At 37.2% G+C, this 288358-nt stretch overlaps 1 protein-coding gene and 1 long non-coding RNA gene across 4 annotated transcripts; both read right to left on the bottom strand.

Moving 5' to 3' along the window:
• Positions 1 to 108832: 108832 nt before the first annotated feature.
• On the bottom strand, positions 108833 to 231374 carry ntrk2 (neurotrophic receptor tyrosine kinase 2). 3 transcript variants are annotated; one of them, NM_001079185.1, is made up of 18 exons: positions 230932 to 230997; positions 229746 to 230276; positions 221671 to 221745; positions 220124 to 220195; positions 217907 to 217975; positions 214133 to 214287; positions 197233 to 197369; positions 197004 to 197136; positions 194766 to 195071; positions 189679 to 189711; positions 184985 to 185088; positions 183181 to 183280; positions 144157 to 144345; positions 136167 to 136297; positions 134657 to 134829; positions 130329 to 130563; positions 114037 to 114195; positions 112618 to 113219 (listed from the first exon to the last, which is right to left on the bottom strand). In NM_001079185.1, the coding sequence occupies exons 2-18, from the start codon at positions 229952 to 229954 to the stop codon at positions 113034 to 113036; spliced, it is 2466 nt and encodes an 821-aa protein (NP_001072653.1). In that variant the 5' UTR covers positions 229955 to 230276; positions 230932 to 230997; the 3' UTR covers positions 112618 to 113033. The 3 variants fall into 3 exon arrangements, with proteins under 3 accessions (XP_012821202.1, XP_012821196.1, NP_001072653.1); XM_012965748.3 differs by lacking the exon at positions 189679 to 189711 and having other exon boundaries at positions 108833 to 113219; positions 230932 to 231374; XM_012965742.3 differs by lacking the exon at positions 230932 to 230997 and having other exon boundaries at positions 108833 to 113219; positions 229746 to 230279.
• A 44695-nt stretch (positions 231375 to 276069) lies between these two features.
• Positions 276070 to 283555, bottom strand: LOC116406593. Its single transcript, XR_004219597.1, has 3 exons — positions 283359 to 283555; positions 280799 to 280839; positions 276070 to 277694 (listed from the first exon to the last, which is right to left on the bottom strand). It is a non-coding gene; the product is annotated as an uncharacterized LOC116406593 (long non-coding RNA).
• Positions 283556 to 288358: the final 4803 nt, after the last annotated feature.

Here is a 288358-nt window from a genome sequence, read left to right as displayed (position 1 = left end):
TATGTTACTGAAAAGAGAAGGAAAGTCACAATCACTGAGGGTGCCAAATGTAAGTACCCAATAGTGCTTATATTCACTTAAACGATACCTTGGGCCAGTGCTTCTGTTAGCAGAAAACTGCACCAACCTGGGGTTCTTCCAGTGCACACCACAGAGTGATCCTCTCTCTGCTTCTTCTTTTTTCGCTACCCCGGGGCCAACACATGCACAGTAGAGTGAAAAAACACGTGCTACTGCGTATGCACAGGAAGGAAAGAACAAGCTGGAAGAAGATTGCTCTGTGGTGCTCACTGGAAGAAGCACTGGTTCTTCCAGTGAGCACCACAGAGCAGTCATATTCCTGCTTCTTCTTATCAGGTATCAGCCAGGAACAAGATGATTTCAACATAGTGGAAACAAGTTTATAGCTGCTGGACACAACTGGGCACTACTACTTGTCGGTGACCAATGTCCTGAAAATACTTTCCTTTAAGCAACAAAGGGTTTACTGAATGCAAAAAAACTTATAATAATGACACATGTCATATAGGGGAAGGGTATTGTCAGGAGATTTGCAGCCTGAGGGTAGTTCAGATAAGACATTGGTTGATCAAACTACTCACGTTCCAGTTTATTGTTTCTGCGCACAAAACAATACAAACTTTGGTTTGTGTCAAAGGAAATCATAATTAGTTGGAAAAATCTTGATTAATTATTAATCCAACCAAAGTGATGAGAAATGAAAGCAGGTAAGCAAGTGTATTTAACAGGAAAGTTTTACACAGAGTTATGATTATACATATTTAGTCTTCATAAGGGTTTGGACATCGGAGAGCTGATCCTGTTTTACAGTTGGGAGGGGGAGGTATTTCCTTTTTCCAGATCAAAGTATTTTCCTTGTAGTTCAATAGCCAGCAGTTTCAGGGTTCTCTTGTCTATAAAAATGAAAGTCACTTTGTATATGCTTGACCCTAGAGCTCATGTATAAACACTGGGCAAATTTGCATCTGGGCAGTAACACATAGCAACCAGTTAGTGATTAGCATAGTTTATAAATAACCCCCTGTGTGAGGACAATTTATAGGAGTAAAAGATAGGTGCAGGGTAGTTAGTAGATTAGCCAGAGTCTCCAGCAAGGAGACCAGAACAGTTAGTACCCTGAAACAAATAGGAACGCAAGCAGTTTAGAAACAGGAGATTCCTGGATTCGCTAGTGATGCAGACTAGTTCACTGATCTGTAAGTACTACCTCTGTAGTCGGCCATACCTGTGTAAATTCATTAAGCAAATTATGTTGTCTGAAGTGTTTGCAAAGTGATTAATTCTTGTACCATCTGAACAGTACTGCCTAAGACATCATGTAACATCCAGCAACTAAAGAGTTTATTTTATGCTTCAAGAACTGCTGGTGCACATATATATTTCATTGTGGTTAACATCTCCTCCACCAATTGAACACAGGCCCATCTCAGAGAAGGAGTCGCCTATAACGCACTCTAGCTGGAGTTGCAGCTGGCGGAGTCCAACATTGGTAAGAAAAAGAAGGTATTGTACTAGGTAGAGAGTAGACCATTGTGCAAAGGAGTGTTACACATGGAATAAAGCATTGTAACATTGCGAAAAGTCTAAAAAAAGACCTTGTGTTTCCCAACAAAATAAAGTAAATTGGATTTGCCAAGCCCCTAGTCTGAGGGACAGGAATGCTATTATGTGCACAGTCAATCATCTCTAGAACACACAAATTGATGTTAATTTTCCCACAAATGTGATTTTTTGATGGTTGCTTAAGAGTATGTAACTGTATATGTGGAAATACAATTAGCCATTAAGATGATTCAAATATAAATCAGCCTTAACAATGTTTTGATTTATGTAAACACTCACTGTTAACTGTTTCTATTGATCCAAGTGTTGATTATATAGATTCATTTTCATTTTGAAGTACGGCTCTGTAGGAATCATGTTACTCTGTCCAATGCAAGCGTAAAGATTTAATTGCAAGTTGGGAATAATACACTAATGGAAAAAAAAACAAACATATATATATTTCTCAAAAAACGACCAGCAACACTAGGATTTTGCAAAAATCAGACAAGTGCTTTGAGAAACGTCTTATATATAATCTTGTATATATAATCTATTATGGTTTACACCAGAAGACTGTTGAAACTTAAAGATGAGCACTTGTACACTGTGTAATTGAGCTCCAGGGCTTCTTAAATAAACAGTGACAACATGGCAAATACAGTGCCACAACAGCCTCATCATTTGCCAGGGCATACTCAAATGTATTACTGGTGATCACTTTTACCTATCTGGGTCCTCAAGTTGGGCATATTACCCCTACTTCAACTCAATGGTGGAGCTTAAGCTTCACAGCAATTTTAGAATTACTAACTTGTGCTCCTAAAACACATCCAATTTGAATCAAGCATTGAATAATCCTTAATCATTGAGCTTTATCAATCAAACAGATCTTAGAAAAAAATCTTCTAAAAAAAAAAAAAAAAATTCACACTACAGTGAAACCTACATTTTATATACCCTCATTTCAAGTTTTCCCTTATTTTACACTGTTTTTGTGCCCCACCAATATATAATACATAATGTATTTCCCTGTTTTACATTTTCCTGGATTTTACACCATTTTTTTCTGATCCCCAGAAAAACACAAAAATGGGGCTTCTACTTTTTTTGTTTAAATTCAAGCTTTTAAATTTTTATTTTTTTTTCAGACTCATTGAAAAGGAATGGTTGTGCTTAGTGCTGCTAAGTCCTTCCTGTCTTCCGTTCCAAATCAGGCGCTGCTCTGTCTATTGCCACAAAGGAACACTCAAATACCTAAGACCAGAATGACAGACAGACTTTGAAAACATTTAGTGCAATTGCTTCTGATTTGAGGCAAAAAGCATGCACAGTTGTGTCCATATTAGTGAATTGGAGACACAACCATGTTAGGCGTCAAGGGAATCAATAGTTTGAGTGGGAAGATACATGGTAGCTGCACTCAAAATTGTACTTTTTTCCACTGTGTCTTGGTAAGTGAATGCGTCCTATGGTTTTGGATAAAATGATTCTAATTTTAATCTATTAACTATTGTTGAACTCCATGATGCACTCTGGTACCGCCATTAGAATTTAGAAGTCCTGTGATATTAAACAGATACAATATAAATTACACATATACACATACATACACAGATACAGATAAAATTATTCACAGTATATGTGCAATGGAATTCTCAGTTTACCTAGGAAAGCACATTGAAATTCATTTTATTACTATGCACATCTGCATAAGTGCTTATGGGACATTATGGTTTTGTTACAGATTTAGCTATTTAGGAAGATCATGTTATGCTGATTTACACTTGCGTTTTTTAATGTAGTTAATCTACAGGTGCTAGAGATGAGCAGAGTCTCAGCCAGGATGTAGCAAGCAAGTATTGCACTAAAATAACAGCCTGGATTTTTATTACATGCTTGCAGCATAGTTCAGTGTTTGGTGTTAGCCAGAAAATTCTGATTTCCTGTTGCAAGATGTCTGCCAAGATCAGATATTCTGTAGGATCAAACATGATGTAAAAATATGACAGCTTCCTAAATCATATTATCCCCATTACTGGGGGCAAAACTATCCTTCATTTAATGCTTACATGATTTTTAGCAGGCTTAAGGTGTGGTGCTCCAAGTTATGGAAAGACCCCTTATCTGGAAAACCCCATGTCTGAGCATTCTGGGTAACAAGTCCCATACCTGTTTCCCCTTGTTTTAAATAATTAGGTTTAAATATTAAATAAACCCAATAGGATTGTTTAGCCTCCAGTATAGATTCATGCAGCTAAGTTGCCTTCAACTACAATCTACAGTTTTATTATTGCAGAGAAAAAGGAAATCTGTTTTCAAATTCTGAATTATTTGATTATAATGGATTCTCTGGGAAATGGCCTTCCCATAATTTTGAGCTTTCTGGATAACAGAAACCATACCTGTACTGGTACTTTAAAGGGAGTTTGGAAGCAGCACCTGCCTTTATATTGCCTCACTCAGTGGGTGCACAAGAGCAAACTATCAGCTCCCATGGCGTAATGCAGTTCTTAGCAGATAGGGTTATCACTCAAGCCCAATGAATATCTACATGAGCAATGGATAAGGTATTATTTGCAAAGGCATTATTTCAGGTCCATATGTGGGCAGTGAAGTAGACTACAGCCAGCAACCACTGTGTATGGGAACCTTCTCTTGCACTAAATTATTATCAATTGCTGCTTATTTGCTATTGGTTACTGCACATGAACACTTGTGCACTTGTGTGCTTTCATCAGTCCAAGGTTTGTTTAAAAAAAAAAACATACTGAGTTTTGATCTCAGAATAATATTTTGTGTTATCAGCTTCTGCAGCCCCCTTCCTATTAGGGTCCTTTTTATCAGTGTTTTTTGTCTTTACATATGTCTATTTAGTATATTGTTTTTATATTTTCATAGCATCCCAGTTAAATCTCCTGGAGCACTGAATATCATGCTCTATTCTGTCTGTTATGAAAGAGGCATTTGTATGTGTGTTATTTTGCACCCCGGCAAATACTGAGTTAATAGGATCCAAATGCACGATGGAAAGGTGCTCAGACCAAGACTCGACAAAACAAGGGAACAGAACTATTTCATGATGGGAAGGATTCTATTTCCAGCCCTGGATGACGTTCACACCTTGTATGGCTGAAAACATCTTGCTCTTTCAGTGGCTCATTTCACTTGGTAAACAACCATTAAAATTCAGAGCAGATACACAAGGCTGGCAGTGAAATCCTCCCCAAATCAGAGGGACTCCACTCCTATCTGCCGGCATTTAATGATACTACTCCTAACAGTGTGTTTTAAGTACATCCAGATATGATAAAATACATATTTAGCAAATATCTTGTGATTTCATGTGAAAAGGTTCCGTTCTGACCTTCTCCAGCTGTTGCCATGGTTACAATAAGCGCCTCACTTTAAATATGCCTTTTCTTTTGGGCAATTAAAGCTAAACCTTTCTGGTACAGACAGTAATAATAAAAAATAAAAAAAAGATAGAAATCTTTTTTCATATGTTTTTGTTAAATTTTTTTTACAACAACGTGACTAATTACTCGTAATTAAATCACATTGTTTATAGCAGATTTGGTAGTATAGGAGAAATTGCAACAATAACCTCTGGGTGCCAGCAAAGAGCATAAGATGATTTCATAGTGCACAGATTACATTTGCAGATGCTGCAGGATTTATATTTACTATGTCTTTGGATAGACTGAGAAGACATTTATCATTATATATTTATGTTGGAAAATCATTTAAATGATACTTTTTAAGAATGTGCTTGGAACTATATATGGTAATATTATATATATATATATATATATATATATATATATATATATATATATATTTAAAAAGACTGTGTTAGAAGATTTTTTAAGGGGGATCCAAATGTAGATCCATGTGCCTTTGGCGTCTGTTTAATTTGCTTTTAATGTACATATGCTAGATAGTGTAAACATTTAAAAATGTTTACTTTTTCTTTATCATGTTGTGTTTGCGTGCAAGATGATCCAAGTGCGCTGTATAGCAGAGTGATTCTTAACCTATAGATCAGGCCCCAAAACTGGATCTCTGTGCTAAGTTGGTCCTCATAATCCCTTTTAATACGGTGCCAGATAAAGGGTCTTTCTGTAATTTGTTAATAATAATTTAGACGTTATATAAACCCAATAGGATTGTTTTGCCACCGACAAGGTACCGTTTTATTATTACAGAGAAAAAGTAAATATGTTTTTAAAATTGTGTTAGCTTAAAATGGAGTCTACAGGAAATAGCCTTCACAAAATTCATTGATTCTGGATAACAGGTTTCCAGGTTATGGATCCCATACCTGTATTCATTTGATGCCAAATCTCAGAGAACTGTAGATTTTATGTCCCTGCTGTAAAATATTTAGTTGACATAAGGAACTGAATAATACAGGTATAGGAATTTCTATCCAGAATGCTTGGGGCCTGGGGTTTTCCAGATAAGGAATAAAATCTACTAAAAAAAAGTTTAAATATAAATTAAACCTCAACCTTCAATAAGGATTCATTATATCTTAGTTATTATGAAATTATATTTAAAAAATTGAGTTATTTGATTAAAATGAAGTCTATGGGAAATGGCTTCCATAATTTGGAGCTTTTTGGATAACGGATTTCATAACAGATCCCATTCCTGTAGTAAATAGAATACACCAGCAATGGTGGGTAATAAAAAGGAGGGGCAACTGTATGATTTAGCTTTTGCGGGAGATCCGTTAGGATCTAAATGTTAAATGTTTATTACTATATTGTCATGGAGCAGTGCACTGCAAAGAGGTCCTACTTATGAGGTTTAGGTGCTTTTCTCTTCCTGGAAAAAAAAAACATTTAAAATGATCATTGAAGAATATGACCAAGGGCAAAATGAAAGAAGATGATACAATAAGTAAGCCATAATCTGCAATGATATATACAGATATGGGACCTTTTATCCAGAATGCTCAGGACCTGGGGTTTTCTGTAATTTGGATCAGCAAATTACTAAAAAATCATATAAGCATTAAATAAACCCAACAGGATTGTTTGCCTCCAATAATGATGAATTATATCTTAGTTGGGATCAAGATACTGTTTTATTGAAAACCTGAATTATATGATTATAATAGAGTCTGTGTGAAAAGGTCTTCCCTTAATTTGCAGGTTTTGGGATAACTAGTCCTATACCTGTACTAGGCATGATAATTCTCATTATTGTATAACTACAATGGATCCTAACAAAAAGAATTATTTTTTTGTGAAAAAAAAGAATAAAAAATAGCAATTTCTCTATATGTATTTATATATTTTTACATTCTCTATATGCACTCATTTTCTCTATATCTATATTAATTTCTAAATATTTAAATTCCTAAATATTAAATAGCTGTTAAAATGACAACCGATTCCGGGCTGTGCTGAGAAAAGTTCTGCACACAGGAAGCAAGTAACATAAGGTCTGGGAAACTTTGCCATAGTCAACAACAATGTGTGTTCCCGCACAAATAGTGCACTCCACTAGCGAACACTTTGGATCAGATTTATTTTTAAAGTCTCCCTGCATTTATAAAAAGAAACACGCACGCAGAAGTGAGTCAGATTTAGCTGCATTTCTTTCATCGGTTGTCATGCTCACAGCTAGCGACGTGAGAAGCCACCCCAGCAACGGCTGAGCTGATTGTTGGAAGACTATCATTTCTGAGCAGATTTGCGTAAGAGGAGGAATAGAGTAAGTGGAGATCTAGGGAGAGTGAGGGAGGGCAAGGGAACAAGGCAGGGACAGATGTTGCTGGCCAAGAGCAGACATTAATGTGCTACACACCAAGATTCATGTGCGCTCCGATATTTGTTATGTTTAGCTCTTTGGCCCCGAGGAAGACTTCACCGCAGTCACTAAACATCCCCTGTGATAACACTTCACTGTTCTAGCACACTGAGAAATGTGTTATAGATGAAGCCATGCTTTAGGAGAAATGCAGAATGGATGTTAAGAATTTGAATGCCAGAAATATGTTTTTCATTAAAACTTTTGGTTTTGGTTTTGGTGTTTTCCATGTTTAAAGGAGCTTCCTTTGGGCCTCGATTTTGCAATATACACAGTTGAAAGCAAAGGTTTAGGCACCTCTGGGAAAATTACATATTTAGTTAATTTTGTAAGTGAAAAGTGCAAAGCAACTACTGCAGGGATCTCAATGCTGATTCTGGGGCCCTGATGCCGCCCCACTCCAAGCTTACATCTTTAGTGTTGGAGTGGGTCCGGGCGGGCTGTTATTGGGCTCTCTGCACTAGAAGAGCAGAATTTCTGCTTAAAAGAAGGGAAATTTGGCCCTTAACGTTACCAGAGGTGACTTTTTGCTGCCCCTCGCCACATTAGGCAACATCCTCACAGCAGGAGCGCCCCGGATCTGTGTTAATGCACAGATACATTCTAATTCACAAACTTTAAAACATAAGAACAAAGAAAATAGTAACCATTGCAAGTGCAAAGGTTGGATAACCTAGTAAGTCAGTATTTAGTGACACCCCTCTGGCACAGATCTCAGCTTGCAAACACCTTTTGTATGTAGCTAATAGTCTTTCAGTTTATGGTTGTTGAGTCTGGGGTGTCAGATTCTTTATTAAGTTCTGCATTTGTCAACAGGTGACAACTCCTAATGACTATTAAGGCCTAATGTGGTAATTAAGGTCATAGGGGCAAGGACCTTGCAAAAACAGGCAAGTTGAGAGGTGTACAAACACCCTTAAGTGCAAGGTTTACTAATATCAACCTTGAAAGTGCACACTTGACATTTATATTAATGCCAGTTATAATGTTAATTAACTTAATATCTTTATTAAGCATTACTTAGTCTTGCTCCTTCTGCCTTTTAACCCAGGGGTCCTAGGTTTCATTCCAACCAGGGCAGTATATTTAATGAATATGTTTGTGTGGGTTTCTTCTTGGTGCACTGCTTTCCCCCCACACGCCAAGCACATTTAGGAAAGTTAAATGACTCCTGAGGAAAAAAGAAAACCTTTGTGGAATGACCTTAGAGGTAGCATGTAGCATGTAAGGTTTATATGAGGGGGATTTCTGCAAAGAGGCCTTAAAGACACTCAAATGCAAGGTTTACCAAGGTCGAAAGTACTCACAACCTTTAAATTAGTGCCAGTTATAAATTCAGTTAAGCATCACATGGAGGCATATTTACTAAACTCAAAATATAGGGACCCATAGGGTTAACATGTCCCTATGGCTTTAAACCCTACAACTTCTTAAGTTTATGCTGTTACTGGGCAAAGACCCATGTATATAGTTTATCCTTTGCACTTGTGCCTTATTGGTTTACGGTTGACTCCACCCTTTGCACCCCAATATAGTGTTTAACAAAGGGGTGGGGCTGCCTCCCCTTTCAGGTGGAAGATTCACTGAGCCTGGGATCAACAGGGCCCCAGTAAAGCCATTTCTACCCTAGAGTATCTATCTGCACTCTAGAGAAGTCGGGGTTATATAGTTATATTCTGTCAAGCACTTTTTAGGAAAGTGAGATAGTTAGGCGAAGGAAGCAAGAGCAGCTTTTGGCTCCACCAAGGAAAGTAGCTGGAAGTACCATTCCATACAGGCACTGCTGCCTCAGCATAGGGCCACGATTAAGATACAGGATACAGGCTAGTACCTTAACCCTGATCCATAGTCAGCTGTAGGACTCCTAAAGCTAGTGGTATTCAACTGGAGCACTGAGGTATTAATCCAGACTGCTTCCATAGTTGTGCCGAGCTGACCAGGTGCTTTACCCTGCTCAGTCTCACAGAGAGGTGGGATAAACTGGTGGCATTCTTTCTCTTGTTGTCCTCAGATTCAATGTGAATCAGCAGGACTGAGGAGCAAGCAAAAGGCATGGACATGGCCCCTCAGTTTTCCCTATGATCTGCCAATTGGCTCTTAAAGAACAAGAGCCACAGTTGCGCTAGGTCCCCTATCAGATTTGGAAAAAAAAACTGATTTAGGGTTCCTGAGATTTGGGCTAATATATAGATGCTATATGGCTTCATAATAGTGGGTGTGCTTCCTTATATGGTACCATGCATATGGGTAATGGCAATGAATAGATTTTGTGGACCCTTTTAGTGAGGGTTCTCATGCAATTCTTACCGTAAGGAATTAGAAAAAGGATAAGTATACACATGTATATGGAAAACTCACATCTTGAAATATACTGTTGAGAGTCAATAGCTTTTATTGGTTTATGTCTTTTTGGGTATTTATTGCTTAGGGCAGTTTGCAAAAAAAGATATTTAGATAGGCCTAATAGTGAATGATTAAATAAATTATTGCTGATATTTATCAAACATATATCCACTGTAAATGCTAGCATTACTGTACACAAAACATTCTACTCTCGGATTTAAGCATGCATTTGGTACATATATATGTTACTGTAAAAAAGCTAACAATCCTCAGCAGATATGTTTGTGTGCTCAAGATAAGAAAGACATCAGACTAATCCAAAATGATGGGGGTTGGAAGCTTTGCAATAAATGTAGGATGTTTTGATCCTGAATATTGAGTTTGCATCCATTTACTGTTGTTATATAGCCATTTTGTGATCCTGCAGCCTCATTTTGAAAGGAGAGTGCAGCTATATTACTTTATTGATATGTCACTTATTATAATAATAGTTCTACCTTAAGTGGCCAGAAGTGGCTGTGTTGTATAGCTGCTCTGAAGGAAATGAAATGAAAGAGCTCTAGACTACAACTAAACCAGCCCTGAAACGAAAATGTACATTGAGGCTATGGCATACCTTTCTACCAGGCCTGCCACATTTGAGTAGGTTATGATAAACCAAAAAAAAAGAAAAAAAAGAACCGGGTACAGAAAGCAGTGCCTGGGGGATAAACCAGAGCTTTTAGCTTTACAGAGTGAGCAGAACTGTCATAAATGAACTGGTATTGCATTGCAGACTGAGTCTCTGAGGTAACGGCATGCTGCGCTTAGTCTGCATCTCTTCCATTTTCTGTGAATGTAAGGACAGCATGTCTGATTTTTTTATGCAGAGTTACCAGTTTTATTGTTTTGTGTGTTAATAATAATATTTTCTTTGCAAAAAAAGCATATGTCCTTACCAGACCTATAGGGAGTGGAGCCATTTCCCCGAGAGCTTACCAAGATTCCAGTCTCTCCAAACATCTCATTATAATGATTCTAATTGTTATCTTTTATTTATACAGCTTATTGGAGAGAAATCATGCTTGCCCATGGCCCTGCAGCAAAGTACTGCACATATAGCACTATTCAGCAGCAGCAGCAGCAGCAGCAGCCAATAGTGGTATACTCAAAGAGCAGTGTACTCTGCTTTAATTGAGAGCTGAGGAGATGTAAGAGTTAATGATTTTTTTTGCAGGAGTGGCCCGGCACACTCTGGGTTTGCCCTCCCCTCTTGCACTAACATGTACTCTGGTGAACATTTGCAGTGGGCATAACTTTGCTGATTAGACCAGCTATGGAGAAGTTATATAGAGAAAGCTTCCTCTATAGTTATGCTACTGATTACCAGTCTGGACCTGGGCAGCAGTGCCAGCGGATTTGTTCAGCCGCCACAGTCTAAGAACTGTCACAATTGCATCTGAAATTAGTGCAATTTTTGTAGCTGGCAACTGATTCCATGCAAGCAACTTTATTGGTACATGATAAAACTGTGAGTGTGTTATGAAGCTGTGATAGGGACCTTAGATTGCAAGCTCCACTGGAGCAGGGACTAATATGAACAATCCCTGTCAAAGGCGTTGTAACGCAAATAAAGAATACAATAAGACTGAGTTAAGATATTTAACCTACACATTCAGTGGCTATAACAAATCAACATTAACAAACTCTACCCATGGAACAACACTTTTAACATATGCTCCCTTATCGGGTCCTTTGCACAACAGATTTGTAAACAGATTGCTGTATACAGAAAATAACACACTGCATAAAGAAGTACAGATCTCTGGGAAATTTACAATGCAAGTTGTGGAAAAGGCATGCATTATGACTTATTTTAGTAATGTTCATCATTTATTATTGACCCCCATACATTATATTTAAAAATGTATTAAAGCTTGGGACTGTCTGACGTTTCCCCACAGACTCGCGGGTAGCTAACTTACTTACATAGCTGTATTTCAGTGGTTTGCTGGTATTGAATATAAATTTAAAGTTGAAAAAAGTTGCATATAATGGTCAAGATGCTTTTAAATTTTCTGTAGTAGTGTGGTGGAAACTAACAGCTGTCAGAGTTGGAAGAGGTAGATGTAAAGGTTTGTCCATCCAAGAGTGTCTCTTCTCTAGTGTAACCATTCCTAACTTGGCCAGTCTTTCTTTGTAATTGAGACTTTCCATACCCTTTACCAGCTTAGTTGCCCTATTTTTGGACTCTCTCTTATTCAATAATATTCCATTTGAGCAATTAAGACCAAAAGTGCACAGCATATTCTACATGGGTCCTTACCAGCACTTTGTAAAGTGGAAGAATGACCTAGGGTTGGAATGGGCCAGCGGGACACCGGGAAAAAACCCAGTGGGCCCTGCCATCCCAGACCCACCTGTTGCTGATGTTCTGCAGCAGCCCTTCCTCCCCCAATCACACAGAACAAAGTTTAAGGTACGGGCACAGGAGGAAGGACAAGGCTGGTCTTGGATGAGCAGGTGGAGGCCACTAGAGTAGCAGCCTACAGTGGTCCTCGCGCACCCTAGTGCGCCACTGCCTAACCCTAAGGGCGAACTTGTGATTTTGTTTAAAGGAGAAGGAAAGGCAAAGTCCTTAAGAAGGATATTAATGAGCTGGAGAGAGTGCAACTAAACTGGTAAAGGGGATGGAAGATTTAAGCTATGAGGTTAGACTGTCAGGGTTGGGGTTGTTTTCTCTGGAAAAAAGGCACTTGGAGGGGACATGATTACTCTGTACAAGTACATTAGAGGGGATTATAGGCAGATGGGGGATGTTCTTTTTTCCCATAAAAACAATCAACGCACCAGAGGTCACCCCTTTAGATTAGAGGAACTGAGCTTCCATTTGAAGCAGCATAGGTGGTTTTTCACGGTGAGGGCAGTGAGGTTATGGAATGCCCTTCCTTGTGATGTGGTAATGGCAGATTCTGTTAATGCCTTTAAGAGGGGCCTGGATGAGTTCTTGAAGAATCAGAATATCCAAGGCTATTGTGATACTAATATCTACAGTTAGTATTACTGGTTGTATATATAGTTTATGTATGTGAGTGTATAGATTGGTAAGTATAGTTTGTGTGTGCTGGGTTTACTTGGATGGGTTGAACTTGATGGACTCTGGTCTTTTTTCAACCCAATGTAACTATGTAACTTGGGGGTGCCAAAATGTTAGGCACCCCCAAGTGACTTGAATCGCCTACCTTGCACCCCGGGCTGGTGCCCCTGTTGGGAGAGAACAGCACCAGTCCGGGGTAGCTGCAGCGCTTCCTCCTTCCTGATTCACTCATGCACGCATGCGCAGTAGAGTTAAAAGCCAACTGTAACAGAGAAGTCGGCTTTTCACTCTGCTGCGCATGGGCCGACTGCTGGCATTTGCCGGAAAAGGAAGCAGGAAGGAGGAAGCGGCGATTTAAGTCACTTGGCGGTACCTAACATTTTGGCACCCCCAAGTGACTTTGCCTTTCATTCTCCTTTAAAACTGTATAACTCAATGTACTGCCTCCAGCCCAGGAAGATACTACAAAAGACAGTAGTGGCGAATAAGGGACCAGAATGCCTGTCTGTGTCAATTCATATAAAAGTATAAGGTACTGACTATTACAGAGTGAAGTGCTGTTTCTTTAGACAACATTATGGGGGAAATGGCATTGCTTGTTGTGGAACCTTTATAGCTGCTTTTCAAATAACACATTGTATACCAGAATACAATATTCATTGAAATCATTATACCATGGAATTAATTAAAATTAGTAGTCATAGGAAGAACCATAATATTAAGACAAGGATTGTAAGACCTCTAATAAGCTGTTTTGTATGTAGCAGTGGGTTTGTTTTTTATCCTGTCATTTAACTGAATATACTTTTTGCCTATTGTTTTAAAACTAATCAATGGTTTCTATTAACAAGAAAGTTACTAAACAAGTTACTAAACAAGAATATGAAGCCTGTTTCACTTTAGTATTTCCTTTGGACTGGGATACTGGGAAAAATTAAGTTGGGCCTTAGCCCTTCTGGTCCCCCAACCCTGATTCGCTCTGTGCCCGAAATTATTGTCACTCCCTTCCGACCTCCTCCTAATCACATGAAGTTGTATAAAGTTCGTGCTGGGGGGAGGGGGGCAGGTTGTGGTAAATGCTCATGACTGGGATGGGGGTCCCTGAAGTGATAGCCCTGGTGGGCTTCAGAAACCCCAGTCCAACACTGGGATGACCCCCTCTTCTTGCAGACCAATGCCCCTTTTAATACAGCTCAAAACCTTGTTTGCCCTTTCAGCTTCTGACTAGTATTGTTTGCCACACACAAGTTTATTATCTAAAAGGGCTCCAAGGTCCTTTTCTATTATGAATTTGCCTAGTGCAGTTCTATTAAGGGTATAAATGACTCATTCCGGGTGCATGACCTTACATGTATCACCATTATCAGCCACTTAGCAGCCCAGAGTGCCAATTTATAAAGAACCTGTTGCAATGGAGCCACATCCTGGATTGAATCAATTGGGCTGCATAGTTTGGTGCCCTCCACAAAGTTGTTAATCAACAGATTAAATAAAAGTAAACACAATACTTATCCCAGTGGCACCATGCCAATAACTCTAATTAGTGAATGTATGATTAACAACCACCCTTTATACACAATCCCTTAGCCAGTTTCCTATCCATGTGCAAAAATAACAAACTAGTTTGAAAAGCAGTTGTTTTTGCTGCACTGTTACAAATGCTTTGGTGAAATCCAAACAGAACATACAGCACCCCAACTGTCCAGCTTCTTACAAAGCTCATCATAAAAAGCAATTAATTTTGTTCTGTCCTTCATAAAGCCATTCTTCAGAACATAATTTTGAATGTGTTTGTTGGATGTGTCAAACTTACTGGTCTATAATTGCCAGGCTGAGATCATAATCCTTTTTCAGATTGTGGAATGACATCAGCTTTCCTGCAATCCGTAGGTACCATGCCAGGTAAAAGGAATACTTTGCTTATATTCTTTAAAAGAAGGTAGTTTTTAAATGCTTTCCCTTTTTTTTCCTATTAAAGGGGTTGTTGAGTTAACTTTTAGTATAACGTACAGTTTAATATTTTGACACAATTTGCAATTGTATTTTTTTTTATTTCCCTTTTTGTTCAGCAGGTTTTCAGTTTGAAGTTTCAGCAGCTATCTGGTTGCTAGAGTCCAAATTGGACATTTTAAATTACCCAACCAGGGAGTGGTTTGAATGAGAGACTGGTATATAAATAGGAGAGGATCTGAACAGAAAAATAAGTTATAAAAAATTACAATAACAATAAAACTGTAGCTTCACTGAGCAATAGTTTTTTGCTGCTGGGGTCAGTGACCCCTATTTGAAAGTTGGAAAGAGTCAGAAGAAAGCAAATAATTTAAAATCTATTAGAAATAGATAATGACCAATTAAAAAATTGATTAGAATTGGCCATTTTATAACATACTAAAAGTTAACTCAAAGGTGAACCACCCCTTTAATGTCCATACTTCTGAATTAAGTCACATTAGGTGTTCCTTAATAATCTTACATTTAATTCCTAAGGGAAAATGTTGAGAACATAAATAATTTAATATAATTTGAGGACAACCATTTCAGTGGAAAACCTAACATCCCAATTTATGTGCTCAAGTGCTGATCTAACATTCTAAAATTTGCTTTCCTGAAATTTAGAGTATGGTCTCTTTTTCCCATGGGTTCCTCCACTTGCACATTTGCTATAGGTTTTGGTTTGATAGAGATCACTTGATCCAGCATAGCATGACGGTTAACTCCTCAACAACTCCTCCTCATAAAATCCTTGTGCAATATAACTGTCCTGGCAATGCAGTAGCTACAATCAATATCTGGGTAATTAAAAACCTTTTAATTAAGACTTGCCCCAAACTAGCAGACTTTTCTATTTGCGACAGGAGCTGAGCCTCTTGTTCTTTACTTATGTAAGGGGGTTTATAGCATACCCCTACCATTAATTTGCCTGAAGCTTACGAATTGAATTGAAAAGTTTTACACATAAGGCTTCAGCCCCCTAATTTTCTCACTTTCCTCTGTAGCTTCTAACTTAATATTGAGCTTAAAGCACTGGTTAACATAAAATCTATCTATCATCTATCTATCTATCTATCTATCATCTATCTATCTATCTATCTATCATCTATCTATCATCTAGCTATCTATCTGTCTATCATCTATCTATCTATCTATCTATCTAATCATCTATCTATCTATCTATCTATCATCTATCTGTCTATCTATCTATCTAATCATCTATCTATCTATCTATCTATCATCTATCTATCTATCTATCTATCTATCTATCTATCTATCATCTATCTATCTATCTATCATCTATCTGTCTATCTATCTAATCATCTATCATCTATCTATCTATCTATCTATCTATCATCTATCATCTATCATCTATCATCTATCTATCTATCATCTATCTATCTATCTATCTATCTATCTATCTATCTATCATCTATCATCTATCTATCTATCTATCATCTATCTATCTATCTATCTATCTAATCATCTATCTATCATCTATCTATCTATCTATCTATCTATCTTATCATCTATCTATCTATCATCTATCTGTCTATCTATCTAATCATCTATCTATCTATCTATCATCTATCTATCTATCTCTATAGCCTTCATGTTATACCTTTCCTCACCCATTGTATGTTTCCTGTAAGAAGTGTCAGCACAATTACTTGATTAATGAGTCCCTTGCTCTGGGGAGTAGATCTGTTCTGCATGTTCAGTGTCTGCTCACGGCCAGCTAAAGTGCTCCAAGAGATCTGCGCTCAGCTGTGAAAAGAAAAATGTGTTTTCACTCAGTTATTAAATCTGTTAGTACTAAAGGAATTTGATGCTAAAAATTATTGTATAACTATGTTTTTTCTTAATTGGTTTTTAAAGCACTAAATGATTAAGAGCAATGTGATTTTATTAGATATGGACCTTAGCCAAGATTGTTGGATTCATCTAAATACCAAATCCTCCACAAAACATTTGACTGCAAACCAATCCAAATCTTAATTCATATTGCATTATTTGAATACAGTTTTGTTTCCTAGTACTTTAAGGTATATAATTCAGGTAAACATTAAGGGGCTGATTTGTTATAACAAAATAGGTAAGTCCCTTTGGTTAAAATGAACACATTGCTAATTTAGTCTCTGTGGTGTAACAAATTGATTCGGTGTTAAGGTTCAGTGCTGATGTTGAACTCTACACCCAAAAGAAAGGAATTGTCAAGTCATTTTTGACAGACTGGGCTCTTATAAATATACCATTACCTTCAAATGCTTTTCTGACTGCCCAGAACATTTTCCTGACAGACAGGCATGTGTTAATATTTATGACATTTTAATTTCTGGCAGTCCAACAGGATTCCCCAATTTAGATTTGAGTAAGTCTAAGAATTTTGATGTATCATACCAAAATGTTCTTGGATTGAGGCAAACCCTGGACTAAATGCTGAATTCAGTATATCCTTGGGACTTTTCATTTCTGGGTAAATCCAAGTCTACTCCGTGTCAAGGGAGAGGGCTGGAACCTAGAATTTATTGCCTCAAGCTGAGGTGGATCTTACAAAGTTATATGGAATGTTCCTGCTATGGAAATGAAACTAACCATGCTCAGTAATAGCAAATGCTAAAGCTTTATGTAGCCATATAGGAAAAACAAACTGTTACACAATATTCACAAGGTTTCCATTGACTATGAATGCCCTTAAACGCACTCTTGTAACCCCTAGAGGAGCTGCCAAATGTTCAGGGTCTTTTAAATCAAAAACAGCCCTAGAGCTGATTAGCGTCACCAATCTTTAACTATATACTATTGGGGGCATATTTATACACATGTGAAATTGATTATGTGCCAAAAATGTCCTCATTTTAGCTTAATAATTATGATTTGTTTTACATTTGAAATTACATTTTAATTCTTTGTTAAATTAGTAAAGGTTACATTGCTTTGCTCACTGGGGCATTGTGCATCAGATTAATTTGCCATACAATTATGAAGAACCAAGAGCATTTGCTCAAGTTCAAATGGTGGGTAGCCACAAACAGAAAGCACCCTATTAGATTGCAACCAGTTTAGATACAGTCCCAGAAACATCCATACTCTTAAGGGAAAATGTATTCAACTTTGTGGTTTTGGTTTTTTTTCCACAATATGAGAAATCAAGATTTTTTTGTTTTGTTTTTTTTTACACATTTTTAAAAATGCATGGGATTTTTGGAACAATAAAAAAACAAGCCAATCTAACAATCTATTTAACCAGTTTCACTAGTGGAGAGCTACTCAGCAGTATATGCCTAGTGGTTCTCATAGGTACTGAGCTTGAGCTTGCAAAGTTACAATTGAGCACATTTTAGCGTAAATACAGCAATATAGTATTTACTAAAGCAGGCGTCCCCAACCTTTCTTACTCGTGAGCCACAGTCAAATGTAAAAAGACTCGGAGAACAACACAAGCACCATAAAAGTTCATGGAGGTGCCAAATACGATTGCCTATTAGGTAGCCTCTATGCACACTATCAGCTTAACTTCAAATGGTGGGTAGCCACAAACAGAAAGCGTCCTAGTAGTTTGCAACCAGTTTAGGTACAGTCCCAGAAACATCCATACTCTTAAGGGAAAATGTATTCAACTTTGTGGTTTTGGTTTTTTTTCCACAATATGAGAAATCAAGATTTTTTTGTTTTGTTTTTTTACACATTTTTAAAAATGCATGGGATTTTTGTTGCAATTAGATTCTTTTATGTGATTTAACCTGATAAAGTTTTTCCTGACTCAAGTTTTTCGTAGCGAGAAACCAAAAAAAACACAATTGTGAAAACAACTAACTATTTAAATAGTGTTATGGCACTATCAGCAGGGTTTACTATCAAATAAATATATTGCAAGATAGATGTAATGATGCTAAGGACTGAATAGTTATATTATATGAATAGTTATTTTTAGATTTTGATACAATGCCTTTTAATTAAATTTACAAGATAACCATATATAAAGGAAATTCTATAAGCTAAAAGAGAGAGGTTATTTTACCCCCAAATAACCCAGGATCAAAAACGTAATCCATTTATTGCTTTATTTAAAATCTAAATCCATATAAATATAACCCAGTGAGTGAGGGGCTCCTCTAAAATATCAAGCATAATCAAACACAGTATAATAAATATATAACTTATATCAACACGGAATTTGGCATAAACAAGCACAAACAAGATTTAGTGGCTTAGCACAATATGACTAGTTCTAGATTCAAAACAAAAACGTTATCCGATGTCCATTATATCTTAATATAAGTGCATATTTGCAACAGATTCAAAGCAATAAAAATGTGTTAGTCTCAGCCATCCAAATCAGTCTGTCATCTAAAACTTATTGTGCCAAGTACTGAATAAGGCAATTAGGGAATTCATGTTCTAATCCGGGTTAGTGTCCAGTAATTTCTGTTACATTGTTTAGTTTAGAATAATGTGAACCAAATATTGAATCTTTTATGCAACAGAATAGTGAGTAACACTTTTTTTCATTAGGATGCAAGACCATATACTGAGAAGCACTCCTTATCTTGAGATATAAAGGGCCTATTACACTCATGCAAGGCAGGTTTCAAATGTGGACTATGATTTTGCATCTTAATAAATATGGGTCTATACTAGGAATTACAAAGGCACAATCCTATCATTCAGAAGGAGGTCAACAACTAGTTAAAAACAACAGGGCCCCCTGTTTGCAACATTATTTCCTGGAACCACAGATCATTCATTTGAATAGAGAACACAACAAAACTTTTGAGGAAATAATGGTTAATATCTGATCAATCAGAACTCCCTAATGTGTGACCAAATGCAGCACAACCTTCAGGAACCATAAAAAATAAAACAACAAGCCTATCTAACAATCTATTTGACCAGTTTCACTAATGGAGAGCTACTCAGCAACACATGCATAGGTACTGAGCTTAAGGGTGCAAAGTAACAATTGAGCACATTTTAGCATAAATACAGTGATATAGTATTTACTAAAGCAGGGGTCCCCAACCTTTCTTACTTGTGAGCCACAGTCAAATGTAAAAATACTTGGGGAGCAACACAAGCACCATAAAAGTTCATGGAGGTGCCAAATAAGGGCTAAGATTGCCTATTAGGCAGCCTCTATGCACACTATCAGCTTACAGGGGGCTTTATTTGGTAGTAAATCTTGTTTTTATTCAACCAAAACTTGTCACCAAGTCAGGAATTCAAAAATCGAACCCCTGATAGGAATAAGTGTCATGAAAAGGACATAGATTCCACAAGTATTCGTTTCTCTATGACTTATGGGAGGGGCTCTAGTCACATAAAACAAAGTGTAAATACATATTGGGGGATTCTTTTACAAGATCCCGTTTTAGCAAAAGTTTTGGGTAATAGACCTTCCTTTGTATTTAAGAAGGGTAGAGACTTAGCTTCTCAGTTGTCCCCAAGTCTGTTTGTTTCGCAACAACCATCGACTAATACATCTTGGCTGAGATATAAGGGCAATTACCGTTGTGGTAGAAAGAGATCTAAGGCCTGCCAATTTTTAAAGATATCTAAAGAATACAGGAGTACCTATACAGGGAAAGTATATAATATTAAACAATATTTTAATTGCGTCTCAAAGAGAGTAATTTATCTTATTACTTGTGTATGTGGTGCTCAATACGTTGGGAAAACAATACGTAGAATTAGCGAACGTATCTTAGAGCATGTTTCTGCTGTAGAGAGAAATGATACTCGGTCAGCCCTAGCTAAACACTGTATAGAGAAACATGAGGGTAATTCTGATTTTACCTTTCAGATTATAGATACACCATCTGTAACTGTAAGAAAGGGTGACTTTGAGAAAAGACTTCTAAAAAATGAAGCATTTTGGATTTACCATTTGGGAACGTTGGAAACACAAGGGGGCATGAATAGAGATTGGGAGTTGACATGCTATTTCTAATAAATAGATCAGTGCTGTCCAACTTCTGTTGTACCGAGGGCCGGAATTTTTCCGACCTACGTGGTGGAGGGCCAATAATGGAAGCCAGTTTTGACCACTCCCCTTTTTGAAACCGCACCCACTTGAAACCACACCCATGTTATCACATGAACATACCCATATTAATGGTTGTAGTACAGCAAAAACCTGCCATACCCTGCAATACCCTGCCTGTGTGTGTGCCATACTCTGCCTGCCCTACCCTGCCTTTGTGTGTGCCATCCTCTGCCTTCCCTACCCTGCCTGTGTGTGCCATACTCTGCCTGCCCTACCCTGCCTGCCATACTTTCACTGTGTGTGCCATTCTTGGCTGGTTTGTGCCATACTTGGCTGTGTGTGCCATCCTCTGCCTTCCCTACCCTGCCTGTGTGTGCCATACTCTGCCTGCCCTACCCTGCCTGCCATACTTTCACTGTGTGTGCCATTCTTGGCTGGTTTGTGCCATACTTGGCTGTGTGTGCCATACTCTGCCTTTCCTACCCTGCCTGCGTGTGCCATACTTTCACTGTGTGTGCCATTCTTGGCTGGTTTGTGCCAAACTCTTCCTGCCCTACTCTGCCTGTGTGTGCCATACTTTGCCTTCCCTACCCTGCCTGTGTGTGCCATACTTTGCTTGCCTTATGCTGCCTGTGTGTATGCCTACAGTGACACAATGCTGGCACTGCTCCTACAGTCTGCACAATAACTATATATTAAAAAACTTTTTAATTGCAGTACCACCTCAGTATATGTTCTTTTTGTAGTGTGCAGGGATTATTTGTGGGTTTCTACTGCTCCTGAGGTGTGAAAAGGGGAACAATGGGGGTGATTACAGCCTGAGCCTGAGGTGTGAACACTGCAGGGGGTTAACAATACAGAGATTAAAGGTGTGAACAACAGAGGGAATTACATATTTAAACAATACAGCCTGATTACAGCCTGAATCTGAGGTGAGAACCATGCAGGGGGGGCAATTAATCTCAGTACTGATACCATTTAAAGCTTACACAAGAGTAAGCCATCAAAGCAGCCAGACAGGTGGGGGGCCACACAGAGGGGGGTCACCAGTTGGACAGCACTGAAATAGATGATAATAAATATATGTTTATACCCTATAGATAATGTATTATCTTTCTCCAGAATGGCATTTGACATTTTGTATGTATTTCTTTATATTGTCAATTTTTTGTCTGTTTTTATTGTGCCTGTGAAGGGTTAAATTTTTGTAAGGGGGTGGAGTTCCGTTTTGGGATAAAAGTGACCTCCCTGTGATGGGTTTTATGCAGCTTTTGAGAAAGTGGCGTGACGCCACGAAACGCGTCAAGCGTATAATCCCCATTTTTGGGACACTCATATGTATTTTAAGTGACTACAATAAATAGTGATTTTATGCAGCGATGTTTGGAATTGCTCCGTGTAATTTGTTATTCAAAACCTGCTTTGGGGGCACTGAGAGCAACATGGGGGGGCTGGTGAGCAACAGTCAATGATTGGGGATCACTGTACTAAAGCAACCTATGGGACAACTTGTGCAACTGCAGTCTCACAATCTAACAGGTTTATGCCTTTGAGTCATAAGAGGGGGTCAGGTTGTTAATCAGAAGAGAACAGGGCTATACTTGTGTATATAGAATAATAGGGCACATGTTTCTTTTCAAATGCTTACAATTTTGTGAGTCTCACTTTTGCAATGTCAATGTACAAGCACAGTCTGATAAGGTTGCTGGCATTAACCTAGAGACTGTTTGGTTTGCAAATGGAAATAAAATCTTTGCCCCAATTCCAAAAACGAAATCTATTGCTAATCAGCCTGCTTAAAGTAAATTAAAATGTGATTTTAAAATCTAAAACATATTTTCTTTCAATCCGGGGTGGCAGATATTCTCAAGCAATAGCATATTTAAGAAAAATTTTGGACAGAATAGTTAAGGTCACATTTTGTCGTGGGAAAGTTGCACACAAACGGAGATCATATTGTTCTATTTATTTGCAATATATATGAAAATCTTGAATGCTTTAATAAACTGGTAAAAGAGTAAATAAAATAAAGTGACAATTCCTATTGCCTTTTATAGAAACTCATCAGCTTTTCCTCGTTTTGACTATTGAATTTGTACAAAAACATTCTTGAGTATATTAATGTATTCTTTTTTTCCAGTGCCATTTTTTACTCAAATTGTGAAACAAACATAATCTCAATAATTAAATTGTGATAAACACCAGTGTCTTGATGTGCATTTCCTTGGAGGACTAATAGTATATAAACCCTACCTACCCTAAAAGGAATAGGGTAGACTTTTTCATCTTTATTATGTCTTTCATCTTTCCTTTTACAAGTATGCTATGCATTAGGTAATTTAAAAAGAAACTCTATAAGTAATTAAGTGATTTAAAGAAGGGCACCTTAGGGGAGACAGAGGTTCAACATTTCTAGAGCCATAATCTGACTTTTAGAGTATTTGTTATGGAAGTATTTTTAGTGTTGTAGACCATGAAGGACACCTTATCAATGTTTGTAAAATATATCCTGGCCATAGCAGATAGTTCAACATAAATACTGTGACATGACTCATCTGGTAAACTGAAAAATAAATTGCTGTGGAAGGAATGAGATAAAGCATTATGTTACTAATCAGGGAACATAGACAGTACTGATTGGTTAATATCAGGGCCAGTTTTTTTGGTAGTTAAAGGGACTGATTTTGTTTCTGCCCCTTGATAAAATGGCATTATGAAATAAAATACTAGTAATGTATGACAAACATGGAATAAATACAACCCCCTAAGTCTTGGACTTTAACCTGCCATTTGCCTGCCCTGTTATCTCGTGCCAGTGCCTAACTTCTGCATTGCATTGTTACCTCTTTTTCCAAAAATAAAACATAATTGGTTCATCGGTTACTTTCAACAAAATCAGCTTCTATGACAGATGATTGTTTTTTTACTTGATGATTTCTTATGAATGCTAAGATTAGCATTTCAACACATTGAGCATGTGCAGTATCACTGACACTCAAAAGATGGAGTAACAAGATCCAAGGCAGTGAGCATGGATAAAAGGGGTTAGCAGCCCATCTACCAGTGCTCCATAATGACCTATAATAAGGTCTATAATTTTGTTGGGATGTTGTTCCAAAAATAGGACACTTATGAAAATCGGGTACTGAGAATGGGATATCCCTGTATCTGTGATTATGGATGCATACAGAAGCACATATATGAATGTTATTAACATTTATTTAATGTTCTGCAGCGCTGTACAATAAGTGGGTTTCATACATTGGACATACAGAGTAACATATAAAGCAATCAATAACCAATACAAGAGGCGAAGAGAGTCCTGCCCAAAAGAGCTTACAATCTACTATAACTTACGTCCCTTCAGTTATTGCATTAAATCACAAGTTGATATTTTCTATTGTATCAGACATTGCTGCATACAAACTTTAAGATGCAGTGCTTTTCCATCACTATTATCTATCCAGTATTTATATTGTTTTCTTATTTGCTCAATTATTTTTTATTTAAAGACCTGTTTTATATTTTATATATTTTATATATTTTTTTGCAGCAATATAGCTCTTAATTGAAGTTTATTTACCATAAATAAATACATACATAAATAAATACAGTATATTAAACTTTACATGCTTCTTAAAATCGCTTTGTATATTCCGGACGATGGCACATTACCAGTCATTTACAATGCAAGGCAGTGAAACACTTCCTAGAAAAACAATACACGTAACATAAAAAAAAAAAACCTGAAAATGGTAGGCTTTTAACTTGCACATGAAAATGATAGACTTCCTTTAAAGAGCACTGGGGCTTTCAAAAATCACAGGAGTGCATGTAGGTCTCCCATAGATTTTTGCATTATTAACATGCTTAACCATCAAAAGAGCAAAACATTGATAGGATATCAGTATTATATAAATTATTTACTCACAGAAAGCAATGTGTACACAGGGAAATTAACTGAACCGTCATAGCAAACCTTGAATGAATACACAAGAAAGCATTGTTTCTTGCTTTGCAAAGCCTCTTAATAGCTCCCTGTTAAAATGACCTTACTGTAATCATTGGGGCTATGCACATTAATGGTTTCTATCTTGGCTAGAACAAAAGCCCATATCACTTCATTATAAATGGGGCATTTAAAAGACTCAAACAGGAGCTTTGAGGTTAAATGTTACAGATTTACATTTAGTTTGTGGTGGTGATGGTGAGAATCAGTGTGGTATTTTACTACTCTGAAATAATTACTTTTCAGATCATTAGATTTAAAGGAAAACTGCAAAGGCAATGGCGAGATGATGACAATAAATAAACCAGAATGCTCAGGAGCAGGTGTTTTCCATATAAGGGGGCCAATTCACTAAAGGTCAATAACGCTTATCGTATGTTTTTTTGCGTTAAAAAGCATGAGATAAATAAGTACCAATTCATCAAAGTCATTTCGCATGTGTTAAGACGCATATTGCATGTGTAAAAAACCACACTATCGCAAAGCGTTATTTCTATCGCTTTAATTAGCGAATAGAAATAGTACTAACGCATGATTCACAAACACATATGAAGCGTTAAACACGCAAAATATCGCTTTAATCTGTGCGAATATTAACACCTACTTGGGGTAGGTGGTACTTAAAGAACATTGCGGTTTGTGAGTGTTTGGTAACACAACATGGAGTTTGCAGTCGAAAGTATGTGATCGTCCAGTTTTCAGGGAAATGGTAATTTTCAGAACAGTAGTTTTCAGAAAGTAATGGTTTCGTGCGTAATATCGTGCGCTAATATAGCACGCGGCGAAATATATCGCGCACGGTGGGTAATAACACACGCAGCAGAAAAGAACACAAGAAAATCGCTCATTGCAAGATAAATACTGCAAAGAACATTGCTTCTTAATTATGACAAGTGAATCGAGCGTTAAGTCGCAAAAAATAAAAAGTGATAACATTTTTAATGCATGCTATAAATAGCGCTCGTTTTATCAACCTTTAGTGAATCGGCCCCAAGGTGTCTTTCTGTAATTTGGATCCCCATACTTTGTTTACTAAAAAAAGTCTTTTTAACATGAAATAAACCCAATAGAATTGTTTTGCCTCCAATAAGGATGAATTATATCTTAGTAGGAGTCAAGCGCAAGCTACTGTTTTAAAATTTGATTAAAATGAAGTCTAAGGGAGATGACTTTCCCATGATTTGGAAATTTCTGGATAACAGGTTTCTCTGATAATGGGACCCATATCTTTATTGAATTCCCCCTCACAGGTTGATCAAGTGGGCTAGCTTTCAGCCAATTTGCTTTTTTCTTCTGTATTCTAGGGTGTGTAGTTTGAATTTTAGGTTTGAGCAGAATGAATTGAGCATGATAAAATCAGAAACATGCAGTACATCCCGGTAAACTGTACGAGTTTTTCTCTCTATAAAAAAACCATAGCTGTTTTCAAAGCAAGAGAGAAAGTCAGCCAGAAGTTACTGCTCAAAAGAGGTCTCAGGGCTAAAGCACAGTTCTGGGTTCAAGCCAGATGTTTTTGCTGGGAACTATTCTTCCTTTTTGAATACACAGACCAACTAAGAGATATATAATCTCATCTCCTTGACCATGGCATGTTTGGAAAGTTCCTTTGCACGCAGCTTGCCAGGAACAGCCCCGCCATAAAACGTTATCTTTTTGAAAAACATAAAAAAGAATAAAATATGTATAATGTGCTGTAATTGTCTTTATCTGAGCAATTGTTGTAAGACCAGGAATGTTCATGTACTGACATTAATCTTTTAAATTATTCTTTTAAAAAAAAAAAATTTCCAGTTTATAGCACATCTGTCAAATTATTTGGTGCAGCAGCTACTGGACTGGAAAGTGATTTAACTTTTATTGAACACACATTTAAATCCAGAGAGATTATAGCATGCACTCCTTTGGTATGCAGGGCTGAAAACCAGGGTGAAATGTTTTATATTAGTTTACTTAGTATTTGGTTTAATTAAATGAACACTTCCACATATTTTATTTATTTCACACTGATAGTTTTCCTAACATGAGTAGTTGACTTGCAGGTGCAATACAGTAAATTAACACAATTCAAATAAATAGTCATTGTAGCAGTAATTCTGGCTCTGTATATACAGTTCTGTAAGTAAAGAATCTCTTTTGGGGCAGACTGGATATGGACCCTGCTTGAGCATGCACAGGTGGGGCAATCGGTAAATCAGCTTAAACTGCACATACTCAAGCAGGGTCTGTGTTGGCGGAGAGACCCGAAGCTTCTACAATTGAATAGAAGATGGTGCCCAGGTACACTACTGCGCTGCTCTGCTCTTTTAGTTTGGGGTTTGTGATAGGGGCAGTTTTTTAAGTTACAGAGTTTGCGATAAGGGAGTGGTGAGGGGGGTTGAGGCAGGCCAGTTAAGGGGGCTTTCATAGCTAGGAGGGCGTAATTCTCCTTTAATTGAAGTATCTTGCACAGGCAGCCACACCCATGTGCTTAAAATAATTTATATGCTACACACTGACTTAAATATCCAACCAGATTTACAAATCCAGAATAATGGCAGAAAGTTTTTAATTAAACTTTTTCTTACTGATGGTTTAGCTTATACTTTTTTTTAAATTGTCAGGAAAATTTGAACCCCAACGTCATCCTACAGAATTATGGAATAGGGTCTTAGCTCCCAAATTTCAAGTTGAAATCCCAGAATGCTTCAGACTTTGCCAGTTCTAGTCAAGACAGATAAGGCACAGCATACGAGGGGGAATAATGCAATATTAATTCTCATCCTGGAAAAGAACCATAAACCAATACTTGCACTACCCTTAGGGATCCACTTTGTGGTCTCATCTACTTATTTAACGCTTATTTAACATTATCTTTGTCTTGCACCCTGGGTTTACTTAGCTGTCCCATTAATATGATAAAGCTGACCACAGAATTACGCTGTGGAAATGCTCAGCACACTCTAGGCTTCAAACCACACGAAGAAGCCTAGTGCTCAAATGCTTCTGATTTCAGCATTCATTCTAATTACTATAAGAATGTATTTCTTCCTACCCTTGATTTCTGAATGCTTTCCGACCTATCATTACCATACTCAAAGCAAGCTCTTTCTGCAAATAGTTTTTTACATTATGGGGAGTAATGTTATGCAAATTTGTAACTACATCCAGCTGTTGATTAATGACAATGTAGACATGTGGGTTACCAATAACTTTAGCACTCCTCATAATGGCTCATCAAACATTATTTGAAAAAAATGCTGCATATGTATATTTATACACACATATATATTCATACTTTCTGCTTATAATTTTACATCAGCTGTTGATATGAAAAGGCTGCATGAACTGTGTACACCTGCTAGCTGGCAGTGCTTGGCTTAGAGTATATTTTAGATAATTTAAGAAGATTTTTTTTTTAAGTTTGCTATATGCCATTCTCATCATTTACACAGTATGCGTTATTTGTATTAGTAATGTATATTAAGCATTTGTTGAATATGGGAGAACGTATACTGGCGCTCCATGCCTGACATAGTTTTTCAGTAAAGGGGTCTTGATGTAATCTGAATCTCCATACCTTACAAAATCATTTAAACATTAATTAAAGCCAAGAAGATTGGTTTGTCTCCAATAAGTGTCAATTAAATCTTAGTTGGGGCTAAAATTCATGAGCCTTTTCATGGATGGTGTTGCATCGACAAAATATAATGGGACTGATACAAAAATCAGATCCGTAAACTACATGTATATAATGTTGTGACAGTGTGCAGAAAATGTTACGTTATAGGCTGCAGGGAGATACCTAGCCAGATACGGGTTAAAGGAACAGTAACACCAAAAAATGAAAGTGTATAAAAGTAACTAAAATACAATGTGCTGCTGCCCTGCACTGGTAAAAGTTGTGTGTTTACTTCAGAAAGTCTACTATAATTTATATAAATAAGCTGCTGTGTAGCCATGGGGGCAGCCATTCAAAGGAGAAAAGGCACAGGCACATAGCAGATAACAGATAAAACACTATTGTATTCTACAGAACTTATCTGTTATCTGCTATGTAACCTGTGCCTTTTCTCCTTTTTTCCAGCTTGAATGGCTGCCCCCATGGCTACACAGCAGCTTATTATATAAACTATAGTAGTGTTACTGTAGCAAACACACCAGTTTTACCAGTGCAGGGCAACAGTACATTATATTTTTATTACTTTAAAGGTCTTTCATTTTTTGATGTTACTGTTCCTTTAATATTCCCTCTAAGTCAGGTACTTAGGTGGCAGCTGACAGAAGGAAAAAGGGGTAGAGGTAAAAAGGATGTGCTCCAAAACTTGGGGTCTCTCTTGTGTGTCTGGAGGAGAGACACAGTTGTGGCTGTTTCCATTGTGTGAGAAGAAGCCTGATAGAAAACCAAGGAGCCTGTGGAGCCTGAGACAGAGAATGTGCCTGAGACAAGGGCAGAGGTGCCTGAGCTTGAGAGAGAAAGCAAGTGCCAAGGGGCCTGTGACTGTGCCTGGAGAAAGGCAGTGTTTGCAAAATGGCAACAGTGAAATTGACTTGGAAGTAGGCTGTGTGGCCTGGCTGATAGAGATAAGTAATCTCTAAGGGCTCCAGTGGGATGGCAATAAGGGGAGATTAGTCGCCCGCGAACATGGAGTTTTGTCGCGGGCGACTAATCTCCCCGTGTGCCAGAGCCCTAAACTGTAAGTAATGGGGTACTAGCCTTGTGGTGGTCCAGAGTCTGGGAGAGGCCCTAGGGTAGTCAGGAAACTACAATGAGACTACTCATCTGTGTGAGAGACTGTTTGTTATCATGTGAAGATAAGCACCTTGTTAAAGTGTTTTGAGTAAATAATTAAAGGCAAAGTCTTATTGTTCTGCATTTTTTGTGTCCCTGTCTCATCTCTGCAAGAAACCTGCTTGCCTACCATTTCTAAAGCTAATCTTTGTAATATATACAGTATATTTACAGTATTCCTTAAAATGAATCCATACTGACTTACTTGCCTGTTGCTTAGATATATAGAGCTCACAATTGGACAGATTGGAGAAAATAATATTTCTAGGGTGTGTTATAAATGCAGAAACGCCTATGACAGAAAGACATAAAAATTATATCGCTGTGGCAACAGAATACTCCTCTCGCAGGGATAATGCTCATCAAGCATTTTTATGAGAATAATTATGATTATGGAGCATTTTATGATGAAATTGCTATTGCTGTATATATATTAGAGAGAAACCAGCTGGATAAAATCAAGAATGCATGGGGGAATGACACATGCTAGAACAGCTTTGCCTTGTATTGTGGTGGAATGGGCAATAGATTGAACCAACCAAGAAAACTTTTACCTGAAAGAAATGGGTTTACTATAATGCAGGGTTGATTCATGCCTTCTTTATGCCATCTTATTCCGCTACAAGCATTCATCTATAAGTTGCTTGTGTGACTTAAGGTGGCCATACACAGGACGATTGTAGCTGCCGATATTGGCCCATGTAGGGGTAGGAACAAGGGGCAACACCCGACCGATATCTGGCCAGATATCGATCGGGCAGGTTAAAAGATTTAGTCGGATTGGGGACCACAGCGGCTCGTTGATGCGGTCCCCGAACCAATTGCCCTATTGCCCCATTGCCGCCTACATTTTCCCCGATATCGCCCACCCGTAGGTGGGGATATCGGAAGAAAAAATGCAGATCTTCACGTGTATGGGCACCTAGTCTTTACGCAGCAAGCTGCAATAACATAATCAGAATACAGCTGCAGTGTATCTTGTATATAGAAATAGAAATCCTCATGGAAAGAACACACAAATAAAGGAATACATACTTGAGTGACAGATATATTTAAACTACAGGTATGGAGAATGTTTGACAGGCTTTGCTATTATGAGAGCAGCCAGAGCTGTAAGTGGTGATGTTCATTCAACAAGTTTCCTTTTTCTATATTGATACTGAAAAAATAAATTACCTTTGTCAGGGAAAAACATAACTTCTTTGTTTTGCTTTTAAGGCAAATTGATTCTTTAATGCAGCGATTTCCTTATGAGCATAGATGTGTTAAATCCATTACATCCCTTGTTTTCACTTTGGTTTCCATACACTTTTGATCTTGACCCTTTTATTGTATAAGCTTTAACTGCACCAACAAAAAGAGTCAAATCTTCAAATATTTTCAATATGATGTCAGCCTACATGTGTTGTACTAATGTGAAAAGTAGTTTTTTGCTTTACTCCTATATTGTTACTTTTCTAACCCGTGGGTCCTCTTCTATTTATCTGGTGTGGCCACAAATGTGGCCACAATGACTTGTACCCATTTATGTCCATGGTTACTGTGTCTGCTATACACATGTTCAGATCCTGTTAAAATGATAAGGAGCCTTTAGGCAGACATAGCGCCCATACAATTCTACTGTGTAGCAATATCTTTCTCATGGGCTCCCATTTGTTGCTAGAGGGCATGTGGGTAACAAGCATTTAAAGAATGCACAAAAAAATTTTTCAACCAACTTAATTATGTAACTATAAAAAACTATATGAAACCTAATCTGTTTTTTGAATATGCTAAAAATATACAGAAACACTACCAAACAGAGCGTAAATAAGGTAAAGGGACATGACTGTTGTTGTGTAGCTTTGTTACCTTTCAAGCTCCAGGTATCCAGTGATGTTAGGTTATGGGGGTTGGTTGTAGAACATTGGATCCGTATACTGTTGTAATTTATGTTGTTGAGGGAAAAATTTGTATAAAATGAGTTATTAATACAGGTATGGTACCTCTCATCCGGAAACCCATTATCCGGAAAGTTCCGAATTACGGAAAGGCCATCTCCCATAGACTCCATTTTAATCAAATAATTTACATTTTTAAAAATAATTTCCTTTTTCTTTGTAATAATAAAAGAGTACCTTGTACTTCATCCCAATTAAGATATAATGATTCCTTATTGGAGCCAAAACAAGCCTATTGTATTTAATTACTGTTTAAATATTTTTTTTGCCAGACTTAAGGTAGGAGATCCAAATTACGGAAAGATCCCTTATCCGGAAAACCCCAGGTCCCGGCATTCTGGATAATGGGTCCTATACCTGTATGAGTGTTAAAAGTAAAACAACTTGGGGCTGGTCCATTTAATACTATGAATTCCATCATGCTCATGTGGGTAATCTATCACAGCAAATGTCTGTTTTTTTAAACCTTTTTCAAATTTACACTTACTTGTCGGTTTACATTACTAGTAGTAATCACACAAGCTAATCTTCTTTCCATTGAGATGAAGTCACACTAGACATCCAGTATGTTATAGTCATCAAGTGAATTAGAAATGACATGTTAATGTTTTACATTCTCTCACTTATCATTTGGAAGGGTTGAGTTGTTTTCAGTAATCTGGCTCAGATTAAACCATGTGTGTTTCTGGCTGGCATAGGTCCCTGTGTTGGTTTGATTTAGTAATGGAAGCGATTTAGTTGTATCATTTGGAAGCTGTGGAGCTGGGTGGATTGCAGAAGGGATGCTCTGATGGTGTGTCGTTTCCCGACAGTCTTAGGCTGATGCCACACCAGGCGTAGGGCTGATATTTTCGGCAAGCGGAAAAACGTTTAGCAAAAATACAGCCCTATGCCTGCTACTTGTGCCTGCACCCGAATGAATGAGATACACTGGGGTGCAGGCACATGTAGCCGATATACGCATGAAAACGCGAGACTTTGCATTATCTTGCGTTTTCAAGCATATATCAGCTACATGTGCCTGCACCCGAGCGTATCTCATTCATTCGGGTGCAGGCACAAGTAGGAGGCGTAGGGCTGTATTTCGCCAAGCGTTTTTCCGCTTGCCGAAAATATCAGCCCTACGCCACGTCTGGCATCAGCCTTAAGTAAATGTTTTTATTGCTGTATTCTAGTATCCAGATATGCAGCACAAAGGAAAATGTGACTATTTGATATCAAAGGCATTAATCATTTTCTATTTATGCTAAAATGATATAGCTGACATATATTGGGGATAGAAAACTAAGGGGCAGATTTATCAAAATGTAAGATTAGAAATCGCAACAGAAAAATTCACCCAAAATTCTTCCTTGTGGGATTTAAAGATGCGTATTTATCAATGGGTAAAAATTAAAACTGCTATTTGATAAATATGTTTCTAAAAATCCCATAGGAATGAATAGAAAGTGGGTTACTTTTTATGTATTAATCTCTAAACTCACATTTTAATAAATCTCCCCCTAAGACTTCTGATTTGTATTCACTGATCATGAACCCAAGTCAAATTAAACTCTATTGTTTCTGGACAATGTATTTATATACACCATTTATAGTTTTCTAGAATGTTCTTAAAAAAAGAGGGAATGCAGCACTGGTCTAGTACTATTTATTTAGCTAGATTTACCCCACTGCATATTATAGATGTTTCACTGCATAAAAAGTTTTGCTTAGGGGGCAGGCATAAATGTTAGTAAGGTGCTAATAAATGCAATGAAAAATGTAATCAATCATTTCTCCTGTATCTATTGTATCTGGCCTTTTGGTAGATTTCTTTATCTTGAAAAAAAATTCAACACATAAAAATGCTTGCTGTAATAACATAAATTTAAGATCAAGAAGAAGAAAATGTATTCCACCCATATAAGTTTAAAAACAATTTCATTAGGTTCAAGTTATTTTCTGGAAAGAAACTGCAAGGTAATTTATTATGTGCAGGGCATGGTGCAAAATTCCACAGCTCTCTCTCCAAAATTGACTGTAGAGACCTGCATTCCCCCTTGAATACAGCACTACCTGTGTTCAGCAGCAATGTATTCATGAGGGGCGTACAGGGAAAGGCATGAGGGGAGCATGGTGAGCCCCACAATTGTGCCCTGTACTAACTGTATGTAGTATTTTAAAGTTTAGGTCATTAGATTTGTGGCATTACAGTTAAGCAGAACAGAGTAAAAGTTGCATCTACTTGCCTTGTAGCTTGCTCTGGATAAACAGTCCATTATCTGTGTATGCAGTGTCATGTTTCCACAACAATTCAGTATCCTACATACAGTAGCTAAAATGCTCCCTGGTTATAAAACTGGAGCTTCCATGCCTTTACAATCGGTAAAATACAATGCACTAGATGAATAATACAGCAGGATGCTCTTCTAATAGTTCATAAGTACAAAACAACCTAGTGAGTTCACCAAGTAGCAACCATTCTCCAGTTAGTATAGCTATTAATTGTCTGCATATAGTAAGATATTGAAACTACAGGTAAGTGCAATTTGTACACATTGCATGGCAAGCAATGTTCTAGACTAGTGTTTATTGAAAATGGAGGCCAAACTTACTTGTGTGGCTCACTTGGAAATCTTGGGAGATGTGAGTAGGTTCTTTGATCTAATGGCACAGGGATTTTTTTTTCTGTATATAGCACTATACTCCCATCGGTCTCAAAGCATTTTAATGTCTACAAAAATTAATGCAGCCACAGTGCATTAAGTGGGATTCTACCTTGTGTGGCAGTCCATTAAAGCCTGGCTTCTGTGAATGCTTACCATGCTTAAAGGTGTTCATATGCAATAAAGCTGCCATTGGTGTGAGTTGGTGGTTTATTGGTCTTTGTATGGGGCCCTCAGATGGGCCTACCTGACTGATATGTGGACAAAAATCAGCCAGATCTCGAGCGGGTAGGTTTAAAAAATCCCATCAGTGCGAGGAGCACCACAATGCATTGATGTGGTCTTTGTCCTGATGCCCAGTATCCATTCAATGTAATCAATCATTTGGCCCTCGGGCCACCTCAAGGTGGTCATATCGGGGACGGATCTGCTATTCGGCAATGTCGCCAAACCAGTGGATCTTTCAGTGTACGGGCACATAAAACTTCAAAAGGTATCCGTACTAAAACACAACAGTCTGGAGGGTGTCAGAATCTGTTTTTGTTGATTATATATAGGGGGTTTGAGGCAAAGGTCCCTACTCTGATTTGAACCTGGCATATAATCATAAAGGAGTGCAGGCCAATTCATCTATTGTTTTTAAGGTATCAGTACTGAGATTAACTGGTCCCTGCTTTGTTCACACCTCAGATTTAGGTTATAAGACCCTGCTTTGTTCACATCTAAAAGCCTAAAAGTCCCTTTTTTTCATACGACAGACTGAAAATGTAAGGGCCCACATTGTTCACCTGTTCACACCTCAGAAAGACTGTAGGAGGGGCATCGGCATTGTGTCACTGTATGTAGTACAGTACATATGGTTCATCTTAGAGTGGTCATGTTTGGTTACTTGTGTGTTCCTGAGAGGTACCCTGTCTGCTGCCTTGCTCTGCCTGGTTTGTGCCATAAGCTGCCTGCCCTGCTCTATGCTGCCTGTTTGTGCCATACTCTGCCTGACTTACCCTGCTTTGGGGAGGTAAACCTGGAAATAGTTGTTAGGGGGTCCTTAATGTGTGCAATTATGTGCTGGGGGTCGCTGTGCTTTCCACAGGGGAGGAGAAGGCAAATGGATTTAAGGGTGTGTCTTAATGTCTTTGGTCATGATAATGCAGGAATATCATATATTTTGCCAGTATATCTGTTTCTAGTTATAATGACAGAACAGGAAGCTAACCCTCCAGTATAGTGAGACAAACAAGTTGCATTTGTCCATAGGGATAATTTCCAGATTTGTCCCCATGTTTCATTATTGGTGTCCAAGATGCACCACACCCTAATCCCTTATATTTAGTGTGAGCATTAGTATAGGAAAAGTGGTCAAGGTGCTCCAGCCCCAGACTCTCATCTTAGGGAGCAGATATCCATAAACAGCAATAACACAGGCTTATAGACAATCAAATAATCCACAAGGGCCTCAAAAAGTAAAATAAAAAGTCAGAAAATGGACATCTCCAGGTGTTTTGTATACTACATGCACTTAATCCTGAGCCAATGGCTTGATGTAGCTTCAAATAAAGACTCTTTTATTTTACTTTCAGTAGCCTAGTGGATCCTTTGAGTGCCCATGTTGCAGCTGTTTACAGGTAAAGGCATTGGATTGGAGCAGAACTGCAATCAGTTGGTGAATTAGGTACATCTCTAGAACCTGACTACTTTAGTGGGGGCATTTACTAATGCTCCATTTTTTCTGATTTTGTCACAGCAAAAATGTTTTTTTTATTTATTATCCAAATGCAAACATAAAATAGCTAAATCCTGTCAATCACATAGAAGGGTTTTTGGGTTTTTTGATGCTGGCTTTTGTACGACAATAAACGGTTTTGCGTTTTTAATGTGACTTTATATTTGTATTCGGATCTTTTGATAAATGACTGACATTAGTGGAAGTTAGTTTAGTTGTGGTTTAAAAAAACTTTGAAAATCTGAATTTTAATAATCCCCCCTTGGAGCGAGCAAGGCACTACAATATGTTTTCTAAGTGTTTCTATCTTTCCTCTAATTTTATTGGAACATTTATTGCAACAGGAACATCTAACTTATTTATCAGACGGCAGTAAAAACAAGTAAGAAATAGATACACTCTTGCCGTTAAAAACGGGATTATGATACGTAAAGATAAGAGGAAAGGACTTTGTTAGCGCTGTTTATTTTTATTGTCCATTTCCGCCGTTGTACAGTGAGTTCTTCTGTTTAAGATGCAGTTACTGCATTATTGATTTCACAGATATGTTTTAAAAAGCATTTAGGTTTGGGCAATTAGTTTCTGCTTAATGCAGAATGTCAAAACACAGCTATTGATCCTTTAATTGATCAATTGGTTCATTATTTCCTCCACATATTTGATGTGGCTAAGGTCCTTGTAAAAATAGTTAAGCTAAAAAAAAATGATTCAGGCATAATAAAAAGCATGTTGGCTATAACTTTACACATTCGTCACGCCAGCTCCCTAGGTATTATGCAGATGTAGAAAGGTTGGTGAACACCTTTATAGCACCTATGTATATTATTTACTAATTAATATAATAACAAGCACATAGTCTGCCACTAAAGTTGTGCTGATAATGCTAAGAAACTGGTATGACACAGTCCTTTAGCCAAAGACAGTTCTAGTATAATATAGAAAAAGTAATATAGAAGTATAGGAAATATAGTGAAATAAAACAGTCGGACTGAGGGGTGCACTGGGGCTTCTGCCTCAGGGGTCCCTGCACCCCCCAATGGCCCCTGCTACCTTCACACCCACACCCCCCGCAGGAGCCCCCAACACCCTCTGACCCCCTCCCCCAAGTGCGCCTAAATGAAACTCACCTGCGGCGTGTCTCGCGGGAGCGCCCTGGGGGGTTCAGGTCTGGGCTGCCACTGAAAGTAAAGCAACTAATCAGCGGGTGACATTATACTGGTCACCAGATTACAAGGCCTTTGGCAAACTTTGTATCTTTTAAAAATTACCCCATAGAATTCAAACAAAAGGAATTCTGGGAATGAATTCCAAACTCTTAAAAAAAATCCCATTTACATGGTATAATACCAACCGGCCTGAAGCCCAGAATGTTGTACTATGAAAGGTACATGCATGGTGTGCTGATATTCTCCAAACCTGTAGACAATTTGAGAATTGGAACATTCACAGAGCTAGAGAAAATACCCAGTAAGAAAATTGTAACTGCAAACTCCAACAGTAAAATGTATGGAAGCTTCTCTGTATAAAACAAATTTCACAATCTACTTTGCTTTGAGTAGCAGTGGTGACTTACTAAGTATATGGTATTTAGGGAGAGATTGACGATTGCAAGGAAAAGTGCCTGTCAGTCATAGAATGCTTCTCAAGGATGATGATTGTGGTCTCATCTTCGTGAATGTAAATGCACCACTTTATCAGGGAGTTCCTGCAGCTGAAAGGATCCGGTAAGATCCTCTTAGCTGCTGCAGCTCATTCATGAATACCGTTTCCCCAAGTACAAAATGATATTTTGTTCCATTTTTACAACAAAAGTCATCCTTTCTTGCTAGAAAATGTGCTAGTTGGTGTATGGATGCACTTAGACACTGTTTAGAGTTTTATAGCAAAACAAATCAAATCGAGGAAAAAATTCGAATTCAATGTTGATAAATCAGCCTAATGGGACATCATAACATTCCTTTATTACAGGGCAGACATTATCTAGCACTTTTGGACTGTTTTACTTGGTAGAGAATTGCTAGGGCTCAATTACCAAAATGGAATATGACTAGGAGAGGCCCTGAAAGACACTAAGTAGTATAAAAAAAGAATGACAGTAACACGTTACCTTTACATTCTATGTATTTTATGATTGCCAGGGTTAGGGACTCCAAAAAATGGATGGCTTTTTAGTTGCTAAAAATACACAGAACGGTACAACATACAGTAAGTAAGCCCATTTGAAAAGGTTGCTGAGAATAGGTCACTCAATAACAACTAATTGTCAATATAAAATTGAATTTCCCCTTTAAGTAAAAATTATTTCAGTATGGTATTTTGAAATATGTTGCTTTGAGCTCACATACAGGGGTATTAAAGTTGATTTTCTTCTGGCTCCAATGGCTTGTGTAATTAGACATTGTGATCAAGGTTAGAGGTGAGCAAAGCACCAGTTACCTATCTAGGGTTGTCAGACTGTGTTTGTGTAGGCAAAACTGCAACAGAAGTTTTTCATTCAGATGTATACTTGTTTCTCCAGTGAAAAATGACTAGTCTGTATTTCAAAGCTTGTTTGGTACAATTTAGTTATCCCGCACAAGGTTACCGCGCATCAGGATTAGAAGAGGTGAGTAGGTTTTGCATTAGCCATACTGCACATTTGGTGCCAGGAAATTTGTGTTGGAATCGTCTGACTTTGTAAGCTGCAGTGATGATTTAGAAGCCAGAAAATGCATTTTATAATGTATAAGACTCAATATTGCATTACATTAGTTATTTTATTCTGCTCATAAGATCAATATGATTGCTGGATATTTTAAGCTGGCTAATGCATAAATGACGAACTTTGAAAATCCATCATGATAAGTAAATATTAGGTTCTCAGATCTCACTTCTCATGTAACTTACATGTCCCAAGGGGATTTCTTCCTGTGCTTTCTTAAAATGTACTTCCCAATGAGGCAAGGTTGCAGATGTACTTGGTAACATTACTAGAGTTTAGATTTACAGTTATGGATGATAACTGAACATATGAAATGCAAAGGGCACGACATTCTATTCTTCATTAAATTAAAATGTCCACATAGACTGTTGTCTTTGTGTCTCACAAATAAACTGCTTTGTAGCTGCAGAGGTAGATGCACCCAGGGATACCTTAAATTACAATATTTGGACAAATATAGACAGTTTGGAGCAGTTATTTTTGGAATGCCCTTGAATATAAGTGCATTATTCTAGTGGTTATAATTCATTGAGTATTAATTCAGGTATGTAGTTCCATAGCAAATACTCCATCATTTAGAAAAGAAGGTCATTTAGAAAAGAAGATTTTATACTGATATGGTGAGGATCATATAAACAAATAATGGCAAAATGAAATTCATAACTGTCCAAGGACCAGTAAGGAGTAAATCGTAATAGTATAAATACTCTGATCCAAAGACTTCTCTGTTAAACTGGGTTAATGCAAATGGAATTTGAATGTCTAATAAACCATTGTCACACAGAAACAAGTTTCCTGTTACCAAGGGGGTCATTTGGAAAGGTACTACAGATTTTGATGACAGTGGGTAAATGTGAAATAAATAAAAAGCCGTACTAACCAATAAAATGAAATAGCATCCCCACAAAACATGTTGATTTTAGCAGTTTCTAGAATTACAGTACAGTGGTATAATGGATATCTTTCTCACTTTACAAGACAGACTGAGATACTCAGTGTATCTGCATGAAACAGAGACGCTAAAATCCATGTGAGATTGATCTCAGGCCCTCTCTTACTCCATAGGCTTACAGAATAATCAGACTCCTGTCAATCCAACTTGACTTTCCATTGCCTTATATGTGAATTGTCTTCCAGTAAACCTTGAATATAATTGCAAACAGTATTTACAGTGCACTGCATTGTTGCAAAAGACACACAGGTGCTAGGCAAAGTAATGGAACCAATGCTAATTACCAATGTGTTTAGTTTTAGGCAAATGAAAATCAAGTCTTCAGTACTACATGGAATTGTTCAAGCAACATGAGATATGAAAAAGGATGAATAGTTTGTATAGGAACAGAGAAGGTTCAGGAACCAATCAAGTATGAGTCAAAATAGAATAATGTGAAAGATAATTACAACATACAGCAAGTGGTCAACCTATCGACCGAGATAGACTCAAAGAAGGATTGTTGCTATAACCCTCAACATCCTGTAAATAAACATGATCTATAATTACGTTCTTCTTGCATATTGATACCTTAGTGTCTTCTCTGGAGATATTAACATAGCCACGAAAGGATCCTATACATGCCCCAGTACCTTTACTGAATTTGCACCCACCACTATACCACTACTATACTACAAGGTTATTCATATATTTATCACTCTTTCTGTAAATCAACGTTTCCTTATCTCAACATTTCTATATTCACCATTTCACCATTTCTATCATCTCTCCCATCCGGGGAATGACACTATCTTTTCAAAATACCCTATTTTCAGCTGCAAAAAAATTCTAGCTTGTCCAACTAAGGAGCATTTAGTGATAAGAAAGGGCAACAATCCAAATTTTAGCACTCCTTAGTGTACTAGGCTTTGAATTTTGAGTGCGTGTATGGCTGAAGATATGCTTGTTAAACACTTCCTTCTGCCTCATGTAATCACTACTAAATGGATTTAAGGCTGGTTTCATGAACACTGGAGATGAAAAAACAAAGGTTAGATGCCCACCCCCTGTATCTTCTATAAAATCAGAGCTTTTCCTTAGAAATATTTCAGCCTATGTATATATCTGAATATATCTGAATGTAAAGGTCAGTGTTGTTCTCTTTTTCCTTTATATATAGCTCTGAATAATTTTACATACGTAGTTCCATAGTAGATAAGGTTGAAACAGGTTCAACATGTTTAACCCTACCTAACTTTTAGTGGATACTGAGATACTGAAGCTATCTCCAATGTCCCCCCTATTAATATACAGTGACAAATATTCTTTCATGACTCCAAAAGGAAAATTAGTCCAGTCCTATGTTACTGGTTGTACCCTGAAATAACAGTTTTTTAGTTTTCATATATCTATAAACTAAGGCAATAAAAAAACAGGGTACTGAGAATGTTTAAATGTAACAAGGAAATGATTAATAGTGTTTTTTTTAAAGAATAAAGATAAGTACAGTTATGCAATAAACAGCAGCACATGTATCTGTTGATAAATGTGGATGATCAGGGCATATATTGTAATTTGTGTTCCTGCAGAATAGGAAAACTAGAAAAATACTGCAAGTGCCATATATGACCACAAATGTGGTTGAGCTACAATGGTTGTAAATGCTGTACATATTGACTTTATTCATTAAAGGTACTTGCCTCAAAATGCACTCCTGGCAGTGTGTATTTGTGCTGAGTATCAGCGTGTCTATTTTGCCCCTTCTAATGAATTGGGCACACCTGTCCCTGGAGCAACCCCCACCCCCACTTTTGCAGTAGTTCCAGGGTTCCCACATCAATAGCCACACCAGACTTGTGCCAGAATATGTTGAATAACAGGCTTGCCTAAAGGCATCCAGTGCCATACTAATGACTACAAATTTATATCTAAGGGGTATGATGCAATTAGAAAATTATTTTTTTGAATACAGTTCCACTGAAAACTAATAACAGTAAAGTAATAGATGGTTGAGTTGCTTATTTACCAACAAAATGATATTCCTGCAGGCAGGGAGGCAGTTTGATACTACAGGAGACATGGGAACTGTATATCTGGCAGAGAGAGAAAATAGGGGAATCTAACATGCTTAGATGGCAAAAACTACAGATGGGAGAAAAGGAGCATGCACTTAAAGTCATGGATGAGTGGGGGTTTCAGTGACAAAAATAGTAAATCAATCATTAATGAAAATTTAGAGTGGGGAGAGTCCTAATGGCACAAAGTATTGTATTTCTAATGGAGCAGTACATGGCTTTATTATTGCAGATGATTCTATATAGGTGATTGTGTTTTTCACAGAAAGGAAACTCTATTGTACTGAATTAACTTTATTATTTATAGAATGGTCTTCCACAAATCTATTTTGAGATAATCTTTTCATGTGTGAAGGTAAGGTCTATCATTTCTCAGCCCTCCAGTTGTTTTAGAACTACAGATCCCATGATCCTGCTACAAACATCTGAGAGCAACCCCGTTTCTGCTGAACGGATGCAAATGGACATCCTTAACATTGCCTACACTCACAGTTAGACATGGATATTTTATAGTTTTGCATTGTTCTACAAGAATTCTAAAAAAACAAATAAAAATGAGACAGATAGATAATAGGTAGATACATATTGAAGCTACTGTACAAGCAGGTGCAATTAGGAGCTGAAACCAGTGATAATCCTAAATAATTAACCACACTAATATGCAGTGAAATTGCTTTTGTGCATTTATTTGTGCATTTTTATGCCCATTGTGCTCCGCCATACAATTTTACGTGTTTCATAGACTGTGTATTAATAAGAACCAACGGGTACAAAACGCATAGGGTTGAGTACCATGGGGTCTGTATGTAAGTATATTTTTAATATGATGTTTTCAATACATTTTTCTATTTTTTTTTAAGAAATTTTATGTTACAAGATATCTTAATTAGTTTCAGTAAAAGAACATGGTCACTATATTTATACCCTGTCTTTATACCCTTTCTATGGGGTTTATAAAAACTTGTTTTCGATATTTCCTAATATACAGTATGAAGTCTCCTGGTCCACACTCTGCCAGGAGCAGTGCATAGGGATTCATCATGGTCACTAATTAAAATAGAGTTAATATCATAAGAGTTACTTCCAGTTCTAAGATGGTGGCAGAAAGTACCATGCCAAATAAACAATGAAATGAAAGCAGTCCTGTGCACCACCAGTAATACTGTAAATATAAAGGGATGGCAGTATGAATGTATATGTGTTGTTTCATTTAAATAAGATATATTATATTCAAAGGCTTTTCAGACATATCTCATAAGCAAATTAACAAATTAATAAAATTAACAAATTAACAAAATAAACAAATTAGTCCCAGATAGTAACATTCTTTAGCATACACCAGTTCAGCCGTGGCTGGCATTATACATGCAGTCACTGTAAGTATGGAAGAAGTACAGCTCAAGGCAGCCAGACAGTAAGGAGAGCCAGCCGTCTCACTGAACTTGATGCAGAGGAGACAGTTCGTTCAATGCCTTTTAAGATTTTCCTGACCTTAATTAACTTTCAAGTAGAGGGTACACCAAGATATTATTTGAAATAATGTCTGAGATCTTCTTGTGTTTCAGACACCACGTAATTATTACATGCAGTTATCTAGAACTGAGATGATATTTCTAATGCTCACCAAGAAATATCTCCATTACACAGTTATGCTGAATTCTAAACAAGGGTGCAGCACGCTTGTTTCTCTTATGGGTAATGAACATAAAGAAACCCATAGAAGACCACTGTGCCCTGTATTTTCTTTTGCCCCATTTTAGCAATTTAACTCTGCACAATGATTGCCTCATGATGCTGGTTTAAGTTTAATACAGCAGAGTGTGGGGCAAAGGAAGAGCCAGGGGCAATAATTGTATTTTCGCTCATTCCCAGATAATAAAATCATGCTTTTGTGGCTATGGAGTATAGGTTATGTGTCAAAACATCCCAAATTTACATTCATTTCTCTGGGACACATAACTGGGATGGGGTTTAAATCAACAGCCATGACTGAAGTTCAGTATTCCCTACCCCACCAAACACTGGTTAGGTGATGAAACCCTCCTAACTCAAGTTAATATCATGCTGGGGGCTGTCAAACATTTCACCTACTTCTCTGCACATAGGGTAGTTGAGCCTTGGTGCCTTTTACAGCTTTAAAGAGCTGAAATCAGAAGGTACCTTTCCACCTTTCAAGTGAATCAAGTTTGACATTCTACATTCAAAATTCACTTAGACTGAACATGTAGAACAAGTGCATTTTCCCAGGCCAAATTTGAAGGCAAGTGATGATGAACCATGGGTAAATTTCTGAAGTCTATCATAAAACAAGCTTTTTTTACTTCCATGAAAAGTGAGTTTCCTGCTTTTGATGTATTTTTATCTCCTATAAACAAATTCTGTCCAAGTATGACTGACCATTAGGATGCTATCTACTTTCAGCTTGAAATGGGCCTTTAAAAATAACTATGGCAAGCTAACAACTCCGCAGTAATTGAGAAATATTTATAATTAGAATGTCTGAGGCAAGAAAAAAAATATCTGTGCAGCCCACTCATCTATGCAGAAAATCAGGATTATAAGAATAATGAAACTACAAGATGTAGTGAAGTTTAATAGCTAGTGTTCCTGTTCCTGTATTCTTCTTCTTAATTTTTTTGGTTTAATAGGTTATCTTATATATTCCTACTACAAATTTAGGCAGAGAAGTACACATGAAAACCACCCTATCAGAGAACACTAACACATGCTAGAGTTGCCAGCTGTCCATTAGTGAATTTGAAAATGAAGTTTTAGCAGCAAGTCCATATTTACCGTATAGGACTAGGAAAGTAAATAGGCAGACCCAGGCTGGCAGTAATTCAATGGTTTCCTTGCACCAGTGTCTACATTTGCTCATTATTCATCAGTGCAGAATAAAGGGGTCCATTGTCAATCACCACAAGGTGCAAAGGAATACATATGGGCACAAGTACCTGAATATCATCAACACATGATCAATTTTGCAACCATTTTAGAATGGACTTCCATATAGTTGCACTTGATGCCACTCATTTCTTTCAATACATTTATCATGCACATAAAACAGAATCTGGTCCAACACATAAACACTAATAATGGACACCCTATAGGGTATTAGTGCAATGCACAATGAGAACTAGAGTCTTGTTAGGAGAAGTTGACTGCTAAAATGTTTCAGTGGTAGATAGTTAGAGCAAGCAGTGGAGGCAATAGTATCCTATTGTGCTCCCTTTGTGCATGTAGGCATAGAATACTATGTTATCCATATGGACACATCTATACCTATTTACATCAGAGAAAAAAGTGCCAAACAGGGCAGTTCATTAAGAAAAAAACTGCATAATTACATTATCTTTTGGAACTTTATTCAAGCTGTCACTAATGCTAAACCATATAGCATATGGAAAATCCTTGAACTCCACACTGAACATTTGCATCTCATATCTCAGAATGTTCATATTCTCAGTCTCTGCAACCAATATATGCCAGAGTATCATGTTGTCCCTGGATAGTTAGCAGATGACTGCAGACAAAACCTGACACCTAGCACTATTGGTATGGTTTTGTATCTGTTTAGCATCTCAGCAACCGCTTCAGTCAGAGGCCATTATAATTGCATCTTATTATAATTAGAGCATAAATATTGTGACAACAATAATTGCATCTAAAAAAATCAATGGCAGTGGTTGTGGCTGGGTTTGTGTTTCTTATCAATGTATGCAAGAGACATACATTAGTATACGCTTCTATATTATTTGTGGTTTTCCTTAACATATTTTCAGGCACTGTTTATAGCAAAGGGTTGTAATAATGGGACTTACGCTGTTATTTCTGAAACTCTTCTGATAAAATGGCTCATTTATGTCCACAAGCGCAGTGGGCAACTTGTGCTTTTCCCAGCTGTGAGTTGTGCCTAAAACCACATTCAAGTGTACAAAATGTGCTCTTTGCATTTCTGTATAGTTGTGCTGTGCACAATTCATTTCCTCCTTTCTTCAGTTCTAGGCACTGCTGCACCTATTGACACAGGAGAAGCCGGGAACGACAGCTACCTTCTGACCAGGCGGCAGCTCCAGGGTTCCCTTAGTTCCTTGCGTCAATAGGGGCAGCAAACTTGTCCAAAAGAATAGGGCACACACATCACTCGCACTCTGAATACTGGAAATGATGCCAGGCAGATGCTGATTTGTGATTAATCAAACACACAGTAGTGTCCATTTTGGCGTAAAAAGAAATGCCCCTTTGCATCGTCAATGACCCAGGAATTCTAGGGAAAATGGTGCGCTTTGGGGAAAAAGACATGGCAATTGTACTCAAAATTGCACTTTGCACACTGTGTGTGGGTAAGGGAATGTGCCCTAAAGTACTATAAAATGTAAATCCGGTGATCTAAATAAAGTATACACTAAGGGGCACATTTACTTACTCACGAACGGGCCGAATGCGTCCGATTGCGTTTTTTTCGTAATGATCGGTATTTGGCGATTTTTCGGAAAATTGTCGCGACTTTTTCGTTGCCATTCCGAATGTTGCGCAAAAGCTGGCGATTTTTCGTAGCGTTACTACTTGCGCGAAAAGTCGCAACTTTTTCGTAGCCTTCGCGCCGAGTACGAAAGATTCGGATTCATTCAAGCTTCAGTATGTTAACTTTTCTTGGGCAAGGTTGGAGCTGCAGGGTGCCATTGAGTCTGAAAGTTTCGCCCGCCGCTTACAAGCGCTCAATACGAAAAAGTCGCGCCAAGATACGAGCGCATCGTAATGCCTACGAAAAACTTGCGTTTTTTCGCGCAAATCGTATTGGTAACGAAAAAGTCACGACAATTTCTGAAAAGTCGTAAAGGCGCCGAAAAAAATCGCAAAATATACGAAAAAGTCGCAAAATGTTCGTTTTCCAATCTGAATTTTTCCAATTTGGATTCGTGGGTTAGTAAATGTGCCCCTAAGGTTACTTCTAATATCTTTATCATTAACAAATGAAATACTTTTATCCCTTAACATATCTCCAGGTATCTCACTCTCATGTTTTTATAACTGCTCTTCCCAAAATCTTTCACCTTCCTTAACCCCAGCTCTGTCTGTATCTACACTTTCTCCTTTTCTTATCTTCCTTCCAAAGACCTCATAAAAGCCACGAGTGCCCTCAACCCCATATTCCTCTAGCTAACCACCACATTCAGTTGGCTCTAGTCTGTCTCCCCAACGGTCTCTTTTTCTCTACAGCGATTTTTCTTTGTTGCAGTTTTGTTTTCCCTGCTGCTGTTTCCCCTGAGGTTTGTCTCAGCATTTCCCCCATGTTGTCTCCTCAGCAGTCTGTCTCTTAGGCACTTTGTCTGTCCAGACTTTCTCTGTCCAGCAATGCTGGTCTCCACCAGCAGGAATATTTGTGCATTTTAAGATATAATGTACCCCCCCTCAGTGAAATAAAAGCATTAGACATTTTGTAGCACCGTGATTATGTTTAAGCACATAGCCGGTGGCCCCTTCTTATGGTCATGGGAGTTGTAATATCCTTACATTTCACAATAATGGGCATATGATCAAACATTTGGGTAGGTTAAACATATGCAAATAGTTGCTATTAAATAAAACTGATCACTGATAAAAACTTATCATTATCATTTCATATATCTGATTAAAGATGCAGTAAAAACTGAAAATAAAGAACGTATAGTAGAGCCTCCATTTTACATGTGTTAGGGGACCATGAAAAAAAGCTGTAAAATCAGGGAAAATGTAAAATAAGGAAATGTGTTAAAGTAACTTGATCTTTATGAATTAAAATGATATAACCACAGTTTTCCTTATGTTTCCCTATATAAGAAATATAATACATTACTGTGTTAATGACAAGGTTTAAGCAGCACAGTATTAATCTTTTAAAATAGGACAATATTTTCAAGACCGCTGCAAGTAAAATGCACAACCTACACAATAAGTGACTTCTGAATGGTCATCAGAGATGCCAACTAACTGGACTTCACTATTTACAGAAAGCCCAAGGCAAGATATGCATTTTAAACTACTTCATGTCACTAAAAATATTACACACAGGGGAGAGACAGGCATTTTTTAGGAAAACTGGAACTTACTTTTGGTGCAAAATGCTGAAAAAGCGATGGAATGTAATAAAATTGGTGGAAACAGAAGAAATGGCATATAATGCAGGAAAATTTTAAATAAGGGAATTTTAAATTGAGGTTTCACTATAATATAATACAGATATGGGACCTGTTATCTAGAATACTCAGGACCAGGGGTTCAGTAATATGGATCTTTGTACCTTAAGTCTACTTAAAAAAAAATAAAAAACCCAATAGGATTGTTTTGCCTCCAATAAGGATTATTTATATCTTAGTTGGGATCAAGTTCAAGGTACTGTTTTATTATTACAGAGAAAAAAGTAATTATTTTTCAAAATATGAATTATTTAATTAAAAAGGAGTCTATAATACATGGCCTTTTCATAATATAGAACCTTCTGGATAATAGATGCCATACCTGTATCATTTTTGTTTAATAAATTATTAATAGTTATATACTGTGTATGAATATATAGGTTACATAGTATTCAACATTATACAGACATTGATAGATAAGTAAACAGAGGTTTGAGCTTTTTATAAACATTACAATTTTTGTATCTGTTAAAATAAAATGATTATTTTACTAACTAATTACCTGTAGATATGTTGAAACAGCAAGTGCTTCTATTAGTACAGGTATGGGATCCATTATCCGGGAAACCCATTATCCAAATTACAGAAAGCCTGTCTCCCATAGACTCCATTTTAATCATATAATTCAGATTTTTTAAATGGATTTCCTTTTTCTCCTTATTAGAGACAAAACAATCCTATTGGGTTTAATGAATGTTTTATTGATTTTTTTTAGTAGATTTAAGGTATGGAGATCCAAATTACAGAAAGACTCCTTATCCAGAATACCCTTGGTCCCGAACATTCTGGATAACGGGTCCTATACCTGTACTCCAAAGCAAGAATTGAAAAAATAAGAGAATATAAAAGCAAGCTTTCTTGGTGTTTATTCCCTCTTCCCTCTTATTTTTTCAATTCTTGCTTTGGAGTACAGGTATAGGACCCGTTATCCAGAATGCTCGGGACCAAGGGTATTCTGGATAAGGGGTCTTTCTGTAATTTGAAGACAGCAATGTACACTTCAATAAAAATTGATATTGGCACCTCTAAACTGATGCAACAATTACTGACATTTGTGCAATAAGCCTCCCCTCTTCACTTGTCACCTGGTCGAGGCTTGCCTGATTTAGGGCTGTAGTCACCCTGGAACCTTTGTACTAAAAAGGTGGGAATGGCCCACTGTGTCTGTTTCAAATAAGATGATCCTGTATTTAGGCATTCAATTATGTTGCATGCATGTACCCCTTGATTTTAGTGTACATGGGTATGGGGGTGCAATTTTTGTATGAGTTTTGTGCCATTACATATTGCTGATAATACAATTATTAATGCAGCACTGCATTGTTCTATATAATACAATTAATTTTACTGATAGTACCCTGATATAGGCACATATTACTATGTGTTGTAATATAACAATGCTGTGAGAGTTCCCAAGGAAGGATGTGGTTATCTAATTTGATCCTAAGAATCCCACTTAGTGGAGAATCAAGTACTGTATTTCCGTATGTGTTCATGCAGTCCTTTGGGGAATAAACACCAAGAAAGCTTGCTTTTATATTCTCATATATTTCTTTCACAAGTTGGTTATAATTTACCAAAAAACCTTACACAGGTAAATGATCAGGAAAATAAAGCTTTAGAACAAGTGCACTATAAGGTAAAATGCACGCCAGTGAAAGGTTATAGCAGAAAGGTCTCATTGAAGGTGAGACTAGGAAGATATTAACACTGAAATCGGAAAAAGTCTGCAGTGAATAAAAAAACTTGGAGGTCCATCCCTAAAGGCTTGTCAGCCAAGCTCAAGGTTATGTTGTCCTTGGTCAGAGCAAATGCAGATCGGATAACATAGCTCATGGTGGCTACTATCAGTTTCCTTCCTGCACTACAGCTTCTGGGATTGTTGGCAAAATGCTAATGTTGGGATTTCACATTCAGAGAAGAAAATAAAAAGAGGACGGGGACAATATGTGCTGCATCCTCTGAAATGTGGTCTCAGTTACAATGAATTGGTAATTAGCATTTTATCAGTACAAAGAGCCAATGCAAATATGCCAACATTAATAGATACATGCAGGGCATAAATGATTTTTGACATGTTAAACTACAACAGACAGTGAAGAATACGTGCTCTGGCAGGCCTTTAGATAAAAATATAATAGCTATTTAAGATAATATTTCTGATGCCTATACTAGTGATCAAGAACATAAGGAACACAACTATTTAAAATATGTATTCTTGTATATAAAAGAATTGTGGCATTTAATAGTTTCTTCTAAAACTAAAATGAGCCAAAATATTAATGTGCAATACTACCTAATAAATAATCCGGTCTACAGCTATTATTGTATAGTTTGAGCCAATGCCAATGGCCCTATTGCACCAATCTGGTCATTTAGGTAAATAGGTGCAATTGAAAAAATTCAAGGTCCAAGATGTCCAATGACCTCGAATACACTCAGCAGTTATCATCTGGCACATTGCTCTAAAATCTTAGTCAATGGCCTTTGATACCCCAGGGTCTGACTTAATCACTCTTTGGGGCCCTCACAAACAGACTAGTGGGAGTTTGATGGAACACAGCTTTCATTTTTAATTACTAGTACCACATATTTTGTGACCCCCTCCCCCCCCCCCTCCCAAAGTATACAGGTTTATTTTTCTTTTTTGACATAGAAGACTCTTTAAGTTCTAATTCTCCGTCTTTCATGAGCATTTGAATATGCCTTATCCAATGGGAGCTTGTATGGCATAACAACTGTTAGAAGGTCCTTTACTACCCCTACATGAACTTGGAAATGTATTTAGCAACAGCAAGAAAATTGTATTTGCAGGTGAATGGCAGTTTGTAGATTTTGTCCTACAGAAGGTAGTCTAGTAGATACCATTAGAAGAAGAGGCCTTTTCATATCTTGGAGGAGCAACTATGTATTTATTTGTAGGGGTGAACATTCATTCAGGTGCATTCATTTGATGGGTCTCAGTTATTTAAAGACATCTCATTTTTTTCTTTCTCTCTCTCTTTTGCTCAAGTCATCAGTAGTTATATCTTGGAACATAAGTCAGCTTATAAGTAAACCATTTTCACCTTATGAGTAGGTTCTTCATTACTTATACTCCCTTTCTGGTGCTGAGATCACTACACATTTTAAGGGCAGGTTAAATACAAGATCCTTCAGCTTCAGGTTATCCCTAAGGGCTATTCTCAATGATTCACTGGGGTTTTATTGCAGGCTCTTATATGCTATCCCCACTATCCTTGTGGAGGAAATGATGACACCTGAATTTGTGCTCCAGTTGTTTTCTATATGAATTAGAACACACATCTGGCCTGCATGTAATAAGTAAGGGATGTTCCAGGTCTGCAAGGCAAGTTTTCTAAATGTATAAATCTTGCTACCCACATAGGTACCCTGGACATACCATCTGCCAATGGCAGCATTACTTCCAGGGTCTTGTAATAACCTGATTGTAGTAGTATTTAATGTGCCAGTATAAATAAAGCATTCTAGTGGCCTGCCAAAGGCAAAAACATTATTTGCAAGATGCACACATGCTTGTATTCTATAAGATAATTCTGGGCTCAATAAATAGCTATAGTCAGAAACAGAAAATAAACTTTTCTTAAATAGTCTGTACCTAATCCATCTCCGACCATGATTCTTTTGTGCAAGAAGCAGCTGGAATCAATCACTGTAAAAGCTATTTGAAAAGTGACAGAGTAAATAATGAGCTGAATAGTCTAGACACATGGAAAAATCCATAAAATCATTTTTGTAATTAATTTGTGTCCCCATGTACATTGCCAATTAAACCAAAACAGTGCATGGGATGGATTTTATTTTGGGCTCTATGTAAGGCTGGGGCCAGATTAGCTACTTTCCTACTGTGTTTAACTGCCACAGGAATCACAGCTAAACTGCATCTAGTTGGCCTCCTTGCATCGCTGAACCCACCCCAACTTGACCATAGTCACTTGTTGCTGGGAGAGCCCCAATGTTTTTTATGTCTAGATCTAACTATGGGCAGCATTGCCCCTAGTTCCAGCTCGGCAATGGACTTTACCTGTGTACTACTGGCCTAATGTTAGATTATCTATTTTCTTTTTTATAGCTATTCCATGTAAGACTAGGCCCAAGCAGGTAACTGGCAAGTTATCTCTGATTAGTGACTATTGTGACATTGAATAGTCTGCTTGCAGGCAAGATTCTGCATAATGAATTTCTATCCAAAAGTAGTTTATATAGCCAAACAAAGCCATCTGACCTAGGAAAAAGACTATTGGGAGTATGGAGATACTCAAAGTAGCAGTAGCATGTACAAAATACATTGTTCTGTTTTAGAGTCCATGTGAGATAGCCTTCCCGTAATTCTGGATAACAGATTTCCAGATAAAGGATCACATACCTGTATCTAATTTCATCATTATTTACTACTTTAGATGCAGTATGTCTTGCTAACACATTAATTTATTTATCACAGTATCAAGTATGGTCTGTATCTGAGATTTCATTGTGGGGTACTGTGCATTCAAAGCTCAGTAAAATACTCACCTTTATCACCACCTTGTTACAATGTTAGTAAGAACAACTTCTTTTATTAAGCCAGGATGAGACTAGCAACTATATCCAGTGAGGTATCACATTGTATGGCCCAGCTTTAAATACAATATTAGATAAATGCATCTAAGTTGAGTTTTCCATTTAGTTCAATATAAATTTAATACAATACCCAAAAATACAAATATTTTTAAATGATCTAATTTCCCAATTGTACAACTGCAATAAACTGTGCAATTCCTTCTTTGTGAGTTTGAGCATATATATAAATTTTAATAAACTACAGTCACAAAAGCATCAAAACAGAAAACCAAGAGGTTGCAAATTTAAAGTCTGACAAACTGCAGAGGCAAAACCAGGACACTTGATACAAATCTGGAACAGAAAACTGTCTGGACTGTCTGTCATAACAATGTTAGGAGAACAGGGCTGTTTGATATTCCTACAATTTTGCTGCAATAACGGCTTTAAATATTTTGGGGGTAAGCACTAGTTTTGCACACTGTTTAAGAGGGACATGTGTTGTGAAAAATAATTGCCATAGCAAGGGAACCATTGCCCTACAATAGGTACACAATACACATACTGTATATACAGTATATCCCAAAAATGCAGCTTATGCATACTTTCTACAAACCATGTAACAAAATGTCTCTTTTTACTAATTCAGTGTTTGAATATTGGTCTATCTCGGTGACATTCCTGGGTGCATTTAAGGCTAATGCCACACGAAGCGTAAGGCGCATATTTTCGGCATACGCTTGAAACTCCCCCTACATGTGCCTGCATCCGAATGAACAGAATACGCTTGGGTGCAGGCACATGTAGCCGATATCCACATAACAACATTAGAAAATGCAAAGACTCACATTTTTATGCGGATATCGGCTACATGTGCTTGCGCCCTAGCGTATTCAATTCTTTCGGATGCAGGCACATGTAGGAGCGTATGGAGCATATTTTTGGCAAACGTTTTTCGGCTTGCCGAAAATATGCACCATACGCTATGTGTGGCATGAGCCTAAATTACTATTTCTGCTTGATCTACCGTTTGCAGACAGCTTTGTTCCTGTCCTGATTACCACCTGTCAGGATCTTTTGCCTGAATTTGACTGAAGAGACTTACTTAACCACATACTGTATTTTCTGAATTCAGCTTTCCCCTTGGTCCAGGCTAACCCCAGTAAATGCCATTGGGCCCTGACAGAGACATGACTTAAAACAAGGGCTTAAGAAAGGAGTTAATGGTCAAACCAAAGGAGAGGGGGGATCTGAAAAACTAGAATCCAACCTTACATTGTGCTAGTTCTGTCAGATCCTAGAGAGCCATAGTCACAGCTACTATAATACATTTCTAATTATTGAATACCAAATGAATATGTTAGACATTTGCCTTCATTGATAATAATTGTTGATGAATATTTTGCAGATCATATTTTTCATATCTCTGGCAATTACTGTATATCAACTGCTATTTCTGTCAATTCAGTCAGGGCTTTGGGTCTGTGGTACATCCGCTGTGGCCTTCAGCTGTCAAACATGGTCACTTTGGCTCTATCCCCTGCATTAATGTTTTAAAAGTGATTGCATTCCAGTAAAGTGAGCATGTGGGGGAGATACAAATTCAAATATGCTGCTAAATTAGCCCCAAATTAGTTAACTCATTAGGTATTTGTTTTCTTTAAAAATCTGGTAAGCTAGGTTCATGTTCCATTTTTAATTATCACAAACAGCAGACACTTTCAAAGTGATACCCTGAAAAAGGTTAAATAAAATGTTTCTTGTTAGGTTTATTAAAATGAATCACAATTCAATTTTTTCAGTTATATGACTGAACTATGTGCACTGAACCTAAATTATCAATGGATTGCCCTTCCTTAATTACAGCAGCTCACCAAACCACTGAAATGGATGCCGGTAGCAAAAAAGAAATTGTGGATGACTTTAGGCAATCTCAAAGGGTAACTTAGCCTTAGAAAAGACCTGTAATTAGCTATGCCTGGCCTTGTGCTGACCACCTATTGATTTTTGGTGTCTTCCTGCTAAGTTTAATTGCAGCTAAATTACCTCAGTTTAATGAATGTGCAAAGGGATTTCTCTGTTTCCTTTTATTCTCACATCAAGGCAACATTACTGGCCATGCAATTCAGAATCCCCACTATAACGTAACACTAAGCAAATTATGTAAGATGCTGCAGCCTTCAGCCTCTGCATGAATAAAGTGTATACGAATGGTTTAAAGGAGAAATAGTCTAAACTATGATTTAGACTAGAGGTGCTACTCTTTAGTTTGAAATTCAGTAGCGGCCCAAGATTACCAACTCTTGTTGTTTTGCAGAAATAGTTTGGAGAAAGGTCTTTCCTGTTTCAGCATGATGATACCCTTGTGTATAAAGTAAGAAAACAATTGGTTTGCTTTGCCTTTTTTTGTCTTCAGTAACCAGTAACTTGTTTGGGATTTCCTGTAGCAAACATTAAGGTGGCCACACATCGGTCGCAGGAAAGATCGTCAAATCCGCCACTAACCTTCAGGGCTGAAACGGCAGATAAGGAGGTAGAAACAATAGGATTTCTACCACCTTCTGCCAATTCAGCCCTGAAAGCAGATTTTGCTCAGGCGCCTTCTATGGCGCCCGATCAAAATCTTTTAACCTGGCCGATCAGCGAGTCGACTGATATCAGCAGCCTCCTGCGATATCGGTCGATTCACCGACTGGCCATACACGCACCGAATATCGTACGAAATGGGGTTTCGTGCGATATTATCGGTGAGTGTATGGCCTGCTTAATGGCTACTGCTTGCAAGTAAGTTGCAATTAATTCTACCTGTTAGTACAGGTATGGGATCTATTATCCATAAACCCTTTATCCAGGAAGTTCTGAATTAGGGAAGGATATTTCCCATAGAGCATTATAACATCATCATAATTCTAATTTTAAAAAAATAATTTATTTTTTCTTTATTATAATAAAACAGTACTTGATCCTAACTAAGATCCTTATAAATCCTTATTGGAGGCAAAACAATCTTATTGAGTTTAGTTAACTTTTATTTTATTTTTTTTTAGTAGACTTAAGGGCAGATTTATTATTATTATTATTTATATAGTGCCATCAATTTACGCAGCACTTTACAGAATAGAGGGGTACAAAAGACATAACAGTTAACATGTACATATAAATAATACACAAAAATGGTTTGCAGTTACATTGGATTTATCAAAATGTGAGTTTAGATCTTAATAATTAAAAACTCACCAACCTTCTATTCATTCTTATGTGATTTTTAGAAGCACATTTATTGAATAGTGAGTTCTAACTTTAACCCACTGATAAATCCACTTCTACAAATCCCATAAGAATGAATAGAAGGTGGGTGAGTTTTTATGTATTGAGCCCTAAACTAACATTTTGATAAATCTGCCCCTTAGGGTATGAAACCCACAGGTCCTGAGCATTCTGGATAACAGGTCCGATACCTGTACCGGCATTTTTGTTTTTTGGAATTTCACTGTGGTTTCTATAGCAACTGGATTGCCACCTAAGGACCTTGCCACCTAAGGACCATTACTAATATAGCATTAGACTACATTTAATAATATTAAGACGTTATATACCAATAAAGGTTACCAACCTCTATACAGTCCAATATAGCTAATTAAATAATATATATTATATTTTTCTACCCAAATAAAATATTCATTTAAAATTAAACATACCTACAACCAGGAGGAAGCTAATTTCTCTAAAAGCTTAGCATAGTTTACAGAGAGTAAAACAGACTCCTGTCTCCTGACCCCCTGGGGATTAGAGAGAATACTGTCTGCAGAAAAGTATAATATTTGTGACTCTTACCCTTCTGAAATCAACGTAAATTTTGCACTTTGCTAATCCATTTTCTATTTTCTGATATTTTTATGAAATTAGCAGTTTTACTTTGCTAATATCATGCCTTTTAAAATGTAGGGGTTTAGTTTCACTTTAACATAATAAAATACAGATTTAATTTAATGAGGCAAAATATCTTTACTGAATAATTCTCAGTGCCCTTAGTCACCCAACAACTCAAAACAAATCCATTCTAAAGATACAAGCTGCATCAAAGTGAGAATTCTGGAAACTGTAGTTCAGTTAAAGGTTGGGAAGAAATCTTGGATATATAAGGTCTAGACAAGATAATGCTAAAATATATCACATGACAATATCGAGCATGAAATTTTACAATGCAATTTATGAAGTCTCGTCAGACGTCGGCTATTAAGTGCTCATGATGGACCACTGCAAGTTACAAGGCAATGAGTGCATACTTCTGTTCCAGAAGAGACCATAACAATCAATTACTGGAATCAGCTTCATATAAAGAAAACCCAGGAGAAAAGACAAAATTGATTCATTGACCAGGAATTCAACCTACCACTGGAATAAAGATTTCCTCGAGATGGAATGTGAAATGAAATTCAGGGTTGATATGCTCTGCCTCAGTACAATATCATAAAAATAGTAATTCATTTAGTTCTAACAGAACCTTAGCTAATACAGTGGTGTGAAAAACTATTTGCCCCCTTCCTGATTTCTTATTCTTTTGCATGTTTGTCACACTTAAATGTTTCTGCTCATCAAAAACCGTTAACTATTAGTCAAAGATAACATAATTGAACACAAAATGCAGTTTTTAAATAAAGGTTTATGTTATTAAGGGAGAAAAAAAACTCCAAATCTACATGGCCCTGTGTGAAAAAGTTATTGCCCCCCTTGTTAAAAAATAACTTAACTGTGGTTTATCAATTTCAATTTTCAATTTCAATATCAATTTCTGTAGTCACCCCCAGGCCTGATTACTGCCACACCTGTTTCAATCAAGAAATCACTTAAATAGGAGCTTCCTGACACAGAGAAGTATACCAAAAGCACCTCAAAAGCTAGACATCATGCCAAGATCCAAAGAAATTGAGGAACAAATGAGAACAAAAGTAATTGAGATCTATCAGTCTGGTAAAGGTTATAAAGCCATTTCTAAAGCTTTGGGACTCCAGCGAACCACGGTGAGAGCCATTATCCACAAATGGCAAAAACATGGAACAGTGGTGAACCTTCCCAGGAGTGGCCGGCCGACCAAAATTACCCCAAGAGCGCAGAGACAACTCATCCGAGAGGCCACAAAAGACCCCAGGACAACATCTAAAGAACTGTAGGCCTCACTTGCCTCAATTAAGATCAGTGTTCACGACTCCACTATAAGAAAGAGACTGGGCAAAAACGGCCTGCATGGCAGATTTCCAAGGCGCAAACCACTTTTAAGCAAAAAGAACATTATGGCTCGTCTCAATTTTGCTAAAAAACATCTCAATGATTGCCAAGACTTTTGGGAAAATACCTTGTGGACCGACGAGGCAAAAGTTGAACTTTTTGGAAGGTGCGTGTCCCGTTACATCTGGCATAAAAGTAACACAGCATTTCAGAAAAAGAATATCATACCAACAGTAAAATATGGTGGCGGTAGTGTGATGGTCTGGGGTTGTTTTGCTGCTTCAGGACCTGGAAGGCTTGCTGTGATAGATGGAACCATGAATTCTACTGTCTACCAAAAAATCCTGAAGGAGAATATCCGGCCATCTGTTCGTCAACTCAAGCTGAAGTGATTTTGGGTGCTGCAGCAGGACAATGACCCAAAACAAACCAGCAAATCCACCTCTGAATGGCTGAAGAAAAACAAAATGAAGACTTTGGAGTGGCCTAGTCAAAGTCCTGACCTGAATCCTATTGAGATGTAGTGGCATGACCTTAAAAAGGCGGTTCATGCTAGAAAACCCTCAAATAAAGCTGAATTACAACAATTCTGCAAAGATGAGTGGGCCAAAATTCCTCCAGAGCGCTGTAAAAGACTCGTTGCAAGTTATCGCAAACGCTTGATTGCAGTTATTGCTGCTAAGGGTGGCCCAACCAGTTATTAGGTTCAGGGGGCAATTACTTTTTCACACAGGGCCATGTAGGTTTGGATTTTTTTCTCCCTAAATAATAAAAACCCTCATTTAAAAACTGCATTTTGTGTTTACTTGTGTTATCTTTGACTAATAGTTAAATGTGTTTGATGATCAGAAACATTTTGTGTGACAAACATGCAAAAGAATAAGAAATCAGGAAGGGGGCAAATAGTTTTTCACACCACTGTATATTATTAGGTATTAAAGAAAAAAAATTGTCTTTTAGAAAAAAAGTTGCAAAGGAATGGACCCAAAGAGCCATAGACTACATCTGGAGTAGGGCTTCCTTCTTTTTTCCCACCAATATACCAACCAGTTTCATAATTCCATCTCTGCTAAAAACATACAGTATATGAAACATAACAAAGGGGGCTTAAACAATGTACAAATCCTGGCACCATGTTTTACTAGTATAAATTATTTATATGTATAAAAAGAAGAGTTTTTAGTTGTTGATCATAATATTGCACAGCTACCACACAACATCAAAAGAAACCACATATGGGAGCCCTACCTACTTACCGTGGGTCATTCTTTTATAGACTGACACCTCCAGCTATAGTTGAATTTCCTGGGAAAAGTGTCTAGTCATCATTCATCATGTTCCGTCTTTTTTTTTTGTCAACATTTTTGTCAAATTATTTAGCTTAATCCTTGTTGGGATCTCGATTGTTTTCCAATGTTTCTTGTAATTATCTAAAAAATAATAAAAATAAAATAAAATAAAAAAAAATTATTTACCTTGACGTGGTATGGCGGCTTACCAATTATGATAATAATTTTGTAATAAGCCCTATTTTTTTTTTTTTTTTAAATACATGCACTACCATAGATACAGAATTACTTATGGAACAGGGGGAAAGGGAATGTACATTGAAATCCCCCTCTATCTTTTGTATGCTTTTAGCTTATTTGGTCAGATCAGTCGCACTACCAGTGTGTTTGTTTATATTATTTAGCCTTGGAGTGCTCCCACAACCCCCCTTTTTTGTGTTTTTATGTATTTTAGCAGGGTTATTCTGCAGGAAGAGTGGCAAACCTCCATGTGGTTGTAGCACCCTCACACCCGTCCCTTTAATGGTGGTCTTATGTGTTGGTCAATGGATAGTCTTCTCCTTTACAAGCCACAAACGGGGGAGGATTAGGCCTGTAGAAATGCTGTGGTCTTGGCAATCTCTCTCTATAAAAGCTAAAGGCATGGGGGGTGGACTAAGCCCTCTGACTGAGGTCAGGAGACACTTATCCCAAGAAATAATGCAGCCTTTGAAAAATATGACCAGAGGTAAATAGTTAGGACCACCATATGGGGTCTACCTTAGCATTATTAGTACCCATCAAGTACTTTTAGGGTTTAGGATTTGGCTACCACCGTACTCACTATAGCCTCACCCCTTAGAAGTTCTAGCTATACTTGGGGGTCTATATTTATAGAAAACAAACTCTGAGAGACAGGATTTTCAGGGTTTTAAAGCTGAGTTTGGAAGCTCTTTGTTTTTGTTCTAATCACTTTCCACCATTATCATTTAGTGCCCCAAAATGATTAACATTTCTAACCATGCAAGACAAATCTATCATCTCAATAGACCCTATTATTCTCTGAAACTAGAACATGGAGCTGCTAACTGAATCTCTGTCATCAGAATGGATTTTTCACTACTCAATTATCATCAAGGGAGCAATTTGCTGACCTTTTTTTTTAATCGAAATGAAAATGAGGAACTGTCAAAATATAATGGCTTGTTAAAAGCAATAGAGACGTCTGATTATGAAATTTTAAATAATGGTGCTTTGATTTATAAATTAAATGCAAAAAACTGTATTTCAAAACTTTCTCATAATAATTTCTGTGTAATACTTGAAATGTCTTATCAATGGATATTTAGTTCAACATTGACACTGAATTGGGTGGGGAAAAAAATCTCTACTACTAGGACTTGATGTCCTAAATTTGTAAAACACACATTCTGACAGGTGTAAGTTTATAATTTTATGGAATATATACCATTATACAGCATAAGCCTGAGTGCAGTGCGTGTTAGGCGGAGCCAGGATACAGAATTACCGGACCTGCCACTCATATCCCTTTGCCATTCCTGGAAGTGGGTGTGAGCTTGATGACATTGTATTGTGTAATATGATCATAATGTGCATATTTGTAATACCTTCTCAGCCATGAAATATACAATGATGTAAGCACAGTATTAACCCTCACTTGCCTTTCCCTCTGTTAAATTATATTCTGCTCCCTACACCCCTAGTAATGAGATGGTGTTAGTCCTTCTTTGTGCATCTGCTCTCCCTGGAAGCTCTGTAAAAGTCAGCTGTATTCAGACATATGCCCCATTTATCCTTTACAAGTGCTACAGCACAAGAACATAAAGTCTATAATATGCACATTACAGAATCAATATCTGTGTTACAGGGCCAAAGAAGCCACCATTGTTCGTGCAAATATTACTCTATTAAAAGGACATGTAACAGAGCTAGCTTACAAACATGGAAGCTGCCATGAAGCCATGTTCAGAGCTCTATAGCTTACTTTTTATTGCTAGTCACTGGAATGCAATATTTAGTATTTTTTTTGAATTTTTCGCCGTTTTGGGTAAGTTCCGCAAATTTTTCAGTGAAGCAAAACAGGACAGATTCACTACTAAAGAATCAAATAACAATTTTGTAAGCCAAATTGAGAGATTAAATTCATATAATTATATTCCTACACACAAACTCTTTGGTCTAGACATTTTTCTCAGCTAATTTTTTGTTAAAAATTTTCCCTGCAGTTTTGCAACAGAATTTGCCAAAGGTATAATGCAGAATCCATGCCTGGTGAAAAAATTCTCTCATCACTATTAGTGACAACTCTAATATATTGATTGGAAGAGTTTGGTTTTTTCTCTTTGGCCTTCATCTTCTGACCGAGGTGGATGTGTCTGGGGAGCCTGGTGTGAATAAAAACCAGTAAAGTGCTCCAAGAGGGACAACCCTTCTAGAGAAAGTCAAGAACAGGGACCTTGTCAACAACGTCAGATATAAGACTAACTTTGTCAAAATATGTTCTAGGAAAATAGTGAGGCATAGTTAGAAAGATCAGCTATGTGCTCCACCTAAGGATTTGGTAGCTGACGGTAGCTCTCCCTTAGGTTTCACTGGCATAGTGAAGAGACCACAATGCTGAAGAGATTAAGGCTTAATGTATCACTCCCTGAATGATTCTACTAGAGGGGACCTGGACCACTAGCTGGTAACCTACTGTTACTGTTTCTTTAAAAGCAATTGAAACAGCATAATATCCAATAATGGCTGTAGGAATTAATATTGATGTCTTGCAGTGATGTTATGCTTTTTTTATTAACTGCTTATAAATGAAGAGGCTTTATAGCATAAAGTTATGTTGAAATATTTATAGCTTACTCCCTTGTGTGAATCAGCATAAAAATGTCCTCTGTAAAGACACATGCCTATCCTGCAATCCGAGAGGCAATCATTTCTCTGCTCTTGTCCCAGATGCTTCTGGAATCAGATAGTTTACCCTTTGTATAGCAAGGCTATATCTCCTTGGCTGATTTAATCTGCCATTTAACTGTATGTATAGCGAACATACCGTGGTAAAGAGAAGATGTTCAACCTTTTCTTTTTCCATTAAAATATGAAACTAAAATGTCGAACTCCTTTGCCTTAAGGGCAAATATATTAACGTTCATATTTTTTTCTTTTTCTCTTTTCCACATTTAATGAATTACTCTTAAACCACCATTTTTTGGTTCAGTGTAAAAACCACAAAAAAACTCCAATACAAAACTACACCACCTAAAAGCTGGCTAGGTCATGTAGAAGTCAGTTGGAGCTGTTCTTAGCAAATTGTCAAATATTTGCTTAATTCAACATTTTAGAGTTTTTCTCATTTTTTTTCTATTGTAATTGCACAAAAATTCTCAAATAAAAATTCTGAGGAATAATTTTGTTTTTGTTCCTAGACTTTTTTTTTCATTCGTGCTTATTATCATATTATTTTTAAAAATTAAGACACAAATACAAATTTCAAGAATTTCCATAAATCTGCCCCTTAGGGGCCCATTTACTTACTCACGAGCCGGCCGAATGTGTCCGATTGCGGTTTTTTTGTAATGATCGGTATTTGGCAATTTTTTTGGAAAATTGTTGCGACTTTTTCGTTACCAATACGATTTGCGCAAAAAAACGCGAGTTTTTCGTAGCCGTTATGATGCGCTCGTATTTTGTTGCGACTTTTTCATAGCCTTCGTGCCGAGTACGAAAGATTCGGATTCATTCAAGCTTCAGTATGGTGACTTTACTTGGGCCAGGTTGGAGCTGCAGAGTGCCATTGAGCCCTATGGGAGGCTTTCCTTGGGCCAGGTTGGAGCTGCAGGGTGCCATTGAGTCCTATGGGAGGCTTCCAAAATCATGCTAAGTCTGAAAGTTTCGCCCGCCGCTTACGAGCGCTCAATATGAAAAAGTCGCGACAAGATACGAGCGCATCGTAATGGCTACGAAAAACTCGCGTTTTTTTGTGCAAATCGTATTGGTAACGAAAAAGTCGCGACAATTTCCGAAAAAGTCGTAAAGGCGCAATTCGGATTCAAATTCGTGTCTTAGTAAATGTGCCCCTTAGTGTTGGTAGCAGGATGTGTGACTGGTTTCCCTATGCCTTCAAGAAAATATTTTAGATCAGGCTTGAATTGAACTATTTGTTGTGCAATGTAGGCAGTTTTTTCCACTCATAAATAGGTAGACAACATATAAATATGGCTGAACCTATATAAAGAGATCTGAAAGCCATGGGACGTATACAGACACTTTAAAAAGTATGGTTCTGGAACTTGACTCTTGTAACATAAGATGTACATAAAGATGTACAAAATGACTCTTGTACATATTTAAATGATGGATATGTCCTGAAATCCTAGTGTGACTAGTTTAAATCTATTGCATTTTTATTTTAACACAATGGGGCTCATTTATCAACACTGGGCAAATTTGCTCATGGGCATTAACCCATAGCAAGCAATCAAATTGTGGCATTCATTGTTCTACATGCAGCTGGCTTAAAAAAGCCAATCACTGGTTGGTTGCCATGGGTAAGTGCCCATGGGCAAATTTGCCCAGTGTTGATAAATGAGCCCCGTTGTATTTTATACACATAGGGGGAGATTTACTAATCCACGAATCTGAATCCCGAAAGGGAAAAAAACGTATTGGAAACGAAAATTTGGCGACTTTTTAGTCAGCGTTGCGATTTTTTCGTATTTTGCGCGACTATTTTGTCGCCGTAGCAACTTTTTTGTATTGAATGATCGTGAATGGCGGAAAAACCATCCCGACTTTGCATGATTTTGGAAGCCTTCCATAGGAATAAATGGCACTGTGCAGCTCCAACCTGGCCCAAAAAAAAAAAAAAAGTCACGGAAAATATACGACAAATTCGCGACGGCAACAAAAAAGTTGCAAAAATACAGTTCATTACGAAAAAGCGCATTCGGGCGCTTTCGGTCCGTTCGTGGATTAGTAAATCTCTCCCATAGACTGATTCATAAGTACCATTGTCAGCTACCATTTTGCTTTCAATGACAATCTGAACATTTTGTAAAATTGGTGTAATGAAGAGGCACTTACCAGCGCGGCGGGGACGCCCGCCGCGCTGCCATCGGCGGGGACGCCCGCCGCGCTGTTCTGCCTCTGTGCCTGCTCCTTCATAGTGTGCGCGCGCGCGCACTTCCGCATGTTTAAAGGCGCAATGGCGCCAAATTTGAAATATTTAAAGGGCCTTTCTTTTGTTACTGATTGCCCGTGATAGGATTTCATTCCTGGTGCCTTTCTGAACCTTGTGTATTTCGTTCCTGTATCCTGCTTGTTGCCTTCCTGTGTTTTTGACCCGGCTTGCTCCTGACTATTCTGATTATCCATATCTGACCTCGGCTTGTACTTCGATTACGATTTCGTCTCATCCTGCTGTATTGATTATCCGGTTTGACCCTTGCCTGTCTGACTATCCTTGATTGCTGCCCGCCCTGACCTAGCCTGCCTGACGACGACCTTGTTTAACCCTATTTGTACCGTGATCTTCGGCCTAACTGACTTTATCTACAGTCGTGCCCCTTTGCTTGCCAGAACTCCTGCCTTGTTCCCCTCGTTAAGTCCAGGTGGCATCTGAGTAGCTGAGGGCTCCTCCCGAAGCCAAAGGCGGTCACAATACTGGTGAAGCCGAGCCGAGACAAGGGAACTTGGCATCTGTTCTGGTTTAGGGTGCCGACCGTGACATTATCACGGGCCATGGAGGACCAAGATCACGTTGAGTCCGCTGCTGCTCCTCCCACTCCATCTGCTACTACTGAAGCGCTTCTTACTGCCCTGCTACAGCGCTTGGAGGATCAGGAGCAAAAGCAGAATTATCTCCTGCAGGGTTTTCACAACCTAACCCGCCAGCTGGAGACTACGCAATCTCCGCAGCAGCAGCCTGTTCCTAGTTTTTCCCCTTCTGTGGGGGCATCTGCTATGGGAGGTAACACCTATAGACCCCAGGAGCCCAAAATTGCATTTCCTGAGAAATTCTCTGGGGACAGGTCCAAATTTTTCGTCTTCAAAGAGGCATGTAAACTATATCTTAGCTTTTTCCCTCATTCTTTCCCTTCTGGGGTGGAAAAAGTAAAATTTGTTATGACCCTTCTAGTGGGGGATCCCCAAGTTTGGGCCCTTAGACTGCCTCCTTCCGATCCTGCTCGTTCTTCCCTTGAGGTATTCTTTGATACTATGGCACTTCTTTACGATGACCCGGATCGTGCATCATCAGCCGATTCGGCGATTCGTAAACTGCGCCAAGGGAGACGGGATGCAGAGGTGTATTGCACAGAGTTCCGCCGGTGGGCAGGAGAGACCGAGTGGAACGATGCGGCCCTGCGCAGTCAGTTCCGTATCGGGCTATCCGACTCTATTAAAGATAGCCTGGTTAATTACCCCTTGTCGTCCAGTCTGGATGATCTCATGTCCCTAGCCATCCAGATCGATAGGAGACAAAGGGAGAGAAGGAGTGAAAGGGGTCATACTGCTTTCTCTGGGGTTACTTATGGGAAACCTGACTTAGTGACCAATGTTAAGTCTTCGATTTCCCCGGTGTCTCCACCTCAGGAGGAGCCTATGCAACTAGGCCTATTCCATCTCTCTCCTGAGGAAAAGACACGCAGGCGGACCCTTGGGTTATGTATATATTGTGGGGACAAGGGTCATTTTCTCAAACAATGCACCAAGAGGCCGGGAAACGCCCAAGCCTAAATGAAGAAGGGGAGCTTCATTTGGGTGCAGGCGTTTCCTCTCCCCAATTTGCCTCCAAGGTTCAGCTACCGGTCAAACTGTCCTGGCCTACGGGCTCCGTTAACTTGTCCGCTTTCGTGGACTCTGGGGCAGAGGGTAACTTTATTGAGGCCACGTTTGCTGCTAAACATGGCATTCCTGTGGTTCCTCTCAGTGTTCCCATGAGGTTATTAACGGTGGACAAAAGACCTTTAGGGTCTGGTGTAGTAAATAAGAAAACTGTATCTTTATCCTTATGTGTGAACGATTTCCATGTTGAAGAGATAGTCCTTTTTCTTATTGAAGGTGCCTCTTCTCCACTCATTTTGGGTTTACCCTGGCTCCAGGTTCATAACCCCCAGATTAATTGGGTTACTGGGAAGGTTTCTCAATGGGGTTCTTGTTGTAGGGGTATCTGTATTCCCTCAACTATAGCAGCCACCTCACTTGAGGGGTTACCTGCAGCCTATTCGGCTTATGCCGATGTCTTTTCCAAAAAGGCGGCCGAGACCTTACCCCCACACAGACAGTATGACTGTCCCATTGATCTGGTTCCAGGTTCCTCTCCCCCTCGTGGTCGTACATACCCTCTTTCCCTACCTGAGTCCCAGTCCATGAAGGAATATATCCAGGAAAACCTCGAAAGAGGTTTTATCCGGCCTTCTAATTCTCCTGCAGGAGCTGGGTTTTTCTTTGTGGGTAAGAAGGATGGGGGTCTCCGTCCTTGTATAGATTACAGGGGCTTAAACAAAGTCACTATTAAAAATCGCTACCCTCTCCCTCTAATTTCTGAGTTATTTGACCAGGTTAAAACCGCCAAGATCTATACCAAGCTTGATCTTAGAGGTGCATACAATCTCATCCGTATTAGAGAGGGGGATGAGTGGAAAACTGCTTTTAACACCAGGGACGGCCACTACGAGTATTTAGTAATGCCCTTTGGGCTCTGTAACGCCCCCGCAGTTTTTCAAGAATTTGTCAACGACATCTTTCGTGACCTACTGGGGGTATTCGTAGTGGTCTACCTTGACGATATTCTTATTTTCTCTTCTAATCTAAATGAACATCGTAAACATGTGTGTGAGGTCTTAAAAAGGCTAAGGGAGAATAACCTGTATGCAAAACTAGAGAAATGTACCTTTGAAGTCTCTACTGTTCAGTTTTTGGGTTTTATTATTTCCGGCAAGGGTCTAGAGATGGATCCAGGCAAAGTGAGAGCTGTCCTAGATTGGGCCCAACCCTTTTCGTTACGTGCAATACAAAGGTTTCTTGGTTTTGCCAATTATTATCATCAATTTATTAAGAATTTTTCTCTAATTGTAGCTCCCATCACGAATCTAACTAAAAAGGGCGCTGATCCCAGTATATGGCCTCCTGAGGCTGTACAAGCGTTTGAAACCCTCAAAAAAGAGTTTAGTTCTGCCCCTATCCTTAGACCTCCCGATTCCGCTCTCCCTTTCATTGTAGAGGTAGATGCCTCTGAGGTAGGAGCTGGGGCAGTCCTGTCTCAAAGACACCCGATAACCAACAAGATGCATCCCTGTGCCTTTTTCTCTAGAAAGTTTTCACCTGCAGAGATCAATTACGACATAGGGAACAGGGAATTGCTGGCCGTGAAATTGGCTTTCGAGGAATGGCGCCATCTTTTAGAGGGGGCTAAACATCTAGTTACGGTCTATACCGACCATAAGAATTTACTTTATATTGAATCCGCTAAGCGCCTGAATCCAAGGCAAGCCAGGTGGGCTTTATTCTTTTCAAGGTTCAATTTTTCTTTAACTTTTAAGCCCGGTTCAAAGAATACCAAGGCGGATGCACTCTCTAGGAGTTTTGACTCAGTTTCCTCCGACTCTAGTGAGTGCACTCCTATCATTCCCAGGGAAATAATTGTTGCAACCTTGAAGTCTGACCTCTCTTCCTTATTGTCCCCTTTACAGTCTTCTGCTCCTGCTGAAACCCCATCTGGCAAATGGTTTGTTCCTGAGGTACTTAGGAAGCAAGTATTAAGAGAGGCTCATGATTCTAGGGTGGCGGGTCATCCAGGTATTGCAAAAACCATTTGTTTATTGTCCCGACATGTTTGGTGGCCCTCCTTCAAACAGGATGTTAAAACTTTTGTCAGTTCCTGTTCAGTCTGCCAAAGGTCTAAGTCATCTCATCATCGGTCCCAGGGTCTGTTAAATCCCTTACCCATCCCAGAGAAACCATGGTCTCACATTTCCATGGATTTTGTTGTAGAGTTGCCCTCTTCTCAGGGTAAGACAGTGATTTGGGTGGTGGTTGATAGGTTCAGTAAAATGGCTCATTTTATTCCTCTTCCACATCTCCCTTCTGCTAAGACCCTGGCTGATTTATTTATTATGCATATTTTCAAGTTTCATGGATTTCCTGAAAATATTGTTTCTGACAGGGGGGTTCAATTTGTTTCTAAATTTTGGCGTGCTTTCTGTACTTTGGTTGGGACGGAATTATCTTTTTCCTCTGCCTATCACCCTCAAACTAACGGTCAAACCGAAAGGGTGAACCAATCCCTTGAACAGTATCTCAGGTGCTATGTATCCGATAACCAGTCCACATGGTCTGAATTGCTTCCCTGGGCAGAATTTGCATACAATAATGCTACCCATTCCTCCTCAGGGAGGTCTCCTTTCTTTGTCGTTTATGGGTTACACCCCAAAGCATTTTCTTTTTCTGGCTCTAATTCCCCTGTACCCTCTGCCAATTCCTCTGTCTTAAGATTTTCTGAAATCTGGTCGCTAGTTCATGATTCACTATCTGCAGCTTCCCTAGCCCAGAAAAAAGCTGCTGACAAATCCCGTAGGGAGGCTCCCCAGTACAAGGTGGGGGATTTAGTGTGGTTATCAACCAGGAATATTAAGTTAAAGATTCCCTCTCCCAAACTGGGTCCCAGGTTTATTGGTCCATATCCCATCATTGCAATAGTTAACCCATCTTCTGTCCGTCTTCAGTTACCTCCTAATTTCAGAATTTCTAATACTTTTCATGTTTCTCTCCTTAAACCTGCTGCTAACACTCGCCATCAGTCTGTTCCTCCCCCGGTGTTGATTGAAGGTCAGCCTGAGTATGAGATCCAAGAGTTCCTCGACTCCCGCCGTGTGAGAGGTAAACTTCAATATCTTACTAGGTGGAGAGGCTTCGGTCCTGAGGAGAACTCTTGGGTCTCAGTTGATGACATCAAGGCTGATCGCCTCAGGAAGCAGTTCCATTCAAGGTTTCCTGGGAAGCCTGGGGGTCCAGTGGCCCCCCCTAGAGAGGGGGGTAATGTAATGAAGAGGCACTTACCAGCGCGGCGGGGACGCCCGCCGCGCTGCCATCGGCGGGGACGCCCGCCGCGCTGTTCTGCCTCTGTGCCTGCTCCTTCATAGTGTGCGCGCACTTCCGCATGTTTAAAGGCGCAGGCGCGCTGACGAATGACGTCATGACGCACGGCGCATGACGTCAGCGCGCAATGGCGCCAAATTTGAAATATTTAAAGGGCCTTTCTTTTGTTACTGATTGCCCGTGATAGGATTTCATTCCTGGTGCCTTTCTGAACCTTGTGTATTTCGTTCCTGTATCCTGCTTGTTGCCTTTCTGTGTTTTTGACCCGGCTTGCTCCTGACTATTCTGATTATCCATATCTGACCTCGGCTTGTACTTCGATTACGATTTCGTCTCATCCTGCTGTATTGATTATCCGGTTTGACCCTTGCCTGTCTGACTATCCTTGATTGCTGCCCGCCCTGACCTAGCCTGCCTGACGACGACCTTGTTTAACCCTATTTGTACCGTGATCTTCGGCCTAACTGACTTTATCTACAGTCGTGCCCCTTTGCTTGCCAGAACTCCTGCCTTGTTCCCCTCGTTAAGTCCAGGTGGCATCTGAGTAGCTGAGGGCTCCTCCCGAAGCCAAAGGCGGTCACAATACTGGTGAAGCCGAGCCGAGACAAGGGAACTTGGCATCTGTTCTGGTTTAGGGTGCCGACCGTGACAATTGGTAGATAAAGAGATATTAAAAAGTTCAGATCTGGCAACAAATTCGGTGTATGACTAATTCTTGCAAAATACACATCCATGTAATATTCTCTCTAGTTCCATATTATGCACCTTAAGTAACTGTGCCTACTTATATCTTTGTAGACAAATAACTAAATTTTTGTAGACAAATTACCAAAAACTATACCTAACTCGGTTCACATCCTAACTTACCCACAATATGCCTCAGGATGGCCTGTAGTCATGGGCATCCACAAATAGAGACAATGGAGGCACTTGCCCCCTTCAGGGAAGCCCGATACAGCAATTGCTGGAAAAGGGCTCATGACTGGGCGGGACAAACTGCCAGACAGGGGTTAATAGTTGGGGCTTAGTATTTAGCATTTGGGGGGTGGAGCATATGGGATTTGAAGCAGGCGCAGTTAAGGAGGGCATCCATTTTGGAAAGAGAAAACGGAGTCCCACCCGCCCTCCCATTGTTACCCTTTGTGTTAGTTGTCACAAATGTGGCCTGGGTAATGGGATACAGGTTAAGTTGACCCAAGAAGGTGAGTATGGTGGGGATATGGCGAAGCAAGTAGTTAAGGGAGCATGGCCCGTTGTCACAGCCCGGGCAGCGGGTCCCTGGCAATGGAGATAGATGTTGTTGGCAGTGCCGAGTTTAGCAAGTCCCACTTGTTCAATGGGACATGGCTTTGGATGTTTCATCTCTAAGAGCGATGGGTCTCTGGGAGGTGTTACGTTATAGTGATACCTTGGTTGAAGCGTGCAACCCTGCGTACCCACCATGCTGGAAGGCACGAGAGACTGGTGGCCGGTACGGTTGTCATGCATTTAGTTTGGTCCATTGCTAGGGACTTCAGTGCTCAAAGGATTACTGTTTAGTATTTGTTAATATACTTGTTAATACTGTTATTATTTACTTGTTATTTATGGTTATGTATTTTATTGCTTATGTTATGTAATAAAGCTGTGGCCAATACATTTTCCAATCGAAGGACAAGCTGTAAGTGGTGATTATTTCTAGGCCAGTAGTTTGGGGCAAAAGGAGGGCAGGTATTTGGCCCTGCCCAAGTCATGTAGTTTCTGACTGTTGTTACAGATTTACTGCCTCTGTGTCATCACATAATGTCAATCCTGCTGCCTGCAGATACTGTGTGTTCTCTCTTAGGCTAGTGCCACATGTAACTGTTTCTCAGCCAATCTGCTGGCATCCACTTGCTCATGTCTCTGCACTGACAGGCACTGTCGGCCTGGGTGCATACACAAAGTGGATTTCATCACAAAAATGCATGTTGTATGGAGATCAGCTGTTTTGTCTGTTTCTCACTAGCCTTAACGCAGATAAAAGCTGCCAATTTGAGTCCTTTAGACTGATTCAGCAGTTTATCTGCCTGTGGGCCTCCCTGACTGATATCTGGCTGAAAATCAGTCAGGTTTCGATCGCAGTTTAGATTTTCCCATCAGATCGGGGACCGCATTGGCTCATTGATGCATGTATGGCCAGCTTTAGAGTGTACATTCAAGAGAGTAAATCTGTGCATGTGTGTGAGAAAGACAAACTGTCAGTGTTAATTGCATCTAATGGATTGGTGCACTTGCTAATATGTGACGCCCGCCGCGCTGTTCTGCCTCTGTGCCTGCTCCTTCATAGTGTGCGCGCACTTCCGCATGTTTAAAGGCGCAGGCGCGCTGACGAATGACGTCATGACGCACGGCGCATGACGTCAGCGCGCAATGGCGCCAAATTTGAAATATTTAAAGGGCCTTTCTTTTGTTACTGATTGCCCGTGATAGGATTTCATTCCTGGTGCCTTTCTGAACCTTGTGTATTTCGTTCCTGTATCCTGCTTGTTGCCTTTCTGTGTTTTTGACCCGGCTTGCTCCTGACTATTCTGATTATCCATATCTGACCTCGGCTTGTACTTCGATTACGATTTCGTCTCATCCTGCTGTATTGATTATCCGGTTTGACCCTTGCCTGTCTGACTATCCTTGATTGCTGCCCGCCCTGACCTAGCCTGCCTGACGACGACCTTGTTTAACCCTATTTGTACCGTGATCTTCGGCCTAACTGACTTTATCTACAGTCGTGCCCCTTTGCTTGCCAGAACTCCTGCCTTGTTCCCCTCGTTAAGTCCAGGTGGCATCTGAGTAGCTGAGGGCTCCTCCCGAAGCCAAAGGCGGTCACAATACTGGTGAAGCCGAGCCGAGACAAGGGAACTTGGCATCTGTTCTGGTTTAGGGTGCCGACCGTGACAATTGGTAGATAAAGAGATATTAAAAAGTTCAGATCTGGCAACAAATTCGGTGTATGACTAATTCTTGCAAAATACACATCCATGTAATATTCTCTCTAGTTCCATATTATGCACCTTAAGTAACTGTGCCTACTTATATCTTTGTAGACAAATAACTAAATTTTTGTAGACAAATGCCTTAACGCAGATAAAAGCTGCCAATTTGAGTCCTTTAGACTGATTCAGCAGTTTATCTGCCTGTGGGCCTCCCTGACTGATATCTGGCTGAAAATCAGTCAGGTTTCGATCGCAGTTTAGATTTTCCCATCAGATCGGGGACCGCATTGGCTCATTGATGCATGTATGGCCAGCTTTAGAGTGTACATTCAAGAGAGTAAATCTGTGCATGTGTGTGAGAAAGACAAACTGTCAGTGTTAATTGCATCTAATGGATTGGTGCACTTGCTAATATGTGTGTGCCCAAGGCAAAAATTTGCCACCTTCCCCCCATACACACACTATTTATATTATTTCCTCTGCACAGCAATTCTTTTCCCCATCAGGCTAGTTAAACCGATAACCATTTAAGCTGTCCCATACAACTCTATCTCTCACATGTATTAACCCTCCCAGTTGCTAGCTTTGTGTCTTTGCCACCAAAATATATGTAGAGGTATTAAATGTAATCATTTTTCCCTACTAGCCCCCCTGCGAAAAGTTTTTTGCAGAAATCCATGCCCTTAATTAGAAGCTGCTTTAAAAAGAGTGTAAATGTTTTGGCTGCTATCTGCAACTCCTGGATACATAAGCCTTGTGTTCCGAAGATAATTGATTCCAAATACTCATGATGTATCTGTATATCTTTAATACAAAGATATATTACGTAAAGGACTGCTGTAAAATGATTACTAACACTAGGGGGGATTAGGAAGAAAACAGTAATTACTTGGAATAAACCACATGTTGGGGGTATACTGCTTGTGCAGAAGTATAACGTGCCAAAGGACAGAAAAAAATAACAATTGGCTAACTAGTTGAGCCAATTGCTCTTTATCTGCCATCTGATATGATGTTTCAAGTTCTTTTACATATCTTGCAGGCATAAAAATTGGCAATGTACAAAGGGGGCATTTTAATCTGTACATGAAATCCTTTCGCTACATTTAGACAAAAGTCCAGCAAGCATTCATCAGTTAAGAGGTAAACATTCAAGTGATGCCAGATCTTAAATCACAGCTCATAATTAGCAAACCACTATAATAAACCACTCTCAGAAATTATTTGCAAAAAATAAAATTCAAATGCAAAGAGCGAAGATTTATATTTGAGAGAAACATAATTGAAATTCATTTCGCTATTTAGCTAAAAGTACTCCATTTCTATAAATCTTCTATGTGTCATAGAGGAGAGATGCACTGAAGACTGATGACCACCCTTATAAGTATAAAATGTTTCTGGTGGGTTTGGGGGAGGTTGATCTCACCAGATCTGAGTAATGGGGAAAATCTGCCCAAATAGTGTCTCAAAAGCTCTTCTTTGGCAAGTATTATCCACCATCTATGATTTTTTCCTAGGTGTACCCACATATTGGGAAATTAATTTCTTAATGTACCTGGCACCTTCTGGCTGGTGAGCAGAGCGAAAATTGGTTATAATGTACTTGAGCAACAAAGAAAATCTATTTTTTTTTGTATAAAAATGTTTTTCTGGACTCACTCAAAACTGTGAATGTAAAGCTGCCATTTATGTATCTGTCACTTTTTAAACCATCTTTTGTTGAGATAGATAAAATTGAAAGGTTCCTGTTTCCACAGGAATTGTGTCCCACTGCAATGAGAGACAGGGGTTCATTTTGAAATGAGGAGACTTGCTACCAATATAATTGAAAAAACAGTAATAGATGATATCAACTCTGGAATTATTTTTTTCTACTATACCTTAAGGGGCAGATTTATTTTTGCTTAAGCCTTTTGAGAAACCATAAAGGAAACTCATGCAGGGGAAAAAAAAACCTCACACAGTTGATGTATGTTTCTTTTATGATTGCATAAATCTGCCCCATTTTCTTTTTGAAACCTCAAAAAAACTGATTTAAAAGGTGCTGTACTGCACCACTAGGCATTATAAATAACATTGAATAGTGTCCCTACAGAACCAAAAACTTTTGATTAGTATTAATAATAATCCAAAAAGGGCACATGTGCGTCAAAAGAGTTGTGTGGTACCTGCATTTTGCAAATTTTTTCGCAGTTTCACAAATTTTCCAGTGAAGTAAAATGGGACAAATTCGCTTGTCACTAATAATAATTCATATTTTGTTTTCCTACATCAGACCTATCCTTTGTCCCTTGTATTTCCTTTTTTTTTGTAACTTATATAAGTACAATTAGCAATCAATTCAAAGACTCTCAAGGTAACATAGTAAGTTAGTAACATAGTAAGTTAGGTTGAAAAAAGACTTACGTCCATCACGTTCAACCATAATGCCTATATATAACCTGCCTAACTTCTAGTTGATCCAGAGGAAGGCAAAAAACCCCATCTGAAGCCTCTATAATTTGCCGCAGAGGGGAAAAAATTCCTTCCTGACTCCAAGATGGCAATCGGACCAGTCCCTGGATCAACTTGTACTAAGAGCTATCTCCCATAACCCTGTATTCCCTCACATGCTAAGAATCCATCCAGCCCCTTCCTAAAGTTATATAAGGTATCAGCCAGCACGACTGATTCGGGGAGGGAATTCCACAACTTCACAGCTCTCACAGTAAAAAAACCTTTCCAAATATTTAAAAAGAACCCTCCTTCTTCTAAACGGAGTGGGTGCCCTCTAGCCCTATAGCTTACAGAGATTCAGCATCATATAATATCTTGGCAAAGTAATTACTATGAGGATGACTCGAGTGTCTCTGCATCAATATAGGGCCCTACTGCTGATCCTGATCCTTCTTTATCAGCAAAATTGAAGCCTAAACTTGAGACAAAATGTATTCAACATAAATTTTTCTATAAAAAAAGGTGGTAGAAAATGAGGGATGGGAAGAGAGGTAGGAGAAACGAAGAGAGAAAGATTAAAGGCAGATAAAGTTAAAAAGATAATGTGGTATAGGGAGAAAACTGAGAAAGAGGAAGGGGGAAGAAAAAGAACAAAACTTGCTCCGAAAGTTGGGTAAACAGTGAGGAAGCAAAGTAATGTACACTGGTATTAAGAAGTCACTGGGGTATGGGATCTGTAACCTTAAATGCAGTACCTAAAGGGGGGCTAAGATTTTGGGAATGGATAAAGTCCAAGATTAAATCTCATTGCCCCATGTATTTTATCCTGCAATAGTTATGCCGTAGTGTCCTTGATTGGCTCCCTTTTTGTCCTGCAAGTTGTCCTGTGTTAAGGGGGACAACAGTTTATTTAAATACCAGTCCAATAGGATTTATTTTCTGCTTACACAATTCATTGTGTATCCATGTCATATGTTTAGAGACAATTCTTTTATCTTGTTTGTGTTTGCTTTACAGCACTGCTGCTCAGATCACTATATGACTCCCTGATGAACTGTTTGCAGAAGGGGCTAGAAGCTTTTTATGAACATCTCCTTCTTAGTAACTGTATCTGTCAATTGTTTAAAAATGCATATAGTTTCATAAATCAAAATAAATAGAGAAAGGTTTGGTTAATTTTTACCTGTTTGATGATTATGTAGGGGTTAAACAGTAGTATTAAAAACAACCTTGTATATTTGCTATTTTTACACTTGATATTTAAGAAGGCCTTTTAAGATATCTGCACTTGAAAGGTAATACTTGTACAAGTCAAATTTAGCAGGCTTATTTTCTGCTTTTATAAGACCAAGTCAGACAATAGTGAGCTAAGGAGTGTCAGACTGCATTCATTTGATTGCCTTTCAATTTGCCTTTGTCCATAACTGGAGAATAGTGAAGATTTAGAGAGTTGAGGAGGGTGATTTACTAATTTATCAAGTTTGAGGTCTTTTTCTGAAACTTGATAGCGGAAGAAAATCTTGATCAAGTTTTATAAATTGACATTTATTTTTGAAAAACGAACTTGTTAAAAAAAAAACCTGCTATTGAATGCTATAGAAGGTTTTAGCTAGCAAAGATTTTTTGTTCATGTTTTCAGAAAATTTTTCTTTGATAAATCTTGAGAGTTTAAGATTGAGAAACTGAAATTTGAAAATATTTGCAATCACATTTTTTACCATGAAAAAATGTGATCTCCTATCTGAATAAATCAGCCATTTGGACTCCACCAAAAAAGACCAGCTTCCATATACAGGTAAGGGATCCATTATTCGCGAACCTGTTTTCCAGAAAACTCTAAGTTACAGGAAGGTCATCTCCCATAGACTTCATTTTCATCAAATAATCCAAAATCATTTTCTTTTTCTCTGTAATAATAAAACAGTACCTTGTTCCTGATCCCAACTAAGATATAATTAATCCTTATAAGAAGCACCACAATCCTGTAGGGTTTATTTAATGTTTAAATTACTTTTTTTAATATAAGATATACCATGACCACCTAACAGCAACCTAATCCATCATATTAGCTAAAATAATTTTTTTGTGCTTCACTTACAGATCAAGGTAAAAAGGAGGGGAAATATCTGGGTAAAACCCAGCACTTGTCCTACAAAAAAGCAGTATTCATTGGGGGATTCCAAAATGTTAGGAACCCTCCAGTGAATAGAATTACTAAGTTTGTTCCCTAGGCTCTGTTAGGGTAAAACTGCATTGGCATAGGAAGTTTGAATGGAAACTCCATGGTGCCATCTTCTCTTTCTCTTTTCTCTCTCTTCTTACCTGGTTGCCTAATGGAAAATAAAGGCAAGAGGGCACGACAATGATGTGATTCAAACATTCTCCTAGTCAGAGTAGTTTTTTCCTAATAGGAGCACCACCCCAGGGAACAAACTTAGTGATCCTATTCACTGAGGCGCTACCTAACATTTTGGCACCCCCAGTAAACAGGGCTGTCCTTCTCCTTAACGATGTTCTATGGAAAGGTTTAATTGGAATTTGCTGGAAGGGGTGGGGGCAGAAATAAAATCATGGTCTACTTGACTGAATTCAGTAGATAAATGTGCCAAGCTTTATTTCTTGATGAATTTATGGCAATTTATGAATTTTCATGTCATCCCTTTTACTAAGTCCGTCATATTGCAGGGGTGTCTGCCTTTGGTTCATTTCAAGAAATGCATCATTAATGGCATAAGAAAGAGAGTTTTACTTGTACATGTGTTTGTTTTGCTATGTTTATAGAGCTTTACAAAGCTGGCCATCATCTGTACCTGCCCCACTAGAGCTTTTATTTTAATATCCCATTCACAAAATACACAAAATGATTGCAGTTGTATTAGTTATTCAAATATATTTTGATATAAAAAATAGAGTATTGATATATCCAATACTTGCACAGTTCGGACTATTCATGTTTTTTCAAGTTTTCCATTTGTATAAACTAGAGCGATTCCAAATTCGGCGCCTTTCAAGACCAAGCAAGCATGACCACACTTGTTTACAATGGACATTTTACAGCTAAAAGCGTCATAGCAAGAATGTAAAAAATGATTGACCCAAACACCACAGTTAAAGCCAACGTATCAAATACTGGTGGTTTATACAGTTATTTTATCCTTATACTTTAAGCTGTCATAATGGCAAGACAATATTAAGAAAGACAAACAGATTTAAGAGTAAGACTTTCATTATGACCTGTGAATGGCATTCTTTTTAATGATAATTCCACTTGCCTACACAGTGTTCTTTAGATCTGAGAAACCATGGGATTAGTCCAAAGATTGTCATGGTAACAGAAAGAAAAGGAATCACTTAAAACAGGTTTCCAATAGCAAGAGCTGCTAGTACTCAGTAAGTAGCCTTCAATAGACGCTGACATCTGCTATTCATTTGTTGTTTTTTAGGATTGTAGAGAACAGGATCATTAAAAATACTACAGTGTTCTGGGAACATATTGAGTAAAACAGCTCTTTTTTAAATATTGGCCTTTTTATTCCTAAAGAATTTAGTTTGTACCCACTTTGTTCATTTAGAAACTGGACAAGTTGGTGGATGGAAAGCTGACTAAATGCAATCACTTGCATGCAATTAATGCTCCAAGGAATGTTCTCTGTATTCTTCTAGGATAAACAAAGAATTGCTTTGAGTCCACACTTGTAAGAGTATAGTAAAGAGACAGTGTTGTAGCTTATATAAACATACCAACCAAAACCACTTTATGAAATGAAAGAAAGTTAGGCTTTGTTATTTTAAAAAAATCCTGACTTTTTGCACCATTATTTAAACTATCCACAACATTTGTGTTGTGATTTTTGTCACATAAAATGGCTATATACAGTGAAATTTCCTTCTTTTAGCCTGGCCATCACACAGTCTATTCTGTGGCCCATTTTGCCAACACATGGTGGACCAAGCATGACAAGAAAGTACTCAGCAGTGAGATTGTTATTGTAAAATCTACATAAGATATACACAGGACAAATTTAATAAGTATCCTTCAGAATTTTAGATCCAGTCCAACTCACATAAATGTAACTCTGAAAAGATACTGATTTGAAATCTCATCATTCTGGACTCCACAATATAACTGCCTGCCAGTTTGGAGAAAAACTCCCCAATTGGCTAATAATTATGCAAAGTTTGGCAGCTTTATACATGCAACATTCTGATTGGTCAACCTCCTGACACATACACATTGTGCAAACTGAATTTTAGAGGCTAATAACCATGTTTTATTGCACACACTGTTGTCTTTCCCCAGAATTCCAGCATAACTCAGGGTAAACATAAGGGGCCCATTTACTAATGTTCATATTTTTTTTTCTACAATTCATGATTTTTTTGCGCTAAAATCAAGTCTTTTCGTGTCAAAATTTATTATGCATCAAAACCATGAAAACCACAAATGCAAAAATACACTGTACTGTCCTAGGCAAATTGTAACAATCTTTATTTAATTTGTGGTTTTACTGCAAATTAATATATGGTTTGCTATAGAATAAGCAATTGTATTTTAATGTAATAATGGTCTTTATTTTGCTGCAGTTTTCCACAGCCATTTGATTGAATGGGTTCCACTATAAACCAGGCACTTGTATGTCAAAGTTGAAAATGATCACTATTAGAAGAGAGAGCCCCTATATAAATAAAAAGTAATTGTAGCATCAATTTTTTGATGCCTGGGGTTAGTTACTAGAAAGAACTGCCGGCTGAAAACAAGTTTTTGCTAAACATAGTTTTTGCATATTGTTTTAATGATAAAAAATGATATATGTTATAATAATAATTATGTTTTTTGTTATTAATTGAGCTAAATGGGAGATTAAAGCTACCCAGTGTGTGGTTCTTGTGAGGTTAATAGATTATCAGCGCAATTATACCCCTGCATTATAGACTTTTGCTATCTGTATGCCAAAAAAATTTATAGCAAAGGTTTAACTGGATGTTGAGTTGTTTATGCAGAACGCAGCATCTCTAGATAAACACTCTAGTTAAACTAATTCAGCTAATTAACAGTAAAATAGTAAATGTGAAAACAAATATTGCTCCATTACTGCTTTACAATAAAAATAACAAAAAATGATGTGTTTATTTTTTTTAAAAGAATAAGCAGAATATATTTTAGTAGCCTGGAGGTCAGTTGAATGCGCAGGTCAAAAGTAAATGTGTAATGTCCCAGACATTAGGTTCCAGGAGGTTCCAGGAGTTAGGTCTAGGTTGGTCTAGAGGAGTGAATCACCTGTTGGAAGTTCTTTTGTCACTACAAATATTCAAAAGAGAGAGTGTCTCCTGACCTGGGCATTGGATTCAGTCACAGGGCTTAGTCCACTCCCCATGCCTTTAGCTTTTATAGAGAGAGATTGCTAAGACCACAACATTGGTTCTACAGGCTTAATCCTCTCCTTCTTGCGGCTTGTAAAGGAGAAGACTGCCCATTGACCAAAACCCATTTTTTAAGGCATAAAGCCACCATTAAAGGGGGATGGGTGTGAGGGTGCTACAGCCACATGGATGTTTGGCCATTCCTCCTGCAGAATAACTCTGTTAAAATACATAAATACACAAAAAAGGGGGGTTGTGGGAGCACTCCAAGGTTAAATAATATATACACGTACACTGGAAGTGAGACTGATCTGGCCAAATTAGCTACAAGCATACAAAAGAGAGGGGGGACTGATCAATGCACATTCCCTGGACCCCTGTACCATAAGTAATTCAGTATTTATGCTAGCGCATGTATTTTCAAAAAACAGGGTTTTTAGTTACAAAATTATGATCATAAGCCACGCTAAGGTAAACCCCATATGGTGGTCCTATCTATTTACCTCTGGTCATATTTTTCAAAGGCTGGCCCTTCCCTGCATGGTAGCATTTCTTGGGATAAGTGTCTCCTGACCTGAGCATTGGATTCAGTCTAATTTGGCCAGATTAGTTACACTTCCAGTGTACTTGGATATATAATTTAGCCTTGGAGTGCTCCCACAACCCCCCTTTTTATGTGTGTCACTACAAATATTCCTCCCTTTATGAGGCCCTACAGCAGCGAAGAGAAACAGAGGGACTCATTTACATCATCAGTTCATTTTGAAAAGACTGCTAGAATTTTTAGCACCTATGTTTATATGTGAGCTCTAGAGACCTAAAATAAAAAAAGAGTATTTTAAACAACCCAGATATGATTATAGAGGAGCATAAATCTGCGCTTTGGGTCTCACGGGAGAATAGCGCTTTACAAATGTTTCGTTGTTGTTGTTGTAAATCTGGGGAAATCTTATAGATACAGACAATCTTTGCATGAGGGGAAGAAGCTTAACAGCAGCACTTACAAGGTTTAAACTTAGAGAAGCTAATGTAATTTTGACATCAAATCTACAGAAACTGAATGTTAAAAAAGCAAAATTTGTGAGGGGAGAATACTGCATTATTGGTAAAAAGCCCCCTGTAACTTGCTCCCGATTTTGAACTGTGCACACCGCACTTGCAAATGTAAATAAGCCCTCTTCTCTTTTTGATATGTAGCCACTGAGATCTAATACATTAAACAATCTTCATGCTGCCTTTTACTGGAAGTGTGTAAATCATTTTATTAGCTGTTGGTTTTCTCATTCATGCGAAAATAAAAAATATACTTACTTTGGTTGCAATGTAAATAAATTGCTAAAGTGATGCTTACTGTGCAATTGCATTCTAACCAGATTGTTCTAATGGGATTACAGCTAATTGTAGTGCTTTGTGGTTTAGACAAATAATTGCATGATGTTTTCTATTGACACAATTATATTTATGGTGTGTAAATTCTGTTGTTTCTGCTTTCTTTTCCCATAGTCATGCTGAAGTAAAGGAAGGTTATATCTTGTGTGACAGTTTTGCATGGTCAGCAACACTAACATAGTTCTTTGCTATTTATTTTGACATTCGCTGCTAGGATCACAAGTGGTCGTGTTACCAATGATAGCAGATGATATCCACTATACGAACAGACCATTTCTGGCTTTATGAAAGGGGACCATTACACAACAGGAGGCCCAGGGAAAGCAACAAGAAAGGTTCTGGTGTCCAGCCTCAGAGAATTTTCCATGCTATTCATGTAATTTCTTGTCTAAACTGTAGGATTATTGGTTTGTGGGTGGGCTCATTTAAAGTACATTTGCCATCGGAGGCCTCCTTTTTCCTTTTGGGGCAATAGTTCTAAACTGGGGCACTTGACCTAAGTTCAGTGCAATTAGTCCAAATTATAATCAGTACATTAACCCACAGGCCAATCTCTCAGATCACTTGAGAAATGTGGGGTAAATGAGGGAAGTCTAGTCTTGTTAAGTATTTTGTTTTATCCCACAACAGGCCAAATGAGTAAATATGTTGAAGTTAGATTTGACAAAATTGGAAAACTGGGCAACAAACTGGAAAATGAGGTTCAATGTTGACAAGTGCAAAGTTATGCACTGTGGTAGAAATAATATAAACGCGAACTATCTACTGAATGGTAGTGTGTTGGGGGTATCCTTAATGGAGAAGGATCTAAGGGTTTTTGTAGATAACAAATTGTCTAATTCCAGGCAGTGTCATTCTGTGGCTACTAAAGCAAATAAAGTGCTGTCTTATATAAAAAAAGGGCATTGACTCAAGGGATGAGAACATAATTTTGCCCCTTTATAGGTCCCTGGTAAGGCCTCACCTTGAGTATGCAGTGCAGTTTTGGGCTCCAGTCCTTAAGAAGGATATTAATGAGCTGCAGAGACGTGCAAATCAGTTGCTATCTTTTATTTAAAGTTATTTTTTCGATTTTCCTTTTGATGTGCTATCTGCCACTGTTAAAATAAACCTACCATTGAAATGATACTGTTCTGAGACTTTTCATTTCTTTGTCATTGGACAAACTTACAAAATCAGTGAGGGGTCAAATAATTATTTCCTCCACTGTATATAGTTTATGTATGTGAGTGTATAGATAGGTCAGTATAGGTTTGTGTGTGCTGGGTTTACTTGGAAGGGTTGAACGTGATGGACTCTGGTCTTTTTTCAACCCTATGTAACTATGTTCTACCTCATACACTTAAGATCTGGGATAAACGTAAAACAACACATCATTTAACAAAACATCCTTCGCCATTACTTACCCTACTAAAAAAAATTTAAGCATGGTTTGAAAGGAAAAATGAAATGGTAATAACATCATGAGTAAGCAAGTTGTCAATGCAGATGTGGCCTTACAATTTGTTATTATTATTACTTCTATGTGATTTACATTTATGGTTTCCCATATTTTGGAGAGGCTTCATTAACGTCTTATGGTGGATTCCACTGTTACATTTCACCAAATGTTTATATTCCAGGAACATTTATAAGGGCCGGTGTCATCAGGCCTGCGCTCTAGTGACATTAAAATGGTATTTATTCTGTTTTCTCTGTGAATGTGTAGACACCATGTGTAAAGTAAAACAAAGAAGTAATATTACAAAGCACAGACACAAGTCAATAAAAGGTGCCAATCGTTCTATATAAATGCGTGGCCAAGTATCTATTATTAATCATTTTATATCTCTTTAAATAATATATGTGGTCACAAAGATCTTAGATCAATAAATATAAGTAATAATGCACAGTGTTTCAATGTCTGTCTCAGAGCAGGAGTAAGAATGATTGATCAGCCCACCAGACAACAAGCCAATGTGCATGGGTTTTTTTAAAGACTCTTAACATGACATTAATGTAGACATTTAAATTATTACTTGGATGGCTAAATCCAAATTAGATGTGGATTTTGCGTGTTGTCATCTTGTATATAAACTATTAATTTAATTTTACAGAAAATAATGAATTTAAATTTTTTAAAGAAAATATGACTAATCTGTTAATAGGGTTTAGCTCTTTTTTCTCCAAGTACAGAGAGGGCATATATATGGCCTTCTTGAGCAGTAGAGGGCCTGGGAAGGGAGGAAACAGGGATCTGCTGTATAGGTAGTTACGCCACTTATAAAACATTTTAACACTAGTAGTAGGATTGTTTTGTAAGCAACATGGTTTTATAACAGCTTTGTTACCATCAAGGTACTGTTTTAGTATCAAAGAGAAAAGGGGTGCTATTTGGGGTCCCCTGGCTGAAGCAAAAACAAAAGCACCATCTGTGGCATTTGCTGACTCGGGTATATTTTTTGTTGGTGTCTATGGAAAATGCCTCATTCAGGCAAGGGATATTGCAACTCCCACACATTCAGCCTCAGACTGGCAGTTTGTGGGTTTTGGCAAATGGTGGCTGCTGTAAGATGGGGCTGGTGGGGGACTCTATGGGTCTCTGTGTACTTAAAATGCCAGGGTCTATTTTGATTCACAGTCTGGACCTGCACTCATTAATAAATGCACTTTTAACTTTGTTATTTGCCAGTGCTCTCTTGCCTAAGAGCTCATACACTATATATATAGTTGCCAAGTATATCTGCCAAGTATATCTTCTATATCTGTTAGAGATGTGCAGTTTCTTTGCTTATGTTAGGCTAGTGCCACACAGGGCTGATTCTTGGCCTCTGCCCACTCCTGTTTCTGCACTCACAGGCACTATGTCGGTCTGGGTGCAGAGACACAGAGTGGCAGTTGGTGCAAACCCATAAGTACGCATTTTCACACCAAAATCTGCTCTACTTGACTGCACCAAGGCCAGCACAGTGTTTGTGATTGCAGACACAGAAGTGAGCAGAGGCCAGATCCTTGCCCTGTGTATAAATGTGATTATGTTGTAGCTAGGACAACTAGTGTGCCCAGTCTGGAACAAACAAAATACAAGGACAATACAAGGACAGAGATAGGGTAACCCAGACTGCTGACAGTTTTCAGTATGTATTGGAAAGCATGTCATTGTTATCAAATAATTGCATTTTATTATAACTGAGAAGTGCTTTTTAGTTCTTTAATAATTTATTAGTAGGCATCATGTAACAACTCTTCTGGAATGCATAACAAATGAATAAATATATACTAAAAAATTAAAAATGTTTAGTTCATTCATAATTTTAGTTCATTTTTCTTTATTATTATGTTTTATTATTAAATGATTCATTATTAAAAAGAAAAAGGAAATTATTTTTAAAAATGTGACTTATTTGATTAAAATGTAGTCTATGGTAGATGGCCATCTCGTAATTCGGAGCTTTCTGCATAATGGGTTTCCGGATAACAGATCCAATACATGTACTGTCTTGTATTTAGGATAAGGCCACAACCTGATATTGTTTGGTTTTAACAAATTACACATAAGACCTGACACCCAGATGGAGATTACAAATTGCTTTTAGTTTAATTTAAGCACTGTTTCTATAATCTGAAATTAACTTGGATCTGGATCAACTGATTAACTTTTTGGCCCTGGTTTTATTTTGAGATCATCAGTAATTGACTAATGAGAAGGCTCTGACAAGGGCCTGCTAAATGCGTGAATAAATTTCACCAGACATATCTATTATTCCCCTATATCTTTTGCAAGTGATTTGTGATTTGAAAAGACTCACTCAAAGCACTCTAGAAATCTGTAAAAATGAAAGATTGTTATATACAGCTCAGTTCTATTCAGGTAGTTATAATGGTTTAATACACTTTTTTTCCCCATGTTTCTGTGTGGAGATGTATTTCCTCAGTCGTTCTAGATTCCTTCCATACTCCAAAATCCTACAGACGGGTATGTATGCATATGGTAGGGTACTTATGTGGGCATGTAATAGTTATAAGGGGGAAAAAGGTCACAAATGATTGCAACCTTATATTTTTAATTCAAAATTGCAAATTATTTGTCCATAGACTTTTTTTTTTCTCCTTTTTTAAAAACCCTGATTGAAAGATGCTTTTATCACAAAATAAAAACTCTTCTGGGAGGATGTTCTGTTGCACATACCTTACACTTTAAAAACCATAGACTGTAGAATCTACTGCAAGAGCTGTCAAGGTTCATCACACAGTTTGCTCAATACAAATATATGTTTATTTCAGGAAAATATTGTACATGCAGCCTGGGATCTCTTTCCCTATGTATCTTTAGGAAGTATCTTCTGCAAATAAACTGCTCAGTACATGGTGTAGTCTGTAAAAAAAACACTATATTTCTTTGAAAAAGAACAAATGTTATATACAGGTATCGGACCCCTTATCCGGAAACCCATTATCCAGAAAGCTCCGAATTACAGAAAGCCCGTCTCCCATAGACTCCATTATAAGCAAATAATTCAGAATTTTAAAACTGATTTCCTTTTTTTATGTAGAAATAAAACAGAACCTTGTAATTGATTCCAACTAAGATATAAATAATCCTTATTGGATGCAAAACAATCCTATTGGGTTTAATTAATGTTTTATTAATTTTTTAGCAGACTTAAGGTATGGAGATCCAAATTATGGAAAGACCCCTTATCCGGAATACACTTGGTCCCGAGCATTCTGGAAAATGGGTCCTATACCTGTATAACGTATTTATATATTATTATGAACCAATATATTGATTACTGATAACTGACCTGAAATTATCCAGCTGTCTATTTCATGGTAATGAGAAAGAACATATCCTTGATTAAGAATTATACAGGTACTGGACCTCTTATCCAGAAATCCAATATCCAGAAAGCTTCTAATTACAAGAAGGCCATTTTCAGTTAGCTAATTTGAAGGAAAACATTCTACTTTTATAAAATTAAATCTGTTACAATAAAATAGTACATTGTACTTGATCCTAGCTAAGCTACATAAATCTATATTGGTGGTAATACAGGTATGAGTTCTACAATTCGGAAACCTGTTATCCAGAATGTTCTGAATTACAGGAAGGCCAACTCCATTATAAGCAGATAATTCTAATTTTTAAAAATTATTTCCTTTTTCTCTGTGATAATAAAACAGTAGCTTGTCCTTGATCCTAGCTAGGATATAATTAATCCTTATTGGGTGTAATTAATGTTTAAATTATTTTGTAGTAGACTTAAGGTATGAAGATCCAATTTACGGAAAGATCCCTTATGCAGAAAACCCCAGGTCCCAATAATTCTGGATAACAGGTCCCATACCTGTACAATTCTATTGGGTTTCTCTTATAGTAATAATAGATCCTATACCTGTGCCAAAATTAGAAAAGACAAATATATGGTATATGCAGAAAACAATAGATTCAGTACAACCTGCATCTGACTATAGTTCAGATCAATTTTTAGAAAATTGATGACACTCAATTTCTTGTCAGCTGTACCTACATTCAAATACAGGTATGGGATCTGTTACCCAGAATGCTTAGAACCTAGTGTTTTCTGGATAAGGGTTTTTTCTGTGATTTGGATCTTCACACTATAAGTCTACAAAAATTACTTTGAACATTGTAGAAACCCAGTGGGATAGTTTTGCCACTACTAAGGATTAATGATATCTTGTTTTTGGGATCTAGTACATGGTACTGTATTATTATTAGAGAAAAAATTAAACCATTTTTTAAAAAATGTGAATTATTTGATTAAACTAGAGTCTATGGGAGATGGCCTTCCTGCAATTTGGAACTTTCTGGATAACGGGTTTCCGGATGACGGATCCTAACATTTTTAAGGCACAAATAAAGTTCTGAAAAGCTGGATATCTGAATATACAGTGCCTGTAAATAACTGCATCTACATTGTCAGGTGAGCTGCTGCATACAGAAATAGTCTGCAAACTAAGTTATAAGAGCTGTTATGAACAAGACATCAATATTTTATTTCCAAATTACTTTGTTTACTAATGCTATATGCTAGATTATAGAAATATTAATGGCTCATCTCTGATAAGCAATTTGGTAAGTCCATTACTTGAATTCCCATCTGTCATTGATTCCCGAGGAAATATTGCTCTTAAATTACACTAGAAATCTTCTGAACGAAGTCCAGGCTTTTTTCTAACTACATAAGCGTGACTGATTGTTAAATGCTTGGACTCAGACCTGCAACTAAGCAACAGCTCGTGGCATGGCAGAAAAGGACACTGAGTCATCTTGGAATATTCTCTTCATGTAGGTGAACATAATGAAAAGTCTGAAGAGGAAAAGGGCAAACTCCCAGCATTCTAAAAAACATAAAAGCAACAATAGAAGGATTTTATAGCCTGATAAGATGTTTTCCATATTAAGATTGTTCAGATGTTAAAAAAGGCAATACTTCCAGGATGCCACACTGTAGTGTGTTAATTAAACAGCTCAGTTATCAATACAAAGTTATGGACATCAAGAATGTCCACACAAAATCTCCAAAATATATTTTATATGGCAATTTTTAGGCTGAAGTCTGTATTGTTCCAAGACAACACAGTCATTTTCAAATATGAATGGTATAGTGAAGTTTGATATAGTATAAAAACAATTCAGTATAATATTGATGGCTTATTGCCTTATTGTATGCATGGTATTTCCTGGTACATTTTGGCCAGTCTACTGTATTATCATTTGCTCTCTTGTATCATAACACAGCACACAAAAACATCCCCAGTCATTAAGGAAAATAAATCATTAGTTACATTGTGCCTTATTTTCTATATATACAGTAGCTAAATAATATGACTGAAAGGAGGTATTTGCCTCAGAGGGAGAATTGCATAATTTGTAAAAATGTTATACAGGTATGGCACCCTTTATCCAGAATGCTCGGGACCTGGGGTTTTCCAGATAAGCGGTCTTTCCATAAGTCTGCTAATAAAATTATTTAAACAGTAATTAAACACAACAGGACTGTTTAGGCTCCAATAAGGATTAATTATATCTTAGTTGGGGTCAAGTAGAAGGGACTGTTTTATTATTACAGAGAAAAAAGAAACCATTTTTAAAAATGTGAATTATTTGATTAAAATGGAGTCTATGGGAGACGGCCTTTCTGTAATTTGGAACTTTCTGGATAAGGGGTCCACTACCTCGCGCAGTTTTGGTTCAAAAACTCCAATGTCTGGCATTTAGTGCAAAAAAAACTGAAACTCAAAATAAAACTTGTCATCTAAAAGCTTGCAAGTTTCTATAGAAGTCAATGGGAGGTGTCCTAGACAAATTCTATTTGCAAACACAAAAAATGAGGTATTTAACCCATTCCACCCATGCAGCAAGGTTGGACTAAAGTATAACGAGGCTCATTAACTAACAAAAGTGCAAATGTTTCCCTTTGCAAAAAAAGGTCATTATAAAAAAGCATCACTGGATTACATACAGATGCATTTAAATTAAACAAGTCTTGACCAATACAGCACAACATGTCTCACTATTTCTCTATGTATGTTCAACTGTGAGGAGCAATAATGCCCTAGTAAATCTTGCTGCATCTGTAAGGCATAGGGCTGCTGTACACAGGGACAGAAATTTGTTGCTGCTCATGTCTTAGCTACCAGTTCTGGGACTCTTCAGGGAGGTCCAACCACTCCACATCACATCACCAAGAGTGGACATACATTGCTGGACTAAGATGAATGTGCACCTCAAATTCCATTTTATATGTTCTCCACTACTGCTCTGTGCAGAAGTGGCAATTAATTTCTTCACACAAATATGGGTAATTTACATTTACAATTTTTAGGGGGGCAAGTGCTAGAGCACCATGTCAGGATGTGCCAGTTAGGAGATGGGTAGGAAGCAGGAAGGGTTACACCTACATGCCATTTCCATATCTTTCTTGGATAGGGTGCCTAATGCAGGCAGTACTTCCTTCAAAGTGGCTATCTGCAGGTCTCTGTGTTTCGAAACAGAGACCTGTGGCCCTTCTGCAAGAGGAAAACACATTGTGCTTTGAACATTTTTTTTTCAACATAAATCACTAATAAATGACCCCTAATATGTGCTATCTGCAATTGGATAGAAAACCATACTTTGAGTGGGCAGGGACCTCCAGAAGCAGAGTCTGGCATTTTATATATATATATATATATATATATATATATATATATATATACCAGCATGTTGTGCACCATGCAGAAAGGTTAATTTCTGACATTTGTATTTGTATTATAATATATAATATAATATTATTAATTAATATAATTAATTACCTTGTCCAAAAGTAAGCCAGAACCTTACTTAATGATATACCCAATATGCACTGCAGTAAATGCCCTGTATCTTTGAAAACTGTCTGTTGGGCGAAGATAGATGGGGCGCCAATTTTTAAATTCCAGACACAGCAACTAATTGTCCTTGCTAAAAACTATGGCTACTAGCCTAGAGGCTAGTCGGCGCAAAACTTTCAGCTGCAGTGACTGGAATTCTCTTAAAATTTGCAGTGACTAATCGCCCTGTCTGTCTTTGCCCTGTCTTACCAGTACGTTTGATACATTCTATTTTTCAAATGTTAATGGGAAGAGATAGAAAGTATTGTGTGTGCAATCAAAATCTTTTGATGAACCCGCAAAATGACTGGCTGCACACAATTTAACAAGGATCAAACCTCAGGTATTTTTGATTATCTGTGCATGTATCTTTCTGTCCATTAAAGGTATAATCATCAAATTACTTGTGTAGGAATGTTTATTCAGGAAATATTGCTAACTACAAAGTATACAATACATTAAGAAATACCCATTAAACTAATGCACCATTATTCTTTGTTTTTAAGTCAATTATATTGGTAAAAAGTAGATGAAAGCATTCTTTGAGCCGCTGTCTGTCTGACAATGTAATATAAATTAACCCGAAATACCCTTCCTTACTTTGTTTTGCTGACGTGATTGTGTCTCTAGATTTGATTTGATCTTATGTTTTCAGCAGATCTTTCATAGACCTCAGAGGTAAAATCAATATAGGATGTGTTAAAAATTGAAATTATGAAATTATTGAAAATTGAAATTATGAAGGCATCGGTGTACCTAGAATGCACCAGGCCCCCCCCTGCAAAAAAAATCTTTGGAGGGCCCAACGTGCACAGGTACCTAGTTGTCGCCCCACTCCCCAATCGCTGTGGTCCCTCCCTGCAACTGCAGGATCTGCTTCCTCTGTACTTACGCCCCTAGTACAAGGAGCAACCTGCACTTATATCACCTGCACCTTTGTATATAAATGGACCAGATTTTGGATCCTTACCCCCTATGTAAAAAATGGCCTTAAGTTTGCCCAGGAGCAGTAACCCATAAAAACCAATAAGATTTCTTTGCATGATATATTTTATTTTTCTTACAGTGTGTCATTTGTGGACATAGATCAATATATATATTCTGATTAGCATTAATGTCCAGCACCCTTGTAGTAGGGTTATGTTACAGATTGGGATACTTTTGTTGTGATTAGTTGCACTCACATTGGTCAAGTAAAAGCTGTGTGAGTAGAAGGAGAACAAGCAAGACAAAATGAATCCCCAGGTTCCATCATAGTTAAGTCCATGTTGTAAAGTTGGAAGTGCGACTCATTTGGCCAAATTAGCTACAAACATACAAAATAGAGTTGAGTGATTAATGCATATTTACTGGTCCCTGTTTCACTAGTAAATATAGTATCTATGCAAGTGCATGAATTTTCAAAAACAGGGGTTTTTAGTTACAAAGTTCTGATCATAACATTGGCAAGCCACTAAACCACCATAGCTAATTTGTTCATATACAATATTTGTATTGTATTTATATATGCTACTTAGCCTTAGAGTGCTCCCACAACCCTTCATTTTGTGTATTTTTGCATCTTTAGCAGAGCTGTCTAAGGGAAAAATGCCCAATCTTCTTCCTTTAAAGCGCTGGTTTGGGCAATCACTCTTCTTTAAAAGTCACAAGTGGAAAAGGATTAAGCCTGTGAAACCAATGCTTTGGTCTTGGCAGTCTCTCTACTATGAAAGCTAATGTTGGGGGAGGATTAAGCCTTGTGATTGAGACCAATGCCCAGGCCAGGAGAAACCTTTCCCAAGAAATGCAACCACGCAGTGAGGTACCAGCCTATGAAGAACATGGCGAGAGGTAAATAGTTAGGACCATTATATGGGGTTTACTTTGGCGTGTTGCCTTTCCAGTGTCATGATCCTAACTTTGTAACTAAAAACTTGTGTTTTTGAAAGTAAAGGCACCTACATAGATATTAAATTACTAGTAAAACAGCGGACAAGGGAATGTGCATTAATCAATCCCCATCTTTTGTATTTTATTAGAATTACCAATGTTTACACTATTTGGATCCAGTCAAACCCTTAATATGCAGCCAAACTTGACTCTCCCATGTACTCTGGGTAACCGATTACTTTTTTCACAGACGATACAACAAAGAGTATTGTAGAACATTTGGTATTTGCCCCAAATATAAAAATTAAGGGTTCAGTACATTACAATTTAGAGCAACAAACGAATTATATTTTAGTAGCGTCTTTGCAGCCTGTAAAGCAAGTCTTAACTGCTATTATTTCCTCCTCACATGCACAAGGCCTTATAACTTGCATGAATGACCCAAGGGTAAGTAACTTTTCTTTGCCAAGTACAGCCTATGCTGCAGTATGCTAAAACACAAATGGTAAAAGAAATGCTTATCTTAGTAAATAAGTCCCTTTATTGAAAGTGGGCAGAAGTATTTTATTGTTTTGCAATCAGGAACAGGAAATTATCAAAAAGTTATCTTTTTTTCACAGTTAAAAATCTATGAGTAGATCACTTCATTTTGGGCTACACTACCTTGTTAGTTCCATAAGTTGATACACTATATGGTTATGCCTATATGCAAACATAATCATTATTATTTACATATAACTAATTCCGCAACTTATTATAGAAATAATACATCATTCACATCAGTCTCTGCCTCAGTGCAGCTCACAGTCTAAGGTCCCTATCACATTCATACACTATAGTCCATTATATTAGGAGCCAGTTATCATTTCTGCAGGTTTCTGGAATGTTCAATTTTGGGGTTTTTTCTGTACCTAACCCATATGTTATTCCCACCAAATTTTGTTTTTATTGGTATTGGAATGCATTCAGTTATCTCAGGAAGTGAAAGAGTTTATTGTCATGTTTGTTCTACTAAGCCGTCCACAAAAGGAGCTGGCACTCACAAAAAAGGTATTCAGTTACACTCTGTGCTGCAATAAAAATGGGCACTCATCATGTTTGTCAGGAATTAGCCTTCTCCTTTCATTTAAATTTAATCACCCAGTGAAGTTTAACTTGCATTTGTTAGACATGAGGCATTCGTAGATGAATTTATAGTCGAAAAATACCTAATGATTTTGGGACTGGAGCCGAAGGGCATCATCAGACAGTGGAATAATGGTTCCCTTGGTAACATTTGAAATACTTTAGCATTAGAGTGTCTTAGAGTGGTAGCTTTTCAGGGAATCTCGGGACACTGCTGGCCATCTAATGCATTTTGAGTTATACAGATCTACATGTTCTTTACTGCATTAAATGTGGCTTAAAAAGGGTTAGATTTGCAGTCCTGTTTTCAGCGTGACACTGTGAATAAATGTACAATAAAGCAAAGAAGTCAGTAACAGTATTCATTTGGTAATGAATCAAACTAGAATACTGCCTACAGCAGCTGTTTGAAAATGGTGAAACAAGAGGCCACTGAACTGTTTATTCACCAGCTGTTACTAAACTACATATCCCTCTACCCATATTGGAAACTAGAGTTTTATTGTAATAATTCTTACCAGGCACTGATCATCTGGGTAAAATGATGCCTAAAATATATTTATGGAAAATGGAATTTCCATAACCCAGCATTTTTTTTACTAATGCTCAACAGGCAGTTTTAGTACAGTTATGGGAACCTTTATGTGGAAACCAATGATCCAGTTAAAAGAATTCCTTCCTATATATCTGTAATAATAAAACAGCACCTTGTACTTGAGCCCACCTAAAATATAGTTAACAATCCTATTGGGTTGATGCTTAGATAATTTTTAGTAGACTTAAGGTATGGCGATCCAAATTTCACAAAGAACCCTTATCCAAAAAAACCCAGGTCTCAAGAATTCTGGATAATAGACTGTAGCTGACTGGATTGTCCAAGAAATGACATACTCAGCCAGGGTCAGACCCTTGCCGGCACTCCCCCTACCTGACCGCTCCTCCCCTGATGCGTTAAATTTACACATGCTCAGGGGAGGACTTCGGGTGGTTTCCAAAAGTGGAAAAGTGAATTGCCGCAACTTGGACCTCCTGCAACGTATGGGGGACCATGTAGGGTCCCAATGGTGTTGATTTGTATCTCTCCTACTGGCACATCATTTGTGATGCACAAGTAGGAGTGTCTGCAGGTTTAAGGTGCATCCATGCTGAATGCCTATTCAGTGTAGGCTTTATGTCCAAGGGCATTTTTGTTTCTGTTCTCTACATGGCAGATAAATAGACAAACCATGGCAAAGTTAAACTCATAGGGGCTGATTTACTAAGACACGATTTCGAATCCGAATTGGAAAAATTCCGATTGGAAACGAACATTTTGCGACTTTTTCGCGATTTTTTTCGGCGTCTTTACGATTTTTGCGTAAAAACGCGAGTTTTTCAGCGTCTTTACGATTTTTGCGTAAAAACGCAAGTTTTTCGTAGCCATTATGAAAGTTGCGCAAAGTCGCGATTTTTTCGTAGCATTAACACTTGCGTGAAACGTTGCGCCTTTTAAGTTTTAACGCTACGAAAAAGGCGCGACTTTGCGCGCAAGTGTTAATGCTACGAAAAAATCGCGACTTTGCGCAACTTTCGTGATGGCTACGAAAAACTCGAGTTTTTACGCAAAAATCGTAAAGACGCTGAAAAACTCGCGTTTTTACGCAAAAATCGTAAAGACGCCGAAAAAAATCGCAAAATTACCAATCATTACGAAAAAAACGCAATCGGACGCATTCGGCCCGTTCGTGGGTTAGTAAATGTGCCCCATAATGTGCAGAAAGACTGTTTTTAAGTTCCTCCAGATCACTTGGGTACCAATTACAAATCAGAGCTAGTGATGAGGGACTCTGTCCTGTTTGTGCTTCACTAAAAAATTAGCGAAACTGCTGAAAAAGTTGCGCATACACATGACTTTTTTTACACAAGCGACTTTTCTTTACTCCAAATAAGTCAATGGGTGTTTTTTTTTCTCTGTGATTTCTTTGTTGCATACATTTTTTTTCGCAGTTTAGCAAAGTAATTCGGCGATGGTAAAATGTGGAATTTCACCGCAAATCAATTACGGCTAAAAAAAATCATCACTAATCAGAGCCCTAACTTGCTAAACATTGGATATAAAGTGAAATACAAGATTTTTGACCAGGTATTGATTTTTTACTTACTCTTTTTACAAACATTTTAATATACAAAGAGTCATGCTATGTGTCTTTTTAATTGTGATTAACTACCGTCCCTACCATCAGCCATTGATTCGCTAAAAGATTGGATGCCCTGAATGTTAGTACAAATGGTATTTCTGCATTGAGAAATGGCTTAGCTATAATTAAGTAAGAAAGACTTAGCTGGTGCTCTCTGCACAAATTACTATCCGACGTATGCAAAATAATGTACTATAAGTAGCAATTTATTCTATTTATTGTACAGGTATTGATGTGTATTGAATTTGAGCTATTTTTGAGGCAGCACCATGGCAACTGGCCACTTGACAAAGCTCCGATGTTAGAGCTTAACAGAAATAGAAAAGGAACAGCCAGATTATGATTATTTGTGCCTACCAGTCCCAACCCCCCGGAAATAAAGCGCTGAAGTGCAGCTTATTAACTACCCATGTCATGTAGAAAATGATAAAATAATAACACAAGCTGTTCTGTCAATAACAATGCAAAGATTTAACATGCTATTTTTCTTTACATTTTTAGTGACTAAATTAGTTTTCTAATTTTAAATGTTGTTGCCTCATCAATGTAAAAGAAAATGCCTTTACACAGGGCTGCAAAATATTGTACAGGCATGGGATCCGTTATCCGAAAACCTATTATCCTGAAAGTTTAGAATTACAGGAAGGCAATTGCGTTAATTAAAAGTTACGCCAACTTATCGCCTTGTGTGTCTTCACCCTTAGCCTACTGAGTGGGAGAGGCGATCTCCTGATCTTCTTTCTCTCTTTCAACTGGGGTGAAAAGTAAGAGGAAAGGTGGTCGATAGCACAAGCAGATATGGGATTGGCTGGAGGGCCCACAGTGTTCTGGTTTTTGGAGTATTTCAAAAGTTGAATAAGGGGTCAAAGTATTGTACAATACAATGGTATTTATCTTTTACTTGTATTTATGCTGCTGGGCATGCTTACATTTACATGGCAGAGGGGGACACCTAATTGTGGATGTTATCATTATCTTCTGATGAGCGAAAACTATGGAAAATGTTACTTTTAAAGGTTTGATTTGTGCAGGTATTATAAAACACCCCAAAACAATCATTTAAAAAGGTTCCATTAGAAATCTTTATCAAACGGAAATGTATTAATTACATCTGAAATGTTTTAACAAAGGTAATTTTAAGACATCTGCTTAGCAGGAGTAGCACTGTTTAGATTAAGATTTGCCGAGGCTGAAAGTAGGAAGTCAGAAGACAAATTTTAATCCAGGTACAGGTATGGGATCCCTTATCCGGAAACCCGTTATCCAGAAAGTTCCATATAATTTTTAAATTTGATTTCCTTTTTCTCTGTAATAATAAAACAGAACCTTGTACTTGATCCCAAATAAGATATAATTAATCCTTATTGAGGACAAAACAAGCCTATTGAGTTTATTCAATATTTAAATGATTTTTAGCAGACTTAAGTTATGGAGATCCAAATTATGGAAAGATCCCTTATCCGGAAAACCCCAGGTCCTGGGCATTCTGGATAGCAGGTCCCTTACCTGTACTGTGCTCATAAAACATCTCTGGCAGCTGTTTTAAACAATATATTGCCTTATCAAAACATTCATAGAGAATTTCAGCTGATTAAAATAATCAGCATTTCGCAGAGATAGTTAAAAATGATCGCTGAAGCTTCACAAATAGTTTTATGCATTATTTTTTACTCTTCAGCTTCTCACCAGATTTGGCCAAGGGCCAAGCACAGAGAACATGTACAAACTAGACATAGATACTCTTACTGTTACTTTGCCTTTTGTCAGCCAGTTGCATTATAATGGTATTCTGTCACCTCTAACAATTATTGGTGCAAATTATTGTCAGAAATGTCAGATTTAATTGAAATTCTGTTTTCAAATTTCAACTTTCATTTTTCAAATTCCTCCTTATTGCATTTCAATGACCTGAATGTTTTATATTGAACACTAATGCCACAACTGTAACATTTAGACATTTTAAAACATTTATGAAGAATTTTGGAAGGCCAAATTATTACATGTCAAATTTTTTTCTACAATCTTTTTCTTTAAAAAAAATTTCAGATTAAATTTAAACAAGTTTTTTTTCCACATTTTTTTCTCGAGAGCTAGCATATTAAAAATGTCAATTGATAAAACTGGCAAAGTCACGTTGCTCTCATCATTTTTTCAACTTGGGCTGCTTACAAAATAATTTGAGAAATAAAATAGCTTGAATGATAAAAATAAACCTCTCGTTGACATCTGTAGAAGTTCAGCAAGTTTTAGATTTTTTAATTTGATTTTAAAAAATGTTTTGATTGATAAATCTTGAAAATTCAAGATTTGTCAAAAATTTGAATTTGAAAAAGGGGTTTTTGCCTTAATTAAGTAGCACCTTACAACTGTGTTAAAATAACCCATGATTATTTTAAAAATGAATTCTATTTTTATATGTTTAGAGACCTGATTTATAAAATTCTAAAGCCCTCCCACTTTAAGGATGCTTAACGGTTCTTAATAAGCATAAAAATAAGCATAAAATATTATCTATTTATAACAGAATGTGGTTGTTTTCCTGTATGCACTGTTATATTGGGGTTTCGGTAACATTATACAGTATAAATGTGAGAATCTGCATGGTACCATTTATGGTAAATGAAAGTCAAATCCTTGATCCAGGGAATGTTTCCTATCACCATTGGGGTCAGGAAGGAATTTTTTCCCGCTTGATTGGCACAGGCTTCAGGCTGGGTTTTTTTTTACCTTCCTCTGGATCAAAACAGTGGATTTATGTTAATGTATTTGAAGTTTTATCTGTCACAGCAGCAGTAGGACCATGCCAGAGTACTGCAGAGTACTGCACAGGAATTAGAAGAGGGAGAAAGGAGATTTTCTCCTGGCTTCTGGAATTCTGGCTTTGAATATTGCCTTGGGGTGAGGCTGGCAAGGTCCTATTTATGTGATAAAATGTGAATAAATGCTGTGGCCTCTTTTTACCCATTTCTGGCTCCTGGTGTTTCATTAAGGTAAGTAACAATGGGGTTCAGAGGGATGGTCGAAAGCGAAGAGCAACCGAGGGGTCCCATTGTCAAGTTATTTGTAGCAAGTTCACAAAGGAAACAATTCATTTTACCAGGTTAGCTGATAATCAGATTGCATCAACATATTTGTAGAAAAAGATGTTGAAGTTCTTCATAAAATTAGAGAAAAGGGGAAAAAATAAAAGTGGCAAATCAGACATTTTCATCCCAATAGGATTCATATCTTTTTATGCTGAAATTGTTTTCATTGTTTTCTATAAAAAGTCAAGGAAAAAAAGTTAAAAAAAAGCCATTGGTCACTTGTCTGTGTCAGTCATGCACAGTTGTTCTACATGTAACTGAACTGGAAATAGTGCTCAGTGATTTCCCCACTAATGCTGAGCTTGTAATGCCAATAACTTTTAATATGTTAGAAGTATATTGAGGATTTGGCTTGGGATTTAGCTTTATCACAACACTTTTAGAAAGATTTAATTTGGATAAGTCAGAATGTTTTGGTTAAAATGAATGTGAACACGTGGTGATTTGTGAAACCAGAAACTTTTTGTATGATGCAGACTATAATATTTGGGGACAATTTGCTGTTGGTTCCATTTTATATGATTTATAATTTATATAATTATTTAGCTTTTTGTTCAGCAGTTCTCCAGATGGAATTTCCGCTGCTATCTGGGTACTATGGTCCAATTTACTGTAGCAACCAGGAAGTGGTATTAGTGATTAAAGATGAATAGGAGAAGTCTAAATACATAGATATGAAATAACAAATAGCAAATATTATTAAAACTGTATCCTTCTTAAAACATTTGGCCAAATACCTAACCAATGAAAACGTTGAATCTCTTTGGGTAGAAATTTCAGTAGGGCAGAAGGTCACAAAGAAAATGATCATTGGTGTATGCTCCCCCCGTATAGATGAGGGGGATGAGACCCAGCTACTGTTGCAAATGGAGGAGGCTTCACAACTGGGTCAAGTTGTGTTAATTATCCGGACATTGACTGGAGTAATGGGGTGGCTAAGTCAGAAAAAGCTAGTAGGTTTGTAAATATGCTAAATGACAACTTTTTATTTCAGGCGGTTCAAGAACCTACTAGGAATGATCTCTAACATTTGTGTGGGTGAGCATTTGGGGAACAGTGATCACAACATGGTCTCCTTTGAGATAATGCTGCAGAGACAGCGCTATAAGGGAGTAACTAAAACGCTCAATTTTAGACGTGCAGACTTTGCCAGTATAAGGGCATCTCTGCAATGTGTCAACTGGGAAAGGCTTTTCATGGGGTTAGACACAGAAGGAAAATGGAACATCTTTAAAGCATTGCTTTGCAGGTATACACAACAGTATATTCCCCTTGTAAGCAAGGAGAGGCATCGCAAAGCAAAACCTTTATGGGTGAATAAAAGTGTTATTGTCGAGGTTGGTAAGAAAAAAAAGTGCTTTTAAAGCATTCAAGTTAGCTGGGACAGCAGAAACTTTCATCAGGTACAAGGAAGCAAATAAAGCATGCAAAAAAGCTATCAGGCAAGCTAAAATAGAGATGGAAAGGGATATTGCAGCTAGGAGTAAAAAGAATCCTAAATTATTTTTTAATTATGTGAATAGTAAAAAAATGAAGCAAGAAGGGGTGGGAACCTTATTATCACGGGGGGGGGGGTAAGTTGGTTGATGAGAACGGGGAAAAAGCAGAAATTTTGAACTCTTATTTTTCATCTGTCTATACATCTGAGGAGCCAGCTAATGAAGGCTTCCCTTTTAATATGCCCAGTTCTAGTAATTTAGCTACTGACGCATGGGTCACTCGGGAGGAAATTCAAAAGAGACTTGAACATCTAAAGGTAAACAAAGGTCCAGGACCGGATGGGATTCATCCCAGGGTATTAAATGAGCTGAGCGCTGTGATTGCCAAACCTCTTCACTCAATTTTTCAGGATTCGTTGAGGTCTGGCATGGTGCCGAGAGACTGGCGAATCGCTAATGTGGTGCCGTTATTTAAAAAGGGATCCCGTTCTCAGCCTGAAAACTATAAGCCTGTTAGTCTGACATCAGTAGTAGGACAGATTTTGGAAGGGGTAATAAGGGATAGGGTACTTGAATACATTGCAGTTCACAATACTATAAGTTTATGAGGAGGTGAGCAGGAACCTTGATGCTGGAATGGCAGTTGATGCTAAAGCGTTTGATACAGTACCTCACAGAAGGTTAATGATCAAAATGAGGAATATTGGCCTAGAACATAATATTTGTAATTGGATAGAGAATTGGCTGACGGATAGATTACAAAGAGTGGTGGTACATGGAACATTTTCTAATTGGACCAGTGTGGTTAGTGGAGTACTACAGGGGTCAGTCCTTGGTCCTTTGCTTTTTAACTTGTTTATTAATGACCTGGAGGAGGGCATAGAGAGTACTGTTTCTATTTTTGCAGATGAAACTAAATTGTGCAAAACTATAAGTTCCATGCAGGATGCTGCCGCTTTGCAGAGCAATTTGACAAAATTGGAAAACTGGCCAACAAATTGGAAAATGAGGTTCAATGTTGATAAGTGCAAAGTTATGCATTTTGGTAGAAATAATATAAACGCGAACTATCTACTGAATGGTAGTGTGTTGGGGGTTTCCTTAATGGAGAAGGATCTAGGGGTTTTTGTTGATAACAAGTTGTCTAATTCCAGGCAGTGTCATTCTGTGGCTACTAAAGCAAATAAAGTGCTGTCTTGTATAAAAAAGGGCATTGACTCAAGGGATGAGAACATAATTTTGCCTCTATAGGTCCCTGGTAAGGCCTCACCTTGAGTATGCAGTGCAGTTTTGGGCTCCAGTCCTTAAGAAGGATATTAATGAGCTGGAGAGAGTGCAGAGACGTGCAACTAAACTGGATGGAAGGGGATGGAAGATTTAAACTATGAGGTGAGACTGTCGAGGTTGGGGTTGTTTTCTCTGGAAAAGAGGCGCTTACGAGGGGACATGATTACTCTGTACAAGTACATTAGAGGGGATTATAGGCAGATAGGGGATGTTCTTTTTTCCCATAAAAACAATCAGCGCACCAGAGGTCACCCCTTTAGATTAGAGGAACGGAGCTTCCATTTGAAGCAGCGTAGGTGGTTTTTCACGGTGAGGGCAGTGAGGTTGTGGAATGCCCTTCCTAGAGATGTGGTAATGGCAGATTCTGTTAATGCCTTTAAGAGGGGCCTGGGTGAGTTCTTGATCAATCAGAATATACAAGGCTATTGTGATACTAATATCTACAGTTAGTATTAGTGGTTGTATATATAGTTTATGTATGTGAGTGTATGGGTTGGTGGGTGTGGGTTGTGTGTGCTGGGTTTACTTGGATGGGTTGAACTTGATGGACTCTGGTCTTTTTTCAACCCTATGTAACTATGTAACCGAATCAGAATCCTGATTGCATATGCAAATTAGGCTACTGAAGGGTTAAATAGAAAAGATGAAAACTTTTTTACTTCCATGTTCATGTGACCAAAAGTCACGTGATTTTAAAGATTTAAATTTGGTTCGGCCAGGCACTTGGATTCAAAATCCTGCAAAAAATTATTGAATCTTGCCGAATCCGGAACCAAATTCTAGATTTGGTGATCCCAATACATTTAGTTTGTATTCTTTTAAAATAATTTGTTATATATCCTAGTGCTCTTTTTCAGTCTTCTCTAAAAAGAGGTTAGAAGAAATTGCTGAATAAATTCCCTTCTGTTGGCCTTCAGACTAATCACTTTATAATTAAATCAAGAATGATATAAATGGAGCAAAATTTCCAACACGTCAGATGCATCATGTTCCTTTTATACTCACCACAAACATGTATTTATGATGTTGTTGGATTAAAACATTTAGAAGGCAAACTCCAATAAATTAGAAAAAGATGAAGCCTAATTATCTGAACTGGAGCAAAATATTATTCATGGAAAGCCTTTTGTCATGTTGACAATATGTGGATAGAATGTAATAATAGTGCAAAATGCAAAATAAACCTGCTCTTGTAGTAAAATAAACATTTCTTAATTCAAAATCTTGTTGAAATTGCTCGAAACCTAAAAATACTTCCATATAGGAATTATAAGGACATTCTCTATTTCCTCATAGTTCTGGCTTTTAGTCATGTGGTACCTCTGCACAATAAGCAGGCTTTTGCACACATTAGAGTTCAGCACTTGTGTTCAGTAACAAAGTAAATGACTCCTAAGTCTCTGCATAAACACAGGTCACACAGACTAGGGGCCACAGGTCTAATAGGGTGACTCTGGAATGGATTCACAGCCTGTTTATTTCCTGTTTACAACTGCTACCACTTCAGATGGCAACATTTATGCCCACTGCTACCCACTGAATGGAAGGCAGCAAGGGAGATGGACAACTCTATTGGGAAATACAGAACAAAAATGCTCTATCATGCCCAGTCGGACACATCAGGATTCACCATACCTGCACCCACCTGTCTTCAACATCTTTTTGTACAAAAATTTTGATGCAATCTGATTCTCAGCTGACCTGGTAAAATAATTGTTTCCTTTGGGAACTTGCCACAAACAACTTTTCAGGAAATGAGAAGAGACTCAGTTGCTTTGTTGAAGTCATTGAAGTACTGTATTCAGTCTTTCAATAGACCCGTTACACCTCAAAGACCTGGACATATGTTACAGCCCTGTTACGTTTAAGTTTAGTAGTGGGTTTGAGTACCTATAGGTGCCCACTGAACATCTGACTGTGGAAACTAAAATTTTAAATGAAAATTAAATAGAATGCACATATTCTTGCCAGGCACAATTATTGATCCCTACAACCTAGGGTTATTTAATAGAAGGTGCCAAATTATATACTTGACTGTTTGCCTATAGAAACTATTTCTTGACCACACGTTTAAACACAAACATCATATTAGATGGTATAGGCTACTGCCCCCGGGCAACTATATACTTTTAATTGCATATTGGAATCATACATTTCCAGTGACAGTATAATGTTGTTCTTAGCTATATTAATATGAGGAGTATGCTATGTAATTTGTGAAAGACTTTTACAAGCTAAAAATACAAAAACCAGAGCCTACATCTCTTTCTCTGCAAATCGCATACAAATGAATGTCAAGGTCATGTTTTTTTGCTGTCTGTTCAGCTGTTTGTTGAATTTGCAACTTAATATGATATGAAAAAGCCAAAATAAGCAATGACTGTTGTTTGTCTTCTCGCATACTTGACTGAATCGCTGCTTTCAGCTAGCAAGAAAAATAAACAGTTGCTGGTTTGATAGAATAGCATTTGTGTGTTTACATGTAAATGGTTAGCATCAAGTCAAACCCAAATGGGATACCTGTATTTCTGATTTATCTGTCTCAATGAATAGTAAAAAAACATTTCAAGATTCCCACCCCTGGGCAACAATAAAAAGTAAACAGAGTTTTCCTTTTCATTTTCCTTGTGAGAATTAAAGGTAGACCTTCCTATATAATACAGTGTACTGTAGGATACTGCACCAATATCTACTTGCTAATTAAAGGAGACATACAGTATAACATAAGTGAAATCCCCCAATCATGTTGGCAATAATGATTAATATATGTGTCAGCTTTTAGTCTGGGCCCCTTCATTGGAGTTCCCCATAGATCCGCTACTGTCTGTGTTTCATGTGAGGGGTGGGCATGTTTTAACAGCCCCTGCCAGAAGCACAGTAGGAGGGGGATAACCAATCACAGCCCTGCAGTCACACAAGCTAAAGCTGGCCACAAATGCACCAATAGTATCGTATGAAACCCATTTTTGGACGATATTCCGGATCGACGAGACGACTGGTATCACAAACGCTTCGGATAGGCCGGTCAAAAGATTTTGATCGGGCGCTGTTGAAGGCACCCAAGCAAAATCTACATTTAGGGCTGAATCAGCAGGTGAATTCCTATTTGCTTCTACCTCCAAACGGTATCTGATGATTGAGCCCTAAACATCAATGGAGGGAACGGAATCAATGGTCGCAGGACAGATGGTTATAGGTACGTGTATGGCCACTTAAAGACAGCTTCAGTTTCCTATAAGGTCAGCCTAGCTGCTGAGTGGTTCCTCTCCTACAATGCATTGTGCTGAGTGCCGCTGGCTCCCCTGCGCAGCCTGGGAAAGGAGGCATCAGGAAGTGGAACAGATGGGCTAGTGGGGCTTTGCAGAAATAATAATATTCAATAAATCAGCCCCAAGCAAAGCTTTTTTAAGAACATTCCTTCTGTATTTAAATAGTGTAATGGACTGGCACATTCTTGGTTTTAACACAATATGTACCCTTAAAACCAAGCCATATGCCAAACTGAATGGCCAGTTATAGCTCCATCAACAGAACGGCCCATCTAAGGGATATTTTCCTTTTAAGAAAAGGAAAATTGTGTATATGTTGCTTATTTCTTTTCAGCTGTTTCATCATAAATTTGCAGCTCCGGTAATTTGGTTCCTTTTGAAAACTCCCAAAATGCCACTGAAATGGTCATCCAACCTTGGAAGGATCCTTTTCCATTGGATTTCTTTCATATAGTGCTGAGAGGACAATATATGGCATACCCTGTAAATACAGTGTATAATCAAGGCTTCCACAGTAACCTTTGTACACTGTGCAACATATAGCAATTTTAGTCCAGTCTTGCAAGGCAATGCTTTCATTACTAGAATGCTGTTGATGCCAAATCATGGTTGGAAATCCTATCATCATACTATCATGGCTGATTCTTAGCACTAATAATCTTATTCTTGAATAACTATATCTTGGTTTGTAAGTTATATGGCTTGACACCTGGGGGCACATTTACTAACCCACGAATCCGAATTGGAAAAATTCTGATTGGAAAACGAACATTATTTTTTGCGATTTTTTCGCCGCCTTTACGATTTTTCGGAAATTGTCGCGACTTTTTCGTTACCAATACGATTTGCATGAAAAAACGCGAGTTTTTCGTAGCCATTACGATTCGCTCGTATCTTGTCGCGACTTTTTCGCATTGAGCGCTCGTAAGCGGCGGGCGAAATTTCAGACTTAGCATGATTTTGGAAGCCTCCCATAGGACTCAATGGCACCCTGCAGCTCCAACCTGGCCCAAGAAAAGTCACCATACTGAAGCTTGAATGAATCCGAATCTTTGGTACTCGGCACGAAAGCTGCGAAAAAGTCGCAACTTTTCGCGCAAGTAGTAACGCTACGTAAAAATCGCAACATTTTGCGCAACATTCGGAATGGCTATGCAAAAGTTGCGACAATTTTCCGAAAAATCGCCAAATACCGATCATTACGAAAAAAACGCAATCGGACGCATTCGGCCCGTTCGTGAGTAAGTAAATGTGCCCCCTGGTGATAGCTATAATTCTGCTTATGGGTTCCTGGAGCTAAAAACCAACCTGACCCTTAAGGTGAAACTTATTTTATGTGGGGTATATATCAGTACACATGGGTGTTAGCAAATGGTTTCTCAGCATATCCAAGTATCACATGTAGTGATGAGCGAATCTGTCCCTTTTCGCTTTGCCAAAAAAATCTGTGAAACAGCGAAAAATTTGCAAAATGTGGGTACTGCACAACTTTTTAGATGTGACTGCGCCTTTTTTTGATGCGACCACATAGTTTTTTAATGCCGCTACGCCTTTTCTGATGCAAACGCACCTTTTTGCAATGACCACACATTTTTTACGCAAACGTGAAGTTTTGCAAAACAATTCATAAATGCTGAAATGCAGAATTTCGCTGCAAATCCACACTTGCCAATGCCGAAAATATTCGCTCATCACTAGTCAAATGTGCCAGTCTACTGATGTGGCATTACCTCTGTGTGTGCCAGTCTCACCTTTGTGTATATAACAGTAGGTGTGTATCAGTATGATCCCTTGTTTGTCTCTGAAATTGTATACTTGGCATCTGCTCTCACCTCTAGCTTGTTTAATGGACTTCGAAGTTAGCCAGCTGCTCAAACCTTCTGCTCACCTTTTCTAGGTTGGAATTTCACTTGCTCAATGTCAGAATTCTCTGAAGTGAACACTGGCACCAGATGAGCAGTACATTCAGCCTCTCTTTTATTGGGTCTGATTTTATCCAATACTTTACATCTCAGTATTTATCCCTTAAGACATTTCCAACTAAGTTTATTTTATTGAAGGCTTGGGATACAGAAAGGTGAACTTATTTTGGATGCATAACCTAAAAGTTCTTAGTTTATTTTAAGATATCTTAATTAAATTAATACCATTTATGGTTTTTGCTGTGTTGTTTTTGAATATGACCATTCACCTGGATATTCCTAGATATTAATGCTGTTAGTAACCAAGATTAACTATACTGAAGACTGCTAATAGCTATGCTAGAATACCCTGTAGACCACAGAATTTATAGTATTCATGTTTAAGTGTTAATATACTGTATCATGGATCCTTTTATCTGCATTATTCTTTTTATATGCCTAAACTGAATAGTGAATATGAATATGAACTTATTTTGTGACATTATGGAGAGTGTGAGACGCTCTTTTCAAGGGGTGCTTTCAGTCCCTATTGACCCCTCTGAGTGTACAGTATATCGGGAATTACATACAGTGGCTTGCAAAAGTATTCGGCCCCCTTGAACTTTTCCACATTTTGTCACATTACAGCCACAAACATGAATCAATTTTATTGGAATTCCACGTGAAAGACCAATACAAAGTGGTGTACACGTGAGAAGTGGAACGAAAATCATACATGATTCCAAACATTTTTTACAAATAAATAACTGCAAAGTGGGGTGTGCGTAATTATTCAGCCCCCTTTGGTCTGAGTGCAGTCAGTTGCCCATAGACATTGCCTGATGAGTGCTAATGACTAAATAGAGTGCACCTGTGTGTAATCTAATGTCAGTACAAATACAGCTGCTCTGTGACGGCCTCAGAGGTTGTCTAAGAGAATATTGGGAGCAACAATACCATGAAGTCCAAAGAACACACCAGACAGGTCAGGGATAAAGTTATTGAGAAATTTATAGCAGGCTTAGGCTACAAAAAGATTTCCAAAGCCTTGAACATCCCACAGAGCACTGTTCAAGCGATCATTCAGAAATGGAAGGAGTATGGCACAACTGTAACCCTACCAAGACAAGGCCGTCCACCTAAACTCACAGGCCGAACAAGGAGAGCGCTGATCAGAAATGCAGCCAAGAGGCCCATGGTGACTCTGGACGAGCTGCAGAGATCTACAGCTCAGGTGGGGGAATCTGTCCATAGGACAACTATTAGTCGTGCACTGCACAAAGTTGGCCTTTATGGAAGAGTGGCAAGAAGAAAGCCATTGTTAACAGAAAACCATAAGAAGTCCCGTTTGCAGTTTGCCACAACCGATGTGGGGGACACAGCAAACATGTGGAAGAAGGTGCTCTGGTCAGATGAGACCAAAATGGAACTTTTTGGCCAAAATGCAAAACGCTATGTGTGGCGGAAAACTAACACTGCACATCACTCTGAACACACCATCCCCACTGTCAAATATGGTGGTGGCAGCATCATGCTCTGGGGGTGCTTCTCTTCAGCAGGGACAGGGAAGCTGCTCAGAGTTGATGGGAAGATGGATGGAGCCAAATACAGGGAAATCTTGGAAGAAAACCTCTTGGAGTCTGCAAAAGACTTGAGACTGGAGCGGAGGTTCACCTTCCAGCAGGACAACGACCCTAAACATAAAGCCAGGGCAACAATGGAATGGTTTAAAACAAAACATATCCATGTGTTAGAATGGCCCAGTCACAGTCCAGATCTAAATCCAATCGAGAATCTGTGGCAAGATCTGAAAACTGCTGTTCACAAACACTGTCCATCTAATCTGACTGAGCTGGAGCTGTTTTGCAAAGAAGAATGGGCAAGGATTTCAGTCTCTAGATGTGCAAAGCTGGTAGAGACATAAAAGACTGGCAGCTGTAATTGCAGCAAAAGGTGGTTCTACAAAGTATTGACTCAGGGGGCTGAATAATTACGCACACCCCACTTTGCAGTTATTTATTTGTAAAAAATGTTTGGAGTCATGTATGATTTTCGTTCCACTTCTCACATGTACACCACTTTGTATTGGTCTTTCACGTGGAATTCCAATAAAATTGATTCATGTTTGTGGCTGTAATGTGACAAAATGTGGAAAAGTTCAAGGGGGCCGAATACTTTTGCAAGCCACTGTAAGTCATAGGCTATCCCCTATAAATAAATACCTTGAGTATTTATAAGACTGGTCTGAATGTCAATTATGTAACCTTGTAATATGATATTTATGACATCTCATTCTTTTCTCTTATCACATGCCTCTGAATTAATATTAGGCCTGGAAACTCACTCACTGTATTAAAGGAGAAGGAAAGGTAAAAACTAAGTAAGCTTTATCAGAAAGTCTATGTAAATACAGCCATAAGCACTCACAGAAAAGCTGCACTGAGTCCTCTATCAAATGAAACACAGGATTCCTTGTCTCCTTTTTTGGGAACATGTTCTTCAATATCAGACTTCCTCCTAGGACTCCTTCAGGTTTGGGGCATAATTCTGCTCAGTTCTCTCCCACCTCCCATAACAATGCATAAGAACTCACCTCCTTTAGGAATTTGTGACCTGAGCTTCCAAGGGCTATAACAGCAGAAGGAAGCTACCAAGACCAAGCTAAAATGGCAGCTGCTATCAGAGGGAGCTTCTAGGGCTCTTTACTCGGGTATAGTAAACTTTCTGCTGAATAAATATAGTGTTCTAGGCGGCACTAATGTGGCAAATCTATCGGCAGTAAAATGCCTTTCCTTCTACTTTAAATGTACTATGCATAACTTCTCCCTGTCCCTGAATAAGATTTGTTGACAGAGTATAACAGTATAGGGAAATAACACACAGAAATATGCTCCATTCCAGAAACATGTAATTGTGCAAAATCAGTGGTAAAAACTCATTGTGGCCTTTTAGGAAAAAGTTCATTTTCTTATTGTTTTACTCATTTTGCTACCTACCATTGCCATGTTTGTACCACTCCCAGCCCATGTTCCTATATGTTTATGCATATTATTTTTAATTTCTCCACCAGTCCCCAATGTTCCCAGCAAACTTTTCTGCTGTTCTTTATGCTGCTCATTGCCATACAGTAGCTTCTAACCCAAAGGATTCAGATGGTAGATTAAGAGGATAGGTAATGAGAATGTTCATGACCTTAATTTCTTCTCTACCATTAACTTTCATCTTCAAATACTGTTTTTATGGCATATACAGTAAGTCAACAACCATCTATGTAAATTGGTGGATAATTTTAATGAAACCCAATTTCACATGTCATTCTTGCATGAACATCAATCTGACGTGCAGGAGTGAAATCAGACTAATAATATGCCTGATAAAAAGTTCTAAAGAAATATAGTAACAGAAAATGAAATGTTATGGATTTAAATGTATCTATCCTCTTGTTCAACATTTTTCAAATGAGATATAAAAGTATTTTGTTTTGTTTGTCATTCAAACCCTTCAAAACACCATTTTGTCATAACAACAGAACACTCAATACGAAAACATATAAAATACACAATTCACTGAAATATTCACTTTTAATTTTGTATTTTAATGACTGTGTCAATGTTTAAAAATAAAAATACATTCTTTAATAGCCTTTTTTCATAATCTCTGTTTAGTTGTGATACGTTTGTGGTTGATAGAGCCACACGAGGACATCAGGGCTAATTTGTTTTGCTTTAACCAATACAAACATAGTGTTGGTCATTGCTGTAAATAATGGAATCGTGATTCCTATAAACAAATAAAGCAAATAAAGAAACATCCTTTCTAAAATATAAATATGAAATCATATTATAGTGCAAATTTAATCAATAAAATGTGTCTTCTTTTTTAATAAAAACTGGGTTATGAAGGCTCTTCAGTAAAAGTACAGGTTGGGAAAGGTGAGACATAGACAATACAAACAGGTGCATGCCAATGTAATGGAAATCTGCATCACAGCAATGAATATTATATTCGGAAAATAATAACCAGTACCCAGTAATCAGCTTGTGTCCATAGTACATATATAGGTAATTGATAACATTAGGATGGCTAGCAATAATTAGCCCTATCGTGGGTCATTCCTTATGCTATTGTATTTCCTTGATACCCACACAGCAGAACGTGGGATTCAGTAAGTATATAGATGTGCAGATGGTGGGTTCAGAGGGCAGACTCCAAGGGCAAAGGGTGAGTGGTAGTGAATTCACTAATGTCAGGGCAATATGGCACCAGGGCCATAACACTTAACTTTGATTGTTCTATTACATTTAGACTAGTAAAAAACAATATGTTTGGCCTCCGTGAGTTAATGCAGTGTTGTATCTCGGGCATTATTAGGAATTATGTAGAGAAACACAGTAACTGATGAAGTAAAAATAACAACAGAAAATATAATCCGGACAAGTGACAAAGTAAATGTTAATGTAAAGATAATCCATGTCACAATATCAATATGTAGGATCTACATCATAAGAATAGTATGCCAAGTAGTTCTAATAAAATCAATTGTACTGTAATGTGTAATTGTACTGTAATGTGTCAATGCTTTGCATTGAAAAATCCAGAAACCAGAACAGTTTTATCTCTGTAATTATGTGTATAATTTAAAAATGTACTTTATATGTGTGCCTGTTTGTGTGTATAATGCACAAATATTATGTTTTGGCCTGATACATTACTGATTTCAGCAGATGGGTTCTGACACTTTATAGTTGAGAGATTAAATGCCTGTTTTTTCCAGCTGTTGTTAAACTATAACAACCAGCTCCAGCCTGACAATGCACCTTATACGCCTACAGCTGAATAACTCAGGACTGTCTACCCTTGTTAAAGTGATTACTTGACACCTTTATATAACAAGGAAGCCCACTATATTGTTCTCCACTGGCTGCTGACCTAAATACACCATGGAGAGCAGAACTGACAGTTCTAGTATTTGTTGGTTATTACTGCTGTACTTTTTTTGGTGAGTGAAGAGAGCAAGAGATTGAGAAGACATAGTCAATAGCCATTAGGAACCACTGAAATAATGTTTAGTCACACAGACTACATTCCAGATATTCTAACAGTATCTGTTCATCTTAGTAACACGTACATATTACTAAACTACTTAAGTAGAATAGGCAGAGGTTGGGCATTTTTCTGCAAGCTAGGGCATGAAAGACATTGAAATACTGATCTTTAAAGAAAAGTCTTGCAGAGTTTCTACCAAGTAGATTTAAAGTCAAACAACGTAACAACACACAAATATCTGCACGTGTATAACTTGCACCTTCAAGAGACTGACAACAATATGTATCATGTCCAGAATGAGGCAGTTTTCTGTGTTAGACCCCTTTCCGCTGAGAGTTTTGTCATTTTATTAAAGCAAGTGCATTTTGTGGTAGTCACTCTTATATAATTTACCTATTTACATTTACCTATCAGAATTATCTGAGTGAGACATTATGAGGAAAACTTCACAGCAGAAATTCACAGAAAAATTCAATATATGTTAAAAACCCCTAAGGTGTTTGGTAAAAGTCAGGGAACCCATGTGACTTTTCTGACAGCATTACAAGTCTGTTTGTGGGCTTTAACATTGATCAAAGAACAGTGCAATTGTTTGCTTACAATCATTTTAGTGATCCGACAAACAGATTAAAGAGAAAATATAGAGATACCACTAGTAATGCACATGTAATTATTAAAACAAAATATTAAACATGATGCAGTACAGAAGTGGGGCAATAATGAGCCACAAAACCAGCATTTTTTGGGGGGAAATCTGATTATTTCAAGTTTAACAATAGAAAGATTTCCATAGATGTCAATGTTTATAAATATATATAACATTGCAGAGCAATCATTTTGTCCCACAAAATGTTCTGGTTTTATCCTAAAAAATGATGTTATGACTTCAGATACATACTAGCGCTTATTTAATACCAGGAGCAAAGGCCAGCTTTCTGGGAAAGTTATTATCAGAGCTGATGACTTCACACCAAATTTTTTCTTTGACATGGGCCTGGCTTTTATAAATTGCAGTGTATTATCTGAGGCATAAACTATGGTCATTTTCACCAATGTGGAAAGCAACCATGATATTGGTTTTCATGTTTTAAGTATGTATTTGGGAGCATCTTTAAATACCTTTGATTTGGACACATCATGCCAGTAACATATATAAGCATGCGCTGCCTCCGAGTTTAACATCACACACAGTTTAGAAAGTATCATTTTTTTTAAACAATCTTACATACAGTCATATGAACAACAAGCCAGAGCCTACAGACATAAATGATCAAACCCCAGCCATTTAATTGTGCATTTCAGACTTGTCTTGCCTGGAAATATGCTTATATGTTTATTTACCAGAAGAGAAAGCAAGCTCAAATTTTGCATCAGGCCATTACTTTTTCAACAGTAAAAATACATATTTAACTCCTGCTTTCCCCCCATCCTATCTTCACACAAAACCAACAAAATATCTTTCAGGCCAGAAAGAATTGACCACACCTTGCTTGAGCTATACATAAGGAGACTGAAATGGTCACTAGAGATTGTCTGTTGGGTGCAGTATTATTTAAACACAGCATCACATTGTGATGATCTTAGTCTCTTAAGTTGTTTGGTTAATGTTTTATTATAGTATTAGTTTTACTGCATGTAGGAAAGAGATGATCATAGATATGACAAGGCATGGCAAACAGGCAACATATATGTTTTTACCATGTACTGAGCTACGTGATGATAAAGGAATAGCCAAGCACAAATAAGGGAGTCTTATCATTTTCTGAGTAAAATGCATTGAATCTGTTTCTTCAGGTTATTGTAGGTAGACTGTTATATGTGACTCCATGGACATGTCTTCTGACTAAAGGAGAATCGCTTCGGGTTTAATTTTTCCTGCAATCAAGTACGTATCTTGTCCATCAATTGCCATAAGTGCACAAAAACCAAACGCAGAGGTTACTAAGAGTCAATAGGAACTCTAAATATATATGTACATCACTGGTAAAGTTTGTGTCGTGTTTTTTTTCCCTTTTTGATCCACATCGAAGGCAGGAAATACAAGGCATTGTTAGATGTGGTAAACAGACATGCTTGCCTGCTGATTAACAGAGAAGGTTTTAAGGCCTTTTGTCTAATTATTCTGTATTACGTAAGGGCAGAAGCATACAGTGGTGGGTAATATAAGAGAGAACCAAAGGAAAACTGAAGGCGAGTAGGAACAATGCTAAAGTAGACATAAGCTTGGGAGAAAAAGATACAACATAGTCATGGCAAATAGTCAATACTGTGCATTGTAGAAATGGAGTAGTTTATGTAGCTTGCCCTTTGAAAGCTTCTCAGAATCTTTGTCAATAATACTGTCAGAGGTTATAACACATTTCATGGAGTTCTGCAGTAGTTCACCACATTCATTTATCGAGCATGAACAACTAACACGTTGATCTCTTAGCCAAGGATATCAAGGTATACAGGAGATGCTTTTGACAAGTTCTGAAGGAGGCTGTGTATTTCCTTGATATTAAGCCTCATATGAGGCTCCCTCTGCCAACAACCCAGCATGAGGTCATAGACTTCCTTCGGGCACGTGCGAGGACGCTGGAGAACTCTCCCTTGGGTTATGCACTCTATTACCTAAAACCGGATAAACACACTATGTTAATAAAATAAGGAAAAAAAGTAAAAAAGGTTCTCCCTAATGCAAATGGTTCAGAAGTCTCCCATGCTTATAGTATCACTCGCAGTGAAGCTATAGTGAGATATTAAAAAATTGGGATTTCGATATCTTCGTATGTAGCTAATTGTGTCCTTGTTCACCTTGAGTTATCATGCCGAGGGCATATTGTCATACATTTACCATTACAAGTTAAATTATTTTAGTTTAGGTATTATTGGCCACATGTAGAGAAAGATATTTTTAATGTTGCTATAACATTTAATGTGTATGAAAACTGAAAGCTCTAATTATCTGTACTTTCAGATTTACAAGATACAATGGGGCCCTGCACTTGCCACTTGTCCTATGGCAGGCAGTAAGGACAGGAGTGGGTTTATTCAATATTTAAATGATTTTTAGCAGACTTAAGTTATGGAGATCCAAATTACGGTTAGATTCCTTATCCAGAAAACCCTGGGTCTCGAGCATTCTGGATAACAGGTCCCATACCTGTACTGGTTTATTATTACAGAGAAACAGGGAATCATTTTTAAAAATTTTAATGATTTCATTAAAATAGAGTCTATGGGAGATGTCCTTCCCGTAATTCAGAGTTTTCTGGATAGGTGTCCGGATAAATGATCCCATAGATGTACTACAGTTTCCCACTGTCTAGATGAACGCAGAAGGCCTTATACAGATACAATGAACTGTTCTTATCTAATGAAAGAAAAAGACAAAATGTGTTGCTCTAGCATTTATTGTTTTATATTAGGGGGTGTTGTATATACAAACCTCATTGTTTGAAAGCTGATACCAAGGCTGTTTTCCATAAGTGAAAATCTCCCATAATACAACTCCCAAACTCCAAACATCGCTTTCTGTTGTGAATTTCCTGTACATGATACTCTCAGGGGGCATCCAGCGGATTGGCAGCATTGTGTGCCCACCAACCTGAAATAAAAAAAACAGCTTAATTAATCTACATTTAAGATGATTACAAGCAACTATTAATAAATGAGGAGCTGAACTGCCTTTTTCTTTCTGAATGTGCCATTGTAAAGCATATACAGACAAACAAATATAGGGCTATGGTAATGCTAAACATGCCCTCAATGATATGCAGCATATCAGGAAATGGTTAAGGTGTAATGTGCCTACTGTAACTTGCATTTTGCCATCAGAAGCTTTTATATTTGCCAGATTTACCTTTTTGTAAATTATAAATGCTTTTATGCCTTTTCATCTAGAGTAAAAAAAATGTAATGTCTGAGGGGCAAAATTACAAAAGCATGAATGCTCGAGTGTTCATGCGAACGCTTCGAGCATATTTTTGCCGATTTTTTCGGGCATCCGCACAACTTTTTCGTACGGCGCACGACTTTTTCGGACATTTGCACGAAAAAATCGGAAAGGTTTTACCGCTGTTTACAATTGTTCGGTACGAAAATTTCGTGACTTTCGGATCGCCAATACGATATTATCATGATTAATACGATTTTTTCGTAAGCATTTTCGTGATATTTGTGATCTTCCGAAATTTTCGTTTCCAATATGATTTTTTTACATTCGTGATTCGGATTCGTGGATTAGTACATGTGCCCCTGAGAGTAGATTTGTTCTTGTGTTTTTGCTTAGTAAATGTAGTGAACCATGCCTAGCTATTTTGGTCTTGAGATACTGATATATACAGATAACTGGATAAAGAAGGCTTTTGATGCAGAAGAGTACATGCACATTTAGAGTTTATAAAAACATAAAATGATAGTAAAACTTATTTAACATTAAGGTATATTTTCTCTTTAATGTATAGTAGTAAAATCCATGACTCTTGATAAATGTCAACATGGTCTTGAAACCTTACCTAGAGGTTACTGCATAGAAATTCATTCTATGCAGTATAACAATAGTATATAGTGTTTTGTATAATAGCTGAAATCTTTAACAAAGAACACATTAACAATGGTACAAGCCATAGACAGGACAGTTATACAGATCTCTGAGAATTTAGTAGAGAGTATGTTCTGCATGATTGATGTTCAACAAATATCAATATGTTAAGTGACAGGCTGAAAAAGGCACATATGACAGTAGCAACTCAATAAACCTTATGATCAATAATAATAGCATGGCAGAGCCAATCACATTACAGTACCTATCATCTTGCTCAGGAAAAAAATGCATTTAAGTGATATTATACTCTAGAGATTTGACCACAGCATGTAATATTAGATACATTACATTAAAAACAAATTGTTTCAATTTCTGCCAACCAGGAATACAAAGCATCTGTGAAATAATACTCTTCTTCTTTTATTTTTTATTTATGTACATGTACACTTAAAAGGTAAGAGTGCCAGTAACTTCAACAGCAGCCAGAAACACTGCTAAGATACCCAGAGCAAAAAAAAAAGGACCTTTAAGACACATGCTTAATTATTTTTATGTTTAATGTTCATAAGAGGGATGTTATGCTTATTAATCCGAAAAGTGTAATTACTAGGATGCATAATTTATTTTTCAGCAGAAAATGATAATTGCAATTTTATTTAGAAAGGAATAAATGTATACTTATGGGTGGGACTGGGAAAACTATTATAAAACCAGCATCAGGACATTGTCAAATTACAATGATGTCATTGGATGAAAAGGATCTCAGGTCCCATGAAATAGAGGTATGAAATTTGACAATGGTGCTTCCATATTTAATATAGATTTGGAATTGAGCTGTAGACTATGTATTGAGTTTCTGAAATATATTACTATTTAAACTATTTTTGTTTCAAGTTTCCATTTGTCAAACATGCATAAAAATCATTAATATCCAGTAAAGCTTTTATAGTTATATTCTGTGATTTGAAGAAAAATAATGTAAGATCTTAGTTTTGCATCAAAAAACCCTCTTTGCCTTCTTCTAGCTGCCCACAACCAATTATATCTGCTCGTACTGTAACAATGTTACACATGAACTGCAGGAAGCTAAGGCTGTTTCCCTGCAGACCATCACACCTGGATATATCAGCACACCGTGGGCTAGGTTTACTTATCCTTGGAAAATCAAAGTACTGTATATATACACTTACAACTTTGCAGACACGTTCCAGATAGGGTCTATCATTATTACTTCTCTGTGACAGGCCTCTCATTAGTAATGTTTAACTGAGTGCAATTGTGCTGCAGTGCAGCCACTAATTTTTGTGGGACAGGCAGAGCTGTAATAAACATGCTACAGGACACATAAAGGTAAGGCCACATTTAAAATTACTCCTGATCACCGGATTATACTACATTTTTAGGTAAGGGTCCCATATCTCAACCTTTGAAATTATGCTTGCAACATCTCATTAAAAAATAAAACATTTGCTCTTAAAGCAGAATGCTGTGATCCCACTATAGTTGCATGACCAAAAGAAACCGGGTAATAACCGATCCTCACTGGTATATCTTAACAATAAGGAGCAGACTCAAAAAATAGTAAACATAATGCACTTTATATTATTGATTTAACATTAATAATATTATGCCGAGAGGTTTTAGGTCTCATTGTCACAAATGTGCGCGCAAATTGTAATTGTAACACAGCATTTTCCACAGAATTCCAAACTAATAGCATCTGCATTAGTAAATCATGGTCAAAATGCTGAGCTGTTCTAGTCAATTGCATTTGAAAGGGTTACCATGTGATTCATTAGGTTGATGTCCCACAGAGTATGTTAGTCGTCTGTGATAAATCTCTGCTATCGTGGGCAACTAACTGCTCCGAAATGCCTTTCCACAAGCACAAATAGGAATAGCCAGTGAAAAGGTCTTAGCATCACTTCAGTTTTCCCGAGTCATGCAAAGTTTGCCCCTGCAGGCAACTTTGTGTGACTCCTATTGTTGCCGGTGGAAAGGCATTTTCGGAACGGTTAGTCACCCGCAATAGCAAAGATCTATCGGGGGCAACTAACACACTCTGTGGGACATGGGCCTTATGTGTACTGTAAGTAATGTAGTTGGGGTAGTAATGTAAGTTATCAGTGTTACATTGTTTTACCTGTTGATCCATGGTTACACAATTAAACCCGCCATGTCCTTAGATCTAAGAAATAACATACCTTGCATAGGAATATACAATCCTGTGTACACAGGTGTACACAATGAAACAAAGTAACCAAAGGAACATACTAATCATGTCTTTATTTCATTTTACATATGCATTATTAAGGACAAATACAAGCAATCCATTTTCCTGTAACCCATCTAAATGGAAGTTTGAGAATGACATGCAGAAAAACCTTAACGGCTCTACTTAAAAGCCTGTCACACTCAATATATATACCCTTGTCTATCTTCTAAGTTATGCTTATCAATACTGCTTCCTGACATGTTAACATATTCTGTTCAATAAAGCTTAACTCACTTTAATGCATTATGGTGACAAGCCAATTTACAGAAACCACATGGAGAAGTCTCTGCTGCACCACCAGCGTAACCACAACAGAGAAAATCATTCCATGAATGAGCGGTTCTTTTAATATTATATTTGTGGTTTGGACTGATATGGCCAGTAGCTAAATAATCTGAATACAACCAAAAAGGGGTTAAAACAAACAATGAATTAAATAAGTAAGAAGAAGAAAATGGCATTACAAATGTAGGTTAGAGAAGCAGAGAAAGAAAGAGGTGCAAAAAGCAACAGAAAATATTTTGGGGGTTGTACAGCAAAACCTTGCTCTGGTGCTTTTTCATAGTTCCCAGGCACGCTAGCAGGATAGCAACACTATGCAATAAGCTTGTGACACGTGCCTACTCAGAGTGGGGGCTCCTGTCTGTGGGTTTCCCTGTGCAAACACCTTCCTCAGTGCATTACCCAGCAGCAGAAAAAATGGTGACAGTGAAAAAATGGCAAATACAAATTCTATGCTTTAAAGAATATGGGAAAAATAAAAGAAAAGGGGTAAAAGAAAAAGAAATTGTATATAACTGAATAAAAGCAGGATAGAGAGGAAGCTCTACACATAAGTGGGATACAATAGAGAATAAAAGAAGGATAACAGGTGCAGGGCCTGTTATCTGCAAAGCTTTGAATTACAGGAAGGCCATCTCCCATAGACTCCAATTTAATAAAATAATGTGAATTTTTAAAAATGATTTCCTTTTTCTCTGAACTGATACAGTACATTGTACTTCATCTCAACTAAGAAACAATCCTGGTTTGGGTTTATGGAGTTTATTTAATGATCCAAATTATGGAAAGATCCCTTATCTATAAAAGTCCAGGTTCCAAGCATTCTGCATAACCGGTACTATAAATAATGTGAAATGATGGAAAAGGGGTAAAAAGAAAAGATAAATACTGAGTAGTAGTTGAAAGTGGAAACTATAGGAGTGGGCAAGAGAACTACTGTACACAAGGGAATAAGAGTAAAGGGTAAGGGAAGTAAATCTGTAAAAAAAAAAAAAAGGATTGTAAAAAAAAAAGGGGGGTGGATAGGAAAAGGAGGAGATACAGTACTTATATGTATATATATATACAGTTTATGTACATTTATACATAGGGCTCCCCATTTACAAAGGAAAGTTTAGACTTCATTCCTGGAAGCACAAGTACGTAACTATAGTCAAGGTAGAGCCAATTATTGTGCTAATTATTGTTATTATTGCAATACTGATATGTTTGAGTGACGCATTATGTTGGTTCCATGTAATGACACTAAATTGTTAGTATATATTGATAATTATAAAATCATTATGGCCCCTGCAATTCGTTCTTTTTAAGTACTTTCCAAGCATCATTTAAAGTAGCACCTAAAATTATATTGTAAAAGGTATACACCGGATAAGTGGTCTTTCTGTAATTTGAATCATCATACCTTAAGTCTACTAAAAAATAATTTAAATATTCATTAAACCCAATAAGATTGTTTTGCCACCAATAAGGATTAATTACAAGGTACAATGTACTGTTTTATTATTACAGAGAAAAAAGAAATCATTTTTAAAAATTAGAATTATTTGTTTAATAAGAAGTCTATGGGAGATGGCCTGTAAACCGGAAATTTCTGGATAACAGGTTTCCGGGATAATAGATCCCATACCTGTACTTTGTTTAAGAAAAAAAGAGGGAAAGTAACTTATTAATGAAAATGAAACATGCATATAAATCATTGCTATCACTTCTTGCTTAAAAATAGTGGAAAATAGTAGAGATCCAGTGTTCAAGAGGTGATGGTATGATCAAATTAATCTTGATTCATTGGTCCTTTCAGGAATGTTTTGAAGATCTAGGACTGGTAACGGCTTTGGTATAGCAAGCTATTCTGAATGTTCTCAACACAAATGTTATTCCTGCTTTGGAAGTGTTATAGTAATATATATTACTGTGAACTAAACTGAAGGTCATATTAGCTAAAGTTTGGAAAATACTCATTTTAATACACTATACAATAATTTATCCATGATGTTGAAATCACCAAGTTGGAAAAACCAATGATTGTGATTCTTTTTATTACATAAGGGACATATCATGAAGAAGGCCAGGACTTGTCATGAATTTATCAGTTATTTGTGCTTTGGTTAATGTCTTGCCCTTGACAAGGCCTCATGCAATTGATGATGGTCTCTATGGGAAATCTTAGGCTCTTGTTACATTTTGATAGGAAACACTTCCTGCATCCCGTGTCTGTAAAGTCTGAAGGCTAGGTGGCTCACATTGGTTTAGAAACTTGAACTGGTTCATTAAAAATGGATATATAGAGGAAAAAACAAACTCAAGGACTACAGGAATACCTAAGCTCCTATATTTGAAAGTATTTTCTTTAAAACTAGGGGCAGATGTATGACAGTTCACACTGACAAATCCAGAAAGATTATTAGGCAGTTGAACTTTTTTATTTTTCGTTTTAATTTGCATTCCAGTGACATATTCTGTGCTTTACAGAGATTATACACCATTCACATCAGTCGCTGCCCCAGTGCAGCTTGTTATCTATGTCCCTATCAGATTCACAAATTCTTTCAGCATTTTTTCAGTAGCCAATTAATCTGCCTATATGATTTTGCAGTGCCAGACAAACTGGGGCACCTGGAGGGAACAACACAGACATGGGGACAACATACAAGCTCATTGCAAATATTGCCCAGGCTGGGATTGAACCTTCAACCGCTAGTGCTAAGGATTCATCAAAACTTTCCTGACCATCAGGGATATTTTCCTGACAGTCAGGGAAGCTTTAAACAAACTGACACATTTATCAGAGATAATAAAGGTGTCACTTGTCAGAATGTGTTTGATGGCTTACAGTAGTAGTCAAACACATACATTTCCTGTAGGGGTTTTAGTACTCAGCACAGCTCAGCAGTAGCCCTGAGCATTAATATCCATCCAAAGTTTGGTAAAAACAACATGGTGAAGGATTACAGGAGTATTAAGACCTACTTCATACCATTTGAACAAAGCTGTGCGTCTGAATCTACTAAAGAATCATTTAAACATTAAATAAACCCAATAGGATTGTTTTGCCTCCAGAAAGAAATAATTATATCTTAGTTGGGATTTAGTACAAGGTACTGTTGTGTCCGGATATCCAAATAACAGATCCCATACCTTTATAGATTTCAGCCCATCTCAGCCAGCAGTAGCTTTAAACACTATAAAACTATGGTACAATTCACAAGGTGACTAACAATTTGGAAAATCATTTTCCATCCTGAATAGAATTGTTCCAGTGGAGAAAAGAAATTGCTGTTTTTTAATGAGCTGTACAAATTGGTACCAGTGAAAGCAGATAAATATGGCAATAAATGTTCTGATTGTACTTTGTTATTAAGAATGTAACACCGTTCTACTTTTATGGAAAATTCACATCTAGTTCTCAGATGTGACCACAAGGGGGGGATAACATATTGACATCATACCAAGTCTGCTTTGAAGAAAACTGAAGAAAATACCTGTGGATGTCAACATGCTGAGCCTACTGAGAAACCCTGAGGTTTATAAAAATGTAGGTCCTGCTTTACCTTACACAAGTTTTATTGGCATGTCTCTATTATTTTGAGTGCAATTTTTTAGCATCTCTGCCTCCTTTATAAAACTAATATGTCTAATGGGCAATTTGCAAGCAGCAATGCATCAGCTTCAAAGCAAACAGTCTCCTATCATAATATTTCAGATAACCATATATATGGGCCATATAAAATACTGTATCTTTTGTATAATCTATCTACCAGTCACATATCTAGAACTGGATTTGTTTGCTTCATCATTTCTGCACAAGAAATACCTAGTTTCCTTATTTCAATGTTCAGTAAATATACAATTAATACTTAGGAATCACTGCTGGGCATTTTATTCTAATATAGTTACTGGCAGAGTAGAGAGTTACAGTAAACCAACATCATCATCAGTTACCGTATAACTATACCACTGTTTGTGTTTATGTCTTGTAAAGCATTACACACAATTGTGGTGCTATATAAATAAACAAATACAATAACAATACAATACAATGTATTTATATAGTGCTAGCAAATCATGCAGCAATTTACATTAATTTATATTGAACGGGGATCTTACAATAATTAAACAAACTAAGGTTTACATAGTAAAAATCGGATTAGAGGGCCCTACTCCCAAGATCTTACAATCTAAAGTATTAACAACATCACACTTTTGTCCAAAACTTCAAGGCAGGGCTCATGCAACATACTGTATAAACTACAGATCTCCTTTGTTTTTGTGTTGCCCCATAAACAAGAAATGCACAGTCTGCTAGGAACCACACATAGTAAATAATTGTATTATTAGAAAAGTCATCACTGTGTCTATACTATAGCTGAAAAAATGTTGTCTGCTAAAGAATAATTAAAAATGGTTTATATCTCACAGTTGTCTGATATAAGTAAGTATTACTTAAGAGTCCTTTGAGTGTGATTGTGCACACACACACAGTATTTACTAGGTGCACAGAAGCTGAGCTAAGTATCACTATAACAGGGTGGGGAATTAGGACAGAAATAAATCCTGATAAAGTGAAGGCTTATACGGAAGCACAATCATTAATCAGAAGCAGACAGCAAGCAGGCACTGCTGTACCACAGTAATTCCCTGTGTATTTTATTTGTAGTGCTAAACAATATACAGAATTAGCATGCACACACAACCTGTTTAACTATACATAATGTGTAAATAAATAACACGTATGCCTGTCTGTGTGCTTGTGCTGGTGTGCATGAGTGTGCACAAACATATATACATATTCCACAGACTTTTACCTGCTGATATACAAATAAATAATTCATATTGAATGGTTAAAGCTGAGTGAAATAATGGCAATGCATACTAACTGAAGCACTAATGACTATTTCTAGCCTCCATCTTCCCTGTTCTGAATTGCCTATTTCTTGCAGAACAAGCTGGCTGCCATGGCAACTGAGCCCTGGAATGCGCAGGACCAGTAATATCAACAACTGCTATGAGAAGTCAAAGTTGAGGTTAACCCTTTTTCTGCAGCAAATGGGTAAACTCCACAGATAACCCAAACAGGATAGATGTGCCATTATTCTAAATTATAAAGCATTTAGAGACAAAATGAGGATTAGTCTTTCCAAAATACTGTAAAGATGATGCAGTGAGGTAGTCATGCCAACTAAAAAAAAATTGCATCTTTAATAATGCATCAGTATTAATGCTAAATGGTGGGGGTTCTGCTTGCAAGCATTACTTTATGTACTAAATTATTACATTAATTATTCACTCTTGGGGGACCCAGCTGCATTTCTATCCAGTTAAGGCAATGTCTTAGCAAAGGTCATTGATGAAGAAACCCTGACATGTAAATGTACATTGGCCCAGAGGATGGATGGGATGCGACACTGTTTATATTAAAGTCTTTTTTTTTTTGTTTATCTCCCACTATATTTAAAATATAGATAAAACATACCTAAAAGCAGGTTCACAGAGTAACCAACAGAGGCAGTCGTATAACTAGAGGCCACTATTCAGTATCACCCTCCATGTCTAAGGGGTATATTCATCATGCTGTGTAAAAAGTGGAGTAAAACATCACCGGTGATGTTGTTTATAGCAGCCAATCAGATGCTTTGCTTTGATTTTCTAACTGTTGAAATCTAATTGCTGATTGGTTGCCCTGGGCAACATCACCGGTAATGCTTCACTTTTTACACAGCATGATAAATATACCCATAAGTGTACTTTCACACACCTGCAGTGGAATTCTATATGATCCCTTCCTAACATTATAAAGATACAGAAGTCACTGAGATATCATGTGTGTATATACTGAACTATGGAAACCTACCCTTAACAACATGGGGACCCAAGTCTAGGATGACAAGCTAAGAATTCCTGATCTAGAATATTAGACACAATTGTGAATGGGCCCTCTCATGCAAACAAATATTTTTAAAAATACATCAAACTACAGGAAATAACTAAAATATGAAGCTTGTGAATAAAAACTCAGTGTTCCCTGAAATATCCCAGTGTCCAAAGCCCATGTTATATTTCCCTTATTGGTTTATATTAAAGTTTCCACAACAGTAACTGGTATATAGGGGGTGTTTATAAGCAACCCCTGGTTTATAAGGGGCCCATGGAAAAATGTGGTTCAGCAGGAACCTCTTCTGACACATGCCATCAGCCACCTATGGTCATTCTGACCCAATATGGTTCTAATTTATGAACATTACAGAGACTCTTTTTTTTATCTTTAGTTAATTTTCATGGCCTTATTTTTATATTTCTGTTACATATAATCCCTATGACATATGGAGGATATTGACCAACATCCATATCAAACCAGGGCTGGCACTCCGCTTCAGTCTTTATCCCGAGTGCAAGGTAAATAGAAATAAGACAAATAGAAAAAAAGACCAGCAACACCGGATTTATCGCAAAAAAATAGTTGTGTATTAAAAAATGCATTATATATATATATATATATATATATATATATATATATCAAACTCAACAGTAGAAAGCACTCACAGCTACAGCACTGCTGTAGCTGTGAGTGCTTTCTACTGTTGAGTTTGATGTATTATTTTTGTCAGCACCCAGCCTGTGCCCGATACTGGTGAGTGCCGATTCTTTGCAAGACTATATATATATATATATATATATATATAGTTTTTTTTCTTAATAAATGCTTCATTTTGATCACTTTCATTATATAGTATTTTTAGAATCCACTAACAAAAACAATAGTTTGAAAGATGATATAAGTACATGGTAACAAAACGGTGATAAATAATAGATTCTGAGTCTGGTGAGAAACCAGACCAAAGAATCTCAGGAGGACAGTAAGGGAATGGAAATAATGAAACCAACCTATATTATATAGCACAGCCAAGTGCATTATAGATCATTTAAGTCTTAAAACATTGGCAGCTTTCTGTAATGTAACTTAGTTATCAACCCAATCACATAAGTCTTATTATGGTATAATAAAAAGGAAAGAGACATGTTCTTGAAATAATTGAAATATTCTGATATAGAAATCGTAGGTGACCCTGTTACATAGGATTATCCTAAAGTAAATTAAAAATAGCAAAATAAACAGTCTGTCCCTTTTCTATAGTACTGTCTCTAATGCCCAGTGAAATTTTTAATAGAAACCTGGCAATCAGGTGCTCCTATTGTACATTGTGTTCACTTTGTATATGAATGGTTAAGTCTTTGTTTCTAGTTTTATGATTTAAGCCACTTCATGTGTTATAATACATTCAAGTTTTTACAATCATTTAGTAAACCAATTATGGGGTATATTTATATTGGACTGGTAAAAGTAGCTTTGTGTATTCCAGGGCTGCTACATACACTTACGTGGCAACTGAAAAAAATTATTCACTGATGTAATGGAGAGTCATAACTATATACAGTATCAGCATTTTGTAACTTCACCTCTCCTGACTCCATGACTGGAATGGGGGGTAGCTCAGGTGACAGCCCCAGTGGGTCCCAGACACCCCAGTCTTACACTGAGCATGCACTTATGGCATTCAAAAAGGTCCTTGCATCAATAATTGCTAGGAGAGGACACTGGTGCTGCTGCAAGTTGCACTTACGGATGCAAGTACCTTTTTGAATGCCATCAATGCATGATCAATTTAGTTCAGTTGTACAGTGGGGCAGTCACCTCAGATCCCCAGTCCCGACTTAGCACGTGTAGATATATACACACATATATATATTTGTAACTGAATTATCAAACTTATAAGACTATGCTTCCATAGTGCTGCATCGTGCACAAGTTGCCTTTATGGCAATTCTCATGTAGCTGCAATTACAATGGAATTCTGGGAGTAAATGCTGCACTTTGGTTTCAAAAAATGGTAATTTGTATCTGAAAATTATGATTGGAACTATGTTCCACTTTTTTAAATGAGGCTGGGAATGTAGTGAATTTAGACATATATTTCTTTATCTAATTTAGCTTATTACAAGGTTGAAATTGCTAGACTATTTTCGTTATCCCTTAATGGACTGATATGCATACAATGCCTCACCATTTTTTTCCAAACCCTATGAAACTCTAAATAAACCCTTGTTTAAACTGTCTGTATTTTACAAGATAAAATGCAACATAGACATATCATCCACACCAAACACAAATTATATTAAATCTCTTCCCCTTGGGATTAAGAGCCTATAACTCTATTTTTATTCTTCCTCACACTCCTGATTTATGTAGCAATGCCAAATGTCACAGGTTTAAGGCAACTATTTTAATGCAGAAGGATAACTACTCCTGCTTTTTCAGCCACTTATGTGACATCCAGGAATTTTGAGCAAAAGTTGCCAAGGTAACAACAAAAACATTTTATGCAATAAGAATGCTTCTTTTAAGTAAATGTGACAGGATATACTGTATGCCTTTGTTTCAATTAAATAATAGTGTAGAACTGAAATATCTGCTAAATTGTTAGTAAAAAATGTAAGAAAAACACTAACCCATTTATATAATAGACTGCGAATTTCAAGTTGTTTTTCTGTGTGCAAATAATTTTCCAAAGTTTTGCTGCCAAGGGAAAATATACTGTGGTTTTTCTTTTTTTTTTTAATTTAACTAAGATACAATTAATACTTATTGGAGGCAAAACAATTCTATTTAATGTTTAAATGATTTTTAAGTAGACTTAAAGTATGAAGATCCAAATTATGGAAAGACCCTCTTATCCGGAAAACCTGAATATTCTGAATAACAGGTCCCATACCTGTACAAAATTGCACCCCCTTAGGGTCCATACAGAAAGCATTTGTGTGTATATAATTGGCAGTTGCAACCTCTGCATGCACTTTGCACCAGGTCTCACTGGTACAGAAAATATGTTATATAGAGAGATGTCAAGTATGTTAATCTTCGCTGCATTGTATTTCTATTCCCTAGTTTGCATTCTTAGAATGATGGTCTTGTGTTGCAGCAAGTAGGGCACCTCGGGGTATTAGGTATTTTAGTAGTATTTTGTAGTTTTCAAATTTCCCATTTCATTAAATGAGCCCAGTGTATATTAATTATCCTTTCCCTGATTTTAAGGCATAAAAATATGGATGAGCAGACAGGTTTGCAGATCCCTGCCCATATACAGAAACCATTTACTGGCCATTTGTATATCTGGCTGATGGTCTTTCCCATAAGCAGAAATCATTCCAATATGGCTATTAAAGTTATTGGATCCGTTATCTGGAACCCCAGTATCCAGAAAGTTCTGAATTACGGAAAGGCCATCTCCTATAGACTCCACTATCAGAAAATAATTCTAATTTTTAAAGATGATTTCCTTTTTCTCTGTAATAATAGAACAGTACCTTGTAATTGATCCCAACTAAGATATAATTAATCCCTATTGGAGGCTAACCAATTATTTTGGGTCTAAATGATGTTCAAATTATTTTTTAGTAGACTTAAGGTATGGAGATCCAAATTACGGAAAGATCCCTTATCCGGAAAGCCCTGGGTCCCAAGCATTCTGTATAACAGGTCCTTTACCTCTACTATGCTTTATCTACAAGTATCAGTGCACCATGGGATGTAATTGAACAAATAATGGGTCACATTCAATTCAGTTAGAAAAAGGTTTGTCACATAAAAACTCATGGACAAGATTCAATCTGAGATGCAATTCAGTTCAGAAAAACCTATCTCAAAGTTTATCATGTGAAAACTCTATTCAATTCTATGGAAAAAACTGGAACTGATTTAGAGAAAAGTGTTTTCTCGTCCATTCATTTTTACGTGATAAACCACGAGATAACTTTTTCTCACTAAATTGAATCTGGCCCAATCATCTAAATTACAGAAAGATCCCTTATCTGGAAAACCCTGGACTCCGAGCATTCTGGTGGATAATAGGTCCAATACCTGTACTTACATATCGATAGATGATAGATAGATAGATAGATAGATAGATAGATAGATAGATAGATAGAAAGGGGGCACACACCAAAAATTAAGTAATGACCTGAACGCTGAGTTATAGTTTAACTATATATATCACATATACATCCATGCTTACTCTATTTTAATGTACTGCACAAAAGAGTGACTATGTACAGATGTGTTTGTAGTAATTATATAACAGATTGCTCCTGTGAGCTTGTCATTACAGAAGGCAGAAGTGAAATGCTGCAGTGATTTTCAGTCACTGTTTCCTGCTGCTCCGCATGCAAATGATCTCTCCAGAAATGCTGCTTTTATTGTGAACATGTAATTATCACGGCTGTGGTGGAGTGGAGGTGGCACCATTTTAAATGCCTCAGTAGGAAGCTTTTTAACGGGCAGTTACATTTGCAACCAGCCCTAAATGTCATTCTTTGGTTAACACAGACACTTTCATATAAAACACTGTATTTCAGAGCAGCTCTGCCCTTAAACCAAGAGCTATACATTTTCCATGTATTATTCAGTGTCAAGCACCCCCACACATGTAGCTCATTTGTGCTTCTGTTCTGTTCCCGCCTTTACTGCCAGGCAAGGCTTGGGTACTTCATTGTGCCAAGTACCAATCTAACACATGGCGGTAATTATACAAATTGAGGGACAACTTGTTTTCAGCTCCGTTGTGCCTGCTGCTCAATTATAACTGAATTCACAGCAATTGGAGGCATATTATGTGCATAAAGCAGTTTCCGGCTTTGCCTTCTATATATTCTATGGGTTATCAGACTCTTGTTTGCTGTGTGATGTGCTGATCTTTTAAATTGCACTCCGAAGCAGTCTGAGGAAAGAAACTTCTAGTTCTGGAAAGTGAGACCACTATTTGGTGGCATATATTGTGTTGTCATATTCCACTGCTTAAAATGTAATAAACTGCTAAAAAGGTAACATTGCACATGTAGTGCCTCAATACTAAATGCCAATGATGTAAGATTTTTAGACTCACACACAGATACAATACACTTATTTTATCCACTATTTAATGGCGCCAGAGTGAATTCATTTATTTGCATAGCTACAATGCATACAACATGGGTAATATGTCAGAAAAGGCAGTGGAGGTTAAAAAGTGGGGGGATGCTACATGCACTGCATATAGTGTAGTGTGCCAAAAATAAGCCCCTCACACAATTATTAAGCCTCACCCGCTATTATAATAAGCCCCACCCAGAAGCACTCCCTGGTTTCTATCTACGGAACAGTTTAATGCCCAATATAAAAATAGTGAATATGACTTTTCAGCGTCTGCAAATACAGCACCCTGTCTGAGTATTGTGTGTTATAACACAGCACAACCCCAGCATATTATATATAACTCCACATTATTTAAGATATATCATCCTCTCACCATTCCTCTGCTATCTATCTCTACCTTTATTTTATCTTTTTGTTTCCCCCATTTTCTTCTGTTCTCTATAATCCTCACTGATATCACACTGTTCATCTGTATAACACTTCTCTCTCTCTTCTCTACTTATCTCACAGCAAACTTTTCTCCCCTTTATCTTCTATGTGCTCTTTTTCCTTGCACTTCTTTAACCTCACTATTTTATTTACATGCCGAAGTGGAGATGGGCAACAGAAAGTTCTGGTATTACAAAAAAGTTCTCTTACACCCCCCCCCCAAAAAAGAAATAAAGGGATGGCATTCCTGTGCATCCCTCCCCAAGTCCAGCACTGGATACAACAATTATGCCAGATGCTTTTGCAAAGCTCCACAATATGACATACATATTAAGCATTGGTACAAGTCTTTCTTAATATACAGAACTGCTCTAAAGCAGGGCTGTCCCACTGGATGCAGGTGGGCCAGATGCAGCTCTCTAAAGGATTTTTATAATCCCCAGATAGATCACTATATGGCATTATCATTTTACCTGTGAATCTGCCCCTCCAACATGCTGTATTTAAGATATAATTGGCCAACTACTTGTATTAAGTTGGACAGCAATGCTCTAGTGTTAAGTGACTGAATGATTATCTTGCTCAGGAAAACCTCAGGACCCATAACTGGAAAAATATCCACAAAGCCATTCAACTTCATGAGTACAACTGACCTTAGCATGAAATAAATAGCCAGTGAAGAAATACCAGCATCCATTGTTCAACAGAGAATTACTGCAAAACTGCAGTAGCTTTGGGAAACTACAGTGTTAATATCCAAGGTTGGGAGAACAAGCTAAATAAACTATATGTCACAAAGTTTGTACACAAAGCAACCTTTCATCTGATAGATTTACCTGTCACCAGTTTGAAAGCAAACATCTAATTGGTTACTAGGGGTTACAAGAACTGGTGCCTTGTATTACGTTATCCTCAAAGAATCTTGCTTTGGCTATACTTGTCGAAAACTATGAAACACTAAGTTCCAGTGTATTGTACTAACTATTACAAACTACACTGACCCTAGGTTAGGGCTTTGGTCATAGTGCTGCTTTGCCAGGGCTTATGTCTGTCACTTCTATTGTATTTGCCTTTCTGCTCAGGGCCATATTTTAATTATAAAAAAAAAATAAAAAGAAAAAATTATATAGAATATTATTGTCTAGTATATACAGTATGTTCCCTTTTTTCATATATCAAGACCTCCCAAACTGCAATAACTTTGCTACATGTAAACAAATTGCACGATAATAGCAGTTTACTTACCCTGTAGTAATCGGTACTGTACACATCTCTTGACATGCCAAAATCTCCAATCTTCACCAAGAGGTTTTCTCCAACTAGACAGTTCCGCGTTGCAAGATCTCGATGTACAAAGTGCTGCGAAGCCAGGTACACCATTCCTGCAGCAATCTGTTGTGCTATATGAAGCATCTGGGACTGAGTTAGTTCAGCAGGACGGTTCCCTTCTGCCATGAGGACTGCATCTGGTCCATGGGCCCTGTGCACAATGCAGGAAAACCTTATTGCAAATGTAGTCAATAGTAAAAATGTGCCATGGGCTCTTTAAATAGGCAGGTCTGGGTGTGAAGTGGTGCAACTCAGGAGCTGCATTCATATAGTCCTGTGTGACTGTAAACCCTATGTGACTGTAAATGTATAGGACTAAGGTATAGCAAAGTAATTCTAGTGCCAGACGAGCTTAGTTTTTTGCAAAATGAATGCACCCTCAAACCAATACACACACATAAGAAAAGCATTACGGATAGAGGAATTATATGATTTAGATGTGTCTTAAAAACATGACATTTATTTTCAAAGAGCCTCATTGTTTAATATTCTTCTCTGATATAGACTGCTGTTTATGCCATAACTGTATTCCACAGGAGATTATTCCTTGATAACTGGAACTCTCATTTTACTTTCCAGTGAGCTATCCAGATTTTTTTTCCTCCTGCACTTTTCATGTGGAGTCACAAAAGCCATGTCTCCCACAGCGTACAGCTGTAAGTAAGCCACAACAATTTTTATTCCGGTTTGTGAACTCCCCCCAAATATTCTCCCTAGGATGAACTCTGTACTGACATTACATATGATCTGCAGCATGTGCTCTGATTTTAGCAACTTGAAGCTGGGCTGCACTAAACCCACACATTTTCCTCTTTAGCATAGCAATGGCAATGTCTTCAGCACATTTTGCCTTAACGGCCTGTAGGGGCACTGCAGGGTAAGGGATGGTGTGCCACCAGGGTTATTATAAAGTCATCTTTACTGTTTCAGAATATATTCCTGAGAAGTGTAAGTTGCTTAGAAATGAGTGATTACCTCCCAGTCTTGATTATAAACACGTTAACATATATTTGTCCACATAAATAAAGCACTGTAACCAACATAGCATTTTTATTTTTGCATAGTAAAAGTTAAAAGTATGTTTAAAATGTTCTTTCTGCCAAATACAGCAAATATTAATATAATAATAAATATGTGCAACAGGACAGGGGGCCATCTTTCTTTTAAGACAGCTGTAACTGCAACAACAAAAAATCCTGCCCTATACTGATCACCTGTCTGAGTCATTTATATATTTTGGAGAAATCAAATCCAGCCATCTAAACAGCATTGCTTAAAGATATAATTCTCCTCATCATCCCATTAAGATTTATGTCATATTGCCCTAGTAAGTAATACTGGTATAGGATCCATAATCCAGAAACCTGTTATCAAGAAAGCTCCAAATTACATGAAGACCATCTGTCATAGAGTCCATGATGATTTCTTTTTCTGTAATAAATCAGTACAGTGTACTTGATCCCAACAAAGATGTACTTAATCTTTACTGGAGGCAAAACAATCCAGTGATATGTTTATTTCAGGTTTAAATGATTTTTAGCCAGACTTAAGGTCTGGTCATCCAAATAACGGAAAGATCCCTTATCTATAAATGCCAGGCCCTGTTAAATTTGTATAATAGACCTATACCTGTACTAAAGCCGCCTGTACAGTCTAGCAGACACATTAACCATCCTGAAACCTGTACTAGGGCCTTATGAACAGTCTGTATTTCTTTTAGTCAGGGCACATAGATCAATCAGTAACATGAGTGGAAGTCTCAGTATTAATTACCAATAATTTCACTGAGCCACTTGTCCTGTTTTAATGTTATTCATAAAGCATGCTATGCTGGGAAGGTCTAGGGCCAGGTTCCAGAATATGTGTCTTAAAGGAGAACTACAAACCCCCCCCAGCTATAAAGGCCCCCTTAACTGGCCTGTCTTGACCCCCCTCATCTCTCCCTTATCGCATACTCTGTAACTTGGGGCAATCAGGAAATCAGCTTCAATCGTGCATGCTCAAGAAGGGTTTGTGTCGGCGGTGAGACCTGAAGATTCTACGATTGATCAGAAGATGGAGCCCAGGTAGGCAGCTGCGCTGCTCTGCATTTTTAGGTTGGGGTTTGCGACAGGGGCAGTTTTTTAAGTTACAGAGTATGCGATAAGGGAGAGGTGAGGGGGGGTCGAGGCAGGCCAGTTAAGGCAGCTTTTATAGCTTGGGGGTGTAGTTCTCCTTTAAAGAAGTGGACTGAAGGCCTTGCCTCCTGCTTTCAACAGATAAACAGGTGGCAGATAAATTGTATTTCTGAGAATATTTTAAAGAGTTGAACAGCTGTATACTGCTCCCAAGGTCTAACGCATTGTTAAGGGCTTGAGGACTATTAGTACTTCAGGAATCAGCAACAGTCTTGTCATTGAACAACATAGGGGTGGGGATCAGCAACTGGCATATGGATACAGCACAGTTGTATAAAAAACTGACAGATTGTACAGCAAAATGCAACCTTATAATAGCAGATAATCTTCATGTTGTCATATGTGATGCATTGGAAATTGTTAAAGACCCATGAATAATGAATTCTAGACTGCCATTTTGTTGTCTTTGATATTTTTTTTTATTTCAAAGCACCACACAGAAACTCAAACTGTTATTTTTAATTTGACATTTTTGATACCCAGCTAAGAAAAAGCAGCCCTTACTGTTATTTCCTAGGCCAGTGTACAAAGGAGTATGAATAGACTAATAAGGAGCTCACACAATTTTCACATTTAATTTCTAGGGGGTGCTTTACATATATTTATGATTGTTACTTTATATGTTCCCAAAATACCATATAAATATATTGTATTTATGAGGCTTTATTAAAATCTGTGTTTTAAATTTATAAAATTTCAACCTTCATCATTCTATTAGGCTTCCATGGGATCCTTAGCAAATTTAACTAATTCATATTTTGGTATTATCTAAATAAGTTAAATAAGACAAAGCTTTTTACTGCTATTTTTTTTCTTTTTTTTTTTACAAAGAAGCATTCTGCTGTGCTTAATCCAGCATGCACGCTGAACAGATATAGAAAATAGCAATGATTTACTGGTATTTACCCTGTACCAATAGTATGTAATCTAATTTAGCACATCTTACATTGTACTATAGATAGCACGAGCAAAGCTATGTTTAACTGCTGATTCTAGTTGGTTACAAAGTTCTTTAGAGAGAAGTCCAGGAAATGACTAAACTGACTTTTAAGCTGTGATTTTCAGATTCACAGATAAAAATTAGTTAATGAATAGGACCACGCTTTAGTTAAGAATAACCTATTCAGAAAAAACTGATTGGTTATTATAAGGTACTATATATTTTATTGCATAATCCCATAAGGGTGCTGTTGTTACTGCAGTCTATGAAGGATCCACACATCTAAAATTATACATTGCACTCTCCTCCAGCATTAACCAGAATCTTCCAAAGTAGGAGTCTTGAACACAGGCAGGAGTGTACTGCAATATGCTTGTGTTTATTCACACTACGGGTTTCACAAGCCCGTTATCAAGTGTGAAGCCTGAAACATGTAGTATGAATATTGCAGGTTCATTCTGCCTGTATCCAAGACATCTACTTTAGTAAATTGATTCTACCCAGATTTGTGCTTAGATGAGGTACAAAAAGAGTGATGTTGGACAGCTTGGCCTCTATGTGGTGAACCTTTCTTTATACATAACCAGAATCTTTACTAATGTGGACTCGGCCCCCCACCAACTTTTTATTGATAATGATTTATCAAGATCTCAATATACAAAGATTATTGTACACCATATTGTGCACCAATAGCTAGCCAAGTTTCAACACTGCCAGAGCTGATTTAAAACTAACAAGATACATTACACCATACTGTACCCATGTCACACACACAAGATCTTAACAACTGGAAGAATTTTACATATATAACAATGTCTGTACATGTATAATGAGGTACCCTTATGATACATGTACAGACATTGTTATGTACTGGATAGCTGATTTGCAATGCAATTCAAGGTAATCCTCTAGAGGTCTGATTAATAGAAAAGGGCCTATATGATTATAATGTATTAAATAATTGTTGGTAGTAGCTGATGGAGGGAGCAATACCCATGAGGTTGAACTTGTAGTTTTACCAGTAGAAACCCCTCAGGGGAAGGAAATAATGTAAGTCATGAAAAATCTCCGTCAAGCACAGCATAATCTGTCAGAGCTATATTAATAAAGAGTAATAAACAGCTTACCTAAGGAATTTGTTAAGATCGCCATGCTTCATATATTCAAAGACCATGATGAGCGGGTCACCTTCCACACAAACACCATAAAACTTCACAATATGCTCATGTTGCAAATTTGTGAGCAGCTCTGCTTCCCGATGAAAGTCTTTTCGGGCATTGTCACTGGCATCTTTTAATGTCTGCACAAAAGAAATATGGGTACATTCTTTTACAATGCCCAGCAAGGTCTTTAAAGTGAATATTAACCTCTAAAATGTTCTGTTAATATAGTGTTACATAAAAATGTATATAGTAATGAAATACTGTAACTCACTAATCCAAATAAATCTGTTTATCTATCTATCTATCCATCCATCCGTCTCTTCAAAAACAAATGTGATTTCTTGTTATTAAGTAGGCCCTAGAAGCTGCTAGTGTTGCTTGGCAACCAGAAGACTGCAAGTAAAAGAGCCAGAAAGGCTGAAATATGGGGAGAATAAAGGCTGTGGGGATAATTGCATGTAGAAAATAACATGATACCTCCCCTTCAGCTCATTTTCCTCCTATGCGGCTTTCAATTAAAACGATGAATAATGTGATATTTTATTTTATGTGCATGCCATCTCCAAGATAACTATTAACCTATATAGAAATCTGTTTTTAATGGAAGATCAGAGGCAATACAAACACATAGCAGAAACCTGATTTTTAAGTGAAATTAAAATGAATAAGAATTGTATTATATAAGTATATTTATGTTTATCATTACTTTGACCGATAGTTTCTGATAAATGAAGGGATGTGATGTAATGTTAGAAATGCAGTATATTTTGAAAGAAGTCAAAAGTTGCTGTGGGACAAAAAAAAAAGTAAAATCATTAATGTGTCTTGGATCTAGTGCAGTGCAACTCACACATATATTAGATGTGTTCCATATGGACCCTAAGGCAATAAACACATAAATGCACTTCTTTATTTACATATACATGAATAATCCCTAATTCAAATTGGTAGCATAATCCTCACTGAATCATTTTATTTCAATCTGGGGCTTATATATGTATGATTTTACTCATGGCTAAGCTTCCTTTCCTCATTAGAGCTCTCTATATATTCTCTAAAGTCGATGACTGGGCCTTTTCCAGACTGCCTCAGAACATACTCTGAGCATAGGTTTAGCCTTTCAAATGTCTCTCTGTCCCATTGTAGACAGTAATGGGGCAGGTGTGAAAATTGCAGCTGCCAAAATGTTGTTTTGTTCTAAATGCAATAGAGCAAAATTAGACATGGTTGCCCCATGAGCTTTAAAATGCAGAATATGTAATAAAGAGGCACACAAAGGAAGCAAAGTTAAAATCACAATACTATGCATTCATGTTTTAGCTATCAAATGTGATATAAGTACAAATTTGATTTATGAACAAATTATGTTCACAATGTTGACTTATGTTTGGGTGCAAAAAACGTTCCTTAAATTCTACTTATACAATAGGGAAATCTTTCATTTCTACAACCCTCCTGTATTGCGGAGATTTACCTTTACTGCAACCAGTATTTTATCTTGCTCAGGGTAGAGGTTGTAACACTCTGCTAGAAAAACTTTGCCAAAGGCTCCTTCTCCCAGCTCTCTCTTCAGGACTATGTTGTGTCTCTTTATGTGCTGGACAACTGTGAAAAATTACAAGTGAATGTCATTATATAGAAACAGGAAACTATTGTAAGAGAAAATGATTTCCAGACTGAGATATACCTTTAATAACATGATTAGAGAAAACAAAAAAAACCCTATAGAGTGGACCATTAAGTTTTCTAGTTCCATATCCGTATCCATGGAATACAAGTAAACTAATGATCAAACTAAGTTATATAGTTTGAGCTTCATATTGTGATCAGAGGGAAAGCTTTCATCAAAATGTTGATTTCTTTTAAACTTTGATTTCTTTTAAACTTTGCTTTGAATTCCATAATAGCTGTGAGGTTGGCAGGTGGAGGGAGGGAGTTTCAACTTCAAATCTAGCTGAAACACATGGCATATACACATGCCCTTAGGAGAAAGAATGACTCACTACATAGGGTGTTACTTCTCCTTCATATCTGCAAGTTGGATCTATCTTTATTGTATAAATAATTGTAAAATCCAATCAACATTTTTTTGCTTTGTTTGGCTACCTTACAGCTAGTTAGAAAATGAAAGAAAATTGTCTAATATGGTGACTTGTTATGTATAACTGCACTAGTGCAATTGTTTACCTATGTAAGTAAATTAGCCCCATCTGTAAAAAAAACAGTCTTTATTTATTACATTAACTTGGCTTTACAATGTATTTCAACTTGTTAAGATTCCTTGTCAGGTGGCATTTTAGGCACATTTAGGTCCTGAGCAGCCCATACATGGGCCCAACTTAATGAAAATCCATTTAGAATCAATCAGATCTTGATCACATATGATCTGTTTATGCCAATGTTATGACACAGGGTTCATGGGTTAAAGACTTTGCTCTGGTCCATTTAAATACTTCAAATCTATTTTGTTCTTCACTTGAATAGAAAATGCCAGCCAAGTGCTTAAATGAAAACATCTGTTTAAAATCTGTACATACTGTATTATACACAAAAAGTGAACCCTAGTGTCTTATTATTTAAAAAATAAATACTGAAAGAAGTAGAAATAGAGGACCCTGTGTATTGGCTTTGAGCTGCTGGTGCTATGCAGGTAGTCATTTCTTAGCTGGAGAGCAGGGCTAACAGAAAAACATAATCATAGAGTATTGCTGTCAATGAGTAGCGAGAGTGCAAACCACTAATGGGTGAAATCTACAAGGGCACAGGATATGCTTGTCATTTAATGGAGGGAAAAAGTAGGTCACTTAAATATCCTTGTGTTATTTTCAGATTAAGTTTATTTAACATTGAATCTGACAAGCCATCAAAGTGATTCTAAAAGTCAGAAGTGAGAACAGTTTACAATTGTTTACAGTTGTTGAAAACAAAGACTAGGAACAGCCAGTATATAATTTTCATGCCTTTGGTAAACTACAAATCTGACAGTGTTTGGCTGAGGATGCAGGGAGTTTTCTTTATCTATTGCTATTTATCTAATACAGTATCTAATAGTTAATAATAGTTTGCTAGTAATATTAGACTGATATGCCAAGTTAATGCAGCCAAGAATTTGTACCCATTCTTTTTATAAAGCAAGCACTGACTTTCACTCTTCATCGCATCCAGATTGATTTAAAAATAAACGAAGTGCAGTGGAAAGTTGTAGATGCCGCTCTGTTTACAGAGAGCCAGATTTAGAAGTAAGATGATGAATTACACTAAATGTATATTAAGGATCATTGTTTAATGTTATTAAAAAGAAGTCCAAAGACATTTAATAAACGTTCTCATCAATCACAGCAAATTGTTTCAATACCAGGCTCATCTAAAGTTCTAATCAAGCAGAATTGTTTATCATGTTTTGAAACATAGATTTCTACAGAACTGCTTATTTGGCTCACTTACCATGGGGCTCAGACTCTGGCAAATGTGCACGAATATTAGAACTAGTGAATCATTTTTATAAGATTATAAAAAGAAAAAATAGCTATAGACGTAATTTAACCTTTTATTGAAATGTATAAGCTAATAATCTTCAATACTATTTTTTTTGTGTTACAGAGCACTTTGAACCATATTCATTCAGATTTGTGAAAGAAGACAAGGAATGAAAGCCAGACCCAGGGCACTCAATGTTGTTCAAGTTCCAGCATCTATTTGTGGCCTTGTGATTGAACCAATGTGAAGACCATGTGGACTAACAGTATATTGAGGCCTAAAGCTCAGAGTTTTGGAGTCAAAACATTAAGATTTGTAGAAGAACACGTTGTTTCCTCCAGCGTCTGTGAACTACTAATATATTTAACAAGATGGTGACATTGCTGACATCTATATTCTAAAAAAAGTGGTCTTTACCCCTTGAGCACACATATCATAGTGGCCTCTAAAACATTCTGTATTTTGAAAGAGAGATGTCAAAGTCCATCCAGTTCACAGACTGTAAAGGATAAACAGTTCATCCCCTTATTGGTGACATCCCTTCTTTTGTTCTTTCTTTTTATACCTTTATGGGGGTCATCTGGTAAACATGTGTTAAATGGCTGGCTTCATCTTTACCCACCAGGTCCTTAGCTGAACTTTTTTACTTAGGTAAAATGGGCTTTGGCAGGTTATTTTTTGTGGTCCAGTTTGGATCAAACTGCCAAAAGAAAGATAGTATAAATAGTCTCCAGACAAACCACACTGGGCACAGCTACAAAGAGCAAAGGAAGAGCAAATAGAAGCAAAATATGCTGGGAGCTACATGATGATTTGTGGTGAATAATGAGTCAGGAGTTCAAATCAAGGAGAGCTGTAGGTTAACATCTATGCTATACATTGCATTATTCATCTCAAAACGTCTGCTAAGAGTCTCTGTGATCTCTAGTTATCTCAGGCACCCAAGCCTGAACTGGAATGTTGGTAAAAATAAACAATGTGGGTAAAAAACAGGGTGTTTTGCATCCAATGATATTAAATACACAAACAAGAGTTTTGGACGTTTTTGATTATTTTGTGCCCTGTGTTAGTGTTGTTGTCTAAGTTTGTGCCCAGCTATAATTCAGTTTTTAAACATGACAAGCAGTTGTTGCAAGACTTTTGGGCCGATATTTTAATTTTAAACATTAAAGGACTCACTTAATTTGGGCAGGGGCAGAAGTGCTAGAACCCTAATATTGAGCTCCTTAGTGCACCTACACTTCTGCTTCTTCCCATAGTTAGTGTTAGTGTGCTCTGTATGAAAATAGATAGCTTCAATCACACGCCGGAACCATTAGCTGATGTCAGTTAAAACATAATTGTATTTATTTGTCTAAAACAATACATCTGACACGTTTCGTACGCATGCGCACTTAAGCATAGGCATGATTAAGTAAGTGCACAATGTGCACAAAACATGTCAGGCCGCCAAAGTGCCACATAAAAAGAGAGGCCCAAATTAAAAAAAATTTTTAAAAAAACAAATTTGCTTAAGCTGTCAGTTTTAGAAACTGGTATATATATATATATATATATATAAAACAATGGAGAAAAGACGATTCGCTCCCTTTTGCCCCTTGTTGTATGTATTAACAGATATGGGATCAGCCTTTCACACACAGAGCTGATTCTGGTGCTGAAATCGACCCGTGTGTCATTAGCCTTAGATGTGATATACATTTATCTACACAGCAGTAAATAAAATCACATATCCCATGCTCTATTATGATATCAAAACATTATATAAAGTATGTAAAGGTAATCATTTTCATACTATAGCAACTATAATTACTTCAGCTCCCTTTAAGAGCCACTACTTTGGCCTTTTTCAGTGCCAGACCAATTATTTCAATTAATATAACTCCTAAATCCCTTTTAGAGTACATCTTGATCAAACACAGCTGACAGATTCTCACTTATGAGAATAGAAGCTTGGAAGTTGGCACAGTTGACTAATTGATAACAATTAATTTTATGGCAAGTGGGGCGAACATACATATTATGTTCTATAAAAGCATAATAGATGTCACAGTAAATCACACTAACCTCAGTTACTTACTTTACTGTAGAAAGGAACTGTGAAGCTATCAACATAGAGTATAAGATGTAATAAAATCCTACAATTGAGATTCCTGTAGAAGTGGTATTTCCACTACAAACACTGCTTTATCACTAACCCTAAATATTTATGAATTTCGAGTCAACACATTTTTTTAGAAGTTTAGATCACTAATTTTTTTTTATAGTTTTTCTTGGTTTAAACTATACAGTAAATATTTTTCAAATATGATGAACATAAATAAATTTAAATCATCACAGAACTGTTCAAACACAAAAATATTCATCTTGGTCTGTGCAAAGACACAGTTTATACATTCCTGTGCTATTTTATTGAATCTGCCATTGAGAATCTTTGTTCATCTGCATAGCAACTGTACTCTTGGCAGTGAACCCTCAGCAGACCCTTTAAGACAAGCTCCAAGAAAAGCCTTGAAACTCAGTAGCGCCAGTCAAGTCATTTGGAGAAACTTCCAATTAGATGACCTGTTTTTTTGTTTTTTTTTAAAGGAGGCATAACACCCATATAATGAAACTTTGGGATTAAAGGGCCCTGGCACAGATTAGGATTTGAGAGATGAGGAGTTAGCGAACTGTGTATAGGAGGGGCACAGTAGTCTGGACATGGTTTGATAACAACGGCAATAAGTAATTACTATGACCACGACTATGACCATCGTGGGCTTCTCAGACCTTTGTTTAGAAGAGCACAGTGGTGAAATGGTTTCCATGGATTTTCTGGGGTTTCATTCAGTTTAAAGCACTATTATGGTTATGTAATAAAAGGGGCATTTGCCACAGGTCAAATCACCTATGGGAACTAAAAAGCAGGTAGCATTTACTGCTTGTTTAAAAGCAAGCATCTTACTGGTTGCTATGATTCATTGCACCTGGGCAAACTTTTTGCCTTTTATTACATATGGGGGTATGTGGAGTTTGTACAGTATGTCCCCCTGTCTTTGTTAGTTTTGTCCTATAAAACTGACCTCATGTGGCTATTATATAAATATTAGACTATAAGGTCCACAGGGGTCATGATTGATGAAAATGATTAAATGTTGTCTGTAAAGTTCTGGGCTAAAAATATAGGATAATAATGATTATCCAGTGACTTGAGATAAGTGTTAATCTTGGGGAGAATACTGTAGCCTTTCATGACTGCAGCTAAATGTGGCTGCTTTGGCTACAATATTAGTCTAGTTGTAGCCTATGATGAATTATTTGCAGTCCCAGTAGCTGTTTCCCTACAGCCAGTGGTGGTTGCTATGTGTAGATACCAATGAACTGACTTTTAGTTCCAGCTGCTGTTTTCCTGCTGGCCATTGTGATTTTTCCTCACATGCAACTTTTTTGACGCGACTGCTACTTTCTTTTGATGTGACTGCAAGTTTTTTGACGTAACCGCAACCTTTTCAATTCAACTTTTTCCTCAATCGGGTCATTTTTTCGGCAGCTAATTTTTGCGCCCATTTCACGGAAAAATCCACCAATGGTGAAATGTGAATCCATTCCTGGTGAAAAATTTAGTTCATCACTAGTCAAAATCTATGATTGTACATACAAATATTTTAATTTGCATCTCAATTACAATAGTTTTGACTGGTTAGTTTATGATACATCTTATTTTAGCTTCTTTATACATCTGTATAATTAGCCTGTACATACTTTCTGCAATCTTTCATCAGTTAGTTATGATCGGCTATAGCTGTTTAAAAGACCTAAAATCTAATAAATGATAGAAATAATAGGTACTTCTTACTTATATATTCATTTTGTCATTACTGTGCAAATGGAAAATATAAAGATGATTACTTTATAGTAAGGCTTTAATATGGTTTCAGGTTGGTTCCAATGGTATCAAAGCAGATTCCCATTTACCATAGAAATCTTCAGTCTTTATATGAATAAAAATGTTACAAGAAAGTAATTATTAAATCAAAATTAATGTCACAAATCTCAACTAATAATTTTTTACAGTTGAATTCAACTAATTTTATATAGCTTTAAATGAATGGCTTTATTAATATGTGACCAGTAAAAATGAACTATGGAACTACTTTCCATCTATAATTTGGAAGAGGAGGTTATTTTAAAATAATCACTATGGGAAATACTGCAAAAAACATGGTATGCCCTTAGAATTTTGTGCTATCAATTGCTTGTTGTGAATTGGGTAACTTTTGGAATCATGCACTACAAAGTCCTCAGCTAAATAGCACTCAGCTGTGGCCCCCTGCATGCCATTTAGTGAAATAAAGCACATGAAATACTGCCACATCTGTAAATGGTTCATATTTTAGTTGAAGTAAATGGTTATTGACCAACTAGTTCCTGAGTTGTGGTATGTTGCCTTTGTTCATCATTTTATTGCACCTGTCTTCATGGCCCACATCTATTTTATAGTCTTCACCGCAATTGCGATCTGTCAAAAGTTCAAGAGGACCTCCTATTTCTACTTTTATGGTCTCTAGACAATAATCATGATTTTAAACACACTGCAATGGTTTCAGCCTGAAATCTAAAGAAGTGCACTCAGTACACTGGGTCTCTGACCTGCAGCTCCCTTAATTGTGGCCAGAAATGTTTCTCAGTAGAATTGTGGTTAGAATCCCCATTCAGAATCCAAACCAGAACACTCAATCATATGGCTGTCAGGATTAAATCCAGTGAAGGCGAGACTGAAAAGAGCAAATTGTCTCGGTGAAAAGCAATTTAGAATACCTTTAATCATGAGCTTTTGCTGTAACGGGAAACATGAGGATTTCAAAATGCTTGGTAATATTACTAAAATTAATAGCTTCCAAAAAAGGCAAAATTGTACATTTATTATAGCAGATAATTAACCCTTATGCACCTACCTAACTATAAACAGACCAAATATGACTTTCTATAATCTATTTTACAACCTGGACATACGCCAAACTCATTTTTATTTTTATTTTTTTTGTTGTTTATTGTTTTTCTACAAAATGTAGCTTATTTAGGATCAAGTACAGTTTTATTATTACAAAGAAAGAGAAAATCAGTTTTGAAAAATAGAATTATTGGTTTAAAATGAACTCAATGGGAGATGGCCTTCCTGTAATTCCTGTTTCCTGTAAAACTTTCTGGATAATCAGTTTCCAGATAGGGGATCCCATACCTGTACCTTGTGCATGAAGGTAACTAAGCTGCATGAATCGATATTGAAAAACAATCCTTTTGGGTTTATTTAATGTTTAAATAATTTTTACAAGACTTAAAGGACATGTAAAGCCTACATTTGCCTACAATGTATATCAGTTGGGCACGTCTCCCCCACCCAAATGGCATTATTTGTACTGCATATATCACCTCCGCTTGCCAGCACCATCACATTTTCCTAAAGCAAATAGCAGCTTTCACCCAGGGGCCATTACTCCTCTGATGCATAATCAGAAGATAATCTGAGCTTAGAGCAACTGAGCATGCCCACAAGTCAACAGCCAAAGCAAATTCCTGATGGAGGGGGCCGAGTGGGTTACAGGAGTGATTAAGGGGATGCTGCAGCCTTACTCTGGACAACCAGTAATTTGGATCACTTTACCTTAAGGCTAAGGTAAAGTAAGGCTAGACACTTATCTTGTTAAGATCCTCATCATGCTGTGGTGTAACTATAGAGGGGGCAGACCCCATGGCCATGGGGGCGGGGGCTGGGTAACAGGGGAACCGTGGGGAGGAGTAGGTTTACAGGTGACACACATCAGATACAAAATCCCTGGTGATCCGTGATTATGGGGGGGGGGGGGGGCAGGGGGCTGAATGTTTGTGTCTTTTTGTCTTTTTTCAGGGGGCCCAGGACCCTAAAGTTACACTACTGACATCACGGAAACAGATCAATTGTAAAACTATTTTATCTTTGTAAAAGAAAATGAAAATGGTATACTCACATGTGTCAGATTTAAGATGGCTGTTTGTAATTCCAAAGTACTGTGGATTTTCAATGACAGGGATTTTGGTCATGCCAATGATTACTGTATCAGGACCACCTTCTGATGAAGATGGGGTATTGCTGCCATTGGAAATATGATGGAGGGGACTGGCTGAATCATCATCATTGCTTATCACGGAGGATGGACCTAAAAAAACAAGAAACAGTAGAGATTTTATATTAGCATATCGAATCAGATATACCTTGCATGGTAGCTGACCACCTGTATCCTAGTAATTGGTCAAATGTCTGTTTATTTGGTTATCTTGTTATGAACTATTTCCTGTGGTCTTGCACTATAATGTGCCGTCTATGTTCAAAAAAGACGAAATTATTGTTACATTAAATTCAATTTGGATGCACTGCATCGTGAACTCTTGTTTACAGCATAAATCATTACTTGCTTCATTGAGTTTACTTTCCTCAAAAAGCGTATGTTACCCAATATTTTTAAAAAGCATGCACTAAAGAAAATTTTGTAATACATTAGGCAAGGTACGCATGTTATAATGAAATATATGGGTGCAAGCTGCTGGTCGGTTCCAGAGTGTGTGGCACGATCCATATATATATATATATATATATATATATATATATATACATATATATATAAATATATATATTAATAAATGCCCGAGTAAAAGGTAACAAGCAGTTCAAGGCTCCAATAAGGAGGAAAGTGGAGTTATTACCCTGCACTGACAAAGCCGCCAGTTTAGGAACTCAAGTTGATGAGTTCAGGGGACACAGAGTGAGATTTCTGATGCAAGGGACTGCTGAAAGACTAAACTACACTGGGCATTAGCACCTAAGAAATACCCCAGTAAGCATCTCTGTAGTAATAAGTCAAATCAACTGGACTTGCTTGTTTTTCTTGAAGACGTTTCGCTAATCATCTGACTGGCTTTCTCAATTCAGAATTTTTTTTTTTCTTCTCAATTGAGAAAGTCAGTTGGATGACTAGCAAAGAAAAAAACAAAAGAAGTTGAGTTGATTTGACTTACTAGTACAGATATACCATGACTTGGATGAATAAGAACCTTCACAGACTCACTAACCATCACTGATTTATGGAATAATGTACCCTCTATTGTAAGCGTTCCTTGACCATATAAAGGCACAAAGCCAAAGGCCAAGTACTTTTAAACAGGTCATGACACTCTGAGGTAACGTTTAATATCCTCATATTTTACAATAGGGGGTACATTATTTATTATAATACACAAGTTTCAGTGAGTCATGTGACACATATTACAACCCTAAGCACAATTAAGCACTAGGCAGTGATTAGGATATAACATCACATATGACATTGCATTGATTATTACCAATGGAGGGTATATATTTTACATGAAATTCATTGGTGCTATTTATTATAAACATATACATGTACTGTGTATATTTTTAAATATGTAAATGTTAAGACTAAAACAACCAAAGCATTAGCTACCCATAAACTCAAAATGTCCTACACAATATTTGATAATCAGCTGTTCTGCCATGTAGCTAAAGAGACCGTTGGCAGATAAAGAGAATGATGGGCAGATGCTGCACTGTAACCAGCTGGCTTTGCAATTTCCTCTCTACCACTCAGCTCAGTAGCGGCCATAACTACATCAGCTTTCAGCAAACTGATAAATGTAGCCCTCCATGGCACACACTGTTAAATAGTTTCATATTTGACAAATGACTTGTTTTACATGAAATTGCCTAAATTCCATTCCCTTAATGCACTGACTAAATCACATTATGGTCATAGACATACCGCTGACACTTGTTGTAGAGGAAAATACAAGGGACTCACAAATGTGAAAACAATCTCCTGAAATGCAATTTTTAAAAATCAGCTTTCTGCTGACAAGAAACAGGGGCTTGCCCTCTCATGAATCATTTAGGCAGAACATGAATCACAGGTTAATACTGTAAAGAGTGCCTAAGACTTGCTTTATCCTGATTAAATGGGGTCACCTAATTACTTGTCACAATGATCTGAGAAGCCATTTTGACACCTATTATTGACTTTGCTTCCCGAAGCATTGCACTCCTGTTTCTGAATACGTAGCAAATCTTTTATTTGTTTTACAACTGCACCTCTAACATAGGTTGAGGGGGAAAATCTGCATTGTAGGCACACCATTTTCTTCTGGAAGTATTGCACTTTGTTTTTAAACATGTTAACATGATACTGGCTATCTGGATAACATTATTGCTCATCTTTGTAGAGTTAGGTTAATCAGCACAAACACCTTTTCTGACAGTAAATTCTGCATATTACTGTACATCTTTGCAAATGTTACTGAATGCCGAGAAAATAGACAGTATCAAGGTATTTATCTATAAATTCTAGGGACACACCAAATCCCCTATTTTGGGATTTGGCCGAACCCCAAATCCTTTGTGAAAGATTCCAAACTGAATGTGCAAACTAAGGCATGGAAGGCATAAACCCAACTCCCGTGCAGCGCATGGCGAAAAATTTAATCTTCTGTGATTATGTAGCCAAAAGTCGCATAATTTTAAAAATTCGGATTCGGCTGAATCCATGGTCCTGTTCGAACCAATGTGAATTTTTTAAATGTGTATGTAATTATGTAGGACATGTTGACCCCAAATAACATTTTGCCTAATAAAAGAAAACAATTCTAAGCAACTTTGCAATATACATTCATTACAAATTTATAATGATTTTTACTTTATTTGTATATATAATTAAATATTAAAGCAGTGTTTATCTGTCCTGGTAGCTCTGACTTCGAAACAATGTAACACAAGCCAGTTAATTAACAAACCTGTCTTTGCAGGAGGAGACTGACCTTTGCAACATTGTTTAAATAACCATAACCAGCAAATGCTGCTTTCAATGGCAATTTTATTTTCAAATATATTTTAAAAAATTGCAATAAATTAAAATTGAAAAGTTGCTTAGAATTATGTTTTTGTTTAATTAGGCAAAAATTTATTTTTTGGGTTGACGTGTCCTTTAAAATAACAATTTTCTATTTAGGATCACTCAATAGGAGGGGTATGGTCATATATTATAGGCCTTACAAATGCATGCAGTTTCACAGGCTTATATATAAAAAAGCACATGAATGCAGTACACAAAACCTAGTGCCATACACCTGACAATGACAGGTGGAAAATGCAGAGTTACCTTTTGCCCCAAAGTGCTGCACCTTACACCTCAGTTACAAGTAAGAGGTGCAATAGGTACTGAGGCAAAGCAAATACTAGGGTCATGTGTTTTGTATATGGTGTTTTAAGGTGCCCAGGTGTGTGTGTGTTTAGGTGCCTAAGGCTGCTGCCAAAACAGTAACTGAAGCCCAGTTATTCACAACATTGGTGCTCCTATTTGACCTTTATGAAAAGCAATCTTTTTTGTACTTCGGTCAATTCATTATGACCTTTTAGACCTAAAAAATGTTATCGAGTAGAAGGTATCGATGTTGTGGGAAGGGGAAAAGTGTCCATTAAAATACTCAGTCTAAAGGTGCAGCTGAATTTAGAAAAGTCACAGATACCTTGTCTTCCAGTAGAATCACTATGGGCTGACATATTTAAGTGAGCCAAACTTTAGGAAAAAGTGAAAAATTAAAAAAGCAACAAAATGCTTCTTGTTCTTTTTTATATAATGAATTGATTGATTTTAGCTACTGAACTTATGTAAGGATTATAAGACTCATTTATAACTATGTCAGCAAAAGCCATTACAGCCATCCAGGTAAAGATTTAATGGCAGTCATAAAGTAAGGCAGTTAGTTCCTGATGGAACTGTTTATACCAGTAGCTGCACAGCTGACATGGCTTTAGATGATAAGTGATAAATTTATAGGCTATCAGTATTGGCAGATGGAAGAATCAGATTAGATATTAAAGTGTAAGAGCAGATATCATTATTCCTCAGAGATCAATGTGTTACAGACAGTTGTCCTGGGAATGTGAATAAATGTAGAAGGGAATAAGAAATGATTTATTGTTTTAATCTGCTGGCAGTATCGCATTTCATTCCTGTATCTAGTAGCCTATATTGAAAATATATCCATTTTCAAGAGACTGGGCTCTTTTAAATAAGAAGAAATGGGTCTTTTGTAAAATCAGGCAGAAGGATTTAATCATTACTTGAAGAGATGACAAAGGCAGTGATTTTTAGGGGATGGTTGCTTTTTCTTGGAGTATCAAAATCTCCATCTGTGGGAGATAAATTCATTCTCAGCAAATTTATTCAAATAGCCTCAAGGCCAAATATTCTCAGTGGCATGCTTTTCTACATTGATATACCCCAATGGACTTCAACTCATTTCTGTCTCAAGTGCCTTCGCCTTCTGCTCTCCCATTCTTACTAACAGTGCATACTTTGTTTTGTACTTTACACCTGGAATGTATTTTAATTTGTTATCATATTCTTATATTCTTTACCAGTGTTAGCACAGCCACAAGATCCAGCCTCTGGTCACTCTTGATTTGGATTTATAGGTGTTGTAACATAGCATACCTACTGTAAAACTTAGAATTGCTTAGCCATATTTTTAGCTTTCTCCAAAGGGTTCATTCAGTTTAAAGACACGGCACTGTGCATATACATATCTTTGTTCGGAAGTATGAATTATGATGGCCCCTCCTAATTGATACTTCTATGTAAATGCCAAAATATTCATGCATAACAATGGTACAGGTATAGGACCCATTATCCAGAATGCTCGGGACCAAGGGTATTCCGGATAAGGGGTCTTTCCGTAATTTGGATCTCAATACCTTAAGTCTACTAAAAAATCAATAAAACATTAATTAAACCCAATAGGATTGTTTTGCATCCAATAAGGATTAATTATATCTTAGTTAGAATCAATTACAGGGTTTTGTTTTATTTCTACATAGAAAAAGGAAATCAGTTTTAAAATTCTGAATTATTTGATTAAAATGGAGTCTATGGGAGACGGGCATTCCGTAATTCGGAGCTTTCTGGATAACAGGTTTCCGGATAAGGGGTCCGATACCTGTATAATAAAACTGATGTAGAGATAATGTCAGTGCCAAACAATCAGAGTTTAACCTTACTTTTTTCTTAGTGCTGGGGCAACTGAATAAAACCACAAAAAAACCTGGAATGCATCGAATTTGTCTTTTACTCATCATTTTCAATTGGTCTACAAAACTTAATTTGAAAAAAAGTCGCCTAGGACAAGTCCCATTGAAATGTACAGGAACTCACAAGCTTTTAGATGCTGAAGTTTTACAATTTTTTTGCAATTAATAAATATTGAACATTCAAGTTTTGGAAGTACTAATTACAATTTTAAATTTTAGCACAATAAATTTGAATCGTGAAAATAATGAAAATTAACCCCTTATGCCAAGACCAAAAACGAGTGCAGAATTGCAACTGTTAAAATGCTTGTAACTTATTGCACTTACGAGCAGTGTCAGTTTGCACCTACTTTGTCTATAAGGAGCAAGGTACAAAGCACAGCCCAGTCCAGAGTAAGGGACCATTGTACATAACACCTGCCTTGAAGAGGTGGTAGGGACAGGTCTCCCTTTGCATGTTATGGTATCTGGTGCTTAATATACCATGTGCACCATGGGAGCCAGATGAGAAATTAAACTGTGCTCCATCTTTAGTTGCTAGCATTAAAACTATGTTTTTTGGCAACAAACCTTTATAGTACTTTGTTAATAAATGTCTAGTTTAGTCATCTCCTGTGCTTGAAATGAATTACATTATGCTTAAACATGTGATGTGATGTTGTTCAGTCATATTTAAATGAATGTTCTTGTCCTCAAAGGCTGATAGATAATTTTGGGTGAGAATAAAATATTATGTTCTATCAATTTAACTGGCAGTTCTCATCCAAAAAATCCAAAAAATCAAAAAGGCTATACCATATAAGGGCTCATTTATGCAATATATCATTCTAGTGCCTGCTTTGCTAAATGATACATAATCTTTGTTCATGTTTTTTCTGGTGTCAATTCATGTACCAATTGTGCCATTGCATGAAGATGCTTGCAGTGCTGGACTGGACTTACCAACCCTATGGAATGTGGCTGTCTATCAAATAAAGTGTGAGCCAACAAGGTCACTTCTTTCCCACAAAATATCTGCCTGAAATGACCTATGGACCCCACGGTACAACCCTGACAAAACCCTATGGCTGCATATGGATAGTTAAGTAAGCAATTTTACTTTTAGCATATATTAGATGTTAATTAATTAAAATGTACAAGTAAGTTAACAATATCGTGATGGCGCCACTAGCCTCCTCTTTCAGTTGCTAAACTGGGAAGAAAGATTTTGGCAAATGCACATTAACCTTGACTTTATAAACTCCAAACTGCTGAATCAGGGCAAGAAGAGACAGAAATGATTCTGTTACTAAGACTATGAAAATAATTGCCAAGCTGAGTGAGAAAACATTGAATGCTTTATAAGAAATGCCCTGTTATTATAATATCATTTATTAATGACCACATAAACAGAAAAATCATAGTTTTTTACAGACTAATATATTCAGATAATTTGAATTTAGGATGTATTTCATTAATCTAAAACATTTCTTTAGTAAGTAATGGAAGAGGATGAAAGCAGGGCATGCCTTTACTGAAATCTCTTGTGTTGGTTAAAAGCCTAATTATTAAAAATGTATGCAAATATAAGCAAATAGTATATAACATGTATGGAAATTAATTTACTAGTTCTTTTAAAGTACAAGTATGGGACGTGTTATCCAGAATGCTCGGGACCTGGGGTTTTCTGGATAAGGGATCTTTCCGTAATTTGGATCTCCATAACTTACGTCTGCTAACAATCATTTAAATATTGAATAACCCAATAGGCTTGTTTTGCCTCCAATAAGGATTAATTATATCTTAGTTAGGATCAAGTACAAGGTACTGTTTTATTATTACAGAGAAAAAGGAAATCATTTTATAAAATTAAAATGATTTGCTTGTCTTGGAGTCTATGGGAAATGGCCTTTCCGTATTTTGGAACTTTATGGATAACAGGTTTCCGGATAAGGGATCCCATACCTGTACTACCATATGTAAAATGTATCCTGTGCTTCAACTGAACAAATGTATTTCCGCAAACTAGTATACACTTGAACATTTTGTTGCCCCAGCAGTCTGTTTGGATGAATTGCATGCAGTGCATCTATTGATGCAGGGTAACCTTGGCACTATCATTGAGATGGCGGTACCTCCAGCTTTCACACAGTGGCTTGCAGCTATTGATACAATGTACATGCGCCTAATGAACTGGGTGTAGATGTCATTTTGATGTGCATGAAATTCAGGAAACAATGACATACTGACACTGAGGATTTTCAGCAAAATTGTGCCCAACTGGCATCGAAGTGCACACGCAATTGATTTCATTATAGTGTGTGGGCCACAATTACGCTGGGAAAAAAATATGTCAACTTTTCACACTATACTCCTGCACGCTAATGATTCCTACTGTCTTGCCGAAAGTTTCTGTGTTAAAACAGCAGTCACTTTTCAGCACATTGGACAGAGCACAGTGAATTCCTTGCATTTCCCAAGTCTTGTTATTAAATGGTGTTGAAAGTTTAATGACAGTACAACAGGAAACTCATGCATAAACCCTTCTTCACTTGCACAACCCATGTAATAATGTTTATGTATTCAGTCAGTACACGTCTAAACAGAGGTTAATTGCATTCATCTACTAAGAAAACAAAGTCAAATCTTTTGTCAAAACATTGTAAAATAGTAGTTGAAGATGTGTGCCTGATGGACAGAACGTTATCTTATTCCATGGAAGGAATTTTGTGACAAATATTAACCAAGCGATAAAGACAAACAGGCTTCTTAAATAGTATGAAATGTGCACGCAGCTGTGTATTTTGAACAATCATGTTTGGTGGCTTCCTTAACCCTGTAAATGCCAGTAAACAAGGGAGCAATACAAAGGTATTATTGCGGCAGCCCAGCATTTACAGGATTAAGTTCATTATTAAGATAAAGCTAGGCTGCTATCAGTGGCAGCTGACACGTACAGCCTGAGTTACTATGGAAATGTTCAGGTACCACCAAGAATTATAGAACTATATGCACAATTATACACAATTTCTACATGTGCACAATCAATAGGATTTGTGTTAAACACATTTTCTTTCCATTTTAACATATGTTAATTTACTAGTTCCTATGTTAGGCTTTGAGATAAGGAGCAGCTCATTTAAAGTGGGTTTATCTGTGGATGGCATACGTAGCGCCGCGATATTCCGAAGTCGTGGAAGTTGCCTTGAGAGGAAACTTCCGCGACTTCGGAAAATCACGGCATCACGTATGCCATCCCACCGGCGATTTACATTCTCGACGGTGGGATGGCATTTCGGGCGGCGACTAATCTCCCCGTGTGTCACAGGCCTAAAGGTATGGAATCTATTATCTGGAATGCTTGGGACCTGAGCTTTTCCAGATAACGTATCCTATAACTGTACTAACAGTTTTTCATTTTCTTGTTTAATGCAAGAAATAACAAAACCTATAAAACTTTCTAAATTAATATAATAATATAAAACAGTCAAAATAGTATGTTTAATGAAAGCCCTATGCATTAAATTCAGATTATAGAAGAACGTATAATGACCCTTTAGGTTATGAAATCATGAGACATTTAAAAAGCGTACCTTGCCTTTCACAAAGTGAGACCACCCTTTTTTCATCTTGCTATGGTCCCCTTTGTTAAGAATGCGCTATTTCATATGTAGCATTACAGGCACTGTTGCCAAGCAAACTATTGGCACTTTTATTTAAAGCAAAATTCCCTAAACTCTAGTAAGGTTAAATATTCCTTAGAATACTATGACATGGTAGCGTACATTTAACATTTGAGATAAACATCACCGGTGATGTTGCATATTGCAACCAATCAGACCTTTGCTTTTGTTTTCTAACTTGTAGGTGACCAAATCTAATTGCTGACTGGTCCCTATGGGCAACATTGCCGGTAGGGATGTAGCGAACCTCAAAAAAAAAGTTTGCGAACCCGTTCGCGAACTTACGCCAAAAAGTGCGAAAGTTTGCGAACTTTGCGAACCCCATAGACTTCAATGGGAAGGCGAACTTTAAAACCTAGAAAAGCCATTTCTGGCCAGAAAACTGATTTTAAAGTTGTTTAAAGGGTGCCACGACCTGGACAGTGGCATGCCGGAGGGGGATCAAGGGCAAAAATGTATCTGAAAAATACGTTGTTGGCACAGCGTTGCGTAAAACGCAAGCTATTCCTATGTATACGCAAAGGCAGCTGGCAGACCTAGCAGAAATACGCAGCGTTTTTTGCTATTTCGCACTAAGCGCCATGGAAACGGGATTTGCTTACATCACCAGTACTAGGCTGAAAAACGCCATGTGTGGCTTGTGCGGTGTTTTTAGGCCGAGAAAAAACGCAGCAAAAAAACGCAGCGGAAAAACGCCTAAGGCGAACCCAAATTGCAAACATCGCGAAAAGTTTGCGAACTTGCGAACACACTAATTAGTTGCCGGCGAACAGTTCGCTACATCTCTAATTGCCGGTGATGTTTGTCTCCAATGTTAATAAATATGCCCCTTATTATTGTTTGTGCTAATATTTATTAATGCATACAATCAGAAACGTTCTGAAGTATACAATGAAATTTAATACATTCTGCATATATAATTAGCAATATATAAATAAAAATATACATACAAAAAATATTCAGTTTTCTCCATTACTGTCAACATTATCAACATTCTACTGTTCTACTGTACAGTGCTGTGTACATAAGTAGCACTTTATATATAAAGATATACATACATTATCATCGGGGACCATTTCAATCTCAGCACTGATTTTGAGCCAAGATCCCATTCTTTGGTGTCTTTGTCCCACTGCCTTTTTTTTTTTTTTTAAAGGTTTTAGTTATATTTGATCACATGTTCCAGAGTCTAGAAACACGTGTGATCTCTGTCAGGCCCGGATTTGTGGTGAGGCAAAAATGCATGCCGCCCCGCCACAATGAAATTGTGAAATTTTCTCCCATACGGAGCAATGGGGATTCCTCCCCACTGCTCCGTATCAGAGTTTAAATGGGCGCGCATGCGCCCTGCGCGGCGGCGGGGAGGCGGTGGTAGGGGAGAGAGAGGTTTGTTTGCGCATGCGCGCGCATGGAGAGGGCGGGGGGTGGGGGCGGCCTTGGGGCACCCGGATTTGAAATCCGGCGCTGATCTCTGTAAATTGTTTATACAGACACTATCATAGATATTGTGAACTGCATTGCCTTTACCCATGTAATCTTGTAATTAGTAATGAGCTAATCTGTCCCGTTTCGCTTTGCCAAAAAATTAAAGAAATGCATTGTGGTCAGTGGGTGTCTTTTCTCACTCCGAATGCATTTATGGTCTAAGGTTTTCTGGTGGGCACCTAAGGTCCCAGTCCGACACTGACAGCAGTTTTTCCTGCATTTTTTTGTGGCAAAAGGTTTTGTAGTAAATCCCTTTCTGGCGAAAAATTTGCTCATCAATAGTTGTCATACTCTTTTCAGATCTAATCAAGTTACCATCTATATGTAATCTTTCATTCATTGCAGTTTTCCAATAGCTCTTACCTGTATCTGTACCTGTCTAAAGTAGTGCAGGTAGTGTGACCTGGCAGCAGAGACAATGCTTTTTGTATCCCTGCCTCAAGGCCATAAACAGGAATGTGCTCCCTCACACAAACATTAAAGAGGATGCAGGAAACATTATCAGCAGACTTGAGTAATGGAGGGAGATAAGAAATGCAGTGTGATTGTTATGCATTGCCCTTTTACTGATTAAAACACTGATAAGGTTTAGCATGGAAACAATAGCACTTTGACACTGCTAAAGACCCAGAGCATTCTATTAGATTTTAGATTGACTTAATAACAAGTTTAAACAAACTTTAATTCTTCAAAAAAAAATAAAAAATTAACAGGTAATAATTGTTTTGTAAGTGTCGTGGACATGTTAAGAGACCATAAAGATAATTTATGAACACAAGTGTGGTGCTCTAAAATGGTTGCAAAATTGTGTCCACAGTAATGCAAAATTGCTTGGCCATTGATACTCTAAAATGGTCCCAAAATTGCATTCATAAAAGGTATTTGCATGTATACAAGCTCTTTCCACTTGAAAGTACTTTCCAGAAGGGCCAGTGGCATAACAATAGAAGAAGCAGACCCCATGGTTGCAGGGTGGGGACCTGGGGGACAGGGGGAACCGACCGCAGGGTCAATGCGCAAGTGCATGCATTGAACCGTGGAATTAATACAATAGGGCCTAAAGCACCAATATGACCGATGGCCTGCAATTTTGTGTTGACCAGTATGATGCCCTAATAAAAGAGAGCACCAAAGGACTGAATAATTATTTTATTTCTAACAGTTTTTTGCTTGGGATCATTTATTGTTACTTTACTTTTTGGGAACAGGACTTATTTTATGTATAGAAACAACAGATACGATTAATTCAAAACACATTTAATTCTGCATTATTTGTTGCATGTTAAGATATCAGCATTACAAAGACCCTTTTGTAGGTAAATGACTGAAAGTTAATGGATTCAAATTCTCCCTTTTCGACACGCTGCCAAAAAGGTAATTACTGGCATTCACTTTGCTGCCCTGTGCATAGTGGTGAATATGCTTTCACACATTATTAATTGAAAATCTATTGGATCTTTGCCTCTTTCTAAAGCTATTAATAAGGCATTTCTGATGTTTCAGTAAGTGGGCTGCCGCTGTATGTAAAGATTAGCGATTAATTATGTTAAAGCATTTAAACTCTTAGATGTAGGTTATCTCGGAGGTACACTCCTAAGTTTGCACACAATATACATTTTTAAGGATCTCCTTGACATACAAGTTCAGATTTTAAGCTAGATAATTAAAGGCCTGTCTATCATTTTTAAATCCTCACCTGGTGGAGAATGTGCATAATGGACAAAAGAAAGAAACGTATCCATTTTACAACAAGGTGCACTGAGTGATGTGTGACCCCTGGGTTAAAGGTTAATAGGTCCTGTGACCTTCCTTATGTTTAGCACAAAGGGTTCCAGTCTGAATGTTGTAGTATTATTGTGCTTATACATTTGTGATACAGAGGTGGGGGTGTCTGAAACTTTATGGGACATCTCAACACAAGGTTAAAGACAAATCAATAAGTTAGTGTAAATAACTTACCTTAACTAAAAAGCAAGCAATGTAAGAAATACTGATACGTAATCCTTTTGGTTGTGCTCATGTGTAACATAAAAACATATGCAATGGAATATTTCATTGCATTAAGGCATGAATTTTATGATGGCTATTAAGCTAAGAACAAAATCTTGCTGTGTGCAACCTACACCTCCTTTATAGAAAGTATTGGCCTCCTACTAAAATCCGACTGTCCTGTATTAAAAAAGTATCCCACAAAATAAGTATGTGACTAGGAATGTTCATACCATTATATTAGGAGCAGGGTCACAGAAAAAAATACGTTTATCTTTGTGATAAGTCTACATAATCACAATTTTTAATTAAATCAATGATTCATTGATGATACACTGTGCATTTAAGATATTACTGCTACAGTTAGTGAACAATGTCCAGGTCTAGCGGAGTTCCAGTTTACTTAAAAAAGCCCTACACATACAAATCCTTTGTTTGATTGTATATCCAAAGCCTTACCCTCCAAGAGTGCATGCTTTAACATTAGAACAATGCAATGTACAGGTATAGGATCCCTTATCCGGAAACCCATTATCCAGAAAGTTCCGAATTACGGAAAGTCCATCTCCCATAGGCTCCATTATAAGCAAATAATTTTAATATTTTAAAATGATTTCCTTTTTCTCTGTAAAAATAAAACAGAACCTTGTACTTGATCCCAACTAAGATATAATAAATCCTCATTGGGGGAAAAACAAGCCTATTGGGTGTATTCAATATTTAAATTATTTTTAGCAGACTTAAGTTATGGAGATCCAAATTACGGAAAGACCCCTTATCCGGAAAACCCCTGGTCCCGAGCATTCTGGATAATAGGTCCTAAACCTGTATTAACATTAAGGCCATACCCATGTACAAATGCCCCATAGAACTGTCCAACATGGCGCATAACATCCATGGTGGTTGGACTTCGTGCTCTTAATACACATACCTACACTGATGCAGTAAACGCTGGTTATAAGTAAATTTATCCTATAGAGGACATGGAACATTAAGTGTAAAAATAATATGCAAGTATCCTCGGGGAATAGGGACAAAAACTGTGATCTCTAATCCTAAATGAGCATATGTAGAACCAATCAAGCAATGGGCACAATGTCACTGTATATAGTTCAAATATATTGCTTTGCTTGGAATGCATACATTATTTTACATTTAACTACTGTTCCACTGCATTTGTTGGGTTGTTTATGCCTGCCTTGGGGGGTTTAGGCAGTGATGAGGTATCACTGAGAGTAAATAATTAACGCAAATACACCTCGGGTAGATTTCAGCGTTGGGGAGGTCAGTATCTATCCTAAAGGGCTGCTGGCATGTAGGTCTGTGAAAATATCCCAGTTTAAGAGTCACTAATCCAACTGGTAATTAGTAGAGCTATCCTTACAAATAGACTTGTTCATTCCAATTAAAGACTAGAACTGGCCACCTCTGAGCCACTTCTTTGGTGGATTAGAAGGCATCTGTAAAGTGAGTGGAACTATGATGACTATATACACCTCAAGGTGTTAAATGGGTATTAACACTGTAATACAAGTCGCTGCAGAGATTACAAAGCATGTTAAGACAAAGTCTAAACAGTCTTAAGAATAAAGTTTTCATACTTTAAAGGGATTCTGTCATGATTTTTATGGTGTACTTTTTATTTCTAAATTACACTGTTTACACAGCAAATAATTCACTCTACCATTTAAAATGTTGTCCTTAAACAAAGAAATGTATTTTTTTTTTTAGCTGTAATATTGGTGATAAGGCAGCCATCTCAGTGCATTGTGCCTGAGTCTGAGCTTTCAGAAGGAGCCAACGTTACACATTAGAACTGCTTTCAGGTAATCTATTGTTTCTCCTACTCCCATGTAACTGGAGGAGTCCCAAGCCAGACTTGGATTTCTTATTACTGAGTGCTATTCTGATATCTACTGGGAGCTGCTACCTTCCCATTGTTTTACTGATCGCCTGCTGGGAGTGGGGAGATATCACTGCAACTTGCAGCTCAGCAGTAAAGTGTGACTGAAGTTTACCAGAGCACAGGTCACATGGTTGTGGCACCCTGGGAAATGAAGAATATGGCTAGCCCCATGTGGAATGTCAAAATGAAAAATAAAAAAAAATCTGTGTGCCCTTTTAAAAAACAGATTTTAATGCAGGATTCCGCTGGAGAAGCTCTATTATCTGATGTGTTTCGAAAAAAAAAAATGTTTTTCAATGGCAGAATTCCTTTGAGACAACCAGAGATTTAGCTTTTTGTTTGCCTTAATGTATATTCTTAAAAGTCACATGGCTAAAAGTGAGCTGACATTAGATTGCCAAAACAAACTTTATAATATGTGAGAACAGTAGTATCATGTCTTTGGAAATTAATATGTACAAAAGAAACTCTTAAGTGTAAAAGGTATTTTGTTTTTAGTGTTTTCAGATTTAATAACATAATACAAATTTAAGACAGGATGTTATATAATAAAAGGGAAAAGGTTATATAATAAAAATTGACCAGGAGCAGTAACCAATAGCAACCAATCATCAGGCAGCATTTACTGGTCACCTGTTTCAAATCAAACATCTTATTGGTTGCTATGGGTCACTGCACCTGGGCAAACTTAGTACCTTTTATTACATATGGGGGTATTCTTTTATATGTGCCATGACCCACCCCTTATGCTGCTTTACAATTAACAAATAAATGGAAATAAGGTGATGACTCCATTTTAGGCATTTCCAGCATAAACTGCACTTATCCATTTAAACACTTCATAATATCACCTTTTTTAAACTAATGAAGATTTATACAAATCTGAAAAAACACTGGAATGTGCAAAATACAAAATTATACATGATCAATAAGCCCCAGTCCTCCTGCAACCTCTTACCAAAAGGAAATAAATTACATTTCCATTAGTGAATGTTTTGTAAAATAAGCAAAAAACTCAGCAATAATTTAGGAAATCAAGTCAAAGGCCCATGGCAGACACTGTCTTTGTCAGCATCTCGGGCTGAATAACTTGAAAGGATCCTTTAGCATTCCTGAGCAGGAGTAAATGCTAGCTAACTGCAGGAGAGGAAGGGTACTTTGATGGAGCAACATGCTGGTCAAAACATTTACCCTTGGCCTGAAAAAGTAGTTTACCTTTATGCATATTTTTCTATTGTAGGTTTTCTTATAAAACACAGCAAACAAGAACTCATAACAGACTTTAATTCTCTCATAGAAAATGAAAGATAAAAAATATCAAATGTGTATCCATTGTTATCTATGCCTATTCAAAACAATGCAAAAGAACTATTAAAACTAAAACCTTAATCCAATGTTGGAAATTATCTACAAAATACACGTTTATTAAACTATTAACTATTACCGGAAAAATATAACGGAAATATAATGGAATTACCCCTCTTCCCATTTATTGTATAAATAAGCATGTGTTAAAATAGACTGCAAATGTTGCCTCAAGCTTTGTGGATATTATTCTTTATACTACAGTGGCTCAGTGGGTGGAGTCCTGAGTTCATTTCCATCCAGAACAATATCTGCAAGGAGTTTGTATGTTCACCCCATGTCTGCATGAGGTCCTCCCACATTCCAAAAACATACAGGCAGGTTAACTGGCTCTTGTGTCAATGTGATAGGGATCCTAGACTGCAAGCTCCTCTGGGGCACTGACTGCTGTGAATAATATATAATCGCTGTAAAGCACTGTGGAAATGCGTTGGTGCTATATACACAAATAGTCAAATAGTCCATTACACAGGATCCACACTGCCCATCTAAGCCCTGTACCATTTCCATAATATGCTAAGATGTTATATTATTTTAATACTTGATTAAATTAATTCTACTGTAGATTTATTTGAAAGCACCCATTTGTGATTTTTTTTTTTTTTAAATAATGCATTTATTATGTGGTTAGAATTGCACAAATGGCAAATCACTACAATAATAAATAATTGGCCTACTATTTGGATACTGTTAGACAGCAGTGACCTAAAAAAACTGTTATGCAACAATCCTTTTGTGGTCTATGGAGAGTGATGAGCTGGTCCATGTGTCATGGCTCTAATTTTCCTTATTTCTAACCTTCTCCCTCCTGCAACTGTGTTAGCCCAATATTCCTTAATTCTTTCCTGTGTGTCCTTTCCTTATGTTTCTTATAATGCATCTTCACTGTAATACTCTGTTATCCTCTGCCAATGATAAAGCTATTCCTGCCTTCTCTAATTACTTTTTTACCTTTCTTGTTAAACTGTCTTCTTCCATTCTTCCAAAATGGCTGATGAAACACTGATGCATTATTATCACATAAATGCAATTTAATGATGCAAGAATGCAAGAATGATAGGAACCATTTAGTATACAGAGGTAAGTTTCGATAGGCTAATACAATGTGTTCTGTTTTGTAGGGAAACCCCTTTGAATAATTGTGGATTTCTTAGGTATATTTATCAAATAAATACATTTAGGAACACTTTTACTGCTTGAATCCAGAACAGACAAATGAATAGAAATAGAGACTGAGCAGCTGTTGATTTCTATTCATTGGTCTTTAGTGGGATTTCTATTCCCAGTTAAGCACAACCCCATCTTCAGTCGACCATAGCAGGTGAAGCTTATGGCCACTGTAGGATATGATGTGCAGCTTCTACTTATAACTACTAATAAACTGTACTCCCTGGTTACACCTGAGTTTTCAGAGAAATGCTTATTTTTGTATTATAATTGGAAAATATCCAAATTTTTTTTAGTGTACCTAAAACTGGCCTTACACGCACTGATAATATTGTATGAAACCTTGTTCCGTACGATATTCGGTGCATGTATGGCAAGTCGGCGAGGCGACTGATATTGCAGGAGGCTGCTGATATTGGTCGACTCGCCGATCGGGCGGGTTAAAAGATTTTGATCGGGCGCCTGAGGAAAATCTGCCTTCAGGGCTGAGTCGGCAGAAGGAGGTAGAAATGCTATTGTTTCTACCTCCATATCTGCCATTTCAGCCCTGAACGTTAGTGGCGGATTGGAATGTTCTTTCGTGCGACCGATGGTCCCACGAAAGATCCAAAATCGCCACGTGTGTGGCCACCTTAAGTCTAATGCAGCTTTCTTTTCTGTTAACTACCTTTGATAAAATACACTTGCATTTTTTTGACTAGGTATTAAATAAACAGAGGACATGTTAGGTCACAGCTAAGTGCCAGAATCTTTAAAAGAATTTTCCTTCACCCTGAAGTCATTTGTCTGCTTCTGGGTAATTTTAATGCACTTTGAGCAAAAAAAAATCCATTGATTCAATGTTTTTTGCACATAAAAAACACACATATGTAAGTGCTTCTTGGATGTACATTTGTTAGAGATTCTGTAGCAAAATGTTGTATTCCTAAATAGTAAATATAAATGACAAAAGCCATAAATATGTTTTCTTCATTCCCTTACTAACTGACTTAAAACAAAGCCTACAATTCTTAAATGTGTGGGCCAATGTAATAATTTTTCATAAACTGAGCTGACAAATTGGGCTCTAATGTGATCACTTTCATGTGTGTGATGTGACAAAATTATATGCAATCTGATTATTCAGCAATCAGGACCAATCAGATTGATGGAAATTCTGACCATGCATGGGTAGCTGAACCTAAAATAAATATAATGGGCCAGATTCAATTCAGTGAGATAAGTTCCAGTTTTTTCCCCATAGACTTCGAAAGTGTTTTCACATGATAAATTGTGAGATAACTTTTTCTGAATTGCATCTCAAATTGAATCTCGTCCATGCGTTTTTACGTTATAAACCTTTTTCTCACTGAACTGAGAACATGTACACTGTACAACATATAAATCAAAAAAAGCCAAAATTTGCTTCGAAAATGCTTTGGAAGTGCTGCTCTATTTGGTATCCCCCAAAACGCAAATGTGCATACCTGGACTGTGTGTAGGCCACACTAAAGCATACCTCTGCTGTATCTTCTTCAATGAAACCTAAGGTGGCAAAACTGTAAGATCATTTGGAAAAGGTCTATTTTAATTTTTAGTGCTGCTTTTAAAAAAGGAAGAAAAATCATAAGAGACTGGTTAATAACACTAAATACCCTGTCAATGGTTTGGATGCAAATGACCCAGAGGAACAATTCCACAGTTCAATGATAAGTGCTTAAAATTCAGGAAACATAGGTAAAAGAAAAAGAAAAATCTTCTGAAAATAAATGTACAGTTAGCACTGGATATGATTGTAGTTTGTCAGTATCTTAATTACACCACATAAAATACTGTAAGTAAATGATCATTTATTAAAGCACAATACAACAATAAATAACTTCACTAGAACCACAGAACAGAAAAACACATTAAAATAAAATGATATTGCATGTTTTAGTTTTGTTATGTTTGATAGTACTGTAACATCCTGTAATATGTTTTCACGTTTTATTTTACTTTTTGACACATCAGCATTGAATTAAGGCACAGAGTGGGAGTTAGTTTCAAAATAAGTCTGTTATGTCCATTAACTGTACATTAATATGTACCAAATACAGGTCAATAACAGGTTGTCCCAGGAAGCTTATATGCGACAAAAATAAGGTCATAGTCAAAGACACTGTATTCCACTCCCAGGATGCACTAGTTCAGAAAGCTACTGCTCCAAGTCAGAGCCTCTTTCTGCCTCTGGGCTTAGGTCACCTACCCATCCAGAGAAACCGAATGAAACAAAACAAAACCTAAAAGAAACAAAATAACAGATGAGAATGCATGCTTAAAACAACACAAATTAAATGGATGCATAAATTCACTTAAAATATAAGAAACAGAATAGAAAAATAAAAGGTGGATTGGCAAGCAGGTTGGAAAAAACTTTGGATGCAATATTTAGAATGGATTAGAACGCAGACAAGGTATGTCCAGCCTAAGTTCTCAGGTACTTTGAGTGGCTGAGCAATTAGGAGTGTGTGCTGAGAGATGTGGGGCTACAGAAAGCTGTAGTCTCACCAGTACCAGATGGGATGCAGGTTGCAAATACCTTGTACAGTTCCACAATTTCATTTACAAACAAATTAAACCAAAACACATGACCAAATAAACAAAATGGTAAGTGTGACATAAACATGAAAAAAACAAAATGAGTGAAGCAGAATATGAGGACCAATCATTTGGGTGCTATTGAGTCAATTATTCAAGCAAATCAAAAGCCATCCCTGACCTAAATAGTGTGCATCTAAGAAACCTGGCTGTGTTCATAACACATTCAGCTTTATTTCTCAATGTGATTAAAAAAATTCTCAAAGGGTATTTTCTGTTAACAATTTTGACAATTAATGACTTGCAAGACTATCACATGTGTATGTCTATCAAAACCCCCCTGTTACATTGCATTGAACATTACAGAGTTGCTTTGATTAATAATGTTAATGTTTCACATGTGTGGACATATAAATGAGATGCTATCAGAGATCTGAGATCATTGTAAAAACACAGTTGCAAATCTTCATGACTTTATCTGTTTGTTCTTCAGATGTAACCAGTTTGCATTAATCACAACATGCTAGCAGAGAGTCTTATAGCAGTGAAATAAAATATTTGTAGTATTACGTTTGACTATAAAAATAGAAATTGGGGCTCATTTACTTAATGCAAAGGGCAAAAAATTGACCCAGTTTGCCATGTTCCTTTTAATAATTGTGCCCAAAACAATCAGGTGCAGAACTGTATGCAAGAAGTAGTAAATTCTGTACAAAACTCTGTGCAGAACTTGCACCTGCTGGGAAAGGGGCGGCATGCCAGCATTACATGGATATACACTTGCATGCAATTCAAGTGGTGTACTTTGACATTGCAATATAAGTGTTTATTCTATCTTCTGATTTTCTTTCTGCAAAATCACACACATACCAAAGTGGCAGTGTGTATGAAGCTGTACAGAAATCTAAAGGCTGATTAATACTTGCTAACGTTCCCCCTAAAAAGGGAGCCTTCAAAAATGCAGTGTATCAGGTTACACTAAAATCTTTTTATCTACACTTTAGATATATTTGGTAATGCTCAATCTATAGATGGAAATGTTGACATGCAAGCATCATGCACATTTGTAAAGGCAGTGGATGATAGAAAAAGAAAGTGTGATGGAGCATTGCAGTGAAGAAAAAAATTAACTAGTAATTTCTTTACCAGCTTTATTTCTAATCTTGTGGCACTGACAGTAGGACACCACCTAATCCTCTTTAGTCTGATACTGCTTACAGATAGCGATCTTACAGTTTGCTGCATGTGCAAGAGAGATGTTTTTACAACAGCAGGTTTAGGGTAATGTCATACAAGGCAGTGTAGAGGACTGAAGGTTTAGTTACCTTTTATGCAGGCAGTCCCCTAAGGTTTTGGGCACCTATGGGGTCTTAATTTACAGTTGCGAGCGTAAGCTGTTTCCTTATTCTGTGTTAAAGTTCAATAACTGACCACAAGGGCTCATTGTTGTGTTTTATAAAGGGGAAGCCAACAAGTGTTTGGTCTCTCTTTGGATTCCACCTGTGCAGGAAGGTGGATGAAGGCTAGAGCTTGAGAGGTAGGTCTGGTAGGTGAAGATAGTGTTAGAATAGATATGTAATAGTTTACTCTAGGAGTGAGAGTTAGGATCAGTGTAGTTAGTGAGCAGCCTGATTCTTTTCCAAGAAAGGAGGACAGGGATACAAGCTTACAGACCTAAGGGTAGATGTGTTCCCACCTAGAGAACTGTATGCTGCAACTTTTGTTCATGTGAGTGCACCTAACCCATATGGAGAAAAGGTTTATCTATAGTTCTGTAGATTACAATCAGGGACATTTCAGGAGTTAGGGCCACACTGAGGCAGCCAAGTTGATGCCATCCACCCCTTACCCCCTAGTGCTAATTTTTTTTTCTTTTGAGACAGAGCAAAAATTAGACTCTTTAAAAGGAACATGAACACCAAAAAATGAAAGTGTATAAAAGTAACTAAAATATAAAGTGCTGCACTGGTAAAAGTTGTGTGTTTACTTCAGAAAGTCTACTATAATTTATATAAATAAGCTGCTATGTGTCCATGGAGGCAGCCATTCAAAGGAGAAAAGGCACAGGCACATAGCAGATAACAGAGAAAACACTATTGTATTCTACAGAACTTATCTGTTATCTGCTATGTAACCTGTGCCTTTTCTCCTTTTTTCCAGCTTGAATGGCTGCCCCCGTGGCTACACAGCAGCTTATTATATAAATTATAGTAGCGTTACTGTAGCAAACACACCAGTTTTACCAGTGCAGGGCAACAGTGCATTATATATTTATTACTTTAGAGCGCTTTCATTTTTTAGTGTTACTGTTCCTTTAAGTTAGCAGCAGTGGATTTTTGCTGCCCCTGGTAACTTGCAGGGGCTGTGCCCCCTGTCTCCTCACTAACTTGTATTTTCTGCCATTTCCTTCCCTGTGTATTTTCTATGGGCACACAGGAATAAACAATAACAATAAGAGATCAGCTGCAGGCTATATATAAAATCATATTCGTGTTGTCTCCTTCCCAACACACAAATATAAATCTTTATAGCAGTTGGTAAGATATCAAAATGCAAATGCAAAATTATATTTTCTCATTTGATAAAACTGTAATATTCATTACATTTAATATATTCAGCCACACTGTACAAGTATGGGATCCATTATCCAGAAGCCCATTATCCAAAAAGCCCTGAAATTACGGGAAGGCTATCTCCCATAGATTCTATTTTAATAAAAAAAAATCACATTTTTAAAAAAGAATTTCTTTTTTTTTTAATAATTAAACAGTACCTTGTACTTGATCCCAACAAAGATATAATTAATCCTTCTGAATGCAGAATAATCCTATTGGGTTTAACTTATGTTTAAATGATTTTTGGAGATCCAAATTACCGAAAAAACCCTTATCTGAAAAACTCCAGATCTCGAGCATTCTGGATACCATGTTATATACCTGTAATAACTCCTATACCTGTAAAAACTTCTTATATTTATGTTCTCAAACAGGAACCTTTAATGCCTTTAAAATGTAAGTGGACTAGTTCAGAATATATTTGAAGTTCCTTCTTCATTTTAGATCAGTTTTCAACATTTAAAATGTAAATTATCCTCTCTTTGTGGTGATTGTTAAGTGTTTAATATTGAATTACACGGGAAATTAAATTTAATGTTCCATGTACTGAACAAAAAAGGTTATTTTTATTAGGTTATGCTATTACACTCATCACTCATGCTCATGTAGATGGGCATGTTTATAGTATTTATCATATTTATTAATGTTTTCTTTTGGTAAGGTAAAGGTCATCAAGATTCTAGAGTGATCTCCCAGTCAATTAAAAAATACTGGGATATATATGTGGACTAGCTTTAAATAATGGTTGTAGATTGAAAAAGTTCATCGATGCATCCATGTTTTTTTCTTTTTAATTTGCTTGCAGTTTATGGTGCCTCATAAGGGATATTTTTTCATTCCCTGGAGAGCTAAGGGGCACAAGAACTCCTTAGTGCTCACTTGTGAACCAAGTGAAATGCTGCTTTCTCCACCCATCATTGGATCAAAATGTGCCAGCACCTGGTGCAGAGAGCAGCATCAGGAGGCACAGCAGCCTTAGGGCAGTCAGAAAAGACAGGGCCCATTTGTGGACTATGCCCCCTGACCCTCCCTATCTTGCATGTGTCACCCTATGTGCCTCCTAAAGTCTCCCTATGACTATGTGCTTCCCTATGTCTCCCCATGACAATGTGCCTGTCTACAACCTCACTTCTTGGATAATGTCCTGCCTAACACAGTAGTGCTATATTCAAGGAGCAAGCAGCAAATGGCAGATTGTGGCACTTTGCACACTGCGTTCTTATTCTTAAATTACCCCTATAGAGGAAGGAACAGGCGTGACACTTCAAGTGGTCTGAGTACTCAAAGAATGTTGTGTGTTATATGTTCATCTTTTGTGGAATCTAAATATAATAAATAAGAAATAAATTAAAATAAATCCTACTTTATATTCCTTTTATTAAAAAACATCAGATACTGAAAATAACACCAGGTCTTTTTTTATAGCCCCTATCAGTGATCAGGGATTGTTGTTTATTTGTTCTAGTAAAACGTGTTTTTTCCTACACCCTGAGGCAAAGTTGCGCCTATGAAGCTTAAACATCCTAGACATGTATTAGGTACAAAATCTTTAATGGGTGGAAGAAAATTCTTTCACTCCTCAACAATAACTATAGCTTACGATGGTAAGCCAATAAAAATAACATAGGTTTAGCTAAATAAAATGGACGGAAATCACATTTCACTCCAATTGTCTATGTTGCAAGTTCAGAATTGCCACACACCCATGCACATAATCACTGAAAAGAGAGAAGATTTAAAGCTGATTTTGACACTTAGAATACATTAGCAGGGCTTGAGAGAGTGTGTTGGATTTCCATCAATAATAATTATAGCTTACGTGGTATGAGAGATTTTTCTCTGCTGTCTGATAAAAGCCAATCTTCAGTTATCTCAGATTAGCACACTTTTGTTTTATCAGTTCATCTCTGCACCCATTATTTATCTCTGGATCTTAAACCTCGACAGGTAAGGATTTTAGGGTTATTCTTGTCTATGCACTAGTAAACAAATCAGATTTTATTAAATATTTTTCAAATCTCTGCTGTAGTTGGTAGTTTCCATAAAGCATTCTATGAATCAGTGGATTTAATATTTTAGGGCTTGAGAAAATGCCCATGGGGCATTGGAAACTTTTATTTAAGACAAGGCTTTGGTGCCTTCATTTAAATTTGTATGTATGTATGAATATGTGTATGTATATTTTCATATATAAAGTGCTACTTATGGATGCAGTGCCATACAGCAGAACAATACATTAGTAGAACAACAGGGGTCATTATAATAATAATAAATACAATATCACTTTACTAAAGTGCAATAGGGCACAATACTAACTTGTGATACAAATAATGCTTAATAACACCGGCTATTGCAGAACAAATTAGGTGCATCATATTTTTGTAGACATTGGTGCTGCATTCATTTTGCTGCAAAAAAATTATCATCTTTAATGGATAATTAGTTTTGATGAACTTTATATGAATGCATTTGTATGATTGATGATTTGATTGGCCAGATATCAGTCAGTCCTAGGGCCCCATAACATTGACTTATAAGATGCTGGCATAGTCTGAAAAGGCTGAGTTGGCAGCGTATCACAGCCTGTGTATTGTCACCTTTAGTTACAGTATATGGGTAGAAGTATAAACACACGGTTGCATTTAACAAGGTTTAGTACTGGGGAAATCTGGACAGGTGATGACTATGGCAAAACACACACAACCATGTAGCTGAACACAGTAAAGTACAGCATGCAACAGCCCATGTGTACTAATGTGTGCCAGACACAGACACACTGTGCTGAAGTAGGTATCATTGTCATGCCACCCCTGCATTCAGTGCAATACTTTCATTATGTGGATACCCCCTTGCTGCTACAAAGTGCTGTGGTGCCCAGCAACATGAAATGCCAGTTATGTGGGCTGTGCATTCTAGCTACAAAATGCATAATTACATTTGGCTGGTTGTCTGGAATTTTATAGTTTACCTGTTTGGACCGTTGAATCATATTATATAACTTTGTGAAGGGAAAAAAATATAAAAGCTTAAAAGAAAGCTGATTTCTTCCAATTCTATTATAACTATGCAATACATGGCTCTGCATCTTTGGTCTACAAAATAACACTAATGGTTATTCAGTCAATTAGCCACTGGGATCACTAATTGAGATGGGAGTTCATAAAAACAGGAAGAGGTCAAGCAAATTACTTATCCCTTGTTCAAAACACACTATAAAAAAGATCTTGATACAGTTCATCAGAATCATGTATTAAAGCCCAACTTGTCAAGTCAGCATTTTATGCAGCAGATGATGAAATGAATATAACTTAAACAGAGCTGTCACTTCACGCTATGATGCCTTTAACTCTCACAGTGCTTTGAGAGAAAGCATTAGAAAGCAATATTTATAGCATATCCGTTTGATGCAGAGAACTTGCCTAAGTCCCTTGTTAGAGAATCCCGTTATTAATGATGGGAAAATATACTTGTTTACAGCTCTATTTATTTAAGTTAGTATGCACTCAAAGGGAAGATATTATACTTATCAGTGGCTGGGGCTCCCAGGCTCAGGGGTGAATGATTATTTTATGCTTTGGAACATAACATACTAATAAGATAATAGAGGACTGATAAAATGTATAAATGGATTCTGTCACATTTTGTTTGCAAAATGAATTAGTTAATAGCACTCCTACAGCAGAATGCTGCATTGAAATATATATTTAATTCTGACATTTGGCATGGTGCTAACCATATTTTTAGTTTCCCAGGTGCCCTCAGCTATGTGACTATTGCTCTGATAAACTTCAGTCACTCTTTACTGCTACACTGCAAGTTGTAGTGATATTACCAACCCTCCCATTACCCCCCCCCCAAAGCAGAACAATGGGAAAGTAGCAAGATAATAGCTTATCTGAAAGCAGCTGCATTGTGAATTGTTGGCTCTTTTTGAAAGCTCAGAATTAAGCACAATGCACTGAGAAGACTGCCTACACACCATTATTACAACTAAAAAAATACATTGGTATTGGTGAACATATTGGTTCAAGAAAAACATTTTAAATGAATTATTTCCAATGTACATAGTATAATTTAGTGATAAAAACGATACCATAAAAATCATGACAGAATCCCTTTAATACAAAAGAGGACTTGAACACCCCCCACTGGAAGTGTGCTGTAACATTATGTGTTTACCTCCACTGCCCCAGAACACGAATCTTGAGTGACTATAATGCCAAAAATGGGACATTTAGATGACCATTTCTTTCATGGGGACAAGCTTCTACTAACGCTAGTGCTTCTGTTGATGTTCTGTTCCCTATTGATCAGCACAAACCAAGGACATTAAAATATTGCGGCTGAAATAGCATCCTGCTTTCCACATTTAGGATTGCTGGCTGCTTTGGATGATCGATAGCTGAACATTTGTTGTGCAACGACTAGAATCTGAACGCGTATGGCCAGCTTTAGGCTGCATTTCCCTAGGAAGGTTTGGTCACGGTGTGTTAGAGCAAAACTGTTCTATTCTTCCTAGCCATAGGGATAACCTCCCCCTAATGTGAAGAAACTTCTATCCGAACTGACTAGCTGTTGCAAACCAAGAAAAGAAAGTAGTTGCCTTATAAGTACAAAATCATTGCTATCATCCATTGTTATCTTTTATCTGTTATGTTTTTTATCTGTTATGTTTTACAATGTTTCTTAATTCCCACGGAAATGAGAGCAGCACATTGCTATTGAATAAGGAACCATATTCTGCAGACTGCACTAAACGCAGCACTAATCATAAAGATTTTTTGCTGTGTTTGGCTATGAATGATGCTTAAAAAGTGAAAAACGGTAAGTTGTAATTAGTATTTCGATCCTCAACAATCCTGAATAAAATACGCAGGATAAAAACATTTCCTGAAATCAGCAAAGAAATATTAATTGAAAACAAAAAGCATTTCTAACATTAACATTCACTGCACATGTATGATGGATATGGCATATTAATATGCAATGCACATTGCGCTGCAACATTAATCTTTTTCCATCAGCTCCTCTCCGTCTGCCCATTTCACAGTAGCAAAGGCCTATGGCTTTTGATATGAAAAACATAGTTTTTGTATGGGAGATTGGATTGGTAATGTAAGCAGATTTTTCATAAGAAATTTTCATACAAAGCAATTTTTTGTACATCAGTGCTCTCTGTGTAATTAATATAGTGGATATAATTAACCTTGCAATGTGCTTTTCTGGGATGTAGCAACAGTCATGCTGTTGGCCGATGAGTTTTTTTAAGGTGATGGGACCTATAGCATCATCATTTTCGGAGAAAATCCTTGTTATGACAATGGAACTAATAGTGCATGCCTTATCAAATCAACGCTGTCTGCAAATTTCTTCCAAAGTAGATTATGCATCAACTTTCTTTCACTAATGAGCAGCATTTTGTTCAGTAAATTAAAAAGACAAAGCTTCTGAAAAGCATCTACTCTTTAGTCTGGATTAGGGCTACCACATTTGCCTATACTTGGCGGGGCAAAGGGGAATGCCGGTGACATCAGGGGCAGGGTCAATATGTGTTGCAGTGGGACTATGATATATTGGGCGGTGTTATAAGGTCATAGGTGGGGTTGCTGCACCGCTTGGGTTAGATTGCTTGGATTTCTGCCCAGTTTTATGATTGTTGAATCATTTGTTTGCTGCTGGTATTAACTGGTGATAGGTATGGATAAAATAATATAAAATATATGAGTGTTTTCCTATATCTAAACTATATTTAGAGATTGGAATGGTATTAGCTTGTTTATTATTCGAATTTAGTCAAATTAAAATCTATTGATACCACTCAAATCAAATTACACATTGTTACAATACCAAAGGAATGGCAATAAAGTTATTTGAGTGAGGTTAAAATCCACGATAAATTTACTGTTACTAATGCCATTCAAATCAGGTTGAGGAGAAAGATACTGACGCATATTTACCTTCAATATTCCAGTCACAATGGATATTTATAAATCCATTGGAAATGAAAATTAAATATAGTCCTATCAGACATTCTCTTACCAAGAGAGATCCAATTGCAGCCTAGAACGTAGCTAAAATAACAAGGTTCTTTAAAAGAAAATGCGACAAGCTGGCATGGCAGCCATTTAGGGTGACCTTGAGATTGAAATATTGATCAACCTGTATGCTGCAGGACCAAAAACTAGTAAGTGACACCAGCCTCTCTAAATCATTAATGAGGACATGCTTCAAGCCTTGTGATGATGTGCACCTTTCATAACCTCTTATGTCTCTCATATCAAAATCAATTTTTGATCTTATACAATATAGGAAAAAAGATCTTATATATAAATTTGCAAGGATGTCCAAAACAAATAGGGTTAGATGCCATAATTGACTCTTTCTTTCTAGGCATGCAATCAAATAAAACACAATAAGGTAGATTGGGAGTTAGTATGTAGGATTTCATGAAGCATTCTGTACATAGATGAAACAGAAACATTTCAGAGCTTTATTTCTATTTTCTCACAGTTACTACTTAGTTTGATAGTAGACAAACCCTTGGAATGTATAAACATTACAGAAGCCCGGTCGACTTGGCCCGCCCCTGACGTGGTCCACTGCCCCATCGTCCATAATATACAGCTAAAGGCCATCACGTATAAGTAAAGGTAATCACATAGCATAGCATGCCCCAATATATCTTCCAGGCAAAGGGTTAGTTCACCTGAAAATATACTTTAAGTTGACAGCAGTATTATAAGACAACAATAAGTCTTAATTTATTGTTTTTTTTAAAACATTTACATTTTATTTCCTAAAATAAATAGGAAGGATAATAATTAAAAAAAAAAGACAAAAACACTAACCCTTGAAAAGTTGCAGTGAATTTAAAGGCAAACTTCCCATTTATGTTCGTTGGACATATGTAAGTACAAGAAAAAGTAGTTGGTTGGTTCCTTTAAATTAAGTGATGTGTTTACTATATGTGTATAAATGCACAGTGCAACTGTAAACACCAACAGAGAAACAGTCTAAACTAGTCCACTTGCTACAAAACACATATCAAACCAAAAACAACATGGCAACAGAAATATTGTTTAGGTCTTACTAGAATATCTTGTGACTTGTGTCAGTACACATGCATCTACATGCAACATATTTGAAATCATTGAAAATCAGTCCTGCAGAAGGGACAAGAGAAGGACTTTTATGTAGCATGTAGGATGAGTGCATCAATAGGGCTGAATATGTGTATATGTGTACGTGTGTGTATGCGCAGGAGTCATTTGTAGGGGTTGGAATATTTTTTCAGCCCAAAATAACTATGTAACTATGTAGGCTTGTGAACAGATGAGGCTGTTGCAGGTAAAAGTTTTCCCAGTACGATCAAACTTACAATTCACACAATACTCTACTTACAGTATATGTGCTAACAATTACATACATACATGTGCTAAAAGTTGGATTTATTTCAGTCTTTTTATCCTGATAACTTTAATTAATCCCTATATTTAGAGGCATATGACTGACCAAACAACCAAGTCAAATTACACTGCTTCCTATACTATAACCTCTGGTGAGTGAAACTACACAGATTGATTTTCCACATTGGGGGTTTTAATAATTGCTGATTGCACATCTTATACCCTAAAGTCTGCCCCATGTTTAGTAACCCTTTTTTGATTACAATATTACATTGATAAACTTATATTTTTTTGGTAATAATATATATAACATGCAACCCAATATGCCAGTGATTGATACCAGGGATGCCATCCTGGGGCCCTTCAACAGCTGGAGAGCCTCAAGACAGACATCTTTGCTTTAGACCTAAGTTTATAATTAAGAACAAATAAACCAAGTCAGTTTTGTTTATTGATCTTGATTCTGATTTTAGTAAAAAAAGAAATCTGATACGTGGTGCAATGAGAGGACATCTGTCTTGAAGCTTTTTAGGAGTAAAGGGAATAATGATCATTTCCACTCCATATACACAGGCAAGAACAGATGTAAAAAGGTTAAATGTTTCATTGCACCAGCTAAATAATTATACCATCACAATTAAAGAACCAGAGAATAAGGTGGGGATAGAAAGTATATTTTATATATATATATATTTATTATTATTTTGTTAAAAAATGCTAATTGAACATGGTCAGTTTATTTACACTTCACTAGAGAGCTAACTCATTCTCCATTCTCATTCTTCTCTATGGAACCTACAGAGATTGGGCACCCAAATGGATTCTACTACAATATAGGATATTAGGCTATGCAGTAACGTAATTAACTACTTATACATAGGCATGTTCCTAACTGGTAGTTTTTAACAATGTAGTTCTTCAATAAGCAAAATGATATGTTAAACAGTAATGCAAACAGATTATTTTAAAGGAGGTAATTTTCATTAAAAGAACATGTATTAGAAAAGCATGTATTGATATACAGGCGGTGTTCACTCTATAAGGCACCCCTGGAATATTTATAATTTATGTACAGTACTTGGTTCAACAGCGTATATTGCTGGAGCTTAGGGTTTACTCCTAGAGGTCTTATGAGTTTCCTGCTGACTTGCATGCTATGACTACACATCCAAACTCAATCCTAATTGGAATTTGAAGCCAGATCCAATTCACATTTTTAACCCTTACAGTAGTGAAAACTGGAAATGATAGAGATCCATAAAACATGTACTGGACTACGGGAATAACTGGAGTTATTTGCTAATGGAGGTTAAACACATTAGAGTAAGTAAGCATATGGGCTGTGCAGTTTCCTATTGCAGTTGTTTTTCGCTATACCATCCACATCACAAAAATACAATAAAGTGTAACTAGAGAACATAGAGAACAGTGCTGTAACAGAAATATATAGGCCCAGTGTTTTCTTGCCCCATTATGATTACTAATGCTATTTAACGTCTGGTGCCTAAGGCACGGCAGGTTAAATAGCAGGTCACTAGGTATTGAACTCTTGCCTCCCACCACCAGAGTCCTGCAACACAGATAATTAGTCAGTCCATGCAGCCATTTTTTCTCATAGACAAAGCAATCATTTTCATAGAATATAAAGCAAAATTTTGTTAGTAGGTGTGCCCCTTAACTATCAGTTTTAACATGCACAGGAAGCATTAACACTGCATTAAACATCATGGCATTCTCTATACTTCAGGTCCATTTATGTACCACGTGTTTGCTTGTGTTATGTTTCAGGCAATTGATCACAGGGGAAGCAAAAAAAAAAATGCTGTTAACTGCATCTCATTTTCAAAATGTACCGTTAATTAAACATTAACCATCAATTGAGCCTGGGTGTATTACAAATTCAATTTAGTTTATTGTGGAGCAGCTTAAGTGGTTATAAAGCTGGAGAGGCAACAGTGCAGTATTGCAAGAGCCAGGATGAAATTTTTAGTAGTAGGAAATAATCATGCTTTATTAAATAAGCTTCTCTTTAGCCACAAAGATAGCAACGTAAACCAATTTTCCTGCAGAGCAACGCATACCTGTATATACTGTAATAAAACATTTTCTTTTATGATAAAGTTTTCTATAATCAACCATTAAATAATAAAAAATAAAGTACAATCATTATAAGTAATATATTTATATTCTTTATATTATTTCAAAATCACTATTTAATATGTATATATCACACACACAGTACACAAGTACAGTATACTTTTAGGAGCTTCTAAAGACTCTTCCTTTCAGAAACATGGCTTTATATGTCATTTTCCACTTCATATTAATAAATGCAAATATGCACAGAATGATTTACAGTATTTAAAAAGGATCTAAACACCATCAGCCACAAACCTTGAAAGCAAGTAAGTTGCAGGTAATGAAAAATGTATAATGAAGCATTAGAATTCTTAATTAATCAGATAAAAGTGAGTGTAGGACTGGCCAGACTGGGGATGACTGTGATGTAGTTGGCCAGCTTAAAAATATTGCAATATATGGACAAACAATCCCTGATAAAAATGATGGCATTTTTGGTCACCTAATGCACAGAATGAGGACCTCTTGTCTTTACATGATTTTTGTGGTCACAGCCTCATTGCACCTCATCGACATGTGCTGTTACATAGAATTCTAAATAGTGAATTCTGCTTCATCTGTAATTTAGTTTTGCATAAAAATATGTTATTGATATTAGTGATGAATCGGTCAACCAAAAACAGAACCCACACTCAACTCTAACCCACCATTTTCAATACAGAAGCAATCCAAACTGTTACATAATTTTTATCAAGGCTTCCAGTGCTTCTCCACCATTAGGCTGGATGCAGCCATAACATACATTGCTTGTATTTATACTATGCTGTGAGTCACATGGGCATTTCATTTTAGCAATCAAAACCCTTCAGTTTTGGGCTGACCTGTGCAAATTTAACTGCTCTTGATGCTGGAATCTATCTTGCGCCACAAAAATTTTATATGTAAATATAACTGGTCTGCATTCCAATTTCTGCATTTCTGAAGCTGCTTTATACCACCTTAAGAAAGAGATGAAATAAAGCACCTTAATAAATACACACATTGGAATACAGGTCTTTATTGCATATATTTTATATAGTTACATAGTTAAGTTGGGTGGAAAAAGACCAAAGTCCATCTCGTTCAACCCTTTCAAGTGAACCCCAGCACACACATAAACACATACTGACCTACCTATACACTTACATACATAAACCATATATACCAACATCAAATCTAATTGTAGGTTTTAGTATAACAATAGCCTTGGATACTATGTTTGTTCAAGCAAAGGAAAGGCAAGATCTGTTACGCATAAAACCATGCTGGTACAAACTTCCAGTATTCTATCCCTTATTACCCCTTCCAAAAGCTTTCTTAACACTAATGTCAGACTAACAGGCCTATAGTTTTAAGGCAATTCACCAGTCTCTCGGCACCATGCCAGACCTCAATGAATCCTGAAAAAGTAAGTAAAGACGTTTGGCAATCAAAGAGCTAAGCTTGTTTAATACTCTGGAATGAATACCAGCCGGTCCTGGACCTTTGTTTACCTTATTCAAGTCTCTTTTGTATTTCCTCCAGAGTGACTCAAGCATCAGTAGTTATTTTAATAGAATTGGCTCTATTAAAAGGGAAGCCTTGATTAGCTGGCTCCTCAGGTGTGGAGACAGGTAATAAATAAGAGTTCAGAATTTCTGCTTTTTCCCTGTTCTCATCAGGCAACTGAAACCCTGTGATAATAAGGGGCATATGTAATATGCTGTGTAAAAAATGGCGAGAAAATTCGCCACACATCGCCAAGCTTCGCTGTGTAAAAAACGGCGTAAAATTGGCGTAATTGTTTTATGCGTTTTTTTTTTCCTGCTGAAACTTATGTAAAATAAAGGCGTAAAATCTGGTGTTCAGACGGGGATCTTCTCCGTTTATTTTACACAGCTTTTTATGCCGTTTTTTGCAGCGAATTAGTTTTACACAGCATAATAAATATGCCCCTAAGTGTCCCATCCCTTCTTGCTTTATTTTTTTTTACTAATTACATATATAAAAAAAAATTTTGGATTCCTTTTACTCCAAGCTGCAATATCCCTTTCCATCTCTATTTTAACTTGTCTGATATCTATTTTGCATACTTCCTTGTACCTGATGACAGTTTCTGCTGTCCTAGCTAACTGGAAAGCATGTTTTTTTTTCCAACCTCAACACTAACTCTTTTATTCAACCAGGTTTTTTCTGTTATTATATATATATATATATATACAGGTATGGGATCCCTTATCCGGAAACCCATTATCCAGAAAGTTCCGAATTACGGAAAGGCCATCTCCCATAGACTCCATTATAAGCAAATAATTCTAATTTTTAAATATGATTTCCCTTTTCCCTGTAATAATAAAACAGTTGCTTGTACTTGATCCCAACTAAGATATAATTAATCCTTATTGGAGGCAGAACAGTCCTACTGGGTTTATTCAATATTTAAATTATTTTTAGCAGACTGAAGTTATGGAGATCCAAATTATGGAAAGATCCCTTATCTGGAAAACCCCAAGACCCGAGTATTTTGGACAATAGGTCCCATACCTGTATATATATATATATATATATATATATATATATATATAAACAGGAAAAGTGTCAGCACTCTTAGGATTTTCATAAAAGATCAAAAAAAATCACCAGGGCTTTTGTAATGCAAACGGTGAGTGCTGACACTTTTCCTGTTTAAAGATTTGTTTTGCTCTAGCACCAAGGTATAGCAACGTTATATGGTGTGCTTCCCATTCTGGACTCTATATATATATATATATATATATCCTCCTTCAGAAAGCACTCACGGAATTAGGAAAAAAGAAAATATTTATTTACACAAAAATGTCTACGCGTTTCGATCCATATAGGATCGTCATCAGGACAGGATCTGGACTGTCCTGATGACGATCCTATATGGATCGAAACGCGTAGACATTTTTGTGTAAATAAATATTTTCTTTTTTCCTAATACCGTGAGTGCTTTCTGAAGGAGGATATGCTAGTTTGTGGTTAGCACCCGGTTTATATTTTTTGCTTTGGTGAGTGCCGATTTTGGGACTATATATATATATATATATATATATATATATATATATATAAAACACAACATTTAGTATTCCCTTATGTATTATATAAGCCCAGCACTCTCTGGTTTTGTTTAAAAAACAAAACAAATTAAGAAGAAAGAGAAGACAAAACAACCCTTCCAAGGTCTATTCTATTTACTGTTCTTAAAGGAAAAAAGTACCAGATCACTTCAATTTCTTTTCCAAACAAAATACTAGTGCTTTTTGTTATACTGATGCAATAGTATTTATTAATTCAGCCCCCAATTTTATTAAAGTGACAAGCGCTGTAATTAAAATTGTCTTTATATCAATGGTACAGGAGAAGAAAACGTAAATTATTCAGATTTCCAAGGCCCAAATGCCTTACAAGGATGTAGCTGAACTACCACAAGATACAATAACAAACACCCTAAAAAAAGTATTTTTGTTTCACTTCTCTAAAAATAATGTACCTGTGAAAATTTAACCAAATTCTACTTATTACACGCTTCCAATATCCTTACACGTGATATAAGCAATTATCACACTCCCCTTCTCATGAAAGTGACAAGTACCATCAAACCCCCTGCATTTTGCAAAAGATTTCTCCTTTCACTGTGTCACAACAGACCTTTTTCTGCATGCCCCATACAATGAGTAGCATTCTCCTTTCCTTAATATGTTTCAATGTACATCTGGTGATGTGAACATGATATTTATTCAAATCTGAGACAAAGTACTGAATTCTTTACACATGTTTTTCAGATTTCCTCTCCTGCCTTGTTTTCATTAAGGTTAAGATAGTGATAAGCTGGCCTGTCTAAGCCATAAACAAATTAAATAAGGACTTATCCGAAAAGATGAAAAAAAATAAAAAATGTAATTGTGCTCCTATCACATTCCCTGTTGTTGGACATACCATCAGTAAGCCATATGTAGCCATATATGGGTAAAATGGCTGCATTGTTGGGTGATGCCTTCTAATTTTTGTGATGTCTCATTAAAGGAAAAAAAATATATGACATTTTATATGCAAAACCCTGTTTCATCTAAATAAACCATTTTCAAAAAATATTCTTTTTAAGTAGTAATATGGGCTGCCCCCTGGGATCAAATGATTGAAGGTGGACACAAACCAAGGGCACGTATATGTTAGGCCACATCAGCCAATGAATGGACAAAATTTAGTCTTTTACTCTCACACGTCTTCCTGTTACAGTTAGAGCTGCATTGTTTCCTGTCAGGTGATCTCTGAGGGAGCACACAGCCCATCAATGGTGGCTCAAGGGAAAAGATTACACACACACACACACATACACATATATATACGAGTCCACACAACAGCACCACACTCCAAAGATTGCTACCATGTAGTTGCCCCTGTGCACGGAATACGATATAGATAGATAGATTTTCAACCTTGAAAAAGGTCCTCGGTCTGAGGATACGGCAGGGCCTACTGAGGAATCAGGAGGAGGAAGCAGTAGCAGGGTTGGGCGGGGCTTGCACAGCTTTGTGTTTTTTGTTTCTTTAAGTAAAGACTCCCAGTGGTTCTTTAACCCCTTCAGTGTTATTTAGGCTTTGGGATAATTGTCCTTCTAAAAGATTAACTTTCTCCAAAGTTTCAGTGTAAGTAAAAAGGCAAGTTTTCTTGCAGTTATTTCCTGTCATTTGTACCGATTAAAGCATCCCACAACATAATGCTGCCACTATTTAATTACTGGAGGTAATTCAAATTTTGGGTAAAAAAGCTGTTTCTTTTTCAGCCAAAAAAGAAACAGTTTCATTGTGGTTTCATTTGACCACAAAATGTTTCCCACATGCCAGCTGGGTCATCCAGACTTGGTTTTTATTTATTATCTGTATTTATACATTACTGCTGCAACAAATATTCACAGAGCAGAGATTGGGCAATTTCATGAGAAGCCAATTATCCTGCCTGCATGGACACTGCTGCAATAAGGCAAGCTGAGAAAGTCGCCTCAGACGGCAGCGCCCCTTAAGATACCAGGGTTAGAAAAAATCCACTCCAAAATTCCAATTTTTAGATCAAAATTTCAGCTCCTCTAGTGCAGAGAGCGCTATTGCAGCCCCCTTCCAACAGAGAAAAACTAAACGACCGAAACATCCCTACCTGTCTGTATATTTTTGGAGTTTAAAGATATTGGAGAAAACTTACATAGACATGGGCAGTACACACAAACACCTTGCAGAGTGCAAGGGCAAATGCGCCGAGCCACTGAACTAACAAACTTTGCATGCTTTCCAATACATCAGACAGAAGTGCTTAACGGATGCAGTTATAAACTACCCATTCTGAAATCTCCCGCTCTGTTTCCCAGTGTGCGTTACTGTGCAATTACAATGGCATAACTAAGAGAACACAATATTATAATATGATTGAGGCTTCCTCTGAAAGAGTTGTTAAGTGACTGTTTCAGACATACATTATTCTAATTTAATTTATCAAACTCCACATTTAGCTCTAAGAATAACATACTGAAAGAATGTGAATTAGATTCTCTTTAGCAATGCAAGGATGATGAAAAAATCAGTTTAAATGTAATAAACCTGCCAAGATTCAATGAAAATTATAAACAAATAAAAATACATGGCTAGAATTATATTCAATCAAGGTAAGAGTTGCTTGAAATCTGCAGACAATTCCTAGCGACCTCTATAGAAACGCAACAGCTTATTATTATATGCGCAATCACGTTTTCTCGATTTGTGGAAAATCTTGTAGGGCAGTGCTGTCCAACTGGCGGCCCGCGGCCCGCATGCGGCCCGCGACCCCCCTCTGTGTGGCCCCCCACCTGTCTGGCTGCTTTGATGGCTTACTCTTGTGTAAGCTTTAAATGGTATCAGTACTGAGATTAACTGCCCCCCTGCATGGTTCTCACCTCAGATTCAGGCTGTAATCAGGCTGTATTGTTTAAATATGTAATCCCCTGTGTTGTTCACACCTTTTAATCTCTGCATTGTTCACCCCCTGCAGTGTTCACACCTCAGGCTCAGGCTGTAATCACCCATATTGTTCCCCTGTTCACACCTCAGGAGCAGTAGAAACCCACAAATAATCCCTGCACACTACAAAAAGAACATATACTGAGGTAGTACTGCAATTAAAAAGTTTTTTAATATATAGTTATTGTGCAGACTGTAGGAGCAGTGCCAGCATTGTGTCACTGTAGGCTGCCTGTGTGTGCCATACACACAGGCATCATAGGGCAAGCAGAGTATGGCACACACAGGCAGGGTAGGGAAGGCAGAGTATGGCACACACAGGCCAAGTATGGCACAAACCAGCCAAGAATGGCAAACACAGTGAAAGTATGGCACATGCAGGCAGGGTAGGGAAGGCAGAGTATGGCACACACAGGCCAAGTATGGCACAAACCAGCCAAGTATGGCACACAGGCAGGGTAGGGAAGGCAGAGTATGGCACACACAGGCAGGGTAGGGAAGGCAGAGTATGGCACACACAGGCAGGGTAGGGCAGGCAGAGTATGGCAGGTTTTTGCTGTACTACAACCATTAATATGGGTATGGTCATGTGATAACATGGGTGTGGTTTCAAGTGGGTGTGGTTTCAAAAAGGGGAGTAGTCAAAACTGGCTTCCATTATCGGCCCTCCACCACGTCGGTCAGAAAAATTCCGGCCCTCAGTACCACAGAAGTTGGACAGCACTGGTGTAGGGTATACAGTTGTCATCATGTAATAAAGCATTATTAAATTAAACCTACTTTTTCTTACTGATGAACATAGAACCAATTATATAACATAAATAAATACAGTCTAGTTTGAGCAGTAGTGTAATGTAAGGTGATACCTTCTTTCCTTTCTTTAAAAACAGTTTTGTCAGGTACAAATTTCTGAGAAACATGGACAATTCATCAGTAATCTGCTTGATCCTGACAAGCTTGCCACTAACCCTGAGATGGTTTTTGAAACACAAATAAGGATATCTCTCCTCAAACAAAATGCTTTTCTATTGGATCCACTTCCCTGGTTCTATATATGCTGACTGGAAAACCTTGCATTGCATTGATGAACTCCAATAATGGTGAAACCGGTCTGCATTTGGCCATCCAATCAGCATACTGCCTTGGCTGTGCTTTCAAACCCAGTGGGTGAGGCTCAGTCTCAAGAGTATTTGATGTAAATGGAAATTTTAGGAGCCATCCTTTTTCTCAGTAAAGAACAAATAATATTTTTCACTCTTACACTGTTTAAATACACAAATATGAATGAATAGAAACAGGTTTAATACTGTTTGCATATGTTCAATATGCAGGTATGTCATCACATTAATAATAGGTACATGATTATCAACAAAAGTTTTCAGGGTGTCTCGCAAGGTTTCTCAGCATTAAATAAACCAGTGTGTTAAGGTGCTAAATAATTAAAAACCAATTTACAGTACATAGTATCATTTAGTCATTTAGTCATCCATTCATATCGATAAACAATAGATAATATGTAGTTTTTGTATAACAAAACTAATCCAAATGTTATTTTTTTAGTAGTTTAATATTGAAAAGAATAAAAGAGATAGAAAACCAAAGCCTTGAGGGCAAGCAATGTGAGCCATCCCAAACTTACCCTTCAGCCCAAACTTGGAGTGTCTTCCAAATTTTAGGATGATCAGCATTATTACCAGGCCGGTACAAACTAATGCTGCAATGCCCACTACGACATAAACCTGCAGAAAACAAAAAGGAGCTTAGTACTATACCAGGTGACTAGTACTCAGTTTGCTATCAACCTAATGGTTGGTTGCAATAGTCAAAAGTACAACTGTGTTTAACACAGTCTATATAGGATATTATAAGTGATAGTCTCCTACTTTCTGTACTTTCTTTACATTTCATTTGTACTCCTGTGTATATATTTAATACACTTATTCACCTACACACTTCAGTTGTTGAGCAGCTTGGTTATTTATAGTCAAATTACCATTAAAGCCAATAGGGCTCATTTATAAACATTAAGGGGGTGCTTAGTAAGGTTCAATTTTCTTTTATAATTCACATTTTTTTGTGCCAAAATATGATTCTGAATATCATTTTGTCATGGAAAAAAGAAAACTTTTTTTATCATGTGACAAAACTGCAGAAAAACAAACGACAAAAGTGCCACCTAAAAAGTGCCACCTGTTGAGGTCATGTAGAAGTCAATGGCAGGTGCCCTTTTTACAACTGGAAGAATTTTCTTTGCATCATGGTTTTAGAGTTTTCTTTGATGCTTGCATTGGTGCGACAATATGAAAAAAAAAATACAAATGGGGATAAATCTGCCCCAAAGTGTTATCAACCAATCAGCAATTAGCTTTAAACATTTTACTAAAGGTTAGAAAAGCAAATATATGACTGGTTCCTACTTGAAACTGCACTGGTGCAATTTTACACCTATCTCTGTAAAACAGTGATCCCCAACCAGTAGCTCAGGGGCAATATGTTGCTCCCCAACCCCTTGGACGTTGCTCTCAGTGCCCCCAAACCAGGGAGTTATTTTTAAATTCCTGACTTGGCGGCAAGTTTTGGTTGAATAAAAACAAGATTTACTACCAAATAAAGCCCTTGTAAGCTCATAGTTTGCATAGAGGCTACCTAATAGCCAGTCTTAGCCCTTATTTGGCACCTCCGTGAACTTTTTTGGTGCTTGTGTTGCTCTCCGGGTCTTTTTACATTTGACTGTGGCTCACAAGTAAGAAAGGTTGGGGACTCCTGCTGTAAAAAGTGTTGTCCTGTGTGCAAACATTTTCCATTTTAACAGTGCTAAATAGACTGAAAATCACAGTCATTGCAGGTGCTTGCTGATTTGTGCCACAATTGCACCCGCACATGCTCTTCACAGTCAAAATTGAGGATAGAGTAATTTCCGGCATGAGACATTAACACATGATTTTGCTGCAATTAACACTACATTCTGGGTTGCTGCAGATCCAGTGTTCCTCCAGGTTCACTTGTGCATGATTCATCAGAGCAAACTGGACAAATAATATTTTAAGCTTATGCCAGTGCAAGAAAAACACCGGACTGAGAAAATCCTTTTATTTGTGCTAAATAAATGGCAAAAATCTGCAATGTCAACTGCCCATTGAAAAATGTCATATTTTGAAATTTGTGCTTATTTATGCATTTTTTTTTTCATTTCTGGCTTTCGTTACACTCTCTCTTATGTCCCTTAATTAACAATCATCCACATCTTTTTGACTGCCAATGGCTTTAAACATCATTCCTGTGCAGGTAATTTAACTTCTGGAACATAAGGGGCAGATTTATTAACATTTGAATCCAAGTTTTCACCACAAAGTTTTTCCGTGGCAAAAAATTTAATTACTGTACCTGAGCAAATATGTAACACATTATCACATAAGCTTGGCAGGGTATCAAGTTTTACTTACAGTAATACTGTCTTCATTTCCTTCTTTAGAAACATCTGTAGAAGTGACGCCTGTTCCAATATCTGTACTTGTTCCACCAATATCATTGGAAGTGGTTTCATAATCTTAAAAAATAAGACAGGCACATTTAACATTGATACATATAAGTCAGTCTTACCATATACCTTACTAGTCTGGAATAATTTAATGTACACACAGGTTACATATATATATATACATTTTTTTAAAAAATATTGAAATGGAGGTTAAATGTATTATAATCCCTATATTGGAAGCATAAGCTTTTGTCTATTGAAATAAAACAAAATAAGTTCAGCCATGGAAAGAATTTGATTAACACTGCAGATATGTTTACAGCTCCATTATCTAAGACAAACTCAAGACTTTACTTGTTTTAATTCTTCTCTATTTACTTTTTTAAAATAAATAAAATGATAGGAGCTATTTAATATTTAAAATCCCTGACATTCAATATTGTGAGGAAGTTTTTTAATTGATCTAACTCTTTATAAATATTGATATAAATATCAATCAGTTAAATCAGTTCAATATAAATATCTATCAATATTGATATATGTCCATGCCTTTATATTTGTTAACCCAAACCAGCAAAATAACTATTGGTTTGGAATGTTAAATCCTACAGATAGCTATTCACAATGATTTGAATTGATTTTTTTTCTCTTTAATTTATAATACTGATCCCAGTTTCAGGGATAACCCAATTAGACTGATTTACAACTAATTGTTCCAAATTGATTTAATCAGTTACATGGGATGATATCAGCATCCTAGTTTATACTAGCTAGTCTATCATATCATACATAATTTGTATTAGTGCACACAATCTGTGTTAACTAAAAAAGAATTTGGCAATTCTAAAATACTATATATATATATACATATATCAGGGATGCACCGAACCCACTTTTTTGGGTTCTGCCGAACCCCCGAACCCACCCTGATGGGTTCTGCGGAATACTGAACCGAATTCTAATTAGCATATGCTAATTAGGATCGGGAAGGGTTAAAAGTGGCCGCGTGGTACACCCTTTCTGAATGTTAATTAGCATATTGCTAATTTATGTTAATTAGGATTCATATTCGGTTCGGCCGGGACCATGGATTAGGCCAAAAGCAAATCCATCAAAAAAAGGCTGGATTCGGCCCGAATCCTGAACTGAATCCGGGATTTGGTGCATCCCTAATATATATATGTGTGTGTGTGGCATTGGATGGAAAATTCAGAGGATGTTATATATATATAAAATATCCTCTGAGTTTTCCATCCAATGCCACAAAGATATCAGGAAAATAGGTAAAATGTTATTTGATCAAATCAATTCTGAATCCTGTTCAACTTTTTAAACATTTTTGAATGAAATCACAAACATTCTAAGAGCAACCATTCATTTTCAAGTAATTAGTAGCACTAACATACAATCTATAATATGAACTAGACACTGTTTATATACAGAACCCAAACACAAAATCCATGACTCTACTGAAACTAGATAATTTCAATCACTTTTATACTTAAAATTTACAAACATGGTTAGATAGTTGTAAAAAATGTGTGTGAGCTATAGACTATTTTGGTTTCAAAATGCAAATGTTTTGGGTTGATAATGACCTGCATTTTATTACAAAATGTCTAAACAATTTGCCTTTAAAAAAATCTCTACAATAAATTGATCTCATAATTTGATAAAAAAAAGTATAATTTCATATGTTACAAATAAAATTTAGGATTGTTGAATAGTAACCAGTGATAAAATGGCCTTTGCACTTACAAAATCCCTCCAACTAACTAACCTCTTAAATAGAAAAACTAATCACTACAAATATGTAGCGCATGTTACTCTTTCAATTTTTTCTGTTTCAGGAAACCCCAGCACAACAATAGCATGGGGTTGCATTTGCCCTTTGGTGGAGAATTTAGAGGTGTTATTGAATAGATGCAATACTGTCCTTTCTAAAGTTCTGCTTTTATAGTTAACATATACATGTTTGTATTTTGATTAACATGTTAATAAAGATGTAGTGTTACATTGCTTCTCCTCAGTGTATTAACTTGTATTAGGCGTAAATAAAAAATATCCAATAATTCATATGTAAAGATTTCTTTATGGCCTGGATAGATAATGAGAGCTAAAGAAAACCCAATTTCTATTTATTATCAAGCTTTAATTGTACCACTTCATTATTTATTTGGTGCCTCCCCACCCACCATAAATGGGATCTATCATGAACAAAATAAGCCTCATCTTACTGAAACTTTTATCCATTAAAAATTCTGTATGATTTATAAAATAATGACATCACTCTTAACTATCCCTCTCTCATAATCTGTCTCTCTTCATTCTCTCTTCATGCAGGAGGTGGAGTCAGATTCTGATTGACAGTTAGGTCTAAAACATCTTTTGGGGGAGTTCAACCCTTGACTAAAAAATATATTAGAGCTTACTATTTCAAAATCACCAGAAGTCCTATTTTTCTGCATGCAGGTTTGTGCTGAAGTTGTTTATTTTGTTAAATTTTGTTTGTGCTGGACTTGGTTATCTGAATTAGCTCTAAAGGTCCCCATACATGGGCCGATAGTAGCTGCCGATAACGGTATGGGCACTCCAGTCGGGCCTGCCTGACAGATATCTGGCCTGAAATCGTCCAGATCTCAATCGGGCAGGTTAGAAAATCTAGTCGGATTGGGGACCGCATCGGCTCATGGATGCGGTCCCCGGACTGACTTTGCCTATGCTCGTCATTATAATTCGATCGTTTGGCCCCATCCATAGGTGGGGGATATCGGGAGAATCGGGACAAGATCTGCTCCTGCCCATGTATGGGGACCTTAACACATCTGCTAGGAAAGGGAGCCACCCCCTAAAAGATGTATTAGATCTACATGTGAATCAAAATCTGACATCGTTACAGTTAAGTTGGCTTGAAATATAGAGTCCATCAAGTTCAACCCTTCCAAGTGAAGGCACACACACAAAGCCGACTGCATAAAGAGAATGAAGAGTGGCAGTTGCTGAGAGGAAAATAGTTAAGGATAACTTGATTATTTCAGAAAAGGGACAGAATTTTTAATTGATTGCATTTAGGAAATATCATATTTACATGAGCTAAATCTTATATTACCTTTTAATATTTGTGATAATTCCCCTTTAATAATAATAATGGAAATCAAGTAACTTCAGATTAAAAAAAAGAGGTTAATTAAATATGGCAAATGGTTAGTGGATACCATAATAATTTAGGACCCTACTTAAGCCCACCCTTTACTTAGCCAAGTGTAAAAAAAAACTTGGACTGAGTTTCTAATACTGGGTAAAACACCAGTGCTTTAACCCATAACACCAACTTATGTAATTTACTTTAAATATTCTACCTGCAGCACACTGATTATTTTTGTCAGCATTAATGAGTCATGCTGTGTTTCATTTTTGTTTTAAAGTCAGTAATTTCTTTAATAAATTCTAATTCAATATCAGTAAGTCAAAGGATTACCATAGCCATATAATGCTATAAAGTTTATCTACCTTGCAGGAAGAAACAGCAACACTGGACAATTCCATTGCTTTTATGTTTTTGAAAAAAAAATGTTTCAGGGGCCCCCAAAATATAGTTTGATTTTCTTAAGGAATTGTGTCCCTTAAAAGAAATGTGAATAGAGCCACTGTTCCTTCTTACAAGGTCTGTGAATTGTCTATGGGTTGTCTCCCTATGAACAACTGAACCCAGATAATCGGATCATAATGCACTGTTGACAAATTCTATATAAAGTTTATCTTAACAAGCTTTCCAGGGTCTCTTTCTGACAGTTTTTATATTACCTGCTCTCAGAAAAAAAATGCAAAAAGTACTCTACCCATTTGGCACTCCTATGTAGTCCAGCTAGGACTGTGACAAATACTAATTCAGCAGGTTTTCAGTAGTTATATAGCTAAAACAAGCATTTCATGTGACATTAACACATTTTTAAAGAAACGTCTTACTTTAAAAAAATTCCTAATATAGATTATGATATGGCTTAAAAATGAATTCAAGTAAATTATGATAGTATATGTAATGTATGTATGAATTAAATTACTAACATTTTATTTTTTAATTTACAAGAATCCCCTCTTTTGTGTTAGCTGGATATTAATAATAGCAGCCAGTTACAGTAGAAAATCACTGAATGGAGACAATGTTAAAGCAGCAAAAAATTATTTTGTGGGAAACTTTCCTATGGTTGACTGTCAATCAAGGAAAAAATAGATATAAATATACGTATCTAAAATAATGTTCAACAGCTGTGAAAGGTTGGTTGCTTCTTGAGCTATCTGTCATCATTTAAAGCAACCAGCCTTCAGCAGAGAGAGAAGAAGAGGGATTGGGGTAAACAAGTAGGCAATTTGTTAAATGCAAGCATTTATATTTTAATGATTTTTAACTACCTCTCTTCAGTTGATAGACTTAAATAATTTACCTGTGACTAAAGAGTGGTTTTTCAAAACCCCTTCCAACTTATTTTAAGTTAGAGGGGGTTATATAGACCTATCTGTCCTTTAAAGACTTGTTGTCAAGATAGTCAAGGGCATTTGTTTTAGAATTAATACAAAGCAATGTGATTTTGTTTTTTGCGTTCCTCTTCTCTCCCTTACCAGTCACCCACCCAATACAAGAAGAATAAATGTGTTATATACCATAAAATCCAGGGTCAGTAATCGGATCATTACCTAAAACATTAAAACAAAAAAGAAAAAAAAAATGTAAGTATAACCACTAAAATATCATCTAGTTTAATATGTGCTATGGTATGGTTTAATCATGTGGTTTCATAATTTGTAATCTTAAATTAATGTACAAAACTAAATGTAACAACTTCTAAACCCTTTAAATAAAGCCACTGGGAGATGCTTCATACAAAACCCAAAGGATTTTCTTTAAGTAATTTTTCAGTCACATTCTATATTACAAGTACCATCTTTAGTTAATGTTTCATTAATCATAATGAAAAAACATTAAATACATTCCCCTAAAATGATGAGATTTATGTAGTATTAACCAAACCATGCCATGGCTATACTTCCCCACAGACAATGGCTTCTGATAGAGAAAAGAATTGTGTTCTACTAGATCAATGACCTTTAATGTCTACAGAGTCTGGTCAGATCTTCAGAAACTTGCTCAGTGACCAGTCTGAACCATCACAAAAATGATATTGGGCCACAAATGAACACATTTTTCTCTAATTACTTTTTGAATACCTTTTGGCAAGGATAACATCAGGACCATATTGTATGCAAATTAAAGGAAAAGAGAACTTTCCGTTTCCCAAAACAAGGGGGGAATCAGTTTACTTATATCTATGCTAGGTAGTCTGGAAATGACAAGACTGTGCAACTATATGACATTTATGGGAATATGAACTTAAGAGATCATTATGTGCAGTATCACCTACCAAAAGTCTCCTTATTTATATCAAAGGGACCATTAAGCACACCTACATTTGGTAAAGGTCTCATTGCCAACTATACACAAGTAGTGGCTGGTGTTATATGGCCTGTGTGAAAGTCCCATGGAGACTGCAAACAATTAGATGGGATGTAATATTTGGAGTGAAGTAATCAGACTATTAACAGTTTATGGTACACCATTTTGAATAATTTTTGTACAAAATGTGGCGGCAATAGACTGTATGTGATATTAGTGCACTTTATATGCAGCCAAATTCATGCTATGTTTTATGATCTCAGTAAAAGGGGAGAGTTCCTTTAAAGGGAAAAAGGGGGAAGCCTCTTTATTTGTATATATTATGCACTTTATGTTGGTATATGATACGGTGAAAGTGGGGGAGTTTTGGTGACAAGGCACTTTTTTATATGTGTCTAAACAGAATAGTAAAAACTAAGTGTGCCCAACTAACCTGCTGTTGTCTTTGAAGTTATTTGTAAATATAACTACTAATAAAAAGTATCACTTTGTCCCTATGTTATTCCCTGTTGGATTTGGGCCCTGTTCTGCTCTTGTGCTGTTTTGAATACATACATACACTACTGAAGTACAAAAAATGTCATATCCTAACTTGAATGTGTGTAGACTGGTATTATTATTTATATATCTTATTGTACTACATATAATATAATATAATAATAATAAAAGATAATATAATATTTTGTGTTTCTGCCTCTTTTTTTTATTTGCTGCAATACTAATTTAATTACTATATATATAATTAGTTATTATACATTTAGAAAAACCCTCTGATCAACCAGTAAACTCATTTGTAAGCTTACTTTCTATTCCTAAAGATGGCTATACACCAAATGGACAAATACCATACAAGGTGGCCACCTTTGCACTCTTCGTTCAGACCAACCACCCAGGAGATCAGAACAGCAGGGAATGGAAAGCACCTCTTCACCTCCTTTTAGCCAACCAAGAAAGATTCTTCATCATGGACGATAATCCTCATTCCCCCCCAGGTCAGTTTAGCTTTGTACTAGCTTGAGTTTTCCATGCAAAGATGCCCTTTCTGACCTTTAGAAATGTTATATGAGCCTGAAATACTGACACTTTTGTGTTAACAGACTCCTTATCTAACTGTTTTTGTCTAAATGTCTTTTTCAAGAGGATCATTAAATCTGTAAAATACTCATTGGTGAGTTTGCCCCAAACACAAGTGAAAACCCTATTGAAGTCTATGGAAAAAAAACTGGAACTGAGTTAGGAAAAAACTTTTTTCTCCTCAAATTGAATATCATCCATGAGTTTTGACATAATAAACCAAGAGATAACTTTTCGCTGAACTTAATCTTGGCCATTATGTCAGATATTACTATAACAAAAATGATATTGATGCAATGGCAATAGTAAACTAATAGCTAATAGTCTAATAATAGTCTAATGGCACATGTAATCCAGGCCTTTAAAAATAATAGTATCTAGTAGGCTTAATAAAGCATGTGCAATTACTTGTATGGCCTTTGTCACTCCTGTAAACAATGTCTAATTTTGGAACTCAATGTAAGAAATGAAGCATAGCAAGTAAGTTGACACACTTGGGAACTTTAACATACATTTGTGTCTTAAGATAATTTTGCCTCATGGACCTGCTTGTGACTTAAAATAATTAAAGAAAAAAAAAATAAGTTTGGTAACAGATAAACTAACATTTCTCTTGTACCACTGAGGCACAAACCTTATTGACAGGGGCTTTTGCAAAGGGGTTCACTAACAATCAAATATCAAAGGGGACATTTTAAATCCAGTGCCAACTGCAGCTACTCCACTGGTTTACTTTTCTAGGGGCATGTAACTTATAATTTGAATAAATTCACTAAATTGGCTTACCTGTTCCCTAAACATGCACTATTCTGAAAATACTCCATGAACACAACTACTGAGAACTCCTTAGGAGAGATAAGGTACTACCCAAAACATAAACTTTGCTGTTTTAATTCAAAAATTGTCTTACAGCCCTTAGCAGCAAATATAGTTATGTCACTAGCTCTCCCCCATCACTGGGCATTTTTACATGGCCAGTCCTCCCATAGTGCATAGGGAAAAGTTGGCAAATCACTAAAGTGCAATAGCGCACAATAGTGAATTGTGCTAGAAATACCATCAGGAAAATTATCGGAGCAGGATTACTAAAGTGTGATTGCTGTATTTTGCAATGGTGTTAAATTTTTTTTGCAATTTTTTTTGCAAAATTTTTTTTGCAAACAAGAACTAGAGCTAACCTAGAAGGCAACAAAAAACTGCAACTAGCCAAAATTAACACTGCTGTTAGCTCTTATGTTTGAGTAAATAACCACCTATCTCAGGGCAAATTATGCAAACATGGGGGCTTCATAAATTTTGGTGCTGCTAAATTTGCAGCATTATTGGACAATGTGTTTTTAACAATTTAGTAAATAGATTCTACTTGTACTACAATAGTAGGTAACATATTGTACTATTTGATCAGGCCCCCATACCCTCCTGTTTGGACACTTAAGGGCCTATTTACTAATTTTTAAGGTGACAAAAGTGGCAAAACTTGTGCAACTAAATGACGCTAGGTTATTTAAGAAAAAAACACACAGAATATTCCTGTGTGCATTTTTTGCACAGGAAACATCCCCAGCTCTTGTGTGCCAAGTTTTTTGTGGTGATTTTATTGTATATTCAAGTTCATGGTTTTTTGCCACTTTTTTTTCTTGTATTGTAAAAAAAAACTCGAATTTTAATAAATACCTACACAAAAGATCATTCTTGTGCACACAACCAAAAGGAAATTAGAGGGCACATGGTGTATATGTGGCTAAATAGAACTTCTAAGGTGTTGGAAATTTCCCTGCGTACTGGCCAGGACAGTACAACTGAGGTGAAGCTGCATCACACAATATATTTGATTGCACTTAGCAGAGCTATTTTGAAGGGGTACGGTTTGTAATAATGCCTATATATTACCCACCCCGAAATGTGTACCTAATACTTTTTCATTTCAAGAATTTAGGTGACCTGGGTCACCCTGCTGACCTTGTGTTACCAGAGCAATCCTACTGTAATGCAAATGTGATTAGCCTAAATGCTTGATGGCTCTATTAGCGTAACCCACCAACTGTCATGATTATTTACACATGCCACTACAGGATAAAATGTTTTAAGCTGCTGGTGGGATCTTTTTTATTATACAGTAATACGTCCATTGTAATCTGCATTTTATTTGCTCATAAATCACCAAAACTAAGCTTGTTAGGTCAAAAGCCACATCTGTCTGGCTTATAGCCAAGGGACAATTAAAAGTAACTAGATACTTTTCTTGTCTATCACTGGATATTATCCAAAAATATTTCTCATTGCAATAGATCGGACAATTTTGGAGATTCTGTCATACAACTTGTGAAGCCAATAAATTTGGACAATATATTACCAAAATGCAAGTGAGTACATTTCTAGTTGTACGCCAGGAAAAAAAGAGCACAATAAATATTGGGTGGAATGTGGAAATAATTTACTGATTTCTAATGTCATGCTTAAAGTTAAAATTAACACATTTGTTCTTTTCCAGTTACAGTATGGGATCCATTGGAAACCCAGTATCCAGAAAGTTCAAAATTACAGGAAGGCCATCTTCCATAGACTCCATTCTAATTTGTAAAAATGATTTCCTTTTTCTCTGTAACAATAAAACAGTACCTTGTACTTGATCCCAATTAAGATATGATTAATCCTTACTGGAGGCAGAACAATCCTATTGGGTTTATTTTGTGTTTAAATGATTTTTTTTTATTAAACTTAAGGTATGGAAATCTAAATTATGGAAAGATCCCTTATCCGGAAAATCCCAGGTCCCAAGCATTCTGGATAGTGGGTCCAATACCTGTACTTTATATATTATTTGATAGAATTCTGCGCAGCCAAGCAAGAACTATACCCATAGGTGACAATGTTTTTTTGACTGCTTTAACCTTGTAAGAATTTTTTTGGCAAAAAATTGGGGAAGTTTCTAGAACATCAAAAAGGGTAAATAAAAAGAAAATTCAAACAGCTGAAAAAATGCCAGAAGAAACTAGGACTAGAACGTGCCATATAGAATGGGGTTCAGTTGACTGATAAAATGAAGGACAAGGCAATATGCATTTAGCCAATAATTAATTTCCATTAAACTTTAATTAGCATATGTGTGAACTCACTGTCCCCTAGTATTTGTAATTTTAGAATGGGCCACATTATCGACACATTATTTTACCATACAAAACGATACATAGTCATTCAGGTTAATTATTAAATTTTCACTCACCATCGTCTGGACGTTCCATGAAAAGAGCGCTTATGGATCGTTCATCCCTTCCATATTTGTTCTCAGCCCTTAATGTATAAAATCCGTTGTTTAAATGTGTTGGGCTGTCCAGTTGCAAACAGCCATGGTGCTCGCTTGTATTGTTACTTGTTTCATGAATCTTGCTCCAAATGAAATCTGTTTCACTGAGCATACTCCCTTCATGGAACCATTGCAGTGTAGGCTTCGGATTACCCCTCACACTGAAAGGTATGCACCAATGATGGTCCAGTGTTGGCAAGTCAATAAAAGTGATCACTGGGGGAACTGGAATAACAAGTAAATAAAAGTTAGTATATATATATACAGTATAACGTACAGTATAACATACAAGAGCCACGCAAGATAAACCTTCTTTATTAAACACCAGATATGTAGATAATACATATTTTTGGGTCCCTATTAGACATACCAGTGTTGCACTAATGCACAATATTGTTGCATATAGAGAACCACAGTGTAAGGACACTACAGTCAAATAAGCACTATCAAACTGGGAGCTAAATTGTGAATTAATCTTTTATATTTTATGAATATGTTAAAAATGATGATGCTACTTCAGAGTGGGCCAGATTCAATTCAGTGAGAAAAAGTTCTCATAGGTTATCACATGAAAACTTATGAATGAGTTTTAATTTGAGAAGAAAAAACTTTTCTCCTAATTCAGTTCCATTTTCAACTTCAATACAGTTATCATGTGGTATTTAGTTTTATATCACCATGAATTTGGATATTTTTAAAATACACATCTATAACACTGGTTTATAAATAACTGAAAAAGAAAAGTGAATAGACCTATTTCCAGATAACTATTCCATAATGTATTTGGCTAATTAGATAATGGAATTGTAGTAATTACAACAGCTCATTTAAAAATACCAGTATATGTAATTATAGGTATACTCCCGAGAGCACTAGGAAATCTGTACCAGCAGCCACACTTTATCTGATGAAACTGTACTTAAAAGTCTAAAAGTTTTCATCCTGAGTCTTAGCCATGACTGATGAAACTGACTCTCTGATGCAGATTTCTATAATAGCAATAGAATTTCCTCATCTTTAAGGTTTGGGCCAAAACCTCACTTGTTAAGTAAAATGTTTGTGCATTTAAAATTAGACACATATTTCAGCAAGCATATCTGTGTATTCATATACCCTAATAAGGTGGCGCCCATGACCAACAACAACAGACCCCCAGGAACAGGGTTGTGGGTCTTTAGGGATGACACATATGGTGTGGAAAAGGAGTTGTGACCCACGGTGGGGGGAAGGTCAGTGTTTTTCAGGGTCCCCTTGGTACAGTTGTACCATCACTTGTACCATTGTGAATTAAAATAAATAAGTGTAAAACTATCTTTCTACAAGAATTAATTTCTGTACCTAGCAACCACTATCTGGATACAGCAAACCCAGAGATTATCCCAGTACATTCTATTCTTGCTTTTCTGAAGGAAAAAAGGTTATATTGCTTTAAAGGAAGACCTGCATCCTGCCTCATAACACATAAGCTTTACATAAACATTAAACATTTAATTAAGGAATTCCAATAAAAAAGGAAAGGAAAACTAAAATGTTAAATGTTAAAAATGCAAATGATCAATCCAAGGCATCCACAACCCTTAAGAAATGAAGATCTGTGCATTCTAAGGTGCCCCAGTGGTAGAGTTTATGTCTCCTTTAACATTCTTTATGTTATGCTATAATTATTTTAACCATCTTTACAATTGGCCTTCAAGCTGACCCTCCTCTTTCAGTCAGTATAAAACACTTCTATTTTACTATAACTTCTTCTAGTGTATTTAGTATTACTTTTTTCCTTTTTCCATACATATGTTTTTATTTACACAATAGAGAATTCATTTGCTAAGGGCAAGGTGTAAATTGCAAAAACAAAGAGACAATTTTTTTTACCCACGGTTCATATACCCCTACTTGGTAGCCCCTACGCATGTAAGCAGCCAGTGGGTGACTACATGCACTTGCCATGCAAACCTAGCATTGCTGCTTGAACCCTCATATTAAGACTTCAACAGATATGGCTTCCACTAGAAGATATCTGCTAATTTGTTCTAAAAAGTAATATCTTTATTTAGATTGTCTCCCAACACAATCATAGGCACAGTTGTAAGTATTGTAGCTCTGTATAACAGTCAGCTATCTTCTCTATATGACATATATTTACATTTGAATCTCACTTACAGTGTACATTGAGTTCCACAGAGACTTGATCTTCACCCACGCTGTTTTCTGCCACACATACAATGACTCTTTTGTTGTCCATCGATGTTACATTTTTCAGGGTAAGCAAGGCTGGACGCTTTGTAGTTTCTTTCTGTAGTTAACATAAGAAAAAGTTTTAATTCTGTATAATATTTCTCTCATTTGTAAGAATATGTCAGAGTAGACAGTGTATGGTATGGATGCTTACCAAGCTTTTTGAAATGATCTGTGAGATATCCCAGGAAACATTTGGGTCTGGGAGTCCATTGGCATCGCAGAACAAGGTTGTCTCATTACCTTCAAGAACTGTGATATTTAATGTACTCACATTTACTATAGGCAACCCTGCAGAAGACATACACAAATATATAAGTTATATAAGACTAAATATATATAAATATATATAAAACTAAAAATTATAAATCATTGGCAAAGATCAGTTTGTCATTTAAAAATGAGAACCTGGGGATTTAAATGAATTGCTTTTATTTAGAAAATCCATTTCCAAATATTATTCATGAACAAATTAATCTCAGAACTAGATCTGAGGAAACAGAGACTCTAATCCTGGTAAACGACTAGAACCAAAGTTCTTATGGAAGAAATTAATCTGTACTGGAGGTGCATTTAAAATCCAACTTCATATATACACTGTGCATATATTATTTATGCTGATGACTAAACAATCCTATAGGGATTCTAAGGGGCTGATTTACTAATCCACGAATCCGAATGAGAAAAATTCGGATTGGAATACGAACATGTTGCGACTTTTTCGTATTTTTTGCGATTTTTTTCGTCACCGTTATGACTTTTTCGTAAATTGTCGCGACTTTTTCGTAACCATTACGACTTGCGCGAATTGTCGTGACTTTTTCATAGCCATTACAAATTTCGTGAATTGTTGCGACTTTTTCATAGCCATTATGACTTTCGTGAATTGTCGCGACTTTTTCATAGACATTATAACTTTCGTGAATTGTCGTGACTTTTTCATAGCCATTACGACTTTCGCGAATTGTTGCGACTTTTCTTATTGAGCGCTCGGAAAATTTGCAACAATTTACGGAAAAGTCGCAAAATACCGATCATTACGAAAAAAACGCATTCGGATGCTTTTCGGATGTTCGTGGATTAGTAAATGTGCCACTAAATGTTTCTTGTACATAAACAATATGGAACCACCCTTTATATGTTAAAAACACAAAACCCCTTATTCTATTGCTATAAACATGTGATCATCTGGATTCCTCACATGTGATAATACTACTTATAGTAATTATTAAATATTTCTATGCACTGTCACTTTAATGTATGTTTATATAGAAATAAAACATCAGAAACAATGAGATTAAGTAAGGTTGTGTGAGGTTAGGATCAATTTGAATTATAAAACCACCAACAGGCCCATGCTTTGTTCACACATTCCGGCTGTGGAAATTCCTGTCTGTAGGTCTCATGTGAAATCTGAGATCAATGTGCAACCACAAAATGAAAAACTATCAGAAGAATGAACAGAGAGATCTACTGAATGGTATTCATCCTCATTAATACACAGTATTTATAGTGCTGCAATTTCTAGCATTGCTGCCTGGCAGTGCTGGGTCCTAAGTTCAATTTTAGCCAGGGCACTACTGGCAAGAAGTTTGTATATTTGTCTCACAAATATACAAACACATCAGTTAATAGAGCTGCTCCAGCAGAATCCTCCATTGAAATCCATTTTTAAAAAGCGCAAACAGCTTTTTTTTTAATATTTAATTCTGAAATTTCACACAGGGCTAACCATATTCTTCATTTCCCAGGGTGCCACAGCCATATGTCTTGTGCTCTGATAAACTTCAGTCACACTTTACTGCTGAGCTGCAAGTTGGAGTGATATCATCCACCTCCCTTTCCTCCCCTCTGCAGCCAATCAGCAGAACAATGGGAAAGTAGCAAGATAACAGTTCCCTGGCACCGGTATTGCTAAAAGTGGTAGATATCAGAATAGTACTCAATAGTAAGATATCCAAGTCCTGCTTGGGACTCCTCCAGTAACACTGAGTAGGAAAACCAATAGGTTATCTGAAAGCAGTTCTAAGCAAGTTCTTGCCCTGGCTCCTTCTGACAGTTCAGAATCAGGCACAATGCACTGAGATGGCTGCCTACACACCAATTTCACAACTATAAAAAAATACATTTGTTGGTTCAAGAATAGAATTTTAAATAGTAGAGCAAATTATTTGCTATGTAAACAGTGTAATTCAGAAATAAAAAGTATACCATAAAAATCATAACAGAATCTCTTTAAAGTTCTCTGGTTTCCTCTCAAACATATGAGGTAAGCTGTCTCCTGATAAAGCTGACTATAGTGTGTGTATGAATGTGTGTGATATTAAACCCCTGGGGCAGGGATTACATGAATGACGTATAATTTCTGTAAACCACTGCAGAATATGTCAGGGTTATATAAATAAAGCATAATAATAATAAATAATAGTGCAATGGGCAATTCCTCAGGGGCAATTTGTCAGGGGAAACACCACTGTTGAAAGCTCTCTCAGCTGAATTTAGTTACAGTCGGAAGGTGCAAATCCTCAGAAGGGCAATGCTTGGAATGCAAGGTCATTTGCAATATCTGTCACTCCACTTGTACTTGGGGCTAACATATTTTATTTTCACTCAGAAAATTAAGCAAAACCGTTGAAAATCTCTTCACAAAAAATATCTCCCCTGATTTTCACTATGGAATCTCTCAAAAATATGCTCAGTATGAATGACCCATGTGTCCTCAATACAATGCTAAAATGAATGGTGTTTCATTAAAGCAAAAAGGAAGCTGTAGCTTACTGGTCTGGATTTGCTTTTGGATATGAAACACTGGTGGGAAAAAATACTTTGCTTGGACAGAATAAGTAGGATCAGGGATGTATGTGATAACACACGCAGAGGGAGAGGTGGAGGGACAATCCACTAATGGTTGGTTTGGACTTACAGAAGATGACAATGGAAAACAAAGGGAAATATATTAACAACACTAAAGAAGGGAAATTATGATGTAAAAAACTATAAATATATAGATATTTGCATATTTAACCATTAAGATGATCTGGGACATTAACTGGTGGGAATCCCTCTGAAGAGAAATCTTGCAAAAAATTCAAAGTACTGCTGTTTCAGAGCAATAGTGTGCTCCTTTCTCTTTGCCTTGAGACAGTTGCTCAGAAAGATCAACAGATATCTAATAATTTTTTTTTTCTTTATACAATATTCTAAAGTGTCCTGGAGTTTTAAAGATTGGATATATTAGATTGGCTATTTCAGTTCAGTGAGGACCAGGTCATTTTGATTACATGAGCTGAATGCTGTGTTACCGCAAGTATACAATCCCTTTCAGATTCCCCCAGTTTGAACTTTCATTTATCTGTCCTTCAGGTTACTTTCAGTCTTTCTAGCCTGTGTATTTCAGCCAGTTAGTGCTGTAATAAGAAGTTTTCAGCAGGGCCAAGCCATGTAGTAATGGTGCCCAAGGTTTATGTTGCTACCACAGCTCAGTCCATAGTTTAAATATAGGGGCCATGCAATCACAAAAATCATGTTTTGCCAAGTACTCTTTCACTTTATAGAGAAGAACATCAGAAAACCAGATTTTTAGATTTTTATTTGCCAGTAGTTTTGTTTGGTAGAGCTTTGTATCATATGAGGCTTCAGTGCTTATAAAAGACTGGGTGTAGTGCTGGTAAATTAGAAAAAAAACAGCAGTGCTTGTGTGCAGTCGTTAAATGCTGCAACATATAATGCTATTCCGTCCCTGAGTCAATCATCTATAGCTGTACATTTGTTGTACAGTAGCTAATACTGCAGTCAGTGGGGGTGGAGGGATTGTGCAACTCGCAGCAGCCATTTTAGCTTAATATAAAATAAGAGTTGTAGAAAATGGAAGGTAAGGGGCAAGAGGAAAGCTCTTCTAAATTTCATTCACTTTCTAAGTATTCAGAAAAATGTAATTTCGCTGCATTACCAACTGAGTATATCTGTATCTACTACACCTGCAGCTTTACCCTTGATTTTGAAATGTAGTATATTTTAATTACATCGAAACACGAACATCATTAGACTGAATGCTAGGGGTGGCAGAAAAGAACAAGGAAATGATCAAGAACACTTCCCCACATGACTAGTTTATTCATTTCTGTATCCCGTTTCCATAGAAACAAGCAAGAACTAGAATTACATTTTAACTGCCTTTCCATCTCTGCAGTGACAAGTAGAAGGAATGAAGGGAGGTAACAGAGAGAATGAAAAACACTAGGTAAAGCATAAAATACACCGGGAAAGGGCTGTCAATAGAATTATTTGTTATGCATGTAATACAATACTGATAGGTTATACATATTATATCACAAATTAGAGCAGCCCAAGAATAAATATCCAATTGTTGAAGAATTAAATGTTTGAAATAATATTTAGAAGAAATATAATAATAGAGGGTCATTCTTTTTGGATATCTCCATGGTTGGAGTAAAGCTGGCCATACACGTGGCGATCCGACGATGTTTCGTACGACCATCGGTCGCACGAAACATCGTCAGATCCGCCACACACCATTCAGGGCTGAATCGGCAGGTAAGGAGGTAGAAACAATAGGATTTCTACCTCCTTCTGCCGATTCAGCTCTGAAGGGAGAATTTTGGTCAGGCGCCTTCTATGGCGCCCGATCAAAATTTTCTAACTTGGCCGATCGGCGAGCCGACCGATTTCAGCAGCTTCCTGCGATATCGGTCGGCTCGCTGACATGCCATACACGCACCGATTATCGTACGAAACGAGGTTTCGTACGATAATATCGGTGCGTGTATGGCCACCTTAAGTCTGCCACATCACCTTTCCGAATGACAGCCCTAGAAACTAAGTATAGTACCTTAAAGAAGAGGGAAAGGTAAACACTAAGTAAGCTTTATCAGAAAGTCTATGTAAATACAGCCATAAGCACTTACTGAAACGCTGCACTGAGTCCTCTATCAAAAAAACACAGGATTTCTTGTCTCCTTTTTTGTAAACATGTTCTTAGGGTATCTGACTTACTCTCTCAGAAAAATCCTTCATTCTGGGGCCAGAGTCTGCACAGTTCTCCCCCCTCTCCTGTTCCCTCCTCCCTTAAGAATTCATACAACTCACTCCCCCCACCCTTAGGAATGTGTGATCTGAGCTATAAGGGCAAGACTGCAAACAGGAAGCTATTAACACCAAGTTAAAATAGCAGCTCCAAATCATAGAAAGCTTCTAGGGCCTTTTACTCAGGTAAGTTCTGCAGAATTTTATTTTTCTGCAGAATAAATATAGTGTTCTAGGTGGCACTAATGTGACAAATCTATTGGCAGTAAAATACCAAAATGACTTTCCTTCTCCTTTAACTCAAATTCAGTGAAAGAGTTCTCTAACTGTTCTGAAACAAAAGTCAGTGGATGTTTGGGATAAAAGAAATCTGCCTGTGACTCTATCATAGTGATATTTTATGAAAAAGCTTCCAATTTAGAACCCATTTTCAGATGAATCCCTATTTTGAAAGTAAGGTTATTGTATGGTGCACCGAGATGCCTTAATAAATTATGTAGAATAAATATATAATGATTTGTAACTGGAAATCAAACAAGCTTTAAGGTAATACAGTTTGCAGCAGTTCAGCAGGCAAGCGAGATGTAACAAATGCAGTCTGTTGAACCAGTGATGTACTGTGAGACACGCCACTCCAAAGCCATATTGTCATTTTCAGTACTTTTTTGTTTTATATGCTACTGGCCTACAGCTGCAATATTATAACTGGGACGAGGGCCTCAGGTTATTTTAGAAGTCAATGAGCCATTGTGTAATTCACAGAGAAGATCCACTGACCTCTGTATATCCACCTGGAAAATGCAATCCATTATGGAAGATACCTTCTGGAGATAAATTACGATGTGGCACTATACCTATTGCATGTAATAGAAAATTGTCTATTACGATTGTAACAGTGCATTTTTATTTTACTTCAGATCAGAGCTGTAGGGAGGCTGAGATTTCAAAAATCTGTCCCCATATGTAACAAAAGGCACAAAGTTTTCCCAAGGTACAGTAACCCATAGCAACCAACAGACTATTTGCTTTTAAACAGGTGACCAGCAAATGCTTCCTGCTTATTGGTTGCTATTGGTGATGAGACTTGTGGCAAACAATTTACCTTTTATAACAATACCCTATAAAACTTTAACTTTGCTAGTGGTTTTGAAATAAAAGTCCAGGCATATTTGAAATAAATAAGTTAATATTAACTGACAAGACATACTCACTTTTTAAAGGAGTGTAGGTTTGTAAAAAACATTGTATATGTCAATCAAGTAATATTGTTACTTACTGTCAGAAGTTACTGGAGTTGAAGGAGAAAACATGGAAGTAAAAAAAAACATTTTCCTGTTTCCTATATTACTCTTGTCTATAACGGTACTCTTTATAACTTGCATTAACCCTTATATATTATATAACTTAGCTGCATTTTAATAGAATTTAAGTAAAGCACAGTCTAAATTTTTTTGACTATACTGCAAGCTATTGCCTACTTAACATTAAAGGAAAACTATACCCCCATAATAAATACTTAACCAACAGATAGTTTATATGTTAAGTGACCTATTTAAAAAATCTTGTCAAACTGGAATATATATATATATATATAGTTACATAGTTACATAGTTACATAGTTACATAGGGTTGAAAAAAGACCATTGTCCATCAAGTTCAACCCATCCGAGTAAACCCAGCACACAACCTATACTAACCAATCTATACACTCACATACATAAACTATATATATACAACCAGTAATACTAACTGTAGATATTAGTATCACAATAGCCTTGGATATTCTGCTTGTTCAAAAACTCATCCAGGCCCCTCTTAAAGGCATTAACAGAGTCTGCCATTACCACATCACTAGGAAGGGCATTCCACAGCCTCACTGCCCTCACCGTGAAAAACCACCTACGCTGCTTCAAATGGAAGCTCTGTTCCTCTAATCTATAGGGGTGACCTCTGGTGCGCTGATTGTTTTTATGGGAAAAAAGAACATCCCCCAACTGCCTATAATCCCCTCTAATGTACTTGTACAGAGTAATCATGTCCCCTCGCAAGCGCCTCTTTTCCAGAGAAAACAACCCCAACCTCGACAGTCTAACCTCATAGCTTAAATCTTCCATCCCCTTTACCAGTTTAGTTGCACGTCTCTGCACTCTCTCCAGCTCATTCATATCCTTCTTAAGGACTGGAGCCCAAAACTGCACTGCATACTCAAGGTGAGGCCTTACCAGGGACCTATAAAGCGGCAAAAATATGTTCTCATCCCTTGAGTCAATGCCCTTTTTTATACAAGACAGCACTTTATTTGCTGTAGTAGCCACAGAATGACACTGCCTGGAATTAGACAACTTGTGATCTACAAAAACCCCTAGATCCTTCTCCATTAAGGATGCCCCCAACACACTACCATTCAGTAGATAGTTTGCGTTTATATTATTCCTACCAAAGTGCATAACTTTGCACTTGTCAACATTGAACCTCATTTTCCAGTTTGCTGCCCAGTTTTCCAATTTTGTCAAATCGCTCTGCAAAGCGGCAGCATCCTGCATGGAACTTATAGTTTTGCACAATTTAGTGTCATCAGCAAAAATAGAAACAGTACTCTCTATGCCCACCTCCAGGTCATTAATAAACAAGTTAAAAAGCAAAGGACCAAGGACTGACCCCTGCGGTACTCCACTAACCACACTGGCCCAATTAGAAAATGTTCCATTTACCACCACTCTTTGTACTCTATCCTTCAGCCAGTTTTCTATCCAATTACAAATATTATGTTCTAGGCCAATATTCCTCAATTTGATCATTAACCTTCTGTGCGGTACTGTATCAAACGCTTTAGCAAAATCTAAGTAGATGACATCAACTGCCATTCCAGCATCAAGGTTCCTGCTCACCTCCTCATAAAAGGCAACTAAATTAGTCTGGCAAGATCTGTTACGCATAAAACCATGCTGGCACAAACTAATAGTATTGTGAACTGCAATGTATTCAACTATCCTATCCCTTATTACCCCTTCCAGAAGCTTTCCTACTACTGATGTCAGACTAACAGGCCTATAGTTTTCAGGCTGAGAACGAGATCCCTTTTTAAATAACGGCACCACATTAGCAATCCGCCAGTCTCTCGGCACCATGCCAAACCTCAACGAATCCTGAAAAATTATGTGAAGAGGCTTGGCAATCACAGCGCTCAGCTCATTTAATACCCTGGGATGAATCCCATCCGGTCCTGGACCTTTGTTTACCTTTACATGTTCAAGTCTCTTTTGAATTTCCTCCTGAGTGACCCATGCGCCAGTAGCTAAATTACTAGCACTGGGTATATTAAAAGGGAAGCCTTCATTATCTGGCTCCTCAGATGTATAGACAGATGAAAAATAAGAGTTCAAAATTTCAGCTTTTTCCCCGTTCTCATCAACCAACGTACCTCCCCGTGATAATAAAGTTCCCATCCTTTTCTTTGATCCACCATTTAGTGATGGGCTGTGTGCCCCCTCAGAGATCACATGACAGGAAATAACGCAGCTCTAACTGTAACAGGAAGTATGGAAGCAAAAATTGTTTCATGTGGCCTAGCATGTATGTGTGCCTTGGCTTGTTTGAGTGCACTGTGAATCCTATGATCCCAGGAGGTGGCCCTTAATTCTTAAAATGGCAATTTTCTATTTAGGATTACCCAATATTAATAATATAATAATAATGATAATAATAATAGCACAAACTACTAAAATGGTATATTTTTATGAAAATGGTTTATTTAAATAAAGCAGGGTTTTACATATGAGCTTGTTTATGCAATATATTTTTATAGAGACCTACATAGTTTGGCGGTATAGCTTTCCTTTAAGGCAAAATATTAAATTCCTGGTCAATAAAGGGACAGAAGCAGTGGATTGAGTGTCCCAGCCTGAGGACTTGTGAATGAAGGATGTTTTGCTGCTCTGGATACTCCTGAAACAATATCTGGAGGGCAGTTACACCTATTTAAATAAAGAGCTTTTTGAAAGTACAAATCAACTTATGGCTTGAACACAAAAACATTTTAAAAAACCTGTGCTCAAATGGAAAAATGAAAGCTTTCCCAGAAAAAATAAGAATTTTCAAACATCTACGATTAAGTAAATATCATCTATGAGCTGCAGAAACCCCACTGAAAAGGCCTGTGCAAGGAATCTGAACTTGGAGTTATTAAATAAACCTACAGAAAGTAAAGAAAAGGTGTCCATGTGCTGCCAGATCAGTCTGATACAATTGTTTGCCCAAGGGCCAACAACTGAATCAAGCACTAGGGCCCATGGAGGCCAATCAAATGAACTGCATCAGTGCACAGAAGTTTTCCTCCACCAACGGGATTTTCAAACTTGCCAGCTGATATTTGCCTGTTTTTCAGCCAGATAGCGGTCGGACAGGCCTATTGATGGGTTCCATACATAGCCCCTTAAGCTGCAGAGTTGGTTAAAAATGGTTAAAAAAGCAGTGGAAAGAAATCTATACTGGGAGCTGAGTTTTAGCATGTAGCTCAGAAACACATAGTGCTGCTTACCAGAATCCAGTAATATAAAATAGAGAAACGTGTGAGCAATTCTCAACAGAACTGTAGCTACCTTATGTCTGCTGACCTCTGTTTTATCCTCCGAGGACATTTCTTACTGTGCTTTACAGCAATTACTTTATGTGCTCTTACGAATGTGGCCCGTGCTCCATTTACACATAACATAAAATATTTATTGTTCTGCTGTGCTCTCTGTCAGAGGTTTAGAAGGGGACATTATTGGGGGTAGGCAAGTTCTGAGCTGCTAATGTGCAAGTTTAAAGCAGTGTAATTTCTGTAATTTGCTTATCCTGCTATACCTTTATTTAACATTACACCCATTTTATTTATTTTTTAAACTTGGCATAATAAATGGTTTCCAGAGGAGAACACTAAAGGTAGACGATCTACAGGCGTGCCAGGAGTGTAAAGAGCCCAGTCATCCCTTGACTAATGTCCAATTGCAATAAAGGTTTGTTAAAGAATTCATCTTCTGCAGAGGGTTGTGGTTTCTAAATGAATGTAACAGTATTGTAATGAAAGTTACATCTAGTTACACCACTGGTTCTGGTTAATGAAGAATGGCAGGCAGTCCGAACAGTGGTGGATAAAATGAACCTTAAGCCCCAGACAGTTCACAAGTCATAAGCCCCAATCTAACCAATGTCATCTATTTTAATATTGAGGTTCTGTAATGTGCATGTTATAGAGTTCACAATCTCCCCCTGCAGCATTCATGTATGGGGCCATGTAAAGGATAGGTGGCAGCAACAGAAGCAGGAAAATACAAGGTCACTGTGACCATTTTTCATAGGTGCAAGGAATCAGTGATGCCCCTTATGGATAATGGGATAGCATCCCAAACACATCATAAAGTATGAGCAATTAGAAATATTATCTCCAAAACATTATTTAGTGAGAGAAATGGATAACAGAATCTCCATCATATTACACAATGAGAGCACCGACACCTAAATAAATATATATATATATGTATCTCAATCCTTGGAGTGTCTGCACTCTGATGACAAAAATAATTGTATAGCGGGATGCACTGCCAAATTAAGTGTATACAAAAATTATTTCACGACTGGCACACCCTATGTAAAAAAAATCACAACTTTATTGCGAACACATTGCCCAGAATTAGTCCACTAATTCTGTGCAATGTGTTCGCAATAAAGTTGTGATTTTTTTACATAGGGTGTGCCAGTCTTGAAATAATTTTTGTATTTATTTATATATATAGAGAAAGAGAGCAGCAGTTGGTCCTAACAGTGGACATTACATTCAGGGAAAGGCAGTGGGTACTAGGCCAGATGCACTATAGTTTTCCATGCCCTCCTAACCAATGAAATGCTATTTAAAAAAAATAGAAGGAAAACACTGCAGCTGGCCTACTAATAATATAAGAATTCTATGCACCTATTCCTACTTCCTACACACTAACAGAAATGCTGACCAGACAAATTCTTCTCAAATTAAACAAAAGGAAATAGTTTATAAAAAAAGGCCTTTTTGCAACGCTCCCTTCTGGTATCCATGGGTGTCCTTCCATGGCAAATATTTCTAAATAAAACCTTTTCACCTTTCAGATTTCCCGCAGTTACCATTTTAGGGGCCAACTCTTTTAGATCAAATAAAAGAGTAACAGAACTCACATGATATCTTGCTTCATTGGATATAGGTCTGAAATATTTTAAACTTTATTAAAATTTTCCTTTTGCATATACTCCCTCACTTTTTTAATGAAGGACATAATTAGTTTACTAGCATTATAGTTACCATCCTGGACGTCAGGAATAGCTGCACATGGGTCCTAGCATAAAGCTACTTAGTAGGGGGTTTAAGAAGAGAAGGAATGATTGGGGCAAAGCCCCCAAAGAGAAATTCAGGCATAATAATGCCAAGTAGCATGCAACAAACTTATCTCTGTATTCCATTAATTATAAAAATATGGGGTTTGGGTAAAATAATTTTCAACATAAAATACAATAATAGGCTTATATATAATAATTTTATGGTCAGGACAACATGACCATAACATGAAGATTAAGATACGTCTGCAGTAAAAATTCTGGCCTTTTTTCACCAAAGTTAGTAAGTAATAGCATGCAAGCTAGATGTGCAACAAAATCTAATTCACAAAACACTTTATAGCTGGTCCTACACAAATTGAACCACAACTAAGCCAAAGTAACTCTGCTAAAAAAACACAATAAAGGAATACTTGTGACACTAGTTGGTTTGATTGGGGACGTGTGACATTATTTGAACATCATGCTAAGCTCCCATGAGCTCCAATGAGAGCAAATAAGCATCCTTCCAAAATGTTACCCTAGCTGGACTTTATTCTGCCCCCCACCCCCACCCAGAGCAAGGTCAGCCTTACAGTTTGAGAAACACTGACTTACAGCATCACAGCAGTCATACACCACTTTATATACATTAATCTAATCATGTAAATTAACAGGGCTCCAATATGTTTAAGAAATATTTGCAGACAGATAAAGTTTTTATAGTTGAATACTTCCCTATAATGTTTCCTTTCTGCACATATCAGTAATCTGCTTTGCCTAATCCTTCCTTCTTAAAAGAAAGCTGTCTTTAAAAACATAATCCTATCAACCTTTAAACAAAGCCTTGAGTAATTAAGTTTATTTTATGGTAAGGATTTCAGCAGTGGTGTAACTTGGGGGCCCCCTCCACAAAGGAAATATTCTGGGCCCAACATCCCCCATACAAAATAGCAACCAGTTTGATACAATAAGCACTATTCTAGTGCATACCAAAACCAAACAAACAAGTAAGTGAGAAAATTGAAACCAAAAACAGGAATTCTCTGAACTGCATCTATGATGTTGCTTATACATGTAAAGTCCATTTTTTAGACTCAATTCACCACATTTTTTAACCACAGTGCAGAGTTTCTCTCCACAACTCCAGCATAAATTGCAGGTGTGCACAGGACTGAACTCAACAACTTAAAAACAATTGCATCAAATACATTAAAGCACAAACTGCATTGAAAATTGCACTGTTTCTGGTGGTCGGAGTTTTAATAAGTATGCATGTCATTCTGTAAAGGCAAGTCTGCAGCATGGGTGCAATTGCGCATCTCGACCTTAAAGACAGGGAGGATGCAATGGTGTTTGACGTTAATGTGTTTCATCTAAGTGAGCAATGAGTTCTTACACGACTGCAACAATGGCTGCTGGTTTAAATAAGCCTTATGGAGTTTTCTCAAATGGCCAGAATAAAGAGAAATTAAATGAGCTGTTTTACACTGATCCAGTACAGTTCTCTTTGATATGCATCTATATATGCCAGATCACCATAGGGTCACTGAAACTTATTTACACAAAGGAGCATATAGGAGTGACAGACTATCACCCACTCAATCTGGGCTAGTGCTAGGAGACTGGATGTAGTTCTTCAAGGGATTTTTAATGTCCATGGCCTGCTCAAGGGTTTTACAGACTTATTTACATGACATTACATAATCCAACACATAGGGTGTGTCAGACTATTACCCAACACCATGAAAATAAGTGAGCAGCACTGTACTAGCATGCATTCATATGTCATGGAGATAATTAGTGTGTCTTATCATTTCAAATGCTAAAGAACGTTCTGTTCTTCTACATAAATGACAAATACCAAGACTGTGATTTTTAAATATGTACAGGTTAACTTTGTCATTTATGTGCATAGAAAATGGAAGCCTCAAAACCAAGGGGCAAAGAATAAGCCTCAAAGCAAAGCTTTTGGGGATGCAGCAAGACTGCTTTGATAAAGCATGCACTTCTAACTTTCCTAATTTAGAAGGGCTTTGTTGGCTTTGGTGACAACCTTTTATTCTAAATTCTACTTTATCTGATTACACGGTCTGAATAGTGTCCCTCGAGTGATAATAGCTGTGGCTTGTATAAAGTTAAAATGCCCATCACTCATTCAGAACAACATTAGCTATAGTGTCTGATAAAACCTGCTATGGGGTTCAAATATACTAATCTAACAGCATTTTCTCCATTAACATATCTATACCAGTGGAGAAAAGGCTAATCTGCTCCTGTCTGACCAATGGCAGGCATGGCATTAACCCATCAGTGCACACAGGGGGGCAAATTTCAGAAGAAAAATGAATTTCTATGCTTAAAGCTGCCCTTTATGTGCACTGAGGGGGAGATATTGTGCCTGTCAGTGCGCACACAAGATGGGAGCAGTCCTGCCTTTTTTTCCACTGGCGTACTTACCCCAGTTGAAAAAACTATTGGGGTTATGTAAGAAAGGCACTGGGGGTCACTTATAAAATTTGTGCAACACAATATTATTTACACAGTGAACATATTTGCCCTGCCAGTGTTTACATTTATAAAGCATGACAAGACTGGTGCATTTAATGCGCAAACATAATTGCGAAATCTTTATTTGCAGTGCGACTGTCCTTAAAGCTTTTAAAATGTGGCATATTCGCAAATTGCTGATATGTGTGCGCACACTCTGCATCCGAGTTAGTGTTTAGTGGTGGCAAAAATATTTGCTATATAGGAAAGCATTGTTTGACCTCAGCCAATGGCTCCTGGGCTGTGGTGGTCGTATTAAAGGGTATTGTGGGCCAAAACATCTGTATGGGTGGTTTCAAAGAACACCAAGGTTTACATGGGAGGCATAATTTGTGGAACTGTGATAAAAGGTGCCCCACATATCCATTCAGCATAATAGGCTGGGATCTAATATTATTACATTTATGGGCTCAATATATTGTAATTATGCTCTCCCTATTTTACCCACATGACATAACAGTCTGTTAAAATTATCCAAAACTTTTTTAGCCCACATATAATGTGAGGAGATTCTAGACATGTCCACTTTGGTGACAGTTTTTCAAAACCATTGTTTTACCGATATTTAGGGGAGTGGTAAAATAATGAGTTTTAACACCCGTGTAATGATAGGGGACATTGAGAGCCATTACTGGAGTACACTGCCATTATTTTTATTGTATGTAAATATTATTTATTTTAGTACTGCACTCATATCATAAGATCAACAAATATAGTGAGCCATATGTATTATTAAAATGCTTGCTTATTAATAATACTAAATGTTTTGCATTTCAGCTTAAAACCCTTAAATAACCATGGTCCCTCTGGGATTTTGATTCTTAGAACTTCTATATTATGTATCTATATTGGAACATCTTTGCCCATTTATGGAGATATGAGGGCTCATGCATGTCCACAAGAGAAAGAGTGTGAATTTCACACAATCAGCATGTTTTTTTCCTATGATGCAGAGTTTTATTCCCATAATTCTGACATCAATATGGTCACAAAGAAGCAATTCTCTTGACACAATTGCACTGCACCTACCACATTGCATCTGATTTGGCAAATTTAGCACAACTCTGCATGCATTTTGTCTCAAAATTGCACTTCTGGACATAGATAAGCCCTATGGGCATTAATACAGGGGATATTTTTGCTTCGAAATCAGAATAATAAGTTAAATTAACAACACAAGAACAATTTCTCATCTACACTTGTAGTTTTGTAATGTGTTAATTGTATAGTTTTTTTTGTACTGGTAACTTGCTCTTGCCATTGTTATCACCTTTCATTTCTGATGCACCATCACAGATTTTCTAAAAGACTTAATCAGTCATTATGTCAAGTCATTTTACCCCCTTGACAAGGTTTGACAAAAGATTATGAATTCTGTTGGGACATAATTAAGGATGTGCTGGGCTTGCCTCCCCGCTGACTAGTAAGACAATACATAGTATAGGCAAGATTAATGAAAGGGATTAGTGGTAGGAGAGCCTAGAGAAAATATTTCATCTACTGTGTATCAGAGGAGCTTAGAGACAAAGATTAGTGATTAGGGAGTAGAAAAAGAAATTAATTAAGAAGGTTGGGTCTGGCACAGGAACACTCCATCAAAATGGCCACCACAAACACCCTCTAGTATTCAACCAACAAGAAGAGAAAGTGTTCATTAAAAAGGCTGCAGAGCAAGATGTTAACATAGCAGTCAAAAACAACTGGACCAAATTATAAAGAACTGCCTCCCACCTGCCCTTCACTGTTGCTTTCATTGCAAAACAGTGGCAGAGCCATATTTCGGGTAATCGCGCCGCCGCGTGTGCCATCCCGCCGGCGACTTACATGTTCGCCGGTGGGATGGCGGGTCATGGCAACTCAGGGATATTAGTCGCCCGTGACAAGGGAGATTTGTCGCGGGCGACTAATCTCCCCATGTGCCAGAGCCCTGAATGGCTGCTCCCTTGGTTACATAGCAGCTTATTTATATTAACTATAGTAGTTTTTTCTGAAGCAAACACACAACTTTTACCAGTACAGGGCAACAGTACATTATATTTTGATTAATTTAAACCATGTACATGTTGGTGTTAATGTTCCTTTCAGTGCAAATAACATACCTAAATGTTGAATCTCATGAAACTACATTTTGCTTTAAAATAACAAAACATTCCAGTAAATGCACACAAAATGTGCATATCCAAGTATTCCTTATAACGTGTGCAGTATGTTTGAGCATGCAAAAACAAATCATATGAGTAATCCATATATATGCATCTTTCTACTCAAGTGAGCCATTGTTTTGAAAATGCATGTGTTTAGCATTCAACCAGTCTCTAACCTATTGCACCAAATGGGCCTATCATTAATTTTACGAGCCTTTATTAAAGAACAACACAGACAGGAGAAGATAAACAGCATAGTCATTTAGTGAAGGATTACTTGTACGGTGTTTCAACAGGGGATAACCATAAATTTCCCATTAGGCCTTTTCGCAAAAAGTCTTTTTTATTTGTTCACCTGCAAGATCAGAATCTATCACCATGTCCTTTTCCAGGAACTGGACATCAGCCAGGCTTCTACTTTAAACAACTGGGGCTATGCGTTTTTGGCTGATGGAATCATTCAGCACGGTTCTGAGATTAAGCTAGCCATTTTCACACATGTACATACACATTTTTTCATCTGAGAATGTAAAATGGTAAAACTGTTTTTTGGGGGGTGAATGGAATACATATGTTTAATGTGCAAGTGCAACTGTCATGCAACTATCTTTTTGCTGTGTTTTATTTTCCAGCTGCAAACAACAAATAAATTGTCACGTTCTAGAATATGTCACATTCCAGTCTGGTAGTGGGTGTAAAGTATTGTTTTTAAAAACCTAAATGAAAGACTACTGAGAAAAGCTGCTAACCAGTGTTTCACATCCTTTCCAGCATGCAGTATTGTGTTAAAATATATATATATATACACAGAATATCACAGTAACACATCATAAAACCTTTGCAGTCAATCTGTAATTAAGTTTTCCCTATATATTTACAAAATTAAAAGAATACATTTAAACATATTATTCAGGCAAATCCTCAAACAAAAAGATATTCTGTGAATAAAATTTCACTTGATAAAACACAAGCAAATCTAAAACACAAATGCCTTACCACAGTTGGGGATGTGCATAGTGAAGAGAGGTATCTTCTTTTTGTTGTCATTGAAGCAGTATATGTTCTGGTTCTGATTTAGGGAATTAGTCTCCAATAATACTTTAACCCACATTAAATCGCACGAGCACTGGAAAGGATTGCCACCTAGAAATCTAAATGAAAGACATGAACAGTTGGGTAGGAAATAATTGTGGGTTGGTACCTAGGTTACATTTAACACTGTAAATCGTATGAATCTGTTCCCTGTTGTTTAGCAGGTTGCTTCATGAATTCAGTATAGAAAATAGTAACATTTGAGTTTTTACATTGCAAATTGCCAGATTGGAAATTACACTTAAGAGACCTTTCAAGCCCCTCGGCTCACCAATAATTAATTTTGAATAATTGATAGTTATCCTAATTTCCCTTAAAAAATGCCTGGCTCTTAACAAAACAGCTTGAAAAAATCCAAAACGAAATCCAAAATTCTGGTCAGTAAGAAAATAGTGAGCAACTGCTCTCTGCAACTAAAAAACCTTCAACTAGTTTGCAAACAAAGCGCACATAACAGAAAATGAAAGAAAACTATCATCACCAATGCAAGATGTTCTTTAATAATTTAACATGTTTTTATAGCCCTGTTTGAATATATATTTAACATTATTGTTGGAGATTAACACAAGCAACTTGGCTTTACTTGAGGCTGCCAAATTTGTGTTCAGACGGAATGCTGAAATATCAAAATAATGGATTGCTTTATTCTAATTCTACATATCCTTTTAGCATTACAAAACCATTAAACTTTGACTACTAATTAGAAAACATTAGGAAATCAACTTCAACATTTTACTAAGAGCATGATGCACTGCTCAGTTTTATATACTGCGAGACTGAGTTTTTAAAGTGTCATCTCAACCACAAATATTGATTGTTAAAGTGGTTATGAAATCAGTTTGCTTGATATCCACGTTCTTTGTTGAATAAGAGGTAAATATAAATTATTAGGTAAGAGTAGAATGCTTAATTAGGGGCTGGGCTGAACCCCACATCCTTTAACAGCAGCCAAACAGTTAATTCAAAACTCAGTTAGTACAATGCAATCATAGAGATAGATTTAAACAATTAAAGCATATCTGTGAGCACCTATTATTCTGTAAGCAAAGGTAGATATCTTTACTTTAGGTGCCCAGATTAATAACATAAAAACAAAGGCAAAATCAAGAAAAGAAATTGTAAATGTATCCAAAATTCTGGCTTCCATGAGTATTATAGAATACTGAAACCTCACCACTGATGTTACAAAATATAGCAAAACAACTTTCCACAACAATTATTAAGAGACTGTGAAAAAGTCAATCTAGCATTAAAAAAAAAGTAATGCTGGATGGAAAGTCATATTAGCCATGTTGCTTACACATGAAGAACATATAACGTAGGTTATGCTGTATTAAAGGCCAATTAGCTTGAGCATGTACCATAAATATACCTTTCCACTGTGTAAGCAACATTAGTAAGAACAATAAAGAAGAATGTGGAGGAGAAGGTTTACATTAGGATATGATAAAGGAACAATTCTTTATGCACTGCGGAGTTATGGCAACTGCCAAAAATTGAAAAAAATTGTGCAAAATAAAAGAATATCATATTTTTTCTTTTTAAAGGGCAACAACACATTTTTATATTACAATACTTGTTGTTCTTGATTGTGCCATTAAAGAGGGGTTTAAAACCACACATCACAAAACAATGAATTTCAGATATCAAAAGGCTTTCCACACAAATTCTTTCTTTTCAGTGAATATTACTATTGTACAGAACAGAATAAATGAAAATGAAACCCTATGCATTAAGTAATTAAGGATTATCTCATGGATGATTTGTTATTTGTGACAGGCATATTTAGTTTTATTAATTAGATATTTCTGCTAACATATTCTATTCAGTTCTAGCATCCTGTACAATACACAGATTCTGTCATGACGGAATGGGAATTCAGGAAATATATGGCCTAATGTGTCCCAAACACTGTAATCAGTTCAGCAAGTTCAGCCACAGAAAAGAAATATAATACTAAATGGAAATTGGCATATCTTATGGTTTATTTTGCTTTGGGACATCCAATACCCATTGCTCTGAGTTAAAGCAATACATTATTGCTCAAGACTATCAAGCAGTGCAGAGGATGGCTAAAAAACAGAAGACCAGCATGCAGATGTTTCTCCCTGAGTTTCAATGTTTTCTCAAGACAAAGCTTCAAAAATACTCGGGGTTGTTGCGCATATTTATTCTATTCCAGAAAAACATTACAGGGATCATAAATGTCCTGCACCTGTTTTACATTGTAGGCACTGGCTGTTTGGCTTTTTCTTAAGCAATCTGGAACATTAAAGTAGCAAGCTCTTCCAAGACAAAACATATTTAAGCTTTTAGTTCATATAACACTATCTTTCACTGAACATTTTAGTTCTGTTTTTATAGTTGAATGCAAAACAATTCTCTGTTGTGTGTTTTTATATAAAACACTTCCTGTAAACCAAAAAAAATATTTTTCTGCAGATACTTTGTTGACAAAGACATTGAATATTTTGACCAACTGTTCTCCGCAGTCAATGAGAATCCATAGGACGAGCAGAAAAAGAAAAAATATAGACCAATAATAAACAGAACGGCCTTGTATGAACGACAAGTTCTAAATCATTTCTGTTATTCAAGGCTAGTGAACCTATCCAAAGAGAATCTGAAGCTCTGTGATACCCTAAATTCTATGTTCACTCCCAACTACCTTTAAGCTAGTTTGAACAAAGCTAGCTGAAATTTTAAACATACACATGTTTACTAGTGTAAATATGTCCTATTAACTTCACTTTTATGACTAAGATTTCATATTGGGACTACAATTGGTGACCTGTTTGCAAAGTTTATCTACATTAAAACTGGAACAGCCAATACTTCCCTCACTGCAGGTTAGTGACCTGGCTGATCTGCAGCCTGATTTATCAGGTCAATCCCTATTAAGTCACCCTACTATTCAACCTATTTGTGGCTAGTTTATGTCACCTTTTCTTACAATGAAAAGCAAACATCTGGTTTACAGCCCATGCAACCACCTGAGTTGTGTCTCTATCTCTAATATAATTGCCATCGTTTATGTATTAATTGTTACAGAGAAACATGATTACCTGCATTAAGTGCAAGGTTATTCAAAAATCAAGTTAGCCAAACAAGAATCATGGGGTACTCAAATTTTAACGTCTCTCTAGGTGGCATAGCATCTATTTACAGTCACTAGTTGATCCCTTTAAAGTTAAGTGCATAGACTGTGCCTCATACAGAGATGCATCATATCGGATTAGGACACCTGGCTGGTGGCCCTTTAATGGGTGACAGTTTTTGTATATACAGTTATAAATGCTGCTACCCCTACTCGTTTAAAATGAAGTTGATCATGTAGTTCCTTAGAATTATAAAATAATAATGAACAAAACCAAGATTGATCAAGTAGAGAAATTTCTACAATTTCATTAGTCTTTAAAACCTTATAATAATGCAGGTGAAATGTATGGTCTCCAGGTGAGTTTCTACAAAGGTATCAACCACCTGCGGGGGATCATTTAATCCAAATAATAGTTTTTATTTTCTCGAAAAAATCTTTTAATCTTAAAAGACAGAGAACTGCCTAAAACATTACATACAGTATTATCATGATTACAGATGGATATATAATCAGTTAGAATAATGGTTTCCAAAGATGGGGAAACTTTTAAAAAAAAGGGGAATATAATCATAACTTACAGCTGAGATAAAGTTAGATGACGAAAAAGCTTCTTGGGTAAAGATGTCAGCTTATTTTTGGAGAAGTTTCTGCAATGTAACAAAAATGATATATGTTATTACAGTTACAAGTCAACAAATTACCAATATATTGGGCCAGATTCAGTAAGATAAGAAAGACTTTCCTATAGAGTCAGATGCAATTCAATAAGAAAAACATCTCACTGTTTATCCTATGAAAACTTAAAGTCTATGAGAAAAATCTGGAAATGAGTTGGGAGCAAAGTTTTTTCTCCTCAAATTGAAGCTTGCCTATAAGTTTTCACGTGATAAACCAGAAAATAATTTTTTTTTTCATAAACTTGAATCTGGCCCATTGTTTGTATATTTTTAATGGAAACTATTACAACTTAAAAACCAAGGGTAAACTGCAGCTTCACTTAACATCAAATACTATCTACTTGAGTTTGCTGAGAAATTTGGTTTTAATGTGTTCTGCAGTGTGACACTTCTTACATATCACAGTATGTAAAATATTCAGTACTGTAGATGGTCTCCTTCCATTAATATCTTCTACAGAATACAAAACATACTGCTTGCAGCTTCCTCTTGAAAATACCTCTTTGATCGGGCTTCAAAAGATATAGTGGAAGTGCATTTAAACAAAAAAAAAACAAACAAAAACAAATAGTGTAATACATTTTATATAAAAGGGAATTATAAGACCCTATAGGGCTGATTCACTAAAGTGCGTTAAAACGTGCGCTATTTATAGCGTGCGATAAAATTTTTATGTCGTCTAAATTTTCGCCACTTAACGAACGATTCACTATAAGCATACTTGCGCTAATTTACGCGTGATATTGCATGCGGCATTTACTGCATGCGCGCTAATTAACGCCTATTATTATGTGCGCTAATAGTCGCCGCGTATAAATAGTAGCATATAAATAGTAGCCACATATAAATAGTGCATATAAATAGTAGCATATAAATAGTAGCCGCATATAAATAGTAGCCACATATAAATAGTAGCATATAAATAGTAGCCACATATAAATAGTGCATATAAATAGTAGCATATAAATAGTAGCCGCATATAAATAGTAGCCACATATAAATAGTAGCATATAAATAGTAGCATATAAATAGTAGCCACATATAAATAGTGCATATAAATAGTAGCATATAAATAGTAGCCACATATAAATAGTGCATATAAATAGTAGCATATAAATAGTAGCCACATATAAATAGTGCATATAAATAGTAGCATATAAATAGTAGCCACATATAAATAGTGCATATAAATAGTAGCCGCATATAAATATTTATATGCTACTATTTATATGCGGCTACTATTTATATGTGGCTACTATTGATATGCTACTATTTATATGCTACTATTTATATGCACTATTTATATGTGGCTACTATTTATATGCTATTATTTATATGCACTATTTATATGTGGCTACTATTTATTTGCTACTATTTATATGCGGCAAACTGGAGGCTACATCACTCTAGGGCCAACACAGACTTGAATAAATAACACTGCAAAGTCCATATTTTATTGCCAAAAGCTCATTAACTGTACTTTTCTATAATTACCGCCTGCCTCAAGTAGGTGTTAATTTTCGCATAGTCTAATGCGATATTTAGTGCCTCTAAGTGTTTGTGAATCATGCGTTAGTATTCTTTTCTGCGCGCTAATTAACGCATGCGTTAACATTACCGCATGCGGTTGTGTGAAAATTAACACATGCGATAATACTGTAGTGAATTGCGCGCTAATTGTTGCGTCTTTTTTAACGCAAAAAAGCGTGCGATAAAAATTAACGCACTTTAGTGAATCAACCCTTATGGGTCTTATTGCCCTTTAATATAAAATGTATTACACTATTTGTTTTTGTTTATCTTCTTCCATATAACTACCTGATTTTGCCCACTGTAATTGAAAGATCTTGTTTGGGCATTTCCAGATGATGGTTCTGGTGGGCAAATGACTAATTCTCCAGGGCAGATTTTGTAAAATTTGCCCTACCCCCAGTTAGATAGAAGTATTCCAGTTGTTCCATTGCTTGAAAATATGTACTTATATATAACATATTTGAGTAGCTGCTCTCAGCGCCGGATTTCTAAACGACGCGCCCCGAGGCCGCCCCAATTCGGCGCCCCCTACTGCCCCCACCCGCACTCTATATTAAATTAACCACCCCCCCAAAGGTTACTCACATGTATGTAAGTTTAGGGTTCTTGCTGAATGCTTGCCGTGATACAATCTGTAAACCTGAGTCCACCACAGTTCTGCAAAGGAAACAATCTGTTTACCAGTGCACAAAAGAATAAAAATGCTTTTGTGTAGGCTTTATCTGCCATGTAACCTGGACTGGATCATAAGATTTTAATTTAGAAATCAGAGTTTCTTAAAGGAACAGTGACAACAAAAAAATAAAGGTATTTTAAAGTAATTAAAGTGCTGCCCTGCACTGATGAAAGTTCTGTGTTTGCTTTAGAAAGACTATTATAGTATAATGTATGCTACTGTGTAGCCATGAGGCAGCAATGCGGGCTTTATATAATACAATGGTATTTTACAGAACTTATATGTTACCTGCTATGTAACCTGTGCCATTTAGCCCTATTTCAATTTGAATAGCTACCCCCATGGCTAAATAGCAGTTTTTTTTTTTATAAACCAAGGGTCCCCCACCTTTCTTACTCTTACAGTCAAATGTAAAGGTGCAAAATAAGGGCTAACATTGGCTATTAGGGAGCCTCTATACCCACTATCAACTAATAAGAGGCTTTATTCAATAGTACATCTTGTTTTTATTCAACCAAAACTTGCCACCAAGTCAGGAATTAAAAAAAACTACCTGGTTTGGGGACACTGAAAGCAACATCCAAAGGGTTGGTGAGTAACATGTTGCTCATGAGCCACTGGTTAGGGATCACTGATATAAACTATAGTAGTGTTTCTGAAGCCAACACACAACTTTTACCAATGGTACATAATATTCTAAGTACTTTGATACATTTTTATTTGTTAGTGTTATGGTTTCTTTAAGTAAAACTGCACTTGAATTGTGTAAAAATGAAATGAAATAATCAATTCTTAACAATGTTATAGGACACATTTAAAGATAAAATATATTCAAACAAATCTTTGAAGTCATTGACTGCTGTTTTTTGGTGCCACAGAATTGCAAATTGCATATATTGCTCTTTAAACTGTATACAGTACAGTACTTATAACAGTGATGACAAACATTTGGCAAAATATAACTTTTGTTCTAAGGTACATTTTACAAACCTTCAAAGTCCATTACCTTTGCAAAACATATACTTTGTGATGTTCAATTTGTTATTTACGGAATATAGTACACTCTGTTAAACTAGAGAATATCAGAAGCTACAGGCACAAGGTCATATGCCTAGTATTGTTATACAGGTCATGGAACTCATAGAGTCATGTGCCACAAGGGACATCACTATGCTGATGAAATCACTAAACATGATTTATAAAGATATATTTAAAATATGTCACATACATGGGTGACACATGATGAAAGGTAGTAGAATTAGGGAGCGGCAACAAGTAAAGAAAAGATGAATGCAAAAGGGACAGAGACAAGGTTGCAGGAAGTATTGCAGTGAAGGGGGACATAAAAAGAACAGGTACACAATAGGAGGTAGAACCCCAAAAAATATTTTATAAAATGTTCAAGAACTGAAAATGCAGGTGTGCAGTATTTGCACTTTAACAACTTTGTACTTACAGATTTCTCAGTCCAGTGTAAATCTTTACATCGTCATCATTGATACTTGCCAATGATCGCTGGTTTGCAATATAACTAAAAAGAAACCCAAAAAAAAAAAAAAAATTTGTAATTTATAGTTACTAAATGACACTGTATATATTCTGTATATATATATAGAGAGAGAGAGAGAGAAGGAAGGAGGAAGAGACTATGAAGATGTCAAAGGCACACTTTACTTCCAGAAATATGGATTTTCCCAACCATTGAGCTGTATATGAAATTATATAATAATATATTTATCATCATTATCAAATATATATGTTTTATTGTCTTTGCCGTCCACAGTATAAACTTCCAAGACATGATGAGCACAATTATTAAATAAATACACAACAAAAAATATTTCATAGATCACGAGAGAGCTGACTGTTTTTATTACATTTAACTAATCCTAGGAGACACTTGATGCAATATGGTTGACTAGTCCACTCTCATACAAGTTAAACAGCAACTATAGATATGTTTTGTGTCTGCATGATTTTTACAAGCTTCTGACTGGATTATATTAGAGTGGAGTAGAGAAAAAATCCCTTGACCAGTGGAGTTGAAATTCCTTCCCAAACAGTGAAGGTGAATGTCTTAAGTCTTTAAGGCTTCCCATTATAGCAATTCTTTGGAGTGTCATATGCCTATAGACAGGGTAATACTGTAGACAAGTCAATACAACCTATCTCCTCTGTACTAATGACACCCACCTATAATTGTTAAAGGAGATGCAAAGACCTTTCTGTCTTGACACATATATTGGATACTAGACAACTAGAAATAAACAATATATTTGCTCTCGATTAAGCATTTGACCAAAACCTGGCAAGTTTTGTTTAGGCTACACGTGCAGCAACCAAGCCATCAAATTGGACCACGGATTATCTGACCCCAAGAGGGTTCTAAATGGCTTATGGTTTTACATGACAACAGTTGACTGCAATGGACCATAACATAAAACTAGGTTAGCCAATGACCATTATCTATACTTGAGTCATCGGCAAGGTTTAAGACTGATCTGTCGGTGAAGTGGCAGTATATCAGAATTTGCCCAGTGGCAATAAAGATTGTATATTAAATTTAAAAAGGAAATGAGAAAGGGTGAGATAAGTAAAAAAATATGAGGCTATGGAAGCAGAGGTCCCCAAGCTATGGGGTTTGCTTCCTATGGGAGCTTAAAGTAATGTAAGTTCAGCATGCAAGCCAATTAGAAGAAATAACTCATCATCATCAGTAGGGAACCATAAGACTTTATAAGTAATGTTAGAAGTTATAAATATGGTAAAATCATCCAGAAAAATAAACAATTGATTGCCTGTTATCTATGTTAAGTGCATTTTCCTGTGCTCCTGATCTAATCTGATAGAACATGGACAGAAAAGCTCTGATGGTCTTTCATTCAACCAGCTAATGTGGGTTTATACAAACATCACAAGATTTACAGTCACTTCAAACCTCATTTAGGGAAATGAAACCAAAATATTTATAGTCTCTGGGGTGTGGGTTCAAGTGTACCTCCTGAAATCAGAGGATTTTATGTGAGCTCTAAAATAAGAAACCTCTCTTTAAAGAGTAGTGTAGAGTAAGTGTAGAAACATATTTAATGCATTATAGAGAACATACATCAGCTGTAATAACAAAAGGGCCTCTCAATGGATATCTCAGCTTTATGAGGCTTTGTATGTCAAGATAGGCAGCAGAACTTTGTAAGGTGATATAGAGAGTCCACCAATCAGTCCATGGAAAAAAGCCTTCTGTTTTTTTTCTTGTTATTCTAGTTCTACGTGGTATTTAACCAGCAAGGCAAGCTGGATAAGTACATAAAAGTATTATTAATGTGCTGTATTTGATATGGGAGAACATAAGTAAGTATTGCCTTTTAGCTCTGCTTATCAGTTTCAAGCAAATGCAAGCAGCTTGCTTTTCTACCATGCCTCCATAAATTGACCGTAGCTCTCCTGCACAGAAAATGCATCAGCGTGAAATCCCCTTTGTTCTTATAACACCTTCCAGGCTAGGTAAGAAAAAGACAAGAGGGGACATCAATCAATGTACTAAGAAGAGACATGCAGATATTGTAGTTGTGGTGGCCCAGTGCATGCTCCTAATGTATAAACAGATTAACATTAAAAGGTCTCCACTGAACATGAATACTCTTATAATGAAGGTATCTATCCATTGGTTCACTCTGATTTTAATGCACTCTGGAGTAAATTACTGTTATTGCCACTGCTAAAAGAGATTATTTAGTAACTTAATACTGAAAAAGGAGTTTAATGGATTTTAATATCATGTTCTGTCAGGCCACATCGATAGGAAAAGAATTGGAATGTAACTTCTGAGATATTGTTTAAAATATGCCAAGAGAAGACAGCCACAGATAGCCAGCAGGGCAGTTCTTTTAGTTGTAGATTTGAAATAATTGTATCAAAACGACACCTTAACCAAACAGATAAAATATCCATTTGTGCTTTTACTGATAATAAATATAATGTGAAAATAATTGATTAGTCATATTAGTAAATTGGCAATTATTACATATAATAATACACTTATAATTTGCTAATGATTTACTATTTTATATAAACTGTACGTCAGTGTGGTCATTTGCAGTGGTGCCAAAATATCCAGCAGATTATGCAGTTGGCCTGAATGAGTATCAAAAAACTGAAATGAGTATCAAAATAACGCTAAAATGAGCTGATACAATTGAGTAAATAACAGTTAACGCAATACAAATTTGTTGCATCACCCTTTAGTAAGCACTGGAGTGGCATTCATTTTGGTGCAAAAAAATTAGCGGTAATGAGCGATGAGTTATAGTTAATTTTTAAAATCTTTCATAAGCAAACCTAAAACCTAAAAAAAAGTATTTAATATTCTGAATGTATCGTATTTGATCTTGGTGGACACATGCAGGCAGTGGCAATCAAAATAAGTAAATGGTGCGGCTCTGAGGTACACATTGGGAGGGGGGGATTCACACCAGTGTGGGGGCCTCCATGGCTGGGGAGGTGGGTCCTCGAAGTGGCAGCCCCGATGGGCCTGGACATCCCAGTTTGACACTGTTTCAGAGGCACCAGATATTCACTTCAAAAGAGCTGTGGTTGACTTCAGACATAAGCTCTAGCATGTCTAGACATTTTTGTTGACCTTTAGTTTTCCTTTAAAGATGAAAACACTTTCAGCCACAAATGCATATGCCCCAACACACAGTTTAGCACCCATCTTTGGCAAAATGATTTTATGATTTTAAGGCATAAAATGAGTTATTATATTTACCTATATGTCATATTCTTCTTCATGCAACTCTTCACTTTCTGCCTCTTTCTTTCTTAACTCTCAAACACACATGCACACTCTCAACAACAAGCTCCCTATCCAATTCCCCATCTTTCCTTCTACCCAATCTCTCTGCCTACTTGTCTTTCTGTCTTGTTTTTCCAATTGAGCCTGCTAATCTTTTCCTTACAAAAGCTCTTTGCCATCCTTTTTTCCCACATCCAACCTTTAAGATTATACACGTGAACCACAAAATTCAGGACCCCATTTGGGAAAAGCAGTAAATGTAACCCAATCACCTATAACCACATTGCTCCAGTGAGTTACATGAATACAGAGGCGCTTAAAAGCCAAAAGCATTAGTAACAGCATATGAAAAATCACAGGTTCACACTCTTAATCATTTTAACATTAAATATGTGTTTTGTACATATATCACCACATTCAGAATAATCAACATTTCAATGGGAGCATCAACAAAATATACATTTTTTACATTACAACGATAAAGAGTGTGGCCTGCGATTTTCTCATACCCCTGTTGGGGGAGGGCAATTTACAGATTTGTTTGACATAATTAGGGCACTAGAAACTTACATCAAGAGAGCAAACTTTTATTTAAAACAGCAGAAATGTTTAGATCAGACCATCCTTAGCCAACAGCAGCAAATCAGTCTCCCCGTGTTCCCATTGGGCATGGAGGTCAGAAGCTGGCCGAAAACACACCAATAATATCATATAAAGTAAAGTTTTGTATGATTATAGATATGCGTATGGTGGGCTGCCAATCCTGACTAAAGGTCCCCATACACCATAAGATCTGCTTGCTTGGCGATGTCGCCAAGCGAGCGGATCTTCTCCCAATATCCCCCACCTACGGGTGGGTGATATCAGGAGAATCCAGGGTAATTTGATCGTTTGGCCCTGGGGCCAAACAATCGAATTATAATGACAGGCATAGGTAAAGTCAGTCCGGGGACCGCATCGAATTATACAATCGAATTATAATGACAGGCATAGGTAAAGTCAGTCCGGGGACCGCATCGAATTATACAATCGAATTATAATGACAGGCATAGGTAAAGTCGGTCCAGGGACCGCATCAACGAGACAATGCGGCCCCCGATCCGACTAGATTTTCTAACCTGGCCGATCGAGATCTGGCCGATTTCGGACAGATATCAGTCGGGCAGGCCCGTCGGAAGTGCCCATACCCAGGCCGATTAGCTGCTGAATCGGTCCAAGGGACCAATAAAGGCAGCTACTATCGGCCCGTGTATGGGGACCTTTATACCCACGAACTATAGATATTGATTGGTTGAAGGTAGGTTTAAAAATTTAATCTGCTAATGAAGCACATTGGCCAGATAATGGTCATCAGAGCATCAGCAAATGAGGAAGTGAAGAGGAGCTACAGTTCCTCTTCACTTCCTGCTGTTCTGATTGTTTGTACCCTTTGCAGAGTAACACAAAGGCAGCCATACTTTGTGCAGCTCCTTGGACATTGTCCATCCAATTGGCCTATGGGCCACCTTAGAAGGTGGTCCACAGGCATATGGCCACCTTAACAAGTCCATATACATTAAGGAGGAGCACAGTAATTAGAAACTGCAGCCAATAATTCCTAAACAACATTTTAATAGTACAAAGTCTACATATGAATGTCATTACTAGCAAAAATCTAGCATATCTGACATTTTTATTTTTCTTTGATCTCACACTCATTTGTACAAAACACCTTAAAGTTCTGTATCTAGAGGAAAGCTCATTTCATGGAGTCCAGGTATAACCCTTCCTGCAAGCTATGGTGCATTCGTATATTCATCATGTAGCACACTTCCTAAACATAGAGGTACACTAGATGAGAAACACACCTACAAGCCTGTGTCTGTTGACAACAGGTCTGGATTGGGATTCAAAATAGGCCCTATAATTTCAAGTACACAGAGGCCCAAACAGCCTCCACCAGCCCACTAAATAGTGACTGTCTATGGCATCTTACAGCAGCCCCTCTGGCATTCGCCAGAACCTACAGATTACCAGTCCCAGCTTGGTTGACAAACACACAACAGAGCATATATGACTCTAGCATGCAGCTATAAGAGTGTATGAAGCCACTGCTAAGATGTAGGGGAACAAAGCTGCACTATACACCCACCTAGACAACAACATTTCTGCCAGATGAATATTTTGGGACGTACCAGCTGCCTGTCAATCTGGTCACGTTGATATGATATTTACTTTGTACCTGGTAGGCTGCAGCCATGAGGGATATTTTTCATATGAAAGGAGAAATGTGCGCATGTGCAGTGTGAGCCAAGCACCCATGCAAGGCGGATTAGACTCAGATGTGTATTCCTTGCCTTCTCTTCTATACGTACTACACTTGCATTGCTACATCATAAGGAAAGCCTTATAGTGCTGCACATGGTATCATGCCTGTATCCTTCACTGTCAGTAACAATCAGTGGTGCTCTGTGGGCAAAAATATTTCTCTGCCTCAAGATCAGCTCAAGCAACCATTTTGCACAGGGCTCCAGAACTGCAAATGGGCCTGTTTCAAATGTAAATGGTAGCACAACCCTGCTATATACAATCCTTCTATAATAGGCAACACAATCCTCAGGGTACATTAAATACTTTCAAAGTATGGATAACTCTGTAAGAGTCATATGTATTAAAAAGAAAGCAGGAGGATTTTTGAGGATGCTCAACATTAACTAATACTGAATCGTCTGTGAAATAGTTATGTGAAATAAAGAAAGAGCAGTCTGTTCACATAAAACTTTTGCTTTCTCATGACAAATATATCCCTACACCCTAAACATAAAACAATTTATGTTTTACTGAAGTGCACCCCTAAGACTGAGGTTTTTGGACTTCTTAGGTACAGGGTCCCCCTTTGTCTTAAACAATTTTGGTGAGTTTTCATCTCTCCACCTGCAGAGCTAATAATATCAATAAAGATATATAAAAACACAGACCTAATAATCATATTGTTATATATATACTCAAAAGAGGTGTTAACCCCCAAGTTGCACTCCACACTGCTATGGTCAGCACCGACAGTTTGGGAATTATAAATAGCTTATAAAGGTGATTTGGATAATGCTATACTGCTAGGTATCTAGAATGCTCATTAACAGCTAACACATCCTTGGCGTCTTGCCACACTGGCCAGATTGTGGCACAAAAAATGCACAAGCATTTTGTGGGTTGAAATTGACCCTATGTGCTCACTGACAAGTAGAAATTATTGTCAGTGGCATTAGGCTACATTGGTGGTAGTGGTGTTTTTTCTACCACTGCATGCAGGTGAAATACTACATTGTGGTACATTAGCCTAACAGTTCCTAAATTTTTGCACTGATAGACTTGTACACAGGTATTAACATTTGAGGCATTATTGGTTGATAGCAACTGCACCAACCCCAGCCAGCCTTTGTTGTAGATGGGATCCTGGAGCTGTTGTTGAACAAAATCTGAAGGGCCATTGGCTGTACAGCCACAAACTCCACCATGGTCACAATTAACTAAATTCAGTGTTGTGTAAGACCTCAGTGCCCTTTCTAAGCTTTTAATACTAATGGGACTGGCTGTTCTTCTTTCAGCAAGTTCTAACTGCCCACTATAGTGCAGAGGAATTCAGCACTCAGAGGGTCCAGCATCATAATACTATTACCCTTATTTACAGATCGGAAGGCGGGATAGAGAAGAATCACCAGTAATTGGTCTATCAATGGGATGTTTGCTGGCTGTAATAAGATAACTGCAGATGGATGAGTCTGGGAGATAAGAGCCTTTCCTCCTACCAAGTATCCTGTCAGCACCACTAGGATATAGAGATTCCAGGACTGGTATGAGTAGTAGGGAGCAGATCTGTCTAATTAGGGAAATAGGTAATATTGTTGTTTATCAAAGGTGTATGCATGCTTTAAAATCCACAGACCTAGGCACCAGCTTTTACTGTATTTATTGCACGAGTTCATTCTAGCCTTTCTCACGCATACCTCTTTGGTTATTACATTTGTTTGTTCTCCAAGCCCTACCCCTCAGTAGCCATGTTCTAATATATAACGACAGGATCTTACAAGACCAAAACAGGCTATCTGCAAGTTTTGATTTACAGTTCGAAATTTTAAGGGTATATCTGTGCTATAAAAGCAGCAGTTCAGGATTATTAGTTGGCCAAAGGGACAAAATAGGAGTCATTTGCATACCTTCTCCCATGATTCCTTCGGTGAAATACTGTATGTGTAGCATAAGGCAAGTAAATACCTTCTGCTATTTTGCAGCTTTTACTGTATATGCACTAACATACCCCCGCTTTCTGTCTCACTGTAGTGCAATCTGATCCCTGCCTGGAGAATTGTACTATCGGCCAATTAAGATTTATTATCTAAATGCTCTTAAACCCATATCAGTGAGAAGTCAAGGCAAATTAAATCAAAGCAAGGCTTTTAGTCTTCCAGCTCACACCTCCACTCTCTCTCTCTCTCCCTGAGCATCTAAGCTGCTGGCTACTGTCTTTCCTCTCTGATCATTTTGAAAGCTGCAGTTAGAATAGACTATAAAAGCTTATTATGGGAACATTTGCTTAGGAAAGATCAGAGCCATAGAACATTTATATAGATATATTTCAGCCTATGTGGCACTTACAAGATTGATTGTCCTCAACGGCACTGCGTACCCCACTACTAATCAGCACCCAGCAGAGGTGCCAGTTAGAAACAAAGCGGCGCAAATCAGGTGCAGTCGCTACTTACATGTCAGTAATGTTCTCCGCCAGTGCGCTGTCCTCCAGCACCGGGAAAGCCACAATCCCTTTGCCCTCTAAAGTGCACCAAATCCTGGTGGAGTTGCAGCTGCAGTACTGGGGGCAAGCCAGGCCCCTCCAAACCAAGGCAAGTAGGATCCATAGAGCGCCGCACACCTGAGTTAAATCAGGTCCGTGGGAGCCTTTCCAGAGGCGCATGGTGGATCTCCGGTCCAGTGGATCCCCCTAGAATGGAGAGGGGATCCCCCTAAACACCAGGCGTTTGATCCAGAAAAGCAATAGGTCCGGGGAATCTGTGGGAGTCAGTGACGAGGCGTCGGTTCAGTCATAATCCAAATGCGCTAAGTGATACACACCATAGCTCAGCGTTGGCGAGCAAGCAAAGGTAGGAGAAAGGGCTCATTCACTGTAAGCTTCTCACCTCTTCTGCCTCCTCAGTACCAGTGCAGCTTTATTGGTGATGTGATCCCAGAAGGTCCGGCACAGAAAGGATGCTGATTCCCTCTCCCAGCTGCTCCTTCTGTTAGGGAAGAAACAAACATAGGGTAATAGAAATGTGTGGCATTTACAGCCCAAGCAGCTCATCCCTGGGGCAGACCCAGAAGCTGTCGATCCGAGCTAGTCCAATGCATCGCACATCCATATTCATCAGGTAGAAAATATCCCACTGACTCATCGTTTCACGTGTGGCCTTATTATTCACATCGGAGCTCTGCTGCAATATTCCCGCACTCCCCACATTTCCCAACAACTTAGCAGCATCACTCGCTAAATGACACACCAAAGGTAGGGGGATGGGGGGCTCGCTTAGGAGCTGATGATGACGGGGGATTGGGGGTGTTGGGGAGGGGGGTTACTGGAAGCCTAGGGGCGACTCTGTCATTCATGGGGGGTCCTGATCTAATAATTCTGCTATAGAATGGCATCTGATCCTGTGCCTAAGAAACCTGGGATGCAGGAATCTGGGATGTACAAGACAAAATACCGCTCTAGTAAGGATCTAGTACAGGCAAAATCGCTCAGCCTTCCCTTGCTGCAAATCTCTTGGGCATCACTCAAACCGCAAATAATGAAAATGCGGGTAAAATAGTCCTAGTAGCTACTACCCTGGCCATGAGAGGGCAGGTGAGGTGGTGGCCTCAGGGATCCAAGCACATCACTATGGCTGCTCCTACCTGGGGGGGGCTGCAGGGATTTCAGCTCCTGCCCGATAGAGACAAACAGAGATGGAGAGTTGGCTCTGCACTGGCCGCCGGAGGGATTCAGTCTTCGATATTGGCTTTTTTACACACTGTCTCCTGTGCTAATAATAAGTGCAGGCTTCTCCCTCCCATCGCCATGCCAATAGCTGGGCAAGGAGCGGTGACGCGAGCAGTGACGCAGGGCAGGGGCAGAAACTCCAAGCCAATTCTCCTGGAGCCCAAAGGAGCAGGACACATCAGGGAGACAGGGGGGCTCAGTGCTGGGTGGGTGCTTGCTAGCTGGTGTAGATGTTGCCCTATTGCACACACACAGGCATAACCACATACACACACTGCTCCTCTCCGAGCATCCCCTTCAGCTGCGATCTGCTGCAGTAGCACAAGGGCTGGCTGAGCGGACACAACTGCACCTACACTGGACAGCGAAGGGAGACGTGACTGGAATGCCAACCCGGCTCCTGTTTATTCCCACACAGTATCGACTATTATAATGCCAGCCCAGTAATGGATCAGAATAAAAATGAAGCGATGGGTTTTGGCTTAGATTTATTCCGCTTGCGATCTGGCTGCTTCTAGCAATGTAATTGCAGGACGCGATGTTTTGATCGCTTTCTCTGACAGTTGCGTCCAGAAAGGTTGGGGTTGGGGTGCATGGAAGCGAGCCTTTATTCTTACAAATCCAATCGGCCTACAGTAACCTAAGGCTAGCCGGGACTTCTGGGAGTTGTAGTTTAGAGCTTATAGTACAACCATGTGGCGCGTCTGAGGATCAGTGAGGAAAATGCAGCTAGACATTTAAAAGGAACCATATGAGAAGCGAATCACCGGGAACACTGCTATTTACTCCCACTCTCCCGATATCCCCACACACACACCAGCTATAGAGTATTCCTAGTTCCGCTGGCTCCTTGCTCACAGCAACTGCGTGTGCCCGGAGCCATATTGGCTAAAGCACACATGCATACTAAGTCATGTATGATTGGGGAAATGGGCTTTTCATTTGTGGTTTCGGAGGTTTTTTTTTCCGCAGTAATTTAAAAGAAGTTTAGAAATCTACCGCATTGACAGGCTACGATTCTTGCGTTTCTATAGAGAGCTCTTCTGCCCCCGAGTGGTGAAAACTAGTACTGCAGCCACATGCGTAGAACTGTACATAATGCTGGATGTGGGGAAAAACCCTCTCCCTGCTTCTTTTATAATGTGGTATTGATGCATTCGCGATGAGACCCCGGGGAGTGGACGCGTTCCCATTTCCTTTCCCTTTATTTGCCATCACGTGATCTAAGTTGCCACCTGCCCGCCCAGAAAAGCCACAACCCAAAGTAACTGCGCCTTCAATTCAGCCCTCACAGTGTACGATCATATTAAAGGGAAATATAGACTAAGTCCGTTCTTTAATAATAGCCGTATTTGTAATGGTTGTTTCTAAAAGTCTACGGGGTACGTTTAATTGATAAATTGTAATATTAACTACATAGGGCAATAATATTATACAGCGGGAAGAAATAAATGACAGAACTACCTTAAGTAAAAACAGGACCCAGAGGGTTCTGCAATATAGGACTGACTCATTCTATTACCCTATTATCAGCCTTAAATTTTGTCAGCTCCCATCAGGAGTAGTACTTTAGCAACAGCTGAAAGCTAACAGTGAAGCAGATGTTATACTAAATACATAGAGTTAATATGCCCCTATGTTTATGCTGTTACTTGGCAAAGACCCATTTATCTAGTTTATAGTTTTGCATGTGCCTTATTGGTTTACAGGTTGACTCCACCCTTTGCACTCCAATATAGTGTTTAGCAAAGGGGTGGGTCTTCCTCTTTGGCTGCCTCTGTATATCTCAGGTGGAAGGTCCACTGAGCCTGGGATCAACAGGGCCCCATTAAAGCCATTTCTACCCTAGAGTACCCATCTATACTCTAGAGAAGTCAGGGGAAAGCGACCCAGTGAATGAGGAACAGCTAGACAGTTACACTCCGTAGAGCACTTTCTAGGAAAGTGAGGCAGTTAGAAAAGGAAGCAAGAGCAGTTTCTGGCTCCAACCAGGAGAAGTAGCTGGAAGTACTGTTCCATACAGGCACTGTTGCCCTAGCATAGGGCCACGGTTAAGATGCAGGATACAGGCTAGTACCTAAGCCTGATCCACAGTAAGTAGGCTGTCGTTGTCCTCAGAGTGTACTACTGTTATTATCTGCATATTTGTGAGTATACCATCAACCCTGCGCATTAATTGTCTTTGACAATAAACCAAGTTATCATTTGTTTATCAGCAAGATCCTTCTGGCGTCCATTATTTGCTATTTTACCCTGCACACAGTGACAATGAGTTGTAGTTGCACTACACCCCCGGGATATTTCCACCTAGTGAAAGCCCATCTGAGGGATTGAGTCCTATGGACCCCCTGCTCTAAACCTATTCTAGCTGGCGCTTGTCAGTTTTACAGCCAAATAGGGGTTATACCAGTTTTACAGTAGCTATGTTGTTCTGCTATACCTGTGCACAAGTTTAGTGCAATTTACTTACTTGGTCAAGAGAATCTGTATTCAGAATGGCCACCAAAGAGGATGGATATTTATCTTGTTCCTCTTACTATTAATTGCGAAGCACCCAGTGGCAGGTCAGCTGAGATTTTCACACCCAGAGGTCATTGGCCAATATTATTCTCCACTGTCATTGGATAAATCAGCATACACACATTTGCTGCATAAGCTATTCTTTTCATACAGCCTTGGGTTCACTTGGTCAAACAGTAATTACATTTGTTCATTAAAACTGTCAGCAAAAAGGTGATTCCACACGCCCTCTTGAGGCTTTCTGTGCCAATGACTATTGTTGCAGCAGGTAGACTTTCTGTGCATTACCTATGGTTGTACCCTGCTGTATGTCATATATGCACTGATTTATAGAGCAACCTATTCTTTTATATCCTTATTCAGTACTCAGTGTGTCTGCCTGTTAGTTTGACCTCAAACCTGCAAATCTGCAAATGGTATGTAGTGGGAATTTTTATGTATAATGCCATCAAAATTGAATTATTTGTAGTAGAATTAGGAACAAAGTACCATAACCAAACTTGCTAGTAGTTAATCAGTTTAATTTATTTATCTTAGTGATATTAACATACAGATCTGGAGACAGCTGAATAGTGTCAGGGATTGGTGGGATTTGCAGTTTAACACACTTGAGGTTGGATACTTTCCTGCATCTCCCTGAGACCTGCTATTTAACTCCAATCCAATTTGTGCTTCCAGTTGTCAGCTAAGATGGGGAGAAAGTGGCGTTTCCTTAATGTTCTCAGCCACTTAACTGGGTATCACATTCATGCAGAGGAACCACTTAAATCTCTTCCATTTACTATGCAATCCATGTAGCAAATGTGGCCAGCTATATCTGTTAAGAGAGCAAGACAGTTAAAGGTGAACTAAACAGAACCCCCCCCTTTGGATTCAGTTAACCCTTGAGTTGCTGACTCCCAGTTGAGCAAAAAGGCTGGTATCAGCAGTTTAAAATGCAAACATCCCAGAAACCACTAAAAATGTATGAAAACTGCAAAACTGCTCAGAGAAGCACCCTGAGTAAGTTTTTATTAGTTTTGATTACATTTATGGGTAGATAAGTGTGAAAGCTACAGCTCCTGAGTCATTTCAGATTCAATAACCCTGGTCTGCTAGACCTCTTGTAGCAGATATAACCACAAGCTGAAAGAGCATCATTGCTCTACACTGAACAAAACATCTATGCCTAAAATGTACATTGAAACATTGCAAACACCTAAAAAATCATATAATTAATTCAAAGAACTGATGTTCTAACTTACTTTGAAGCTGAGGTTGTTCTGCCTAGAGGCGATGTAGTCAAGAAGTCCTTCTCCATCTAAACTTCTATGCACACCATAAGGACCCACAAAGTCTGCTATATCTGTAAACACACAAGCACTGCCATAACTATAGAGAAAGCAGCACGGTCACAGGGGGGTCCTGGGGGACAGGGGGACCTAGACCATGGGGTTAACTTTCTATATAGTTAAGAAAATCCCCCCTCTGCAGCCACTCCACTCTCCTACCCTTGCACAAGTGGATGGGGATGCTAGTGGAGGTCAGCGGTTGCAGTTGGGGGATGGTTAACTGTAAGCGCCAGTCCCCTCTGAAGATTTTTCTGTAGGGGGGACCTGGTACCTTGTATGTAAGCAACTGCATACAAGGTAAAATGAAGGAGCTTTAAATGAATAACTATAGGTAATATACTTCTGAGTCTAAGACATCCCAAATTCAGTGTCAGGAAAAGTACATTAATTAAGTACATTACTAAGTTACCAGGAGCAGATTTTTGCCGTCCCTGGTAACTATGGGGGCTCTGCTGCCTGAGGCAAGTTGGTAGCTGAATTGGAGCTGAGGCCTCATGGTAGCAGCACCCCTGGTTAGCTGTGGTGGGACATTTGCACACTTAGGGGCACATTTACTAACCCACGAACGGGCCGAATGCGTCCGATTGCGTTTTTTTCGTAATGATCGGTAATTTTGCGATTTCTTTCGGCGTCTTTACGATTTTTGCGTAAAAAACGCGAGTTTTTCGGCGTCTTTACGATTTTTGCGTAAAAACACGAGTTTTTCGGCGTCTTTACGATTTTTGTGTAAAAACGCGAGTTTTTCATAGCCATTAAAAATCGTAAAGACGCCGAAAAAGTCGCAAAATGTTCGTTTCCAATTGGAATTTTTCCAATTCGGATTCGAAATCTAAGTAAATCAGCCCCTTAGGGTAAAGTCTGTCTGCCTGTGTCTTTGTCTGCCTAATTATCTATCTATCTATCTATCTATCTATCTATATATCTATCATCTATTTATCTATCTATCTATCATCTATTTATCTATCTATCTATCTATCCATATATCTATCTATCTATCTATCTATCTATCTATCTATCTATCTAAACTAATTGCATATTGGTTGCAATTGGCAACTGCACTTGTGCAGTTTAGCACTTATGGTTGTAAATCAGTTCTTTAGTCTTGCTCCACAAGCAAGAATTCTGTGTAAGGAACTGACATCTCATTCCACCACCTTTTGTGTTGAGACATCCCAGGCACAACGATGGGCTCTAATAAAGTTGCTAAGAAGATAATTTGATAGACAGAAGCAAGCATAGAACTATTCGCAGAGCTCTAGACAAGGATATGGAATGGAAGGCAAGAGGACAGTAGGCAGCTGGGTGACTCAGCAGAGCAAGCAGTGAGAGACTGGAAGTGATAAGCTTATATGGCAAGATGCTCTGCGTGTAATCACTGACTCATTGGATCTATCATAGAAGGAACCTCATGCAATGATATCAGCATTACCGACAGCTACGGCAACATCATCAGAGGAGCTGAAATAATGGAGCTGAACTGCATATTGGTGACTGATGTCTTTCTAGAGAACCTTCTATGGATCTTTAGTCTTTTCCTTTAACTCGATGCTAAATATGGAGTTCAGTTATATACATTGGATGCTGTACATTATTCATGCAAATGTATTTTTTGTTTATACGCCATTATGGAGGTGGGGGGAGGCTTGGCATTTGCATGGGAGTTTAGTCTAAAGAATCATCCTTTGCTGCAGTGAGAAGGAACATAGTACATCCCACTATCAAAGTGTTGTTCTTCTGCTGTTTCCATGACAACCTGAGAGCAGCCTCTTTGTGATTACAGGAATAACGTTCTGTTACGTGTTGCAGTTGAAAGAGGACCATGTTTAGCATTTTTACACAGAACCATTATTTATTTTCTTTAAAATATTGATTGTGAAGGGTTTAGCAGAAATGCTCATTGAGTTGGTCATTTATAAATGGTCATTTAGATCCAAAAATGCAGTTTATGAGAGTATGATACAGAACCCCTGATCTGTCGACTGCGAAGAAGGAACAGAATCAGTAGGATTCTATGCAGATCTCGGTGGGTCATGGGTATGGTACATATGGGGTTTTATTTATTAACATTGAAGAGAAACATCACAAGTGATGTTGCCAATAGCAACCAATCAGATCTTTGCTTTTGTTTTTTAACTTGTAGGTGAGTGTTTAAACCTTATTGCTGATTGGTTGCTACGGGTAACACCACTGGTGATATTTATAAATGCGCACCCTAATCTTCAAGCAACAGATGCAACACCTTGCACTGCAGCCAAACTGCAACCAAATATTGTGGTGCATCAGTCATTATTACTGTGTTTATGTTTAATGAATAACAGTGACAAACAATATGGCAGCACCTATATCACTTGACTCAACATGACTTTATGCTTTGATTCCTGCATCTTGTTCTGGTTCCTCGCTTGTACCTCCCCTATTGCAGTTACCCATTCTGGTATCTCATTCTCCTGTTGTTCACCCTCCCCATACATTTGAGTCTGCTGTATATGTTCCTAAACTTTATTCTGGGCTCAATTTCTATTACCCCCACTTTGTACCTTATTTACAATATGCCCTGATCTGCATTCCGTTCATGTGTATCAGTTGAACTGACATCATACTAGTGATGCGTTCCAGCAAATTTACAATTGAGCACTCTTTCACCGTTGCATTGCAACCACAAACAACCAATGAAGCCCTATCAGCTCTATTTTCTAGAAGTATCTGTGATTTTTTTTCATATGATCTGGTAATGTTATAGCACATTCCATGAGGGTGGTTAAACTAAAGAAGTGTACAGAGCCTGTGATCTCTGAAACTGTGTGGAATATTATACATTGCCCATTTATATATACCTACCTTTCTCTCCTGTTATAGGATGTTAGGAATAAACAATAAATGTTAATAATAATTAATAAATTCTTCAGAATATTAAGAGAAAATATACAGACCTGAATATTGTTTATCATTCTTTTTTGTTTTTTTTGTTGCAGCTTGCACTGTATTTATTACCAGTCCTATGTACAGATGTTCTCTTCTGCTTGGTATTTTAGGTTATGTTAGGGCTAATTATTATAATTATTATTATTATCATTTATATACCACAGACATAAGGGGTCATTTACAACCTCCTGTGCAAATAATGTGGAGCACAAAGAGCTGCAGCTGCCCCTTGAATAAAGTGCTGTCTACATTTGGCTAGAGCTATATTCAAGAGGGACCGGCAGGAGGAAGCATGTAGGTGTGGCATTGCCCGAAATGTGTTAAGCATTAATGTATATTTACTGCTTTGTAGCTGTATTTATTGTTTTCAGTTCTGACCAGTTACAGTTTAATCACTGAGTATGTTTGGCAAAAATATCTAAATGACAGAATCAAATTGGAAATTGGATCATCTCTTACAAAATTGTTTCTCTAAATCAGATATGTCCAAATTTTTTCTAGATGATTAAGCAGGCGTGGGTGCACAAAATACAAAACACTAAATTGGCACAGAGACTCTTAATGCTTCCTCTTGAAGCATTAAATAAATAAAGAGACACTAGGGCAGAAAGGTAGGAATAACATGGTTGGAGAGTTGAGCAAAATCATTTGGCAGATTTCTCAATTTCTACACAATTTTGGTGGTTTTTAACTAGCAAAAACAACTAATGGGCTGAAAAACATTGGTGTTTTTAGTTTTCAATAAAGTGCTCTAAATGTGTCAAAAACAAGATTTTGGAAGCACATAAGGCCGAGACAGACAAAAAACATGCGAATTGCCTTGGGTCAGTTTTCATTCAAGTCAAGGAAAGCACAATACAGTAAGTATGTAAACAAAGAAGTATGTATGTATGTATATATATTTTTTTATTTATATAGCGCTATTTATGTACACAACACTTTACAGCAGAATAATAAATTAATGCACAAAGGGGGGGGGGTCATTATAACAGATACAAATAAATACAAAATGTTGCAGTTGCATTTAAAACAGTATTTAATAGGCTGCAATAGTGAACAGCTGTAGTGATAGGGGCACATTTACTAATCCACGAACGTCCGAAAAGCGTCCAAATGCGTTTTTTTCGTAATGATCGGTATTTTGCAACTTTTTCGCGAATTGTCGCGAATTTTTCGAGCGTTCAATATGAAAAAGTCGCGACAATTCGCGAAAGTCGTAATGGCTATGCAAAAGTCGCGACAATTCACAAAAGTCGTAATGGCTATGCAAAAGTCGCGACAATTCACGAAAGTCATAATGACTATGCAAAAGTAGCGACAATTCACGAAAGTCATAATGGCTATGCAAAATTCGCGACAATTCACGAAAGTCATAATGGCTATGAAAAAGTTGCGACAATTCGCACAAGTCGTAACGGCTACGGAAAAGTCGCGAAGGTTGACGAAAAAATCGCAAAAAATATGAAAAAGTTGCAAAATTGCAAATGTTTCCAATCCGATTTGTTCCCATTCGGGATTCGGATTTGTGAATTAGTAAATCAGCCCTATAGGGTAGGCAATAACAGAAAAAAAGAAAAAGAAGTAAACAATGGAAGGAGAAAACAGGTAAAAACTTGACAGTTAAGTGCTAAATGACTGCTCTTTCTGGGTATTGTTATAACAATACAAATTCATAAATATGACCTTAATATAAACAGAAGCCAGTGATTTTTATGTTTGCAATGCATTTTATTTTTTTTAATGTGGGTTGTTTTAATGCAGTTAAACCAAAAAACAAAATATTTCAGAAGTAGAACAGAGCAGTGCCACAAGTGAAACCAGTTGTAGTCTTTTCCTTTTAAGTTCTCCAATGAATATGAATTGTTCTAATAAAGTTACAATCCAGCAAGATTCAATTACAGAGGGATGAGTTCTACAAATGAACTCTGCACGTGTATAACAGAGCAAATGATCTGTGGGAATGTAAACCTCTGGCATCTTTTCATACATTAAAATTTGAAACAATCCATCATTGAAAAATGTTAAAAATGCAATGGAGATATGATATAATACTCTTTTTTTATATAAACATCAGCAATACAAACCAGCTTCCTAGTGATCATGTATCAGAGTATGAATTTGTTCCTACCCTTCTTGCACAGGTGCAGCTCCTTGTCCAATAATTGTGTAAGGAGACTAAAACCTTCTGTGAAGAGTTGGGTGCTTCTCTGAAATAGCTTCTGAAGTCCGACCCCAATTCATGAAAGGTTGAACTTCCCTGAAGTACTGGTATTTGGGTCTAGGTAAGTATCCATAGCTGAGAATGATTTGAATGTGAGCATAAAGTGTGTATTAGGGTATATTTTGCTTGAAAAACACCATTAAAGTTTTACCGTTTTTTGGTTGGTTTTGAGTATTTAACAGCAATGTTGCCTGTTCTGATATACAGATTCTGATATACAGTATAGAACCTAACCTACAAAAGTCTGGACAATATATAGGCATGCTTACTTTAATGAACAACAGCAGTTCTTAGGTTGAACTGTAATATGCATGAGCTAATTTTGTTCCCGACAAGGTATGAAAGCCAAGATTTTGGTGTTTCCATTCCTGTTTCTATGGATTTCTGCTCACAAAAGTATCTAGAAAAGACCTGGCATTAGAGATGCAATATGCCTACAAAATGCTCCTTGCACAGGTATGGGATCTATTATCTTGGGACCAGAAGATTCCAGATAAGGGTTGTTTATACGTAATTTGGTTTACCATACTTTAGTTCTGATACAAATCATTTAAACATTTAATAAACCCAATAGGATTGTTTGCCACCAATTCTATTTTTGCAGCTGAGTTACTCCCTGAACCCTTCGAAGCCCTTCATTAACTATTCAAGTACAAAGAGTGTGTTCACGTGGCCATTCACCACGCTATTCTGATGGTCTTGGTGCAGCTCCCCAGCCCCTAGTAAAGGGGGACCCGGCAGTGAAAGACAGAGGCTAATACACATTCACAAAGGTACACTGCTCTCACATTGTAGCATATGCTACTTATTGGGCACCCATTATAATTTTGAAATTCTGGAAATAAAATCTGCTTTGTGGGTTAATATCAGAATACTGCCATTTTCACAATGCCCGTGTTTGTAAACGAGTCCTCCTGTGTATATCCTGCTTTCATTGTTGTTTTTGGCCTTCTGCTGTTTAGATTCTTTTATTAATGTGGTAACATAATATAAGCACTTGATTAGCACCTCATAAATTTTATGTTTTATTAACTGGAAATGTTTATTCTGTGGACTGAATTTTTTTTAAAGACCTACAGTGTTTACGACTGATTTAAATGATTAAGGAAGTTTTTTTTTTTTACAAACCAGAGTGCTACTTTCTAATTCTGGTTTAATGTCTATTGTATTTGTGCTCTCTTTTTGATTTGTACAGCGTGTGCAGGCTACAAACATGATTGGTAGTTCCAGCCTTACAGTATAATAATAATAATGATCCATGTACCCATCAGCTCCTTTTTTTCTAATTTTGTAAGGCCATGTTTTGAGTGTGACACTGCACATGCTCAGCGTGCTCCAGCTTGCTCAATGGTCAACAGAAATCGTCAAAACATTAGCAGAAAGTGAGGTCACATCTGTAATAGCAGCTGATGCTATAGGGCTGATTATTAAGCATTTCTGGTGCAGAGTACACTGGTTGATATGAGGCCACGTAACATGCAGCTGAATAAAGCATTTCATTCTAACAAAATTCTTTGTTGGTTTTTTTATTATGTTAGTCATTATAAACCTTGAAATACAGGGAAATATTCATAGTGTAATACTCTAATTATAAATCACAAAGCCCAAAGTCAAGGTGTACTTGCCTCTACACCATAATGCAGTGGTAATGTAAAGGTTGATGAAGCAAGTGATTTGATATGGAGGTGTCTAAACAGCCTTTAGTACCAGTGGATTTTAAACTGCCACAACACGTGGACCACAAATCCAAATGTAAACATAGAAGCTGTGGTGCTAGAAACATGGTCGTTCAGGGTAATGGCAAATGGGACATTTTGTTGCCCTCACCTAATCTCTGCCAGCATGGAAAGCTAAACATTTGAATTAACACTCCTACCGGGATTAATGAAAAGTGCCACAATTTACAACATATGCATTACCCAGGGTCTGACTGGGCCGACGGGACTCAGGGAGAAAACCTGGTGGGCCCTGGCCCTCATGAGTCCCTGCCAACCCAGCCCGCTTCCTTGCCCCCCTGCCTGCGCACCCTATCAAAGATTCAGGTGTAAAAAGGCAAAGGTTATCGATGCAGCATGCATGTGCTCATGGGCAAGAGGGAGAGTGTTTACGCCTGGAGGGGGACCCTGGAGATTGTGAGGGGCACTTTGTTGCAGCTCCAGTGGGCCACTGCTGCCCCAGTCTGACGCTGGCATTACCTATGCATTGCATACTTGCCTGAAGTTTTACCCCCGGATTCTGTGATCCCCAGTGTTAAAGACTTTGATGTTCTTTAACATGTTAAATCCTTATTATTGCACCACAAAATATAGTATAAATACTTATTGTACAAAGCATAGATTTTCATATTTAAAAAACACAAATATATATTATACAAATGTTTATGTAATTAGGTTTAGGTTGTTTAAAAGTGCTGATGTGCTTCCTGAAACAGACTAGCAAATATAATGACAATGCATCATAGTATACCAAAAAACATAAAATAACATAGATTTCATCACAGCTTGTTAAATGGGTTACCTTGGGATAATCTCGAGCCCTGAAAGGATTTTGCTTGTAATCTGTTTAAGCCCCTTGGGTATATATCTCTATGCAAAGCCAGACAAAGGAAAATAGAATTTTACTGCACACAAAGTTTCTGACCATGTGGATGAACAGCATTTGGCTCTCATAAAACTATATTAAAATTAGCTTACTCTTCAGTGTAATGATTATTCTATTACAGGAAATGGTCCTTTTAAAACATGGTTTGTTGCCAGAATATTGATGTAATAAAACACATTAATATCCAACAGCAAAGTAGCATCCTCCGTACCTGATTAAAATTGGCAACGGACTATATAAAGTTCAAGTCTATATAAATGTTTCTGTTTAGCAAAGCCAAACGGAAAGCAAAGAAAGGGAATTTGACATTTAAGAGAGAATAAAACCCACAGGTAAATAATAACACTTTTTTCAGTGATAAGGGCATTTCATGGTAATGTTTAAAATATTATGAAGCTTTCTAAACATTTAAATCTAGGCTTTACTAACTGTTTTGGAATCTTGGTAACTTGGTTGGTATTAGATCTATGTACCTGGAATTTCTAATAGTCTATGTATGTAACCCTTAAGGTGGCCACACACGTGGCGATCTGTGATCTTTCGTGCGACCATCGTTCGCACGAAAGATCGTCAGATCTGCCACTAACCTTCAGGGCTGAAACAGGCAGATAAGGAGGTAGAAACAATAGGATTTCTACCTCCTTCTGCCGATTCAGCGCTGAAGGCAGATTTTGGTCAGGCGCCTTCTATGGCGCCCGATCAAAATCTTTTAACCTGGCCAATCGACCGATATCAGCAGCTTCCTGCGACTTGCCATACACACATGAATATGAATACGAGGTTTCGTACGATATTATCGGTGCGTGTATGGCCAGGTTTCGGGTTGCACTTACCAAATACTGAGATTAAATGTTCTGCTGACCTAATTAAATTGGTAAACTATTTGACACCTTACCAGTAGGTGTCACTGTATCTTTAGTTCATCCTATCTGTAAATAGTTTGAGAGACCAACATCCCCTGTCTCTGGGGAAAGAATGGTTTCTTCCAGTTTTCAAGAGGAAGAGGATTTTTACTGACTTACTAACTGTTTTTTTTTGTTTTTGGTCTTGGTAGCTACAGGGACTGCTACAGACAGCCATTGGGAAAGAGCCAATTGCTTACCTGCATAGAGGGTAAGACCCCCAAGGAATCCTCTCTTAGTTTTTAGTAAGAAATAGTCAGCTTGTGTTATAGGAGTTGGTCAGCACCCACTTAGTGCCAGTCAGGTTAGCTGAGCAGCCCAACGCTCCAACAGGAGGTCAGTGGGTTAGTTCCCTGGTTGTACACAGGTTGATGCCTGGCAACCCAGAATAGGGGCCTTAGTGATAAGGAGGGTGTTTCTTATAGAGAGGATTCCCATTCTACCGGCAGTGTCCATCAGCAGATCTGGCTGGGTGAGACCATACAGCATTGCTCATATTTCTTTGTTAAAGTTATATTGCATTGTTTCCTGCTATTATATAATTTTGCCTGATTGCTTATGTGATTACATTTACTTTCACCACTGTAATACTCAAACAGTGTAGTGAGATGTTATTCTTCAGTTGCTGCATAAATAAATATACCTCCTAAAGAATTCCTGGCACCATTAATCTTGATCTTAATTCACACCACAACCTTTCTGATAATCCTCTCACTACAAAGAGAGGGCCCAGCCCTGAATGAAAGCCCCTGGTGTGGCCTTATACTGTCATAATAGTGCTACATCAACTGGCGCCCAACGTGGGGCCTAATTTCTAATTTGTACAGTATAAATTAAATCCAGTATCTCTGTGCCTGAATGTATTTATTATTGTGGTAAAAAAAAAAAATATATATATATATTATTATATTACAATATTATTATTCGTGTGGGGTTTGGAATTCTTCCTCGCACCTGCAGCGACTGCAATAGTGCAAGTTAAATCCTAGTTTTGTAATAATGGAACACAAAGCAAACCTATCACCTGTAGGCATCCCTACTACAGTCACCCCTGACGGAGACAATGTGGGACAGACTGTAATTTCTCAAGGGCATGCCCTAGGTGGACCCTCCCATAGTATGGGTACATCACCGAGTGACTCGCAGGCAAAGTTAACTGAGCCCTCTGTAGCTACCCCTGCTGAGGCTGAAAATATTGCATTAACCATTGGAAAAGCCCTAGGAGATTCCCTTAAACAGGCTTGGGAGGCTGGTCCCTATAAAAGATTTAAACAGTTCTCTGGCAGTAAACCTGTACCAGCAGGTGAGGAGGACTATGACACCTGGAAAGCCCAAGCAGAGCAAATCTCACAAGACTGGTCATGCTCTGATATGGAAGTGTGGAAACGCATTACTGAAAGTTTGAAAGGGCCTGCTAGTGACCTGATATATTCCCTTAGAATGAGTAATCCTGCTGCCACTGCTAGTGATTACTTTACTGCTCTAGAAAATGCTTTTGGTAGTCTGGAGACTGGAGAGGATTTATATTTTCAAGTCTGATTATGCCAGCAGAAGTCTGGGGAGAAATTGTCAGATTATTTTTACTGTCTTGAAAAATTGCTGCAGAAATGTAAACACCATAAAGGCCTTGATGGCAAAAGTGAGAACCGCACCCGATTAGAACAAGTGATCCGAGGGGCTGTTTATGAGGAACTCCTTATCTTACAACTAAAAGTAAAGGACAGATTAGAGAATCCCCCTGATTTTCCCCAGCTACTCAGAGAGGTTAGGGAGGAGGAATCAAAGCGGAGTGCAAGGGAACAGAGTAAAGTCTGTGTTAATCTAGCAAATACTTCCCTTGATCGCAAAACTGTTGGTGAGCGTGACACCAAGCTCTATGAGCAAATTGACTATTTGAGCAAGAAAATGGAGGAATTGCCGGCTGCCCAGGCTAAAGGGAAACCTCCACAGATTCCCAGGCCCCAACATCTGGTTAATCAGACCAGGAGGCCTAGAGGGAATAGATTTTGTTTCCGGTGCGGAGAAGATGGCCATACTGCCCCTATATGTGACAACCCTAGGAATGAAAGCAAGGTGGCCCAGAGAAAGAAAGAGCAGCCGTTAAACTCCAAAGCATTTTCTAGAGTAGTACAGTAATCACTAGCAGTGGCAGCAGGATTACTCATTCTAAGGGAATATATCAGGTCACTAGCAGGCCCTTTCAAACTTTAGTCTTGTGAGATTTGCTCTGCTTGGGCTTTCCAGGTGTCATAGTCCTTCTCACCTGCTGGTACAGGTTTACTGCCAGAGAACTGTTTCAATCTTTTATAGGGACCAGCCTCCCAAGCCTGTTTAAGGGAATCTGCTAGGGTTTTTCCAATGGTTAATGCAATATTTTCAGCCTCAGCAGGGGTAGCTACAGAGGGCTCAGTTAACTTTGCCTGCGAGTCACTCGGTGATGTACCCATACTATGGGAGGGTCCAACTAGGGCATGCCCTTGAGAAATTACAGACCGTCCCACATTGTCTCCATCAGGGGTGACTGTAGTAGGGATGCCTACAGGTGATAGGTTTGCTTTGTGTTCCATTATTACAAAACTAGGATTTAACTTGCACTGTTGCAGTCGCTGCAGGTGCGAGGAAGAATTCCAAACCCCACACGAGTAATAATATTGTAATGTAATAATATATATATATTTTTTTTTTCACCACAATAATAAATACATCCAGGCACAGAGATACTGGATTTAATTTATACTGTACAAATTAGAAATTAGGCCCCACGTTGGGCGCCAGTTGATGTAGCACTATTATGACAGTATAAGGCCACACCAGGGGCTTTCACTCAGGGCTGGGCCCTCTCTTTGTAGTGAGAGGATTATCAGAAAGGTTGTGGTGTGAATTAAGATTAAGAGTAATGGTGCCAGGAATTCTTTAGAAGGTATATTTATTTATGCAGAAACTGAAGAATAACATCTTACTACACTGTTTGAGTATTACAGTGGTGACAGTGAATGTAATCACATAAGCAATCAGGCAAAATTATATAATAGCAGGAAACAATGCAATATAACTTTAACAAAGAAATATGAGCAATGCTGTATGGTCTCACCCAGCCAGATCTGCTGACGGACAATGCCGGTAGAATGGGAATCCTCTCTATAAGAAACACCCTCCTTATCACTAAGGCCCCTATTCTGGGTTGCCAGGCATCTGCCTGTGTACAACCAGGGAACTAACCCACTGACCTCCTGTTGGAGCGTTGGGCTGCTCAGCTACCCTGACTGGCACTAAGTGGGTGCTGACCCACTCCTATAACACAAGCTGGCTAATTCTTACTAAAAACTAAGAGAGGATTCCTTGGGGGTCTTACCCTCTATGCAGGTAAGCAATTGGCTCTTTCCCAATGGCTGTCTGTAGCAGTCCCTGTAGCTACCAAGATCAAAAACAAAAAAAACAGTAAGTCAGTAAAAATCCTCTTCCTCTTGAAAACTGGAAGAAACCATTCTTTCCCCAGAGACAGGGGATGTTGGTCTCTCAAACTATTTACAGATAGGATGAACTAAAGATACAGTGACACTTACTGGTAAGGTGTCAAATAGTTTACCAATTTAATTAGGTCAGCAAAACATTTAATCTCAGTATTTGGTAAGTGCAACCCTAAGGGTTACACTCTTCCCCTTTAGCACACCCTACATCCCAATCTTGGGTAGAAAACACATTAAGACATGCACACAAGGGTTACATGTATATCCTTCCACCATTTACATGAACTGTCTAACATACAAAATATTGTCAAACAAAGAAGACCATAGATCTTTTAGTCAGTCTATCCCTTGGGGCCAATCGATATAATGGGGCTAAAAAAATTGGCAGCATATGATGTGAGTATGCTGCACCCTTTTTTAAAAAAATATAAGTGTGTTAAAAGTGAAAATATTGTGTGTTGGGGGAATCCTTCGTTGAGATGGATCTGAGGATTTTTGTGGATAACAAGCTGTATAACTCTAGGCAGTGTCACTTAATGGCTACTAAAGCAAATAAAGTACTGTCTTGCATAAAAAGTATGTTAATTCCTGGATAAGGTCTCACCTTGAGTATTCAGTGCAGTTTTGGGCTCCAAGGATATTAATGAGCTGGAGAGAGTGCAGAAAAGTGCAAAAAGGGATGGAATATTTAAACTATGATGTTAGACTGTAAAGGGTCGAGTTGTTTTCTCTGGAGAAAAGACGCTTGCAAGGGAGTACATTAGAGGGGATTGTAGGTGATAGAGAGGGATCTTTTTTCCCATAGGAATGATCAATGCACCAAAAGTCTCCCTTTAGATTAGAGGAACAGAAATTTTATTTAAAGCAGGCAGTCCACAGTAATGCCTTGAAGAGTGGCTTCGACAACTTCTTGAACAAATATAATACCGAATGCTATGTAAAGGCTTTGTGAAATAGCCTTCCCCTAATTGAGTTTTCTGGATAATGGGTTTTTGGGTAATGGATCCATTATATATGGTTTATGTATGTGAGTGTTAGATAGGTCTGTTTAAGCAGTATATGGCAGAACAAAGATCATTTTTGCAGATAATTTTCTACAATCAAATAGAGCAGATCTTTTTTTATTTGTTTCTGTAACCTTGATGACTGCTGGGTAGTTTTTCTTTGAACCACAAAAAGCATTTATACAAAATAGTATTCAAGCATATGTACTAACGTAGAATATCTGCATATTAAACAAATAATGTGATCTCTGTCTGCCCCTGTTATGGACTAGCCCCTTACTGATTTCTCTCTAGAGGGGAGTGGCACAGATCGGTCCTTATGTCTGCATCTTTAAATTTTGTCCTATTTCGAGTCGCCAAAAAATTCACAAGAATGCTGAAAAATTTGTGAAACAGTGAAAAATTCACAAAATGCATTGAAGTTAATGAGCGCCAATTTTTTTATGGATTAAATTTTTTTCTTCATGAAACAAAAATTTCTTAAGGGCGCACAAATCCACAAATTCACCACAAATCCATGGATTCCAAAAAAATTCCCTCAATAATAATTAGAAGTTTACCCTTTACTTTTAAATCCTGCTCTGCCAACCTTAATGATAGAAAATAGGGTTAGGATTGGGGGTACCTCAGTGACATAGCACCTAATTGCTGGTAATGAGACCAGTGTGTTTACAAAGTACTACAGCTGCAGTGAACATGTATACACTCTGAAACAATAATACAAATACAAAGAGTAGCTTAGAAATATACAATATTCAGAGTGTTATTTTCCAAATGAACATAATATAAATGTACACAATTATTGAATAATTCTAGCATTATTCAGACAGCAATTATTTTAAGACGAATTAGTATGATTGCACAAAAGGCAATTTGGAGACTTTTGTTGCTCCTAAATTTTGTAGCTCTGTGTTTGGGGTACAAAAGCCTGAAAGTGCCTCTCGATTAACGTGAAATTGAAAGTGCCAGGTGCATGCAAATATAACTTGAAAAAGCAACAGAATTTGAATTTAAATTGAAATGGAATAGAGGGGAGAGTTCAAGCATTTTGTACCCCACCCACTGGGCTGCAAAACACTGGGTGCAACAAAATTCTCTAAATTGCACACTTTATACATTTATACACTATATACATTAAACTCTAAAAGCAACTTGAATAATCAAAATGAATGTTTTAGAGATAGACCTGTGCACTTATTTTTATATAAAAATGCCTATACACAAGGAAGTACATTTACTTGCCCAGGGTCTAAACTCTGTAATGAAATTCTGGCTTTCCTGATCTAGAGTTTAAAAGAAAGAGCCCAGTGTTTGTGGCAGCTGGTACAGTAGTTTATGGCTGGTCACCTTTTGCCCATTTGTAAATGCATCTCAAGGTCTATCAGCTAAGTGGGTATTATTGATGGACAACAATATTAAAAAGAATCCACATATTTTCATTTGGATTTGACAGGGACTTTTATATTCTCTGGAGAACATTTTCTTCTTTATAATGGGCGTCTGTCAAGCCTTGTGCTTTTAGTCATTGTATTGCTAAAAGGTTTAGTTTCATTTTAAAATTATTTGCAACTGTTTATTTGTCTTCAAACCAGAACCTGTTGCAGAACCTGTATAACATTAGTGTGATGTCTAATATATGAGGCTGTGTTGGCTGGCCCTATTGTTTTTTTATTATAGACCAACAATCTTATTCCCATAGCTTAAAACAAGCTAAATATTTATAAATACAACTATGCAAATAACACTATTCATATCTGGATGGTTTCAGATTGGGCAGATTGTGCTAAACATCAGTTTCCATATACAAATACTATTATTGTGTACTGTTTTGGAGTGTTGTATGGCTATTAAACAATACTTTGTGCCTTGTTTGCCAAACAAGCTAATTCTGTATTTATGATGGTATGCTTAGAGGTTTCAAATATATTTTGGCAAATACAGAAAGATAGATAAAACATTGTTTTGTTATATAATCACCTGATACAATTATATTTTGGCTAGTAGATATTTCTTTAATCTTATTCATATGTGTTCATATTTTTGCAGGAACATATCTTGATTTTTTTCTTTGCTAAATTTTACTGTTTTTTTTGCATAAAAAGTAAGTTATTAAACTAGGCTACTAGGCTGTGGGATCCCTTATCTGGAAATCCATTATCTAGAAAGCTCCGTATATGGAAGGTCATCGACCATAGACTCCATTTTTAAACAAATAATTCTAATTTTTAAAAATAATTTCCTTTTTCTCTGCAATAATACAACAGTACTTTATACTTGATTCCAAAGATATAATACATCTTTATTGGAGGCTAAACAATTATTTTGAGGTTAAATGATGTTTAAATGTTTTTTTTTAGTAGACTTAAGGTATGGAGATTAAGGATAGATTGCTTATTACGCATTATTGCATTGACCTTATATGTATATGGATGATACTGATTTGTCTGACTGTCAATATATTGCTCTTAGTAACTTTGTTTCCATATGGAGAGAGTACAGGAGAGAGTACTGGTATGGTAAAGGGGATGGAAGGTTTAAACTATGATGTTAGACTGTCAGGGTTGCGAGGGGATTACTCTGTACAAGTACATTAGAGGGGATTATAGGCAGATAGGGGGTGTTCTTTTTTCCCATAAAAATGACCAGAGGCCACCCATTTAGATTAGAGGAATGGAGCTTCCATATGAAGCAGTGTAGGTGGTTTTTCACGGTGAGGGCAGTGAGGTTGTGGAATGCCCTTCCTAGAGATGTTGTGATGGACTTTTTTCATACTTAACTATGTAACATAACTATGTAACTAGAGACTGATGTAGATCAAACAAAGCAACTTCTATTACAGCCTGACCAAACTTTGCTGGACTTTAACCACACCTGATTGATGCGCAATCATTTCTATTAATAACAGCATTCTGTGTGTAAGACAAAATAATAATGAAATGAACCATGCAATTTCCATGGCAAGGGACTTTATAAAATTAAACAGACACAGAACTCATTTTCGATAACATTCTAACCAAATTCTAAACATTTTTGTGACTATGGCTTTTGGCTTAGTACCAGTTCCCTCAATCCCCTATGGCCAGATACATATGGACAGTGACATTCTTCATTACAATTATCAGCTAAATACTGACCCTTTTTTAAGTTCCAAATGTTGGAACATAGTTAGCGTGTAAAATAAAGAAGTTTTATTTAGAGATGGACTGAATCCTGGATTTTGTTGAGGAGTTTGGCTGGAAGAGTTTAACTGAACTAACTTGGAACTTTTAGACCTTAGACTTTTCTTCAAAATGGTTGCATCTTTTTTCCTTTTTTGAATTTTAATATAAAAATTAGTTTCAGTATTTCACCAAATCTTTTGGAGTATATGGTTTTAACACACCTCTAGTTGTATAACAAAGATGTTCAATACAATTTTACTTAATTGAATCAGATCATTTATTTGTTCTACTCTCAGCTTATGATTGTTTCCTTATATTTCACATGCACCCATTCATTAATATGCTAGATAGAAAGATAGGTAGAATTCTGTGCATACATGACTATAGCAATATTGGCAAAGTTATGGCATCTTTCCTACTGAAATTGTTACTGCTAATGCAAAACCTTCAGCTATTTCTAATTTGTTGTCTTCTCAGTTATGTCATAATATGACACTGTGCAATATCCATTACTGATAACATGGCCTCAGTATGGCTAGTGATGAGCGAAATTTTTCGGCAGGCATGGATTTGTGACGAATTTCTGCATTTTGCCATTGGCGCTTTTTTCAGTGAAAGGGCGGCAAAAATTCGGCACGGAAAAATTCGACCCACAAGAAAATTTTGTCGTGTGTGCCAAAAAAAATTTTTTTGACATGCATCACCTTTGCTGTTTCGCAAATCTTTCCAAAGATTCACTAATTTATCTACGAAGCTAAACGGGACACATTCACTTATCACTAAATGTGCCCCTTTAGCCACTAAGCAACAGCCATGTTGACTTGTTTTAACGTGTGACACAATTTCTAAGCCAAATTGACTGTGTCTCCCAGATACTAGGTTGTGAATACAGTTTACATTCCTGATAAAGGAACAGCATAAAGTGGGCAACCAGGGCACATATGTAACCAAAAATACATTGTATATATGAGATGCAGAAGGACAGCTGTGGTATATTGTAACGGCTGTTATTTCTTTGGGTTTTTTTTTTTACTTTTAATTTTCTCAGCATGATGACAGAAATTATATTTAAGAAACACAAATAAATGAGTTTAAACACCGTGTCATTTTCTCCCATCTCATTTGTATGGGTTGTGTTTCAGGAAATATTCAAGAAAAAAAAGAAAGTTCTGGCAAGTAGTGAATACATCTGAATATGATATAATGTGGGAACAAGACCAAATCTAGCTCAGAAGTTCCAGTTACTGGCATAATATTCTTTAGTCTAAATTGCAATATAAATTATCTTGCACCAGTATTAAAAAAAAGCCTGCGTTTGATCAAAGCTTCAGTAACTTCACAATGCGGCTTTTCCCTGTTTTAATTTTCTTTTTTGCATAAAAACACCATGGCTTCAGTAATGTCAACTCCTTGGCTTCCTTAGATTTGGCAAGATACATTTCTGAAAATACATTTGCAATTTTTGAAGTGCAAGTGGATTAAAATATCACTTAATAAACAGGTTTATGTACTGAATCTGACCTTATAAAATAAGTTATGCCCCGAAGTTAAGAAGTATCAGGAAGCCCACATGGGCTTTGTTAATCTTTTTAAAGGGATTGTGAAATTGTATGGCCTTTCAGTGCCTAGTGGTACTTGGAAGTAATGATGGGCAAAATAATTTGGCAGGCATGGATTCGCCCTGAATTTCCGAGTTTCGCCATGGGTGGATTTTTTAGTGAAACGGGAACAAAATGCGTGTCCAAAAATTTTCGCCCACCTTAAAAAAATGATGCACAACATGATGTGCAACATTTTCACTATTTTGAGAGTTTTTCGCCATTTTGCTTTGAAAAGCTTAGCAAATGTTTTGGCAAAACAGGACATATTCGCTCATCACTACTTGCCAGTATATTCACAATATGCAGAGATGCTTCCTTCTCCTAGAATGCAGGCCATGGGACTGGAACGATTGGAGGACACTTTGTCGAGGAAGTAACATCTTTTGACAGATTTATAACAGGGCTCTGCTAAAAATCTGTAAAAAAATTTCTGTCGCTTCTGAAGTTTTTTTATACTTAATACATTAATTATATATTAATAGGCCATGCAAGTAGGCCACTCTGAAAACAGGCTGTGGCACACGGGGCTGATGATTGGCTTATCCACCCTTGCATTTTCTACAATGGCAAAAACAAGCCAATGCACTCCCATTTGCTCCTTCCCCTTGAATTTCTGCATTCTGTCACATTGAGGTGACCCAGTTAGCAATTTGATGATTGTTTATATTTTTTATTATGTATAATATATCTATCTAAGAAGACAAACAGACATTTATTTGGAGATGAAAGACTTTTCAGCACAAACACAAAACCAGTATTGGATAAATTACTTTATCAATAAAATGCAATTTTTATGTGCATTTTATTTTTTTACTGTTTTTAATTATTAAATTTAATTTGCAATGATTAAATTCAGACCACGTTATCTAGCAATATCAAAGTTATATCACACATCAGCATCATTGTAAGGTTCCACTTAACTTTATAGTGATTATGAGCTAAAATTCTCATAGCACTATCCATGAAATATATCAGAGACATAGAAAAGAGTAATCCTTAGCCATTACCCTCAAACACATTATTGACTAAAGGTGCAAAGTCAAGCAACAACTGGAGAGACTACAGCACTACACAGTAAAATAGATAATAGGAAAAATGTCTAGATTTAGATCGTAGTTCCTTTGCCAGCTATGCCCCAGAGTATCCTTGTGCCTTTGGCATTATATGTAATCTCCAAGCTTTATGTTCATGCAGAGGGTTCTGCAACCAGAACTGTTGAGATTCAAGGAGATTACAGGATGGTCTAACAAAATTTCCTCTTACGGGACACAAGGAAGATAGAGCATATACAAATCGTATGAGTTCCACTTTTAGAATAGAATATTGTCATCAAAGTAAGATGCTACATAAACATATTTCAGTGGTAGCAACAGAAGTGATTGACTACAAATCTGATACAATGATACAAATATAACAAACGCCAAGAATTATGGCTAACAGAAAAGGCAATTAGTTATGAAAACACTACATGAGTAATAAACTCATCTGTAGTATTTATTACAAACCACCAAGGGGGATTCCCAGAACATTATCAGTGATGCCTTCTGTCCATAATAGACAAACCGTATAATATTGTCCCTTGTCACTGTGTGTGCTACATATTAACACAACCCTTTCTTCCCTTTTGGTGCCCTTGACCCTCGGAATGGCTAATACAAATAAAATAAGGATAACCAATAACCAGTGCAAGAGGTAAAGAGGGCCCTGCCCAACTAAGCTTATAATCTAAAAAAAAGGGGTTAAGACACAAAGTGTGGGGATGGGCAACATCAGGTGAGAGATGTGGAACTGAGCATTGCAGCATATAGTATACTGAGCATTTAGCAGCATATAGTGCACACTGTCCTACTTCAAATTCACCCCATGACTTCTATGGGGAAATTGAAACTGCTGCCAACCTTACAGCTTTGAGGCTTCACTCCCCAAACTTGAATCACATATTCACAGGGACAGCCTGAATGAAAATATGATGAATGTTGGATGCCCAAAAGTGGACAGAGCTGTGAACAGCCAATGAGATTTTACTTATTGACTTGGCGGAAATTCAACCTGCTGCCATTCTCACAGTAATAACACCAGGGTCCCTAAACTGTGGTTCAATGATAAAAAAAAAAGTGGGCAGAGCCACCAACAGCCAATCAGATTTTACCTATTGACTTTCACTGGAAAAATTCAACCTGCTGCCATTCTCACAGTATTAATACCAGGGTCCCCACAGTAGGGGACTGCAGTTTTAGTTTTGAAAAGTGGGTGGAGTTATACCAACAGCCAATCAGATTTTACCTATTGAATTTTATTGGTTTGATGCCAGGGTTCCCAAACTTTACACAGTCAGTAACTGGGTCACTACATACTCATGGTTATAAAAAGTGGGCAGGGCCACCAAAAGCCAATCACATTTCTTTCATTGAAATTTTAACTGCTGCCATTCTCACATGTTTAATGTCAGGGTCACCAAACTTTGCACAGTTTGTCACTGGATGACTACGTTCCAAGTTTAGAAAAGCGGACGGGGCCAACAACAGCCAATCACCTTTCACCCTATAGACTTCATACATTTAACTGCTGCCATTCTTTAAATATTAATACTAAGGTCCCCACACTTTGCAGAGCTAAGCAGGTAACTGAGGTTCAGAGTTAGAAATAGTGGGTGGAGCCACCAACAGCCAATCAGATTTTAACTATTGATTTTCAATGGGGAAATTCAAATTGCTGCCATTCTCACAGTATTAAACACCAGGGTCACAAGGAGACTGCATTTTGGGGTTTTAAAGAGTGGGTGGGGCCACCAACAGCCATTCAGACTTCACCTACTGATTTTTTTTTTGGTTTAAATTTAAAATGCTGCCTTTCTCACACTATTTATGTCAGGGTTCCCAAACTTTGCACAGTCACTGGCTGACTACATATTTAGAGTTAGAAAAAGTGGTCGGAGCCACCAACAGCCAATTCATTTCCACCCATTAAATTTCATTGGTTAATATTTAAACTGATGCCAAGTATTAATTCCAGGGTTGTTCTTCCCTTTCTAGTTGCTATCTGCTCTGTTAAGGTTGGGAGTTATTCAGACTTTTTGTATTTACCAGTTTATGACTAATAACATCTCTTTCAAACATATGAAAACCATATGTTATTTGCTTTAGAATTAATTTAGCTTTTTCTGATCTTGTGCTAGGTGAATTGTTTGTACTTTGATGTGAGCAGTGCTTAATGCAAAAATGTTATTTCCGTAATAAACCTAAACTTGTTACCCAGTTGTGAGAATAGAAGAAGAACTTTGACTTGTCAGTTTTCCATCTGTTGACAGTTATGGGGTAGGAGGATAAAAGTATAATGCTGCTTAAACTAATCAAATTCATTTTCAGATCCAGTTAAAGTATATGGTGGCTTGGTTACCAGGGGCGTTGCCTACATGAGGTGAGTTGAGATACTCCTCTCCCTGTTAGCAATACAATAAAGTACTTATATATAAATAAACAAGGCTTATGTTGGGCCTCTACACTACAGTATATCAAGGGGAGGTTCTAGAAATGATATACCTTTTACTTAATTAGCTAAACAGTGAGTGGAAACTGTGATACACAACAAGGTTTTTGTAGCAAATACACTTAGTGGCCCTGGAGGTTAATGAAGTTAGGACTGAGGCCCCATAATGATAATACCCCCCACATTCTTTCATAAGCAAAGGTGTTTTCTTGTCAGACAACCAAAAAGCTGTTTACTATTCATTTTATTATTCTTTATTTATATAGTGCACTTCACAGAAATTATACATTCACATTAGTCCCTCCCCAAAGAGAGCTTGCAAAGAGCTTATTAAAGTTCCTTAGACCACTTACACGCACAATATGGTCATATATATTAAGAACCAATAATGTTAAAAGCAGGATACATACACATGATGTTTCTGTTGATTAATATGCCAACCTTTAAAGTAGCAGAAATGTCTTCCAAAGAGCAGGGTAAAGTGCATGTTAAATGAGATGTAAACCCAACCCCAGGTCCCAAGCATTCTGGATAACAGGTCCCATACCTGTACCAAGAGCTCTTTATTTCATTGTTTTGTTATAGTATATAGGTCCCTCACTGCGTATCATAAGATACAAGCAACAGAGTGAACAAACTTGACAGACATTGTATAAAAACTCTTTAGTCAGACATTGTTTCATGGAAGAAGTGATTTGTTTTGTTTTTTGTTTTGTTTATATAATTCATTTATATAAGTAATCTGTTGCTTTCATGTTAAACTAAAGACTTCCTCATTGAGCTAAGGACTTTAAAATTGTGTCTGGAACAGAAATAAATTAAAATATTTTTGTTGATATATTTATCCCTAACACATTTGTCAAAGTGCAGAGCATGGGAAAAATGAGTGAGTATATTTTGTTTTATTATAAATGGCATTCACTGTTGTGTGAGGAGCAAGCACTGTTTTGAATTCTGTTTTCATGTGCAATTTCATGTGCAATCATTCAACTGGTCTAAGTAAGGCAACTCATCATAAGGTTAGTGACATTGCAACACGTACCATCCATCTAGTTTAACCTCTGAAAAATATCCAATTTGTCAGTTGGTAAAGCATATATTTTACAGAAGGCTTCCTCTGTTTTGTAAATGTTTTGCCTGGGCCAAATAGTGGCTTATTAAGGAATAAGATCTTTGGACAGGGAGCCGTGATGTAGAAGTCACATAATCAGTTGTTGCAAATACAAAGTCATAGAATGTTGCAAATTTACCAAGCTTAGTGATACTTACTCAACAAAATGAAAGTAATAAAAATATATAAATTAATAAACCTATATCCAGTAACTCAGGCAATGCAAAGCAAAAAAAAAAACAACAACAAAATCACACAAGTGACAACCCTAAGATGTGATCTTACTTTACAACAATCAATGATAGGTCTAGCCTCATGTGCATTCTACTGAAACCAAATTTTCCATTTAAGTATATGAACAACCAGCTTTGTTTCTTGCTACGGGACAATCCCCTGTTTTAGGTAATAAAATATGAGTAATTGTAGTGCTAGTAAGAATATGACCCAGTATATCATTTTACAAGAATATCATCATCTCTTCTAAGGGGTAGAATCATTCTACGGTTTGTCTCATAGCAATGATGATATTTGTGATATCAAAAAAAAAAAATTACTAATATATATTATATATTACTAATTTACTAATATCTTAAGTAAATGCATTCAGTCAGTTAAGTACCTGTGAGAGCAATAATCAGCTACAATATAACAAAGACATGGAACAAGCTGGAGGCTTCAAAACTATAGAACAGCCATCCCTTAGGTGATTGCCAAACCTTTTCATTCAAGCCTTTTTTGTAGGTTCATTTTTTATTTAGGGCCCCTTCTTTTTAGCTAATAGTTTTAAGAATTTTTAGGACACAAGTTTTAACTCTAAATATTAACATGACTGACCTTCCGGCTGGGCTTTCAGGTGTATCTAGCAAATAGGTATTCTCCCCAGATCTTATGCTATTTGGCCTTCAGGCTGAGCCCCTGGTTAATTGGCATTTCCAGGTAATTTCCAATGCCCCACTTCTCAGAAAAGTAACTGTTGGTAACATTTAGTGATGAGGAGCTGGGACAGAATGCCGGCACATGAAATGATACTGAAGCTTACTGTATCATTAAATGAATGAGAGGGATTTTACACATTACTGGCATCACCTCATTCATCCAGCCAACCAGATTCATGTTACACAAAGCTTCAGGACACTGTCATAGAATGATTGTGCTTAGTCAGATGGGTAAAAGTGGAAAAAGACACAGAGCTTTTATCAGAATGAGGAGTTGCGGTTATGGAAAGGGGGGGCAAACATTAATATGGTTGGAAATGCTGTATTCAAAGAGCTTCAGCAGTATAATAACAGTAATGATACAGGACTTCAAACTTGTTCACTGAAACTCTTTTGAGTGTCAGTAAAGCTAAGCTTTAGAAATAACCAAGCAGAAAGTGAGGTTCTTCTGTTATAGAAGCTGATGCTACCTGGTTGATTATTACATTCTCAATGTACTGGTTTGTAAGCGGCCATGTAAAGTGACTCTGAAATAATAATTAGTCTTGTACTGTTAGTTTTATATTGTACATATGGTGTATATTGTGAGTCAGTCCTTAAAGAAAAAATATAGCATCTTGTGTGCATTAATGAATACTATATGGTGCTGGCTTTAATCTGAGCTTAAATTATCATTTTAAAAAATAGTCCCTTAATTGGAGCTTCCTATACACTCTTTCTCTTCCATGTCTGTGATTCAAATGCACAGGATCACAGCCCTGAATTCACAAAAGCAATGAGGCTGTAGTTCCCTGCCAGGTCCACTTCTGATTGGTTGGTATCCTAGAGTGCAAAGTACTAAAAACCTCCAGCACCCCTGCACAGTCTGGGAAAGCAGCCAGTAGGAAGTGGAACAGATGGGCAGGACTAGTAGGATTTTTTTGGTACAATTTCAATAAAATAGAACAAAACTAAACATTTCTACTTACATTTCTTCTATATTTAAAAAAGTATAATGCAATGGCACATTCTTGTTTTCTTGTGTACCATTTAAGGGCAGGTAGCAGTCCTGATCAATTTCTATGTATTAACATACATTAAATACATAATAATACATGATTAATACATAATAATACATAATAAGCAAGCCAGGCATACAAGGATGTTTTAGAGTGATATATTATTATTACTTATTGTTTGTTGGCAGAACTAGAATTCAAAATAGGCCCTGGCATTTCAAGTACACAGAGGTCCAAGCAGCCCCCTACATGTCCAATCAATAGTTCTGTCTGTGGAATCTTAAAGCAGCCCCTCTGGCATTTGCCAGAATCCACATATTGCCAGTCCTAGCCTGCTTGTTGGTCTTCTGGATTCAATAACACAAGTCTTAAGTACTAAGCACCTTCAAGCAGAAAATACTGATTCACATTCATTTAGGTGTTTTCAGCCCAGTAAAATATAGCTTAAACTGTAACTAAGGGTAAAAAAGGAGAAAAACACATGTATGACTAGCACTTGCTAAATTATTGTCATGGTGGGCTGTACATTGAACCCAGTGGTTAGCATTGTTGCTGGGGTTTTAGGTTCAATTCCAGCTAGGACACTTCACATCTGCAGAGAGTTTGTATGTTCTCTCTATGATTGCATGAAGTTTTGATGGGTTAACTGTCTCCTGATGACATTTGCCATTGTAAATATAATATATACCTTACACTGTAAGCACCAGTAGAGCAGGCATATCTGTATTGCACTAAATAAAAAATAATGCATAATAATACAGCGCCCAAATTGTTTATATTAAAAATTAGTTTTATTGTCTATGGAAGGACTAGTCAAAGGCTTCCACTGTTAAATGTAAGTTTTGCATTTTTCTAACTCAAACCTCCATCAATATTTTACATTCCCCAGGTACTTATCCACTGCTATTTTTGAGTCTGCTGTTCTTTCCCACTCCGCACTTCATATTTTCTCATGATACTTAAAAGTACTTTTGGCTGAAAATATTTTCCTTCCAACACTTTCGAGGTTGACCTTGTTATGACCAACTCTTACACCATAAATCCACTACACTGTACATTTATTTCCTTGTGCTCTTCATTGGTGACAGAAATGTGCAGGCATTTAACTCTTCTGATGGTCTTAAAGACTAGAGACTTATGGGGAGACCACTGACTGCTATTTCTTAATCTGTAGTTGTATACACAGATAAATTAAAAGTGCTTTCAATATCAAGTACATTAAGGACATTGCATCTTCTTGTTTATTTTTATATCTATGAATTTTAACCACAGGAAATGTATAGAGCATCTGCAATTAGATGGTCATGAATTCCATTTTTATACATTCAATGGTCAAATCTATATTCTTTCAGTTTTAACCACAAGATCTAAATTAAACATTGAGGTTGCAAAAACCACTTTCCGGCATAAAAGAAGAAACATAAAAATGTTATTGTGTCTAGATTATTCCTTCTGTAATCTCATATAGGGAATGTTCTATATTATGAACCAAATGTTATAAGTTATTTAATATATATACTTATATAACATAGTATGAAGCTAAATTCTGTTTAAAAACTTTTATTGCAGATGAAGGAATTCATAGGCATGCAAAGGGCTCCAACAATCAATAGTGCTATATTTGAGTATAGTAAGTGCACCATGTAAATATATTTACTCTTATGGGGAGAGTGGAATCTCACTTGGAGTTCAGTTCATTTTAAAGGGCAAATAGAGCCCTTTAATGGTCTTAGTAAATAGCCTTGCTGGGGTTTAGGAGCCTAAAGTAGAATCCTATAGTGGGTCAGGGAACTAAGGGAAATCACAAGGGGCTACACATGCCAAACAGTTTCTAGATGTTTTGACTGCAAGCAAATGGCAAAGTTATTTAATTTTAAAGTTTTATGAACCAAAGTATAACAGCAAACAAGTGTCATCTTTGAATTTATAGCCTGGTAATTGTGATTTGTAGCAAAATGTTTCTGGTTCAGGTTTGCTTGATGTACATTTTTTTCAGGAGTCAACAAAACTGTGTTCAAATTGATTGACTTGTCTTTCTTCGCTATTGCATACAAGCCTATAGTTAGAAGCTCCCACTGTTACTGACACTCAGCATAGAGTGTATGATAATTCAGGTCCTAGGGACACGTTATCCCTTCTGTTCCCTTTTGATCTGATCATTGCCACTCTTCCCCATGTTTATATATTTTCCTTTACATTTGTTTTGTAATGTCTTTTTAAGAATACACTGGAGTGTTGAAGAATGAGTGCTAATACCTCTTATAAAAGTAGCTGTTGCACAATTTCCCAAATTATTGGATGCAGTTACAAAATAAATGGGTAAAAGAACCTTGTATATTTCATTAAATCTAAAACATAGGATTTATTTTTTGAATGCAGGGGATTTATTTATTATACGAAGACTTACATAGTAACATAGTTACACTGAGTTTAAAAAAGACCAGAGTACATCAAGTTCAACCCTTCCAAGTGAACCCAGCACACACAAACCTATACTGACCTATCTTTTAAATCACATACATAAACCACATATACCAGTGCTGTCCAACTTCTGCGGTGCCGAGGGCCTGGATTTCTCTAGCATACATGGTGGAGGGCCGCTAATGGTAGTCAGTTTTGACCACTCCCCATTTCTAAACCACACCCATTTCAAACCACCCTATGCTGCCTATGGGCCATACTCTGTCTACCCTATGCTGCCTGTGTGTGCCATACACACAGGCAGCATAGGCCAGAAAGTACATACATACATCTGAAGTGTGAACAATGTGGGTGATTACAGTCTGAGGTGTGAACACTGCAGCGGGTAAACAATGCAGGGATTAAAAAGTGTGAACAACACAGGGGATTAAATTTTTAAACAATACGGGGATTACAGCCTGAATCTGAGGTGAGAACCATGCAGGGGGTCAGTTAATCTCAGTACTGATACCATTTAAAGCTTACTCAATGGTAAGACATCAAAACAGCCAGACAGGTGGGGGCCCCACAGAGGGGGGCCACGGGCCGCCAGTTGGACAGCACCAATATATACCAACATCAAGATTTTAGAATCACAATAGCCTTAGATACTATGCTTGTTCAAGAACTCATCCAGGCCCTTCTTATAGGCATTAACAGAATCTGCCATCACAACATCACTAGGAAGGGCATTCCCCAACCTCACTGCTCTCGCTGTGAAAAACCACCTACGCTGCTTCAAATGAAAGTTCCATTCTTCTAATCTAAAGGGGTGGCCTCTGGTGCACTGATCATTTTGATGGGAAAAAAACATCCTCTATCTGCCTATAATTCCCTCTAATGTACTTGTACAGAGTAATCATGTCCCCTCGCAAGCACCTTTTTTCCAGAGAAAACAACTCCAACCCTGACAGTCTAACCTCATACTGTAGTTTGTTTATAGACTTGTTTATAAAGTGCCAATATATTCTGCAGAGCTGTGCAATAAATGCATGTACACATTGAAAATACAGTATGAAGAGGGTCTTGACTTAAAAAGCATAAAATGTAAAATGAGAAAAGATATGAAACACAGAGTCGGTATGGTGAGATATGTGGCACTGAGCATTGAATTTATCAATATATATACATATATACAGGGAGATTCAGGGGTGGAGATTTAAATCTTCTAAATTCTAGCTGTTGTATCTTTCCCTGGTGGGGGCTTATCTTATCTTATCATTAATTTACCTTTAGGTAAATATGATTTGGTCTCATGTAGTTACCTCTTCCAAGCTTTTCTTTGGTTGCCCCTTGTTTCTCAAAAATCTAATCATATTATACATTTTTCATTTTTATTTTTTATTAAGGTTTTTCCACAGTACCCCCCCATATGTAATAAAAGGTACTAAGTTTGCCCAGGTGCAGTAACTCATAGCAACCAAAAAGATTTTTGCTTTTTAACATGTGACCAGTAAATGCTATCTGCTGATTGGTTGCAATGGGTTACTGCTCCTGGGCAAACTTGGTGTCTTTTATTACATAACCCCCTTAAGATTCTTCTGCTTGTCATCAATTAACTTGTTACATTTAGCAGTTTCAAAGCTTCCACTGTGTCTTATTCCATTTGTTTCTTACCAAACATGTTAACTGTAACAATAACAGATGTGCATATTACTTTATCTGGTTTCCGAAATGTCTAGCTTTATTTGGTTGCTGATTGGCACCTAAACGATGACAGATAAAAAAGATCAGAGAAATTTGTCACTGCTTCTAAGGACTTACATTTTCCAGTTGATGATGTAAAGCCCTTTTGGCTCACTGGAAAATATGTGTGCTTTTTTCTATCCGTCTACATTTCTGTGGGAAATTTAACACCATTATTACGGACATGTCATTCTTCATAAATATCTGTGCATCTTGTATCCGTCCAAACAAAGTAATTAGAAAACAGTTACCATGAAGTAACTACCATGAAGATTGCTGTTTTGACTGAGAGCATCTTGCAAGCCAAAATTATATACTCAAGGTATTTATGTCTTGACAAGTTGCTCAAGTTGAAACAGGGAACCTTTTAAATCCCAGATGTTAGAGACTATGTAAAAGTACATTAGTACATTAGACCTCCTGTAGAGGAGAGATTGTTTGTGATCCTGTTTCAGAGAAAGATAATACAATTAACACCAAAGAAAACTGTGTAAATCTCCCCTTTCTTGAGAAATGTACATACAGTATTTATGTATATGTGTTGCTTTTCAGAGAGTATTCTATAGTGCCATTAAATATATTCCATTGGTAAATAAAAAGGCAAGCATTGTAGCATACAATCATCCTTCCATCTAACACGAAGCCACCCATTCCAATTAGAAGAAAAGAGGTTCTGTCTAAATATTCGGAACAATCTTTTAATGAGAGAGCTGTAAAGCTGTGGTTTTCTCTCCCTGAATCAGTTGTACTGGCTGATACATTATATAGCTTCAAGAAGGGGTTGGATGACTTTTTAGCAAGCGAGGAAATACAGGGTTATGGGAGATAGCTCTCAGTACAAGTGAGGGAATACAGGGTTATGGGAGATAGCTCTCAGTACAAGTGAGGGAATACAGGGGTAGGGGAGATAGCTCTCAGTACAAGTGAGGGAATACAGGGTTATGGGAGATAGCTCTTAGTACAAGTGAGGGAATATAGGGTTATGGGAGATAGCTCTCAGTACAAGTGAGGGAATACAGGGTTATGGGAGATAGCTCTAAGTACAAGTGAGGGAATACAGGGTTATGCTAGATAGCTCTTAGTACAAGTGAGGGAATACAGGGTTATGGGAGATAGCTCTTAGTACAAGTGAGGGAATACAGGGTTATGGGAGATAGCTCTCAGTACAAGTGAGGGAATACAGGGGTAGGGGAGATAGCTCTCAGTACAAGTGAGGGAATACAGGGGTAGGGGAGATAGCTCTCAGTACAAGTGAGGGAATACAGGGGTAGGGGAGATAGCTCTTAGTACAAGTGAGGGAATACAGGGGTAGGGGAGATAGCTCTCAGTACAAGTGAGGGAATACAGGGGTAGGGGAGATAGCTCTCAGTACAAGTGAGGGAATACAGGGGTAGGGGAGATAGCTCTCAGTACAAGTGAGGGAATACAGGGTTATGGGAGATAGCTCTCAGTACAAGTGAGGGAATACAGGGTTATGGGGGATAGCTCTCAGTACAAGTGAGGGAATACAGGGTTATGGGAGATAGCTCTCAGTACAAGTGAGGGAATACAGGGGTAGGGGAGATAGCTCTCAGTACAAGTGAGGGAATACAGGGGTATGAGAGATAGCTCTCAGTACAAGTGAGGGAATACAGGGTTATGGGAGATAGCTCTTAGTACAAGTTGATACAGGGACTGGTCCGATCTTGGAGTCAGGAAGGAATTTTTCCACCTCTGCAGCAAATACGAGAGGCTTCAGATGGGGTTTTTTTGCCTTCCTCTGGATCAAAAGGCAGTTAGGCAGGTTATATATAAGCATAAAAGGTTAAACTCGATGGACCTATGTCTTTTTTCGACCTAACTTACTATGTTACTATATAAAGGTATGAACAGTACACTCAGTAAAGACAATCTTTCATCTGTCATCAAGCTTTTTGATTTCTTACAGGTTAGCAGGTTAACAGATATGTGTGTTGTTATATTGAGATTTAAACAAATATATTTTGAAAAAGCAAATAAAAAATATATGCTTCTAAGAAGGCCATTGAGGATGGAGCAACAATAAATGCATTACAACGAGAGTATTGCACAAACATGGGACCTGACATCTACATCTGTGTGCAGATCACAAAGCTTTTATATAGTGATTTTCCATAGCAATCCCCAGCAATTTTTGAAAAGATCTAAATGAACTGGAGAGACCCATATTACAGGTATTCAGAAGAGATCAAATAGACAGCATTCACCATAACACATTCAGCTTTGATTTCCATGACAGTCCCCTTTTAGATAGGACAATTTTGTCATATCTTTTGCATCCATAGCAAGGTGACTGGATGCTGCTTGATATTTGAGATGATTCATATGGCAACCATGCTTAGACTGTAATGCTAAAGGTTATTCATTTTATAATTAGGGTGGAAAGTACAAAAAAGTATATGTTCCTTATTTGCTCAGGACTCGTTCCAGTTAAATCCTATCATGCAAAATGTGCACCTGTTCCTGCAAGGATCCAGTAATGTAATCACAAGTTGTCACTGTTCCAGCCATTCCTAAAGGAAAATCAACAGTTCAGATTCTCTGGATCTGGGGTCATTTATGAACGCAAGTGCTGTGAAAAAAAGTGGAATGTTCAGATTCAAATTGCCATGTTTTATACCAATAATGCTTTTTTTCCTATAATCCCAGAGTAATCGCAGCCATGCTATAATTGGGGGACTGCATCACTTCCATAGCATATGTTAAGAATACTGTTCACAAATATTGATGCCACTCACAGCCTTGAGCCAGAGCTAGGCCCAAGGTAGCAGTAGCTCTAAGGTACCTCTGGGTCCAGAGGAGCAGTTATTCATCATTAATCATAATAATGAATAATAAATGCATTTGCAACCTTGTGGACGTGCAGGAGTATGTTTGGACACAAGTATCTTAATTGCTTTAATATGTTCTCTCCATTTCTTCCATTTTACATTTGTGTTTTGCAAATAAACCTGCATATTTTGTAAGATCTCATCATTCTCCATCCATTTTTGCATGTGTTATTTGATTTGCATACAGAGATTGCTGCTAAGAAAAATGTTTCTTCCTAACAAAGTACTGCACTCACAAAACTTCAAAAACTGCAGAATTTATTTTAATTAGCCTAATGTTTCAGTGAGAAACAGGGACCTCCCTTCCTCGCCAATGAGTTACACATACATTTATTTATATATATATAAGGCTATGAGATGCACAACACTGACAAAGTTTAAACCTTACTGCCTTTACAAAGATATTGCAAAAATGTGTCAGAATTCACAATATTTTATTACATCAAAAAATCAAAACATTCCTTTCACCTAGTTCTTGGGGGGGTGGATATATATATGTTTGTCTATATTCCAGGACTAGGGGACATTCCCTATTAGGGGAACTCGAGCACTAGGGTTGGAGGCCCAATTAGAGTGAGGAGGCTTATTTACTGCCCTAGATATTCTTGTAACTATAGTAGCTTTAAGATAATGTTTTTATGATTCTGTACCTTTTCTGTGCGGTATAGGGGGAATGAACTTTCAACCATGTTAAATGACAAAATAATTAAATATGGTTGTCATCTGTATCAGCATAAAAACCCTGTTTTTTCCACTAATGTCTGCTGTGTCTGCCCATCATTTTCTAGGTTAATCCACTTACCTTTTTGTCCTTGGTCAAAATATACTATTTAATACACAGTGCCAGTTTTTACTGGTTATTCATTTCCTACCCCAGTCCCCTTGGTTGATGCACAGCAATAATGGTAGCCAAGGGCACAGTGCAGAGACCTGATCTGCCGATGTATCATTATCAATGTAAGCAGTGTCTCCTATCTATTCTTTGCATTAAAACATTTCTGTAGGGGGGGTCTGTGCCCTACATGCATTACTTTACATTTTGTCTCATTAAAACAAACTTAATAAATGTTAATTGTATAATGAATATTGATGATTTATATATCAATTATATATATTACTATTACAATCTCTCTAAAGCATATCAGTCTAGTGTTTTTATGTGACTGAATGATTTAAAGGTTGGAAGCAACCTTAAAAACTTCCTTTCATTATGAGATAACCATGCAAAACAATTTACATGCACAGTCCCCTGTCTTTGGCTTGTTTAATCTTAAATCTGTAAATGTAAATCTTATTTTACCAATATGCCAATAATAAGTTATCTTCTTAAACCTTCTAGCACATTCTCATCTCTCATCTGGATAATGCATCTTCCTAGTTCAGCACTTACGCTGAATTAGGATCGAGAGGAACGACCGTATTGATTTTGATTGCTATAAAGCAGAAATATCAGTTGTCAGGTGTAAATTTACATTAACCTGAAGCAGATACATATATTCAGCAATATGTGATTAAATGGCATAGAATTCGGAGACTGTGAGGCCAAATGTTTTACACAAACAGGGTTAATTGAGGTCAGAATGGAAAAGACTAAGACTGGCCAAAGAAAGGATTGTTATTCAATTTAGTACGCCTGTGAAATCATTAGGTAGTATACTTTACAATGCTATACTTATTCAGTAAGATACAACACAATGCATTAAACTGCTGTGGGTTGCACATTGCCTCTATATTTACAGAGAATTTGTACTTAAAAAGTTCAGTCCCATTTTTCTTATAATTCCAAAGTAATTGCAGCAATGCTCAAAGTTGAGTCTGTCGCACTTGTGTCTGATATGTCATAATAGGTGCAACTGTTCTTGTGTTTTGATCACAATCTGGTGCAAGTTGCCCATAGCATTTTTGGTGAAAGGGTTACATCACTTCCAGAGCACACTAAAAACAAGTCTGTGCTCCTATTGACACAACCTGCTGTGGAAACCCTGGAGCCACTACCACGTTGGACCTGGTGGTAGCTTCAGGGTTCTCTGACATCAACAGGTGTAGCTGTGCACCATTTATTGGCAGAAGCAGCAAGGACACATTGGCAACCATGTGGAAGTGCAGGAACGTATTTGGATGTACGTATTTAGCCAAGTGTTATTCACTGTCTAAATGGAACATGCTAAACTGTTTCACTGAAGCTTATTAAACCTGGGTGAAACCAACTACACGCTATAAACCAGAGACTGTGATTCTGTTTGGGAATTTAAGTAAAATATGCCATCATAATTTTTAAGCACTTTCCACATTGTTTGTTGCTCACATGCTGTCAACATTTGCCAGTAAAATGCATTTTTCACTTTGACAAGAGATTTTTATTTTCTCAGAAAATTTGCGTAGTTTCTTTTCTGTAATGGACAAAATGTTCTAGAGATTGTTTCTGCCCTCAGTCAGCCACAACCTCATCTTTTTAGTGTAAGGCCTTAAAATGTTTCATTTGTAGTTAAAAACAAATAGTGTAGCTTTGTGTGCTTGCACTCGATGTAAAAATCCAAACTTGTATTATGCTGCCAACTTCCAGGCAATAAAATGAAGAAGAATGTATTTCATCCAGTCATTGCTTAACATTGGGGGGGGGGGAGTGATGAACAGGTCAGGGCCACACAAATACAGCAAATACTGCAAAACATCTAAACCCAGTCTCCAGCTTTGCTGGAACAGAGGTACCACCAGCCAAGAAACCTGTCCAAGAATGCATTTTTGGGAACATTCAAAGGTTGTAGGCTGTAGAGTTTAAAGGGGTTGTGAACAAAATGTTAACATTTTACATAATGAAAGCAAACATAATTCTAAGAAAAATTCCAATCTACATTAAATACAAAAGTAATGCACAATATTTTAGTTATTTGTGTGGTTAATTTGTAGGCTGTTTCTGTGTTTTGCCTTTCTCTTCACTGCTGGTTATGACTACATGTACAGGTATCGGACCCCTTATCCGGAAACCCGTTATCCAGAAAGCTCCGAATTACGGAATGCCTGTCTCCCATAGACTCCATTTTAATCAAATAATTCAGAATTTTAAAACTGATTTCCTTTTTCTATGTAGAAATAAAACAGAACCTTGTAATTGATTCCAAATAAGATATAATTAATCCTTATTGGATGCAAAACAATCCTATTGGGTTTAATTAATGTTTTATTGATTTTTTAGTAGATTTAAGGTATTAAGATCCAAATTACGGAAAGACCCCTTATCCAGAATACCCTTGGTCCTGAGCATTCTGGATAATGGGTCCTATACCTGTACCAGTAAGATGTCCTCCAGCCTACACTTCAATTCCCGCAATGTTTTGCAGTAACACCAGGAATTGAACTTTCATCGCTTTTGGTACAAATCTGACCAATATCTATTAAAATGGCTATAAGGGAATACTAGAAGTTGGAGTTTTACCATCTCTGTTAAAACCTGACCTGAGGTCTATATAGAAATAGAGTACTGGGAATTAACAACAGCTTGTATGCTGTAGGAAGGACTGTTGCACACCAAAGAGAAGCATCTGGAAGTATAGCTAAACCTGGAAGGGAATCTGTTGTTTGGATATCTGAAAGCCGAATTAAACTGGAATGCTGATTAAAATTGGAAAGTCAAGTAAAAATGTAGAACAATGTTCAAGAAATCTGAATATCAAGTTAAAAGCAGAGGGTAAATTGGACTGGCTCCATGCAACTGGAGAGCACAATGGAATTTTTCTAGAACATTTTGCATGTGCCCCTGGCAGAGTGAGTGCTAAGATTTTCATAACAAAATTGTTATTTTTTAAATTGGAGAAATCATGCTGTTGCAGATAATATTCCCATATATTTTCAAACTATCAGCACATTTCAGAAATTGACAGAAGTGTCTTTAAATCAATGCAACGTACAATGTGCTGCTCATGATTCCCATCCGTATGCAACCTCCTACTAGCCAATAATGCTAAGAGAAAGATGTAATTAAAGTTAACTAAAGAGTAAAAATGAATATGGGTAGACATTCTAGATTTTATATACTGAGCTTACTGTAGAGCAGAGAGGTTCAGCAGCCCTATAACAGCAATTAGCCAGGCCTTCACATTTACGTACAGTCGTGTTAAGCCATCTTTTGAGTGAGGGACACTGCATATGCTCAGTGTGTTCTTGGTAGCTGTTGGGAAGCTATCACCTATAAGAAGATTCTGCTTGTCAATCAGAAAAATTGATGCTACAGCAGCATTGCACTGTGGTGTCTGAGGCCCACCAGGCCCCAGTCTTAAGGATCCACTTCCCATACCTTTGTTGCAAACTCCCCCACCTTGTCTGCCCGCCCAGTGCCTGCACAATGTACCGCCCTCCTACTGGCCAATGCACTGCCCACCTGTATCTTGTATTTCCCCCTTCCCCTGAATACCTGCAGCCACTGGTCCTGGTGGGGAGGAGGCCTGGGTCACTGAGACCCATGAGGGCTGGGGCCCACTGAGTTTTCTCCTTAAGTATGACCGACCCAGTCTGACCCTGTGCTACATGGCTAATGAGGATGTATACATATATATACGCACACACAATATTGTGAGTAAGTCTAAATGGCTAGGCTGTGGTCGCCTTGGGCTAATAAAGTAGCCGAAACCATGTGTGGAATTTCTAGCCTACATCTTTGTTAACTAAAATTTTGTAGCATTTCTAAACATTTTGTTCATAATATTTACATACACATGCTGTTTTGTTTGAGCGAGAACACCGAACTGGAATTTTTATTATATGTCCAAATAAATTTCCTGTTGTATTTTACAATTCCCTTGTTTAGGAGATCAGAAGAGACCTCAGCGTAGTGCTGCACAGAAATGGATAGGAGTACAAAGAGGAGAGTTTGCTTTGTTTTCTTTCCTAAAAAACAGCACAAATAGTTTCAAACCATTTATTTTTTTAAGTGAGTGTGATCTCTTAACACTCTCCTCTTTGGCATATAGCAGATATTAAGCTTAGAGGTTGTTAGAGACAGTGTTTTAATTTGAAAAGTACATCTGCTCTCCCCTGATCTGTCTCTAGTAACCTCTAAGCTTAATATCTTTAGAGAGTTTAGTAACATACATATTATACAGAGCCAGAGGAATAGTTAGTATGCATTTAGGTTTTTGGTCTTACAAATTACATGGATAAAAAATTGGCCAAAGCAATGCAGAATGTAGTAACTGATTGCTTATTCTCTACCTGGACCACAGAGCTTTTACCCCTTAACTCAGTGGTTGTTAGTTTTCATTTTTAGTTCAAACCCTTTGAAGGTCCAGCCTTTGACCAGGGCCCCTCTTGAATGGCCAAGCTTTGGTCAGGGCCCCACTTAGCTCATGAATTGGTACAGGTATAGGAAAATATCAGTATCAGTGTATTAGCCATACAGATATAATTCCAAGAATATATTGCACAGAAAATATATATTCTCCCCAAATCCTAAATTACCTTAAAGGTGTGGTTAACCTTCAGGTTAACTTTTAGTATGTTATAGAATGGCCTGTTCCTAGCAACTTTTCAATTGTTCTTCATTTTTTTATAGTTATCAAATTAGTTGCCTTTCTCTTCCAACTCTTTCCATTTTGCAAATAGGGGTAACTGACCCTAGCAGCCAAAAAACTATTGCTCTTTGAGTCTACAATTTTATTGTTATTATTACTTTTCATTACTTATCTTTTGCCCTCTTCTATTTATATCCACTGTCTGGTTGCTAGGTTAAATTGTACCCTAGCAACCAGATAGCTGCTAAAATTCTAAACTGGAGAGCTGCTGAACAAAAAGCTACATAATTGAAAAAATGCAAATAATAAAAAATGAAGAACTACTGCAAATTGTTTTAAAATAGCATTCTGTACATTATAATAAAAGTTAATTTAAAAATAAACGACCCATTTAAAGAAGGGCATTCAGGTTTATCCCATACCCCCATAACTCCTGCCATTTCTGCATCAGCTGGGAATCTTCTGTTCAATTGAAAATGTTTTGGATTTCACTACCGATACAGACCCTGCTTGAGCATGCACAGTTGATTCCTGGCTAGCTCCAACTGAGCATGCTCTAGCAGGGTCCGTACTGGCGTTGTGACCCGAAGCATATCCAAATGAACGGGAGATGGTGCTCAGGTGCGCTGCTGAGCTGCTCTGATCTTTTAGGTTGGCTTTTTCTATAGGGACAGTTTTTAGAGTTATAGACTATGCAAGAAGGCAGAGGTGAGGGGGGAGGGGTTGATGCAGGCTAGTTAAGGCTTTTATACCTGGGGGGTGTAGTTCTCCTTTAATGAAAAAGTAATTTTACGCTAACATTTACACCATTCTCAAGCATGTCTTTAACATTTGCATTGTAAAAATATTTAGTGAACAGTATTACATTGCCAGCAGTGCTAAATTTTATTTATTTGCAAAAATACAATTTTACACATGACTTGCAATTTTTATTACATTCCCCCTTAGGCCTGCGTTTGCTATCAGCTATCTGTGCAGTGCTGTCTCTCTCTTTCATTTAAGCCAAAATGTTATTCTTCAATCAACAAACGCCTTGTTGATTCGTCATTATAAGTCCTGTAAGTGTGATCATGATCTACATTTTAAACAGTGTACATTTTGAACTGAGTTTGTCTTATATAAATAAATATATTTTATAAATATATAAATAAATATATAATAAGTAAGCATGGGAAGCCGGCACTCACGTATATGACGGGATACTTCGCCTGGGAGCAGACCCGAAAAATAGATGTATACAAAATCCAGAAGTTAGGTACCGCAAAAGCAGGGCTTAAGATTAATTTTGAGTACTTTATTGAAGTGGCAAGACAACTGACGTTTCGGCTCCAACACCAGCCTTTGTTTTGGTCTTCTTCTAAGACCATTGTCATGGTCTTGACAATGGTCTTAGAAGGAAACCAAAATGTTGGCCTGATACATTTTTAGAATGACTTAAATAAAGAATCTTGATTTTTATTTTTAAAGGTTCCTGGAGTGCACCTGTTTTTTCCTGATTTTCTATATATATATATATATATTGTACATAGATAGACAGATGTGTGACCGGTTTTCTTCTTACATCATTATCCTTGGATCTAGACCCAGACTCCTTGCACCTTTACAGTGCCAGTTGTCTTCTCTCTTTCTCTCTACATTACTGACTTGGTCTGACTTATGTACAGCCAACACAACATCATAAAGGCTAATTCCAAATGTAGTTTTGTGCTAGAATTTGCAATACATACAATATAAAACTGGATATGATGAAGCACTCAATGGCCAAATAATTCCAACATTTTGCATATCTTTACAGGCAGATACAGTAGATTATTTTAAAAAAGATTGCAGATTTGTTCTTAATGAACTGGTGCTCTACAAAACAATATACAATAGGCATATAATGTCTTTTTATACCATTTGTTGAGCAGTGTTACACATAGAAAGAACTCAGTTCTGAAATGTGTCCCGTTTGGGTATAGAGTATGCATCCATTCCCTTTTGTAGAAGTTTAAATTTTAATGATTTGTGCTTGCTAAATAGTCTGTTTCCAACAGACATTACCGATCAATGTTCAACACTAAGAGGCATAGGAAGCTGGAAGCCAGCAAAATGGTCTATGCAAAATGTATGCTATGGAGATGTGTGGCCTTCACTCATGTTCACAATGGAACAAGAAACATGCAGTTACTGTTAAGGGAAAACCTTCTACACTGTCCCCCATGTGCAGAGCATCTTCTGAAAGCAATCAGGGCCGAATGCTGTGTAATAAATTCAGCAAACACAGCAGGCTGTATCCGATCACCACTCCTCTCTGCTCCTTGGAGGATTATTTTGTTCGGCATAAATTATTCATTTATTACAACATTTCAAGGAGACCTACAGTTGGAATAACTCAGTTTGCTAAAAGATGCAAACCATTTGGAAATGGATCTCCCAGAATCCTAAAAGCAGCTCAGAAGAGGTGACCTTGGACTGCTGCAGCCTTGCCTCAAATGGTTTCAAGTCATACAGGGTGGTGCTGAATTTGCAATGACAGCAGTTTATGTCTTAAGATCAATCCATCGTTTATAGTTTCGCTTTGAGTTCTTACCTGCAAACAACAGAAATATCATGTATCATTTCAGCTCATGTATGCTGCCATGAGAATGGCACATCCTTGCTGACCCTCTAGACATTTCTCTCAGTAGAAAGCACGTAGTTGAAAACAGTACTACCAAAACCAACAGAACAATTATTTTGCTGGTATGTCAGCCTTTGGGTTTTTTAGCACAATTTTTTATGTTATTTTAAGTTACCTGGTGAATGGCAGATCATATGTTGTATCATATGTTTATTTCTTATAAACTTTCCAGCGCAATTCAGAGCCCAATTTACTCAGTAAAGGAAACACTAGCACACAAATTGACATCCTATTATACCCTCTTTCTGCACACCAGTACTAATTTAATCTTGTGCCAGTTTGTTTTCCCCCATCTCTAGGTCTTACAAAGCTCCAATAAAGTAACTATTGATATATCTGCCAGCATGATTGTACAATGCTGTATCATTTTTACATTTTTATATGTCATGCATACAATAAAGTTTGTCAAATGTAATTAATAAAAATAATGTTTCCAACCCTGTACTATATTGCAGGGCAAATATGTATGTATGTATGTATGTATATCTTTATTTATAAAGCACTACTTACGTACGCAGCGCTGTACAGTAGAATACATTAGTACAAACGGGGTTATTAAGATAATAATAGATAAATACACAGTATAACAATAAATACAAATAAATACAAGATACAGTTGAAATAAGTTGAGTCAAAGACACAAGAGGGTTGAGGTCCCTGCCCGTAGAGCTTACAATCTATATGGGAGGGGTAACTAACAGACACAAATAGGCAAATATAAGTGCTGTAGGTCACAGTGGGTGACATTACAATATAAGTGCCAGTTCCCAGATCAGGTGCTGGGCGAGTGCTCCAAAAGGTAGTCTAAGCGGTTGCTCTGCGAGGAACGAAGGAGTCGGCCAGGAACGTACGGAGACACGAGAAGAGATGTAGTGAGGAGCAGAGAAATGGAGGGCTTTGAAGGTTAAGAGAAGGAGTTTGTAAGATATTCTTTGTTTAATAGGAAGCCATGATAAGGACTGAGGGGAAGGGCCTGAACTCTCCTGGATGAGAGGAGGAGAATTCTGGCAGCAGTATTTAATATAGACTGTAGGGGGGAAAGATGGGAGTTAGGGAGGCCGGTTAGTAGCAGGTTACAGTAGTCAAGTCGGGATAGTATGAGCGCATGCATGAGCAGCCTAGCTGTTGCAGTAGAAAGAAAGGGACGGATTTTGGCAATTTGTGAAGCAATTTGTGCATTTGTTAAAAACCCAGAGAAGAGAATATATTTATTTCATTTATATACGTATATATATGTATATATATATATATATATAAAAACCAGAATGGGAAGCACACCATAATGATGCGATACCTAGGTGCCAGAGCGAGGAATCAAATACAGTATAGGTTGTCAGTACTCATAGGTTTTAAGTAATAAAGCAAAAAGGCAAAGAAAAATCAAGCGGTGAAATCTATTGGTTCCGATGTTTCAGTCCTATACAGGGACTTGACGAAAGTCCCTGTATAGGACTGAAACGTCAGAACCAATAAATTTCACCCCTTGATTTTTCATTTTCTTTGCCTTTTTGCTTTATTACTTAAAACCTATGAGTGCTGACAACCTATACTGTATATACAGTATATATATATATATATAAATAGCAAGATTGCTACTGCAGAGTACAGAGTGAATTGTATTCTCTGCTTGCTTTCTGCATACAAATAACCGGGAATGTGACTAGTAAAAAATGCTCCACAGAACACATTTGTCAAGGGATGAGTTATTTACTGTATTATGTCTGTATAGCATTTAAAGTGTAAACTCTTGTTAGCATCTCCACCACTCCCCTGCCTTATTCAGCAACTTTTTGTTGTCAATTTATCTCTTGCTTATATTATTATGAGAAAGTGCTGCATGAATTGTTGTCATTTCATTTATGAATGATGATGATGGCAATAGTTGCATTAAAATTAAAGGGGTCCCAGAGACCAAGCATGGTACAGGTTGAGGGTTTGGGGCCATCACAAGGTTTGGAAAGGCCTAGTAGTTCTGATGTCTGATTATTTGAGGGGGAGGGTAGATGCAAAAATTCAAATTAAACATAGTCGAACCCTTTTTAATGGGTTAATTGGGATTTGTTAGGTAGGATAGTTTGGTAGGAGGTTGCAGGAGTCACAGCCAGGACATTTGTAGCTGGGGCAGGATTAATGGAGTACAAATGGTAAGTCTGAGGCTAAGGATTGGGGCCATATTTAGCCTCAGGGAAGGAATGACTCTCACAAATGCAGCATTCAGTAGCTCCTTGTTGTTACGTTTTTTAAAAATGTTAACATGTTACTGTTAAAGTAGGTTGTTTACAAAGCTCTGAAGGTTAACTATTTGTAAATAAATGAGCTGCCTTTTTTAACCCAACACAGGCTTGAGTCTGAATTATGTTTAGCATAAGAGATTTTAACCGAATAGTAGTAAAGGTAATGGTTTTAAAGAGGGCATTACATTGGCACTGACCTTGTCATGTACTAATTATAGCACCAGAAGGATTGTTTCATTATATTATACAGTCTGTGAATATTACATACATGTGCATGCAAAAACTTCTTGTGGTATAGAAGACTTTCCTGCTGTTCAGGGATACATTTTGTGCCACCCTAGGCATATATATATATAATTTACTGTAATTTACTTGCTGATTTTAGGCGCTACTGCTGGTCCCTCTGTCATTGCCAGTAGCCAGAAGGATCAATCCTGTGCAAGTGAATGAATGCGGATTGCACTAGTGCATAACTACTGTGCTGTCCATACAGAAGAATCTTACCCGCTGCAGAGCTCTGCATTTGTGTTTCACCCAAAGGTCCCATAAGTACTATGTTTCCTTATTAATAAAGGATCAATAATTGCTACATGAGTGTACTTGTAAAAGTAAATATCCCCTTTAAGTTATGTTTTTAATTGAAAATGACTGTTCAAAACTAATGCAAAAAAGGTATGTACATTTAAAAATCAGATATAACACAGCTTAATTCCATATTTTAAACAAATCTTCACATTTTGAAAAGTAATTTGGGAATACAAAAAACTGTGGCTTTCTTCCTTCCTTGGCTACTTCCTTCTCATATTTCCCATATTTCCCAACACTTAACAGCTTCTCTTGCCAATTGTGGGATAAATATGTCAGGAAAAAACGGATAATTAAAGTGATGATTCTCCATTTTCAGCCCCCTGGGCTTTGCAATGGCTTCAGTGTAACCAGTGGCAGGTCAGAATTAGTAGTAATGCTGTGAAACCATTCACTAAGACTTAAGCAAGGGTGCAGATGCTGAGAATGGAACCAAGGCTGTGGAAAGATTGCAAAGATACTTAAACCACTTAAAGCACTTCTGGCTAATATTAGAATCTATTTAATAATTCAGCGTATGGTAAACTGCATTTTATAATCTGGTCAAAGTCTTTAATTTATATAAAGTAAACTCAATATCATAGGCTTAGGACATAAACCGGTTACAAGTTGCACCAATGTCATTTTACAAGAACCGGATATTGCATAAATTCTAAATACTATATAAATGTTAAATTGTCAGTAATAATATGGCTATTTGCATTACTTTCTTCACTTTGCACATACTTTCATGAATATAGTAGTGTATTTTTAGAAAAAAACATTTATTATATTCATTTTATAAATATATATAACATTTATTATAAATTATGATTTTATTAGCTATTTATATTTTAGCGATATATTAGGTCAGGAATTCTACAACCAGGGCATTTCAATAATGGAGTCAGGAAATGAGGAATTCCACAGTGGAGTAATTTTAAGTGCCCTCCTATGTCTCAGCAATACAGTGACACTAACAACAAACCTATAGGACTTATAGGTTTTTTTTCCACTATGGGTAAAACTAAAATGAAACAGTCACCACACAGTGCATTCTAAGCTTGGCAAGCCAAAGCAACAGAAATCTCATAATGCCAAAATTGTGGCTCCACTGCATCAACAGCTTTCTAATCTAGAGCACCATATATTGGCCTAGAACATAATATTTGTAATTGGATAGAGAACTGGCTGAAGGATAGAGTACAAAGAGTGGTGGTAAATGGAACATTTTCTAATTGGACCAGTGTGGTTAGTGGAGTACCGCAGGGGTCAGTCCTTGGGCCTTTGCTTTTTAACTTGTTTATTAATGACCTGGAGGTGTGCATAGACAGTACTGTTTCTATTTTTGCTGATGACACAAAATTGTGCAAAACTATAAGTTCCATGCAGGATGCTGCCGCTTTGCAGAGCGATTTGACAAAATTGGAAAACTGGGCAGCAAACTGGAAAATGAGGTTCAATGTTGATAAGTGCAAAGTTATGCACTTTGGTAGAAATAATATAAACGCGAACTATCTACTGAATGGTAGTGTGTTGGGGGTTTCCTTAATGGAGAAGGATCTAGGGGTTTGTGTTGATAACAAGTTGTCTAATTCCAGGCAGTGTCATTCTGTGGCTACTAAAGCAAATAAAGTGCTGTCTTGTATAAAAAAGGGCATTGACTCAAGAGATGAGAACATAATTTTGCTTTATAGGTCCCTGGTAAGGCCTCACCTTGAGTATGCGGTGCAGTTTTGGGCTCCAGTCCTTAAGAAGGATATTAATGAGCTGGAGAGAGTGCAGAGACGTGCAACTAAACTGGTAAAGGGGATGGAAGATTTAAACTATGAGGTGAGACTGTCGAGGTTGGGGTTGTTTTCTCTGGAAAAGAGGCGCTTGCGAGGGGACATGATTACTCTGTACAAGTACATTAGAGGGGATTATAGGCAGTTGGGGGATGTTCTTTTTTCCCATAAAAACAATCAGCGCACCAGAGGTCACCCCTTTAGATTAGAGGAAAGGAGCTTCCATTTGAAGCAGCGTAGGTGGTTTTTCACGGTGAGGGCAGTGAGGTTGTGGAATGCCCTTCCTAGTTATGTGGTAATGGCAGATTCTGTTAATGCCTTTAAGAGGGGCCTAGATGAGTTCTTGAACAATCAGAATATCCAAGGCTATTGTGATACTAATATCTACAGTTAGTACTAGTGGTTGTATTTATAGTTTATGTATGTGAGTGTATAGATTGGTAGGTGTGGGTTAGGTGTTCTGGGTTTACTTGGATGGGTTGAACTTGATGGACACTGTTTTTTTTTTCAACCCTATGTAACTATGTAACCACTCTTTGTAGCCTAGCCTTCAGCCAGTTTTCTATCAAAGTACTAATAGTATGTTCCAGGACAATATTCCCTAACCTTATGTTAACCTTAACCAGTAACTATATTTGTGGAACTGTATCAAAGGCAAAATCTAAGCACATCTAATCACATCTACTGCCAACCAATATCTAGGCTTCTGCTCATGGAAAGCAATTTGATTTGTCTGGCAAGATCTTTTATACATAAAGCTATGCGGGCACAAACTCATAGTACTGTATTGTCATTTGCAATAAATTCAAGTATCTTATCTCTTATTCCTCTTTCCAAAAGCTTTTATATAATTCTACCACTGATCACAAACTAACAGGCCTATTGTTTTCAGGATGAGTATTGGATCTCTTTTTGAATAGTGATACCACTTTAGCAATTCTCCAATCTCTTTGCACCGCCCTAGACCTAAAAAAAATCTGGGGTGGTGCAAACTTGTTTAGTACCCTGGGATGAATACCATCCTATTATAATAGGTAAGGAATACTAGAAAATGTGATATTCCCAAAAAGAAAAATTACTAAAGGACATGGGAGAACTGAATTGAGAAGCACAGACAGCATACTTTTCTATTCTTTATATATAAAAATGATTTAACGTTCTACTCTCTTCCTCTGTGACAGCCCCAACTTTTCCTTGTCAAAAATACGATATTACTAATGTAATGTGGATAGGGGGCATTACTAGCTACAATTCACTGAGGACACCCAACAAGGCTCTCCTGTAACAAAATCCACAACTTTAAGGCCACTCACTATAACCCAGCCAAAGCTGCCTTTTTAGCCCAACCTGTGCAAAAGCCAAATGGTAAGGGCCATATATTGAAAATTAGCCCCACAATTTGATCATGAACACTGAATGGCTCCTACACATACATTATACTACAGCATTTCCACATTATAACAGGAGAACAAATATAGAGGAACTCCACAGTGGTGTTGTTTAAAAGGCCCTCCTATGACTGTCTAGGCAATTAAGAGATACTAGTAGCAGATCTTGCAAATTTTTCCGCTATGGGTAAAATTAAAATGAAACAGTTGCCACTACAGTTCACAGCATTCTAAGGCTGGCAAGCCAAAGCAACAGAAATCTCATGATCAAAAGATAGTGGCTTCATTTCATGAACAGATTTCTGATCCAGATCAAGTGAAAGAGAGAGAGAGAGAAATCTGAAATGCAGATCACAAGACTGAATGTGTAATTCCTAACAGAATTTACCTTGCAATGAGCCCTCTGCTCTCTTCCGCGTACGTTTATACCTATCAAGCAGTACAGTAAATGAAAAATGAAGTTTAAGAGCTTAATAACAATCAATTACATTAAACAAACAAAATGGAGGTATGTGTTAAAGCCCAAAACAGTCTGGTGTAAACTGACCAAGTAGCAACAACAAATTACTAATAAGAAAATAATTTTGCTTCATTATGCTGGAAACACTCCTCAAATATAAACTGCCATTGTGAGGTCCTCCTGAAGATCCATTTGTTCAACTTAGTAGAAAGCATACTTTGTTGCACTCTGTAAACACTTAATATGATATAAACTATCCATTGTTTAAGTATTAATTCTGGGGTATAGTTTAAAAAAATATGAAATCCTTTGCAGAACATCTTTGACAAAAGGCTAAAGCCTAAACACAACTAATGTGAGGTTCAGTTTTAACTATGTTTAGAACTAAGGTTAATGTCATACTTATGATGCCCACAGTGTACAAAACAAAAGTGATTAAAAAAGAATAATAATAAATAAAAAGAAAATGCACAAACATTCTGAAAGGACAAAATTGTATGTTGATGGTACTATGATGTTTTTCTTGTCTCGCTGATCTGAATCTCTATGTCTCAGTGGTGATTGATCAAAGTTGATGGATACAGCATTGGGATCCCTCTGAAGGGACTTGGGACTTCCAGCCATTGCCAGAAGCTTAATGAGTTTTGTCATTTCAAACAACATGCTCAGAGGCACATGGATTTTATTTACGAGAAATGATCAGATATATATACAAAGGTTCTGTTACCTAAATGGGGACCTGTCACCCAAAGAAATAATTCCAAATTCTTTTCTATTGTGTTTGTTAAGCAAAATTAACTTCACATACTATATAAATGATATAAATCTTGTTTCTTTCAGCTTTGGGAATATACAAGAACAGCTAGCAGGCAGCTGCCATTTTGTGGGCACTGTTATTAAGGCAAGCTTTGTATCACCCCAAAATCTTGTGTATGTGCCAGAATGGGGGACCTGATGCCCTTGCCCATGCACTGGCTGCACAATTAGATGGTGAGAAGGTAGGGAGAATGTAAGTGCTCAATGGAAAATTTTAGTAATTATCTGCCCCGCCTCTATGCCTAAGGCATAGAGGCGGGGCAGGCAGAATATGATTGACAGCTGGGATTTTTACATGCATTTATAATGGGTTTGAATGTGTTAATATAAAAATGAATTTTGGTTTCATGTTTAATTTGAAAAGGAATTTTATTATACAGCTTTTCATGTCTGGGTGACAGGTCCACTTTACATTACATGTATATGTTTAAACATATTTACATTTACATATTGTCAGACTGCGGCTTTATCACTGCTTTCTTGCAGACTCTACCATAGGCCATGATGTGATGAGCCCCACCTTTTCTACATGCCCCACTATATCCTATGCCTTTACTTTTCACTACCATAAATGTTCTTATGCATGTATCTTCAATAAAAATAGGAAGGGTTATATAAAAAAAAAATGAGTGAGCTTGCTTACAAATTAAAAGGCACACAGCACCACCATGTGTACACTGTGTAAAACTGTAATTGTATTGGATCACTGGAGTACCATAGAGTAGTTATTCAACCAAAAAGCAAATAGTGCACAGATACTTTCTACCCCTCTCTTTGTATATAAATATACTTATATAGTACTTATATAGTACTTATATAGTACCCAAGCGTACCTCCCCCGCCCCCCTCCTGCTTCTTGTTCCTCCTCTCTGGCTGTCGGCACCTTGCCCCTATTCTCCCTCTATGACTCTGCGCTCAAATTTCTTTTCCTATACTTTATACTCAATAAACGTATGAACACTTCTTTATCATGTTTAAAGAGACACGGATATTGTGTACATGGGTTGCTAGGCAACCACAGACTTTGGTGCCAAAACCTACCTGTAGAGGGGATTTAAAAAGTAACGTTGGCTGTTCATGCGTTTTTACACAATTGATTGTTTTTGGAATATAACTCGGTGTTGCTGGTCTTTTTTGGATACATATATATATACAGTATATATATATATATATATATACAAGAGGAGTACTCTCTTAAAAAACAAAAGCAACTGGGTGCAGGTAAAGTATCAGTCATAAAAGGACACAGTATATATAATACATTAGAGCCATTATTATTCTGTGAATTATATCCTCCTAAATGATATCATTAGTTAATTAATTTGTGCTTAGGCATGTTTTTCATATTTATTCTAAAGCAAGTTTTTTCTCTACTCTGAAGCAAGTAGCAGGTTATTAGCATTCTATCAAAAAACTGAACTGAAATTCTTACACAATTTTTTCATGGTAGGGAAAAATGGTTATTTATGAAAGGAAATTATTTTCTCTTATTTTTGTACCAGAATTTTTTTTTTTTTTTTTTTTAGAATAAGATTACTGTGGAGGTGGAAAACATATCTACCAATCAATAAATATGTTACCTCCCATTCATGAATATATGCAGCACATAATAGAACTCAACTCATATTAGCAGAAATATCCTGATATGGCATGAAATGTAAGCGCCACTTACCGATAGGGGGTATTCTCCCCGTAAATCTATTGAATGCAGGGCTTTCACCTCACGGTGCACTTTAACAGGACTAACCTGCTGGCTGCAGATGAATAGCAGGGGGCTGAATTGAAAGAGGAGTAATTCAAAGTAACAATAACACTGTAGCCTCACAGAGCAATAGTTTTTTAGCTGCCAGGGGCAGTGACCTCCATTTGAAAGCTGAAAAGAGGCAGAAAAAAAAAAAAATTATACAAATGCAAAAAAAATGAAAACCAATTGAAAATTTGCTTAGAATAGACTATAATAAAAGATAATAAAAGGTATCCTGAAAGTGAACCACCTCTTTAAGAGTAACAAACCAAGGCTGGCTGCTGCTGTATTATATTTTTGTATTCAGGCATCATTTTCCTATGGGGCACCATACCTACAATCCCCATATCCACTGCTTTCCACTGTAAACATATTTTGTTTTTTTCATGCAAAGAGTTTCAAATCTATAGAAATTGTTTCCTGCTGCCTGGAAACACCGACAACAAATTTGGTGGCTTTTCTTTCACCTCTACTATTATTAGGATGCAGTTCTGCTGATTTTACATATCTCTATAGGTAGAATAGTCTGGCTCATTGCCAGAATGACTACCAAAACAATAACACACTATATAAATACAGGGAAACAAATAATTCCCAAGTATTGCACCTGGAACCCAATGAATAACAAGACTGTAGCACAAGAATGAAGTATTTCTTCCCAAATTATATAATTTATTATTGTGGTATTTATAGTGCAGTATTTTTCTATTTACACACCCTACTTAAGCATCCCCTCTGATTACATGCACTGTGTGCTGCTTGCTGGGCAAAGTACAACATTTTAGTGACTCGGCTTGCTCATTACTGAAATTATCTCTAGATGGCAGTCTTATCACATGTTTAATCATTCTCCACTAACTTTAAATCTAAAAATACTACTTTGATGCATATTATGTTAGCAGCATAACTATAGAGAGGGGAGACCCCATAAAATTATAATATGAAATGTAATTATAGTTACAACACAAACAATAAGTTAAGGCAGGTTATATATGGTCATTATGGTGATGGACGTATGTCTTTTTTCAACCAAACTTACTATGTTACTATGTTACTAATATATATCTAAGTTTTAGTACCTTGCGTATTTTCACTGATTTTTTTCCCTAATTTGCGCGACTTTTTCATACTGTGCATCAAAAATTACGAAACAAAATCGTATTGTCGTGCCATGTACAAAAGTTTCGGATTCATTCAAGCTTCGGTATCGTGACTTTCCTTGGGCCAGGTTGGAGCTGCAGAGTGCCATTGAGCCCTATGGGAGACTTTCCTTGGGCCAGGTTGGAGCTGCAGAGTGCCATTGAGCCCTATGGGAGACTTTCCTTGGGCCAGGTTGGAGCTGCAGAGTGCCATTGAGCCCTATGGGAGACTTTCCTTGGGCCAGGTTGGAGCTGCAGAGTGCCATTGAGTCCTATGGGAGGCTTCCAAAATCATGCACAGAAGGATCAAAATCAGAAAGGTTTTCCCGCCGTCTAAGATTGTTTGGATACGAAGATTTTGTGACTTTTGGATCGGCAATACGATATTATCGTGACTAATTTGTTTTTTCCATAAGCATTTTCGTAACATTTGTGATCATCAGAAATTATCGTATCTAATCCGAATTTTACCCATTTCGGGATTCGAATTACTTTGATGAATCAGCCCCTTAATGGCCTTCTCATTAGCATAACTGGCTACTCAAGCCACGTCCATTGCTAATAAGTGTAGGGCTACAATTGGGGATCCATTGCATATTTGGAAACAAAGCAAGGCAGGAGATTGAGAGTATGAAGGAAAGTTTTGCAACCTTAGGCTTTTGCAACGTTAGGATTTATAGCTAACCTTTAATGCAAGTGGGGATGAATAGATACAAAATTGATGGTCCCAAAACAGTTACCTCATTGCTTGTCCCTGCATCAGTGCCACCTGTCCAGCTGTCCTACTTGGCCAACATGAAAATTGCGTCTGAGATTTAAAACAGGTCCTAGCAGTACACTATAGCCCAAACATCCCCTTGCAGGCAAAATACATGTATGAGACCTGTTATCCAGAATGTTTGGGACCTGGGTATTTTTGAATAATTTGTAATTTGGATCTCCATACCTTAAATCTACCAAAAATCATCTAAACATTAGTTAAACCCAATAGGAATATTTTGCCTCCAATAAGGACTATTAATACCTTATTTAGGATCATGTACAAGGTACTGTTTTATGATTATGGAGATCATTTTTATGATTTTTAATTATTTTATTAAAATGGAATGTATGGGAAATGGCTTTCCAGCAATTCCGAGCCTTCTGAACAAGGTCGGACAGGGGGGTACAGGGCCCACCGGGGCTTCTGCCTCAAACTGTACCAAAATGTCAAGCTTCTGCCCAGTCTATCCTATCAGTGTATGTGACTGTATAATATATTATATTGTATAAATCTTAAAAGTAATATATTTTGTATAAAAATGTATTAGTACAGCTATGCATATAATAGAGTAATGGGACTTAATCTGCATATATCTTGCCCAGAGATATCCTCTTTTTATGGACTAAGGTTGCTGAATTTATATAGACTTAAGGTGGCTTCAGACTGATGGGCAACCCCCGACCCTACCCAACCAACATCTAGGCTAAATTTGGCCAGACCTCGATCGGGCAGACATCTGATTGTTTGGCCCATCTTACAGGACATATCAGGAGAAGATCCACTTGTTTGGTGGCTTTGTCAAATGAGGGGATGGCAGTGTGTATGGCCACCTTAAGGCAGATGTTTGCTGATTAAATTGACATAAATTGCTGGTGTTGATGATTTACTTTGCCACTTGATGGGAAAGGTGCTAATTTATGCCAGGCACTGTTGTGTTGCTATGTTCTTGAGTATAATTAAACATGTAATGTATATAAATTTATATTTTGGTTTTTATTTATTTTGTTTATATCTGAGTAATAAACAGCTCTTTATTGTTTAGGCTTTCTTTGGGGTTTCATAAGTTGGATAGGGAGCGCAGAAGTGGATAGCAGAAAAGAGAGAAGGTATGGGGAGTAACAGACAGATAATAAGACTATAGAATGAAAGATAGAAGATCTGTAGAACGCAAGATTATGCATTATGAATACTATGAATACTATGAATACTATGAATACTAGATACTGTACATCATACCCTGGATGAATAAAAACCTTCCTAGATTTATGAATTGCTACTTCTGACATCAGAGGTTTTGCTATTGCTCCACTTATAGCTAGTAACCAAGCATTATTTTCCATCTTCGCATTCAGCTCTTTTTAAATGTTACTATTTCTATCCTGTAAGCGAGTGTCTCAGTAAATTTGTGGTTTATATTCTTTTTTTCCTGGAAAAAATTCCAAAACTGCCATTTACAGTATGAGGTTACTTTTTTCTCAACAGAAGGCATGCACAGTCCTAGCAGCTCATGTTCCAAACCAGGTGTATTCCAACCCAGGTGCAACTTCATTTAAATGCAAACAGTTTCCAGAATGGGCCAAGTGTTTATTCAAGGTAAATAATTCAACAATTTGGTTACTTTGTGCTGTGATAAAGGCTACTAAATAGTAGAAATGGCTAAATATTTACCTAGAGCAATTTATATTACTCACAAGCAATGCTCTCTGTGTGCTATCAGTTTAGGGAAAAAATAAATATATACTGGAATGCTCCACTGCCATTTCTATGCGAATAGGGAGCTGCTGGGGATGGTGGCATTTACTCTGTTCAGTCATACTACCCTGGCCTGGCTAACATGATATGTCAATAAATGAAGGCCATCATGATATTTCTGTAAAGTCATTCTAATAGGAAGTAATCATGGTTACCTTGCTGGTTGCAAAAAGTTTATTATCAACTTACACGTGTAATATAATTTGTAAGCATAGTAGAAATCTTACCAACATATGAACAAATACAGAGTTACCTCTGTCAGAAGAAATACTTTCAGAATAAGAGCACTGATTCTATCCTCTCGACTTTAATGTAGAAGTAATATGATTTTGCAGCAATAACTTTGATAGAAAAGGTAGGCATTGATAAAACCAGTTCTTTTGACACCATGAATGGCCTACTACAAACTGTATGACTTTTAAATATAAAGTGTTCTTATGATGTAACAACATCATGGGTCATAGTAGATTTCATTGGAACTACTGAGATGCAACTAGAAATTGGGGTTAAAGCAGAACTACACCCTAGCCCTTCTTCAGACCACCATCCACTGACCCCACTCCAAGCTCCCTCCCTGCAACATCTATTCTGTTCAGAAGTTTTCCTCTTTGCCAACCTGCCATAAATCTGCAGGGTTGTAGGTTCAACTGTGCATACTCATGCAAGATCCATGTTGGCGATCTAAAAAATGAGGATCTGAAGACCAGGGAAGATGGTGTCTCCACTGCGCAATTTTTATGGCAGGTTGAGAAAGGGTGCTGAAGTTGTCGCATTATATGGCATATAGGATTGCCACCTTTTAAATAAAGGAGTACCAGCCAGGATATGCTGGAGGGTGTTGTTGATGTAGGAGGGGCAGGGAGATGAGATAGGAGGGGTGGGCATTTATGTAAAAAGGTGATAACATAAATAGGCAGTTGTGGGGGCAGATTATGGACAATAAAAATAGGAAGGTAACGTTGAGCAGGAATTGGGACAAAACGAAAGGGTATTAAAACTTACAGGAAAGTACATTTTACCAGTTAGACCAGTGCAATACTGGCCAGTTGGCAACCTTAATAGAAAATGTGTTTAAATGTTTCTTGGCTAGATGTCATTTTCATTCAAATATTTCAGCATATAGTGTGCGTTTGTGTTGCTATATTTGGATTCTGTACAGCATTATTAATATATGTGGGAGTTGTTTTATTAACTTTTTTCTTTTTTTTTGTACATGACCCATTTTCTTTGTCGAGAGATAATTAAAAATTAAAATTTGTTTTCACCCTTTCCTT

This window comes from Xenopus tropicalis, chromosome 1 (assembly GCF_000004195.4).
Source record: "Xenopus tropicalis strain Nigerian chromosome 1, UCB_Xtro_10.0, whole genome shotgun sequence".
Lineage (NCBI taxonomy): Eukaryota > Metazoa > Chordata > Amphibia > Anura > Pipidae > Xenopus > Xenopus tropicalis.
Note: the sequence above shows the minus strand (reverse complement) of the source record. Positions and strands in the feature narration are given on the sequence as shown.

Excerpts from the sequence above, each read along its gene's own strand:
- ntrk2 (NM_001079185.1), bottom strand. The coding sequence starts at position 229,954 with ATGCGCCTCTGGAAAGGCTCCCACGGACCTGATTTAACTCAGGTGTGC. Across the intron at positions 217,976-220,123 it reads AACCCTAAACTTACATACAT|AAACTTCTCCAAAAATAAGC; the intron begins GTGAGTAACCTT and ends GTTACATTGCAG. Across the intron at positions 113,220-114,036 it reads ATCAGCTTTCAAACAATGAG|GTAATAGAGTGCATAACCCA; the intron begins GTTTGTATATAC and ends ATCCGGTTTTAG.